Below are 283,027 nucleotides of genomic sequence, written 5' to 3' on the forward strand. Positions count from 1 at the left end.
TAGTCTTTAATTTGATCTTTCTAGCATGTACTAAAAGCAGTCACACCTTGATTACACTCGACTCTTCTGACACATTAATTCCAAAGGATTAGCTAACAAAGTTCATCAGCCTAACCTAAAAAAAGTGCTCTGTTTGCGCACACGTGTTTGTATACACTTGTGAATTAGGGGAGAGACCCATGGCTCATTCTTTTATGGCACTGTTTGATGTTGGGATGGCACACCTAATGTTATCTGCTTTTCAGTGGTCACTAATTTTTTTATTGTTTTAACGCAGCAATAGATTCTAGCCATACCCAGCTTCTTGGATAGTCAGTTTTTCAGTGTATCTTTTTGTTACTGTGATTGTCAGAGGGAAGACAGGCAGGAAGTTAGGGAAGTAGAGTAGCAAAGAGTGATCTACGAGTGCTGGGACACAGCCAAGCTTTAGATTAATACAATATGACCATCATTTCACCATCTTTTGATACAGTTGCATTTTTCTTAGCAATGGAGCAGAGCAGAGTAGCACAAACAAAGGCTTTAGGAAAAAAAGAGAGAATCTGGTGGAGGCTTTCTTCTGCATTACAACTCCGATATCTCAAGTCTTTCACAGCAGTTACAAATTAGCAATAAATAACCTCTGAGGAGGGAAGAATAGACAAGAGAGAAAGATTCATTTTTAATCACAATATGCGCAAAGTTAATGTAGAGAGAAGCACAGGGAAGCTGTCCAACGGCTGGAACTGCAAAGGCAGCAGCTCTTGCCTTAAAAGTAAAGGGCCAGAGAGAATGGTTGGTTACTCCAACAGCAGCTTTGATACTTAAGGCCTTATTCCATCGGTGATTTCTGTAAGTGCTTTTTTTACATCACGGGGGCATCACTTGAATGTAGCTAAACTTGTTTTCCAAAACCTTTGCAGAGAAGGGCAATCTCTCGCTATATTATGGGGGACTAGAACACTGAAGCGTGAAGTCAGTAAAAATTTGCCATTGGTTTTAATAGAAATAGGATTGTGCCCTTTTAATTTAAACTTCTTGTTTCAAGGCTGATTCTAATCTAAGTTACCACACCATACCTGAACTTCAACCAGTAAGGAAGAGAGATGAATCAGTCCTTCTGTCGTTTCATAGGTTTTCCAGTGCCATATCCTCTGATGGTACATCACGAAGGAAGATGGTCACTCGGTGCACAGCCAGCCTCCTGCTGCAGTCGCAGGGTGTTTCTTGCTGTGCGGTATGTGCAGCAGCATCCAAAGGTCTCTGAGCTGCAGGCCAGGTGACCAGAGAGAACAGAAAATGTGTTCCCTGCATGGGAAGTTATTCATTATTTAGAAGAAGGGAGCAGCTAGTTTAGAATTAGAGTCCTTGCCTCCCAGATAAAACTTCCTTCACTTCTCCCCAACAGACCTTTAATTCCTCTAGTTTTTTGAGTACTGATTTGCTGAGACTGGTCACATAGCTATACAGGGCACTTGTAGGGAAGGTGATTTGGAAGAGGTATTCTGTGAGAATAGTTTGATGAGAAGAGAGTTCCTTAAACCACCGTTGACCGTCCCAGGCTGTTCTCTTGGAAGCAGACCAAATGCCTGCATTAGGTAGGGATGTATGCAGTTTACAGCTCTGGTTTGTTGCTGATACTACCACGATCCTACTTTAAAGAACGAAAAAAGTCTGAGTTCCATCATGCTCCTTTTTCACTCCAATAAAATAGTGTAAAAGGCAGTGTTCTATATCAGTGGGATTAAAAAGGGTACAGCCCAACAGTTCCTGAGAAAGCATTTTTTGAGAGGCAAAGCCCTTTCCAGTGTCCTCCTTCCCGACCCTCCTCCCCTCAATACCCACCTGTGCCCTCCCTGCAGTTGCTCTTGCTGCTGGGCTGTCAAAATATCTCTCATAATGAAGCAGTCTGGCCTGAGGCTACTATTACCTCCAATACCGATCCCGCTGAGCATGACTCTGGCAGCATGGCTGGTTGTTCACGTGCAGTGAGCATAGAGCTGGGCTACACCTGGCAAGGAATAAAAGACAAAAAGCAGTGAATCCTGGCTTTTACACAGCCTTGATGTCCTCGCAGCCTGTGAAAGAGGCTGGGGAAGGCATGGATATGGTTGGTTCAGGGGGTGGTGGTGTGGCTGTTTGGTCTCCTTCTCTGTCTTTTGGTAGGGACAGAGTTGTTGCTTTCCATCACTGGTGCGATAATGTCAGGGTAATTCTGTGGAAAGACAGGGAAATGGGGAGAGGAGCTGTTAACTTGCAGTCATAAAAGGCTGAGCACCCCAACTTCTTTGGGGAAAACAACACGATTCAGTGGATACTACACCAATTGTTAAAAGACCTGTTTTATTATCTAAGCTTTTCTGGTGTACAGGACAGAACTTTGCTGGCATAGTTAGTTGGGGACTATGAGAAACTCATGCTATAGACCTGCTACAACCGGGCTGGTAAGGCCAGTGCTATAGATGCAGCTGTGCTGACAGAACATTGTATCTGTTCGTTTAATTCAGTTTAGGCACAATGGTGCCAGAGACGGCATGTATGGCATCTGTGCGGGAACCCTGCAAGCACAGAAGCTCTGGATTAGTTTGTGGACTGAGGCTGGTGATTTTACATGTATCTGGGCGTATCTCTTCTCCCAGCCTCAACCTGTCTTTCCTGTAAAGGGGCAGAGCCTGCATCTGCAATGAGTTTTTAAAACACTTAGCACAAAGGACCTTTGATCTCAGTTAGAAACTCAGAGGTTTACTGTCACACATGTAAATAACAAATTACATTTAGGAAGTTCCCCCACGTTTTATGGGTAGAATAATGGAGGCATATCCAGGATAAGTAATTTGTCCATGAAACTGGTGATAGAATAAGGAGGAAAATCCTTATCTCAACTTTCACACCTGTGCTTGAAGCACCATCGCTTCTTGTAAAATGCTTTACAGCACAGCTAGCTCTTTGCAATTGTTGACACATTTCACCTGAGCAAAATAAAAGATCCAGGTTTTGTTTCAATCCAGCATGACGTATTCCAGAGGTGGAGAACTAAATGTTGGAAAATGATCACTATTTACTATCTTTACTGTGGTAGTGCCTCTGTGAGCATTCTTGTTCTGGAATCTGCTTTCACTTTGCTAGGTGCCATGGAAATACACAACAAAAAGACATGGAGATTCGTGCCCCTGGACTTGAAAATGTGTTCCAGTTCCTCAGTGTGGAATTTGCAAAGCATACCTGGTTCTCTCTCTGACGACGTGTGCATGGATTTGCTTACATCTCTCTGATCTGCTCTCCAGTGGTGAATCTGTTTACACTAATCCTGAAAGCTCTACTGTTAAGAGACTGGAGCTGAACAACTTCAGACTCCTGCTGTCGAACTCGGACATCCAGACAGAGCTCTTGTTCTTTATTACAGTGGGGAGGGGTAGGAAGGACTTGTTAGTAACTCTTAGTGCTTGTAAGAGACTGATAGGATCGGCCTGTATCTGTGCCTCTTGAATCCCCCTAAACTTCACTGAGTTCTGCCACAACACTTTACGTTTGTGTGGGGAACCCTGCCTGGTCTGAGCCATGAACCTCACACCGAGCCACCATCGTGAGGCCTTACTCTTCCAGACCTCTGCACAGCTTGGCCAGTGCACCTATGTCATGACTGGCAGCAAGTGCCTGTTTTTTCCAGGAATGAAACACAGCCAAGTAGATGCTGCCCTTCTAGAATAAAGACTCCACATATTGACTTCACTTCTGACTAGGTCCAGATTTGAGCCCAGTTTCTTTAGAGGTAAAAAGCAATGGAGCTGACATGCAGTGGGAAAACCCCATGGCAAGTCACCTTTTCCTTTAAAATAAAAATTCTCTGGGTTAGGAAAGGTTTCATTACAGCTGTTTAATGGGGGCAGACTGGATGGTAATGCAAGGTGGTGGTAGGAGATTGGAGTGTGCATCCAAACCACAGAGGTGGGAGAGGTCTAGAGGGAAGTACCACAGAAGGGTTTGTTCCTGGAGGATGGAGGCCATTCTTGTTCTGCTCTCCTGTGACCCCTCCTGGAGGAAGCATGGAGACTTGTCTTTGGAGAAGGCTGGGGCCAAGCTCCTTCTACCCTTGGAGGTGAAGTCGCCATGAGGAATGGAGGTGGAAGAAGAATAGTAACCCTTATGGCTGTAAAAAAGAAAGAAAGCTTTGAGAAAAAATACCCACTCCCCTGTAAAAAGTGAAAAGAAATCAGTCCCATGAAGCCAAGTTACAAAGAAAACTGAGTGAAAGGAAGCCTGGAGTAGTTCTCGAGCCTTTGTAGAGAGCTCGGTGCAGTTCTAAGTATGCCAGGCATGAAGGTTTTCTGGGAGCGTAAGAGCGAGCAGTTCTCACTGTATGGCCTTCTCACCTGACTTCCATCCAGAATCCTCTTATACGCTTTCACAGAGAATGCCTGTGTCTCCCAGAGCCTCTTCCAAGCATTTTCCTTGGTTCATTAGGTGATAATAGAAAGTGATTTTTCCCCTGTCATCTTGAGCAATCAGAAGCATTAAGAATAAGAGCCTAAGCCTGAAAGCCTAAATGAGAGGGTTTGATGGGTATGTATATCTGCCTCCATTAGAGCAAGAAGCAAAGATGGCTCCCAGAGCTTGCATTTCTGGAGAATAAATAGGCAAGAAACAAGTATCATGGTCAAGTAGTGTCAAGAGAAAAATGAGGTTTGGGGCTTAGATTTCATTCCCAGATCTGCTGAACCCCAGAGAGGCAGTTTCTTCCGCCTTTACTGGTATGAAGCAACAGCTTGTCCCACAAGTGGTCCATTAGTGGACTTTTTGTAGAGAGAGGTACCTGTCAGCTGAGAGCTATGCGGGGCAGAACATTACACCTGTAGGATCTCAGGGAAATCACTTGGTGCACAGATATGAACTCATCACCTGGATTAGCCTGTGTTCACTCATAGTGGGATGGAGTAGCTGCGTAACCCCAGTGTGAGTACTGCGCTCATGTTCTCGATCGCAGCCTCGTTAGGCTTCAGTTTCTCCACCAGTAAAATGAAGCTAAAAGTTGCTTCCTCAAAAAGGAAGGTGGTGTTCTTTCTCCTTGTCTGGGAATGCTCTGAGATCATGAGAGATGGTGCTGAAGTGGTGGGGGATATTATTGCTCAGAAAATGCCCTGCTAACTCTGTCAGTGACAGATCCTCACAACAGCAAATCCATTCCTCACTGTCTGGAGGACAAGTTCAACTTGCCACTGCCTCCTCCTGTAAGAAAGCAAGTAATAAGAGACACACCTTGGGATAAAACTAAGAACTTTGTGTTGTTCTGAGAACTCTTAAGGCAGAACTTGTACAGAATTCTCACTGTTCTGCCACCTTGTAAGACTTGTAGGGCATATTTCTTCTACTGTGTTTAAGGGGGTCATTTATTTTTATTTCCCATCTAGGTAGGATTCTTCCTGCACAGTCCATCCTACTCAGCATCCAAAGGTAGGGAACTCCATCTTGTTGATGTGACAAATCTCTGTGACAACCATGCAACTTAATTTTGGGTCATGTTGTCCTCTCGGGGCAGTTTCACATGGACCTTGTGCCATGTCTGCCACAGCTCGTAATGGAAAACAAATTTATACCGTGTCTCCCAAGTCTCAAGCTGCCTGGGAGAAGCGAAGGCTCCAGCCTGCCTTCTCAAGGTATAGCTGTCCGCAGCAGGAGTCTGCCAAGGAGAGCGGAGGGCGGGTGTTCCTGCACCCAGGGCTCCCGAGGGACGTGCCACCCCCCCCCGGCAGGGTGCCGTCCCCCCCTCCCCGCCGCCGGAGCCGGGGGAGCCCCGGGCCGCCTCGCCGCGCTGGCGGCTCCCGGCGCTGGCCCCGCCGTCCGTCGCTCACCCCCTCGCCCCGCCGCCGCCGGCGCGGCGCTTTGCAAGCGCCTCTGCTGTTTAAATGGGCCAAGTTAGAGAAGCGGCGGCGGCGGCGGCGGAGGGAAATCTTGTTTGGTCAGAGTCTCTGAACTATACTGTGACTTGTGAGCCCAGATCAATATCTGTCTGTCCCGGCTGGGAGGGCAGCCCGGCCCAGTAGCCCAACATCGCCAGGCATTTAGGGTCTGGGGGCAGCGGCGCAGGGAGCGCATGCCGCGCCGTGGGGGATAGAAATGTCTATGTCTGTGTGTCTCTGTGCGTGTGTATATATATATACATAGATATATGTAATGTAATACCATGTTTTTTAAAATTTTGTGCAGGAGTGGAAATTAAATACCAACTCGCAGTGATCATAAAGCCTTCGGTGGGAGCGGGGCGAGTCTGCACTTTGCAGGTGAAGGTGGGCGGCCCCCGGGAAACTTCTCCGCCCGGGTGGCTGGAGCCCCGCGGGCAGAGCCGGGAGAGCCGCCGCCGGCACCGGCTCCGGCACCGGCGGGGGCTGCGTTCTCCCCGCGCCCGGCGGGCGCCGGCGGCGGAGGGGCGGGGAGAAGGGGATGGCGGAGCGGCGGCGGGGCGCAGCGTTTAATTTTAATTATTGCATATAAATAAATAAACCAGGTGTCAGTTTAAAGGAAGGAGGGGGGGAGAGGGTGAAAGGGGGCTGAGTGGGCGGCGGGGAACCCTCCAGCCTGGTGAGAAGGTGGGTCGATCTAGGGGAATCAATAAGCTTTTTTTTTTTTTTTTTTTAAAAAAAAAACCAAAATAATGTCTACGGCAGCAGAGACCTCTCCGAGATGTCAGGTATTAGTCCGGAGGGGCAGATCTGCGAGCCACACAACAGCTCCCGGGTCTACGGTACATTAGCCTCTCCGTGGGAGAGGGATCCCAGACAGCTCTGCTGGGGAGCCAGCCCAGGAGATTTGTTAGCGGGCTGCTCCGGGGGATACCAGCCACCTCCGGCACCCGAGCGCCAAAGGTGCTTGTGTTGCTGCTGCTGCTGCTGCTGGCGCATTTCATCCAAACTCCAGACAGAGCGGGGGCAAGTTGAACCGGAGACATTAGAGCCACTGTGCTTTGGAGAGACGAGGGCGCACGGGGAGCGCAGCAGCACCATGCCTGCTATCAAGAAGGAGCGACTTGACAGGGAAGAGATGGCCCTGGCAGCCTTTAACCAGCCCATGGAAACCTTACCTGACTATCTCGCCCCTCTGGCCGCCGCTGCCATTCCGGTGGTAACCCCGCACCCGCCGGCTTACGACCAGATCTTTGCCCACCGCGCGTACCTGGGCTTCCACGAGACCCACCACCCCCATCCCCCCCACCCCCACCACCCCCACCACCTCCCCGAGGACCTGATGCTGGAGAGGTTTTCCTCCATCCCGGATTTCCAGCCCTTCTTTGACAACGGAGAGCCTTGCATCGAGGTGGAGTGCGGGGAGAACAAGGCGCTGCTCTACATCAATAAGTTGTGCCAGGGGAGCAAAGGACCCTCCATCCGGTACCGGGGAGAGTGGCTCACCCCCAACGAGTTCCAGTTCGTCAGCGGCAGAGAGACGGCCAAGGACTGGAAGCGCAGCATCAGGCACAAAGGTAAAGGCGCTGCTCAGCGCTCGGCTTCTGCCGGGGTCCCCCCGCTGCTCTGCTCTTCCTCAGCATCCTCCCCCTCGCCCCCGTGCTTTGGGAGCGGGATCCCGGGGGGGGCTTAGCGCACGGGGACCTGAGCTGCTGTGGTCGTTCCCCCCCCCGCCCTCCCCCCCCGCGGACCCCCCCGGTTCCTCTCTACCGGATCCCCTCGGTACCGGGGCTCTCCGGAGCGCGGTGAAGTTTTTCGCAGCGATTTGGGAACAGTTGCTTTGGGGTGGTGGTTGGAGAAGGGGGGGGAGGGGAGGATGGATAGATGGGGGGGGGAGCGCTCCTCATTTTTTTTTTCTGGAGAGAAGTTTCATTTCGCGCGGGCAGAGGTTTGAACACCGGGCAAGTTGCGGGGTGCGGGGTTAGCGCCCCGCGGCTCTCCTCCGCGGGTGGGCGGCGGGCAGAGCGGCGGCGGCGGCGGCGGCGCCGCGGGGAGCGGGCGGTGAGGAGAGGCGGCGGCGGCGGCGGGCGGGGCGGCGGGGGGTGTTCCCCTGGCAGCGGGGTGGTGCGGGACCTCCGCGGCGCTGGCGGCTGCTGACGGGAGCCTGCCCTGCCTCCATCCCTCCCGCCCGCCCTCCCCTCCCGCCCGCCGCGCAGCCCCGGCCAGCGCCGCAGTCCCGGCAGCGGGGCGGGCGCGGCGGAGCTGCGGGTGCGGGCGGCAGGTGGAGAGCGGGGAGGCGGCGGGGGGGGACACACGGGACGAGGCGGGGGAGAGCCGGTGCGACACGTAATTAGCTGCGAGGTGGAGGTGTCAGCCCGGGGGTCTGAGGAGCTATTAGGAGGTGACTGCCACCTCGCCTTGTTTATTGATCGCCAGAGAAAAGGGGAATAACTTCGGGGGCTGCGCTAATTGCCATTACTCCACTCATCTCTTCTGTTTCTTTCATTACTGGGCTCCCGGCTGCCTTCGGGAAATCTCAGGAGGACTGAGGTGCAACAGACGGAGGAGTAGGGGGGAGGCGTCGAGTGGGGCTGCCCCGCTGGCATGGCCTCCCCCCCCCTCCTGCCCTCCCGCCCCCCCCTCCCCCCGCGGCGTGGGGCTGGCTGCGCGGGCGGCGTGGGCAGCGCGGAGCCCCGCGGGGGTGCGCGCAAGTTGCGCGGATTTGGCCGTCGCGCCGGGCGCGCCTCCTGCCTCGGCTCTCCGCAGGCTGCGGGAGCGTTGGTGCCAGGGTTAGGCGGGGGCTGCCGGGGGCTGCGCCGATGCCCCCTTCCACCCTTACCTGCAGGGGAGAAGGTGCGATGGAGGGGCAGGCGGGGGGGTGGGGGGTGCAGGCAGGCAGGCAGGCAAGGGGAGGGGTGTTCGTGGGGAAGGAGACGCGTGCTCTCCCCCCCACTCCCCCCTTCCCTAAATACTTTCCTTTTATAAAGGTGCTGATCCTTTTTCTTCTTCTTTTTCTTCTCCTCTGCATCCAGGGAAAAGTTTGAAGACTCTTATGTCCAAAGGAATCTTACAGGTACATCCTCCAATCTGTGATTGCCCTGGGTGTCGAATTTCGTCTCCAGTGGTAAGATTATTGTTAAACTATGTGCTTTAGTTAAGACATCTCCCTTCTCCTCCGCCTCCTTCCCTTAAAAAAAAATCCCTTTGCTTCTGTGATCATGAAACCGTGATCTCTGAGGGCTAGGAACTGTCAGTCACTGAGTCTTTGCCAGAGCACTGCTTGCACTGCGAGCGTACCTGCAGTCTAGTTGAAGGCTAGCAGAAGAGGAGTTTGCAAACAGAGCAGATGGGAAGAGCAGTGTTTGACCTAAAGGATGCAACACACCGTGTGATTGTATGGTTTGCAGGGGGAGCTGTCTATACCCAAAGGGCAAATCATTCAGCAGCCTCTTCCCTGTTCTCATCCCTTCATTTTTGTCTGTTGTGCAGAGATGTAAAATGCCTAAATAAAGCAAAAGGGAATTGTAATTGCACCCACGTGTTAGTCAGAGCAGCCACAGTTTACAAACCCGTTAGTGATTTTTTTAAGATAAGCTGAAGGAGGAACAAGCTCATCTTAAACTCTTAAAACTTCTACAACATTCTAGTGATAGATCACAGTTACTGCTTTTATAGATCTTTTCTTCCCAACTTTTGAGTTCTTTGTGTGCCTTTATTCTGAGACTTTCAAAATATCTGAATGACATTAACATGAAAAAGATGTTGATGCTATAAATAAAAAGCTACTGAACTCATAGTAGACTAAAGCATTAAAAACAGTTCATCGTGTGTAAAAATAACCATAAAATACAATGACATGTAAACGGGATGGCAAAGCTGTTGGTTTGTGGAACTAAAGCAGGTCTTGGTCTGAAGAAAAACACCATGACTTAAAACATTGTCAGTAGCACTGCAGAAACAGATGCAGCTGGAAATTTATGTACTTTTATCACTGGTATCAACCATTTATTGCTTCTTTGAGATCAAATGGACAATCTCTTTTCACATGGAGTAATATCTTTATGATTCTGCATGACTGACAGAATTGCAAATTTAAATTATTTCTGCATAGCATATATGTGCATGCGTGCTTATGGATACAAATATACACATTCACATGGGAAGGGGCTTAGAGCAATGATCAGCAGTTACATAAATTACTGTGAAGATACCATCTCTGATGCGAGTCTCTTGCGTCGGTTTTGTGTACCTGCAGTCCATGCCAATGCAGTAACTGCCCATCGAGCTTACGAGTACTAGTTACATTGCAGCAGTGCCATGGTATTTTAAACCAAGCAAACCAGATAGGCTGAAACCAGGCTTTTCCGACAGACTCATGTAGTTTCTCTGAGTTTATGGGGCAAAGCGTGACACGGAGTAATAAGCTTTCTCCAGTTTTGAGTTTTGCGTGTGCTTTAGTTACCATTGATGCGGATCATAGGCCAACAAGCAGTGATCTGCAGACCAAAGTGGTATGCCATGGATGCTCATCGTGTTGAGAAGCGTCTGGCCAGATGACACCGTCTGCTGGTCGCTTTCTGGGTACCAAGCTGTATTAGGCGGTAGCCAGAATGACACATTGCACTTTCCTAGCAACAATGCTTTTAATAGTTGCTCAGGGATGCCATGCATTTACAGATGGGAAGGCAGGTCTGCATGAAACAATTGTCTTTTAAAATAGAACTGAATTTGAGAAGTTCAGATAGAGGAAAAGAGAGGTTGGTATAGTTTTGGGAAAGGAGAAATAAATCCTTCCAGACTTGTCTCCTACTGCTTCCCCAGGTGTAAAGATTGGAGGGTTTTTTGATGTCAGAATTTGCACAGCAGGGACAAACCCTAGTGAGAGCTTTTAGCAGAACTCTGTTTCTTGGTGCTTACTGCATTTTGTGTTCTGTAATTAGAACGTATACCTGACCAAATGACAATTTCACATTTTGAACCTGAAGTCTTTTGGTAGTGCTGTGTCGTAGCTACATGCACTGCTCATTCAAAACAGTTACACAAGAAGGAGGATTAAAAATCGGGCACAGTTGATCTTTCCCCATTTAGTGATCACTGATTTAAGCACCACTGAAATCAAAGGGCTGTTTCTCCTCAAATGTAGGAATGCTTTATATTTCATAGTGTGGGTAAGCAGAGAGTTGCACTGCCTGTGTCCGTGTGCTGCTGTGTTATCTATCGCAAGGGGGTACGGAGACGGGGAGCTGATTCTGTCAGCAGCTCGTTCTACTGTTCCGAAATCAGTCCTTGGACACCAAAACTCAACCATTGCCTTCGAAACCGGGCAAGGCAGCTGCCTGTAGGCATCTGCATCCCCCACCTCACTGCGGGCGGACAGGGAACCCCTCGGAGCGCCCGGCCCAGCTCTTCCCTCGGGAAAGGTTCCATCCGATGTATCCAGCCCCGCCACCCTTGTGCAATCACATCGGTAACGTCAGGGCCTTTAATCAACAGCAGCGGTTCTTCTGAGGCCCGGTCTGGGTCTCTTTTGGGGCTGGGGAGAGGAGGGGTTGATCTGGAAAGGAAATTGCATCGTGCCACAGAGCTGAGCCTGTGCCTTACCCCCCCCCCCCCCCGTGCCTGACCCCCGCCTGGTCGGGCTCCCCGCAATAAAACCCAGCCCCGGCCCCCCTCGGCGAGCACCGGCACAGCCGGGCAGCCGTCCCCCGTTCCCCCCTCCCGCTCCCCTACCGGCCCGCCCGGGCTGGCGCCGCCCGCCCGCTCCCCCCCCGGCCGCGGTGCCGGCAGTGCCGGGGAACGCGGCGCCCGGCCCCCGCCGAGCCCCGGCTCCGCCGCCCCCCGCCGCCCCGTCGCAGCTCGTTTGCTGCAGCTGCAGACAGCGGCCGGCGCCGGGGCCAGCTCCGCCACCGACCGCCGGTTTCCTGCGAGGCGGAGGGGGAGCAGCCGCGGCGCGCCGGCCGCCCTGGCGCCTCCTCCCCCGGGCCGCGGCCGCGGCCGCCCCCGCGCCGGCATCCATCAATCAGCGGCGGGGCCGGCGGGGAGCCGCTGCCGGGCGGCGGAGCGGGGGGAAGGCAGGGGGGATGCAGGAGGGCCCCTCTGGGCCGCAGGGTCGCTCCGAGCTGGGGAGGGATGCGGGGAGGGCCTCCCTCGGGAACGGGGGAGGGCAGGAGGCCCCGGAGGGCATCCCCCTTGCCGCTTTTGGGGGCTGGGAGGGCAGAGTCGTCCTTCCCGGGCCGGGTGTGCGGCCAGCGTAGCGCAGGCTGCGGTGGGGAAGCGGTGCCTGCGCGGCGCGGTGCTCTCTGCTTTTCTCCCCAGCTCGGCAGGGATGGGGAGCGGGGCACGGCGTGCTCAGCCCACCCCGCGCCCTTCTGGAGAGTGACGGTGCCTCCGATTTTCCTGTCCCCTCTTCTTTGCGCCCTAGCCTTTGCAGCCGAGGTTTTTCAGATCTGGAGGGGAGAAATGGCACAGGTCTCGGTCCCTTCAGTTTTTTGGAGGCAGAGGATGCCAGGCGTGCACAAAGTGAGTTGTCAGATGGCAACAGGGGTCTTCCCCCATATTTGTACTTCTCAGTTCTGGCAGACACTGTTCATCTCCTTCGGCATCCTGGATGGATTCCAGTCTATTCTGGTGAAACCCACTCACTACAGGGTCCCTGTCAAACTTCGCCCTTTGCTCCAAATGCCACTCACAAATTCTCTCCGTCTCCACTTTGAAACCCACAGCCGGCGCTGATCTTGAAAGTGTGCACACTGGCAGTGGTCTCTCTAGCCAGAGGCAGGGGGAAACCTAACGGTCTGGAGAACAGCACTGAAATCCTTATTGCTAAAACAAAGTATCTTAGATTTGCGAAGTCCAGCATCGCATACCCAGTATGACAGAGGAGAAGCATTCCTTACGATCAACTTAGATTTTTTCCCTTATCAGACAGAGTGTGACCCTTACGGTGTTTTTCAAACTAGCCATGCTGCCTCTGAAAGTGGGTTAGGACTGGATGTTGCTGCTCCTCATCCTCTTTTCCCATCTTTTCTTGGACAGGGTGTCTGTTTGAAAGATAGCCCATGTTGGAATTTGAGGTTTGGGTCACAGGTAAAGGAAAGGCTATTGTGATACGGCTGTGTTCAAACAAAACAAAAAAGCACGGTAGAATTAATTTTTTTACTCCATCTCCTTCGTTGCATGTCAAGACACATGGTAATTCTGCACAACTTGGTCAATGATAATGGTGATTCATTTGCTTACTGAGGCTGTGTTTTGCTCTTGATTTGATTTATATGTGATTGTTTTTGTTTCTTTTTGCTTTTTGTTGTCATTGTATTTGTTGTTTTCTTTCGATGCCCCTGAGGTTAAGGCATTAGTCCAAGACTTTGTCAAGGATGGAAAAAGTAACTATCTGCTTACTTAAAGAACTGGATGCCAGTAATCAGCAAAATCCTTGTTATTTAGCCCAAAGGTTTCTGAGTATTCTCCTGTCTCCCATTTTCAGAGATGCAGGGGTGGAAGGCAGCTCTGCATCTCTCCCAAAGTGTGGCTTTGTGTGACTTGTGCTGTTGGGTTCTGGCTGCAGCTGCATTCGCTGCCCTTCCCCAGCGATGCCCTCCTGGCCACTGGGCTGCTCCGTAGCTTGCCTGGAAAACCAGGAGCAGAGCTGCACAGGGGGAAAGAAGGGAGATCCCTGGGCTGCTGAGTAGATCCCATGTTGTGGGATCCAAATTCAGAGGCTGGCCCAAAAAGGGGAGTCTCCTGCACTGGACATCGAGTCTTTCAAGACAACTTTCCTATGAGGAGAGGACTTTGCCTGCTGGAAAATTTAGTTGGCTGCCCGTAGAGGCAGGATTAAGTCTGAAATTTTACTTTTAACTGGGTAGATTAGATTTAGGTTCCTTTCTGAGATGCTATGGGCTTAAAGCTTGGAGCTGGAGAATCTTGGGGTTTATGTGAAGGGGACTGTTTTCATAACTTTGCCGTGGTGTCTCTGGGGGCTGCATTATGAATGTGGAAAAAGCCCCTCTGTAAAGCGGACTTATAAACCTTTTTATCCCCCCAAGGTCTTTGGCACAGTCTGTTGATTTTTATTTGTGGTTTCATGCTGATTCGGTTTGTTGCTTTTAATCCAGCACATTTTAGTTTAGGTTAGCATTTGTCGGACTTTTTTGAGTTATGGTTTTGTTTTGTTTTGTTTTGTTTTTAATGGACTTCACTCAGGTGACTTTTAGAGTGTGTGTGTTGCACTGCAGACTGGTGGGTTAAACTTGAATGCTTAACAGAAGTTTATTAAAAATCTGTCATACATCACCCTCACAGAGAAACTGAAGATAAGGTATATTGTGCTCTTAATTGGGGTGAGAGACTCACACATTCCATCCAGTACTGGGGAGAAGCACTGAGTTTGAGTCCACAGCCTCAGCTTGCACAGCTTTCTGATCCGAGGGCAGTGGGAACACGTGTGTCTGCTTCTTTCACAGAAGGGTCCCTAAAATCAACTGCTCTTGGGTCATACAGCACTTCGCAGGGGAAAACTGACAGCTTGAAATGGAAATAGGTGTGGGTACGAGAAGAGGCACTCCTGAATGTGTTCTGCATTGGAAGTTATTCCTGATGGTCTTTGAACTCAGCTCGTGAACAGGGCACACTGCAGTTGCCTGATGGTGTCCATTGTCAGAGACTTGGAAGATTTGGGTGTTGCAGCAATAAAATGACTAGTTATTATTTTACGCAGAGGCAGAACAAACCCAGATCAATGGCACTAAGAGTGCCAGCACAATACTGAAGGATTTAATTTTGTGGATTATTAAATACCCTCTGGAAAGGAAAATATTAATTGGCTTGCAGTCTTGTGAGTGAACAGCAGAGATTTATAAGCAGCTATGGCTTAGGAAAATAATTTTATCTTACAGTGGGTTTTAAGGAGTTCCAAGTGGGGGAGGTTTGCTATAGTGTAAAAGCTATAGTGAAGATTTCTACAGTTCCAGTGAGCAGTGATGAGAAACTGAATGCAAAAGGTCTTGCATGATGGAGGGACAGAGGAAGATGCAGCTGTGAGTTTGGTTTAATGTTTGTGAGGTGTATGTGAATAACAGACTGAGCTAACCTCCCCTGAAAGAGGGTGAAAGAATATTTACGCTGAGGTTGGCATGTATGAGTGATTTTCCTTGGAGCGAGCAAATTTCCTCCTGCTGGGATTCCATAAAGACTGCAGAGGGGCTTTCCTTGTCCCGCAGGCTTTCTCGTGGTGTTGCTTCCCTGGAAGAGCTAAGGCAGAGTGTCACTTCTGGCACTGTGGCTTTATGTTCTCTGATGGGCTCCGCTGTAGGCAGAGGCAGTTTCTGAGCCCTCAGCCCCTTCAGGAGCGGGTTTTACACGCTAAGTCAGCAGATGCAGGATGGGCTTTGCAGCGAGCACTGCTTGCCTGGTGAATTGTGCTGTACTCCATCAGATCTGGAAAATCCGCTGGTCTGAGGAAAAGAAAGTTAAGCATGGGAAGAAAGATAAATAAATATATAAAAGCAGGGAAAGCAACATCATCTTGTTAGCGGTGTGTCAAGGGCAGTGTAAAGGTGACATAGGATAAGTAATTTTGCTGTCAAAATTATTTAGAGATGTCATTAAACTGCTTAGGGCTGTCTCTGCTGCTTCAGGGCATGGACACCTGGTTTTAATTTGCGGTGGTCTATGTCCCAACTTGCTGGCCCTATTCAAAGGGATCAGTGCTAATTTGGAGCCTGGTGGCAAATGCCTTTAGTGAACACGGGATCTCAATGGCAGAGGTGACTAAAGGATCAGAATTAACTCCCTCATAAACTTTGTTCATTTTTCTTTTCCTAAGGTTTAAAACTATCAACTAGTTCAAGTTTGCAGAGATGATAAACTTTGCCGATTGCTTGTTCTGGTTCAGTTATGAGACAGGGAGGACAGAGCAGCAGTTTCCTATTGGCCCTAGACTTTGGAAAAGAGATCCTCTCTGGTTTTAATGAAGTAATGCTTGGTCAGAATTTTATGCTTGCAAAATCACTTGTTTTGTCTATAGTTTTTTCCTTTTTCTATCTTTGTTTGCTTTTGTTGTTTGTGTTTGTTTTTTTTCTTCTTCTTCTGCATTGTCTTATTCTGTTTCTCTTACGCGCAGTCTATTTCCTTTATCTGGAAAACAACTTGCTACACAGCAGATTCTTGTTTGGCATCTATGCCCTCTTCTGTCCCTTCTTCCTTCTCCATATTAAAATGCATCATCTTCACTTACTCAACAGCTGAAGAATTGCCATTCTCACCATTTCAGGGCTTTTTTTTCTGTTAGGAGACGCTCACCTTCCTCACTTCTGGTAGGTGTCAGTGAAAAACTCGTTATAGGGCTCTGTGTCACAAAGTTCTGTTTTCCAATTGAGGGCAATGAAAGACATCTCCTGAAGAGTTATTTGTTGCAGGAATCACGTGCAGTTTTGTAAATAAAGCTGAGAACATCATTAGCAGCTCTACTTTACTGTTATACTGCTCTTGTGTGAAGGTAAATCTTCTGTATGTACCACCTCCACTGTTGGAGCGATGTGTTTCCTTTCTTTTATTTTTGGCTCTGTTATTGTAACAAAACCAGTGAGAACAGAGAGGAAATTACACATTCCCCTGGGTTATAAATATAATTTGATGTGGGATTTTCTTGTAACATGTCTGAGGACGAGGAGGGATGGATGGAGGGAATTCCCAAGCATGGAAAGAAAGGTTCTTGCTCATTTATTTTACTTCTGGTCAATGTGGAAATTTTAGCTTTTACTGATTTCACTTATTTTGCACATGCAGCCAAAGCCACAGAATTTGGGAATACCATCAAGCCCAAATTTGCCCTGTTCTTTGATTACCTGTACGAAAATATTCCTGCACATCAAATCCCTCATTTTAAGATGTCGAGATAGCTTCAATCGGTGTGCAAAGTAGGTTTTTGTAATCTTTTACATCTTCAGCTAGAAAGAAACTTGCACCAGCATTCGCCAACGAGGCAGGTCAGCGGAGGCAGGCTCACCGTGGTGCAATGCCTACAGACGTCAGCGCGGGCTGTTGTCCCCATGGCTGCTCTACTCTGACGTTAGCCTTGGGGCTCCTGCAAACAGCCTTGCTTTTTTCAGCGGGTGCTAGCCAGAAGAAGGTGGTGTTCATCTGCACGTGTGTTGCTGCAGCAGCTTTTGCTAGGAGAGACTTCCCATGTATTGGGCTAAAGTTGCTGTGTTTACCAGCACACATCCAGCCCTTGGAAGGTGATGTAGGGGCAGTGCCATGGAGCAAGAGGCCTTGTGCCGCAGTGCACAGTTGGCTGTGAGCGAGTTCTGCGCTGATGCCCACTCATATAAAAAAAAATGGATTCTTGATGTGGCCTTTTGTTTTGTCACATTGTAAAATGAAAAAAAAAAAAAAGGCTTCATAGTAAGGTTTAATCAACATTTCCAACAGTTACAACATCTTCTGTCTTAAGATGTAAGATGATGGGCAGTACCCGTTATTTCTTGCATTGTGCCAATCAGTTAGGAAGGTAGAACTTTTTTGAATGGTTTCCGGAGAATTAAGGAGCAGGAAGGCTTGAGATCTTTTGGCGATGGAAGAGACACTCTGGTGGAAGAGACACTCTGCCTTCTGGTCTAGAAAATACATCTTCTAAAATATTTCTGATGATGACATGGCAGCAAAGTTGTGCGTTTGCTTGTAGTTGTTTCCCAGTTTAGTTCTGGGAGGTATGATTGTTTCAGATAATTTAAAAAGCAGCTTTGGGATTTTAAACAGTTTCAGCTAACTTGGGCCTCTTAATCACCACAGCTTCTTGGTATAAAACTTTTCTCTTTCTTTTGAAAGCCAGCAGACCACTTAACCAGACTAGTTCGCTGTCTATGAGTGTCTTACCCCTAGGAACTTGTATTTATCACCGAGTCTCTGGGGCCTTGCTAATTCAGAGTTGTGAGTAGATTCCACTCGAATGGTAGCTGCTGTTCTGCCTATCTCTACCCATCAAATTGCAAAAACTCCCTTGTAACCCCATCCTTTCTTTTTATCTGGAGATGAATGTGATAGGTGGTACTCGGCTCCGTCGAAGCTGCTTTTGCTGGGTTGCTACGGTAACTGGAGATAGCCCCTGAAGACAGGAAAGGGCAAGCATTCCTTTCTGCCACAGTCTGGAGCATCAGTGATTGAATGAGATTAGATAGAATTAGATAATCCTGAAATTCACAGTGATTTGACGCCAGACCTTTATTAAATAAGTAAAAGTACCAGCCCTTATAGTAAAAATGAATTCTTTTAGATCAATAACTTTTCCCACCGTTCATCACAGCTGTGATTCTTGAGATCTCTTTTTCTGTGACATGGGGTGAACCACACGAACACTTCTTCCTCCCCCCGAGGGGACTATGATATCAATTCCTCTTTTATTTCCCCCTTGTGATTCACCCACTTAACTGTAAAGTACACTTAGAAAGGAAGGCACTACAAGATTCTTCAGTGATGGTTCAATGAACTGGAGTTTACAAGAGTAGTGTTACTTAAAAATTGTACACCATTAGTCTTAAGTGTTACAGAGTTTTAGGGTCAGTTAAAAAAAAAAAAAAGAAAATAAGTTGTGTATTGTGAATGGCTGGGTAGTTTTTTGTTCCTCGGGTGTTCAGTGCCTAAAACTGTTGGGACCTCATCCATGCTGGCATGTTTCTGCATAGCTGCAGTAGAATTGATAACATCGTATTCTGATCTAAAGTAAACGTGGGTTAAAATGGGCATGGCAGTGTGAATGCAGGGTTGGACTTTGATCACAATCAGTCTAGATTTACATCAGTTTAACTCTGTTGACTTCTTTTTCATCTTTAGACTGGCATGGATTGCATCAAAATTTAGTGTGCATCAAAGGACATCTAGCAGAGCATGGAAAATTTGGTGTGTTCTGGCCCTCAAGCAGTTTTGTGTCTTATCAAGTTAAATTGGCTCTTTCAGAGCAGAGCGACGATTTATTTATTTTTTTGGTGGCGGTGCTGTCCTTGAGGTGCCGCTCCAAACACCACTGCTGAGGTTTTTGCAGGCATAGTGGACTTTCTAATTCTGAATAAAAATATAATACATTTGGTCTGTTTTTTTTTCTAAATTCCAAAATTAACAGTGTGATTCCTTAGAACATTTTTGGCTTGAAATTCATGAGTTGGTAATTCAGGGCTGGGAAGTCCATGGATCAGCACTTGTTTGCATCAGCAATGTGGATCTGGTTTTTTGAAGTCTCACTGTGATGGATTTCTCAGAAATAAGTTCAGCAGAAGTAATTCTATGAAGCCGGTAAGCATTTCTCTCTGCTGGTGTGTGCAGAGGGCAGAAATCATCCTTGCTTTGGGAGGATTTAGTTCTTCCATTGATGTCTCTGCTATTGTTTTTAAACCACTACATAGTCTAAAAAAAGTATGGTTAAAGGATATTTGAAATTATATGCTCTGTAAGTTACTGTGCTTTTCCCTTAGTGGTATGATGCTGAAAAAGTTCCCTCTTGAGAGTAATTTTGTTGTGGTGGGACTCCTAGTAATATCCTGGACTCCTTATCACACCAAGCTCTAGAAACAAGAGTGAAACATGCAGCAAAGTAAGAGAGAGGGAAGGACAGAGGAGTCTGAAAAACATTTTTGTGTGAGTACTGTATCTTAAGACCAAACTCTATCTTGTATCGTGTATAATTCCACCCTCGTTAACAGGGTAACAGGACACGTTGCCGGTAGAATATTTTTGCTTGGTACATAAGGATACACAGGCAGTCTGAATTCTCACCCGTGCCTTTATCCAGGATTCAAGTGCACTGAAAAGAGCAGCTGAGTGATGAAGGGTCAAATCCCCCTAGGAAGTGAAGGCAGGACTATTCCACAATACGGAAAAATCTAGGATTCAGATCTTTACCCCACAACAGAAACTAGACGATTCCAAGCTGTGATCGAGTTTCTCACCTGTCCTGCTGTTTGCTGGCTCTGTCTGCTTTGGGAAGCAAGGTCCCAAGTACACCTAGAGTGGGTAAAGCAGAGGAGCTGTTGCTGGAAAAGTAGGAAATACCGTGTGAAAGGAAGTGACCCAAATGTTCATGTTTGTTGCAGGTGACAGCTTCAACTGGGATAGTCATGCTCTGTTGCCTAGACATCTGCCCCACATGAACCCTCTCCAGCTTTGGGGGGATCCAAGATGTAAGCCAGGGAAGAGTCTGGCTTCGTAACTTTAGTAGCGGCGTAGTAAAGACCACACATGAGTTCAGTACATAATAAAGTCTAGGTATCAGTTGCTTCAGTGATTTCCCGTGTTTGGAGACCAGCCTCCACCTGGGGAGGTCTCTCGGCGCTGACAAGGAAAATCAATTGGAAACATACACAGCGCAGAATTCTTTGCGGTGAGGATTGCACTCCAGCTTCAAGTTGCTTGGATGTTTTAAATTGTACTCCGGAGAAGTTGCCCTTAATTTGTTGGAACTCTTTAATGTCATCTCAGTGCATGATTCTTTTTCTAAAGGTTTGTTCTCTGTCTGGATGGAGCTGGCTGATGCTGAAGAGCATAATGAACTTGGGTACTTGGGGCTCCTCTGTGGGTTGGCATTGGGGATCATATTAGATGGCTGCTAACCATGCACTTCCGTGGCAAAGCACTGGGCATTTGGAGAGAAAGCTTTTGCTTTGGCTGGTTGCTATTTATTACCACTGAATATACCACCCAATGTAACAGGCGTCAGATTTTGAGGTGTCAGTTGGCAGCAGTCCTGCTGCGTGTTCCTGTGGACAGAAACACATCTAAAGCCAAAACATAACTGTGCAAACTCAGTGTTTCATTATGAAAACCTGATTTGTAACTTCAGAATCAAAACCATAGCCTGCGCTTCAGGATAATCGTCCTGCATATTCTGGCTCTGTTCACTTGCGGCGTGGAGTAGTGGATGCTGTGGGCTGGCAGTCAGGTGTCTGGGCCTCTGCCCTTTTCCCTGCTGAGAGTAACCCGCATTGCTATCTCCAACCTGTTTTCAAGTGCAGTTTTTTTATTTGGGATGTTTAACTTGGCTGAGCCAGACAACATACTTTCTCCGGGCCCACGTGCATTTATTCTCTTTCACATCAGGGATCCGTGCAGCATTCGGTACGCCTGCATGGCCTTTGGAAACGTAGGCGCTGCCCTGTGCGTGATTCAGCTTCCCCATATGCAGGCTGCGGAGAGCACCTCTGCTATTGCATATGGAAATTGAAATATTTAGATTTATGGGTTAAAAGGGCAAGAGACCACTGTTAGCATCAAGGCTGAGTTCTTGCACTATAATAAGCAACGGGATTTCCCCAAACTAGTTCCTGTTTATGGCAGTTTGTCTTCGTACTTTTCTTTTTAAGGAAAGCGTCCAATCTTGATTAAATGTCCTGGTCCCGTCCTTCATTGATCTGAGTAAATTGTTTCAGTGGGTAACTACTCTCACTTTTTAGGAAACGATGATGATACTGCTAATTCGAATTTGTTTAGTGTCACATTTCTGCCAGTTGGTCTCCTTAGAGCTTTGTGTGTCACTCTTTGGAATTCCCGTATAGGAGCCATGGACCATCATCAAGAAACCTTTTAGCCTTCTCCTTAGTGAGTTAAATAGAGTGAGGTCCTTCAGTCTCACCACATAATGAGGCAATCCCAAATCCTTAATCATCTGCATGACTGTTCTGCAAAACCCCAACACTGTATATCAGCATCCATCTTGAACTGTGGGCACTGTATTCGAGTCATGTCAAGCATATGTATACGCACACACTATCATCTTCCTGCTCTGATTACTGCTCTGGCATTTATGTCCACGTTATCGATATGGATAGGGCATTGCCCATGATAAACCTCTTCATCTGATTCCCACCCTGACCCTTGCACCCTTTTTAGAGTCACTTTTTCCCGGGATAATATTCCCTGCTTTTAAAATGCCAACTTCACCCACTAGCCCACACCACCTTTGTCTGTGGCCCTGGGATTTTGTTGTTTGCCATTGACTCGCACGCTCTCTGTGTTAACCATCAGTGATGACTCTGTTTTCTTCCAGGACATTGATAAAAATATTAGGGAGAATTGATGACATGCTTACATTCTGAGATCTTTTAATCACGTTTTAATCCGTTTAATTTGTGCCATATTCTAGTTTCTCATTCAAAAAGTTGTGTGGTATAAAATCAAATATCTTGCAGAAATCTAAGCACATTACACTAGCACTAATTTATCAGCAAATAAGATATATTAGTTTAACTCTTTTCCATTAACAAGCTTTAATTTGCATAAATAATATCACCCTCCTTTAATTTATTATTACTTGTCCGGTTTCCTCTATTTTATTATTTCTCCTGGGAGTTATAAAATTACTTGGATTATCCTGCTTATGCTTTTTAAAATACAGGCACAGCGCTGTTTTCCCATGTACCTTGTCTTTCTGCATTGTTCTGAGGCTCATTAAAAAATCTGAGTAAAGTGTTTAAAGAACTTCTCTGGCTAACTATTCTGAAACTCTTTGAGAGCGAGTTATCTAAGTCTGCTGATTGAAAACTATATGACTTCAGAAGTTTCTGTTTGGAACCTCCTAATTCACTGCTGGAAGGAAAAGTATTTCATTTTCATACCATGTCAGAGCTGGCTTTTGCTCCCAGTGCAGAAACGAAGTATTTATCAAACATTCTTATTTTTTCGGCATTTCTGACAGTTCGACCATTCCCATCTAGTAATGGACTGAAACCATTATTACCTCCTGTCCTTAATAAGCCAGAGTTTACAAACCAGTTTGGAATTCTCCAATGAATGAAGGAATTATTAAAATTACATGTGGAATTATTTAAGATTAAGATCTTTATAATGAGCGGGGAAGGAGAGGTCTTCACCACTACAAAGGCCCTTTACCGCCCGTTATGCTGATGAAATGTCCAACTGTCCTAAAGTCTGTTACTCCTTAGTATCTGCTTTATGTCTCCAGTGGGACTCCTGCCTTTTTACCTCCTGGTGTTCAGTGTTGGTTTAATCGGAAACCCGGTGTGTGGATCAGCTGGTGGAGCATTAGGCCTCTGTGGAGAGGAAGATGCTTTCTCTTCATCTCCTCAGTGCGGTATACGCTGCGTGCCAGAGTGAGTGCTTACAGCTTGTGGGTTCAGGTAATAAATAGATGCGTTGGCTTCGAAAAAATGACCTCTGTGGCTTTCTCATGAAAGCCAATCCTTTTCCCCCCACCTAGATGCTATTCTGGCTTACGCTCCTTCTCTGGCTGCTTTTGTTTTCTCCGGATCTTTCACTCAAGTCTTCCTGTCTGGCCGCCAGATTACGAAGCATGGTGGTATTTGAATTATCTAAAGAAGTGATCGTGGTGCGTTCTGTCAAAGCTTGCAACTCCTTAAACAGTCACATCTACCTTCCTGCGATGTTTGCCTTAACTCATGCTGAAGAGATGTCAGTACAGGGTTATACATGCGAGAGAAGAGGCGGAGATGTGATACGTCTGGAACACTCAACTTCACTGCTTACTCGAGTAACCATTAGGAGATACTCTGTCGTCCGCCCCCCTCTTCCCAAGACTTGTGTTCATCTGTACAGAGAAACATCCCCAACATTGGCTTGCGCTAAGATGCTGTGCTGTTAGCCTTGCCTGGCGTGAAACATCTTGATATCCCGCGAGCTGTGAAGCTTGACATATGCTGAGGCAGTAACGGGAAGAGAATCTTTCCTCAAAGCTTCCCTAGAATGTTCTGACAGTATTTAATCTGTCGGGGTCTACTATGTCATTCAGACTGATCCCAGTAGGCCAATGGGTTAGAATCAATAATATCCTTGATCAGTAAATAATTCTACCTTGATCAGAGAATCCTGGTAATTAGAGCTGAAAAAGATGTGTGACATCACTCAGTTTGCTCCACACAGTACTCTGAGATGTGCTGGCATTTATGTGTGTGTTTCTTGGGGCTTTTTTGGCTGCTCTCGTAATCTAATGTTAGCTAGGCTGTGCTGTTGAAGGAGGGCTGCATTATTATTGCCAGAAAGTGACCAATATTAGGTGCTGCGTTATTTTCCCTTAATACGAAAACGCCCGTTTTAAAAATGGAAGAGATGAGGGAGAAGCGGGGCATGAGGAGGGGAAATGACCCCTTGTAATCATCCAGGAAGAGAGCTGGAAATGGGAGTTCAGCCCCTGTGTCGCAGTCCCTGAGGCTCCATTCCCTGTCAGTAGACGCCCTGTTTATCCTCAGACCTCTCTTGTGTCAAACCCCACCACTACCTCCTCTGCTCCCCTGATCAGAGGCGTTATTGCTGGGGAGCAGAAGGGGTGCTCAGTCTCCACGGCTCACTCAGTCTTTGCCTGTCAGCTAAGATTTGACCAAAAAGAGGGGCCCTGCTGTGACAGCACTTTGGTGGGATTTGCCAGTCCGGGCCAAAGGACCGACCCAAGAGATGAAGATCACCGCACCATAATGTACAGGCAACCAGACAACTCCTTGCTGGTCACCCTGACAGTGTCACCAGACTGGGTTTGGCTGTAGATACTGAGGTAGATGTAAGTGGCTTCGCCTTTTCTTCTTTCGCTGGTGCCCTCATCTCTCCTGGAGTTTGGAATTGGCATCATCGGAACAACTTGTTTATTCGGAATGAATAAGTGCAGAGCTCACCGGGAAGGAGAAGGCGGTGAAGGAAGATACTTTCTTTTCTATAGGTCTTTCACGGTAGTTGAGAGCATTTTTGTTCTGGGGCATAAATTCGAGCAGCTTAGGGCTGGCTGAAGGCTTAAATGGTTTATAAGTGAGGTGTGGGAAGGGGGCTGGGGTGTGCTGTGCTGGGGTGAAGGCTGCCCTGGAAGACTTCATCATCTCAACGTAAAGCACTCCTGTGCAGTGTGTTGCGTACCCGTCATGTCAGGTGTGCAGAGAAGGATCTGCAGATGTCGTATGCAGAAAGGCAGCAATAGTTGCTCATTACAGATCTTTGAAAATGAGGAAATAAAGCTAGCTTTTCAGTTTTTTGTGGCTGTCTGTGTGAACCCATCAAACATGAATATGGCTGCTTGCCTACAAACAGATTAGTTTTTTATTGCTTTTGCCACCTCTGTGGTACTGTAAGGCCCAGCTATGCTATATATAGCACAATAAATCTGGTTTATATCAATGTGAAATTTGATATATTTTATTAATATCACACTTACGATTTGAATATTTAAATATGCAGGGCACATACAAAACTGTTATTTAGCTTACGCTTATTTTATTTAATTATTTTAGATTTATAGAACACCTGTCATTGGCTCGTAAGTGCCATGCAATTAATTAAAAATACAGTCAGAAATTCAAAACTGCCTTTCTGGCCCATCTAGGTTATCCCTCTCTCTTGAACTCATCACTCCTGCCTTTTCCTAACAAGGTCTCTTCCAGCACCGTAAACCTGTTCAATCTAATTCCGGGATAAAACATGGGGAGGACAGGGGGCTGAGCCTTACGGCAATGTGCTTGCAGGTACATGAACTGCAAGTTCACGTTATAGGAGGAGAGCTTTGAGAATCCTTAACGTGGATCGCAGTCTTGCTGTCACGGGTGCTGTACAAACAGCATCATTGAATTACGCAGCCCCTCTCCTGGAGATTTTGCAGACCAGGTTTATGCCTAGACGGACAGGGGAGTGCAGCGCACACCATCAGAGGGAAGAGGTGCTCTGGGCAGCTTGTTCTCATTCTCAGCCATTTTTTTAGCACTGATTCTAGAGATTCCAGTAGGATTTGGTTTTACATGCTGACGTGGTTGCCAGGGCCGCAGGATTAGACCCTTCGTGGAGTACTGATTTGTGCGTCTCAAAAGTTGCTACTAAAAAAGTCATTGGTGGACTGAGGATGGAGCTGTGGCTGGTGAAACTCTTTGACTTAGCAGCGAGAGCGAAGGACCTCAGTTACATGGAGGAGGGGACCCAGTCCTGACTGGCTCTGTGACCTTGGGCAAACAAATGGCTTATCCACCCTGTGTGATAGTCATTGCAGATGGAAAATTGGGTGAGAAAAAAGCTTCAAGAGCTGAAACCATATGGTGCCCTCTAAGTGAAGCCTTCCTGAGTTAACAGAGCGCAGACAGTTGTGCCAAAGTGTGTCTGGGAAGTAGAAGGAGGGGAAAAAGTGAGGGGTCAGGCAGCCTCAGCAAAACATCTAGACCTGCAGAAAACGGGGTGGAGGTTCAGCAATTCACATGGCAGAGCCTTTGCTGGTAGGGTTCCCCTCTTTGTGAGCTGCTGTAGTGGCACTTACTACAGGGAGCCCTAAAGAGAGCTTTCCTTCTCCTTGCTGTGTGCTAAAAGCCATAAAGGGGAGGGTGTGGGAGTTAATGCTGCGTTAACTTCCACTGGGATACCCACAAGGTTTGGAAGGGAATGTGCATTGGTATGTGTCAGCTTTCCCCAGTTTCAGCCTTCCTTTCAGCAAAGAACTGTTAAGAAACAGTGTGAGGATCTGCTGGGGACTTTGAAGGCAGGGGTGGCTTGATGCAGAGTATTGGTTCTTCTGCCCGCTCTGCCCAGCCCGTCCTCCCTGCCCCCAGACCGTGGCTATCAGTAGAATTATAGAAACAACATTATATTGGTTATTGTTTATTGGCGTATCTGGCCCACATACCCCATAGGAATTTGCAGCCCTTTTCAAAGTTTTGCATATGCAAAAAGTCAAGTTCTTACAGGTGGAAGCCAAAAGGCACAGTGAGAGCATTTGCCCAACTTGGATGAAGCACTCTTGACCAAAGCAGCCTGAAATGTATTTGAGATCATTCTCTCTCCCTTGTTACCGCTGAATTATCTCTTAATGGGCTGCAGAGAGCTGCCGCCGCAGAGAGCAGTGTGAGCTCCCTTCCTGTTGACTAAAGGTCAAGTGTAGCCCTTTTCTGTTGTCTGAGGTGACATGGCTGTTCTGAGTAATTAGTTTAAAAAATACATATGTATCTCTTTGTGGTACCAGAAATGCTGACTAAAATCCAGCAGGAAATAACAAAGCAGTTGCAAAAGTGCATCAGAAGAAACTGTTTCACTGTCTGAAATACCCACTGTTGTGTTTGCAATAAAATGAGCAAGAAGGGAAAATGCCAGGGAAATATGAGGTTCAGAAGCTGCCAAATATTTTTACGAGTGTTGTCTTTATTTAAACAGCAGAGATGCTGGGGTCAGGTCCCTTTGTTTATTCTGTTTATACAGCACCTAGCACCACCCAGTTATGTTTGGGGTCTCCTGGCTGTTGTTGCAGCCAAAGAATACATAATAATGATGTAGACAGGAGTCTGTGCTGCAGCGGTGAAGATGATACCTCAGTGTGCGCTCTCTTTCTCTCTCTGTGTGTTGGTCACTACAGGGATAAGGATGATGTGTACCTGTGTAAAGGGGGCTGAAAAAAGCCCATGTCTGGCAAGACTGAAGAAAGACACCAGTAGATGAGCTAGTAGGCAAGAGAGGTGGGATACAGTTTATAGAAGACCAGGAGACATCTTCTGAAAACTGGTGAGGCATCTGAGTTTCAGCCAGAATTAGATGGAGAGCGTTCTGTGTTTGACTGGACAAGGTCAGCTGGAGATCAGCGAGAAGACACAGAGTTTAGTGCAGGTCCTGGAGAATCCAAACGTGTAACAAATGGGAGAGCTGTTTTCTACCTCCTTGGCCTGTTTCTCTGCCACCTGTAGACTCTTTTCCTTGCAAGGGGAAGGACAGCAGCCCACCGGACAGGACAGAGCAGTTAGCAAACTTTTTGGTCTTGTTGTGCTTTGCTTCCTTGTAAGAAGACAGCATATAACTTTAGTTTCAAGAAGAAGTAAACTGTGCTCCAACTGCAGATAGGCAGGTGAGGGAAGACTGGAATAAAAACTAGACGGTGGCTCTGAGGAGGAGAGCAGGTGAGAGCTCATGCCACATGCTTTAAAATGAATGTGCTTTAAAAAGCATATTCACTGCTCCTCTAGTTGTTCCAAGGTCAGAAAGGCAGCACAACACATCTGCCTGAAAATAAGGCGCTCTTGCGCGATATCCCTCCTCCAGGGGAGGTGGAGCTCTTCTAATCTCCTTCCCCTTATCCCTCTTCCAGCTGACCTCCCCGCTCAGTAAATAACATCTCAGGAGGCTGCAGGAGGCTGTGAACCATGAGTGGCCTCCCAAGGGGTCAGAATTTCTTCCCACCTAAATTCCACCTTTGCCGTCTTTGCTAAAGAATCCACAATTATTATTCATTTAACTTGCATTTTTAAATACTATTCCTTGCCTGTCTTTTACCCTCTCAATTTTAAATGTGATTTCAGAGGGGATTTTTCCAGAGTTCCAGCTGGCGTCCAGTGTCTAAACAAACTCAGGCCTCTGCCTGTCGGAGTGCCTGGTATTGCATTATTCTTACCTTTCTCTGTTTGGGAATGGCTCACCTGCCTGAGTACAGCGCAGAGGGAGAGTCAGCTGAGACTTTTGAAATGTCTGGAGGGATTTGTCCATCTGATCCCTATTTATTTCAATAGGGCATTTAGTTCTTGAGAGCTGTCTCTCAGACCTGATCTTGTGTCTCCAGAACCAATGGGTGTAAGATTTTGGCCCTGACTTGATTAAGTCTTATTTCGGCTGTTTCTCCATATAACTGTCAGAATTTGTGTTTGTTTTGGTTTTGTTTTGTTTTTGCCTGTGCAGAGACTACATTGTGGAGTTCAAGTGATGTTGTGCTGTACTTTGACATTTGTGTTCTGCTTTGCTTTTGAGCTGGAGCGAGGGAAATCCAGAGAAATAGTTTAAATCCATCTGAAAGAGGCCGCATTCCTGTCTTTACGTAGGGGCTTTTCCTGGCAAGACTGTTGCTGAGCTGCGTTTGCATTAAGGATCCCCGTACCAGTACGGTCCCAGCACAGTGGATAGACTGCAACTGGGCCCTGTTCTCTCCCCTTCACCTCTGTCCCCCTCGTTTCTCTCCCTTTCCTTGGGGAATGTTGCTGTTTGCTATCTTACTCTTCGCTGGCTGCTTGTAGCGGGGGGGGGGGGGGGGGGGTGGGTGGGGGGGGTGGGGGTGGTGGTGGCGGTTAGGAAAGGGTTGTGTGGAAATTCCTGCAATGAGCCCCAACCCTTCCACCCCCACAGACTACCCTGGGAGAGACCAGACGGGCAAGGTGACTCATCCAGCGCTGCCCGAATCCTGGGGCTGCTTGCGGGGAAATGAAAGGCCCCCGGGCAAGGCAGGCAGCTGGGGGGTGGCTGCCGCTTGTTTTGCTTCTCTTTTTACACAGCTGAAAGCACAGGGACCCGGTAGGGAGATAGTTTTCAGGTGGCTTTAGGAATTGGTGGGCGAGGGGCACTGAGGGGAAAGAGGAGGGGAGCGTGAATGAATGTTTGACGCATCTCTGCCTTAATTCTGTAAGTACAGCAGGGCCGGCTGATGTCAGGGTGCACTGTGTCGTGCCGTGCCGGGACATCTTCAGTACCGCTGCAGCTATCATATGGGGCTGGCAGGTAATGACATCCGAGGTCCCTGACCTCGCTGTGGCCTTCCTGCTCTGTTAAGGTGGTGAGAACACAGGAGCAGCCACGGAGGTACGTTGCACATCTGGAGGTTAGCCGCTGCCCCAGCTGTTGCTTAGCGTGCTCTTCTGAGCTCAGCTTCGGAGGGTCACTGTCACTGTCTATTGTATTGGTTTTCATCCTTTGGTCTGTTGAGCCTAGCTGGTGCGCCGACTCCAAGAGTCTCTGGGAAGTAATCGGGGAAAGCCAGCCTGTTATCAGGAAAGTTAAGTTCAGTCTGCAAGGGTCCAGTCCTTCACCGAAAATACTTAAGATTCGGGAAATTGGAAACAACTGAAAACCCATGGCTAAACTTTCCAGGTTTTTTGCATTACCTAAGCTCCTCTCTGAGGCAAGGTCCGCACAGGCAGAAGACCTGGAGCAAGATATGGTCTGTGTCTTTGCCTTGTTCTTCAGACTAGAATGGTATTGACCCTATCTGGCTCTGAAGGTGGTGATTATGGAAAGCAAAAGTCAGGTCTGCTTTCAGGATTTAAATGGCTCTAAACTTGGGTGGGGTTCAGACAGGGAGAAGAGGATCCCCTCATTGCTTACTGCCTCCCTGGGAGATGTGGAGAAGGTACTGGCTTTTAACTGCTCCCCCTGCCGTGCCTTCTGGACATACGGGAACACAGGTGCGCCTGTAGAAATGTGTGAAGACATGTGCGTGCTAATGGCACCTAAATATAGCAGCTGCTCCATGCTCCTGTTCACCTGTCAAATGACTACTCACTCTCCCAGGCTTTGTTAAACTGTAGATGTTACTCACCTCCGTGACTAATTCCCTATGGAAGGCCCTTAAAGAGGTTTAGAAAATAAGTCCTTTGTTGCTCTGAGGCACAGAACATTATGTCTTTTTTCTGAATTTGGCTAATGATAAGGAGAAACTCCTGTGGATAGACTTACCCTTGAACTGCAGACAGGGAGTCCTCAAGCAGGTTTTCCCCGTAGCAGCCTGGCGCCCTTGTGAGGAGGCGAACGCGCCATTTCTTGCAACACTTCTAAACCGTATCCCTGGGTGTCTGCAGGAAAGACCAAAGCTGTTAATTGGAACTGGTGGTTTCTACAGGAGCAAAATGCGATGGAAACATGCCTAGGGTGGGATTTCACTTTCACTTTCAGGGACTGCTCAAGCGCAGATGCTTGCCGGGTAAAACAGAGCTGCTTAACAGCGCACAAGAGGATCACGCGACTGCAGAGAAGTCTGTGTCTTCTTGGAACTGCAGGGGGGGAATTAGGATTGGCAGAGTGTAATTGGTAAAGCTTGTATTTGGCTGGGATTTTTATTTTAACAGGCCCAGAAAATCACCAAGTAAATAATAAGTTGGGACCTCAAATTTGCTCTCCGGCACCTCTGACGGCAAATTATACCCAAGTACATTTATTCAAGAAGGAAGAGTGCCACCTATTGAGTCACAAATTTCCCCTCCTTCAGAAGGCTGTGTATAGGGTATCCCATCCAGGTACTTTCCGAGCACAGCTCAGCATCATTCCCGTGATGGGAAGGAGCCACAGCCTGGGGTGGTGTACTCATGCAAGAGAAAGCAAAGGTGTATGCACTGAAAACTGTGTGGTTTTTATTTTAGATTTTTAACCATGTACTGTGTTTTAAAGCAGCAAATGTCAGCTGCAAAAGTTGCCATCAGCAAGCTTCCAAATACAGAGCCTTTGCTGGAGCAAATTCTTTGTTTAACAAACTGAAGGAAACCTACAAGATGTACAAATAGTTACCAGCAAATTATGTTAACGTGGCTTTATGTTTGTTAGACTGATGATTTGGTGGCTTTGGGTGAAACTACTAGACTTGCTTCAGAGTAAGTGTTGGATGCGTGAGCAGGTTTGTTTCTTCATGTGACTGTCTGAAGTGTCTGTCCATGGTTGAAGCGTCGCTGGAAGCCACGTAAGCCCATGCTGTCTCTGTCAGCAGCTTAGCGGCAGACTTCGTTTCACACCTCAGGAAAATGCTTAAATGCCTAAGAGGGGAGATACCAGTTTCCAGACAAAATGATGTTTCACCTTTAAAAGCATGCCCTCTCCCCGCATTTTGTTGCAATTAATTTTGGTTATGGTTTTTACTCCCATGAGAGATGACGTTTTTTTCACCTGCTCAGAAAATTCTTCCCTTTGGTATTTCTTTTTTTTTCCTTCTGGCTTCATGGTTTTTATTCCTTTGATGAATTATTTACCTCTCTTGGGTTGGTTTTTTTTTTATATTCTCTTTGTGTTTATCTTCAAAACATACAACTCCCAACATTCCTTTATAACATACAACCTCCAAACACTCCCTGCTTCCATTGAGTACTCATTTGAAAGCCACTATATTTGTTGATCATCTGTCTCCTGGAATTATATTTATATATACAGATGTATTGTATATCATGCAGTAACTTCTTGCGTTGCTCCTAATGTGCCGAGCCAACTGGTTGCATATTTCTGTGAGTAGTTTTGGTTTAGTACACACAGTCTAAGTGGAACCCTTGGTTCTAGGTGCTGCAAGGGCACGGTGAATGATGAGCACTACCCTCAGTGCTTGCAGAATGCATACATGAGGCAAGCTGGTAGATGGCGTAAGTTCAGGATAAAAATACAGACATAGTGTGTTACGCACGGTTCTTTACAGACTGCAAGCAGCAGTATCGGATCGTCCTTCAGTTACTCACAAGTAGATCTCAGGTAGGTTTCGTTTTCGGGGGTGCACTGGTTAACTGAGTGGTGGGAACAGCAGGTTTGGAGGTGGGACCATTTGTTCCAGCCTTGGATCGTATTGTGTGATGATGAGCAAGTTGTCCCACCATACTTTCCTTTGGTCTCGCTTGCCTAGAAGATGATATAGAAGTACTTCATAGCAAGAACTGCATGTCCCTTCTGCAAAAGCCGCAGGCCTCGAAGTGAAAGGCTATGGACTTGCAAAGTGCTGTTACTGATGTGCTGGAGTTGGACTTTAATGTTTGCGCATTGTGTCTGTTGAGGGAGAAGAATGGGTTTCACGTTGTGATTCCAGGGACGGCACCTTGTGAGGCTGATAATCGGTTCCTGTTGTGTTGCCTGCAGCAAGTCAGCTGTCTGACACCCCATTTTTTTATAAAGCACCAGAGCTAGGAAGTTCACTGCACTGCCTCTGGATTCAGTCCCCTCTCTGCTGGCACAGTTAATCAGCCCAGGTAATCTGGTTTCTGAGTAGGAGTGGGGTACGAGAGCAACTTGATCTTGTAGCACGGACTTCCCCATTCAGGTAGTCTTTCAGATGTGTTCTGGTGACTGCCATGTAGCAGTTACCGTGAAGCCCATAAAGGTGCACCACGGAGTGAAATATTTGCACACTGTACCAGTAGGTTGAGGGAGAGATGCATCTTTGCCCTGACTTGCTTATGTTAAGGACGAGTGTCATCCTCGGTCACGACATACCTCTTTCTGGTGCTCTCAGCTGTGCAGCATTTTGATGGACTGAGGACATGTCAGTCCTTAGCAGTGCTAAGAAGAAGGGAGGGATTCCCCTGAGTCAAGAAGCTGAGCAGGAATTTGGCTTGCTTTTAGACTCATGCCTGACACTCTCAGACTCTTTTTCCTTTCATTAATTCCACTCTGATCTGCAGCTGAGGAGCACGTATTAAAACTCTAAGGAGGCATGTCTAGTAGTTGTTCAAAATCAGTTAATTTTTTATTGGATTTGGAGTCAGACTTCATGGGCCAAACCCACCCCTAGAGGACTGGGGATGGGGAATTGCGGGCAGTCGGGACTTATTCTAGATAATTGACTTTCTCGTCTGTGTCCACCTTCATTCTCAGATTCACCTAAGAAACCTCCCTATCTTCGCTTCTCCGCAGTGCTAAGGCTCAGAGGCCTTTGTCCCCAGCAGCCTCAGCCATCGAGATGTATTAAATTAAACATACACACACATCGCAGCCCTGAGGCTGTTAACCCCCCGTGCACACAAATAATTCGTTGTGGTCTAAGTAGAATAACTTATGGTTGGACCCTGATCTAGTCCAATTCATTTCCACACCTGAGGGAGTGACCTTCAAAACTTGCTCGAGGCTCTGTCTCAAAAGTCGTTTTCTCATTAGTGGAAATGAAATGTATTGTGGAGCTCTCGCTCTGCCTCTGCGTCTCTGGGGAGGACAAGTGCAGAACAACACCTCTGCTCCCTGCTCGCGAATCACGCCAGGCCACCTCGCTCCCAGTTGGTTTTCTAGAAACCCGTCGTCCCTCACTCCTCCTCCCTCTCCCTCCACAATAACGTGATTAAGATTAAAGAAAGTCCTTGCAGCGTGTCCCCAAAGGTTGCAATGAGCCGGGGCTGCCATTTCTCATGCTTGGGGCTCCTGGGTGTGCACCTGCGGTGGCTCGCAGCCTCCTGCCACCCCGGGACGCTCTGCTCTGCCCTCGGTCCCCCTGATTTCTTCGTCTGCTTTGGCTTGCCCTTGTGGCTGGCTGGTCCCAGGACCGAATCTCTTTTAAAACAATACGGTTTATTCCCATAGTAAACGGATTGTAGCATTGCTTGGTCTGGTACCGTTGTTTACTTCCAGCTGTCATCTCTGTCTGTAGTACTATTAGAATATAAGGGGAAAAAAAACCCCAAACCCTCCTGTTGTGCTTCGAGTCCTTGCCATCCATCAACCAGGGGTCACAGTAACTGCAGATCATATGCTCGGGTCTCAAAAACTGCAGGAAATCAGTCTTTGTTACATGGAAAATAAAGCAGTCTATGGGGAAAATAACCATAAATGTTCATTATTTGTACAGGAAAATCAATTTGTAGGCCAATTGACCAAATAAAGTAATACAATTTGCTGGGAAATCCCCCAGGTGTGGCAGGCAAATCATGAAGTGGAAATGGAAGCAGCAGTTTTCATAGGTAGTCTGTGGTGGTTTGGGGGTGGGAGGGATGTGGGGAAGGCAAAGAAAGCTTCAGAAAATGAATAAGACTACAGAAAAGTGTACCTTTAGCTGTGCAGCCAGTTGCAGGAGAGGTACTAGAGAAAGGAGGAGAAGGGGAAATGGGCTGTTTCTTGTTTTTATATCGCAGAGGCTGGTGGAAAGAGGTAACAGTGCCACCATACAGTGTGTGATAGCAAGGAAGGAGCTCTTGATGGGGGTGACAAACTGAGAAGTGGAGCTCTGTGGTGTGGCTGGAAGCACGCGCGGGGTAGCAGTAGGAGCAGGGGAGTGACAGACACATACAGCCCTTCTCGGTTCTCCTTCATTTTGTCATCTACCCAGCAAATCTTGGGCAGGTAATTTCCATTGTGCAGGCTATGTGTGTGGAGTAAATCAGATAATCACCCCGGAGTGACTTTAAGGTGGTTCTGTGAGTCTCGTGCCAGTGGTAAATGCCATTTGCAGCCTTCGCGCAGCACTGATTGTTTGTGAACGATGACACCCAAGTGTCGGGATGGGTGCCTTGTGCCTGGACAGCTCTTTGTCACAGGTGCATGTTGACACCGGTCAAGTTAAAAAAGCTCAGGATGAATTTGTCGGTCAGTCCCTTCCAATCATCTGAACCAGTTTCTTTGTGCTTCCTTCAGCGGAGGCTGTGTGTCTGCGCACGTATGAAGGCAATGAGATGGGGAAGGAGAGAAGGGGACATCTTCAGCTGTTTTTTACTTGAAAGGATGCATTTCAGACTGTCGGACTAGAAGGCATTGCTAAGGTATTGTAGTCCCATTCCTGTGATAGTTGAAAAGGGTCCACAGAGCTGCTTTTCCCACTGGACGTGACTATATTGTCCCTTTGGCTTTGGAAGCACAACGCACCGCTCCTGGCTCTGCAGCGGCCTCTCTGTATGACTTAGTTCATCTGCTTGCATCCCTTCATCACACTTCGCACCACTCTGAAACAGACCTACTGCTCCTCACCGGACTCCCAGATGTGTTAAAAGCCTTTAAATAACAAAAGCCTATAAAACACGTTGTGCTTTCCAAATGAAAAGTGTTGCACAACAGCGGTATCCCTGCAGCAGATGACAGGCTTACTGGCTCAGATTTCACTCGCTTTTGGCTCTCTGTGGAAGGGACGGGGCTCCAGGGAGGCTATGGCTTCACTCTTGTGCATGCAGCAGGTGTCAGAGCTTTTGATGTGGAAAAAAGGGTCCTTTCAAAGCCTCGAGTGGCACTGCAGACTGCGCTCAGTTTAGACAAACTCTGCCAGTCGTGCCACATCTGTGAGCGAACTGCACCTTTCTCTGGTTTGTTTTGATATTGATAGTTTAAGAGTATGATGTGTGCGTAAACACCAGGTATTTTTTTTGCAAAAGTGGAAGCAATGCCTTAATTAATATTTGTAGTTTTGATGTTTGCTTTGGATTTTCAAAGTTTGCTTTGCTGTCGGGAGGGTTGAGTGGCTCTGAGGAAACTTTGTGGGCAGACCCGGCTGTTGCTCACTCGGAAGGTGGCAGCCCTCTCCTCGGATTTTTCTGATCTGCTCTTCAGTGCTGGGATCAGACTTGAAATGCGACAGTATGTGGATCTTTTTATATCTTTACCAGCCCGAATGATCTCTGTGAAGGCTGGAGCTCAAGGTTCTTGAAGAGGCACGTCTTCATCCAGGGCGCATGGTGCTGCGCTGCTGGGTGGTCCTGTCATGGAGGCAGATGTGGCTGACTTTTGGCACCAGCCTCCCTGGGGAATACTAGGATGTAATGCAAAGCTCTGGTTACTCTGTCTCCGCTGTGGGGAGCAGCTGCTGTTTCTCTGCTCTCGTCGGTTTGGTTGCTTCAGTTTTGAGGGAAACTGCTGGGAAATAAATTTTTTTTTCAAGCTGAGGAAAATCGCCCTCTGGTTAGTTTCCATCTTGTTCTGCCCACGAGAAGAGTGGTCCAGCTGTGGGGATGGACAGGAGACGTTTCTTGGGTCAGTGTAATGCCAGGGTGTTTGAGGTGGGTATGGCTGGGGTTAGGGACTGACAGTTTGCGACTTCAGGGCATCCACAGATGCCCTTAGGAGCTTACGTTTTCCAAGTCATCGGTGATCATGGGCACTTCAATATTTTGGAAGCCCAGCTTTTAGGATGGTGTTGGACCTGATTTTTCCAAAAGAACCAGCTGTAGCTCTCAATAACTACAGCAGCAGCAGCAAAATCTTCTTCTGTTTGGACAACTGAAGAAAAGGAGGAACGACTCTCAACAAATCCAGGTCTGTCTATCCCATTAAGTGATGATAGTAATTATTGATCTTTGTAAAACACACTGAACTGTTTAGATAAAGCCTGTTTTGGTTTCTCTTACAGCAACAACATGCATTTTGGGAGGAACTGTTTAACGTTTCTGTTTGATCCCTGTGAAAGTTGTTCTTTATGACAGTGAAGACTTATGAAAGAAAAAAAAAAGCTCAATGCAGAAGTTGAGGCAGAAATTGCACTCTACCCAATGGAAAGCTGCAGTGGCTGGTCCTCATTCTTGTAGGACTTGAACAAAGCCTGGGTCTGTCCCCTTTTGGCTGAGCAGGCTGTAAGCCACACTTGGAAATCTCAAGGATCTCAAAGAAATGCTTTAAGCGTGTGTCTCCGGAGCAGAATAAAAGTATAAAACTCGGTCAAATTCCTCTTGATGAAATATTTCAGCCTTGCTGGCAAAGGCTGTGTTCTCTTGGACCTGATGTAATGAAACTTTGGAGTGAAACATTAATACCTGGGGGAATGACGGACAGTTATTTTGTTCTCTGGTCTTTCTGTTACTCGAAAAGTACAGCGGTGATGTGCGTGAAAAGAAGGGAAAATGTCTGAAAGCATCCATGCCCTTTTGCTCCTTGTCTCTTCACCAGAGAGGAGGAGCAGGAAAGGAAAGAAAAAAGAGAAAAATAAGTACGTTTTGCTTTTATTTAGGAGATAGCATCAGTGTACCACATCCTCAACTGGTGCAAGTTGACTTTTACTCCGTTAATACTGACTTACATTGCCTGAGGACCTGGCTTCGCACCTCTGCTTCCTTCTTTGCAACCTCAGATTGAAATGGACAAAGTTATTTGATGTGGAACAGACATAGAAGACAAAGAGTATTCCACTTTTCAGCCTTCTTCCAAAGGGTTTTTGAAAACAAGTAACTCCAAAGGACTGATAGATTTTCTACCTTAGAGTTACCTCCCTTCAAAGGCTGAAAATTCCAGTTGGCTTTCCCAGAAAAGCATAGCTCTCACTCTATTAACAAATTATCCTTTAGGCTTTATAACTCACTCAAAGTTAATAAATGGGAAATGTTCCCTTCTGTTCACAGATCATGTTCATCTGTTTCTTTAGGGCTTCAGAAAATAATGTTGTTAATATTGATGGAAAGAGCTGCAGCTTCCCTTTTGTGTAACTTTCTTTTGGTTTAAAACATATATATTTTCTCCAGTTATAGTGGTACCTACAGCCCTGTTTCTATGCGCAGCCTCAGCCTCAACAAGCCCTTCTTTGCTCCAAAGAATTTACAATATGAGCAGTATAGAGGAACAGGTACTGGGGAGAGAAAGTGCTACTGATGGCTTTTTATAGCAGAGACTGAGCACAGTGGGGTCAAGTGAGTTGCCCGGGATCACCCAGGGAACTTGTGGTTAAGAGTAATTTTCTTCTTTGATAGACCTTTCTTCTCTCTTGTCTCTCAAAAGATAAAATACCCTAAAAATGGGCCTGGGCTGTCTGTACTGGAATTGATAGCTTCTGTATAAACTAGTTGATGACAACTCAGGACTGTTAATGAGGAATGGTCAAGTGTAGACCTAGGGAGCCTGCTGGGGCACAGGTATTCCCAGAATCTGTTGTCCCCCTGGCTACAGCTCTTAGAACTGTCTGGCTATGAGGCCTCCTCAGCTTGCCTCTAGTCATTGCTAGAACTTGTAAACCACTTCCATGAGCTCTGATGAAGAGCGCGACACAGTCCCTAAAACCTGGAAGAGTCTTCGTGGTCTGTACTGCCTTAATTTTTTTGCCTGACCATTGCTGTGTGTTCCGCCCCCTCTGTACTTTGGGCCATCCCTCCTTTGCTGGAACAACTTCTAGAGTAACGTGGGTGTCACTGGGAGGAGATGATAAATAATAAACCTGTTAGTGGTCAGGTTAAAGGGCTGGGCTGCGGCTGGCAGGGAGGCAGGAAAATAGCTGCAGCGGCAGGCTGCCGGCTGTTGTTTTATTCATTTGTTCATTACTGAACACTGGAGCAGGAGGTAAGATGAGAGGCTGGACAGCTTCTCCTGTCTGCGACCTCGCTTTTGACGGAGAAGCCGGTAAGCGCAGGGCAGGAGGGCTGCGCCCGTACCGGATTTGCTACCGAAACAGTCGGCCTGGTAGCACGTTGGCCTCGGACGCCTAATGAAGGCCCAGGGGAGAGTGGAGGATTATCTTGGAAGGCAACTGACCCTTGCTTAGGTGTTTACACTAATCACAGCCGAAGGTAAATGCAAACTCTGACAGTTATCCTACAGGGGGATGGGGGGTCCATTGCTGTGTAATTTCCCTAATTAAAGCCATTTGACCAGGTTTATTATTTGGAAAAGTAAAAGAAAAATATTCCAGGCTGTCAGAACCTCCTCCTTTCCTTTTCCCTATCTTTATTATCTATAAAAAGAGAGAGAAAATGCTGTCTGGACTTGAGGATTTCCTTCACATATGGAAAAGATTTAGCATTCTTCAGCTCCCAGCACTGGCAGCACACAAACCTCCCCTCTTACCTCCCCCCAGCGTTCCCTGTCTGTGTTTCCCAGATCTACGTATACAGAAAGAATGCATGTGCTGTTGCTTCTCCGGGGCTTTTTTTTATCCGATAGAAATAATTTTTGAGAGTTGAATCACAGGCACGTGAATCATCTTGCACACAGCTTTGATATTTTTATCAGTGTGCAAACTCTTTGTGCATTTGCATTTCTGTGCCTTTTTGCTGGTACTGATTTGGACGCTGAAGGAGCGGTGTCCGTAGGGACTGCACCTGCTCATCTTCTTGGGTCAATTCCCAATGGGATCAGATGTCCAGAGTGTGGCTGGCGGTTCGTGTGGACTGGCAAAAGCTTTGCTTTCATGTGCATTTTTTTTCCATGGAGCTTTTTGCCTTGCAGCTCTCAGAGCAGAGGCCTTTCCATTGCTGGGATCAATTAAATGCTCACCAGGGGCTCTCTCTGCGAGGAATCTTTCCTTTTTCTGGCTGACTTTGAATGTCACACCAGGGCGTTCAGCTGTTTTGACCTCGTTGCGGTAGCTCCCAGGGCAGGAAACCTTTCCTAACCCTCCCTTCCTGTCTCTCCCCCAAGTCCCATGCTCTCCGCCCGTCATTCCATCTGCACGCTCTCCCAGGGCTCTTACGCAACAGCTTGGATTTTGGTATTCTTGGCTGGGAGAACAGGGCTCCAGGGGAGAGCTATGAGGGGGTTGGATGGGTCGGGGGAGAAAGATTTTATTTTGTACCTCCACTGACCTTGCTTAGCCACACAGAGCGGAATTTCCCCTGCTCTCTGGAAGGGAAGAAAAATCACCACTGTTTTCTTTTCCATCTTTCTGATGGTCCGTTGCTTTCATGACAGAACGGTCAGGCTTCCAGGCTTCTCCTCTCAGGTAACCTACCACTCTTCCCAAGTTGTTGGGTTTGTTTACTTGTAGTTGCATCTCCGGACTTGGGTAATTGGTAACTTTAAATTGTGCGTTGGTACCCATCTGATTTTTCCTGGGGAAAGGAAATATGCCTGTGTGATTTTTAAAAACAAAGCAACCCCCCACCCAGGCAATACTTTGAGAGGCAATGAAAGCAATTAACGGTGTCAAAAGACCCTAGGAGGGTGAAGTGGTGAGTGACCGAGCGCTGGACTGAGGCAGGAACGGCTGGGGGGCAGCCGAACGTGTCTGGGGAGTAGGGAGTTATTGACTCAACTCCAGCTGTGCTTCGTTAGCTGGTATCATAACCCACAAAATTAATCTTTAACAATGAATAAAGGGAAGAGAGCCCTAATATGTGAGGCAGTTCTGCAGTGCCCTCAACACTCACCCTTATAAAAGCTTCGGAGAATTGCGGAAGTGTTTTACTTTATAGTTACAGTAATTAAAAGAGAGGATAAGTGATATTCTGTTCTCCACCCCCCACCCTCTGTCCAAGGGCGGGGGGAAATCCGTGTGTTACGAAAGGAAGGTGCAAGCTCTGGAGAGGTTTCCTCTGAGCTGAGTTAGTGTTTGTTCTGAAAACAAGTATCTTGGACCCCTCTCGGGCACCAAAGAGGTTGTTGGAGGGTGCGTTCAGGTTAGGGGAGAGCCCCTACCTGTGCAGGAGCTCTGCAGCAGCGTTTTGGCTGGCTGTATTTCACCCACAGACGGACGTGTTGAGAACAGGTCCTCAGTGGGGATCCTGCGTTCCCCCTGCTCTCAGGGGTATAATCCGTTCCTTGCAGCACCTTCTGTCTGCGCTCTCCCGGGCAGGAGCTGGCAGGCAGGCAGCCTGGCTTTGCTGGACTGAGCGTATAAATAAGACATATTTACCGCTACATATACTTCATCTTTTTGCTGGGGGTACTGCGCCTGTACTAACAGCTGTTGGCTCTGCAGCTATAGAAAACGCTCCTTCTGACCCATTGGCCAAAGCGGTCCTGCTAGTTTAAGCAAGCCAGCTGGCAAAGCACACCTTCCCCCTTTTCTTTATGTGTGTAAAAATGGAGTTATTTAACAGGAGGGAGCTGGAGTCCCAAGATGCTTGGCGCTCTGGCAGTAGGTGACTATCGATCGGGTTGTTTTCCCAAGCATCAGACATCCCAATGAATATCAACAAATTGGGAGGCAGTTTTCTTTTTAAAATATTCAAGCCTTCTTACGGGTTCATGGTTCAACATCAGCATCCCATTAACGCATGAGATCACTGTGCAATGACACTGTCACACAAATACAAGCTTTTTTAATGCGGGATTATGAGGCTTACATCAAATAGCTATAAATCCTAATGTACCTCCCCATATATAGCAGTGCCACTGCAATCTCTGGGTGTATTCTTGCACATAACCCCGCTCTGCTGAGTGCATACTTTACCGCCTGCCACTGCGTGCCAAGTGGTAGTTGATAGCCCTGAATCTAAGTAGCTGTAGGTATCTCAATATACTGCTCAGCTCCGTAGGTTCATTCCCATCCTGTAAGCTGCCTGTACAACTGGCGAAGGACTTCAGCAAAAGCCAGAGTCAGGAATGATTCCTTGGATGGAGTGCTGCTCACAAATGAGTGGTTTTTATTTGCAGCTTGGACCAGTGCCTTTCAAGTCAATGGAAAGACAATTGATTGTAGCAGGTTCTGGACCAGGCGTCTGGCTACCTTTGTGCTTAATTTAAAAGTAATGTGTATCTACTGGTGAACGCCTCTAAACAGATTAAGAAAGTGCAATTGATTCAAAACTGACTATAGATGAACATAAAAGGCAAAATTGATTGGCTCAGTCTATTTTAATTTTCTGAAAATGGAGAAATGTAATAAATAAAGAAATAAATAGAACGCACCAAACCTAATGGCAAAAATACAAAGTACACACAACTTTAAAAAAATGCATTGCTGGTGATGGGATGCAGCTCTATACAAGGGCGCTGGAACCACCGTCGCCCTGGTTCCAGTGTTGTCCCTGTCTGGCCCCGGGTCAGAACAAAAGTAGAACGGATCATCTGTGACCGGAGATTGCTGCAGATGCAGCTTCTCTGTGCCATTCGTGTTGGTTCATTTGTCTTTTAAGGGAAGAAGCTCTGTGTTCGGTGATACCTGAATAGGTACATATATACTTACTTGTATATTACATATGTAAGCATATATATGCGTGTGTTTATATATATGTGTATATATATGCAGCAGCTTCAGGTCTAAGGATGCAATTCACAGAAAGGCAAAGAATAAGCATTCTGAGGAGCAGGAGAAAGGGGGAACCTGTGTTCCTGGGCCGGTGGGCTGTTTCTCTAGGTTTAGTGCCTCCCTGTTTGCTGCACTCTCACTCTTGTTAGGGCTGATGAGTCCCTGGGCAGTCACTGAGACCCGGTAACTGCTCGAAGGTACCATAATGGCCATAAAATGATTTTTAGTGTCTGATCAGTGCTGTTCTCTTTAGCCTGTGAAGTCACAGAAGAGAGTGAATTGCAATTATTTTGAAGCAGAAATTTGCACACCGTCCCTCCCCTCTCCCTTTAATTGTTATGATAAATTGCAACTTCAGAAAAATATATAAAGCTTTGGCATGATAAAGCTCATGCTGATACCAAGTCCTAGCTTTTCAGCATGACAGAAATCTGGTGCAAATAGCACCCTCCTTGCTTTTCTTTTCATTCCCTTCACTTCTCCCTTTCTCTCCTTTTCCCCACTGTCCTTTGGACACGGTGCTGGTGGGAGTTACTAAGATGGCTTTAGGCAGCGGGTAAGCTCTGCGCGCGTTCTCTGTGTGCACTGGAGCAGGAAAGGGGCAGGGCTGGAAATGCACCTGGTACGCAAGAAGTACTTAAGGGTAGGAGAGCACAGTTTGTATTGCGTGATCCTCCAGGGAACAGTGAGAAACCTCTTTGCAAAGCGCCGTGTGAGAGGATCTCTGCTACTGCGTAGGGGAGCCCCGGGGCTGAGGGACAGCATTTGCTGTTCGTCGCATGGATGCAGTTGGCCCCGCGCACCATAGCAGTTCTCCTCCCCAGGTGGGTCTCTGAGAGTCCCCAGCAGTATTCACAGTAAGGGTCCTGTCCTGTGTCTGTGGCTGGGCGCTTGGACTCGCCACAGAGCCTGTTGCTGCTTGATCCAAGTTTTGTACTTGGGATACCGGGAGATATAGCAGCATTCACCTTGTTGCTGTCCAAGGGTGCGTTTTTCTTCTTCACATGTCTCTCAAGAAAAAAGTGCGTGTCTTTTTCCTTGTGTGCATGTGTTTTCCCATTCTTAAGCCAGTTTGGCCCACTGCTCTTCGCTCCCTCGGGTGTCTGCTGTTCACAGACAGCTGTGTTCTTGGCTTGGAAGTGCATCAGAGTGGGAAAGCTCGTGTGCCTCCTTGGGGTGATGCCTTCCAGATGGATTTAGCTAATTATCACAACGATTAGGGCTCCACTTAATGACCACAACTGGAATTTATTGACAGAGGTAAACAAGAAGTTTTTGGTTTGTATTTGTGGAAAGTTCCTAATTTGTTTAATAAAAAACCCATGCGCTCTTCTATCACTTAGTCTTGCTCCATTCCCCCCTGCAGAGCGCCTGACTGGCTCTCCCAGGACGTTTTCCTTTTGCCAGGTTTATTTGGAAAGTTGGAGTTGATGTTTCAGAGAAACTGTTGTTAGTCAAATGTTACTCTGCACTTACTCGACCAGTTTCGCACACCTTTCTTCCTTTTGTTTCAGTCCTTGCTAAAAACATACTTCTTTTCTGTGACCTGTCCTATTGCAGGAAGTATGCCTACGTACCTGTACAACGAATGGGCGTGAAACTGTGTGCTTCACTTCCCCTCGCTGTGCTTCCCTTCCCAGTTTCATGAATTTGTTTGCTAAAATTTTAAATTCTATGGGGGAAAGACATTACAGTCTCCCTGGGTTTCCAATGCACATCTTCCACTGTAAGTGCTTGTGTTATGGCTCTCTGTCTTGGTCAAGCACAGATCGAGATGAACACCCCAAGTGCTAGAAACATGTTCTATCGCAGTGAGAGCTAAATCATAGAATGGTTTAGGTTGGAAGGGACCTTGAAGATCATCTAGTCCACCCCCCTGCCCTGGGCAGGGACACCTCCCCCCAGCCCAGGTTGCTCCCAGCCCCGTCCAACCTGGCCTTGAGCACCTCCAGGGATGGGGCAGCCACAGCTTCTCTGGGCAGCACACTCTAGCTTAGGCTGCGCTAGGCTCGTATCTTCTTGTGGATCAGGCACAAAGGGTGCAGAGACAGAGTAATCTGTAATACATTCTCACTACTTGCAGAAGATAGGAGGTTGGGACCAGGGTCGTGTTGTGCTGGGTTCTGTACACAAATACACATGGAGTGAAAAAGCAGCTTTTGCCTCCTGGGAGTTTTCCTCCTGTTTATTTGTGTTTTGTCAGAAGTGAATTGTTGAGGGAGGTGCACTGCCAGGACCACCTAGGGAAAGTCTGCACAAGGCAAGACCTGCTAGATTCATCTGAACATGCAAATGAGCAGTGAAAAGTGGCCTCAGTAAGTCAAGTTGAAATTGATGTGGACTGTTCACTGGCGTGAGAGTGAAACCTGCTGCTGGCTGGCACAGGCAATTTTCCCTTTGCAGTCAAAAGTTCTGGATCATCTGGATCACGTCTTCCCTGGGCTACTGGCAAAGGTTTCATTTAACCTATTCTGCTATGTTAATGTGCCACATCTGGTAGGAAATAATCTGGAGAGAGAGATTGGTGTTAATTCTGCTGCCATCTTCCTTTCCTGTTGACATGGATGAGACACATGGAATGAAGAGGTGGGGAGGGGCAGGGAGTGCATGACTTGGATATTAGAGCCAAAAGAACTAGATAAAGATACTCCTCTACTGAAAAGTCTTTTGCAAAGTGAACATAGCCTTTGCCCACCCACACACCAGTCTGAAACCTGCCGTGACTAACAGCATTGCCTTTGCAGGGCAGCCGTTTGAGAGGAGCTGCTTGGTTCTGGGTTGCCTAACCAAATTCTTCTTCTCTTCTCTTTTCCTCCTGCCTTTTTCTGTTCCACCTAATTCCATCCTGTGCCAGAACCGGGGTCGCCTGGCAGAGAAGAGGACGATCCCCTTACCTCCAACCAGGATCCCGAAGAAAGAGCTGACCTCAATTTTCTCGCATAGTGACGACAGCGAAGAGAGTGATAAGAGCAATGGTCAACACCCTGAAGTAAAGCAGGAGGAGGATCTCCATATCAGTATCATGAAAAGAAGGTACTTTCCTGCCAGGGAGTGCTGCATTACAAAAGCAAAGACAGAGAAAACTGGGCAGCGGGTGACCAGCCTTTGTGGGCCAACACTGCCCAGGCTGCCCAATGGAGTCAACTCCAGGGCCTGAAATTAAAGTGCAAATGTCACATTATAGCTCAGAAAGGGTCATTGGGCCCTCTTGTCTACCTACTCGCTCCTGTTTGGGGCGAGTAGGGTTCTATGGGGCCCTGCAACACGGGCCTTGAGTTTGCACTGAAGACATCTGTATTTGCAGACTATAAATCGTGTTTCAGCCTCTGTCCAGCATTCGGTGTCTTTGTGCCTGTGAGGCCAATGAATTGCATGACCAAGAAGCCATCTGCAGGCCTTTCACATAGCTGTCTGAAAATACACAGAGGTGTATGGGTCCAAAGACCTGCCTTTTGCTTTTAATTGTCCCCAAATTCTGATGCAATGTAAACTGGATAATTTAATGTTGAGGAACAAAGTTTGGGAAGGAGGTAGCAGCCACGGGCGTTGTTAGATGTTCTTGATTACAAGTGTCAAAGGGCATAGCCGTGTCTCACTGATCCTGAGTGCCTCTGTAGTCTAAAAGTAGAAGTAATGGAGTTGCAGTAGGCAGAGAGTCACTCAGATACTGGGGCTTACCTCAGTATTTACATATTTTGATCGTGTCTTTCTCAGTACCTTATGCATACATCCTGGAATCATGCAGGGTTGAAGGAAGAGGAGAGGGGATTGCTTTGAGTTACATTCTGGTAACTGTCACCTGAGCTCCCATGTATGGTCTCAGTGCCCATAATATTCAGCTGCAAAATTTTGGGTTCTCTCATCCCTGTGAAAAAATATGATGTTTAGAAGACCTGTAACTACAGAAAAATAAATACCTAAAGGCACTGTGTCTCAACCTCCCATGCATATCATTGCAACTCATCTTGATTGTCATCTTCCTCTGATGCATAAAACCACTCAGATTCTAAGACAAGCCCTATAAAAACAGAGGAGTGGAAACTGAAGGCATGTAATTGCTTTTCTTATGTTTTATGTGTTTCTTGCTCCTGAGTAGATAAGCTATTTCCCCCCTTGCCTTCTAGCAGATGCTGGCACATTCAGCAGCTGAGAGCTAGAAAGTAGGGAGACAAAACAGTAACTGGCTCTTCTCATAAAACCCGCCTGTAATTAAAGTCTGGGTTTATCATTGCAGCTGTCCAACAGCCATGTTCAAGGGTTATCGCTTGGAAATGAAAAGGTGTTTGGGGAATGCACGTGCACTGTGCATGCGCGCAGGAGCCGCAGAGGAGAGGGAACCCTCCTAATCAGTTTTGGTAAAATGCCCTTCTTCTCCTGCCCTCTTTAATTATGCTTTTAATTCTGCAAAATTACAGTGCTAGATTGTCTCATTAGGAGGGAGAACAACATGATAACTATATAATTGATATGCTGGGCCCCCCAAATATAAAGTGCTCTTATCTTAAATCTTTAATTACTATAATTGCTTTGCCTTATTTATTAGGAAATGAAGAAAAAATACTTGATAGTTATTAGCCAGTGGTCCCCCAGCTTACCATTTCTGTGCTCTCCAGTACTTTTCAATCAGTTTGTCTGAAGGTCTCTTGTTTAAGCTTTGTCTCGATGCCTTAGAGGAGCGCATGATTCTTACCAGGTAGGCTGACTCTCATTGCTTTTGTACAGTTGTTCTCCTTTCCATTTTCTTGGGAGCTCTGAGACAGTGTGTAGGGAAAAAGCTGACATAACTGGGGCAAACGGGGGCCGGCAGCACTGTGACGAGTGCAGTAATATCAGAAAAAAAAGAGTATGTAATTCAGCGCTTGGTGCCCAGGCAGGGACCATCTACTGCTCAACTCCCATAGCATTTCCAGGCATTTTGTCCCCTGCAAATGCGTCCCCCAGCCCTCCTGTCCCAAAGAGGGGGAGGACTGGCCATTTTCCACCTGTGCAAGAGCAATGAATGGAAAGCGACCTGACCCTGCTCTTGCACAGCCCTGCCGGAGGGAGCAGGCTCTGGCTCTGTTCCCAGCGCCAGCAGCAGCCCAGGGACTGGGGTGGAAGGTGTGATGGGGCTGGCTCCAGAGACGGCAGCAGCATCATAAAGGCTAGACAGCTCGCAGACATGACAGCTGGGGCCCGGCAGAGACAGTGCCCCATCTGCTTTCTGTGTTTAATTCACCTGTTGTATCCTCCCCGACTGGTGATGGATTGGGCTGAGGTCTTATTGTCTCCCACTGAGAGGAAGAAATAGGTTAAACTGTGATAGCAGGAAAACAAGGTCAGGGCCTGAGCAAACCTGTGTTTTCTTCTTGTACCCCTGGATGGCCCTCGTGCACACCTGCATGGACGTAACCTTATAAACACTTGCATTATTGCTTTGAACATTGTTGCCTTTTCTTTTTTCCTCCTATTCCCAGTTTCCTTTATATTGACTGTTTCCTTCCATTGCTGGCACAAGAGAATGCTTATTGCTACTTTGAGGTCGGGGCATTGGTGAAGAAAAGACTCTAGAGCAGGAGTCGGAAGCTTAGTTTCTTGGCTAGTAGTCCCTCTCCCTAACCTTTGACAGCGATTTCCTCTGTAATCTTAGGCAATTGCCCACGGTGATGGCCTTCAGAGGAGGTACAAGGCAGAGAAAACCTGCCTCATGATGTTCTTGCAGTCCCACAAAGGAGCGGAGACCTGTAACTACCACTGAAGTTGGTGCATTCCAGTGTGTGCCAACTTATTTCACAACCAAGTCCTTGCAAAACTGTGTCACTTTGCTGTCTTGCACACCACTGGTAATTAAGGGAACCAAGCCTCACGCTGAAGTGAGCTTGGCTCATCTGCTTTGAAATCCAGGTGACCCAAGCTTAGAGGTGAATGTTTTCATCTTGTAGTGAGACCCCTTGAGTCCTCTTTAGCCTGCTTTGCAGGGTGTGCTAAGTAGTCTTTGTGTTGTGCCTCCTGTCTGGAAGACAGAGGGCTTAAAGTCTTGTCTCATGTAACCAGAGGCATCTGCTGAGCTTGATACCGTAGCTTGATACCCAGACTGTAAGCACTCAGCTCTGAAGATTATTGGGACAGCGCTGCACAGGAAAATCCTTTTTCTTTTGATCAGATTTTGGGTTCTTGAAAATCTTGCTCTTTTACATTACCTACGTGGAGCAGTTGCATTGCCTTAATTACTATGGTTTGGTTAAGTTGCGCTGACTCCTGGTGAGAAAGCTTGTCTGGCTATGAAAATAGTTTTTCCTATTTGGGGAAAAGAGTGAGATCAGTATAGGGCATTTCTATACCGATGCACGTATGTCACGTGTACAGTTATTTTAGTCATAATAATACCGGCATAGTTGAATTGGTGCAAGTACTACGTAGAGCGGACCAGTTAGAAACTTTGGCTTCATGAAGCCTTTTTCCTTTCTCACAGACTATTAACTGAGCTGCCTCTCCCCAGCAAGCTGAACTAAACGTTACGCCAGTCTGCTTTTTTGTTACCGCTCTCTGGTTTATCCTAGACACAAAATAAAGCAACGCAGGGGAAGTTTGAGGCTACAAATTCCATTGCTCTGCAATAGTTCAGGGAGCATTAACTTCCTTACGCTCATTGGGAGATTCCCAGCGACATTGAGAAACGCATTACCTCAGGAACAGCCTCTTGGCTTTTTCACACTGAGGTTCAAACAGCCTTTAAAGATCTCCATTATGTTGCCCCAGGAATCTCCAAACAGCGGGAAGCCCGTGTAGCCAGAGAGTAAGGTCCATCTTTAACAGCCAAGATCCTCACGTGCTGTTGGATTTAAGCCCCGCATTGTCTTGTGGGTGCGTGAATTGAATTTATATTTTGAAGACTGGCCTTTTTCATTAGTAGAGGAGGGGAAGGAAAGAGAAGAGGATAAATGGAATGATGGCATGAGAGATTTAATATGGTGGCTTAGGAACTGCTCGCGCACAGCTTTGTCTAAGTCCCAGCAAAATGTGATGGCGTGGTTAATAATAAGAGGCAGTGATACTTTAGCACCTGTTTAAAATGGAGAAAGTTTTTGACCTGACTTGTCTCTGAAGGAACCTCATGGGATATCAGTAAACACATACGCTGGACTGAGTAGTGGGCAGGATAGGAGCAACTGGACATGTATGGCGAAAATGCCTTTGAAATTCTTTTATTAAAAAAAGGGGTTTGAGAGCAAAAGTAGGAGCAGATTGTACAATGAGAGCATGCAACGGGCTGGGTTCCTCGCCACATTGCTCTGAAGCAAAATCCATTTTAAGGAGAGATAACAAAAGTTGTCCTGTAACAGGGTGTCTGTGCACTGAGAAACAGATTTCTGGAGGACCTCAAACTGCCCTTAAGTCCTTCCTCCTTTTTTTGTGTCACTCCCCCCCACACCCTCAAATCTTCTCTGGCTGTGTCCGCAGTATGCCCCCAGTGTCTGGCAGATGGCGTGGGACAAGTGTTATTTCAGACCAGAGGAGAGCATTTGAAACAAAGGTGTTTACTCAAGGAATGGCGGAACACTGTCTCCTTGCCCCCATTCACGCCTGAAGGTGGATGGAATCCAGACAGGGACAAGGGGCAAGCCGCTCTCCCCGTCCCCCAGCATCCCTCACCTCACAGACCAGTTTTACAGCGTCCTCCTCGCTCAGCGTCCATTTTCTAAAAGCGAAATTACTGACCTCCACTAAGCCTTAATGGCAAGGGCTGTCAGCCTTTCCGCTGCTCGCCTTTCTAAGTGGAAAGCTATTTCTTATATCCCATAAGGCTGCTGCTCTTTGACTCCCTAATTGATTGAAGATCAAACCCGAGAACCCCCCATTATATTTGTCGCATGCACCTGCTTGTAATTCAGAGCCACGAGGGCCCAGTGCCTTCTCAGCTGATGCGCAATGCACACAACACTGCCCGCCTTCCTCCTCTTGCTTGGCCTCTTCCCGAAATGCCCCTGAGCAATCCACCCTGGTGCTGCCCTGGGATGCCAGCTGTAGGACATGCCCGCTCCTGGTGGAGCTCGGTTTCGTGGCAGAATGTGCCACACAACACTGATTTTGACCTGCTGCCAAAGGCAGAGCCTGTCTGGGGTCTGGGCTGAGCTGGCACGGCTCCTCCAGGCTGCGTACAACTGACGAGAGACCAGACCCGTGACAGAGCAGGGCTGCGGGCTCCAGCCGTGCATCAGGCTCTTAGATTAGATTCGACGACCCTTCTTTTAATTGCCATGACTCAAGAAGGAGGGAGGGAGACAGGGCCCCTCTGGTGGCTGGAGACATATTTTGCTGCTTTCTGACACTTCTTTCGCAGCTTCCACTGGTTATTTCCTGTCAATCCCTTCTTACTTCCTCTGCAATCCTTTATTTGCTCTTTTCCTTTCTCTTTCCTCCCTCCTTCCCCTGTTTTCTGCCAACCGTGCACCACTTAATAACCGTCACCGTATTCAATAAATATATTAAAGGTCCCTGTGGGAAGCAAAGGCTGGACCTGGTTCGGAGTGCCAGGAAGCATGTCATTGACCTAATGAGGACATATATTTGAGGGGGGGAGAGAGAGAGAGAAAATGGCTACTTACTTCTCAGGGATGCTGCAGAATAAAATATAATAAACAGCGAGAAATGCCTTCTTGCCCAGGAAGGAGATCTGAGACCAGAAAGAAAGGTGAAGTGGGAGAATGAAAGCAAATGAAATCTTGACCCAGAAGCGCTCTCAGCTGCTCTCTGTATCTCCTCGTGCCTGACCCTTGCAACATCAATTCCATGGTGGAGAATAACCCAGATGCCCCAAGTCCAGGTCTCAGTCTTGCTGTAATCTTAAACCCATTCTTCCAGCCGTCATGTATGAGGTTTCCTGGAGGAGCCTACCCCGTTCATTGCCCGCACGAGCTTCTTAATGTCTGAAAATAGCGATGCATGGATATAGGGAGACTGGGAAGCTGAGGCAGTGACGTATGTGAAGCGTAGGGAGGAGAGAGGAGCTAGCTCTGGCCGTCCAACCAAGCAGCCTGCAAAATGGCACCCGTGAATACATCTTCCCAAGCTCCTTACCTGCAGCGTTGTGCTTTGCATTGCACAGGGCTCCCTGTGGGCCTGAGTGCTGCGTGGTTCCATGTGGGGTGGTGGTTCCTAGGGCCTGACCCAGGGCATGCCGAATTCCCACTGACCATGGTGGTGTTGGGCTGTGCCAGTTGAACTGAAGTCCTTAATTCACCCTTTCGTCAACACTGTCCCTTTGGTGCAGTCTTCTCAACCGGAGGATGTGGGGAAACCTTGTCAATAGTGTTCTCTTTTCTATGGCATTGCCCCTGCTAGAAAATTGCGAGGTACAGACAAGCTCTATCCAAAGGAAGTGGTGGTCTTATAATTAAATGGGAGTCGAATGGGACAGTTGTGGGTAAGAGATGAGGCTGTGATGGGTTCTCCTTCTGGCACTAATGACCTGTGCCTGTAGCTGGATACTGCCCAGTATTCCCCACGCTTACATGGCACGTATATTGGTTACTGCAGCACACACCTGGGGCAGCGGAGCGAGCCCACGGGAGCCACAGGAGGCAAACTGGCCCCAGCGCAGGAGCTCAGCTGCAGAATGAGGTTGTTACAGCCCCCGGAGTGACAAGACGTCAGGGGGATGCCTGGCTCACGCGGTTGGCTTCTTCCATGGTTGCCACTCCGGTGTTGGAAGCTTGCAGGGATCGCTAGGGTAAAAAAGGAATGACAGGGAAGGAAAAAAAAAAACCAACTTAAAATTTAAAAACTATCCCAGCTGCTCTCCATTATTTTGCCAGCTCTCTCACTTTCTTTTCTGGGCTGGATTCTCATTCCGGTACAGGCTCCCGAGATGCCTTGAATAGCCTCAGCCCTTCCTGTTAATATTTTTTTTTTTTTTTGTTCGCATACATATATAAGCAATTTCATTCTTTGCACAAATCAAACCCTGACATTCGCGCCCCTCCTTGCTGAGGTGCCTGTGCAGCGTTCGTTAATTCCCCCGGCTGCGTGCCCCCCAGGCTGCCCTCCCGCTCGCTCGCGGGGCTGTGCAGGGGACCTCTCTCTTTCGGTTGCTCTGGGGCCCATCTGGTCATTTTTGTGGAACAGTTTCTGACTGATCCCACCGTGTCTGAGACCTTGGGTGGGTGCGGAGGTGGGAGAGATGGTAGCACCTGTAGCACCTTTGCTTGCCTGGCTATGGTTTTTATTCCCCCCCCCCCCCCCCCCCCTTATCTGTTATTCATTTGTAAGGGACTGGCTCCTCCTCGCCACTCTTTATACAACCCAAGGAAGGGCTGATAGTTTGCAAATTATTAGTAATTTGATTTCAATTGGATGAATAACCCGTTATAGCAAGACGTACATTAGCCTCAGAAATCTAATTGGTGATAACGCCATAGAGATGTGGAATGAGTGCTTGGTTCTGCTCCCAATCCCTCTCCCCTCCCCCTCCCAAAAAAGATAATTAGGATTTAATTTCATTCTCACCTATTCATTTGTCTAAATATGGGTGTTTAATTATCCATCTCGGCAGATAGATGTCTCTGCCTCTATGTGGATCTGAGCTATTCCTTTGGTATGAGATTTTCCCTCCCCCCTACTTAGAACTCTCTGATGCAGTCGTCTTATACTTTGAAGTTCGGCTGTGCTAAGTCTCATTATGAGCCGTGCCTTTGCCTCCACTGAGGATCACTGCCTGCAGCCTGCCCGTGTCGGTGGCTGCAACAGACCGTGAGAAGTTACATTTTCTGGAAGGCGGAGATTTTAGCTTAGAGGCTGAACCCCAGGTGGAGCGCCGGGAGCCCCGGGTAGCTCCTGCTCTGACGGCAGTGCCCTTTGCTGCCTGCGCGGATCATTTCACCCTCCGGCCTTGTGCCCCCTTTGGCAGTGCCGTGGCTGGGAGGTAGCTGCCTACCTGCTTCCTTGGTGTTTGGGTGGGATGTGGACCTTCCCGTTAAGGTACAGGGTCTGAGTCCGAGGGCTGGAAGTGATGGCAGTTCCCAGTGCGGATGGGAGCTTTTGAACGAGGTGTGTTAGCTGTGCGGGTAAAACGAATGTTGCGCCGCTGCTTTGAGAGTCCAGTGTGAAGAACACATTTTACCTGCCAGGTAGGGTGTAACAGATGGATGTTTGCTCCAGATGGATGGATGTTTGCTCCATGTTGTGAGCTCCAGAGCTGAGCATCTGTGGAAATGAGAGCCACGTGGTTAGCTGAGTTTTAGGGTGCGACAGAATGGTCAGAGGTGCAGCAGAACGGGATGCTCTGTTGCTGTGCATCTTTGTGTGGCCCTACGGAGCACACGTGGGGGTGTAGTGGGTGCACATATGTGGTCCAAAGTGGACTATGGCCCACTGTTCCGGCTCTGAACGCTGCTTGGAGGAAACGCATGTTGCCCTCAGAGAGAGGCCCGTGGGGCAGGTTACCCTAACCACAGGTTTTCTGAATTGTACTTTTTTCATCAGGTGAGGGACCATGGAGTTTTAATCAGACAAACGTGGCATTAAATGTACATATAGCTCGAGGCCAAACCCTTTCAGTTTTTTTGAGGGCACTGAAGAATATTTTATGAACAGAGAAACAGGAGGAGCACAAGGCTCCTTTTCAGGCTTGCAGTTTGATTTCCAGCTGGTCCCACAGAGTTCATTGTTGTGCAGTGTTTGGAGTTCTCCCCGTTTCCACTGTGCAGCTGCCAGGATCTGATTTGCACGGTACAAGGTGCTGAGCTGGAATTAAACAGGGTTTATGAAGGTTTTGTGTATGTAGGAAATCTTGTATTCTAGGGAACGGTGCGAAATCAGGCTTACCACCCTCCACCAATTCCAGTCTCTTGTGAGCGGGCCAGACCCTTCTGGGCCTCTTAGGGCCATAAGGGCTTTGGCTGGTTTGAATTTGCTTTGAACTTTGGGTTCAGATCAGCTTACCTGGAAAGGCCAAATGTGTCCCAGAATTTGACCAAACTGGATTTCATGGAAAATTTACTCAGTGCCCCGGTTTGGCCTGTCCTTTGCAGAAAATTTTCAAATGTCTGATTTTTAACTTTGAAGAACTGTTACTGCTATAAGCTCAGTAGCTGCGAAGTACCTATTCCATTTCTATTTGCAAATAGAATGGTGGGAAGATGGAAAGTTAGGATAGGTTTTCAAACTGTTTCATGTGAGGAAGAAGAATAGTAAAAACTACGTACATGTGGAACTACTAAGTACAGTTCTGAGCATAGCTTTATTGGTGAAAGTTTAATATCTACTAAAATCTAACGATCCCCTAAAAGAACTACTTGCTCCTAAAAGAACTACTCAGAGACCAACCAGATTCCCTTTTCTGAGCCAGTCTTGCAGGAAGAGCATAATAGGTATGCTATCACATTAGTAAAACTTTCGGCATCATCGTGTCTTGGATGTGAAATGATTTCCGTGCTAAGAGTTGTTTTCAGTTGATTTCTGAATTAGGCTGAAGCAGGGGCCCCCATTCAGGAAAGCACTTAAACAGACACTCAAACCTGAGTTAAGTCCCATTGACTCCACTGGTCATGCTTAAGTGTTTTCTGGCCCGATTCAAAGCACATTCAGATGGGAAGAAAGGCTCTCTTTTACTTCAGCGGGTTTTAGGTCAGGCTTTTTCTGCAGTCAGATGGTCTTTAGCTACACGCTTGCTTTTCCTAGTTGAGGACAGAGACAGGAGTGCTATAGGGGTACACAAAATATGCAGAAGTGCCTTTGGCCCTGCTACTTGTAACATTCGCAGCCACTTCTGGTTAATGCTTTTGGGAACCTCTATCTGCAGGAGCTGATTTATACGCACAGCTAGGAACCAGCACGTTCGCTGGCAGACGCTGAGAGACGTGGGAGTGGGTTTGTGCAAGGATACGAGCTTGCTTGCCAGTTTGGTCTCAAATGGCTGGGGGTCTCATCAATCACGTTGACGTGGAGAAACAGTGGTGGTCACAGACCTCCTCTGGGTGGCGGGGGAGATCAGTGCTCCCTGATACCGAGTGGAGACACCAAACCACAGAAGGTCAAGCATCTGCCTTAGCCCTCTGGGCTGGTGTAGATGCTGTCTAGTAGCAAGGGGAAAGAAAACCCAACATCAAAAAACCAACCCCTTTGGCTGCTCTGTTTTAATTTAGGATATTGTTCGTCTAGAATCTGCTATTCCTGCTTGTCAGCAGGCAGAGTGACAGAATATGTGAAATTAATTTCCGAGGTGGGAAATTGCTAATAATTTATTTACAGCTGGGGCGGGTGCGGAGGAGGGAATACAGTACAGACATATTTGGGTTTTCTTCATAAAATGTCAATGCTTAGCTCTTTCTGCTTCCCCTGAACATGTCCTATCAGTTGAGACAACATCCTGCAGTCCCTATACCCGTTAGGGAGACTGCATGCAGCAAAGGGAGGTTCTCTCACGGCTGTAGAGCTCACCCGCAGGTGTCTCGTTTACAGCCCTCCGAGCCCAGCTGTGGGCACTCAGGATGACCATGTGTGTGCAGTGTGGCTCGTCACAGCACCCCACAGCTCCGAAGAAGGCAGTAGTTGTGGTTGAGAGCTAGGGAGAGCAAGTCTGAGAAGACCACGGGTGGGTTGTCGTGATGGAGCAGATGTTTTAATTGGTAAGAGATGCGGCGTTCAGCGTGTGCCATTGACTTCTCTGTTTGTTTGTTAACAGGATACACACCCACTGGGATTTAAACATCTCCTTCCGAGAGACCTCTTGCAGGTACCATTTTGGGGCACCCTCTTTGTATGGTAGGCTAAGAGTTTATGATCTGTTACTGGCATATAGATGCTGTTAGATGTAAAAGAACATTTCTAACTGTCAGTGCTGTGGGGGTTTTTTCTTCCTCCTTTGTTCCTTTTTCTCCCCTTTACCACCTCTCCTTTCTTTTGTTTTTATTTTGGGGCAATTTGTCTTTGGGGGGGGAACAGCCTCTTTTATGCTGGAAGAGAGAATTGATTAGACTTGTAAAGAAAGCCCATTATTGGTTTTGATACGTTTATGCTGGTCCCTTTTTGGAAGAAGGCAAAGTTGGGGTGGCCTAGATCTATTTCCTGACATGAGAGACGGGGGAGTCTGCATCTCATTTGCAACAGTGATTCTTTGCACAAAAGGCTCATAGAAAGCCAAACTGACTGATGCTGCTGAATTGCTCAGGAGTTGCGGTGTTTTGCTCAGCGAACTAAAAGCAGTGCTTCCTTAAGAGGTGCAAATTACAAATTACAAGAATCACTGGGTGACAGATGCTTTAGATATGATACTGCTGAGATGCCCTGGTCCTGCAAAAACTTATGCATGTAGGTGTCTGACTGCAGTGTTGAAGTATGAAGTATTGGAGCCAACAGGACTCTGCATTTTGTAATGTGAAGTATGAATGGGTTGAACTGCAGCTGCAAAAGTGCAGTGTGAGAGTATTTACAACTCATCTGAGGAAAAAGTTGACGTTCAAAAAACAACAAGTGTTTTACAAAGCATAAATAAAAGAAATTACATAGAAGTCTGAATTGTGAGAAGAGAAGGATTGCCAAAGTCTAATTTCCTGCAGTAACAGAAGGTGGAAATTTGTAAATTGGAGATACCCAGTCACAAACATGAATGTTCCTTTGTGAGCTCTGGGTCAGTTGATACCCTGGGCATAGTGCATTTTCTTTATGTGTTGCTAGTAGTCATAAACTTTCCTAATTCTTTAAAAATATAGCTGCAGAAATTTGCCTCTGTGCTAAAAAAGAAAGCCTGGAATTTTGAAATTTCTCTTTTGTACTCAGTTGCCACATGAGAGTGAAATGGCTGAGCCTGGCAGGTGCTGCTTGTTTTCTGAAACAAGATAAATTAGTCTGCGCACCTGTGAAACCTCTTGGAGAACACAGAAGAAAAGGCGGTAGATAGGGTACAGAGCAGTCCGGAATCTGGTTCTGTATGTGCTTCCTGTGTGGATACTGTAGAAATCAGGATCTGGTCCATTGGATCTGCTTGCAAATAGCGCTCTGCTAATAACTTTTTTGTTTTGATAAAAGTAGTTTCTGATACTTTGCCTAAACTTCCCGTTCTGTTAGAGATTTACAAACAATAGGAAAATATTACTACTACTACTTGTGGAGGTGCTCACTGCATGCTAGACGCTTCACAAACATTTAAGAAACGATTCATACTCTCTAGGAATCAGATGGTTTGGACAAGGGAGTACAAATAATTTCACCTGATGACTTTTGTGGCAGGACTTAATGTGTATAAGACATGTGTGCAGCAAATGTAGTGTTTACTCAAGAGAACGTTGTTTAAGAGCTTTGGAGAGACATACCTCTCAGTACTGCGGCTGATGTGGGCATTTCTCGGTTATATCTGCAAGCCTCGGAACGTTTTGCAAGTGCAAGCATCGGTTACAGGAGCAGAGAGGATTAGAAATTACTTCCATCTTCATCACATGCCCTTCAAACACAGTGCTAACAGGTTCTGTCTGCTCCCCCCAAAAAACTGTGGTACAAGAGTGAAAGTGGGCAGCAGAGAAGTGAAGGACAAATACTCTCTGTCATTGTAACCCATTCATACATACCTACTCGCTCCCTCCCCCAACCTGAGGACGATTTGGACTGTTCTGTTGGCAGCATTGGTGTGTGAAGGTCGTAGCCTAAACTGTGCACCCAGAGAGACAAGTCCATCTATATTTAGTTGAGTGCTGGAGTATGAATTAAGTCTTGGCATCCCCAGGAGGCTCAGTGGAGGCAGTGGGGAGTGAAGGGTGGGAATCATAGAATGGTTAGAGCTGGACGGGACCTTGAAAATCATCTAGTTCCCACTTTCCCCCAGCCCAGGTTGCTCCCAGCCTCGTCCAACCTGGCCTTGAACACCTCCAGGGATGGGGCAGCCACGGTGTCTCGGGGCAACCCACCCTCACAGGAAGGCATTTCTTCCTAATATCTAGTCTAAATCTCCCCTCTTCCAGTTTAAAGCCGTTACCCTGCGTCCTACCGCTAACGCTCCCTGGGTATCTGCATTGATTCATACCCCGTTAGGGAACGAGTGAGGGTAGAGAGGTATTCACTGGTGTCAGAGTAAGCATAGACTTTGGCCCTGAAGCATAAAATCGCATAATTCCTAAAATGTACAATGTTAAGAATACAGAACGCAGCCCTGATCAGTAAGCATCTGGAAGCCAGTCTAGGAGGCACATCTCACCCAGCACTCCTATAAAATCAGCAGAAGTTTTTTTTGCATGGCAGCCTTTAGAATAAAACCCCTGGTTTGGTGCTATAAGCTTTTGGGACTCTAAAATAGAAAAGAATGGATTCCTTCCAGGCAGATCCTTTTATGATAAATTTCAGCCTAGAGCAAAGTTTTACGGCTGAGTTATAAAATCCTAAAAGGCAGAGGTTTGTAATGGAAGTGCTGACACAAACCTTAATTAATAGCCATGTGAACAACGATTCTGCACAATGGCAACGAAGGGTGCAAACACCTTTGGAAATTAGAATCCCTATCTTAAAAAAATATTCTGAACTTGCAATGCAATTTCAGAGTGAAATAATGGTCTGATTTTTATGTCAACAATTACACTTCTTGGGCTTCCTCAGCTTAACTGTTTAGCTCTCTCCTGGCAGAAATATGGGTAGTTCCTCCTGGGAACAGAAGTTTTGCTTTTGCAGATTAAATGGTTAATCCAACTATGAAAAATTGTCCCCATCCAGCTAGTTCAGAAGAAAACAACGTGTTATGCTATGTAGCAAAGAAAGTAATTGGTGTGTTTATGTGTTGGTACAGAAAAAGCTTGTATTTAAGTGACCTAAATTGCCACACAGTTCTGTGAAACATCTGGCGTATCCAAAATACATCATAGGGTGGCAAAAGGGTTTAGCTGACCTTTATTCTCGGTGACCTGCATAATTCAGCACATGGGAGTTACCCGGGTGTACCCAAACCCATGCCAGGAAATCCTTACGATGCACCGTGCCTGCATCGATGCACGCAGTCACCATGCTGTGTTAAATCGAGCAGGTGTGAGCACTGCCATCTTAATTTGTCTGCCTCTTTGTCATAAGTTTGTCTTTGATCTTCCTTCCCAAGTTGTCAGAGGATAGCTGGGTTCCTTGGCTTTAGCCACCTCAGAATTGCTGTCTGCATTGCCTGGGATAAAAAGACATTTAATTGGGTACAAATCATTCTATATGCAAGGAACCGAAAGCTTGACATAGGGGAATCGTCCTGAAAGGGGAGATTAGGATCTCTCCTTGTCCTGCCAGGTGTTTTGCTCCTTCACCTTTTAAGCTTTGAAGTTAATACAGGTTTAAGTTTTTGTTTACAGCTAGGCTTCCTTTAAAATTGCCTTTTTAAGGTAGAATTCCCTTGTATGGACATACTGTTCTGGGAATAATTTGCTGAAATGTGTTAAAATTGTTAAATGATGCAATTCTCCTTTTATTTCAAGACAAACCTGTCAAATTTTGAAATAGTAAACTCAAGGCTAAAGCCTGGTTTCCACCACAAGATGCCTACTCTCTGCTCCCATTAATTTCGGCGTGAGTCACAGTTGCTCAGCACCACAGGCAGGATTACCTTTCTGAGGTTGAGGCACCTCATGAAAATAAATTGTGGAATAAAAAGGAGTTCCAGGAAGGAAAAGGATTTTCCTTCTATTTGTTGCCACTTGATATCTTGAGGGAACTGCAGGGAGGTGAGTGAGAAATAGATAAGAGGCCATGCGCGTTAATACCATGCAGTGATGCAGCTCAGGATGGAGTAAACATTTTGCCCACCTGAGAATTTCAAGACACTGTCAGTGCAATTAAACCACCCCTGTTTCCAAGGAAATCAAGAGTTGTTAGTGTTGCCCTTGTTAAAGATGGCCTGACTGGTAGGAAAGAAGATGGTAAGTAATTTGGTTAAAGGTGTGTAAAAAGACAGGGAGCACAGCAGAGAATCGAGCGAAGCGTCTTGACGTTCAGCCACGTGCTTTAGCTTTTGGCTGCATGGTAAGCAAACTCCGAAAGAATATCCAAGGCAGCATTTCTGTCTTCAAAGTCCTGTGCTGGTGCAGGCACAAGACAGTGACAAAGGAAAGAGGCAGGAGCGTGCGAGAGACTCTCTTCACTGCCACATGAACACAAAGCCACTCGAGGGGACGCTTACTGTGCCTGCCAGGGGATAATTTTATCCAGTACGTGCCACATGAAGGCTGCATGAGGAGATGGAAGGAAAACAAAGACATCATTTGCCCAGAGCAATTAAAATGCATTTAACAACCACAGTTTAAACAAAGATTACGGTGGTGTGTAACCAGCCTTTCTGGATGGGCACAAACCACGTTAGAATGTATTTTAGACAGACAGACAGACATTTGGCCAAGAGCCTGTGCATCCGTGTGCATGTGTGTGTTTAAATCTGCCTATAACACGCTTAGTGGGCCTTTTCACGTTGGTTTAACCCTAGCATAAACCTGTACTCAGCCAGAACTGAGTTTAAACAGCAGTGCTCACTGCAGTGTCACATGTACGTACTCGGTCTGTGTGGTACAGCTGCACACTTTTTAGAAAACTGTGTTTAAGGAGGAATGAAACAGGTTAGTCAAGAAGGAAGAGGACATTAAACAAATCAGGCCAAGTGGAAGAAGCAAATGAAAAATGCATGGGAAATGGGACGGGAGAAGAAAAGTAAAGGGAAAGTGACTGATTTAGCTCGTTCCTTTGGAAAATACCCAGGGAGAGAAAAAGAAAACAGGAGAGGAGGGTTGAAAAGTAGATGGTTCTGAACATGTCAAGGCTGGTCCTGACTCAGCAGAAAGTATTGCTGTGTGATGCAGGTAACGTTATCAGGTGCCAGAGCATCCTGCTGCTCTGCCCTTTAAGGATTGATATAGGATGGCTTCTGGGCTATGTATTTATTTATTTTTCCTAATAAGTTTTGCCTTTTAATCGAGGAGATTTGAAGTAGGTACTAAAAGGTCACAAGAAATTTTTAGCACCTGGAAGCTAGATGCGGCCCTTTTTCACCCTGCAGTCTTTAGCATCTGCTGCTCAAAAAAGCTGGTGTTTGTCAGATAAGCACCTTTAAGTTACAGCAGAAAAATCAGACAGTGGCAGAGGGACAAGAATGCCTTCAAATGGGGACCTGCCTTCACCCTTCCGTGTCAGTCACTGATTTCTGCCTCGACACTAGCGCGCGGCAGGGCTGGAGCAGCAGCCCCTATTGCAAAAGCTGATAATGAGCTGAACTAAACAGAGTGAATCAGATTTTGCCCATCTGATTTAAGTCAGGGCAGAGAAGACTGGTGAGATACCAACTGTATGTAGACCTGTGGACCATAACTTGTGATGACTTTCGAGGACAACTGAGAAGCTGAGTCTCGACTGTATGCTATAGAAAGCTTAAAAAGATCCCAGTGAAAGACTGCAGAATGTATTAACCATGACTTCTGAATTGGTATGGGGAGGACACTTACTTAACACGAGGCTGAATTTGTCCCTTTCAGTTTATTTCTGCAGTGGCTTTGGGATGTAGACTGCTTAAGGAAATGTTTTAATCCTCATCTTGGCGGAATATACAAAGAGCTCTCACCTTTGTAACTGTTAAAGCTGTGAACCAGGACGTGGTTCCTGAAGGCAAAGCTGATAAATAGGAGGAAGCTCTTGGCTACTGCCAGCGTTGTTGGCAGTCAAGGCATGGCTGTGTGGAGACAATATGCTGGAAGGAAAAGGCTTTCCAGATGGGTGAACTCGGTTTGTTCATCAAACAGTGACATACCTGTTTGATTTTAGACAATAGTTGCCCAACAAGTAAATGGATGTGTTCTTTTGTTTAACTAGAAGAAGAGAAGTAAAGTAAACCCCCACCAAATCCACATAGCTGATAGACATTAACGAGAACGTTCTGTGACAGAATGAAGAGTGTTGGGGAAGGTTCAGCCAAGGAGCTAAGCCTTCAGTTCTTTATAAAAAAATATAAGCAACCTTTGCTTTGCTTGTGTTTGATCACCCATAAAGCATCCATGTGAAGTTTGAAAGTGTAGATACTGAGATAAAATGGGAGGAGCTGCTACATATGCGCCTGAAGTTCCATCAGCTTCTTTTTGGGGACTTCAAATAGCAACAGGACAGACTTTTATTTCCTTTTATTTGTGGATCTAAACCACCCCAAAGACTGGTACTGGCAGGAAACAAAGTCATTCTTGACACCGTCTTGGTGGAAGGGACTGACGAAATTCAGTTCTAGAAGCTGCTTGTGTTCCTGGGCTGCACAGAGGCTGCTGACGGACACTCCCCAGGGCCCGTGGGAGCGGGCGAATTAGGTGGGGATTTTCAGGAGTCGTTTAGAGCAGAGTGACCTGAGTAGCTTTTGCTTCTGCCTTTCCTGTAGAGATAAGGTCAAACAAGGCCTTACCTATGGTGTGGTTTGTGCAGATTCTGGAATGACCATACTTGTAGGGAAGAATGGATGAACAGGGAGGAGAAAATTAGTACCTATTGGTTTCATCTGAAATAATTATTCCATCGTTATTTCATTAGCAGTACTTTTTGCTCTTATATTCATTCCCAGGAAGCTTCATTTGGCTGTAGGGGTGGGTTAGGGAAAGGGGACCATTTGTGTACTAGCAGAGATTCAGAGAAATGCTAAAGGTGACTAGGTAGCTGATGAACTAGTTTTAGCTTTCATTTTAAAGCTAGAAGAATACATTTATATTTTAAATAAGGTGGGTAAGAAAAGCTGTTAGATACCTACAAGGTCAGAGGGAATGTTTAATCAAGAGTAATGCTCCTCATATTTATCCCCAGTATGTTGTCATGTCTGTAGTGTATCTGTCACAGGAGGGGGGACCTCTTGTAGGGCAACTGAAAGGATTCTGGATAAACTGAGCGTGCGAAGGCATCTTAAGACCTCGGTATACTGTTGAGATATACGTAAGCTTGGTTGCAGCTTTTGGGGAGCATTCTTGATGTATTTCAGCTGCATCGAAAAGAGAATCATATCCTTCTGCTTTTAGATTGTATGTTGGATCAAAACTTCAAGTGCACGTTTCGGGGATAGGAGGTTTTCTGACCTCCCTCTTCACACCCTACTGTGAAATTGAAAGGATTCAAATACGTCTTGTCCTTAATACAGCGGATATGCGAGTGATTCCTGTAGATCATCAGTTTCCACTGTTCATTGTCTAAACTTATACCCTATCACCCATTTAAAATTGCTCATCTGAGTATTTTAATATTTCATCAGTTCAAAGCAGGCGGCTTAATGAATTGAGAAAATGAGGCGAATTTGGGATATTTAAAGAGACCTTATATCCATTAGGCACACCAGCTGCGTGTCAGCGACACGTTCTTTTTACTGGCTGAGCAAAACATTTCTATTCCTCTGTTACTGAGGAACACTGGAACGCAGCATCTAGGCAAGTCCAAAACTTCAGGGAACGCTCTACATGTCAGCAGGACGAGTCCCGTTGATTTTGGTGCAAATCGGGCGTGCCAAAAAACCTGTCAGGGGAAAAATCAGGACCTCCAGGCTGCCTGGTGCTGCAGGCAGAGGCATGGTTTGGCCCTTCCCTGCGCTTGCACGCGTGCAGCGGGAGCAGCTGCTTAGCGTAGAGGGGGAGGCTGCGTGTGACTTGGAGTCTGACCAGTAACAGAGTTTTCAGGAGTATTTTTTAAGGGACGAGCTTGGACATCCAACATGGGAGACCAGGGAAATCGGGGTAAGCAGGGATGATTAGGTTAGTGTTAATGACAAACTGTGGAACTGAAAGGAGGGTCTATAAAATCCACATGTGAACACACTAAGCCCCTCGGAAATGGTGGAAAGGAAACCGAAGAGATGCTGAAGTTGTAGGATGAGGGAGGGATCCAACGTGAGCTGCAGGAGTCCATGAAGCAGGGAGTGTTGGAGGTTGACTCACAAGGTGTGTGTAGCGAGGAGGCAGGGGAAGAGCAGAATGGAGACAGTTTTAGGTATTCATGAAATGCACTTGACTCACAATAAGGGGCTGCACAAATATGTGACACCGCACCCTCCACCTGCAGTTCTGCTTGCCATGGTTGCCCTCGTTATTCTTGTAGTGAAACTTTTTCTGTTAGTGGCCAAGGTGAGCTCTAGCCTGTGCTCGGGGACGGAAGCGGAGACCGATCGTAGGGGCTTGATGGATGTTCAGAGGAAAAATGTACAGACGCTTGTACTGGTTGTGGCAGACGAGCCGATGGAGACAGACCATTATGGAAAATCCTTCTGAACTCTGGTGAATTTGTGTTGGGTTGCTGCCTGATGAGCGTGTGCATAGAAGGTAGAAGTCAAAGATGTTTTCAAGGGACTAGTCATGTGTGTACTTGCATGCACATCTGCGCCAAGAAAAAATGGCAAGCAGGAGAAAAGAGTCCGTAACTAACCTTCAGGCTTCTTGCCAGCTTGGGGTACTGGGTTCCATGTCCCTACGAGAAGAAAATAGCACAAGACCTTCAGGCTTCCTGCCTCAGAGAGAGCCGGGGGCAGTAAGGCTGTCACAAAGAGCAGGAGACTGCTGTGAACAGCAGTGCAAGCATGATATGGGGATGGTGCTTCCCAGGAGCTGCACCTCGCCAGCGACGCTGGCACAATGCTTACACCATGCTTTTGTAAGCCCTCTACTTGCTACAAGTCTGGGGGAGGTGTCTCATCTGGAGGGCCGCTGTATCCTGCTGGTCATGGAGGAGTAAGTAAAGTAACTGACTGTGTTTAAGGTTTTCCCTACCTTGTTTAGATTTGGGCTGTCATTATTTCTAATGCTTTGTGCCCTTCTCCTTTTCTCAGAAGTCACCGTGCTCCTTCATCCTGCTACACAGTAAGCTTTTTGGCTTCAAGATTACAACTGTGGTGGAAATGGGGGATTCCAGATGCATTAGGCCTGTCTGATAGGTTTTCACACTCAGGAGCCCTATCTGCATTACTGCAGATGGGAGGAGAAATCTGAGGCTAAAATGTCTAGCATGGGCATCCCCCTTGCCGAATGCTTTTGTGGCACCTTAGCGGATGGGCATATGTCAAAACCGACTATCAGATAAGGTGCCAGTAATGATAGACTGGGTTTGCACTTCATTTCAGTGCTTTATCTCTTCCCCGTCTCCAGTCCAGCATCAATGTGGTGTAGTTCCGTCTTATTTTTATTTATGGGCTTGCAGAGAGCCGAATGATGAAGCGGGATTACAATAAAAACATCTCTAGACTTATTTCCACCTAATTTTGGAATTGCCAGCTCTACTGATCATTTTTATGAACTGCCATGAACATTAATGAAATTTCATGAGCATTTTGCTTGGGGCGGTGCAAAATGATCTTTTTTTTTCAAGATAACTCTGCAGGGACAATTAGGGCTGTATTGCCCACGGTTGGGGTTGGATTTTCAGGCCTCTCAGCTCCTTCTGGCTGGTAAAACTTGTTTATCCCTCCCTCTTTGCTCTTTTACGTTCCCTCACCTTTCCCTTTTCCCTTTTCCCTTTTCCCTTTTCCTTTTCCCTTTTCCCTTTTCCCTTTTCCCTTTTCCCTTTTCCCTTTTCCTTCCTTTTTCCCTTTTCCCTTTTCCCTTTTCCCTTTTCCTTTTCCCTTTCCCTTTTCCCTTTTTCCCTTTTCCCTTTTCCCTTTTTCCCTTTTCCCTTTTCCCTTTTCCCTTTTCCCTTTCCCTTTCCCTTTTCCCTTTTCCCTTTTCCCTTTTCCTTTTCCCTTTTTCCCTGTGTCTGATGGGTGACATCTCATCAGAAGGTGGAGATACGGAGAGGCAGAAGTGGGGTGCTGGTAAATTGTTGTCAAGGTCTATCAAGACTGATGTCTAAGAAGGACAGAGAGTGACTGAGAGGTTATTTTATCAATGATGAAGTTTTAAAAGGCAACCAAAAGACTGAGTGATAAAAACATCAGGGAATGGAGGCAGCTGCGCCCTGAGCTTTGCCTGCCGGAAATCCTACTTCTGTCTTCTGTCTAGAGCGCGGAATTCTCACGGGGCACAGCTTACCCCTCTGGCACTGGAGGTCGGTGGGACCCTTTCCGTTAGCTTCATCAGGCCCCAAGCTGGATTCCTGAATTAGGAGCCAGTTTGCGCTTGGTTCAGCGTGTAAAAGTGCTGGCTACACGTGTCAGTCGGCAGGTAGATGCTGGGTCTAGGATTTTGCAGCAGATAGAGAAGTTGAGATGAACTGGGGAAATAAGGAGAGGGAGCCAGAAGGCGCATCTCAAGGTAGCTTGCTCCCAGCACCTTGCCCCGTGGCAGGTCAGAGGGGCTGAGGCTGCCAGCTTATGCCAGAGAGGTCCTGGAGCAGGAGAAGCGGTCCGGGGAGAGGCACGGAGAGGGCTGGAGGAGGGAGGCAGCCCCTCTGCTCCTCAGAGCTGCACAAACGCATGCTCGCTTGCACCCAGCTTCTTTGCCTGGGGCTTATCTGCCTATCTCTGATGGAAAAGTGACACAGCCTGTCAGCCGGTCACGCTGCCTATTGTTTAACAGTGAAACAAACTCTGCTGCTCCCCCTTGCACCCCCCGGGCCATCCACTTCTTTAGTAGTCACCTGATCAGAGCCTTCAAATCCTTGACCCAAATCCTCCTGTGCCCAGCTTTAGGTCTTATCCTGCTCTGGCTGTTCTGTCCACCGTCGACCTGAGAGGAGAGGTATTGGCTGTGCGCTGTGCGATTAGGGAGATGTTGCTGGATGGTTTGAGCTGTGTGCAAGGTGATAAGCGGGAGCGAGGGAGGAGGGGGAAGAGCCCTTGATCGGTCTGAGCTGCCAGCTTTCCCTGATCCCCATCCCTTCTCCGTTTCTGCTGACTCAGTGACCCCAGTTTTACTGCCTGCGAGTGCCGGAGACGGTGACCTTGCCTGTCTGCTCAAGGACCTCCGGCACTCAAAGGCCGTGCCAGGCCAAAGCAAGAGATGCTGAGGAGAAAGTTATTTTGCAGAATTTCTTATCCCAAGATGACTCTCAGCTCTGCTGGACTGGAAGATGGTTAATCCTGCACTGATTTGGTGCTGCACGTGTGGCAGGGAGTCAGAGCGGTCATCCTGTGAAATGTGCTTTTTTTTCGCCTGGGCAGGAAGGTTTACGTACTAGTAAGGAAGAAGCTGAGAGAGGGTTCATCAGCTCTTGGGAATAAACAGATTATTTTACTCCCAGGGCACTCGATTCAGTGTGGTCGGGGTTCTGAGATGGGGGGGTGTCTCAATTTGCTTCCCGGTGGGCAGAGACACAGGTCACGCATTTTTTTTTTTCACTCTGAGCTGCCACTATTAACTGGGAGTACGATAGGGTGATTTTCTGACAGGTTCTGTGCAGGAGGTCAGACGAGGTAGATCTAACGGTCCCTTCTGGGGCTTAAAATCAATGGATCTGTGATTAAATGGCCCACAGAGGCTGGACATTGTAGGTTAAGGGAAAAGGAGTGATATTGGTGGCATTTCATGTGGGAGCCGCCGTCAGCTATTTCTCTTGCGGCGGCACAATGGCCACTGATCCCCAGGTCACGTCTGCCTTTGTGGGTCCTTTTAACAAACCCCAGATTTACCTGTGCATCGCAGGGAGACGGAAGGTGGATTTTTTTCAAAGGCTGGGCTGGAGTGCCTGTGTTTTCTTTGGAAAGGGGTTATTAGTTTTGTTTTGGGGTTAAAAAAACGCTAACTAAAAAAACAGGAGAGCCTTTGAGTGGTTGTTTTACACCCGTCCTGACACTACATAGTTGTGCTGTTACATAAGGTTGTTTCTCAGAGCTATAATGATGCAACAGTATTTATAGACCAATCTGGGTTTTCCTTTTAATGGCTTCCATAAAAAGCTCATTATTCCCTTCACACAGTCACTGACGGATTTACATGCTTGTCCTGTCCCTGGGCGTATGCTCCAGTTTGGGTAGCCCTGAGCGACACGCTCGCACTGTCTGCTCGTTGCTAAATGACTCTGACAACAGTCTGGCTCTGACACCGGTCTCATCCTTACACCAGAAACTTCTCTTTTGGGGAGACGGTGAGGAGAGGGGAGAGGAGGTCGACAGAGAAGAGAAAAATCGCTTGTGTTTCGGCAGGTTCTGGCAATATTGTCATCTCCTTGGAGCTGCAAACTCTCTGCCATTCCTGGCGTATCGAGCCGGCCGGGCAGGGGACCTGGCCTGGCTGGAACGGCGTGTTTGGCGTGTACAAGGGAGCGACTGCAGAGTAAACACAGTCTGTGAATCTGTTACCTGAGCCGGGGGTACCATTGAAATCTACTCTCGAACCGGACTTGCGTCCGGTCAGGCTGAGCATGGGGAAGAAAAAGAAACCCCGAGTGTGTTCCTCAGAGTGACGTGGGTGGTTTGTGCGGAGGACGCGTGGGCACTGCGCTGATCTGCGCTCTCCCTGCCTTAATCAACGTCCTCGCGTCTTTTCCCCTGCAAGCCCTGGCATTCCTCCTTTTGCATATTGGATTTTTTTTTCTTTATTGTAGGGAGGGGCAGAGGGTCGGGACAGTTTTATGGCAACTGTATTGATCAGTAAAATTTAATATAATCCCTGCACTTACTGTGTGATCGTTAAGGGGCTGGAGAGCCAGTGAAACATATTTAAAAAGAAGTATTTTTCAGTTTTATTCCCTCACATGCTACTTCTCTGAGTCTCTCTTCTCTTCCAAACCTGGCATCAATCTCCTACTTTGCATCCCTTCAAAGCCAGTCATACATTTTTGACTGGGTTGTCAGTTTGCCTTTGATTTGGTTAAGTATTAGGAAAAGACTTACCCAGTCTGCTCCGGTGCTAGATTCATTCGCCATTTCCTCAGCTAACTGTCTTGCCGTTTCTGGATCTATGCAATTTTGTGTCTACTGAGAATATCGCTCCTTCTTTTTTAGCTCAGATACACCTGGAACTCCCCTTGCTGAAGTACCAGGTTGCCTCTCGGTGCCCAGTGCCTCCCACTCACCCTGTGCCCCTGTGCATCCCCGTGTGGATGGAGAACAGCGGCACAAAGGGGATAGCTGACGTGCCAGCGAAGTCTGGGCAGGAAATTGGAGCAGAAAAATGACAGCTTGAGTTCCAAACTTGTGCTGAATATCCGAACCGCCAGAGCAGCCTTTTTTGGGCACTGCTGAGCGGTGCTGCACTGCAGGTGAAATACCTCCTCTGCCGAGTGACCTGCACTTTTTGTATGCCTGATATCAAGCACCGAAAGGTTACTGTGTGTGATCTTCCAGCTCGGAGCGTGGGCAGAGCAAACCCTGTCTGCCCGCAGGATGGACAGTCTCTAAGGGACACACAGGGCTCATTCTGGCTCAGCCTGTCGGGAGGACGGGGCACGGCGTTTGTGGTGAGGTTACTGTTACTATTGCCTCTTGATTTTGGAAGGGGCTGCAGCACGCAGGGAAGCAGCCATTATTGAAAATTATTTAAATTTTGACCAAATTGTCTCCTTCCCCTCTCCCTCCCCTCCCTCCTCTGCAATCGCTCTTTGCAGTCACTCCGAGCAGCGTGTTGCGAGAATCACCAGACCCTGCGGGCGCCTGGCTGCCTCTGCTAGATGCAGAGACTCTGACACTGATTTATATTTTGGTTAATTGTCTCCATCCATTAGTCTCCTCATCCGTCTCCTTGTTAAAGATGCAGTTGCTGCTAATGTCTGTAAATGAAACACATTTAAAAGGCATTGCTCCCAGTCTGAATCCGGCCTGGGTTAACGATCACTGGAAGCTGCCACCTCCTGAGGACCTCAAGGGTGGTATGTCTCCGCTCAGGTGCCCTACAGGCATTTGTCAGCACCTTGAGGGGCCAAGAGACCGAGGTGTCTGCCCCAATTGTCCAGTCCCCTGTGTAAGTCATTGGCGCTGAATGTCCCGGCAGGGCTGGCTCCAGAACCAGGCTGGGAACACGGCTGTCAGCAGATGTAAGGGACGAGTTTGCTGGGGCCACTTGAGACTGAGGAGAGGTGACTGGAATGAGGGTCCAAATGCTGGTCAGCATGGGGACCAGGGGACAAGACAGGACCAGAATGGGTCCTGGAGCAATAACCACTGGCTTCCCACACTGCCGGTCGGAGGCTTGTGGTGCAGATGTTGCTCAAAAAAAGACGATTGTTCCCAGAAGTCAGTCACGCAGGCTTGCTGCATGTCTGGTTGCCTGAAAGGACTTGCTCCTAATTCATTTATACGTCCCAAGGGACGGCCACACTTAGCAAATCTGACAGTTCAGTGGCAGTCCCTATCATAGACTTCTCCTTCCTTGAGCACAGGTTGTGGCTCATTCGCTAGACTACACGACGTTGCTCATGCAACGTGTGCCAGACGCGATAGTACTGCTGGTTTAGCTGTTGACCTGCAGGTGCTTCTCTGCAGACTCCACAGATGAGTCAATGGATTACTGTGGCACCTTGTCCCAAACAGACACCTTCTGTCTGGGTGACGTTTCTGCCGGTTGTTGATGTGGCTGTCTCTCCCCTTGAGTGCCGTTTCCCGTAGGCAGTGTGGCTATCAAATGACCACTGGTGGACCATTATACTGCCATTACAGAAAGTCTCATCAGAACAACCAGCTTTGGGGGAGACAGAGGACCAGTTAGTTCCATTAAACATAGACAGTGCAGCAATTGAAGCATTCGTAGAGAACATTAGCAATGTTTTTTTTCCTTCCAGTGGTAATTTTTGCAGCCGTTAGTTATTAGTACATCTCATTGCTGCTTTGCAGAACGGGCTCCGTATATCAGAGCATTGGGATGTGACAGTGAATTTTAGACTGTCAGCTCTGATCTGTATCTGAGCTGCACAGTCACCCATGTTGTCATGACTATACTCCCAGAGTCCTGCACCAGTATTCATTGGGTTTGGGTGTGAGGGTTTAGGATGAGGAAGACTTTTTTTGTTGTTTCCCAGACCTCACATGGAACCGGCAGCATCGTATCCCTCCTATGCTGTGCCCCCCTGCAGTTTCCTTTTGGTGCCAGTGTACAGCGTTTTCAGAAATACCCTCCCAGGTCAGGTGGCCATTTTGTTAGAGAGCAGCTTTCATTTCATACTACGTCCAGGCATTTGAACTTGGCACTTTAAAGCTTTGTGGTTGCTGCTTGCACCGTGCGTGGCCTGAGTTGTGGTGCACTGGTGAGCTGCCCAGTTGCCTGTGGCTTAGGCAAAACCCTTATCACAGCTTTCCTGCATTCCTGGGAAATGGATCTGTTGCTCCTGTGCCCTCTCTTCATTAGGATTTGAAAATTGCCCAAGCCATAATAATATCCAGCCGCTTCTCCGACTGTTGCTTTTGGCAGCGAGACAGAGCCTAGTGGCAGAATGGGAACGCTGTTGGATGGAAAGCAGCTTGCAAAAGCCTAGGATGATGTTCTCGGTGGGTAAACGGGCCAGGCAAAGGCAGGCTACATCTATGGCGTGTTTGGTGGGATGGTTACTTCTTTGATGCTACGTGGAGCGCAGTAATAAAGAAGCACTTACACATCACCACGGCCAGCTTTACTCCTTGTTAAAGTGTTCCTTCCGAGGCCAGGTTCATTACGAGGTCTGTGCCGCTCGCAGCAGTTCTCAAAGCTACAGAGCTGGCCTTGAGGGAAGTCTACAGGGCTTTTAGGAAGCTGCTACCTTTCCCTTATTTCTTAGTAGGAGGGACATCTTTGTGAGGATGGGATCTCTCACTCCTTTGTCAGCGGTCACCAAACACCTCTTTTGCCACACGAGATCCTCATCTTTTTTTAACGTTTTATTCCTCTACACAGCTGCTAAGTAGGATGTTACAAAAACAGGATGATGGATTCAAATAGAGAGTGAGCAACAACACATCGGCTGTAACTGAAAGGAACAACATGAGTTTATCTTTACTAGAGGCGTTTAGATTCACTGCTCAGATGGAGGACAGGGCAAACTTCAGCATTCTGGATTGACGTTAAGTGTATTGGATTTGAAGTTCAGGCTCAAAAATCTTGTAGTGCTGCAAGTTCTTCTGTAAAACTTTGCCCACCAAAATAGCAGAAATACCTGAAAAACATGTCTTGTGATCAGAGCTTCGATCATCCCGAGCCAGATATCAGAAGAAAGGTCTTAGGAGACTGCCTGTAACACTGGGTCACTTCCCAGTTTGAAAGCAAATCTGGATGTGGCCAACGAGCCACGTGCCCTCTGGAATCCCTGCCAGTAAGGACTCAGTTCTCTACTATTTTACTGCAGGAGCGAAACTTGCGGCTATGGATGGAAGTGCCCAGTCAGTCGTGCCTCAGAACATGTTCCCCTGCTGCTTGGAAACATACCTGTAGTACTGCGGGTCCCCAAACCATTAATTACCCAAACCCATGCAAACCGAATGTTGCCATGGCAACCTGCAGCCCTACAGAAGGCTATTTGTCTCCTCCTTGACCTTTCAGGAGATCTGTATCTTGCTCAAGCCCCCTTCTCTAATCCGGTTTTTAAAATATAATATTATGCTACTGGAAGGGATCAGACCTTTAATCTGATTGTGTGTGCATGTGTCAGTGCGTGTTTGGGGGGTGCCTGCATTAACAGGCACCCAGCAGCGGCTCAGAGACGAGACAAAGGAAAAGCAGAGTGTGCCTCTGCCCTGCTGGGGCTGCAGGTGAGCACCTGGGTGGAATTATTGGCTTCAGCACACAGAGGGGGGAATCCTCTACACGGGAAGGACCAGCCCTCTCCAATCCCCGTAATGCGGACTCCTTCCCACTGAGGTCATGCAAGAGTTGGGCTCTTGCTGATGAGGGCTTCAGAGGGGATGTTCTCGCCCCCGGTTCAGTTGCCCTCCCCGTGCGCCCAAGAAGGGACCGGTTGCATTAGTCACAGACCAAGCAGTCAAGTTTTAGGCATTACTACATGTATATCGATGTGCCCAAAGTCTGTGTTCCCCATCTCTACCTGATGTCCTGAGGTTATTCTTTTGCCTGTTGTATTCCCACCGAGGGAAGGATCTTTAATCCTGCATGGGCTCTGCCTGCCGGAGCCCTCAGCCCGTGAGTTTGTTGCCTCTTCTGTATGTGGCAGGATTACTGTGAGCGGGTTAGGTGGTGTGTAAACCCAGAGGAACAAATAGCCTTTTCCCCAAGAGACTTGCCGTCTTTTGAAAACACTGTCCTGTGTTGCGAGCGAGTTGCGCGCACCGAGAACGCCCCGTAAGCTGTGCTGAGGGAGAGGGTCTCGTTTCTGTGCTGTGCCGCTTGTTGAGGTTGCGCTTTGCACTGTGCGGCTCCGTGCACCGGGAGCCGGGCTCCCGGCCGTCCTGCCAGGCGGCTCGACCAGAGCGGGTTGGATTTTATCAGATAGCACTTCTCTGTGGAGAAAACATGGAAGGGTGTTTCTAGCGAGGGGGGGATTGGTCTATTCTCCCAAGTAACAGGCGATAGGACAAGAGGAAACGGCCTCAAGTTGCACCAGGGGAGGGTTAGATTGGATATTAGGAAAAATTTATTCACTGGAAGGGTTGTCAAGCACTGGAACAGGCTGCCCAGGGAGGTGGTTGAGTCACCATCCCTGGAGGTATTTAAAAGACGTGTAGACGTGGTGCTGAGGGACGTGGGTTAGCGGTAACTTGGCTGGGTTAGGTTAAGGGTTGGACTTGATCTTAAAGGTCTCTTCCAACCAAAATGATTCCATGATTCTAGGATTTTTATGGCAAGTGGACAGGCAGGGCTGAGGTGGATGTGACGAGGGCTGGTGTCAGGGATTGTGATTTGGCTGAGGTGTTCCCCTTGGGGCTGGGGGTAAAGGGCAGCGCCTGGGCAGGGCTGAGTTGTGAAGGAGTTTGGCCAGACTGGAGTTATAACTCATGTTTTGCAACTTTTGGTACGTGGACCAAGCAGGTCTCCCAACGCCTGTGGTGGTGCTGTGTCTTTCGCCCTCCTGCTGGGCCACCCAGCAGAGGACAAGGGGATTTCAGGGTCGGGAGGGCAGTCGCAGTGCTGCAGTCCAAGGCAGCGAGTGTGGAAAAGAAGGGTAATTTCTGAAAATTGCCGTTAGCTGGGCAGAGCCCTTCTTCTTGGCTAAAGCATCGAGTAACTGATGGAGTACCCGAAGAACTGAGACTCAAAAGTTAAACTTTCACTAGCGTTTGTAAAGGGCATTGGGATGAAAGCAGTTAGTTGGACTTTGCTCTGTGGAGGTTCAGGAGGGTCTCTCGTAAAACATTTGTTCACTACTATCTCATGCAGTCACGGCTGAGGTGGAGGTGGCAGAGTCGTCAGCTTGCAGAACCAGAGCTGGTGTTTCATCCTGTTGATCCAACACGGTGGTAGAAAGTCCTCTGTGGTCTAAGCAGAGCCTCACGCAAGTATGTCCCTTTATTAGAGAGCCCACACAATCGCTGGAGGCTGACTGCAGCCCCGTGGAACCATATTTGCTGGGGCCAGCTTGGCCTATAGTATTTATAAAATGCTTAAAGTCTTCACCTGCGCAGAAAGGTATCTCAGTTTTTGATAAGAAGCTCTGGTTACCATTCACTCTCTTTTCTCACACTAAGACTGAGCCCCAGCAGTGAGGTGCCTCCCATTGTGCCAGGCGTGGAACAAGCCCAGAACAAAAAGGCAGTCTCTGCTTCAAACCTCCTGTGCGCTAAGGCAAAAGGGACAACTCCTGGGGACAGTTTGATGTGTTAAAAGCCGTCTGAGCCTGCTTGCCTTATCTCCGGTCTTTCTTGCCTTTCCCCTCAATGTCACTTTGGTGTTTGGTTTGCCTTCTGCAAAGGTATTCCAGCAAAGTCATGTTTTCCTGGGATCCTGCCTAATTGCGTGGGTAGAGTGAGTTGAACTCAAAGCCCGTAGAGCGTACCTATCAGCGCTGCGGTACCTGCTCGTGTGTGGAGTTACGACTTGCCAACGCACCTTTGCATACCATGATGATTTTAATTTTAAGGCCGGGGAAAGTCTCCTAAAAATGTAAGATTGTTGGGGAAGAAAAATATAATTTCCGGTGCGGTAATGTTTCCTTCCACGTAGATCTCCTGGTTTTGGATCTAACGCAGTGTTCTGCACTCTGCGTTTGGGAGAATCGGGTCATGTTAAGGAGTTGCTGTGCTCTTTTCCAGAAAGAGAGGTAGTTGCTTTTTAGTGGTGGATAAGACAATTCCTTCTCGCAGCTCTCATAACGTGTTTACATATCAGAGGTGCTTTGGGCTCGATTGGGATGCAAGACACTCCGCAAACGCAAAGATGTAATTATCCCCTTTTTCTCTTCCTACTCCCTGCTTTTCTCCCTCTGCACTTCGGGCTCATCTCCTCCGCCCTTTCCTGAGCATTGTGCTGATGGCAGCGTTTATCTGCATTTGTCCTCTGTCCCTGACATCCAGTTATTGATTGGCATGATTAAAAAGAACTGATAATCACTTCACATTAATCCCATAAATGACTTAAGACACCAAAATATTTGCATAATGCATCTTAAAGGTGGCAGCTAAAAGAGGATAAGACCCAAAACTGCTTGGCACAGGAGAAATGGGCTTCCCACTCACCTGTGGGCTTGCTTAAGTAATTAGCCTTCTGCTTGCATAAGGAGGAATCTGAACTGGTTTAGCGGAGGAAGATGCAATGGGTGCTCAAAGGCTTTGGGATCCGCGCGTCCTATCTCATTGCTGAGACCGGGGGTGGGGGGAGCGCGCGGGGGGAGCAGCAGGGAACATGACAGCGGCTGCTGAAATGAGAGTCTGTTTTTGTCTGCTACATCTTGCGAAAATCTGGAGCCAGACGCCCGCTGAAAGTACCTCTGTCTAAAGACTTTCTGTCATAAACTTATCTGATTAGCAGAGAGCTAGACGACAGATTAGCCCCTGCTTCTGCACTAGGGACGGGCGCTCGGGAGCATTTGAGCAGATCCGCTCCTGTTGCCAGTGCCGATAGCCTGGAGGTGGGGGTGCAGCAGGTGGGGAGGAGGTGAGGGGGGGATAAGAAGGGGGATATTTAAAGGAAGATCATTGCTAGGTAATTCTGCAGATAATGCACCCTCCGTGTTGTCCTGCTGGTCCCAGGTGAGGACACTCTCCTCCGCACCAGTGAGTTGGTGGTCATGTGCTGTGTGTCACAGCAGCACAGAGTGGGTGCACTTGCCATGTGAGTAGAGGTTGGGAGGGAGCTGTGGATGTGGGAGGGAGGGCAGTATTTCTAATATGTATAATTTTTTCTAAGTGTCTCTGGTTCTTCTGGCTGTCATCCTCCATTTAGAAAGAGGAGAAGAAGAAAAATAGCCACGTTTAGCTTGGGGCAAGCACCTTGTGCTAGAAGGATGGGTGATTTAACATATACTGCAAACAAACAAAAGGGAGACATTCCAGCACTTCCATTTAGTATCATGTATACGTTTTAGCTTGTTCTTCCTCTTCAGTGTTTGTGTATCATTTATTCAGAAATATTTTGCAAGTGGATAGCGGTTTGCAAGCAAAAGCATTTGCCAGCTGAACTGCAGTATCTGCTACAGTGAATGTCTTTTTTGCCTTTGTGTTCTCCATCTCCATAGAAGGGGAAAAAAAAAAAAAAAAGAAAAAAGACTAAACTAGCCTACTTAGCAGCAATGTGATGCAAGGATAGCAGGCAAAATAATGCTGAACTGCTCTAATGCATTCTCTTGTCCCAGAAGGAAGAGAGCATTGTTTCAGAATCTGATAGAGTGAAGAGTTGAGAATTAGTTTTGTAAATAAATCTGTACCCTCAGCTCTGAGTAATGCTGATGTCCGGGTTCATGGTGAGTTTCTCTCTAAAAAGAAAAACTATTATTCAAGTCAATAAAGTAGTCTTATGTTCCAACAGTGATGGAATGGAAAAACTTTTTAAAGAATAGAAGGATGGCAACTGATAGAAAACTATCAGTTATTTCAGTTCAAGTTTCCTATTAATTCTGGAATAGATCTGCCAATTCCTACACTTTCAGTTTTTCCATCTGAGATGCAAGTTCTGGCCCACGCAAGTTATATCTGGCAAAACTGAAATCAGGAGCTCTGGCAGCAGCAGAGCCCTTTATGGGAAATGAGAGTGCTGTTTGGGAAGTGCTTTGCACTTAGTCTCCGATCCCCAAAACTAGAGGAGGTTACCTAGGAACCTGATGGGTAGGAGGGGGGAGAACCTTTCTTGAAATACAGCTATGTCAGGGGCAAACAAAAGAATCTTGCGTGCGCGCACACATACGCTCATACACACAAAAATCAATTATGTGGTGGCAAATAGGATTTCCTTAACTTGGTGCTTTTCTGCTCTGTTGCAGCCGTGATAACGACCTTTCCACTATCATCTCCAACCTGCATCAGAGCCGTCAGCTCGTTATGCCAGAGACCCAGAGCCGCTGTGAATTCAAGAGAAACAGCATCGACGTTGGCTTAGGAGCAGCAGGTAAGCAGCTGGAGCGGGTCCTGCTGGTTCGGGTTTGTTGACTTCCCTTCTCTCTTTTTCATTCCCTCATTTATTCATTTTTTCAGCAGCTGTTTTTTTTTTTTTCCGTGGCTGTTTGTGTTACACTTTGGAGTAAGCTATATGAAGGCTTTTAATATTCTGGCTGAAGATTAACATGGAAAGGATTTCATGGTGATGTTAAAGTCCTTTTGAGATCTCAGCCCTGTGTTATTCTCAAATCTAGTGGTCTGTGTTAAACTACTGGCAAAGGAGCTTGTGCCAGCAAAGAAGTGAAGTGTCCCCAGGGTTAGTGTCAAGTGAAGCAGAAAGGCCTTGCACAGAGCATGGTTTGATTTGTAATTTCATTAATCAGAGGTTCCCCGTGCTGTCTCTATGCCTGCCAACTCCTTTATGAGCCTGTTTGTTTGGTTTTGTAGTGCTACCTGGCTTTTTGGGGAAGTTCACCTGGTTTCAATTTACCGTGGTAGAACCAGAAATGCTCCTCTTGGCTCCTGCACTGTGCCTCTCCGGATGTCGGTAAGGGAGCTGTGGGCAAGGATGCGTCGGTGGTAGATACGCACCAGTCAACAAGTGAGGCACTGCTAAGAAACTAGAGATCTGCTTGTTTGCAGAATCTGCCATTTGCTTTTGGTTATAAATAGAAGTTGAGGAAAAACTGGGAGTGATGCTAGTTTTTATATTGAGTGATCCCTCTCTTTCCAAATCAGAACTGGATCTCTCTGTGTGTGTTAATGTGAGCCTTTCCTGAAAATCTGTGCGTTTGTGGTTTTGTTCATATTTTCTTGTAAGTCATTCTGTTGAGTGTGTAACTTAACCCTGGATCTGAAGGGAACACCACATCTTCTACACCTTGGGAATGCCTTTGGAGGATATTGAGTAACGTGGCAGGTACCCGGTTTGCCTTTTGCGGGAGGCTTGACCCCTTTCCAGAAAGGTTCCTCTTGCCTGCAGTGAAATTTGTACCGGTGTGACTACTTTTGCAGTAAAGCATTCGGTCCAATATATGTATTGTGCTGAACTGGGGGATTTGTCTGTAAAGCAGCCATGGGCAGCTCCCAGTCTTTGCTTTCACAGCTGAATCTCCATATTCTCTTCATTAACCAATCTCCACAGCCCCTTCCGCTACACAGCTCCGAGAGCCAAACCGGCCGGAAATACTCGTTTTTCTGTATGACCTTGCTTGAGTCTATATGTCTCAGTTGCCCCCGTATGTTAAAATGATTAATATTGTTTGCTTTACGGAGAAACTGCTGGGCTTGATCAGCGTTGCTGAAGTTCTTTGAGATTTGCATTCCAGAAATGCAACGGGTGCTTTTCATTCCCATCAGTGTTAAGCAGTAGAAAACATCAGATGTAGAAGTCCTCATTCTTATTTGTTAGAATTTATGTTTGAGGTTCTCTGGTTAGCTTCTTAACCATAAGAAACAGTAAGAAATGTAAACCACAGGCAGTGCGCACGGGTTGTAGCAGTAAGGACAGCAGTGCTGGGCTCTGACCTCAACTAAAAAGAAGAGGGCTCTTTCACACAAGAGGCCACCGAGCAAGTGACAGAGCTTTTCAGGACGTGATAGATTTTGGTGTGTCTAGCAAGAGTTGACCGGCAAAAGAGTAGATGAGGGGTATGGTGGGGAGATTAGGTGTCTAAAGGGAGAGGGAGCATCATGACATCTCCACAGGGACAGTTTAACTCTGATTTTTCCCCGCTGTCTGGAGCCGGCTCACTCTGCATACTTGTTTGATTAAGGGAAGACTCGTTTGCCAAAGTCTATGCGGAACCTGCCAGCTCTGACTTGAGAGCATGTGCTGAGCTGGTACCTATGTCACCACCTCCCGGACATGGAGGTCAAGGGAACAGAAGGAAAATGTGCTGGGATTTGTGGCTGATGCTGAGTATTGGGTTTATGTCTTGGTTCTGTTTGTTTTTACTGGCAGGTGTGGAAGGGGAGAATGGTATAACCAATTGCTATGTACATTTTAAGAGAGTTAGCATTGGGTTAGTCTAAAAGGCTGGCTGTTGTTGAAACCGCTTTGTCACAACAATAAGGGGAAAAAGAAGTGTGCCCCTAATTGTCTACTGTTTGCATTGTATGCCTTTGAGAACAATGCTGTGTATTTGGGTTATGAGAATCTCGCCCTCAAAAAGGCATTTGGAGATGGACAATGCTGAATAAATGATGTTAATGCCGGTATGTTTAAAAACTCCCGCATCTGTCGTGACTATAAGCTGCAGTGCTCTCAAAGTAAGTTGGAATCTGCTGCTACGTTTTCTGTCGCTGGTTTAGCATTTATGGTTTGAAGTTGGGCATACAGTCCCAGCCAGTAGTGTCTGAGCACTCTGGAGACTGCTCTGCAAGTTCTACGTGTGCAGGGTGAGGGGTGAGTGCATACTGCTAAAACAGGACTCGGAAGCGTATGTGGCTTCTTGGCTATGGCTGAGGCTAAACAGAGGATTGAGAACAGGGATAGCACGAATGGAAGAAATTTGCTTATTGCAGGGCCCGTGGGGCTGAGAATAGGGTTGAAGTTGGCAGGGTTGGTTGGTTTATGATTAATTCTGTGAGGGAGTTCCTTGAGTTGTAGTTAAACCAGGATTAGAGGCAGTGCTATGGTTTCAAACAGCATGGACTGGAAAATTAGAAGCATTACTGGATCCTTAATGGTCTTTGAAATGCAGAAAGGGGCTGAAACTAATGGTATATCGTTAGTTCTGGGGCTTTTATGAGTTCTGGGAGACAGATGAGACTGGAGTCAGGGTTCAGACTAGAGCTGGACTGGTGTTCGGGTCAAAAGGGGCTGAAGAGGCTGATGTGTTGCTGGAACATATAAGGCTTTTGGTTGGAAGACCAGCACTGATATTAATATCCTTGGAAGGCTTATGGATAATTTTTAAGTGAAAACAGGTCACTGTCAATGGTGATGGTTATATTTGGGAACAGAGAGACTGAAGAACTTAGTTTGGGACAGCAGAAGCTGAAAGACCCAGAAAATAACTGGGTCCTGAAAGACTTGGGTAGGGTTTGGCCCTGGCTAGAAAAGGATTCGATAACCCACCTTGGTGAGTATAATAACCGAGAGTGGTGGGTGCTAGCCCACCCAATGGAACAATAAACCTAGAGGAGGTGCAGTCATAGGGCTTGGGATAGCTGGGACGAAAGAAGTCACTGTATTTTGGACCTTGTGAGGCGCAAAGAGCTAGGAAGAGTCTGTAGTCATCAAAACCAAATGGCTATGCTATCTGTTGCCTTGCTGAGGTGTGATTAAGACCAGCGTAGTGATTGTGGCATGTTGGCAAGTTTAGCATCTGCAGAAATCTGGGCTAGCAAATCTGAGAGCTGCAGCGCTTTGAAAATACACTTATAAAAAGTGGAGAGACTGTTATTGCTAGTCTACAGCGATAAAGGGGAAAGGGAGGTAGTTGTGTTGCCAACAAATAAAGTTTCATCAGAAATGTTGGGCAAGATGCATAATGCCTTCCACCAGTTTTCGAGTACATTGTAGAGGTGCATGAGTCAACCAAGGCACACAAAGGCAAATTTGCCCAATATCATAAAGCAGATGAGGACAGAACAACAGAGCTCAGTTTGCTCTCTTACCCTCCCTAACTTCTTTGCCAGACCTGTATGTTGTTCCACTGTGACAACATGGAATAGATGTGGATTATAGCCTACTTCTAGAGATTCAGCGTATGAGAGATTTGGGGGTGGGTGGTGTTCTCCCCTGCTAGTGTGAGTACTGAAGCAAGACGCCTAGATAAGAATAGCTGACAGCGTAACTCATGCTTGAAGTATCCCCTGATACTGGACCTTTAAAGGAAATAAAGAATACCAACAGAAAAAAATCTACAAAAAAAAGCGCAAAAATCTGCTCCAGCCAGTGCTTCTCAGTCATCTGGAGACCCGGAACTGGCCGGGGTAACTGAGGCTTTTGCAGCGACAGCAGAAGTAGGTGGCCAAGAGGCGTGTACTGATAAAATCTAATTGCCCTATCGATTGGCTTCGGAGCCACCGTCAGCTGTGGTAATGATTGAGATATTCTTATGTGCTTGATGCACGTTAGCTGTATCTCACTGCTCTGGCCCACTGGGGACCTTAAGGTATTACAGAGATCTCTTAATCACGGAGCAAACTTGCGTCTGTTGGGCCAGCTCTGCGCGACAGATTTATTACAATTACCACTGATGCACTTGGATTTCCTTAGGTCCCAGGGGGTCCTGGGTTTTGGGAAGAGCTGCCCTGTTTGTAACTCTGAATTCTTAACTGGCCGAGAAAATCCATCTCACTGGTTTAGGATTTTATGCATCTGCACCCTCTCTTACTACTATTCCTTCCTTCTCACCTGGGTTGACTGTTGGCAGTGTCGTGCCCTCAGGCTTTCAAGAATAGTAAACTTTTGCTTTCTCCGCCTCTCTTTATGACTGGGAGCGGAGGTGCTTGTGCTTGAAAAACAGAGCGCGCTGGTTTCCCTGGTCCCTGGATAAATATCTGTTCACCAGGTAGTTGTGCAGATTTCAAGTGTGCAAGTGTTTGTTGTTTCCAACACAGACTGAAAGCCAGTAAATTCCTTGCAGAGGACCGGAGAATGTAGCGTAAAGGAAGGGCACTCACTTCTGCCAGCTCTGTTGCTCTTCACTGATGAAAATGATATCCGGCTCCTTTTTTGAAATGCGGTTATGTCTACACTGGGTTGATATCCAGCTTGTAGGTTTAATCTCTTCCTAGTTCTCTGGGCAGTGTTGGACCTTTTAAAATTTATTAATTAAAATTAATTAATTAAAATGTATTTAAACCTGGGGCTAGCTAATGCCGCTGCTGAGAGGTAAGGTTGGCTTCTGGGCAGAGAGATACTCCCTTTGCAGAGAGGAGATGTGAGCTGCTTCACCTAAGTGCCGGCAGTCTGCAGGACTGCAGTTGGGGGAACATATGTAGAGCCTACATGGAAAAATAGACTTTGGTGATGCCCAGAGCTCCCAGGCCGGTTTGTCGAGGAGGTGCGAATGGTCTCTCCTCTCTTGACCTGCGGACTTGATTTTCTGCTGCGTCCTTCCCTGCTGGTGGTGTTTTGCAGTGGAAAATGCTGGAGAATGCTTTCCTTGGCGCTAATTAAATTGCAGTCACGATGGAGATATAATACGCCAAATGGAGGAAGAAAGGAAAAGTACGTATAATGGGGTCTGTACTTCCTTAGGAACGTACAGCGGCAGCCTGCATTGGTGAGATTTAGTAAGAGGCTTAACAACATCTGCAAAGGTAGAGCAAGCGTGCTCAGCTGCCTCAGGGGGAGCGTGCATGTGGGAGGGGAGGGCAGGCGATGAGCCTAATGAGAATATAAAAGTTGTTTCCAAATGGATCAGATAAAGGCGAGGTAGCAGACAGGGTACAGCGCTGGCACTACAGAGGGGCTTACCTTGAGAGCGGATGATGGCACAAGGCGCTTTTAATCTTAATTGAGAGAGAGACACACACACACAAGGATGAGCAGAGCCAGGGCTGCTTGACAAAGGCACAGTAGCAAAGCTGACGGTTTGCACATCAAACACGGATTTAGAGTCCCTTTAAGCAGCTAGCGGTGTGTCTGTAAACAAGTCCAATCCCCTCTATCCAGTTTGGCTAATGCAGTCTGCCAGGGCATGCGTGGGGTGGGGGAGGACGGAGGAGGCCTTGCGGGGCTCCGCGGCTCATAGAGGAAGTACGACGCCTTCTCCCTTGTTTGCGTGTGTGCTTTGCACGCCACTTTAGGATTCAAAAAAAGCATTTTGCAACAGAGTCCTGGTCCCAAAGCCCTGAGTAATTTCTCTCCTGCAAAAATCCTGTTAATTTCTCCTCTTTCTCTCCTCAAATACCCTCTGTTCTGCAGCGCCAGATTTCATGACTTTCCAGTTGCAGTAGGACTATTTGCATGGATAGAAGTGGAGGGATCAGACTCGCTGATGCTAGAGGAAGGTGGGTAGATCTTCCCTCTCTTCCTTCTGCCCCTCGTGATTAGAGGGAGTTGGTTTGATGTCTGAATATTGTCTGAGAGAGGGCACTTAATGGAGATGTGGCAGAATATCAGGTCTCGCTCCAAACAGCAAGCAGTTTGCTATGGTTCTGCATATAATCTTTGGGACTGCACATGGATTAAAGACCCCTTCCCCAGTGGTTAGAGGCTTTGGCTGTGGTGTGGGAAGCAGCAGGCAGTCAGCTTCCCGACAGCGCAGAGCTCCCAGAGAGCTAGGGGTTGTTGGTCAATGTGATGGAGGGGACAAACCCTGAGAGCCTTGGCCCCAGAGCAATGGTATCCTCAGGGACAAGTGTAGTTGCATGTTAACCTGCAGTGATTCCTGTGGAAATCCCACATGATACGGAGAACATGACATCTGTGTCCCTTGACGAGTCCCACTTCAGAAGTCCTGCTCCACTGGAGACCTGGAAAGCACTGTTCATCTACAGGTCTCCAACATCCTGAAGGAGAGGTCTCTCTTTTCTCTCTGCAAGGTTATTTGTTCTTCTGTATTAACTCTCCTGTCTCATCTTTCTACTTGATGCTCTGATGACTAAGCAAGGGAGAAGGAGAAATTTCAGGAGCGAACTGTAAACAGATTCCCATTTAAAGCGGGTCTTGGAATTTTTATTGACAAGGCAGTGCTTGTAGCTCGCACGCACGGATCTGTAGCTGATCAAACTAGTTGTCTCGCTTTCTTTGGGCCTGTCCCTGAACTCTGTGTGCCTGTTGTGGAGGGCTTCCCGGTGACTTCATTTGGCTTTGTACTGACGCCCAGAGCTTTCATCTGCTAAGGAGGAGTTAATATTGGGGCTGAAAAAGAATTGGGATCAGGAATGTTACAGCTAATGGTTAGAGACAGAATCACGGTGAACGGCTGTTTCTGAGTGCGTGGTAATGAGCGAGGATGCAGACGTGTTTTCATTTAACAAACCCAAACAACAACAAAAAAACAGAAGCCTTTATTGAATTGCTGCCTTAAATTGAGCAGAAAATCAGCACCGTATGGGCATCTAGGAGTTGTAAGCCCAGCCACCTTTGTTTACATGTTTCACCATGAAGGACAGTTGCTCACCTAGGCAACATGAGGGTCTAGGCTCTGTCAATGCCGCTCGTCCTCTTGGCGTGGATCTGGAGGACTGTCCTTTCTTTGTGCTCTATTTAAGTTCCATTTTTATTTCTTCTGAAGCCTTGTGGGAGTGGGAGGTAACCAGCATCCTTTTGTAATACAAACAGTGGTCTCGGGAAGTGAAGGAAAGATGGGAAAGCCTGACACGGAAACGCTTCTTTTTGCTGTGCCCTGCAACTGCACTTGCAGCGTGGGTTAGTGCAGGGGATTTTGCTGGTGTGAGCGTTAAGGTTTTATTCTTGGCTTCGTCACTGCAGGAGGAGAAGGAGCCAAGGCAGTTTAGTGTCCTGTTCTTGGAGTTCAATAAACCTTGCTTTTGGCAGGGATTTGAAGCCTGCTCCTGGCAGGAGGGTTCTCGTAGGATGGCTCTGCAAACACCTCTGGGAAGGTCAGTGATGTGTTTCAAGGTGTATCTCCCTCACTCGTAGGAAGGGAGTGCCACAGCTGGACAGGGCTCAGCGTGGCAGCTAAAGCAGCTTGGCCTCCTCCGTGCCCGGTGTGAACAGGGCCGACTGGCCATAGTCAGGACGATGAGTCCATCGCTCTGCGGCAGTTGGATCGGCCACCAAACTCATGGCCAGTATGGCTTGCAGCTTTGAAACGGAAATAAACATCGACTCTTTCTTCCTTTCTTTGCAGCTCTAGGAAGAGCAACATTATCCTGCTTCCAAAAATAACCACTTCCCCGCCCCCTGCTTCCACCTCCTTTCCCAGGTGTCTTACAGGCAGCTAGTGAAGAGCTGAAAACAAGTCATTGGTGCGGTGACATCTCACTGATGTTATATATAGAAATCCAGTGCAGATTGTAATGTGGCACCTGACTTGTCCACTCCTGCTTGCTGCTGGTGGAAGCGCAGGGACAGGAGGCATTTGGGTGGCTCCTGACCCTGCCACAAGTCCAGATGATATTTCAGAGCCGGGGTTTTGACACCGTTCCTGCTTCAGTGCATGTGTGTATCTCTGCGTCATTGGGTTTGGATGCTGTGGACTTAGTCCTGCAAAGCCTACCCTTCTGCTCTTGCGGCTCGGTAGCTGTACGTCAGGAGAGCTCGCGTTGCGATAAGACACCCAGGTAGCAGGCACTGAGCTGCTGCTCTGCTCCATGTTTCTTTCAAGGAATCGTCAGGGCACTCCGTGTCACACGGCTTCGTGAGGACTCTGGTGGAAGTGAGGGAGAAGTCCTGCTGAAATAAAGGGGTGCAGGGCTGTACGTGTGGGAGAGATGTGTTGGAGGCGACACGTGAAAACGTTGACCCAGCTTTTTGGAATGATAGACTTGAGAGAAGTCCAGCAGGAGAACAGACCCGAGCACAATGAGCTCCGTGCATTTAGCGCCCCGGGGCAGCCAAACCTGCCAGGGTAGTGTGTGACCATGACTGCCTTTTCTTGATGCCCTGCCAGCTCAGTCCCTGCCTTACAGCACCGCTCCAACACGCACACCCTTTGGCAGCACTGGCCTGCCCTGGGCTGAGCTCGAGTAAATGGGAAAGAAGACGATAACCTTTACTGCAATTTGTGAAAGGTCATGTGGTGTTGTTTTGGTTTTGGTGCTTTTTTTTTTTTTCTCCTGCTGTCTCAGCATATACAGGTAAGCCCAGGTTTCCCCACAGGGGCAGAGTAAAGACCCTCAACTCCTTTCCCTCTGCTAAGCATGTCTGATGACGTTCCACGGTTATTAGCCTCTTCAGTGCAAATTAAGGATGCAAAATAAGGTGGGGATTCTCAAGGGTTAAGTTGCCTGTATATCACTGTGGGGAGAAGACTCACAAATTAAACTGGAATCTGTCCTAATGATGGCCTCTCCCCAGATACAAGCTTGTGGTTTCAGACCTGGCCAGGGGAGCCAGCAGTGCTGCAGGCTCTACGTCAGATGTGACCAGGCTTGGGAGGAGGTGCCTTAGGATGGAGGGCTGGGGGTTGGAAAGGTTTTAGTAATGGTTTGCTGTGAGCAAGAAGAGGGTCAACTGCCTATTTCATTAATTTTTCAGCTCTGCACCATTTTTTTTCCTCCCAATTCCTTTTCTTCTCCTTGCTCTTCTCATCTTTCCTGCTCTTTTCCCTCCTCCATGCATTTCTTTGGTTCTCAAACCCTTTTTTCCCCCCTTCCTTTTCCATCCTTAATCTCCATCTCACATATCCACCCTTCTTCCTTTCCATTTCTCTTCAGTTCCCTTGTCCTCCTCCCTGTTCTCCCTTCCCCACCCTCCCTCCATCTCCAAGCTCCTCGGGAAGAAGACAATTTGAAGGCTTTCCGCTCTGCTCTCAGCTGAGAGGCTCCTTCCCTCAAGCCAATCAATGGCAGCCTTTCAGCCCCTGTGGGGCTTGGCAAACATTAGATCAATAAGTTATTAGCACCATTCTGTCAGCTGTAATGTGGAGATTGATCGGGGCCGGGGCTCCTGCATGCTGCCTGGCACTTCCCCAGCCTGATAAAGATGACAGATTAAGGGAATAAGAAAAAGGAATTAAGGAGTCTGGCTGTCAAAGCTGTCACGGGCTGGAGGAGCGCTGTTTTTTTCAGGGGCTGAATGAGTGCAATCGGACATTTAAATGGTGCTAAGGGTACAGCACCACCAGCAGCTCTGTTGGAAATCACTATCTTCAGCATTCACTTTTCTAAAGAAGTGCTGGGAGGCTCGTCGAAAGAGCAGCCGGAGGAGGTGGAGTAGCTGTCCTGGGCGTTGGAGGGATTACCAGGTTGCTGGCCCAGACCACACGCAGAAGATTCAGCACCTGGGAGCCCAGAGGGAGACGCGAGTGCTGTCCCTGCCGCGTTGCCTTACCCTCCTTTTGGCACGGTTGGGTGTTGTGTGGTATTCCCTGGGACTGAGGGAGGGATCTCTGTCGGAGGAATGATGATGCCGGTTTTCCTGGCTTTTTGTCACAGATAAATTGAGGCCAAATGACCTTTGCACGAGAAGTTTGTGGCCCCTCAAGAACAACCTGATCCTTATAGGAGCTGCACTTAAGTCTTCTGGTTTAACAAGCTTCCCCCTTCTCCCGTCTTACGCACTAGAACATGCGCCTTTCTAGGCTAGAAGTGAGGCTCCTAAAGGCCTGGCCTTCCAGCCCTCCCTCCCAGCCTCATTCTTTAAATCTTTTCTGGAAGAGAGTGGAGATTCACAAGTTTGCAATTGCTAAAAAGCCTCTCTGCAGCACATAAAATTAATTCAGATCTCTCTCTTAAGTGCAGTATATCCTCTCCATGAGTGTTTTTCATACTATGAATATTTACCACCTTTCTATGGCTTGGTGCATGCTGTAACAAGGAATTTTGTAAGAATTTGGGAGACGAGGATATTGGTGCACCTTCTCTAATAAACAGCCTCATTACAGACAGACGGGAGGATGGCTCCAGCAGGACCTGCACCTCCCTCTGTTTCACTCCTTGGGAACTGAAATATTGGACAGTCCTTTTAGGAGCTTAGCTCCAGCTAGGCACATCGAGCGAGCGCGAGGGGGTGGGAAGTAGCAGGATGCTGTTTGCATGGTAGGAGGAAAGGCAGATGGCCAAGTGGTTAGAGCTGAGACAGGCGACAGGCTCCTTCTCAAGCCTGGGAAAGGATGGTTGATGTGTTATACATTGGGAATCCTTCAACTACTGTCTTGTTGCGTACTCCCACAGCTTTCCTGTGCGCTGCAGTTAACTCGCATTTAGGAAGGGGTTAGTGACACTCGGCCTACCTTTGGGGTGCTAATTTCTATGTAATGCATTGAGATCAGTGAGCGATGGTTCCTCACTTGCCTACTGGAGGTCTTCTCGGCTATTGAGAGGAGTGACTGTACAACCAGTCCACCAAAGTTCTCTCAAAGTGAGAGGAAAGAGAAGAACCTTTGATGACTCAATATTGCATCCTCCTTGCTTTGCAGTAAGAGACCATTAGTGTGTCCCATTCCTCCCTCCCCTTTGTTTCCTTTTTTCTTTCTGTTTCCAAGAGCTTCTTGTCACAGGGAACTTGAAGCGTGATGCTTAAGGAGCGTTTGCGGATACCTTGGTGAAGGCTAGGGACAGTCCTGAGCCAGGAGTGCTCAGCATGTTCTGCTGGTTGTACTATTGGTACTATTAAAACTGGTACAGCAGCTAGCGAAAGGATGCTTCCCGCCCTGGAGAGCTTGCAATCTAAATCTAAATGACAACCAACAAATAGATATAGATGTGGCAGCATAAAGGAACGACGAGATAACCCAGTGCAATAGCTGAGGTTTGAAGCCTGCTGCCTGCTGTGTCCCTAAAGCCATTAAGCTGCTGTGCTGGGAGGAGGATGCTACCTTTATTTTGCAGCTGTTTCGACATCCCTTTTGCGGAGATACAGTGGTATTTCCCCCTCCCTTGCTAGAACTAACCCTGCCCCATGAGCTGGCATGCGCTTGTATTGTTGTAGGATCCCAAGTCCAGAAGCCCACTGCTTCCCTTCCCCCAGCTTCCCTAATAATTTTTTTTCCATTCTCGTTGCCCTCAGTTAAATTATGGCCCGTTATTCCCATGACCTTGTGCTTCACTCTCCCTTTGTTCCATTGATTCCTGCTGGCAAGGGATGGGGCCGATGTGCAGCCAGATTCCACGCTGCTGCGCGCAGCCTACTGCGTGGCCCCTCGTCCGCCAGCCTTTGTTGGGAGCAGCTCTGGGCCTGCTGGGACTAGGCAAGCTGGTGTTGCTTCTTACAAAGGCACAAGCCCATCGCTGGGGAAGTAAGTCTCCGGGGTCCCTGCAAACCTGTCGCATTCAGCACAGGAACATGCTGGGCGGCGGGGCTGGAGCACCGGAGCTGTTTGAGCAGAGCAGCTCCTCTGGTGGCAGGCTGTGCGTGCCAAAGGAGAGGAGAGCTGAATAACCTGAGATGCTGCCAAGACATTTCAGACTGGTCAGTGGGAATTGTCATCTCCAGGGTTTAAGTTTGATGGGGGAGCTAAGAGCAAGGGAGGATGTCTTCCTCCTCTTAAAATAATGTGAAAGGAGGTGAAAAAAGGACTCTCTTCTCATTAGATGTTGGCTATCCGAGTCTGGGTGATTTCCCATGTAAGTTGGCTCAGTTCTCTGTTTACTCAGGACTTCTGGGTCCAAGAAGCTTTCAGAGCAAAACCCACGATATGGATAGGGAGCGTGAGATAGGTCTTGATCTCTTCCCGTTGTGTCTGTAGCATAACACAGTGCAGAAAAACTTGGTGCAGTTCCTTGGCTGTAATTGGGACTCGCTCTGTAGTCCACCCACTTAACAACGTTGGGAAGGCAAAAATTTTGTGACCACCTCATATTTATTCATTTCCCTTCTCCAGGTGAAACCATGGGCTCAGTTCTCACCCTGCCATTGATGCAGCGTGTGTCCTTGGTGCATCTTCTCTGCTGCAGGTTCCCTTGTAAAGAGTGGAGATAAGTCCCTCTCTCTTTGGAGAAACCTAGAGATAGGTTTTCTAATCTTCCCAGCTGACTTAGGCTCCCAAGTCCTCTCTTCAAAGCTGATAATGAGGCTTGGGATTCTTAGATGTGTTGGTGAACATGACTGTTAAGTCCCCCAGCTCTGCTGAGTGCTGGGAGGCTGAGGATTAGAGGCAGCGCAGGAGTACAAAGCGCTGTTACTTCCAGGTGACATTTCCACCCATGGCCTCTACTCAGTGTGTGTCTCGTCCAAAGAGGGCTGTGATTAGATAAAGCCCACGTTGCCCTGGCTTCTACGCAAACTCATTTTATGGTGTCATACCCACATCCTCTTTCTTTATGGTTGCAAAGCCATTGGGTGATGCTTCTGCATGGGGACAGAAGTGCTGTCCTCTTCCAGCTGACCTACTTTCCTGGGCTGTCTCTATTCATTCCCTGTGGAAGTGTAGCAGGTGAGTGCTGGAATTTCTCTTCCCATGAAAGAGGGGGAAAAAATCCACTTTGATTTCTAGATCTTGGGGGAAAATATTTGACTTTGTTTCCAAAAACCTCTCCGGATCACTTTCTGTCCTGCTTTGTCAGGCTAGCAGGAGCCTTGAATGTAATGCAGGACCTGGGGACCTGTACGGGTGACCTGCGGAGGGGGTGTGTGTGGTCGAGGCTGTGTTGCGTTGGGGGCAGTAAGTGATCAGTATGCTTCGGGCTTCCTCTAGCGCTCCTTCCTTGTATTATTGCCTGGCCTAGCTTCATAACGTTACAGTTCTACTGATAATGTCTTTCATTTTTCAGCTTTAATATTAAAAAACTGCCCTGATTTGGCTTCCTTTCAGCTGAAATGCTTTGTAGAAGGCAGGGAAAGGCAGGGATTTGGGGGAAGGGGGAATAAAAAGCCCCCCACGACTATCCCTCCCCATCCTCTGCCCTAAGGTGGAGTGTTGCCTTTTGCAGGTGCGTGGCCTGAGCCGACAGGTAACTTTTGGCGTTCTGGTCGATAAGTAGCAACGTACTCTAAATGCACAACCCGCCTCTGTGAGGGCGGTAAGACATCCAGAAGCTGCACTGCCAGCTCATTTGCAAAACACATTTGGTTTTGCTGCTGCTGCAAAGTCAGGGGGAGAGGGACTGTGGATGCTCCCGTCCCCATGCCTTCAACCACTGTCCTGGTTCTCTGTGTGTGAGTGCAAAGAAGGGTTGGATGAACGGCACGGGGACGTAAAGGGTTGAATTTAGAGTATAGGGTCCTGTAAAAGGGCACGTGTTTACCAGGGGTAAGTGGTATGCCAAAGCTGTGCAGATGGTTTAAGTTGTAGAGAGGGAAGGATTGATGCTGTAATACAAACACATTGCCATTTAGGTTGTACCCCAAAATCCGTGAGGCCGTTAGGTAACTAATGGAAACGTGACCTGCCTCTTCCCTGCTTTGCAGCTCAGAAAGCTGAGAGGTGGGGGGGGACTTGATATAACACTGGACTGGAATCCAAAAGATTAGTATTCAGTCTTGTGCTCTCCTACTGACTCAGTAAATTTGGGGCGGATTGTTAGATCTTTGTGCCTCCGTACTGGCTACTGATGAAAATTATTCCCTTTTCCTTGCTTACTCTGTTTTGTTGATTTAGTCCCCACACTTCTGGGGGTAGAGGCAGTCTTTGACACATCCCAGGACTTTGCCTTAAACAAAGGAGGGGGGGGGAAGTGGAAAACTTTCATTCTGTGATCTGACTGTGATTAAAACTGCTGGGGGGCAACCCAAATACAAACTCGGTGTGTGGGATTTGGTGCTTTGGTACAATGTGAACCTGAGATACTGGAAGGAAAATGCTGCAGATCATCCTAGAGATTAATACGCTCATGTGGGATCTCTCTGGAGGGCCGAGTTCAAATCTCAACTGAAGGATGTGGGATCTTTCCCGGTGGCACGGCAGCGATGGCGGCTGCCGGCTCACTTGCGTGTGCCAAGAAGTGGGTGTTTTGGGGGACCGGTGGGTCACGGTCTGATGGAGGTGGTGCCGCTTCAGGGTTACTGCACTATCTTGGTCTCCCCCTGCACAAGTGCAGCTGGTTGGGAGGGAGATGGGACTGCAACCTGTCCTGCTGACGTGTCTGGGCATAGCGGGGCATGGCGCTAGTCGGAGCCAACGTCTGCTGGCAGATGGGTGCCGGGGGTGGGAGTGGAATAGCAAGAGAGAAGGAGTGATGGGAGGGTAATGAGGTGCCTTGGCAGAGTTGTGAAATCAAAGAATCTTTACTGCTCATATTCTAACTGCTGTCACGCGTAGCTGGTGCTTCTGTCACCAGTTCTTCCATGGAATCTCTTCTGCCTGAAGTACATAAGAACAAACCCTGGTGGGTTTTGCTGCCTCCTGCCCTGGCTGGGAGGGGTGAGCGGAGCAACGGGACTTTGTTGTTTCAAAGCCACAAATCCCGGATGAGAACACTTCTGAGGAGGATATATGATCTTGGCCTCCGGCGCTGAGGGTTTGCAGCATCAGACTAACATTTCCAGGAAAATCAACATGAAGAATGAAGAGTTCCGTGGGGAGGGAGCTTGTGACTCTGTTTGTGCTGTGTGGCCAGGTACTTCCTAGCTTTGATGCTGGCTTGGCAAGCTGATACCGTCTGGGGCTTTGGAGAAGTTATTTGAAGGGTAAACTGAGGCAGGAGGATTGATAAAATTCGAACTGTACTGAAAGGCCGACTCAACACCTGCAAAGTGCTGAGAAACTAAAGCGCTGCCATTGGCTGACTCTGTCCTTTCCCATCTGCTTTCCGATTGCCACCGTTTTGTTGTATTTACTTTGCTTTTGGTTCGGGATGGCTGCAAGCCTCTGCGGCCGTCTGTGAGCGCCAGTCGTGTTAACAGGCTGGGTGACAGGGTCATGGCAAGATAAGATCGGAGGCAGCTTGCGCTCTTTAAAACCTTGAAATGCCACTTGTAACTTTGCGGAGTTCCAGAATTGCTCTCTGGATAGAGGCATTGCCTGGCAGGCTCTGCCCTCCGTAACTGTCTGCTCCCGGCACCGCTCAGCCTGTGGCAGCCACGGATCTGTGCTCTGCATCTTTTGATAAATGCGGTGCCAAGGCAGGAACCTGGGCTCGCTTAGCTGAATTCAAAGTAACGTGGAGCGATTCTGAGTATGAGGGACAGTTGCTTGGCTTAAAACGTCCCCTGGAACATAAATAATTTTGTTGTTCTTATAAATAGCACCAAGGGGGTTTGTAACCTTTCTTAACCAACACACTTGGGCAAATTGCAGAAGCTTTGCCTGCGCGTTGACTCACAGGCAGATGCAACGTATACTCGCTCGAATATGGTGCTTGTTTGCGAGATTATTTTTTTTTTATTATTTTAAGATGCTGCATCTTTAACAAGCCCTTGATAGATGAGAATTTGATGCTTGCAGTAACAAACAGTCTCTTCCTTCCTGCCCATATGCAACATCATGCTTTCAGTTTCCCCAGCATTATTATGGGAGGATATTGATTTTAAATCTGTTCGGGGATGCTGTAATTGTATATTAGATATTTTGTGTTGGTTTGTAGGGCTGCAGTAATGCAAAAGGCTTGAGTGTTTCCGTACAATCTAGAGGGGGAAGATTGCTAAGGACCTTGAGGTTTTGAAGGAGGAGGGGGGAGAGGGGGGGGAGAGAGATTGAGAGAGAGAGAGAGAGAGAGAGAGATTGAGAGAGAGAGAGAGAGAGATACTGTGGTAGGAAGATTCGGAGATCTGTTGTGCTTTTTTTTTTTTTGTGTTGTTTTTTTCCTCCCCTTTCTCTCCCCCAGTTGCTTTGCATCAGGGCATGAAAGGAGTGGAAACACCTGGGGGACAAAAGGCAACAGAACAAATGATGAAACTCAGTAAGGAAATCAACTGGATTCAGAATTTATAGCTTTAAAACGTTGCATTGATCAGTGTGTGAATAGTCATTATGTGCTTTTGGACTGCGTGATTAGGAAAGCAGATCAAGGCTCTCAAGATGATGATTTTTCTTACTTTCATTTTTTTTTCCTCTGCTTGTAATATATGTGCGTGTGTCTCTGTGTGTGTGAGAGAGAGAAGCAAAATACCAAAGTCTCCCTGGTTGCTTCTGCAAAGAGGAAAGTACAGCCTTATCTGATACTCAGGTTTCTCATCTCTCTTCTAGATGAAATTTTAGGCAAGAGAAGAGTATGTTCTCCCAACAGCAGCAGTGAGTGTCCTTTAGAAAGCAAGAAAGCCAGAAGTGAGTCCCCAAAGGGTAAGTGCCGCTTCTCCCTCCCCCATCCCCTTCCCCTTTCTTCTCCTTTCTTAAGAGTGGAACTTAATTGAAATTAAGGAGGGAGGGAAGGGAGGGTTGCAAGAGGCTGTGGTGTGGGAGCTGTAGGTATCCAGCACTGAGGGTGCATGCAGGAGGCTACCAGTGCACTGTGCTTTCTTTATCTCATCGGAGGGAAGCTTGCAGCGCGAGAAAGGGATTGCCGCTTAATTAGAATAATTGTTTTACGATTAAAAAAGCAAGCTGCAGCTTTTGAGTTGGGTTTTTGGGGTGTTTCTACTTTTCAGGCAGAATGTCTTGATTACATGTTTAATATTAAAGATACACACAGGCTTATCATGCTGGCATCTGTTCCTTTAAAGGGAAAAAAAGAAGCCTAGCAGGGAGAATGGGGCTGCCTAGTTCTTTCTTATGCATTTATGGCACTGTTCCTATAGAGATGAAATCTGCAGAAGGTTTCTCTTTTGGGGGATTTTTTTTTTTGTTTTTAATCTCCTGATTTGTCTTATGGTGCTTTCCTTTAAACATGATTTTTAAACTTTCTTTACAACTGGCAAAGTGGAGTGGGTAATGGAGCTTGCAGTTAATGAGTTTGTCTCCAGGATGTGTAAATGAGGTTTTGCAGGCCGTTCACTTAAAGGCTTTGTTGTTTAGTTCAAACTAATTAGCTGTCAGTAATACACATCTCGATCACTGTGCTTAACCTGCACTCTTTGGCTACTAAAAAAAAAATAAAATAAATAAAAGCAGACTACTGTCTGAAGGTAGATCCTGTTTCATGGGTTTGGAGCCCAGCAGCTGACACTCTTCAAGGTGTATATTCTCAATAACCAATCCAGGGAGTCTCAAAGGGGACTTTTTGCAGCAGTTTGTCCTGAAGCCTTCTTAAACTACATACCTTATATTACGCTATATAAAGATATATTGTAGGGACCTGTACTGCATCCTAATTTCACATGATGTTCCTGTATATTGTCTTTTCTTGACTCCTTGTCCCCAAATTATGATCTGAAAGGCAACATACTCTGAGAGGATGTTGAATGCTAGTTTCAATGTAATACTGCTAACACTACCTAAGAACATACTAAATCTTCTGTTTCGCGTAACCCTCTCCTGCCTGTTAACTCTTTAATACAAGTAAAAGCGCCTTAGCTTCTTACTGGGCTTTTCTGAAGGGTGTAAAGAGGAAACCTATATACTGCTACTCTTTACCTCTTTTCCTCGATTGTTTCGTCTGCCCTATTCCTGTTATCCCTGAAATGTTTCTAGTATATGTGCAGGTAAGTTCCAGCAGGATGCTTCTATAGATTCTGAAATGCATTTGCTATATAGGGGTGTGAGACTCCTGTAACACACTCAATACACCTGCTGTCATCTCGGCTGGTTCTGCCGAGTCTGTATCCGTTGTAATTCCAAGACAGTGCATGCTTAGGAACCGAATCCAGGTAACAGCAACCTATGTGGCCTGGCTGAGAATGGGCTAAACTTTAACCAACCCATCTGAAACCAAACTAGTGCATTTGGATTTGCCCTAATAAAGTGGCTGAACTTGCACAAATTGATGGTTTTGCCACAGGAGCAGCAGGGGCAAATGATCCCGTTCCATTTCTTTCCTCTGGCCTTCCCACCATTTTTCTTTATTTGAGTGGGGTGAGCGCAGCGTGAGGCAGAGAAGCGGCCCGTGGCTTTGCAGTGTGCACTTGGGATCGAAATCCTGCTCCTTAACTCTGAGTAACTCAGGGATTCCCCCAACTCATTACGAGAGGGGTTCCTAGGAAGCCCTGAATAAAGGCTTCATTTTCTACTCCCACTTTTTCCTCAGAAGGCCTTCCCTGCCCTTTAAAGGAGCATGAGACAGAATGGAAATTCTGAGTGGCGCCTTTTACTCATCTCCCACGTTACCTGTTTTTTATTATGGTAGGTCACTGGGGTGCCCCTGCTCTCTCCAACACTGCGGCAGGCATTTTAAGCCCAGGCTGTGCAGATGCTGGAACACCATGGGAACGGTGAGGGGCCGAAGAGGGGCAGAGACTTTGGTGCTTTTGGGGCCTTTCTCTGCCCACCGCTTGCAATGAGAAGAGGGTCAGAGGAGGGGCTACAGCCAGTGCTTCTGTGTCTGAAGCCCCAGAGAGAACACCTTGCAGCCGAGAACTCCCGGGAGACTTCCCGTCCTGCTGGCAGTCAGGCAGCGCTCCGGCGGCATGTGTACCGCGGAGGGCCGAGAGGGAAACCACCCCTTGTGTTCCCAGCTCTGTACTAAGGAGCTGGTTGGAAACAGAAGGATCTGCGTTATGTGACAAGCCATTTTCAAACAGGAGGGACCCTAGTGGCTAGTTACCTGGAATTTGGGAAGTACTGCTGTAGGGCAGTGCTGTGAAGTGTGAGATTGCGCTAGAGCCCCAGGCTTGGCCGGGACCCAGGTGCTGCGAGTGCAGTTTGTGATTTAGGAGTGGGAAGGGGAACGAGAACCACTGACTGGAGTTTTGTAGCCCATGCAGCCCCACGCTGTCCTCCGGTAGCAGCCAGGTCTGCAGCGTCTCCCTGGGATGCTCCCGTCCTTTTCCTCCATCCCGGTGGCGTGCCTGGTGTGGGTGCTGGTCCTCCGCCTTCTGTGGATGTGGATGGCTCAAGGTGGAGACTCTCCCCCTCTCCATGGCACGCTGGCCTTGGATGCAGCTCTTGCTCAGGGCACAGCTGCATTGTCTCCGAAACAGCCTTTTGAAGAGGAGAAGTGACCCCATGCCCACGGCGCATCTCGTGCTGCTGCGGCTGCGCCTGACAAGGCAAGGAGAACAGAGGCAGCCAAGTAAATCACTCCTTCTCTCTGACTGAGTGAAAAAACACCTGTAGGGCTGGAAACCCTTCCAGCGGGGAAGCAGTAACCTTCCCTTCCCCCCTCCCCAGTGCTCGCAGTGTGCGCACCAGAGATCAAAAGAGAGCCCTATCTCAGTGGAAACAGGGCCGCGCCAGCGCTGCTGTCAAACAGAGCAGAACGTTCTCGCGTCTAATATGGAAATGCGAGCATATCAGAGGCTCGGAGCGAGGGCTGCGCTGGCAGGTCACGGAGGAAGCTTTCTCCCCGGGAGACAATTCCCCAAGTAAAACCCTCACTCCTGCAGCAACAGCACGTCTGGAGATCTGCTTCTCCGATACCTTGAGACATGAAATAGAACTGAATGTTTGCAAAAAGAGAAAATCAGTAGCAGTGTTTTGGTTCCTGTTTGAACTGCTGAAAAATAAATCTGGTAGAAGCCTCATCAATTTGGGAAGATTTGAAACTAGGCTGGACTAAGTGCTGGAAAACACATGTAGGGAACAATATTGCACTCACCTCCTGGGGTGGGCTGATGACCTCATATGCTGCTCCTTCTGCCATTCTCTTTTCTTTGCTATTGTAGATCATTTAAAACAAAACAAAATCTTACTGCATCTTTGGTTAATGAAGCAGACCAGAACAGGAACTGGACTACAGCTGAGCAGTTCAGATCCAGCCTCTGTCAATTTGTTCCTCCTTTTTTTTGGGGGGAGATAACGAGGGGGGGTATCCATCTGTTGATTGGTTTGGCGGCTGTCCAGTTAGCCCAAATGGAGAAGCAGTGTTTGGCCCCATTCTTGCCAACAACTTCTCTGCCCCCCAAACCCATACTGCTGAACATGGTGGGAGTGGGCACGGGTCCTCTCTGCCCTGGCAAGTGACAGCTCAGGCAGCAAAGACCCTAACGCTACTATGACCTGGCTTTGAACCTGGGGTGAGATGCTTCAGCAGCAGGCTGCTCGAGCTTTTACTGGGGTTCAGTAAAGGGAGCCTTGGCCCGTCGTGGGTTTCTTGTAGCAAAGGAGAGGAGACGGACAGGCTGGGTGCTCCTTTGTCTGGGATCGCCTGGGAAGGACGAGCCTTACAAAAGCTTGGTAAAAAGCTGGTGCAGCAATGACACGTCCTTCAGGCTGAGCAGAAAACCCACATCCTCCCAGAGCCCGAATTCCCTGCGGCTGCTACCATCGGTTCCCCGCAGTGTTGGTAGTGGGTGGCAGAGGTGGGCTCCCCTCGGCTTGGGCAAACGGAGGCACGCTGGAGAGCGTGAAGGCCCAGCAGATGCCTCCTTTGGCTGCGCCTTCCTGGTGACCGTGCCAGAGTCCATTTCACACCTGGCGGCTGGAAGAGATTTGGCGAGATCAGTCTCCCGCATTACCCCCTGGTAATGACAAAAGCAGACAGCAAAGCTTCAGCAGAGCTGGAATTATCGCTGGCTGAGTCATGTGAAATCTTCCAAGTTTTAAGTGTGGAAATCCAGCCTTTCCCTGGACTCCTCCTTCCTCTTAGCCTCCCCTTGCCGCCCCCATTCTCCCCCCCTCCCCTCCTTGCACCTGAAATCTGCTCTGCGGCTGATCGGATAGAGTTTATGGTAATTAAGTGTTATTAAATCCCCTCCCCCCTCCCTTTTTTCTCTAATGACACAGCTGTGGGGAAAAAAAAGAATTGGTGTTTTTCTAAATCAGGTCTGTGGCATGCGGCTTTGCTCCTTAGACCTTCGGTTAAGAGCATCAGAAGGGAACTGAAACAGTTGGTGCACTTCTGCGTTCCTGGGGGAGGTGGGAAGAGAGCGGAGGAGGATGTGGGAATCTGCCCCATGGAGTGACCTGGCGGGAAGGGGATGTGGAAGGGAATTCTGTCCCCCGCCCTCCTGCTCCATCCACTGGGGAATTCTGTCCCCCACCCTCCTGTTCCTTCCACCGGTGTCTTGCAGGCTTGGGTACCGGTGGTGGGGAGCGGGAGGGAGCAGGCACGGCGTGGCTGGCTGCTTGCGCAACCTCCCTCTTCCAGGTCTGGTTTCTAAGCGTGATGCACACAGTTCAGGGTGGGGACCCAGCTCCTCGCTAGCCTGAAGCAGGCCGTGAACCTGTGATCTGCACAGGAAGCCTGTGGTCCCCGAGATGCAGATACATGTCACTGGGGTAGAGATCAGCGGTTGCAGATACAGCCGCAAATTGCTATGCTGATTGAGAATCCTTGCTGAGCTGGACGGCTGACCTGGGTTGGAGGGGACTGAAGTCATTTCCCTTTCGCAGAGGAAGAGTGCCTTGGGAGCCAGTGATGCAACCCTTTTTACTGAAACTTTGTGCAGCTCAGACTCTTTATTATTATTGTTGTTGTTGTTGTTGTTATTAGCAGCCCCTCCTATGTTTTGGGGAGGAGATGATTTCATTATGACACGTAAAGGTTGCATCCCCAAAATCTGAGCCCCTGTATGCTGGGCTGTGCAATGAGTTTGGTGGCAGACAGCACTTGCCACTAATGGCCTCTCGTCCTGGCCAAGGCAGCGGTGAACTGAGCCACTGTGGCAGGGCCACCTTTTACGGGCGCTCTGTCTCTTGGACTGTATTTGTTTGCCATAAGCTATCTTTTCTGATAGCTGGCTTAGGGGCCTTTCACTTGCCTGAGAGAGATCCACAGCTCTTTTCCCAGCAAGGTGGCCTGGATATTTGTCCCAGCGCTGATGCTGTGCCTGTGCTCAGAGCCACCACCTTGAATTTGGTCTGTCACGTCCCAGTCTAGCAGCAGAGTCACCTGCCATGAGGCCCGAGGGACTCCGTCTGCGAAATGCGGTGGATGAAGGAGCAGGAATCTGGGGCACACGGTAGGGTGGTCTTGTCATTCACCGAAGGCAGCGGTGGTCTTGTGACTGCAGAATGGGGGGAGCCCTTCAGCTCCCGCCCTCCCCTTCTGCCTGTTCAGATTGTTACTGGGAGTTCCTCTCCGAGTAATGAAAAGGTTTTGCCTGTGGGGAAGATCCAAGATAAAATGGTGTTAGAGCAGCCACCGCCAAGGAGGAGAACGGTAATTACTCTTGAGTTCTGCTTACAGTAAACACAAAGCCTCTGTGGTTTTATCTCCCTGATTGCTAGAGTGGGATCCCTACTGCCCAGGGAGCAGGCAGGGCCTTCCTCAGAGCACCTCCCTCCTGGGCGCCGCAGCCGTTCCGGGAAGATGGAGAGGTAGACATGGTGGGTGTCATTTTAATGGCCTCGGGGTGCTTAGCCGTATGTACAGATCTGAAACAACCTGCTTTTGTGACTTGCCTCCAAGAGCTGGGCAGGCGGACTGTCATCCTTGTCTATTGTGCGGTTGTCAGCATCACCTACACCAGTTGCTTGGACATCTCTCGCATCAGTGTGTCCTTGTGGGTGTTCAGAAGGTGAGGGAAGGAGCTGCGTGTCTGATTGGGTATTAGTTGAAAAAAAGAACTTATGTCCCCCAAGATGAAAGGGTGAGAACTCCATGAACTCTTTCATCCTGCCAGTCCTCTTGGGGTAGAGAGCTTGCTGGTAATTTTGTGTTACTAAAATGCAGGGCTCGTTGCTTTGGGAGGATTGGGGGAGGAAGCTGTTCATGAGTTTTTTGGGTGCTGTGGCAATTGAAGCTGTAGACTTTTCTGTATTTAAGTGTGCCCGTGTTTGGAGGTTTAGCAAGTTGTAGGGATGTCTTGACCGCGTATAATGGTCCATCTCACAGCACAAGGACAGCTCCATTTGGCAGCTCGGTACAGTGAGTTCAGTGGGTACGCTACAGGATTGTGGGAAATTGTGCCAATATCCCTCTATCCCCCCTTTCTCTTTCTTTTGCACTGTCCCTATACTTATGTGATTTTCCACTGTATTTCTCTCTGGAAAAAAGACCAAATCTTTCTACTCTTCAGAAAACTCCCACACGCCTCTGCTTGAGGACTCGGTGACTCAGATGACCCCAGAGGAGCACTATAGACGCATGATGTCAGCACTGAATGAACACGGCACGTTTGAAGAGCAGCAGCAACAACGTCTCTACCAGCTGGCCAACAGCATGGCCGTGCCCAGCCATGGAGGTACAGGCTCTTACGAACGGGAGGAGAAGGGGCTCGCTTTGCCGCTCGGTATAAGTCTTGTAAGATGTCCCTAACCCCTGGGTGCACGCGAGGGGGTTTTATGGACTGCAATGTTGCATGTTTATCAGGCAGTGAATACAGGTGGTGCTAAAGAGTATCCTGCAGACTGTTTCTCCCACCATCCCTGTGGGGGCTATGCATTTGTTCACTGGAACAGACGAGCTGCACCATCACTACTGTGTATTTTGTGGTGGTGGTGGTGGTGAGGGGGGCCCTTTTCCTCCTTTTGTTTCAAGAGGTTGTGTCGATCTGAATATTCAGAATCTGTGGTTTAAGTCTTATTTGGGGTCATAGTGTGGAGCGAGGGGAATGAGTGTTGGCATAATGCGGGGGGGAGTGAGGTGTCGGCAGTGCCAGATACTTCATCCATTTAGTGATGAGATCTGAAACAGCAAGATGATATTGCAGGATTTAGTTAAGCGTTGATGGTGCTCGGTTTAGAAAGTTTGTGCTATAGTTGCTACATACAGACATAGTGTAAATTGGTGTTAAAGACCTTTCACCTTAATGAGAATTAGATGTCTTATGATTTTATGGACAATTAAAATATGCAGATGAAGCTAAGTTGTAGTGAAGACAGCTTAGCAGGCAAATGCTGAGGTCCGTGGGACAGGTTTATCCATGGTATCATCTATTGAAAGCAATTATGTTTACATTACCAAGGATTGATCTGGTCCTTCATTAGCCGAAACCAGATCTGCTGTGGAAAAGTGAGGGAAAGGGTTGCTGAAAGGAAGAGAACTTCTTCCATACCCGGCGTATGCTGACATGGTGAGGGCTCCCTCAGAGCATTGCCATAAGGACCTTGTAGGTCGCAGCTTCCAGCACTAAGAAATTGTCTTCGGAACTTTCCAGGATGGTATGGTCCTCTGAGGTTGAGCTGGGCACTGGGGATCGCTGAGGGACCCCCCAGCCCTTCTTTAAGGCCTGTTAAGGTGCTGCAGATCGTGCCTCTGTACCTGCCTGTCTGCTGTTTCTAGGCTTTAGCAGCACAGGGGTACTTCTGCACTGATAGCGGTGTTGAAGGGAAGATGCTGCCATTCTGCTCTTCAGAAGAAGGCTGGCGCTTGTAGGAGGGGAAAACCCCAAACCTGGTCCTGAAGTGGCCTCCTCATTAACAGACACTGTTGTGCAATGCTGCTGCCTTGTCCTGGGGCTGGAGCGGTGTCCTGAGGGGATAAGGGTCCTGCAGTACGAGGCTCTAATGGGTCCTGCAGGAATTGCAGGATTGCTGGTGGGTTTTGCCTGGGTGGTGGAGAAAGCTGGCTAAATCCATCCGCCTCGGCTGCAGCATCCTGCGCTGTGCCTAAAGGGGGCACCAGGCAGTTACAGGTCCCACCCTGGGAACCGCTTGGCAGAGCGCAGGAGCCACAAGCACCCCTCCGCAGGCTGAAGGCTCCCCGGCCCGCAGGGACACTTCACCTTCCCTGGCGCTGGCTCTCGGCTCGGGCCAGAGTGAGGCCGTGCATTGTACCCGAGTCCTCTCATGCAGGAGCGAGGGAGGTAACTCGGCTGTCTGGATCAGGCAAAGGCAGGGAGATGGGAGAGGTGAGGCTGTTCTAGTCTTGGAAGCGGAGGGTTGAAGCGGCACTGAAAAGCAGTGCTGTGCAGGTGTCTGTAGCCCCGGTGCCGCTTCCTCCCGAAGGCGTACTGACACGTACCTGCCTGGGTGATCCAGGGAAGGAGCGCAAGCAATGTCGGTGAAGCATCCAGCGAGAGCTGGAGGAGAATCTCTGGTCTAAGAGTGTAAATCCCCAGGGCTCCTTGTTAGGTTAATGAAGAGGCTGTCTTCTTTTCCACTCTGTTTGATTTGATTGGCTTCTCTGGGGGCAAGAAGGCGATTCCTTCCGCTGTGGAGTAAGGATTTGCTTATCAGCAAAGGCATGACATAAACCTGTGCTGAGGCACACCGCAGTGAACATGGCACATGCTTCTGTGTGTGGTGTTCAGCTGTCCCAGACGTTTACAGCGATGCAGAGCTCCTGCAAGCATGGTACACAGGTCCGGGGCAGAGCCACGCACCATAGGGCTGGAGTTTGCACACATACGTGCAATGAACACGAGCACAGCGCACGAGAGGATGGTATGTAACGTGCATCACGCACCAAAGGGTAACACATGCAGACGTGCAAATGCTGAATATTCAACCATGACGTGCAGGTCTGTGTAGACCGTGTTGAATACAACAGAGCGTGTACTTGGCACAAAACGTGTTACGTGTGCTGGGATTGTAACAGACAGCCATGATAGACCACTTAACCTGGGCACCGGATGGCTGCCGGACGTGCGGAACATGTACATCCAGGCAGAGCGTGTGCTGCAGAGCAGCTGCTATCACCCCCTTCTCCCCCTATGTAGTGAGCAAAATAGCTCATTACACTAAAAGCCTGACGTATATTTTATGATTATGATTGAATTGTCTCATCAGTGTTTGTTAGGGGAGGGGTCACACTGAGGTTTTGGGGTGGGCAGGGGGAGAAAAGGAGTCTGCACAGACAGACTCTCTCGTGTAACATTGACAAGACAAAACTTCGTGTATTTTGGATTGTCTCCACACCACAGGGCTCTGGTTGGGCTATAAATTATTAGTGCCAGTACAAAGCGCAGTTTATCTGCGGGCTCACATGGAGGCACCAATAACATTAATAATTTAAAAAATGTTAATAATTTAGAAATCTTTTTTTTTTAATTGCTTTTCAACCCCCCCCTCCTCCGCCCCCATTCTCCCAGTGGCATTCATCCCACATTCTGAATTCAGTCTGTCTGCGTGCCTGGAACCTCCATCCGCCAGCGTCCCCCTGTCAATCAATCTGATTTCCCAACTGTCAGAGTGCAGGATTGTAAATAACAGATCCTCGGGGGGGGGGGGGCTGTGCAGGGGGGTTGGGGCACAGGGGAGGGAAGGAGGGAGAGAAAGAGGAGAGGAGAGGGTGTGTGTGCAGGGGGTTGTTGCGGTCATTCAGGATCAATGCGGCTTCTGGAATTGGCTGCACGCCAGACTTCTAAATTACAGGCGCTGTGGCAATAAGGAGTGACCTGGGTTTTTCAGATAATTAATTTATAAACATTGGAGGTGCATGGTCCCTGGCTCGGAGAATTCTCTAGGCTTTTTATGTGATCTGATGGGGTTTGTTGTTTCACTATTTCTTACATACTTTTGCAGTTCAAAATTGTACATCATTTTAATGTTTGTCCCCTCATTTGGGGGCGTGGGGATGGGGATTGTGTGTGCGTGAACGTGGCTAGAAATGTTCAGGTACCAACATCCTTCTCAGTGCCAGCAAAAATAGCAGCTGTGTAAGCGTTTGCACCCCAACTTGCAGTCCCACCATGGGGCTTCAGCCCTGACCATCACCAAAATATTTGATGAAGTGATGGGTAGAGCTCAAGCTGGGCTGGCCACATCTTGGGGCTACTAGGAGTATGGATGGCTGGGATTTCCAGAACCAAAGGCAAACAGTGTGGTGGTATGAAGGAAGGCAAGGAGATGGGAAGTGTATCGTTACCAGGGTCATGCAGCACTCTTTTATTAACCTGGCTTTATGAATCAGTTGTGGGGAGAGGACTAATATGCTGCTGGATGTGGAGTGCTTTGAAATCTCAATATGTGAGTTGATCCTGACCAGGGTGTGTTCATTAAGATAAATCTTCCTCTCCTCCTCTCCCCAGCTGTGTTTTGGTTTCCCTTTGCAGAGTGGTACACAGTGAGTGTATGAAGGAGGTTTCCTCTAAGTGCTCATCTGTGTGTCTGTGCTTCCTGTGTGTCATGTGAATGGCAGCGGAGGTTTTGTTGTGGGATAGAAGCAAGTTGTGGTGTATAGGGTGTTTGCAAACAGGTGCAGGAACTGAGGGATTCCTCATGCTTAACTGTGAGAGGGCAGCACTCTGGAAAAAGCCTCTATCAGTCCAACTGGTAGGAGTCTCCACGTCACTAGACCTTCTCATGGGTCTGTCCACCTGTGTTTTTGCCCGAGAAGGCACGTGCAATAGCAAGCCAGCTGTACTTGCATCCCCTGCTCTTCCTTGGAGTACGCTGTGATCCCCATTAACATGTGCTTGTGGTGTATCTGGCCATGCCTGCGTTGTCCATCACACGGCACTGGCCTGGGCAGCTTGTCTACAGTGACACCCACACGTGTGTAACCTGTCACTGGGCAGTCCGCCTGGGTAATGGGTAGAGGGTGCTGCAGTGGTACCATGGCAGTGCAGGTTTAACGAGGAGTGCATTTCTTTCTGACCTGCAGCCGAAGGTCTGATGAAAGTGTTGAGCCAAATGCTGCAAGGGGCCTCTTTCTGTACTCCATCCTCATCTGCTTTGTGGTCCAGCCCTTTACTTTCCTACAGCAGAGCTGCACCAGACAGGGACAGACCTGGGGGGGGGCAGCCATCGCCCTGTGCCCAGGTGGCTGGCTGGGGGGCTTCAGTGTGCTTAGGTTAGGAGAACAGCCCTTGGTGTGCAGGTAGCAGGGCTGGGTGTCCCCCGGCCAGGTGAGTGGGGGAAGGTGGGTGCCCCCGAGCCAAGAGGGTAGGGGCCACCCAGGGAAACAGCCCCCCAGCCCCTGCTTTGGCAGCAGCGGGAGATGCTGGGGCCGGGAAGGCTTCACAGCGGGAGATGCTGGGCCCTGGTGTTGGAGAAGGGATGGGGGGGGAATGCTGCCCCTCAGGGGTCCCGGGCGCAGGGCGCTGCCCGCCGGCGGCCCCCGGCACCGGGCCGGCTACCATCGGCCGTGCCCGGCGAGGGGCCTGCGGATCGCGGAGCCCTCCGTGCGCCCCGGCGGGAAGCCGCCGCTGGCTTCTCGGTAGCGGGTCGGATCAGCTCCGCTCCCCGCTGGGCACGGTGGGGCCGGGGCAGGTGCCGGCGCGGCTCCGCTCGGGGCAGGCGGGTGGCGCGCCCGGGGAAAGCCGCCCTCTCCTTTTTGTCTCCCCCCATCCATCCATCCATCCATCCATCCATCCTTCCTTCCTTCCTTCCTTCCTTCCCTCCCTCCCTCCTTCCCTCCCTCTTTCCCTCCCTCCCGCAAACAGGAAGGCAATTAAACAGCAATCCACCCCCTCCCGTAGTTGCACAATTTCCTCCGCTGCCAAACTCCCTCGGCGGCGGAGGCGGATCCCGCTAAGAGCCCGCTCCGCCGGGTGAGTTGCCCGGGGCAGCCCGGGGCAGCAGAGCCGCGGGGCCGGCCGCGCTCCCCGCCTCCCCGCCGCTTGACAGCCGACACCGGGGGCGGAGGGGGGGGGGCAAAGAGGCAGGCTGGCTGTCGCCCGAGGGGCTGCGGGGAGGGACGGGACGGGACGGCGGCAGCCCCGGCAGCAGCCCTGTCGCCCGCGGGGAGCCCGGAGCAGCCCCGGAGCAGCGCTGCCGCCCGGTGCGCGGCTGCAGGCGGGGGAGCCGGGGCAGCCCCCGCGGCGGGGAGGGGGGCGGTGGGAGCCTCCGTGGATCCCGGGGAGGAGGAGGGGGGGATGTGGGGAGGGGGGGGTGTCGGGGCCCGTGGCGGGCAGCAGCTCATCCCTTCTCTCTCCCCAGATCTCCTCCGGGCGCGGCAAGAGGTGGCGGCGGCGGCGGCGGCGCGCAACCCCGGCGCGATGGAAGCGCACATCCCCTCGGCCAGCAACTCTTCCAGCCAGCGGAGGAAGCAGGGCCTCCCCCAGCACAGGGACACCCACTTCCCCGAGAGGTACCGTGGCGGGGGGGGGAACACGGGACGGGACGGGACGGGGAAGGGCCGGCCGCCTCTCACTCACGCCCCCGGGCGGGGTTTGCCGCGGCATCGCACCGGGAGTGCGGGGCGGGGGGGCTCCGGGCAGCGGGAGGAGGAGGGGGTGATGCACGTCAGCCCTGTCGGACTGGTGTGCACCCTCAGGGCCGGTCTGGAAAGGCATGAGTGCCAGGAGAGCGCCCCTGGTGCGGGTAGTGGTGTCCGTGACGGGGGGGCAGGTTTGATTTGCCCTGTTAAAGTGCTAACCTCTCCCTTGGGCGTCACGAAGGTGCAAAAGCGCGGTTTTGCAGGCGTGCCTGCCGCACGCTGGGGTGTCTGCGCGCAAAGGGGGGTGGTTTGTGCTGGTGTACATAAGCATTCACGTCCAGGTTGGTGACTGGCTGGCGGGTGGGAATGATCCCAGTCCTGCCTTGGACCTCCAGAGCAGACGCTGGACTCTAACCTGTTCTTCAGCACAGAGCAAGTTAAGGTGTTTAAGTTTGCATTTTATAGCATCCCCAGATAATGAGAGAGAATGAATGCTCTAGGATGGAATAGAAAGAGAAGAAATTTTCTTTTTTGAGGAAGAAGGAGGTATGGCTTCCCTTTACCACTGATAGGAGTGCTGGAAAGCCAGTTCCCCCCTCCCCCCAAATTCTAGCTCATTTATCTTGCTCTGTGCCATAAGCCATTCCCTCTGCAATCAAGAACTTCAGAAGGAAATTAAATTAAGGCTGCATGCGTTTCTGACAAGGATAGCAGAGGCGGGAGAGGGCCTGGCAGCCACGGGGATGCAAAGGCTTTGGGTATCACCGGACAAGCCATGAAAGGCTCTAGTATCTCAACTTTTTTGGCTTTCATCTTGGGGTGGGGGCAGGCAGCAGGCTGCAATATTAGTTCTATAGCATGTGTATGTATGCATTGAGTTCAAAGTTATCCCCCCACATTTATAGCCTTGGAGATCCTGTCTGGTTTTCCTTCTTTCTCACCGATGGGTTTGCAATGTGTAGGGCCTGGGCAGAGCTGGTAAACCTTTCTCCTGCAGGGTGTACTTTGGCTAACCCACCAAATAAAATCCAACCCAGTCCATGTGGATTGTAGGCAGACCTGCGAGGAATGCAGAGATAGACGAGTTTGAGTGCAGCCAGTCATCGGGAAAAGTTCTTCAGCTATGTGTGGGCTGGAGAAGCGCCAGGCCAGCCGGAGGCCTCGCTGAAAAGGCATGTACGGAAGGGTGGAGGTTGCTTATGGGGAGGTGGTGCGCATAGGAGGGGCAAACTGAAAATGAATTAGATATGTATCAAATCCAGAGGTACTTGCCTCTGCCAGACAGGTGTTCTAGCTAATGGAGCTGGGCTGGACCAGGAAGTGTTAAATCATTTGGGAAGAGGGTGTTATCTAGCAGTTTAAACAGAGTACTGGAGTTAGGGCTGGTGTTCCTCCCCAGTTACGGGAGGGAGGGAGAAGTTACTCGCCAGCTTAGCGGACAGAGACTGAAGGCCAGGAGCTACGGTTAGAAAAGACCACTACTTTCCATCTTGATTCAGTTCCCCAAGTAGCCCTATGAATGGTTGTATTGGCATAAGTGAGAGGGAGATCCTGGCGAGGTGAGGGGGGAAAGGAACATAGCCTGCCTTTGACGTGGAGAGAAATATCTGTGGGACCATGGACTAAGTTTGCAGGAGTCACTGTTTCAGTTTCTCTTACTGCACGGTGACAGTGGTTCTCATTTTGAAAGCAGGTTGTACTCAATGTTTGGAAAGGACTTCAAGCACCTCACTTCAAAGAACAGTATAACGTGGCATCTTGCGTGGAGCAAGGATATTTGCACCCACTTGTAAAGGTCTAGTTGTTTGCCTATAAGCAAGACCAGCCTGTGGCTGTGTTTGATGGGAACGAAACAAAGAAACTCTTTTTCTCTGTGCTGTGTGGTCTGTAGTGTCATTTCTGCCCGAGAGTTTGCAGACTGAAGCAAGGCTCATAGCACGTTATCAGCCCCGGTTTTGTTTTCCCACACTGCTCCCGCCTCAGACCTGACCCGTACCTGCTTGAATGCCTGGGCAAGAGCGGTTCTCCAAGGAGCTTTGAGACAAACCATGTGGAACGTCACCATGGTGGGCCCGGCTGGGGCTGGGCATGTCCCGTGCTTCCCTCTAGCGCCATGCCAAGGCAAGGCAGACCAGACTGCCTATTTTTTCTGCAGCTATCTGCTCCCCCAAGGAGGGTGTGAGAAGGCCCTGTGTGGGCTGCCTCCTTGTCCAGGCTCTCCAGTGTGATAAACCCCAGGTGGCAGCGTTAGGAAGTCCTGCTGGGAAACGGGAAGCTACAGCTATGCCCCACAGTCATGACTTGGTAAGTCTGCTTGATGTTAGTTCACGTGATCGTTATTTCTCCCCAGAGGTCTGCAGCCACCCGAGTGTCACTAAGGGTCAGCATTTGTCACTGTATTCCCTCTCAGAAATGGCCTGGTTGGAACTGTCACGTGCAAACTGTTTCTTGCTGTTTTGCCCAACCACCACGGGTGTTTTTAGGTATGCCAGGAGGAGCCGTGGCCACGTATTGTGAAGCAGTAAAGCACTGTATGGGTTAATTTCTCCCTTCCGTTCTCCCTGTTGCTGTTAGCCTTGGGTTTTGTACTTGGCTGCCATGGTCTTTGTCAACAGGGTAAATCAAAGCAGCCTCTGTGCACCTTTATTATGAAGGTAAAGAAATTTTAAAAGGTTCAGGTAGGCACTGACAGAGGAGAAGGCGATGGAGGAAGCTGGCTCACGTACGTAGGCAAACTGTAGGTAGATTTACAGCATCTCCTTTCCCAGGAGCAGAAGTAATAACGCATGATGCAGGGGGATGTGAATTGTTTGGCATGGTGTTAAAATTCCATTTCGGCTTCCTTTCGGGAGATCTGTGGGGATCAGGTCAGCTCTCAAGTGCAGCAGCTTTGTGGGCAAGAATAATTAGCCGCTCCAGACGTCAGCCATTGTGTCTGGGAAAGCGAGGGGGGGAAAAACCCATACTGGTGATCCGGTTTTATTTATCAGGGCAGTGCTGCTATTTTTGCAAAGACAGGAATGTGGAGATCTTTGCCTGGTAGTGGGAACTATATATACAGTTTTCCAGTTTCCAGGTGTGAAGAGGGGGATGATGAGCCTGAGCTAGGGAACGCTTGGGAAGACAGGTATGTCCAGACATGTGTCATCCCCCCTTGCTGGTCAGAAACAGGCTGGTAGGTTTACTGACCCTAAGCACAAGGCAGGCGGGTGGGTACTGGCTCTGAAGGGGATGATATACGCATATGTGCACACACCCCACACCCCCCCCCCCCCCCGAATATGGATTTTCTTGGACCGAGGTTCCAAGGTCCTTTTAGCAGAGAGGTGGTCCCATCATCTCTTTGCTGCAGCTTCCTCAGCTATTGAAAAGGGTTAAGTAAAACTGGTATGTCTTGCCAAAAGTAGACTCAAGCTGCAGGCTTGAGAATCCGTTTGATTTCATGGTTTTGGTTTCCCAGATCCTTCTCTAGATTGATTCAGGCTTGGATTATAGCGTGTCAGGACCTGGCGGGTTGTTTGAAAAGATTATTGAGTTCAGTGTTATAAAAAGATTTGGAAGAGGAAAGGGTGTACAACTAAAAGGTGTCATTGTAACTACTCCAGCCTGGAGTACTTCCCATCTCCAAACTGCTGTGTCTCCTGCAAAGCCAGCAGGTGGCTGTGCCCTGCTGAGATGCAGAGCTGCTTGGATCCTACTCCTTGGATCCTGTCTCCAAAATTTGTTGGCAATGCACTTGGTTTTGCTGGGGTCGTTTAGCCTGGCATGTTCTTACCCGAGGTGCTCATCTCCTGGTACGTGCTGCAGAACTTGCTCCTTACTGTATTCCGGACTTTGAACTGAGCAGACCGCTTCTCACAGAGCAGGCTAGTGCGTGTGATGCCCAGGGAACGCTTGCCTTCACCCCGCTTTAGGGAAAAACTTTTACACCCTGCTGATGGCATTGCGCAGGTGCTCAGACTAGGCTGGATGAACTGCCTAACGGTGTGATCGGTGTGGTGGGCTTAATATGATGCATCAGTTTGGTGTTAGAGTTGCAGGAGCTTTTTCACATGCGTACAGTATATGGCATGGGGTCTGCGTGCGAGAACCTGCCCCTCTCGGAGGAGGGGGAGAAGGCAGATTATAGTCAGAGAAAAGGCAAGTGTTGAGGCAGATACTTTGGTAATAGCATTCAACTGTCTGGTACTGTCTATAAGAAGCATTAGGGACACAATTCATCTTCCAGGATCATAGACAATTATGGAGTGAAGGCAGGAGGAGTGCCAAGGAGCAAGAAATACTGCCTGCGTGAAATGCCATCAGCATCCTGATCTGCTGGGGTCCTGGGAAGCCGAGCCCTTTGGCTAGAGTGTTCTGGGAGCGGGAGCCGCAGTCTCAAAGATGCATGAGTTGCCCTTCCGTTGCAGAGAGCTGACAAACATTGTGCATCAGCCAGAGGCCTTTCTCTGTGCAAAGATGTGCCTGAAATACCCAGCAAGGATTTTTGGATTGGGTTCTTTCCATCTGCTGTTGCTACCGTTTTTTCTTTTACCACCTATTTCCTCCTCTCTGCATCGTGGAGGCTTTCCTTTTCACTCCTGGGCTCCTTGGGCACATTCTCCTGTCCTCTCTGGACACGTTCTCTCTCCTACTCTTATCTTCCCCAGCCTCGCATCCCACTCTCTGCTCTGAATGCTGTATCCCTTTCTCCAATTTTTTGCACTGGGAGGGTTCCTCACCAGATCCCATCTGGCTGAACATTACGCAGAGCAAAGGCCAAAGAGCTTGACCCAGTTTAACTAATTTGGTTTTAGCACCAGTTTGGATTTTGAGAGAGCGATTTCCCCTGGCAGCCATAAACCAGACCCTCTCTGTGTCCAGGCCTGGTTGCTGCCCTAGAAGGGCAGTGCCAGTATGTGCCTCCTTCTGCCTGGAAATCCCAAACACCATTTTTAGAAAGCCCTTTCATTTTATTTATTTTCCCTTCCTGGCACAGACAGTGTCTGCGGACGGCGAACCAGCAAGGAGCTGTGTGCTGCGTGCCTATTACCTCAGGTTTAAAGTGTCTCTTCCTATCAAATGCAAAGCAGAAGAAAGCAGAGCTTTCATGCATTCTTTTTTTTTTTCCTCTCTCCCATCCGTTCTAAATTTATTTCCATGCCTTGCCGGTTTCAATCTGCATTTCCTGACCCTCTCACATCTCCAGTCACAGCCTGTGCTCCGAGCCTTCCTTTTGAGCTTGGAGTGAGTCAGGGGGGAGCGCTGCTCTGGGCTTGGGAGGATATGATGGGGTTAAAGTGAAAGGCTTGGTTTTAACAGTATAATGTGTAACCCCATAATGACTTTAAATATTGATTATTTGAAGGCCATTAGTGCTTATTGTTAAAGAAAAGTCGATACTTTTTAAGCCTTGTGAACCATTTGTCTCCTGTTAAAGGACATATCAAATTTAGCAGCATGCAGTGCAAATCCCCTAATACCCTGCTCACAAGCCTCCAGCTGGCACGTTAGGGGGGGAAAAAAAAGGGGAGTGGGCGGAGGAATATGCAGTAACACAGAATTGCTCTCTGCAAGGTAAGGACAAGGCTTATCAGATGTAATTGCCAAGGGCTAAATTCACATTGTCAGAGTATGGGACTGTCATTCAGCCCTTGCTCCGAGAGGTGGAAGAAGAGGAGGAAGGAAATTAATGGGGGGTTGAAGGCTGATACGTACCTGCGAAAAGATGCAAGGGTTTGTGGTTTGGTGCACATCTGTCTAAAAGCACGGTAGCCTTTGTTAAGGTCTCTGGGGCTTTTTACTCTGGGGTTGCCAGTTCATTTCCAAGCTTGCTTGGAAGCAATTGGCGGTGTCTATCCCAGGCAGCCTGAGAGGGCTTCCCAGCTCTGCGCCAGGACGTGAACTGGTTGTACTCCCTCCCTCCTGTGCCAGGTGTCCATGCCAAGGACCAGGCAGATGGGCTGGAAGGGAGCAGTGGCAGGCTCCAACAGGTTCTGCGCCTGGACGGCCATGAGGCTGGGTTTGTGGGGCGGCAGAAGGCGTCTGTCCTTCGTGGTGGTGTGAAGGACCGCTCCTCATGCTCTGCAACATCAGCTGGGGAGTAGCAGTCTACCTGCAGGGAGGAGAGTCCCTTATCCCCTGAATATTTATAAGCCTACGTGCTTTCTTTTTAAGTTATCTACTGCTGGGGACTGATGCTGAGCGTTAGGGGGAGGGCAGGAGAGGTGCAATGACTCCTTCGCTTTGGCTTTACGCAGCCTCCCTTCTCTGACTTCAGGCCACAAACTCCAGGGGTGCCAGTCGCGGGAGCCTTGGCCGGTCCTGTTTATGCGGCTTCACCCAGCAGCTGTGCCTTACACACGTTTGGTGGAGAGCTCCAGTGTTGCCGAGAGAACAACTCTGGGGGTCTCTGTGTGGTCTGCTGTGTCAGGCAGACATGATGACAGCATGTGTAAATGTGTCTCCCTGAATTTTCTAAACCTTTGGGCTCATCCTCAGCATGTGTTTGTGTGTGTAACATAAGCAGCGACTGACCTCTCACATGCAAAGTCATTCCTGATGCATTTCTTACAGCCCCTTCCAAGCCACCGCGGGCTGCTGTGCTCGGCCGTGTGTGTGGCAGCATGATCAGGTCCCGCAGCAATTCCTTCATCCTGCCATCCCCCCTTCCCCAGCTCTTTCCCCCCTTCCCCTTCCCATCACTCCTTGGCCAGTCCAAAGGGTGAGCTGATCCCTGGCCCCAAAAGGCAGGGAAGCTGCACGGCTCTGATGAGAGGACGGAGGGAATGAACTTCAGGGTCTCAAGCAGATGTGAATTCCTTAGGGATCAAAGTTAGGCCCTGTAGTGCAACATGAAAGCATAAAAATAGCCTCTGATTAACATTGGGCTGCCACCTAAGGGAGAACCTTTTATTTTCCAGTGCCCAATTCCAATCCCCATCAAACAGTATGCTTCCTGGGCACAGATTGTCTTGTCTTGGCTAAAATCTAGAAGCTCTCTTTGTTTTTAGCATTTCCTTCTGAGCTCTCTGCGTGCAGCCTGCACCTGAGGCTTCTGTGTGTTATCTCCCGTACAGGATCCCCTTTTCTGCGTTTATAAAAGACAGGGAGGGCATGGCCGCTGCGTGCCTGGCCATGGAATGGTTAAAAGCGACTTGATTTCCTAAATTGCTTCTTATAAAACGAACAGCACGTCTGCCAGGCTCGTCTCCCCATGATTACAGCTAATTACGATCGAACGGACACCTCCTAGCCCCCGTCATGCCGCTTTAATTGTCCGTTATTCATCTGCAGGCTGTCCGGGGTGGCAAAGCACTTGGCAGCCCAGCGACCGAGGCCTCGGCTAATTGTGAGGCCTCGGGGATTAGGGCAGGTGATTACACACTTCATGGTGTAATTACATGAGCATCGCTTGGCTGCTGCCCCGGCTCTGAGCCGAAGGTCGCGCGCTGCGTTACCTGAGATTAATTGGAGCTGCCACTGAAGTGCGAGGTGCTGGCGGAGCGGTTATACGATTAGCATTAACATTTCAACAGCGACGGATCGATCTGTGGCTCTCCTCCAGACACAGCGAGCTGTGCAATTAGTTTAGAGGAGAGCTAGGGGAGGAAGGAGGAGGAAAGGAGAGACGGAGACAGCCAGGGGAAGGGGAGAAGGGGAGCAGAGACAGACGGGAAGGGGGGAGGCAGAGACAGGCAGATGGGCAAGGGGTAGGGAGAAGGAAGAATTTTGAAGGGGAATCTCATCCCCTTCTGTGCTGTGGATCAGCGCGTGGCAGTGTTTTGCAGTGGCTGTTGCATAGAATGAGGGTAAAACTACCCTGGGAAAAATCTAGGGAAAGGACAGGAATCCTTTCCTTGCCCACCTCATCCCCAAAGAGTCCTTGTCTGGCTTTTCGTGAGCCGTGGTGGTAATCCATCCCCAGCGGTGTGGGATGGGGGTGTGGATGTGGGATGGCTGGGGTTCTTACGTTATCCCGCACTCGCACGTTATCCCCCCACTGAAAGGGGGAGCACGGTTGTGCGTATGGTCTGTTCGTTGCAAAGTCACGTGCACCTTCTTGCTCCCTTTCTCTTGCCCTGCAGCCTCTCCTGAAGCAGATTTTATAGGGAGATACTGTAAAATGAAAATGAACGGCACAGCACTTGGCTTTGCCTTTAGATGCCCTGGTGAAGGTAATAATGTTGTAAGTGGCCATCAAAAGGAATTAAGAGACGTGTAGCCGGAAAGCAGAGATTTGCTTGCAGGCTCCCAGGGCGGATTTGACTAATGGAAGAGACCTTGGCTTTTACTCCATTCCTGCTTTTTTTTTTTTTCTTCCCATCCCCACCCCATCCACCCCCCCAAAGAAAGCGTGTGTTACCTGCCTTGCTTCCAGGCATTGTCCTCTTTCTCCACCCCTCAAACCTGCCTCTTCCAGCTTACTTGTCACCGTACGTCTGCTCTACCCATTCTGGCCAGCACTCCCCACACCTTCACCAGTCGAACTCCCTTCCACTGACCCTGTGGCACTTCCTGCTCATGTCCCTCTCCCCATCTCCCCTGTCTGTGTCTTTTCTCTGCCTCATTTACAGCTTTTCTCTCCACAATTAAAGATCACCTCTTGTCCCAGCTAGGATGATGATTTTTGCAAAGCATGCCAGTGATGCCCTCAGATCTTCCCAGACCCACTCTCCAGTTCCCAAACTATAGAATGCCTTTTCAGTTGTAAGGTAGTTGAAACAGAAACCCAAGCTTGCGAAGGGGGTAGCAGACGCAGCATCTTCAGCCTTGCCCTTGCTAGCCCTGGGCAGCCAACAACCCTTTGAACAGCCCAGCTGAAAGGCCACAGAAGCAAACATATCAAACTGGGAAGTATGTGGGACCTATGGAGTCCTGGCTGCTTTCTTCCCCTTCTGGTTTCGCTTCTTTTCTTTTTTCCTCTCCCTTTTAAAAGTTTTGTGTGTGGGTGAATCTTTCTGTCTCAGGACAGCCGCTGGTTATCTGCAGAGAGGATGTTCTTCCCGAGCCAGGGCCCTCTGGGTGCTGTGGATGGAGCCTCCGAGTTTTCAACATGAATTTATTTTCTGATTTCTGCAGGGAGATATCCCACCCGCCGCCTCTGCTTTCACCCCAGAATGCGCCCCATATTGCCCTGGGCCCCCACTTGAGACCTCCTTTCCTCGGGGTGCCTTCGGCTCTGTGCCAGACACCAGGTGAGTGCATGAGAAACGCTTGCGGTCAGCGGGAAGGTGCAGGCTGTGACAAACTGTCCTTTAGCCAAACAGCCCAGACACATTTTCTGTGTTTCCCTGTTGCTGTTGTGCTGACTTCACCCTTGTTTTGCAGTGATAGGAACAGGTCGCCTTGGCTGCTCTCTCTTTTAATCCCCACCAGCCTCCCTGGTCCCATGTTTCGGCAGCAGGCTGCACTGCCTTGGGAGTGAGGGAGTAGATGGGCTCTAGAACAGAAAGGCAGCTCTCCGTTGCCCTTTCCTGCTCGGTTAGCCCTCTGGGGAGCTGGCCCTGAGTGAACAAAGACTCAATGCTGAGATTAATAACCCCATATTATTGTTCTCCCTGTCCCCAGGATACGGGTTCCTGCAGCCGGCACAAGCAGAGATGTTTGCACGGCAGCAAGAGATGCTACGAAAGCAAAACCTGGCAAGGTAAAGAGTGCAGAGGGCTCACCTGCCCGCGCTGGGGTTGGGTTTTTCCTTCCCTTTCCTAATGGGGGGTGCTGTGTTGGATGAGCTGTGCACAGGCGACAGCGGTGTCCGGGTGAGACCAATTGAATCCATGTGTGGGTGTGGAGGTGACACCTTGATGCTGCAAGCTCTGGTTCAGCATGGCTGGGGGGGTAGCAAGTTATTCCCACCTCAACGTTCCCTCTCTGCCTCTCCCAATTTAGGTTGGAGATGTCGGCCGAGATCATCCGCCAGAAGGAGCTGGAGAATCTCCACAGGCAAAGGCTACTGGCTGGTGACCCGCTGAGCCTGCATCCCGGCTTGCCCCCAGACCACCCGGCCCTGCGCAACGTGCACGACATCCCCGAGGGCCACCCGCTGCGGGAGGAGCTCTCCCGGAGGAACGCCATGCTGGTGCTGCGGCACAACAACACTCCCCTGCTCTCCCTCAACCCCAGCGTCCCCAGCAGCGCCACGCCGCCCAAGGAGCAGCCCCGGCGGGGCAGTCGGAAATCGACACACCACCGCGCTGAGCCGCAGGGGCTGAGCGAGGCCAAGGAGCTGGCGGAGCCCCGGGTGCGGGACGGGGCGCCAGACTGTAACGATGAGGAGATGAAGGACTCTGAGAGCGACGCAGATGTGAGCGATGAGAAGCCGGAGAGCCTGAAGGCTGAGAGCAGCAGCTCGGCTGCTGAGCTTAAGGAGTGCAAAGAGACTGGGAAAGTCTGCGAAGGGGCCAAGGAGCTGGGTGAAGCGGCTGCTGGCCAAAACGCCCCCTGCAGCTCCTCGAGCGCCGAGTCCCCCAGCCATTTGCTTGGCCCAGGCATCAACAAAAACGAGGTGAAATATCTCCCGCCAGCCTCCATCCCGCCACCTCAGCCGCTGCCCTTTGGATTCCCTTACACGATGAGCCCGTACTTCCATGCAGGTGAGTGCGTGGGGGCCTGGCGCCGAGTTACCGGTTGGAGCAGCAACGTGTTCTGCAGAGTGCTAAAAGTGGGACTCTTCCCCTTCCCCCTCCTCTTCTGCAGTGTGGTTGTACTACTTTTTTTCTGTGCAGGGAACCAAGCACCTTCTTTTAATCAGTATAAAGGACTTCATTTGCAATGAAGCAAATCAAAGGTCATAAAGAGGGCCAGCAGGGACAGAGTGAGTCCCAAGCACGTGAGAAGGGAGATCGCAGTGTGATGGATCTTGCAATCGCTCGGGCCTTCATGTGTTTCAGGACAGACGGCAGTGAACTATAGGGGGCTTCAGGGAGAGGCAACAAAAATTATTAATGGGCTGCAAGGTGCTGGCCTACAAAGTGAAGGGCCAGAAGTGTTGTACCTGGAAGGGTGACCTGAAAGGCTGTAAGAGTGTTGGGCTGCGCTCATGGGGTTTCCAAGCAGTGGGGGTTGGAGGGGCCAGGTTGGAGAGAAACACCCAGATGCAGCAGGACAAAGGAGCAGGAGAGCTTCCCGGGGTGACCTGCCCTGCGTGGGCAGCGGCCGCGGGCTGGTGGCGAGGGGGAGGCCGTTCCGCAGGCAGAGGTGCAGATGGCGCTGGGGATGTGCGGGGCTGGGGGTGGCTGGCTGGGTCCCACGTGCTCGGTTCTCCCTCTGTGCGTTGCTGTGGTTCGAGAGGGAAAGGGAGGATTAAGGCTGCAGCATTTTCCTCCCTACTGAGTGTCGTATGTGGGACATTCCCTGGGTAGTGTGTGAGACAGCATCTTTGTGATGGGGTGCCAAAAGAGTTCCCTAGCAGTGACTTAGACACCGTGGCTGTCCCATGCCCTCGGGGGTGTCACTTACCACTGCTGTGCCCCTTTTCCGGGGCAGGGGTAGATGGGCTCTTTCCCCTGCCTGTGGTGTATTTCTCAGTCTGAGAGGCACTGGTAGGGCTGGACTGGTGCCTGTTGGATGGGACCGGCAGGCAGGGAATCGTTGCCAGCTCTCTGGTCCCCAGCGGTGCGGTTCCTTGGGCTACGGAGATGAGCAGCAGAGGCAGGCACAGCTGGAGCCAGGCGGGAACGGTGAGTACAGGTGGTGCAAACTGGGGTTTCACACCCTGATAGCTGGTCTGCCCAGGGGTCTCCTGGGGGCAGAGCAGGGTGGCAGCCCCGCTAGCCTAGCCGAGAGCCAAAATCTGCCTCAGCTAATTACTTGGCTGAGCAATTAGCAGGAGGTAGGACCTCCTGCCACATGGAGGAGGGAGGAAGGGGGGGCACGGCATGTGGGTCGCTGAGGCTGCCTGTTTTCTATGCAAAGAGCTGCCGCGGTTGTGAACGTGGCTGCCCATCGCTCATTAGAGCTGCCTCCCAACCAGGAAGGAGGAAGCGATTTTTCTATGACAGGCAGGTGGCCAACATGATAAATATTCCCGCTGCCTTGGGCTGCTGAGGCTTCCTCGCAGGAGCCTTTTTCTCCCGGCCATTAAAAAGGGAAACGCGCGGCTCTATGGTGCTCATCGCTTGTGTGAGGCTCTGCAGGGAGGCCTGGATTGTAGATGGGTTTCCTCCCTCCCCCAGCAATGCGCGAGTTACTGTAATAGGCCATTTATTATTATCACTTTGAATTTATATCACAGTCGTGTCTTGAGGCCTCGGCAAAGATCAGGGCTGTGTTTCACTGCCCGGTTTCCAGGCACTGCTGATTTGTGGAGCCTGTTCCAGAGCTGTAGGTCTTTTCCTGAGGGCTCTTTTGCTTTTGGCTAGCTTCACACGTTGTCGTGGCTGTTAATACTGCCTGTTTGCGGGACAGCAGCACTGAGTTTAGGCCCTGTTGTGCTGGGCACCGTACAACTCCATAGCAAAAGCTCTCACCTGAAACAGGCTTGGGAAGACAGGGCGTCTTGTTTGGTGCAGCACAGCGGGTCGATAGGAGAGCTGGGAGTTCAGCAGCCGAAATATTGAGGGCTATATTGATCCAAATGCTGCGGGGATCACGGGCTGTGCTGGGGTAACGTGCGTCAATGAAAAATGTGTTATTTTCCGCCCTTGGGGAACACGAACCACCTCAAGATAGACAGACAGAACTGCTCCCACCTCTCCCCCGCTGCCAGATAATTTCTTTTTTGCACAAGGACTGCTCTTCTGGCTGGGATGGTCAGGATGTTGTGCTGTACGCTGGAGGCTGGTATTATAAAGTAACCACCTAAACGAGGCAGGTAAAGTGGCAGGCCCAAAGGGAGAGCCAGAGGGAGGAGAGGAGGGAAGTGGCTGGCAGAAAATGACCACCGAGTTTCAGGCGGCTCCTCTGGTCTTCCAGCAAGGGGAGGCTCCAGCTTCGGAGGCAGAGAGCTGTTTTTTTTTGTCCCTACTGGGAAGAAGAATATCGATGAGGCAGCCAGAGCTGGGTCGATTCCCTGAGCTGCCTTCTGGGGATCTGGCGGCTGCTCGATGACCTCATCTCCTCAAGGTTTCAGCAGCCTTGCTCCCCTCCTCCAGCCCCGTCCTTTGGAAAAGGTGAAGGATGGAGTGTGCAGGAGGCTAAAATCCTTCTATCGATCTGTAGTCTGGAGAGCAATTAACGCAAGCCTTCCAGTGCCGCTGCGTGACCCGAGCCCTCTCCGGTGTGCAGGAAGGAGGGGGTGTCTGCACCGGGAGGAAGGGGAGAGGGGTTAGAGAGTGGTAGCAAAACTGATTAAACCCATAGAGGGGCTGACTTCCAAGTGGGTTTGCTTTGTGCGCTGGTCTCCCAGTTGGCACCTGAATTGGCTCCTGTGATGCCGGGAACAACACCTCGCGCATCTCCGTGCAGCAGGGACAGCCCCGTTGCAGCCCGGCCGCTGGATTTGCAGCAGAGGTTTCCCTCGCTGGGATGGCCAGAAGGGTTGCTCTCCCTGACCCGTTCAGCCTTTGGCTTCTCTGCTGAAGCAGCTGGATATCAGGAGGAGGGAGGAAGATTATAAATGGATTGCGGCATGGGTGGCGAGGGCTTTTACGTGGACACCTGTCTACACGACACTGGCCTGGGACGATGGATTCTTTTCAGTCCCTTCACGCTGGGCCCCATCTGGTGAAATGCTCTGTAATCCATTACCAGTCTCTCGGACCCTCATTTATCATAGAGCAAGACAGAGGAGGCCTGGCAGGGAATAGATGCTGCCCTTTATGCATCCTCGCAGTCCAGCAGGATCCGGTGACATGTCATTATTATAATAGAAGGTGCGTCCCTTCTAGCCACTTGGCACCTATTTGTTATCATTCTCCGAACTGCCAGAGCAGTGGTGAGTGGGTGCAGCCATGCGCAGAGATGGAGCAGACGGTGCGGTCTCTTCCCGAGGAGGGACAGGAGCCCTTCTGCTCCAGGCACCTTAAAATGAGAAAGGGCCGGTGGCTGGATGCAGTGTGCTGAGGGCTGGTCCTGTACTAGTTGCAAATGAGATACACACCGAGGCCAGAGAGCTACAGCTGCTGTGTCCTCCTGCAGAAGTCCTTCCTGAGGTCATTCCCGCATCTGCTGACTTCAGTCTGGTGACAGAGCTGAGGTGGGAACAAAAGGGCAGGGGGGACACCTGAACACCAGGCTCTACAGCCCCCACTTCAGGGGTGCTGAGTACACAGAATGGGGGACTAAGCCTTTGGAGCTACTAGGGCTGAGCTCTTCTGTGCTCACCATGAGATTTTGGGCTTTGCTGCAGGGACCAGGGGTGATTTGCCGCTAACTTCAGTGGAAGTAGGTTTCTACCCTCTAGCTTTTAAGTTCTGTGGCCCAGAACTTGCTAATAGGCCAGAACCCAAAGTATTGGTTCCCCCTTCCCCCTCCCAAGAATATTTCCACCAGTCAGTCCCTCTTTCCCTGGTATAAATGGGAAAGGAAAACAAACTCTCCGAGATAAATATTTTGGCCGTATTATATTTCTCTGTGTGTGGGTACATGGAAAATATTTCTTGTTCCCATACAGCGGGACTGCCTTGCCCTCCCTCTTGGACACAGCAGGCTTACTGTGTGTGCGTCTGTGCGTGTCTTGACCTCTCCCTTCCTTTCTTCTGGGGGCACGAAGAGACAAAGGAAAGAAAACCACAGAGGAGACAGGCTTCTGTAGGAGAAGCGGTTGCTAGCCCAGCTCAGCCGGCGATGTCAGTAACCCTGCAAATGATCTTGCGTTCAGTGCGATTGCAGCGCAGGAGAGGGACCGGAGGGAAGCCTTCCACCTCTCCCCTCATCCCTGCCAGCTGTGAGCGCAGCATCTGGGCAAAAATCTCTGCCCGCGCTGGTGGGGACCTGGCGAGGTGTGCGTGACTGGCGGGGACTCACCAGCCTCTCCGTGCCGGCTGAGGTTAAACGCTGAGGATGGGTCTGGCTGGCTGGTGACTGGAAGATTCATTCCCGAGCACTGGGATGCTGCAATTCAATCCTTGGCTGGCTTTTGGAATAAGGAAGTACCTAATTTTAAAGCAGTTGGCTGTTACAGTCAGATCCCCTCCGAGACGCTCGCTCTGGCTGCAGATGGAGGTGTCTCGCCCGAGCATTGACTGTGCCTGGAATAATTGAGTTCAATTTCACTTCCTCTATTTACCAAGCTGCAGCCGCTCTTCCAAAAAGGAGAAAGAGAATTACCCCCCACCCTGAGAAAGAAAACCCCTCCCCCGAAACAGAAAAAAAAAAAAAAAAAGGAAAAAAGCCCTCAGCCCATTTGAGTGTTTTGTGAATTTTAACGTAAGCAGCTGTGAGTTTGTCTCCTGGAAAATGGAATGCGATCGGAATGAGAATGAGGGCTCTTGTCCATCTGTCTGTCTGGGGGTGGCGAGGGGAAGGAAAGTTCTCGCTGGCCCTTTGGCAACGGCCTCTGCCTCCCCCTCCCGCGCCGACGGGCGACTAGCTCGCTGGAAAGCCGGTCATTTTCTCTGCAGCTGTTATCAGACACAAAAGTATTTGAAGCTTTTTCCAGCTGGAAGAAGAAGGGATGCGAAGAGAGCGAGGAGCTGCCTGGCCCCCAGCGGGGCACAGGGTGGCGAGGGTCTCCGTGCTGGGCATGTCACAGCCGGGCAGAGCTCTCCTGGGAGCAGCAAGCAGAGCAAGAGCCAGGCTGGGACTGCCAGAAGGAAAGACTGAGGTCTGCCAGAAGGTAGAGGCTATGGATGTGAAGGGGGTGTGAATCATAGAATGGTTTGGGTTGGAAGGGACCTTAGAGATCATCAAGTTCCAACCCCCCTGCCCTGGGCAGGGACACTTCCCACTAGACCAGGTGAAGGGTCTGGTTGTTGCCCACAGCGAGTGCCCTGAGGGCCCCGGGGCTGGTACGCAGCGCTGACAGGGCGGCCTGCAAAGACGTGCCTGAGCCCCCGAGGCACAGGGAGAGGGAGGGACAGCCTCATCCCTGCTCCGGAGGGACAGGTAGAGCTGGCAGAGGCAGCAGGACTTGGAGGGCTCCTGTTTCTCCCCACGGCTCCAGCGCTGGAGTTGGCACTCGGCTGTTTGCGCTGGCCCGTGTGTGTAAGGAGAGACGCGGCCGCTGCTGGGGGCGTTTGTGAGCAATGGCTGTCCCTCCCCAGTCGCTGCGTGGTCCCCGTCTCACTGCTGCGCTGGGAGATGCACGTCGGGTGCCCGGCAGGGTGTGGGCTGCAGACGGGCACCGCTGTCTCCTTCCCCGAGTGGTGGTGGAGCTGCAGGAACGGTGCGGAGGGTGAGGCTGGGAAGGGAAGTAGGAAGTTGGGAGCGGAAACGTAGCGGAAATGATTACATAGCGTCTGACTGCTGCTTGTGCAGACTGCTGTTGTTCTAAAAGCGTCTTATTGGCATGATAACTTCCTCTGTACATCCTGTGCTTTTCCTGTTGCTCTGGACGGTGCCGGTGGCTTTGCCAACTAGCCAGCGGAGACTCGGCGTGTGGCTTGGCTGTTTGCTCTTTCTGCGCCTCTTGCCTCTGACCTGGTGCGTTCCCGCAGGGAACCGGCCACTGCTCCTCCTCTGGGCTTATGCTCCCCACCACGATTGTGTTGCATCCCGCTTTACCTTGTCATTACTTGCAGAAGTGCTCTCCCGACCCGCTGTGGACGGGAGCGAAGGAGTCGCAGCAAAGGGTTACCTCCATGGTGCAGATCAAATGCCTCGGGGGAAAAACCTTAAGCCTACAGAACAGATAATTTTGTCATGACAGACCCTTGGGAGAAATATTTTTTCTGGTAATATGTTGCTTTGTGCCCTGAAGCATAACAGTTTATACCCCTCATAAAGGCTTTCTCTACCCACTGTAAACATCCCTAGAAATGTCCTTTTGATCTTGGTCTAAATGATATCATGCAGCAGTGAGTTCCACAGATTAATAATGCCTTTTTTTTTTTTTTTTGCCCCCTCCCCCCAAAGCGATGTTTTCTGGAGCCAGGCTTCTTCCTTACTTGTTTCTGCACTTTTCCTTTTACACACTACAGTAGATAGGAGTTACCTGGCTGGCGTCTCTCTCGCCATTTCTTATTCTCTGTGTCTCTCCTCCAGCTCCTCTCTCGGCTCCAGTCTGGTTTTCTCCCCGCGTGCACGTCCCGTGCTGTCAGGCACTGCCGACGCAGGGCGGCGGGGGGGGGCTCCCTCCCACCCTTTTGGAACCCATCACCTTCGTCTCTGCTGACAGGGCTGGGACCCGAACCGCTGTTGCGTTGCGGAGAATTGACATATCGGCTTGAACTGAGCTGTGATGTCTTCAGAGTGTCGCGGGGGCTGGCAGGGGTCATCCCGTCACCCGTCAGATGCTGGGCCAGGAGAGATGCCCGGCTCCTGCGGTGGAGTGGACGGCGGGCGGTGTATTCTGCTGTGTTGGGGCAGACCGATGCGATGGATATTTCAGGCTGGGGTGGATTGAAAATGAACACTTTGAAAAGAGCAAGACGTTCTCCGGTGATTCACGCTCCGGCAAGGCAGCGGGCCACCAGGGAGAGGTGCCGGGGCCTGTTATCATTCGGAGCACGTAGCCAGGAGAAGGGCTGGGGGAAAGAAACCCACAGGGCAGTCAGAGTTTTCCGCTTTGCGGTGCGTGTGGAGAAACACTCCTTCAGGGTTTTTTTTCTTTTCTCTCCCTTCCCCTCCCCCTCCCCCCGTTTCTTCCCCGCAGCTGAAGAACATTAAACACATGAAATGCATTAGCTTGGATTTTTTCCTTTCCCCTGCCCCCCTTTCTAAGCTGGGGACCTCCAGGAGGAAGAGGCCTATGAATTGACCCTGCCCAGTGCTTTAATTGACAGGTCATTAAAGATGAATGTGTGGCTAGAGAAAAATATTCAGATTGCAGGCTAGTTGTTGTCCGTGTGGGATTTTAATGATTTATGTTTCTTTCTCCTCCCCTCCCTCCTACCCCCCCCAACTCCAAACAATCCAGGCACCATGGGAGGTCTCTTTCTGGATGGCGAGGAAAGCCCTGCGCTGGAAGACATCAGCAAATGGACGGTGGAGGATGTATGCAGCTTTGTGTCCAACTTGTCTGGCTGCACCGAGTACACTCAGGTAAATCTCTTAACAGCCCCAAGAACATCACGGGAGGAACGTCCTCTCTCCCATCTGTGCCTATTTTACTTGCGCTGTCCCTCCTAGGAGAAGGTATAGCTCAGAGCCCTACAGGGCTTAAAGCTTTTCTTTTTTTTTTTTTTTTTCCTAGTGGATTGCTAAATAGCTACTTGCTGCCAGCTAACCCCCCGCCAGGTGTGATGGGCCTTGCACATGGATAGCGATGAGGAGTCCAGTGGGAGAGGATGGGAGTAGGGCCAAGGTTAGGAGAGAGCATCTGAGTTGTAGGGTTGATCATGGTTAGTGGCTCTTAGTGTCGTTTCTCTCTCGCTGCTTTTAGAAGCTGCCCTGTGCTCTATCGCAGAGCTCAACACTGCGGTGGCTTTGAGCAGAGCGGCTGTGCCGAGGGATGGGCTGTCAGGTAGTCCCTGGATGGGGGTGGGCAGCCCGCGGTACCACCCAGCCTGGCAGAAGGTGCTGTGTCCTCCTGCTGCACCCAGAGCACTGTGGGGCAGAGCGGGGCGGCGAGAAGTCAGAGTAGGCTCCACGCTTAGGCTGTGGAGTGATGGTGACTGGGATTTTTCAGCTCATTATAGCAGGGTTGAAACATCCATCAGTACTGGGGGCTTCGTAAAGCCTGCTCAGTGTGAGGTCGTGAGGTGCAATACAAAAAACAACCCTGTGTTTTTGGCTTCCGCATCTGCTAGAGTCCATTATAAATGCCCCATTGAGAAAACGCAGCAACTGCAAAGGCACAGATTCCTGAGCTGTCTGGGACCGCCTTGTAGAGAGGATACGGTGTGCTTAGCCGGGAGGGACTGAAAGTACCAGAGATAGAGAGGCAAAGGGCCAAAGTTCAGGACAATCCGGCCTTTCAGCAGAGAGACGTCCTAGGCTGAGAACAGGTCCCCGAAGGGAGGAAGGAGAGCAGGAGTTCAGCTTCCGCACATGCCGCTTCGAGAGAGGAGCTTCCCTGACTGACAGCTAAGGAGTGCAAAGCTGTGCTTTGACATCCAGGCCGGCTGAAATCTGAGTTCTAAAAATCTGCCTCCTCTTTGGCCCTTGCTGTCTCTCCCTGTTAGTTGCATTGGGCAAATGTCCTCTCCCAGAGCCTGTGCCCTCCCCCAGCTGCTCTGAGCAGGGTGAAGCTCAGCACCCACCCCTGCTTCTGCCGGGGCCGCCTGTTAGGCAGCAGGGGTTCGCTTTAGGAGACGCTGGTTTGGTAGTGTGCCGGGGGAAAGGTGGATGCTTTTGCATCCCTCCAGAGGGGACGGGGAAGCAGAAACCTGGAGTTGCCCCACGCTTCCCCCTTCTTGATGGGATAATGTGCTTTCAATCCAAAGCGTGTCCTTCCTTGCCCCTAACTGTGATGTTCGTCCCATCGGAACGTGCTTTGTTAAAACCACGTATAAAACCAGTGCTGCTATGGAGCAAACAGCTGCGCGTGCATGTATTTAGGAAGGTGAGTGCTTGTTAGGGAGATGGGGTACGTGTAACACTTCCCAAGAGGAATGACAGAGATTTGGGTTGTACTTGGGAGAGGATGAGGGTGACCGGGTGTGTGGAAGAGAGAAGGGGTCATTCTCTGATGATGGAGAGAGGGAAGGAAAGGACACTGGTGAAAAAAAGATGGTGGATGGACGGGTGTTTATGGGAGGGAGAAGCAGCAGGTCTGTGCGTGTAGAGGGGAGCCCAGGAGCTGGGTTTAGTGAGGATGAGGTGGTGGGCTCAGGAGCGTACATGTGCGGGCTGCAGTATGTGCTGAAGAGAGCTCAAGCAAAAGGCTCTAAACGCAAAATACACCGCTACTCGCATTCTGTGTTACCCCCCCACCCCAAACAGTGTGCTCTTGCATTGGTGGCGTTGCAGTGTGTCTGCATTCCTGCGTTGGGGAATGAAGATCAGAATTGGCTGAAAGCTTCTGAATGCGGCCAGTAGGAAATGTGCAGAAATCTTTAACGCAACCACCTTGCGGAAGGATCATCCATTTACACCTTCCGTGCCAGCTCCTGGTACACCGGTGGGGAAGAAATCAATAGCTCGCTGAGACAAAGGTTCAGCAATCTTCTCAGTGCATTGCAAACAAAATGTTTTACGATAATGGGAGCTGCTGTAAACAGCCTCCCGGCGTGGCCTTGCTATGTTGCGTTATGGGGGGGTGCGTGGCTTAAGGGATGATGCGTTTTTATGCACTATGGTTTCATGCCTAACAGGTTTTTTACTATGTGCAAATGCCAGTGTTCAGGGGTGACCCAGCTCCGTGGCTCTAAGCTGCAGAGCTGTCTGTGTTCTCGTCTCCAAAACCACAGCTGCCGGGGAGGTCTGGCACTGGTCTGCAGGCTTCTGCCAGGAAAACCCAGCGAGGGTTTGGTGGTACGCTGTGCATTTAGAAACATGTTTCAGACAAACAAGAAAACTTCAGCAAAAACAAAAGTTGCCGTGCCTGATCTCAGCCCTCGACAACATTCAGCTTTCTCCCTGCTGTGGATCAAGACCTGTGGGACACCCAAAGGAGATGCTTTTCTCAAGTTAAGGCGCTTTGTGGAGGGTTTATAGTGCTGAGCGAAGGGAGGCTTTTGGCTCCCAGCCACACTGCCTTCAGAGGAAGGAAAAGAAATCGGTATAGTAAGTTTTGCTAGGTCAAAGAGCAGAAACACACGCTGCAGTCATGAGCAGCTTTGCTGGTGGAGTCCAGCAATAAAACCCACTTGTAACAGCTCAGCCGCCGTGGCTCAAACGGCCACTGGCACTCTGCAAAGGGGTGGCTCAGGGCTGTGGTCTGCTGCTGAAAAAGAAGCCATTAAATAAATTGAACCCCCTTCCCTTGCCGCAGTGTTTGGTAGTAATAATGCTACGCATCAGCCACTGCGTGGAGAGACAGCGGGATCAGGCCCCACACACAGGTCGTTTGGGCGAGCTCCAGTATGAGCTGGGGTGTGAAAAATTGCTACGGAGTGGAGGTGTGGTTTCATTTAAAAACAAACAAACACACAAACAAACCAGGCATCTGACTGACATCTCCCAGAACCGAGGGGAACCTGCTGGCTAAATTACCGAATGATGGCAGTTTACTTTTGAAATATTGAGCTGGTGTGTCCAGAATAAACACCCCGGGGAGACTGGTGTAAGTATAGCCCTGCTCTGTATATGAAGAATGGAGCAATAAGACCACGTATCCAGACTTTAACCTTTATAACACGGTACAGGTTAGGTGGAAAACTCTTGCATGACCCTGTCATTTGAAATAGATGGAGGCAAAACAAAGTATCTTATTTCTGTCCTTAAGAATGTGTTAAAATGGTATTAGAATGTGTTCATATGAAACCGCCATTTTATAAAACTGTACTAGCCCTGCTGTCATTTCGGTGATTATACGTATGCACATCCCCAGGTTCTGCTTCGCTCAGCTGACGGGGAGAGGGGTTAGAAACTCGCTGGACTGTTAATGGAAACCGTCTGAGAGGCCAACGCGGGTGACTCAGTTGGATGGTGCCACGTTCAGCGGTACCGCTTGGCCACCTCAGTCAGTACAGCGGCACTGCGATATTTATTAGTCCGTGTTGCTAGAAGTGTTGGGGAAATAGAAAGGGCCGAGTGCTAAAACAGCCCAGTGAAGAGGGCTCATCCCCCCCGATCCCAGTAGGTGTTCTGGGTAGCGGGACTCACTGCTGGACTGTGTGCCGGACTGCGTTCTCCAGGCGGCCGGTGTGTTCTAGGGATGGCTGTAATATACAGCAGGCAAAGGAGGGAAAAAAGAAAAAAAAAAAAAGCTGCAAAACTGAGTGTTGCACACGAATCCCTCTAACCTGCAGAATGTGCTCCACAGATCTGTTTATGTATTTTGCCTGGAGACTGTTTTGGAAATTAGCAGCTTTGAGAAGGAAATGCATGACCAAGCGAGTTCCTCCTTTTCAATGGCATATGCCTCACTGAAGACTGCAAATACTTTTGAAGTCTACTGGGTCAACTTTTTCCCAATATCCACACGAGTGTGAGTGACCTAGGATTTGCCCAATTTTAGATTCTTATCTTTTCTCCTATGTCTTCTGCCCTTTTTGAAGTTGGGATAAGGCTCCTGGGCATGGCACTCTTCTTTCTCGAATCCGCTACCGTACGCTATCAGCTGGGCTTGCTCGTGATGTTGCAGTAGGTCAGCAGTCGTGGTCACTAAACCTGGGCATGTTCCCCAGAGAAAAAAACTTCATGGCCCATCCCAACGTAAAAAAAAAAAAAAAAGTAAAAAACCCCAACCCCGTATTGCTTTATCTAAACTGGCTCAACCAGCCCTAATTGACATTCCCGTGTATCTCCTTTTACGTGTTGGCTCCTAGCTGTGGACACAGGATTGTATATACCTCTCGTGTATTACTATGCGCCTACTTCATCACTGAGGCCCTTAGCGGCTGCCTTTTCTACGGCGCCCTTCTGTGCAGCAGCAAGACGAGCGCATCAGGTATGTCACTGGCATTTCTAAGCCTGGACCTGCGTTCTGGTTTCTTCCAGGTATTCCGAGAGCAGGCTATTGACGGTGAGACCCTGCCCCTCCTGACGGAAGAGCACTTACTGAACAATATGGGGCTGAAACTCGGACCTGCACTGAAGATAAGGTCACAGGTAGGAAAACTTCCTACGAGGCACACTTTAAAGTTGTCCCTTGCTGGAATACGGCTGTCAAGAGACATGGTTTATTCAATACAATTTATCAAGCGATAATTGTTTATTTATTTATTTGTAACTCTGGTTTTAAGAAAGCTTTATCTGTCTACCAAAATGTTCTATACCCTCATCTGGAGCCAGTCACACAACTCCTTCAGGAAGAAAACACGGCTGCTATTCAGTGCCCAGGGGCAGAAGCAAATAGTTCAGGCCAAGTGGTGGGAGGGAGTAACAGGGATGCAGTGCGAAACTCCTAAAAATTGCCCGGCTCCTGCTGTTCCCCCAAATACCGGCCAGGAAAGAAGAAAAGCCGTAAACAGGTGAGGTAAGGTAGAGATGTTTTCAGCACAGCTGAACCTGAAAGTAGTCATCCCAAAGTACCTGAAGAACTGGATAAAGTCATCTCAGGAACCAGTTGTCTCTTTCTGGACTGGATGTAAGTCCTTTTGCTGCTCATTTTCCTTGTAACGAGCTGGCTCCTGGCAGTCCTCCTTTTTAGCGAGGCTTGAAGCACAAATGCATTTAACACGTCTCAGCATCATCTGTTGATTACTTTCCCTCCCCAGTGAGTAATGGACCAGCTCCTTCCCTTCTCTGCTGTGCTAGTAACAGACTTCGGTAACGTTTTTCTCTCTTGCTAGTCATCGCTTACTGGTCTTGCTGATGTGCCCCCTCCTGCCCCGCACTGCGCATCCCCCCCTCGGTGCGTGCTGCTCACTTGTAGTTTGATACATCAGAAGTAGAAATCATATTTGCCTCTGTTGATTTAATCACGTTCCCTCTTTTAGGGGACAGTATTTCCTCCTCAGCAGACTAGTTTGCTGTGTGCCCTTACGGCAATGTTTCGTCTTCGAAAAATACCTTTTTCCCCCTCTATGACGTGGCTCCCAAGTCTCTCCCTGTAGCAGACTGCTGCTTTCCTAACGCTGCCTCGCCGCTCTCCTGCCTTCCCCAGCGGCGGCCGTGGGCACGGGGACTTCCATTTCCGTTGCCCCCATTCCCTTTGGTTGGACTCAAACCTAGAATATCTCCACCAGCTTCTTTTTTATCCATTTAATGGTCCGAAAATAGCTTCTGACACATGTCAGGAACAGGCTGTGCCTGTTCCCTCGGGGATTATGTCATGTGAACAGCTATGACAGTAACGTGCGTGTGCGCGTACGTGGGCTGCACAGATAGGCGCTGTTCTGGCATCGGTTCCCAAACCCACAAGCTATACGTTTGTTACATTATGTTAAAACAATAAGACCAACTTTACTACTTTCCCTACAGCCCTCACTGTTTATGAGGGGTCTAATAAAAAGGTTCTGTGGGCAATTGTTCCCTGTGGGTCAATTCGGTAGGAAATAAAACTCTTATGTTTCTTAAAAAACAGAGAACGCCAAATAGCCCACAGACATTCTTAGATCGGATTTGGTGAGGGGAATATGAGATATGGGCTGAAACTAGAAAAACCCTGCTTCGATTTAATCAATAGTGTTTAAAGGTCTATAATAAGGCACGGTTGGGGCGGGGGGAGTAAGTGGGGAGCAGAGTCCTGATGTTGCTAACTGAATAATGCCGCAGTTGTCTGGTTTGAGCACAAGCCTGTGTTTTTGTTTAAGCCTAAATGTGAAACAGCTGTGTAGGTGCTGGAAAGTTGTGGGGCCTTTGGCCCTTGCTGGGAGGCGAGAACTGCTTCAGGAGTTTTCTTCGGTGCTGCCGAAGAAGGGAGAGGCTGCAGGCTTACAGTTTCCTGTGCAGTTAACAGCAGCCACCCTGTACTCAGATTTTTTTTTTTTTTTTTTAACCCCCCTCACCCCCTCGCAAGAGCGATTTCTGCTCTTCAGAAGCGGACGGAGCCCCGACCTGCTGTAGGGTACCCTGCGCTGGGGGAGCAAAAGGAGAGGGGAAGTGTTCCAACAACCTGTCCATCCAGTGGCGCCTGTTACTGAAATAACAGACGTGGCAGGAGTCGGTCATTCTCTGACAGCAGCTACAGACAGGCGCGTTCCAAACGCCGCGCGCAGCAGAGACGGCCCAGGAACTGCTGCTTAGCACCACTGCGTCCCACTCACGAAGGGGATCTGGGGTCCGCGGCAGGGGAAGAGCACCATCCCCCCTGTCCACGCGGCCTTACCTGGCCAGGGAAGTAGGCTGCAAAGTTCCATAGTCCCCTGATGCGACAGTGAGATCTGATTATTTCAGATCAGAGGCTGGACTTGATTCAGCTTTGGGTTGCATGCATCCTTTCAGCCCACGCCTCAGCAAGGCCTTTAGTCTCCTTCTGGCCAAAGAACACAGATGGACCTAAAACACGGAAAAGGGTCTGCACTGCCAGTCCCAGCGCACCTTTAGCCTGACACGTGATGTAGGGTAGACCTTGCAGCTCCAGCTGTACTTTGGTGCCATGCACCAAAGTTCCCAGTATAGCCAAGGCAGCGAGGCAGGGAGCGCTACTGCGGGACAGAGTCCTTCAGAAAAAAGGAGAGAGGAGGAAACCCTCCCTGCTCTTCCACGGTAAGGCACCAAGGTGGGGTTTTTTTGGTGGATTGGGAATGGCAGCTCTTCATTCAAATGATGTAATAACACAGGTCTTCTATCTGCAGTTCACTTTGGAGCACAGAACTTGGGCTTGCTATGTGAAAACAGCTTCTGTGGGTTTCTGAAGACAGCTTGGGCACATTCGCATCCCTTTTTGCTTGCCTGCGTTGATTTCCTCTTGATTTTTTTTAACAGGTTGCCAAGAGAGTGGGCCGAGTTCTGTACATGGCAGGCTTCCCCATGGCTTTCCCCCTGCAACCTCCTGGTTTACGGCCACCAGAGCGGGACCTGCCCCCAGCTGATCTCCGGCCGTCCTCCACGGGCAGCGTGGCCTCCCCCTTCAGCAGCGGGCTGCCCTCCGCCAGCCGCGTCTCACCAAAGCAGGAAAACGGAAACCCCTCCATCATTGCTGGGATCAATGACACCACGAAACCTCCATCTTAACTGCAGGACAGCTCTTGACTGCTTCTGGAACTGGGGTTCAGTTGAACAAACTGAAGGTAACGCGTTTTGAGAGAGCAGGAGAGCCTCCCTCGGCAGTGTGAGACACAGGAGTGAGGAAGGGAGGTTTTTAATTTTTTTGGATGCATTTGCTTTTTGTTTTAAAAAAATCAACAACAAACCAACAACCACACACAGAAGTTTTAAAAACTGTAAAAAGGGAAGGAAAGAAAACTATCCAAAGACGTACTGAGACAACGCAAGTGAAGAGAAAGAAGATGATTCTGGAGGATGTCAGCAGCATCGCCATTCCCTTTCACACCCCTTCTCGCTCACCAGTCTGAGATGGAGTGCTGTGGACAGGGAACGAACGCTTTTCTTTGCCTTCAAAGAAACATGGCTTTCAGGAACTCCTGGGTGTGACTCCAAGCAGGGAAGGGGAAAGGGCATTGCTCCTCCCAATGGTACTCAGCACCCCTGAGCAAAAAACCCCATCAAAAATGAGACCAACCACCTTCCCGAATATCTCCTCCTCCCTGGAAACTGTACTCAGTTCCTCATTCAGGTGTCTATGCATCTCTAGCAACTTTTAAAACAATACCAAAGACAGACAAAAAGGAAAAAAAAAAAGGAAAAAAAAAATAATAAAGGCAAGTTCCGGTCCATGTTTACTTCAGTGTGGATGGTACGGCACAGGCGGCTGAGTGCTGTCCCACCGGCTGGGGGCTGCCCTCTTCCCTGGCGCGTCGTCCTTTTTGGCACACACAGAGAACGGACTCTGCCTGTGCTCCAGCCCTGCAGAGGTGTTTCGTTTTTTTATTAGCTGTTTTGTTTTAAAGAGAAGAAGAGAGTGTGTGCTTTGGTGGGACGAAGGGTCACAGGCCTCACTCCATTGTGGCCCCCTCCCTCCTTCACGTGTACAACAGACTCATTTATACATTTGGGGTGGGTTTTTTTTGTTCGTAGGGTTGTTTTTTTGTTCTTTTTAAAGCCTTGTTACAGAGGTGGATGTAGTTGCACATTCTGGCCTGCTGTGGACCATGAGACAGATACCTGTGCGTTCCCAGAGGAGGGGGAGGGATGCTGGGGGATTCAGGCTAAAAACAATGGGTAGAGGTTTTTACTACTGTGAATGAGACGGTAACGCCTGGGGGTGACCTCCTGTGACTTGTACAGTTGTGAACAACAATCACATGTGGTACTTTTCTCTCTCTCTCTCCCTCTCCCCCCCCCTTTTTTTTTTTGTTTAAACGTTGCACGTGCTACCGTTTTTCTTACAGAATAGCTTGGTGGTACATTAGCTTCTTTATATTGTAAAAGGAAAAAAAAAGTCATTATCCATCACATCACGATAAAAATACTTTCCAGCAATCAATTTAAATAAAAAAGAAAAACACTTAATTTACAAATGGTACCTAGCTTCCTGAGCTCCTTGCAAGCAGTTGCTTTACCCAGAAGTCTCCTTTCTTTCACTGTGCGTACACTTGCGCCGTATGCCGTACCGCTGGTGTCAGTAACTATCGCTGCATTGGAGCTGTGCTGCGTTTCTGGCCTAAACCCCACCCTGAGGGTTGGTTCACAGCTGCCAAAAGGCAGACAGCACCTTGCCAGTGAAGTTGGAGAAAGGAGAAAAAGGAACTCCTTTCTCTTTTGGAAGAAAAGGTAAGTTAAAGCTTTTTTTTTTTTTTTTTTTTTTTTTAATTAGGGCTTTACAGTTCTCATCTTTGCAGTCCCGGGCTCCCTTATGCAATTACCTGAAGACAAGAGGCTTCCCCAGCTGTAGGGAAGCTGTCTCGAGCACTCCCAAACCCCTAACGAAGCAGGAGGTGCTCTGCTCCCCTCAGAGTGGGCTATAAATGATAACAATAATTACAATAACGATGTTGTTAATAATAAAACCCAAATTACTAATTTCTGAGGTTATGTCCTCCTCCTTATGGTGAAGGGTGGCTGGGTGCATGTCTAGGAAGGGCAGGTCTAGTAATTACTCTAAGCACAGCTGAGAAAAAGAAACCCTCTCTGTATCCCTGTTCCTGCCACTAAGCTCCAAAAAGACGTAAGAAACCCTGAATGAAGCAAACACCCCACACCACTGTACTACAGCAGTAATTACCTGTGCGGTAAGGATGTCTGGAAGCAGGAAAGGAGCAGTCTTCCATGTAGGACAGGAAGAGCATCATTCCCTCTTTACATACGTACACTGAGTTGTTATCACTTACACACGTGGGTGAGAGGGAGGCCACTAGCCAGGCTACAGTACCTTTGGGTGTTTATCTGCAATAAGGACATGTTTCTGAGCTGTCATTGTTCTGACTCCATGAACATAGAACTCTTTTTAAAAAAAAAGGGGGAAAAAGATTGTTCTTTTAAGACATTTTTCAAAAAGGCATCTTGTCCTCTTGTGGTGTGCCGGCGTTAGGATGCCAGGAGAGGAACATGAAGGCAGAGATGACCACGTCTGTGCAGGTGGCTTCGCCACCCCTTGCACTGACAGACAGCTACTGACCTCGCTGAACGGTGGCAGAGAAGACTAAAGATCACATTTAGTCCTGGACCTCTATCTTCTGTTCCAAAAATCTGCATTCACAAATAATTCACAAAAAAATTCACAAACTCTTGACAGGCACAGTTAATTTTCAGGAGTGATTCTGTCTAAGAATACTTAACTTTTCCTACCTTGGTCAGCAAATACCCTCCATTTCCAGTTTATTTTCCAAAGAAATATGTTTCCTAGCTGCTGGTCCTGCAGACTAACAGTGGTCTCACCAAGATAAGCTGTTTATATTTTCCCAGGAGATCACAAGTTGCCCTTACCCACCTTGAGCTACACAATGTCCTCCCACAAGAGGACACATAATGAGCTGCATCTAGAAGCTGCCCAGGGGCTGCAGTGGTGGGCTCTGAGGTGTAATACAGAAAGGCCGGGAGCCCAAGACAGCCTACAATCATCACTACTGTTCCCAGGACTCGCAGAACTCAACGATGTTCACCACCAGCATCAGCAGCTACGACTGGCCCTGGAAAGAGGTGATTGTATGTCGCTGTGGATAACAATAGGTCTGGTACAGAGCTCGGGCTCATGCCTTGTTTTTGCTAAGGAAATGTATCCTGCGCAAATCCAACAGCAGCACAACATGAAAGTATGTTTCCTACGTTATTAGTTTTGCCTCTTCTTACTCCTTCCTGCCTGCACACCCTCCCCCCTCACCCCCAAAATATCCCAAGGCACACACTTACTTAAAAAATTAACTTCTTTAGCATACTTACAGCCAGTGCGATTGAACTGCTTCTGATGTTCCTGATAAAGGCTTCCATTCGCAGTGAAGATACAAAGCTGAACCACCCTATGCAATCCTTAACAACTTCTTGGCAAAGGGGAGGGGTTTGGTGAGGGCCCAGAGGAAAATATGGGGCCACACAGGTGGTTGGCTGAAAAAAGACAGTTGTACCCTTGGACAAAAGAACTGGTCGTTCCCCTTGGTCAGCTCACTTGGGCTCCAGCAGCAGCTGAAACAGAACCCTACGCTATTTAAAGCAGCAGATTTTAATGAGGGCTTTTTATTACCTATGCTGAGCAGTTTTACTGGCTTTGACATGGCCACAATTTTACTGTTACCAAAAACATAACCGGTAGAAAAAGCTTGAAAGTCCAAGTAGCGTCTCTGCTGTGTCACTGAGAAAGTCCTTGGTGGCACCTGGGGCTGGGCTCCCACCCTCCATCCTCCCCAGCTCTTACCACTTCTGCGAGAACCAGGTACAGGCGCGGAAGGCTGTGTGATCCAGTACACAGCGGCTCGGTAAGGGATAAGCTTGGAGGGGGTGATTGTGAGGGTGCTCAGTCGTCATCAGAGAAAGCCAAGTCCTCTACAATGTCCTCTTCCCCTTGGGCCAGCTGTTCGAGATCAGATCGTGACATCCCACGCGTGCAGCTCCTCTGCTTCTGTGACCCTTGGGAAATCCGAGCGGCTTCCTTGCCTTCCTCTGTGGGTGGAAAGAGCGAGAGGTGTAAATCCTGCTTTACTGGGAGTGAGAGTGAGGCAAGTCGAGGCAACTCATTGCTAATTAATCCCAGACACTCATTAATTTATTGGCGCCACTGCAGCTCCCAGATAGCGGTAGGAGAGCGCTGCGGGGTACTCAGTACAGCTCTGGCTCTGAAGTACCTGGGGCGATAGGAGAGGAGGCTAACACACACTTGTGCCTGAGGCAGAAACACAAATTAAGAACTCAGGGGGGCGCGAGGCAGGCGGCACCTCCAAACCAGGAGCCCTCACAGCTCAGGGCAGTGTTTCTCCCGGGAGATGGAGGCTGGGCACTAAGGGCTGACAGAAAGGAGCTGTCATAGGTAACTGCAAGACTCTCAAACGCAAAACTAGCCCCAAGCGCCCTCCTTCTGAAGTGGTATTTAATAGTGGGGTGCACACGTGAGAACTGGTTTCTAGGAGCTGTGCAGGACTGTACACGTCCTCACCCCCAGTGCCCTTCCCTCTCATTCCAGAAGCATGGCTTGAGCTTCCTACACCTCGCATCCAAAGGGGGCCCTGCAGACCGTCTTACTTAGGCTCTACCAGCAAAGCATCTGCTCAGCACCAATTCCCACCTCCGGCCTTATGCCCACAGCCGCAGCTGTGAGACATGGCTGCCTCTCCCTCTCCCGAGCACTCCCTGCATCAGCTGTCAGGCTCTGCCAGTTCAGCCCACTCACCAAAAAGGCCAAAAAGTCACCTCTGGCTGTCCAGATCGGGCGCTGGATGCTGACTACAGTTCTCATCTTTCAAAACCGCACTGGTGACACCAGAGCATCAGGACCACAGAAGTGCCTCTCCAGCGCACCGAGAGCGTGTGCCGAGTTCTCCCCTAAGGCTCTGGCCTGCTGGGGGGGGGGGGGGGGGGGGGGGGGGGGGGGGGGGGAGTGTCATGGACAGTAGCTCCTTGCTGTTCTATTGCCCAACCAGGCTGCGTGCATGTGTGTTTTGGTAAAAAGCACAACAGGAACACCCAGCCCACAGAGCTTAAGACTTGGGAGGGGTGGCTCTGCCTGTCTGCCCTGCCTGACGGATGTCTGGAAAAGTGCCACAGGCCAGGAGCACCTGGCCCTGAACGTCGCTGCTGCTACACCAGCGTATCCAGGCACTAAGAGACTCTGCTGGCTCCACGCCGTGCTCCTACAGCCCAAAGCGAAGGAAGCTGCCATTAGGGGTGATGGAAGGGAGGGGAGCAGGGTTCCTGCTCCCCCAGACACCAAGGAAGGGTGCTTTTCCTTCAGCTTGCCTGAGTACTCCTGTAGGCAGAGAGGGAAAACACTCCCTCTTTATCCTTTACAGCATTGTCAGAACATGCATCAAATACCCATCTATTCTCGGCGCCGAGGTTTGGGTGTGCGTGCCAAGCCACAGCCATCTGCCATGCTAAATCAGTCGGATTTTGCTCTCACTTGGAGTCTTTCCCCCTTCCTGCTCTCCCTGCTCCCCCAACTAGCAAAGAAAGCCTCCACACAGGAGCTTTTGTGGCTGTTCCCCACAACCGCACATCACACCCGGTGGCACGCTGAGGAGCAGAGCCTTGGCGCTCTAAATACAAAGGCCTAAGCAAGTGGCACACAAAAACCAGCAAAGGAACACCACAGCAGCCAGAGCCCCTGGCTGGCCCAGCTTCCGTCTGCGAAGTTCGCAGAGTGACTTGGCAGACACAGGCGAGACGGAGCCGAACGTGGTTAGCTGCGCTGCTGGGGTGCGGAGCAGGCTCTTTGGCCGGCTGCGGCTCTGGGCGAGGGACGGAAGGGGAAGAAACTCTCTCCTCAGCTGCGGCAAAGCCTGGCTTGGTGTCTAGCACAGCCCTGGTGACACGGCTGGTGGCTTCCTCGAGTAGCCATTTAGACCACTGTTCTGGCCTGCTAGGCGCATGCTGAACTGGTCACCTCTTGTGCTGACACCCACTGCTCTCACCGATTCCATCTCTGGGCAGCAGCTACTAACTGGCAGAAGTGACCAGGACCAAGCACAGAGCGAAGCCAGTAGTTGTAGCAGGGGCTGTACCCATACTGGCAAAATACTGGTGATTCAGTGCAGAAACCCTAGATGAGTGCGGGACTCGGACAAGATCTCCTACCAGTTCTATTCTGGGAAGAGCTCTTGAGAAGCAGCAACTAAAGGGTTACCCCTGTGCAGCACCCCACACCCCAGGCACTGCTCAGATGAAAAGCGAAGTGCACCCTCCACACCCCCATGCATGTGTAACCTGTGGAGAGCCTTGAAGCAAGGTTTCTGTACCCTGTTGCGGTGGGCTGCACTTCAAGAGTTTGTTTGAGCCTCTCTGCAGGAGGGCCCTGAAAAGAGATGAAAGGGACTGGTGGCTTGTTAGAGCAAGGCCTGCAAAGACCTTAACCCTTCACTCTCTTCGCAGGATAAACTCAGAACTGGCAGGTCTCCCTGTCCAGGGGGTGTGCGCGCGTGTGTGTAAAAGTCCCTCCTGACAGCCTGCAGCTCAGAACAGCAGCACAGCAAGAAAAGTGGAGACGGTTCCGTCGTAAGGGAGTGCCCAGAATGCAAAGGAGCCTCCAGGTACCAGTGCTGTCAGTAATTCCTTTCCCCTTTGCTCAACTGCACTACTTACCACCTGAATCACTGTCGTCTTCCAATTCTTCCTCGTCCTCCTCGATTTCATACTTTCCTTCTTCTTCATCATCATCCTCGCCGTACTCCTCGCTGCTTGCTTCTGAACTGTCGTCTGATGCCTGCTTGGCTTTGGCTTTACCTGCAAGTATTTTCACTATGTAAATGGAAACAGACAGCAGCGCACAAGCATACATGTGCAGGCAGCGTATGCAAAGGGCACAGTGCCGCCATCCCAACAGTCACCCTCAGGAGCACAGCTAATGCATCTTAAAGGGGCATCTTTCAGAGGCACCTGCTGGAGGCCAGGAAGGCCAAGACATGGAGTCAGAGAAACCACCTCAGAAGCCCATAAAAGGGTTTTACTGCTAAACCCCAGGATTTGCTGCTAGCTGGTATTTATAGAGCACCACTGGCACAGCGCCCAAGCATCTGTCATGAACCTGTCTGTCTGCCCTGCTCAGAGAGACATGAAAGCTAGGAGGCGAAGACAGACAGAAGAGTACCATGAGAAGAGATTGGCCTACTGAACAGACATGAGAAAGGAGAAGGAACAAGTCATGAAGCTGAGACCAGACGGGCTGGTTCCACTGAGAAATAGTGCCTGAGTACACCCACCTCCGCCCCTCCATGGTTATATGTAACTGAAAACAGGGGCAGACTCTGGTCCAGGGCATCCTTGTAAACCTCTCTTAGCTTTATTCCCTCTGTTAGGGACAAGAAAAAGGTCTAGGAACAGACACTGCTGCAAATTCCCTCTGGAGATGGCTAGCCAGGTCCGAGGGAGCCTCGGAGGAAGTATTAAGAGCCTCTAGGTGCTTGGCCTGCAGGAAAACCATCTGCCTCTGAGCCTCTGGAACCCGACTTCTTTTACCCAGGTTGAGTTCACCTCAGTGGAAGAGTGCTTCTCCCCTCTCTCCCTCCTCCGGCCAGTGTCAGTCACCGGGTATTGAAATGACAGAATACAAATTCTGTACAGAGGGAGCAGAAGAACCAGCTTCTTCTTGCCCCTTTCCAGCCACCACCCCTGAGCTAAGCCCAGCTCGGTGCTGCCGATTGCTTGCCCTCGCTTACGAAGTTGCTGAAGAAGCTATTTATTCACACTTCAGGCTCTCTGCGTGGAGACTGGCTGTACATCTTTCTCCCGTTGTGATTCTTGGGCTCCACCGTGGCGTCGATTTTTTGCCCCATGCTCCCTCCTCAGCAGCTGACCTATGTTACTCACTGAACTGGATACAGAGCCATTAATAAGCTGGCTGCCAGCGCTCCCAGCTCCCCGTCATCACCCTGCTCGCTCTGCTTTCACCCATCTGTCAGCTCTGCCAGCATGCAGCCTCTGTGCAATTGCCCCCCCGAGGGATCGGAAGCTACATCTCGTGGACGGAGCTCTCTCGGGCGCCCACAGCCATGCGGAGAGCACCCGCTCCACAGGAGATGGATTGCAGTGCTATTCACTGCACCACATCATATTGATGGGCACCTGAGCAGCTCAGGCAACCACCGAGAGGGGCACGCTCTCATCCATCAAGCAGCACTAGCAAAAGCACCGACAGATCCAGCTATCAGCTCACCTGAGAGTATGCAGAGAATCCAGCTGTGGGTAGGAACCGGGTATCGGGTCATTCCTACATGCTACGACACAGGCAGCAGGCCACTAAGAGGAATTTATTGAACTTCTCCAACCTCCTGCTCCCCTCCCCTAAGCTCAGCCCCTGCCTCCCCTTCCACCGATGTACACACATGGAGGTCCCAATACAGCCTTCAAGCAGAACTCAAGCTTCCATCTCCTGAGGCAGAAGTGTACCAGCAAAGACTCCAGAAGACAATGCTCAGGGTGCTCCGGTTAACCGGTGCTGCTCCCCTCTTCCTCCTCACTCTGCCTCTGGATCCTCAAGCTGACAGCCCACAGCAGGAATTTTGCCACTGAGAAGGGCCGTGATTATGCTGCTAGGAAATGAAAATGTCTGACCTCTCCTTCCACACCCCTGGCCCCCACCAGTCTGGCATTAAATTGATGTAATATGATTACGTGAGGGATAAATGAAGAAACCTGTTCAAGTTCATTAGAGGCACACCAACACCTAATGTGGACAGATCACTCATTACAGCCAGGCCCGGAGAGACGCTGCAGCCACGCTCCCTTCTCGCCTTTAATTGCCTCATGACGAGGCAGTCCAGCACCTCTTTCTAAGCCATTAATAATTTCCAGGAGCGGCCGCCTTTCCTCCCAGAGACGTGTCAGCTGGTAAATGAGAGGAATGCGTGAACCTCCCCACCCCCACCAGCGACACTCAGATTGATCAAATCCACCCTTCTTCCTCCCCATCTCCCAGCTCTTTCCTCCCTTGCCTGCTCGGGGGTTCCTGAAATGGCCAAACTTGTTTCTCTCCCCTCTTCAGATCTTGCAGAGACCGAAGCGAGGGAGTCTCTGCTCCCTGCCAAACGCTCTCTCCATTCCAGAGGGCATCTTGTCCTCGTGTGATGGAACTGTTTGCATTCACCACCTTTCCTGCCCCCTTGGGGAGCATGCCGGGGGTGAGCGATCCTGTTGAAATCATCAGGCAGCTTTCAGCTCCACCTGCAGAAGGCAAGAGTAGGGGAAATCTCCCCTCAGATCCACGAGATTAAAAAATGATTGCAAATTCATCACTTTCCTTCCTTTTCCTGTGCAGCCGTATCTGCTGCACGCATCAGTGCACAGCTTGCAATTTATTCCCTGGTGTGGCTGCACCGCAGCCAGGCGTAGACCCGAACAAAGCCACCAGAAATAAACGACCAAGAGGCAGCATCGCCTTGTCGGAAGGACCCCCGTGCTGGGACCCTGGGCGCGTGAACTCAAAGTCCTGTCTCAAACCCCACTCCAACTGTGTCGAGACATCTCTCCCTCTCCCGCCTCCATTATTACACCTGAATTTTTCATATTGACTGACCGAGCAGGAGGTACTCCTCCCCAGCACACCAGCCAGCAGCACCCCACCAAACTTCATCCTGGTTGAGGTCTCCCAGAGCAACACAAGATGCAACAACAGGGACCTAACCAGCACTCCCAGCCTCCAGGAGCCGATATGGATTTGTACTGATGAACTTACTGACCGAATTCCAAAGAACTGTCCACCACCCTCTCCGTTCTTTCAGGAGCCCCTAAAATAAACAGGAGTGCCAGAATTGACCGAGAAGGTGGCTCAAACCACAAAGAAACCCAATGAGACTTCAATAAACATGACACCAGACACAGAAACACTTGTTATCGCTAGGATTCAGAAGAGATTAATTCGTTCATTGCTGGATTCAGCGAGGCCTGAGAAGTGAGAAGGAGGATTCAGACGGGCAGGAGGCTTTTTCTCCCAGGGCCTTCTGCAAAGGCTGAACTCAGGGTTGGGACTCAGGAAAGAAGACTGGAGACCTGCAAAGCTTATGGAGCTGGGAAAAGGTTGCTGCGGTTAAAGAGAAATGGCTTATCATGGTTTTGGCTGCTGTGAGGCTCCTAGGCTAAGGTTAAGGTAAGGAAGGATAGGAGAGCTTAGCTACTGCTGGGTCCTGCAGGACCTGAGGGACCAGGAAGAAGGCCTGGGCCAAGGGGAGCAGATGGCCCACTATCGGCCTTTCATCTCTGGCCTAACACAAAACTGGGGTTGGGATTCAAGAAGAGAGGTCTAAGAGACAGGTTTATGCCTGGATCCTACAGGGTCCATTAAAGCAGGCTGATGGCTGTGGCTTGCACAAGAGGCTAATGTGCAGTAAGCTAAAAGAAAAAAAAATTGGTTTTTTTCAAACAATGTCTAAGTTAAAATTGTGGCATGTCTTGCTGTGTTACCAGAGGATGCTGTGGAAGCCACACTAACAATGAGGATCAGACGCAATCAGGGAACCAACACATTCATCAGCGGGTATTAAACAAAATGGTCTCTTTGCCATCCTCAGTTCAGAACATCTCTAAGCTGCGGACCGCCCTGTAACCTCCCCTGGCCTGAACATACTTTTTCCTCTTCCCTCTTACCTCAATGTACTGCAAGAGCACTGGAAGGGTTTAACTTGCACCTGCATCTTTGCGCACCTGCCTGTAACCTCTCTCCTCAACACGTGCAATTATAGCCCAGCCCTGGAGCTGAAGCATAGGAAGATTCAAGGTGGTAACACCAGCTGGAGCTGACTTTCACCCCTGAATCATTCCAAAGATACCTCCAGGAGCACCTGCCCTGCCAGAATCCACTACCACAACATAATGCCCAGAGGAATATACCCCATCTGAATCTGCTCCCCAACCCATGCTGCAGTTTCTCCTACTGTCTGGGAAACTCCAGGATGCTTCCTACTCAACTCCAGGGCAGTCCCCAGTGGCGCTCCTTCCCTGCTCGGGGGATGCTGTTCTGGGAGGATTCTGGAGGAGGTGGCTCTGCCGGATGCTGCCGCTGCTCCTGCTCCTCAGTGGGAAGAGAGCAGGGGTGGGTGGTTCCCATCTGGGAGCTGCAGAGATGGTGGCCAAGGGCTGGATGCAGCAAATCTCCTTTCTCTGCTACAGCACAGCTGAAAATGGTGGGGGTGGACAAGAGGGGGATGCTCAGACAGAAGTGAAGGTAATTCACAACTGCACCGGTGCTGCTGGAGGACAACAGGATCTGCACGTTACCCCCCTCCCATGTACAGTTTCCATCATCTACCCTTGGCTCCCCCTGGAATGAGTAATGTCAAACTGAGAATAGGGAGCTCCTCAACTCCCTCAGTTTGGAAAAAATGTGCTTGGGGTTGGAAAGACCTCTTCCGAAGCCTGCTCTGCCCTGAGAAATACGAAGGTCTTTGAGGTAGAAGTTAGTTAATTAGCAAGATGTTTTGGCTAGCAATGCTCAACCCAAGAACTCTAGTCACTCTCCAGGCCTAATCACTTCCAGAGAGATTAGAGACAGTGTAAACCAAAAATCAACATTTCACTGATACAGTACTTTTAATTTGATTTAAATCAAAAGAAAAGGTGAGGGAGGCTTTGAACAGCAGCTAAATAAAAGAAAACTGATAATTTCCTGGCTTTCAGCAGGCAATTTTCCACTCTTGTGAATTTGGTCTGGGACCTGACAACTACTCACTGGAAGAACGTCCTGTCAACAGAGGAAAGATTCTGCCAAGCCAAATGCTGTGATGAGTGAGAGACGGGAGCACTATGCCTCCCTACCCAACATCACACCAGAAAGCCACAATGATGCTGCACCAGCCGCAGATTCTGAAATCCAGACTTCTATGTAATAATTGTCAGGGGGAAGAGATTTTTCCAGACCAGGGCAAACCATCCTCACAGATTTAACCTGTGGGGTTGCCTAAGAGGGTGAGTTACAGCAACAGACCACCACAACTATCTAACTAGGACTTTTCTGGCAGAGAATTCCTTCCTTTGCAGAAGTCTCTCCTTCCCTTCCTGTTCTTTGCAGAGACCTACAAATGCCCAGGATTCTGGAATTGGCTCTTTCCAGTAAGAACTCTGAACAGAGTTTTGGGTGCCACTGCCAAGCCTTGCTAATGTGGAGAGCATGGACATCCCTGGGTATGGTTGATCTTTCCAGCACCTTTTCCCACATCAGCCTTGGCATTCCCAGACCATGCCCCCGCTTCCATTCCCAGAGCAGGGAGGGCATAGCCCACCAGCCCAATCCCCTTCTGCCCACATCTGAAAGTACTGTGGTGTCAGAAGGGCTGATCTGCTCTGATGAGCTTCCCAGATCATCACAACACATCAGTGTCACAGTTACTTTCATGGCACCAACCTGTTTTGGATCAGGTCTCTCACTTTTCAAGGAGGTCAACATCACTGGGCATTCTCAGCTATATTTATTGTTTTCCAGCTATATTTCTTGTTTTCTTCTCCCAGAAGGTCCCTCCAGGGCAGTCTTATCTTCCTGCCTAGATTTCTGCCATCAGCTGCTCAACGTGTCTCTCTTGGAAGTAGTTTGAGGCTGATTAAAGATGAACCAAAGTCCTTCCATTTGTCGCAGACTCTCCTTTTGCTTTATTTGAGGAGAGGAGATTGGTACGCCTTCAAACCTCACAGGTGAAGAAGCAAATACACAGGCCACAGCAGCTGCAGGGCCTCCCAAATTCCCTTGCATCTGGCCACCCTGTAGAACAATGGCCACAAAGACAGGGAACTGGAGCACTGGCTCCTCTGACTTCCATCTGCAGCCAGCCCTGACAGTTACTGAATGCTCAGCACGGCTGGGAACATCTCACACCCCACACAGAGTAAGAACAAGAGCTCATTGTATGCATCTCCCAAGACACAGGCGCTTTTCCCAGCCTCCCTGTTCCCTGTCCCTTTCCCACTGCGGAGTCACATCATTGCCTGGAGGGGACTTCACCCTATGCTACAGTGCAGACCCAGTGCTCCGCTGTCTCCACCCAGCCCCTCAGGATCCATGGTGGGGCTGAGCACAGTTGCTCCTTGAGATGGAAGCTGCCTTCAGGGCCTGTTCCCTCCCTCCACCCTGTGAAGAACAAAGGCTATAGAGGCAGCTGACCCAGGAATGCCGAAAGGCAAGACCCATTAGTGACACTGCAGTGCTGATGCATGGGCAATACCGCAGACTACAGCTGTGGGACTCATACAAACAGGGCAGGGAGAGCCCTTTGATATCATGTGGACCTTAGTCCTCATTTGCACTCTCTTCGCAATGTATGTCAGCCCCTTAAAGCTGCCAAAGAACCTCATGGGCAGATGTCACAAGCACATGCACAGACAGAGGGGGGTGAAAGCCATGCCTAACAGGTAGATGGCAAACCTTTATAGTCAGCAGATTTCTACAGTGAGCAGGCAAGCACCAGAAAGAAAGGTAGAAGCTGTGTACATTAGCTGCCCCACAGACAGCTGCCAGAGACCCTGGATTGTACCATCAGAAACTTTCATCACAGATGTGCCTCGTTAGGATCCCAGTGTACATCCAGAAGTCCATCAGTCCAACAAACCTCCCCAGAGTACATAAAGTCAGTTCCTGGGAGGCAGAGGAAGAGACCCTGGGTGTCCCCGGCTCCCAGCAACCTGCCTTCTGAACTGCAGCTATCACTGCCTTTTAAGAAGCCACTGGGATTATTCTAAGGCATTGACTCATGTAGCAGGCAGGACAGCCCCAGATCTCAAGGAAATACCTCAGCAAACCATTTTGATGTCACACTGGTCTCTCAATACTTTGGTGGGTCACGTGTTCACTTCTGCTCTCCTCCCAACCTTTGTCAGGTCACCTACAAAAATCCACTGACTTCAACCTCAAGCTATCAAACAAGAGTTTTCCAATCTTTTCTTCCGTCTGTGTCACAGATGCCTGTGAGGGAGACAATGCTCGTTGGTTCTGTGGTAAGTCTCAAGATTTATCCTCACGCCTTACAACGCGCACAACAAACTAGGACTTTATCTGTAGATTAAATCTCCAAACAAGAAAACTCTGTCTTCCTGCAAGTCGCCCTGCTATATGAATGACAATGCATTTAGAAAACCTGCGATATCCCAAACATTACACATTACAAAAAGAACATCTAAGGTTTTCCTCAAACTATGTGGTGAACATCTCGGGCAGGTTCCACAATTTACTGTGGCCCCCTCGTGGTCACAGCCAGAGAGTGACATCACTCCATTTTCTCTAGAGGTTCTAGACTTTCTTGGCTTGTTAAGAATACTTGCAACATCAATCACTATAAAATAAATAAATCAGAAGTACATGCAAATACAAGATAACCATTCTTCCATCAGAGATCCTTATTCTGGTAGCCAGCCCCACGACAGCTACTGTTTGCAACGATCTATACAGCAAAGACCCAGCACGCTGTCAGGTAGAGCAACATTCTTGCTCCTCTTTTTTAGGTGTGGAAACAAAACATGGATTTCTGCACCTCCACTCACAGTGCAAAAAGACAGCAAACACTTTTATGTTCTCCAACGTGAGACTTCAGCCCAGAACCTGCACAGGTTATAAGCACAAGACGGAGAACTCACTCTTTGGGAATTACAGTACAAACTGGGGCTGCTACACTGAAGCCTCTGGAAGCAGAGGTCTGCCTTCATCCCCTGGTTCTTGTGCTATCAGGTCAGAGTCTGTGACAAAACAAAGGTGCCGGGGGAGGAGAGAGTACGGGTTGTATACAGAAAAAGACTAATGCAGGACTAAGGCTTTAAAATGAGCTGGAGTGACAAAATAGGAGAGGGAGAGAAAGACAAAAGCCTCCCAACTACCTTCTACCTATCACATTAAAAGCCTCCAAAAGGCATCATCATCCTGTGCTCTCTTGCCCTAACAATATATCTTTTGAACCAAATGTGGCCAGCATGCATCCTCCTTGGGGCAGGGCCATATCGACCCACATCATACAGAATTCTGGGCAAGGAGAACGTATGCCCAGCCCCAGCCCCGTACCTTTTATAGGGAATCCAACATTCTCCTCATCAGAGTCACTGTCCAGGTCAAAGAGGTCCTTGAATTCCTTCTTATCTTCCTCCTTGTTTTCATTCTGCTTCTTACGCTTAATTTCTGGGAAGTTCAAGTCTTCAAGCTGGAAAAAACCAAAACCAACAGTAAGAACAACCTTAATTTGTACTTGTAAACATGAAATGCTGAGCTTTGGCATTGCCTGGTATGTGGAAGCCACACTGCTGAGAAAGGTTGGGGTTGCCAAGCAGGGGAGCAACAGGTAGATTCATGAGTTACATCTTTATCTACTACTTTTGCTAATGGGCTGTCTACTGCTGGTACTATTGCATGGATAAAACGCAAGACATCCACGACAAGCTGGCGGTCCTACATCTCTGGACTGAAAGCCACGCAGGCCCTGTGAGCTCGGGCAGCCAAGTACAATCAAGCCAGACTGTGCCAGTCATCTCTGATGTAGCAGTTTTCCACCAACACCAAAAGCTGTGACAGCTATAGCAAAGGCACTGTCTTTTCAGCTGCAGATTTCAGCACAGTTAAATGGCAAGGTGCTGAAGATGCTTAAGGTCTGTCTGCACCATGGCCTCCCCGGTTGCCAGCCCTTATGGAGATCAATGGGCCAAGAGCCTTGCTGCTGCAGACAGCCAATATCAATGCCATTAAGTACTTGCAATTGACACCACCTCACTGCTCTTTACACCTCTCCGGAGGGGGATTAGGGGGAGGATTTACTTGCAAGGGCTCAGGCCAGCAGGGCAAAGATAATCAGAATGCAAATTAAATCCCAAGTGCTCTCTGAACATCAGCTGCCCGCTGCCCGTGCCTGGCTGCACACCTCCTGGGAAGCACTCATGCATTAGCACACATTAGCTTGCTTGGAAACATTCGCCCTGCGAGTAATAACTCATTTGCTCTCTCCCACCCGTCAGACCACCCCTCAACACACTCCTCTCCGATCACATCCACTTCAACCCTCCCGTGAGCTTCCCCCAGCGGGAAGAGCAGCAAAGCACAGTCTATACAGAAAAGCAGCTCTCAGCAGAGAGAGAGAGAGAGAGAGAGAGAGAGAGAGAAAGAGTGAGAGAATGGGGATGGGGGGAGAGACAACGAGAGACACAGAGACGTGCATTTGCTCCTGCAGCCAGTTCCAGCAATTTCTCCCAGCCTGTTTCACGGTTATGGTCCCCAGCTGGGCAATATTGATTCTGGGAGCTGAGCGCTTACAAGCAATAACGTGATGCACCAGGATGGAAAGTCAGAAGCTGGCCAGAGAAGGGGAGAGGGGAGCAAATCACCAACCGCCATTTGTGGGGTCCTAATTTTAAATCATCTTCCCACGGGCTCTTTTCCACTATGAGATGCCTCGCCTTCCGCCGGCCCTGCAGAGACCTGCTGGGCTGTCTCTGTGCTGGGAAGACATGTGAAGAAAGCAGCACACGACTGGCTTTCCAAACAGCAGTTGTGGCATGCCAGAGAAGAGACTTGGGAAGCAAAATGCAGCAAGAGCAGCAATCCAGAGTCACTGCCCAACCGCTGCCCTCAGCTGACCTAACAACATACCGTAACCAGCCTCTTTCCTAGTGTGGTTATGCTCCCGCAAGCTCCATCGTGGGGCAGGGGAGCTGCCAGAGTGAAAATGTTTTCCTTAGCTCCTACCAGTTCCTGGTGGACAAGACAGGCTCCTGCTTCACTCCTCTCATCTGTTCTGGCATATAACTTTACAGAGGGTGGGAGGGCAGAGGGAGATGCTCCAGAAATACTGATTCAAGGAGAGGCTCCATAAATAAAACTCAAAGCAACAGCTATGCTTCTAACCCAGCATTAGGCTGTGATCACAGACACAGTCCCCGTATCTGATCCCTTTCAGTTTATACATTCCTTGCCTCTGCAAGAGCCTCAGCCAGGTCATGCTGCCATCATCCCAGCCTTGGGGAGAAGCATCAACCCTTCCTGCAGCTCAAGACCTGGACCACCATGTCCTCCCTCAGTCAAGGCCTCTCATGTCCCAGAGATGGTCACTCCAATAGGTAGTGTGGCATGTCACCAGTATGACATGCTGAGCTCACTCTGGCAGTCTCCCAGTCACAGGCAGCATCTTTGGGCCCTCTTCTGTGCCAAGGGCTACGCTACCTGCAGAGTCGCCACTATCACTCTTCAGCACCAGTTCAACAGGAGTCCAGCACTGCTTAACGTGGAAATAGTTGAGGTTCAAAGTGTCAGAAACAGAAGCAGAAAACCAGTTTTGATAAACAACTGCTGCATCAACTGCCCGAGACCCTGTTGGCTAGTCATGTTCTCCATGACCCTGGTCACTGTTACTGCTCGGCAGCAGTAAATGAAACGCAAAAATCATCCAAGATCACATTCTCCCTCGTCACGCATCCTGAGCATGGGCTGTTTCCACGGAACACATCACTTATTAGGTTTAAAGTGGAAATGGAGCTGTGTATGAGTGAAATGTCTCATGTACATGATGCGGAACAGTCTTCTCCAATTCTCCAAACTTCTCCAATTCAAGGAAGCAAAAGAGAGAGACTTATCTCAACATTGTGAAACATTTCTCCAGTATCCTGTGCAGGGCATGTGCAGCAGGGAGCAGAGGCTGTTAGTTGGGACTTGTTTGTATTTTCATACTGCCTAGGAAAAGTCCCCATTTCCACAGGCAGCCTACACTTTTGGGTGACATCAGTACTGGTTGAACTCAACCTGAGCATATTAAAAAGGACCTGGTGTTGAATCATGCTGATTTGTGTTACCTCCAACTTTCTGAGACTCCACAGGAGTACGTTCAAGATGGGCACCTCAAAATAAAAGGCACCAGAAAAGCCTACTAGGTGCGGAGTGATCACAAAGCAAAGGCATGAGACTTGCACTGAGCCACAGCTCACAGATACAGCCTGTGTTCATCACACAGTAGCAGTAATTAGGTAATTTGGGGGACAGTCTTTTAATCCCCAGCTAGAGGGTTACTATCTACTGAGTCTCACGAAGCCGATTAGTCTACATCCCATTAAAAACCATTGGGAAAAGCAAATGGAATGGGCAGACAGGGTCAGCGTTGTTATATAAGGCAAGCTGCAGCTCATACCAGCTGAGAGCCAGGCTGATTTTTTCTGTTATTATTTCTTCCCCCCAATGGCTGCTAATGGGACATGGATTTTCCCAGCCCTAATGGGCCTCATGGTGTTCACTCTCCTGCTGGGGCTTCACAATGCTGCATCATTAAGCTGGCAGTCCCCACCGAGAGAGACAACAGCCCCATTCACCAAGCAAAGATGTCAGGCAGCCACAGGCCTTTCGGAAAGCTAACTCCAAAGTCTGTCTCTCTCTGTGGGCTTATCTGTTCAGCCCACTTTCTCCAAGAGAAAACAAGTCCCTGTCACTGCCCTTCAGACTTCCCCTGGTTTCAGAAGTCACCCTCTTGAGCCTTACCACAGGAAAGCCATCCCCCTCAAGGGGAGCTCTGCACCCTAGCTGGTCCTCCCTCACCACCCCAAGGAGCTCCAGCTCTCCCCTCCCTTTAATATGAGACGGGGGGCTTGTCTCCACTGAGGGCTGATCTCTCCCCTTGGGATAGCTGCTTCAGCACCAGGAAAGTGTCAGCTCACACCAGCAGGGCCAGTTCTGGGCAAGATATTAGCCCCACTCACAGCCACAGCTTCTTGTCGTTTCTTCGCTCTCCTTCCCTAATTTCCTTTCTACAGAGGCCACATTCTCCTGCTGGGTTTGCACAGAAAAAAAGTGTGTTTTTCGTTCCCCCTGCATGGCTGCCCCAGGGAATTTCAGCCTCCTGCCCTTATCTCAGGTTGGTATACGATACTGAACACTTCTAGGATCTCCCAGGTCTTCTACCGTGCTCTGGGACTTGGCTCAGAGCCAATCATCCTCATGTCCCATTGATTATTTTAATTGTTCCCCACCATACACTGGAGACACCAATTATATCTATTTCCTGCTCCCTGGCCAAGAGCCTAGCTCAGCCACTTTCATTGCATTAGCATCGAGACAGCTTTCCTTCAGACTCCTAATGTAAGTAAGCTCCCACCCCCACCTTCTGCATCCTGCAGCACAGTGCCACGAGGACCGGCCAAGGAGCCTTCCCTTGGGCAGGAGATGTGGGAAATGGCAGTCTGAGCATTTCTGTCCACACAGCAAGTCCCACCTCACAACCAGCCATCCCCACGTGGGTGAAATGAGAAAATGTAAAACAGAACTCAACTCCGATATTCCCTTTGCTAAGAGAGGCATCTTCCCCTCCCTACTTTCTTGCAAAGTTAGGTTTTAGCATGGCAATCCAGTCACATTCTGCAGAGCTGGAAAAAGAGCTAAAGGCCTACGTGAGCTCAATCCACTCTGATTTACTATCAGGAAAGCAATGCAATTTGCAAGAAATGATGCAAACTGTCCAAAGCAATGTGAGAAGGCCCATGAACGTGGAGATGAATGCACAGAACAGGAACTGTGTGTACAGTCTAAACTTCAAAACTACATCACATGCTTGTTCCAAAAGTAACATCCACAATAAGGCTACTGCCCCAGCTGCTCAGACTCATCGGATCTGTTACCCGATCTACCCCTGCCAGTACACACAATTGCTCTATCACTACTGTCTTCAGCTTCCCAGTCCTGAATTACAAAGGCTGCTGCTGTACCAATGGGTCTTGAAGAGCGTAAGCCCAAACAGGGACAGAGGGAAATTTATCCTAGTGCTACTTCACCATACCTCACCTATCCTCTATTAACTTGGGCAAATGAACAGGCTCCAGGCAGGGGACACAGATGTTGCTCCTAGAGAACCCAGCAAGACAAGTCCGCAGGGAGCTGAAGACACCGGCTAGGCTGCCGTCCAGCCACTCTCATGCTCTTTCCAAGAATGCCCAGCCTACGCACTCACACAGCCCAAGCCAATTTCAGCTCACACCAGTGCAGCTGGTTGTGACCAGCCACCATCCTGCTGCCAGGACATGGCTCTCTTGTCTCCCCATAGCACAGATGACGTCCAATAAGTTAGGGATTTCATTCTTACTCTTTCTTTGCCGCTGATTTCCAGTTGTATCTCCTTCTCTCTGAGCTTCTTCCACTGAGTATAATACTTGGTCAGAGGTGTCCCCTCCTCTTTGACCTGCTTCTCCCATTGTTCCTGTGGAGAGAGGGGGTGCAAATTTAAAAAAGATTCTCAAAGCAGTTTTCCAATACAACTCTGGCAAATGCAGGGAGTCAAGAGCAGAGGTTAAGACCCTTTCCCAAGCCACCTTTTCCCAGCTTCTTGGTAGGAAACTGGCAACCATGACTAAGAATGCAAGCAGGACCAAGTGTGAATTCAGGCACAGTCATTTAAGCAACTACTGAGTTGTGACTGAAAACTCTCCTTTGGTAAAGCTATGCCTGAGCACTGCAAGGAAATCAAAGAAAGCCAAAAGATGAAATGGACAGGTTGGCCAATGCAACAGTTCACTTATGCAGTATCAAAGCACAGTATACCAATGGCACTGAAGGACAGCGTAAAGTCCTCAAAAAAGGAGCATCTATATGGTGGTGCCTAAGATGCTTTAGCTTATGGAAGATCACCAAATTTTCTCAGCATGGTGGCCTGAAATGTAGGTTCCCAGACTCCTATGTCTCCCTTCTAGAAGAGGCTTGATTCTCAGAATTGCTGAGAACTCACAATAGGCTCTCCTAAAATCAGCTCAATGCCTTCTGGGATCCACTATTACTATCTTGTAATTCACTTCTACTCTAGCTCTAGCAAGAAGACACTGACACAGAAGTCAACTCAGATGATGCAGCCTACTGTTAAGGAAAAAGAATTTACTTCAACTGAAACCTGAAGGTAGGAATCAAAGGGACAGATCAGAGGATAAATCAGGACAAATTTTGTCCCCTGCTCCTTCAATGGAGGCATCTGATCACCTGCTCAGTTCTTGCCTTTTAATTCAGAAAAAACCTCACACAAGCATTTACAGGACCTAAGTACCAAAGGTGTCTGATTGCCCGTTCCCTCTGTTCTACAGCCAAGCGTTTATTTTTGAAACAAACATTCCCCTGCAGGGTCTTGGACTCATCCCAACCTTGAGAGAGCAGAGCAAGAAGTGCCGAGCCCGTCCAAGAAGGGAAAATAAGGAGGTCCAAATATGGTAAATGGTGGGAAGCAAATTAAATGGTTAAAAATTCTTTTACGCTTCAATCACTTGGCATGTTAGTGCTGAAAGAAGGGTGGTGGTATGTCCTATTAAAATACATTCTTCTTAAACTGCCAACATCTCTTTAACTTAAAACCCACACAGAACTGTACCTGTTAAGTGGATTACCACAGTGGCCAAAGGCTTTGCATTACCCCACAGTAAAAAGTCAATCTAACGTAAGCAGAAAGACATGACACACAAGTAGGAATTGAAACAAGCAAAGGAGGAAGGGAATGAGCGACAACAAAGGTTAGCACAGATACACTCAAAGGTCAACACAGATCCAAAAAGAGTATCCTGAATCCAGGGCTAAGAACAAATCCAGGGCTCTGTATGGGCAGCTGTGGGTACACAATGCTCCTGTCTGGGGGTGGGAACAAAAGGTCAGACCATCTTCACAGCAGAAAACACAGCAACAGCTCAAATATCCTTCAGCACATCCCAAATCAACTGCTTCTGGGGAGCTGAGCCCCAAAACTAGGGAGTTATGGTGTGTTGGCTGCAGCCTGTGAGCCAAGGTGCAGGAAAAGAGCAGTGTATGAACAGGACAGAAAGAGCAGGTCTCTGCAATGGATAGCAGTGCAGAGCTCCCCGTTTACACAAATAAGCAAGTACTCAGTATACATATTGTGAAGTGAAATACATCAGTCTAGGCCAGCTCTTGATGGGGCCCAACACTGGGAGGGAAGTGGAGATGATCTGTGGTCTCTGCAGCTGGCACCAGGAGCTGAACTTTGCAATTAAATGGCGACCAGCTTGTGTCACCTGCACTCTAATGGCGCAGAATCTATTTATGCATCCTTCAACAGGCGCTATCAATACTGCATCAAGCCAAACAGGCCCTTTCTGGTAATCACGGGTCCCAGACTCACAACCCCCACGGGACTGTTTGTAACACGGCTCCAGGTCTGCACTGCTGGAGCCTGTGTCTGCTCTCCGGTCTCCTCCCCGGCAGGCTGCCCGAAAGCACAGCTGATGTACCGCCGACTCCAGCAGCACTCGCTAGCGGAGACGCCAGCCAGCAGACAGCACAGCTTTACTGTCGGTCTGACCCATCGCTATGGCAAGAGGAGTAATTCCCAAGGAGTACAAAGTCACCCCCATTTATAGATCAGGCTCGGATCAGGCTGCCAGCTGTAATCAGGCAATTTGTTGATGCTGCTTGGTATGGACAGCTTCTCAGAAAGACTCTTCTTACAGAGGGCAAAAATCTATTTGTTCTGTCTGACACAGCTCTTCTGGTTTTAAAGGGTGCTGGAACCCAGAGATAAAAAAGACCATTAAAACATTCCCATGTTTCTAGTCAGAACACCTCAACATGAATTTTGAGAGAGTGGCTGCCATCACACCCTCTTTAACCATTTGCAATTCTCCTTCTATTACTGCGTTTGCATCACTGTGCTGTGGGGCAACACCCAGCATGGATCAAGCGGGTGCTTTGTACCTGTACAAATGTAACATAGATCATCACTCATTCTCCAGAAAAAACTCCCATCCGAAACGTGAGATGAGGGTGAATGCAGAAGATCTGGAAATCCCATGGAAATGAGGCAATGCTTTCCATCAGCTCACTTCACGTTTCATTAAGCGTAACAGCCTGCTGGGCTGCACTGTTCTTAAACGAAGGTTCCCCAGCTCAGGGCAAAGGTCTGCCCAGGAGCCATGGAGCTGTAACGCACCCCAGCACACACTGCAGGTCCTGGGGCATTCTTGTCCTTCCCTGCCTCTTCCCATGCCAGTCCAGGGACCACACTAGTGCAGACAGACGTAAAATTGGAGCTGCTCATTATGCATCCGGATTCAACTTCAGCTGCGGGCTCCATTTTTTTGGCTCCCCTTGCATTGTACTCTCAAAAAAGCACTGACTCACAAATATTAACCTGCTTCTTAAAAAAAAAAAAAAAAAAAAAGAGTAAAGTTGTCAATCTTAAAACAATGTGGAAGAAGTCAGACCGAATGTATCTGGTACACCTATCCCTCCATATCACAGTTCCTGGGATGCAAGGAGGGATCTCTCCACAGTCCCTCCACATTAAGTTAAACATTGCACTACCATGCTCCCTCTGCAGCACTAAGTTCAATCCCCAGGTCGTTTCTTCTTTAAAACTATATAATACAGACTCTTAGACAAAATCCAGCTTTCTAAAGCACGCCCACTACTCAGGAGTGCAGATCCGATCACATTCACAACCTTTATTCCCCTCATTTAAACCTATTTCTCTGTAATTCCCCCCGTGAAAGCCGCATTTCAGCATGTTGCATGGAAGTATTAGCTCAGAATTCGGGCTCTGCTCCCTACAGCGGAGCAGGCACAAATGCATGGATGTGAATACCAGAGAGCATTTGCTTTCAATTGCTCTTGCTGGCAAGGGGCACACACAAATACCTCCCCCTCCCCTCACCCCCCTCCTTCTCTTCCCTTTTCTGGCAGCGTTTGCTGATGAGAAGTGCCAATGCCCCACATATCTTGGAGACAGCCTGGCAAACTCAACCCAGACTTCGAGGGACACTCCAAATTGTTCTGGGAAGCCCAGTTCTCTGTGGGAGCTTGGCCCTTCTTGGGAATCTACACCATCTGCTTGGAAAGGAGTAGGGGGGAAAACACAAGGCCACCTGGGCACAAAACCTGCCCTCTGGGGACAAAAGATAAGCCCCTAAGGCTCTTCCACCCCACACAGTATTGAGTGGGCTGTCTCCGCTGCCCCCAGGAGCACTGATATCCCATTAACCAAAGGAAGAGAAAGGTTCCCTTCTCCCATAGGACAACACAGAGTAAAAATACAAAACTGCACAGGCATCCTCCCTGAGCAGCACTTTACAGTGTTGCTCTACCCCCTTAAATGGCAGAACAGCTGCCTCCAAACTGGCTTGGCAAACTGGCGCCCACTTCCCTTAACCCACCTCCCTCACTGGAGGCAGGCTGCCTGTTGCTGTCCCTCCAGAGCCAACCCTGCCCGATTCACGCTACTCGGCCACCCAGATGTCCCCGGGAAAGCAGGTGCACCGATGTCAACTAGGAGACATACAGGCAGCAAGATGTTAAAATAAGCATTTAGCTCTTACACACAAGGGACTGCAGCCAGAGTTGCTGGGAAAAGCAGGCAGTGGCAGAGTTGTTGGAAACCCTGTTTTATTTAGCCAAAGACCTTCCCCAGCCCATCTGTTTCATGGAGAGCCCTAGAGGCTGAAGTCTCTACCTCTGCAGAGTGGGTGGGTGGTCACAGCATTGCCTGCAAAAAATACAGCACAAAACCCTAACCACTTCACTCCAGACGGGAAGCGTTAATTCCTTCAGCAAAACAGTCCAACTCAGAACAGCATTTACAGAACCAAAGGCTACTTAGTCACTTCAAACCCAGTTCCATCAACCCCTTAATCCCAGAATAGCACTGCTGTGTCCTGGCATTGATATGTCAGGATTTCAAAGGCTAATTTTCCTGCAGTCTCCACCCCTGAGTGTCTGAAGACAAATCAGTCTGCACTGCAACTTCTGCTCCATGCCCAGCTCCATGCCAACAGGTGGAGATTTCAGTGATGCAGAACTCCAGACTTCCCGATGATACCATGTGGCCGCAGAGACCACTCTGGCCCATCAATTACCTTGCAAACAGAAATATTTTCACCTCTCTCCTCCCAGGCGAGGAAGAGTGAGACCCACTACATCCTCTCACACAGAGATACATGCACACACACAGTTCACCTGCTATCAGGCTTGCAAAGGCTGCTGTGCTGGATAAAAAGCAAAGATAAAATGTCCAACCCAAAGGACACACAAACAAAGCATCATTAATAAGGCTTCCTTCCCTTTGGCTTCATTTACATAGGGCCTGGATTTCAAAGGATGGAGCAAAGCAAAAGAAAAAAAAGCTTCAAGCAAAGACACTGAAAGGAATGTCCTGAAAATATGCTACACGATCCCTAGGAGGACCTGTCTCAGAGCAGGCAGACTCCTGGAGCAAGGGAAACAAAGGAGAAGGGCAGCATCTCAGCCTGTTAGCCAGATGGCCAACGATTAGTTAACACATCTTCTAATATAGTGTCTTCTAGCTGTGCTACAGTTCATTTCCTAAGATAAGGGGGCGGTCTCCATCATCACCTTAGTCACTCCTCTTTCATCTCATCACTGAGGTAGAATCCTGATGTTTAACTCAACTGCTCCACAGGTGGTCTGAGCCACCCAGAGCCACCACAACTTTTCTAGGTGTTGATTGCGCTCAACGTCTTCTCAGCAGGCTGGATACTTAGGCTGCAGAGAGAAGAATATACCAGACTCTCTCTTGAGAAGCAACTGCAGTGGCCAGGGTGCCTGATCACTGTTCTTATGGCTCACAAATTTCCTGATTCTATAGCTGTCTCCACAAGGGCCCAGGAAAATGGGGAAAAGTTTGCCTCAGGATCCTGAACTGCTACATATCAGTCTGCTGATGCCTTGGTTCTACACTGCTGGAGACTGGTCTCTACAGACTAGGAGGAAACACCACACTCACAGAGGCGGCAGAATCCCCCCTATCACTTTAGGCACGAACTGGCACCTACGTAATCAGGAATGGTACGATGAAAACAAAGAAACTTCTCAGTAAAGGAGATGCCCCAGCAAAGCAAGGCGCTTCCGTGTGTGTATTATAAATAATAGAAGAGTCTAATTTATGGACTGTGTTTTCCATGAGGTTCTTTGGCTGCAGAGTCTTGCCAGCTATAGCATCAGAGCCCTGCCGAGTTCAGTTGTTTGTGAACATCTGACCCACCCCACACACTCCCGTTTCCATGATCTTGTCGTCCCTCCTCCCTCTGCCACCCGCTCAACCCCAGCAGCTGGAGTCTGACTGTCTTTCCAGGAAGCCCGAATCGAAGTAGCAGACTCACCACAGACTCCCTGCTGGCCACGCCAAAGGTAGCTTTCTGACGCCTGCTGGCGATGTAGGCAGAATTTTCCTGCAGTTTCTCCAGCAGCTGCCGCATAGGCTTGCAGTAGTTGGCAATCTTGCATTCCTTCAGGAAAGATTTTAGCTGGGAGGAGGAAAAGGAGAGGAAGAATGAAAGCAATGTAATAGTTTCCATAACGAGATCCCATCAGCAAAAACACATTTCCCACCCCCAGTGACAGACAGCATGGGGCATCTTTTCCCTTCAATTCATACCGTACTCCCATATTCAACCCTGTGGGTCCTGCCACCCTGGGCTGGGAGGATGCAAAGAGTTGCAGTGACAGGCCAGATGTTTGTACGCAATCCAGTGTAGGGACCTTGCTCAAAAACAGCTCTTTGCACCCTTTAGCACTACTTCTGTCTGAAAAAAAAAAAAAAAAGAAAGTATCAGGGGAGTTCAAGCAGCCAGCAGGAGAAAAGTCTATGCTCTCCAGAGTCTCAGCTCCCAGCTGCCATTGTAGTTACAACATCCCTGTCTCCTGCTCAGCCAAATAGTGAGAGGGACCGTGGACCAGATGCATGGAGACAAGGAATAACAGTGGATACCTGTGGATGCTAGATGGTCAAAAGCACAGGGAAGCCAGGATTGAAGGCCAAGAAGCCTTTCCCCAGAATGGGGAAAGGTGTCTGTGGGTTAAGACTGTAGAACACCAGTCGATATTGGAACAGGAATACCAAATACAAGAGGATGTGGATGAGACTGATGGCTGGGATTGAAGGCAGAGTTTGAGAAGAGACTTAAAATTGGGGCGCAAGTGTCTGTGGACTGGGAGTAAAGGTCTTTGGCATAACTTGGTGGGAAAACTTGGTGCTGCTAAGCAGCAGAGCTGTTGATGAGGACAGATGGCCATCTGCAGGGTCACATAGGGTGAAGTTTGCTAAATGTCTGACTGTACCAATCCAACTCCAACTGGCACCACTGACTTTTCACGGGTGCAAGCCCACACACCCACCACACAAAAATTTACAAAATAACCCTCTCTGTGGACAACTTGTGCCTAAATAATTCTTTTAGACCCAATGCCTTATGTGTAACCCTCAGGAAAAGAGCCAGTCTGCCAGGAAACCACAAACCGTACTGCTGCCTGAAAGGGCAAGGACCATCCTGCTCACAGAATCTGCTCCTGCCCTCTCTCTGTGCCCAAAACATACTTCACTACTCTCAGACAATGAGACTTCACTCCAAACAGAGTACAGTTTTGTGTTGTTTTCTTTTTTTATCTCAGTAGCCTCGTCCTCAAGCAAACCTCTTTTCTCCCCCCCAAAGATTTCCCCTCCCAATACAAACCACTCTCCAACACCACTGCACCATTCTGACACTTCCAAACTAAAAACTAAGGCAGCAGTGGATGCTCTTGATGACAGAGAGATGGGGGTGTCCAGATTGACTCATGGCTTGAATTCCAGCCTACTACACTGTCTGCTAACAGTTTTCACCAACCCCAAGACAAGCCCCTGGTGTGCTGTCCAAATTCAGCATGCCAAGCTCTTCACTAGAGCCATATATATATATACACACACAACACAGACACTTGATTTAGAGAAAGATCCAACAAGGCAAAAGAAAATGGTTAACCACAATTGAACCTTCATCCCAGCTGGGACCTGCAGATGCTATCATGATAGAGATAAAGGGTTTCTAGTCAGCAAATACAATGCTGCCTTCTCTACTTGCAGCTTCAAACATTCTGCTTCAGAAGGCAGAGCTGAGGGAAGGAGCAAGATGTCTCCCTCCTCTTAAGCCTACATGTTGGCTTGATCTTACATGCCAAGTGGGTAGGTATGAAATGTTAATAAAGAGGTGACAGTCACACCTAGCCCCTCTCTGTCAGGACACTGCTCTCCTGACAGGTATATTGCTGCAGGATCTGCTGTACGCTACACACATGGAGAACGTCCCCCATTACCTAGCAGCAAGGGCTTCGCTTGTCCCTTTATCCCCAGCACACGCTCACCTGCCATCATACAACCAACTCAGACAAACGGGAGTTAAAATGAGTCTTTCCTCCTTTCCACAAAGCAAACAGCCCATCAAACAAGTACAAAGGAACCATCAGCAAAACTATTCTTCTGCTGGCGAAGCCTGTCCTACCCTCACCCCCCCTTTCTAAAATATTTATTTTTTATAGGTGCTGCATATTTATCTCCACTGAGGGATGCATTTGTCATTCGATTTATCTCACTTGATCCCCCCAGCTGCAGCCCCAGATCCATTTCATCCGCTGCCACATACATTATCATTTTTCTTTCGTTGCAGAAGTGTCACCAGAAATCCTGCAAAATCTCATGCTCTATCTGTGCAGTTTGGTGTTGTGTGTTCGCTCTCACAGCCATATGCTTCATTTCTTCTCTCCCCCTCCTCCCTCCTACCCCTGCAATCCCTCACAGTCCCACCACTATCTGCCACAGATATTAACAAAACGTAATGAGATCTTGGTCCTGCATTAAAAGGCAGGGAACAACCAAGAAGGTAAAAGAAGATAGAGGGGAGAGGGAGAGAGAGAAAAAGGGACTCTGTGTATGCTTTTTTCCCACCGTGCCAAATACAACAACTGTATCTTTTCAGAATAAAACAATCAGAACATACACATGTATGTGAGTGTGCCTATATGTCATTAAGATCTCATGTCGGCTCCTAGCTAAGCAGCTCTGTGATTAGCGGGATTGATTCTGTCGAAACACCAATCTTAAACACCAATGGTTTATACCAGCAGAGACCACAGCAAAAACCCAACTCCTCTTACTGTAAATGACGCAGGGAACTATAAATGATCTGAAGTAGCTGGGTGTGCGTGTTCCAGAGAACCCAAACCAAGCCCAATCACCCACTCACAAAAAGCAGAGGGGACAGAGAGCAAGCAGCAGTAGGAGTGGCTGCTGGCAAGGCAAACCGGCACCTCCTGCCCTTCTGTCCAGCTATGTCATTCCTAGATCATGCCATCTCCTGCCTCCACCCAGCAGTACCTACCCCTTATCAACACCTGCCCCGTTTTTCCCTTTAACCTCCCACCTCTGCTCTGTAATGCCTGTCCGGGCTCCAGAGGAGGGAAGAGGCAGTCTCTTCCAAGCATCCAGACACACAGGCTCTGCACTCTGAGCTCCTTACCAGCCTGTGGAGGCAGCGACCGCCGTGGGGTCGTCCCAGCGGCTGGGCAGAACAGCAGCTTTTGAACTGTCTCCCGTTCCTACTGGCTCTCCTTTCCTTTGATCTGCCCGGGTGCTTCCTGCCTTCCAGGCAAGGAGGTTTTAAAGTTCAGTTTGAAGGCAGTTCAGCCCAGCTTCTCCCAAAGCCGCTGACCAGAAGACGAGGAATGCAACCCTCGCCAGCTGGAACACAGCCCCTACGACACGCCACTGAGAGAAGCGTGAGCTCATCGGGGAGGAAGAATCAGGACAGATGGATTTTTACAGTTAACTGGAACTGTTCCAGGAGAAAAGCCTCACCCCCCCGCCACGCTTTCCCGAAGACTCTGAGATTTTGGGAAGCTAACCTCAGCACCCCAGCCCAGCAGACGCCACGAGGCTGTGGTTAGTGGCAGCCAAACAGGAATCTGATAGCATTAATTCTCTGCAGAAATACAGGCTGGTCCCAGGGTGTGTTTGGAAGCCACAGGGCGCTTGGTGCCAGAGGGCCGTCAGCCGTTTTTCATTCCAGCTAGAACATCGGCTCCGACAGCTTCGATGCTCTCAACAGCTGCTGGCTGAGAGGAAAGGGCTTTGTTCGCTGCCGATAAGTGAGAAGCACGCAAAGCGAGAGCAAGCACAGGAGCTGTGCTCTCCTAGCACAGAGAGTGCCTGTCAGCTCGCATTAGCCAAAGCAGCCTACTGCCAGCTAGGCAATGGCCTGTGCCAGGCTGCAGGGACCCAGCCAAGAGCCATGCGCCTGACAGATGCCAGCCTATTACATACAGCAGAAACAAGGAGATTTGCCTCCCAAGCAGCCTGCGGGTCTCAACCGAGACATTGCTCCCACGTCAACCAGAGGCATCATAGCAACAAGGTATGCAGACACAGGGTCTCACGGCAGACACCAAAGCAAAGCAGAGGTTCACGTCCCCATGGAGGATACGCCAGAAGCCCTCTGCCAACTTCACGACATCTGCCGCTCATGAGTTAAAAATAGAGAGGATTGGGAGGAAGGGAAGGAACAAGTTCCAACACGTTTGCACTGAGCGATCTTACTGTGCAAAGCAGAGAGGTCACTGCTCATTCAAAACCAAAGCCACCCAGCTAGCAAGGTATTAGGGAAGGACTACGCACAGTACACCCAGATGCACAGCACTGTTGGGCAGTTTTATTGTGGACAATGAAGTATGTAAACACAAAGCGGCCAGGAAGAACACCCTGCACTGTGGAATGCCAGGGGAGAGACAAAATTGACTACCTTAGGAGGAGCGATGGAGACAGGAATTGTACTGTTTTGTATGGAGGGATTTGGGGAGAAAGTGCCCCAGTTGATGGAGACGCTATGAAAGGAGGGAAGATTGCCATCTTGTGGAGAGCACGTGAGGGAGGCCGTAAGGCAAGGAAAAGTACGGGCTCACAGAGCACAGGTACTGCTCTGAGACAATACAGCAATTCAGACAACCCTGAACTGCCAAGAACTCATCTGCATTCACTAGTCAAAATCACATCTCGACAGCCGTTATGCAGCCCTCTGTCCCACTTCGGCTCCCAAAAGAGTGGCTAACTCCACAACCACTTTCACCTACCTTCAGCCTCCTAATTAGATGCGATGCCTCTGTTCCTCCCCCAAAACGCAAAGAAAAACTATAATTAAGAAAAGGTAAATGGCTCTCTCCTCACACTGTGAGGACCATCTTCAGTTCACTGTTAGCTTAAACACAGCTGTGCACATTCATGGCATGACCGAGAAGCATCTTACACCTTACCTGAATGACAGTGGGGAGAACCAGCTCTGGGAATCCAATGCTGTAGGCTTGGCAATGGAGATACTCAAGCATCAGGTCATAGAGCTGTTCAATGAGTCCATCCTGGGTAGGGGAAGCAGAAATACAGATATCAGGTAGGAACTAAACCCTACAGCGCTCTGATTGGGAAATGAGTCTCCAGCCTTACAGAACAGGAACACAAAGCATACTGCTGGGGCAACTCTGTTGTTTACAGAAGCTGTGGCCACTGGGGTTCCACTTACTCGGAAGGCCTTCTCCTGCAGGTTGACATTGGAAAGCTTCAAGATCACTGCAAAGTTTATAGGCTTAGCACTCATCCGTCCTGGCTTCTTGTTGAAATCCACTTGTTGGAGAACCTACAACAGAAAAAAATGAGTGTAAAGATGATCACCACCACAAAACCAAACAGATACCAAATGACTCAACTAAGATCATGCAGTTAGTGACAGAGCGAAGACAATCCAGAAACCCTGATTCCCTGTTCTGATCGCTGTCCCACAGCTTTCTTAAATACCTTAGCAATGGACAGTTAGAGAGCAAACACCAACCACACTTGAAGCTTTTAGAGACCCAAGTGTGAAAAACACCTCATAAGTGTGACATAAAAGGAAACCAACACAAGCAACAGCACAAGAAACTAGAGGCTTGTTCTTCAGACCCATGCTTCTAATGGTCAGAAAGATCATACTGCAAAGCTTGAGGGTATTTTGGAGCTGTCCCTTAAGGTGAGAAGCTTTTCAACAGCAACACTAAATGTTGCTTACACCAAATCCATTACCCTTTTATTGTCACTGAAATAATAGTCCCATGAAGCAGAGAGACCAGTAAGTCCTTTTCACAGACACCCCTTGCCAGGCAAGGTTACTATTCTAACACAATTCCCGTTAGCATCCCTTATACCGATTATAACTGAACGGCCTTTGTCTAAGTACGTATTATTCTCCATGGACACATTTCATTTTATAGCAAGGGACATGGAGAAAAACTGTCCCCTTCCCAGAGTTTGAGAGGAGACCACGCACCCTGGCTCACCGAAACGATGAGCACACACGAGCTCTAGGGTACAGCTGGATGCCCAGTAGATGAGTATGTAACGTCAAATGGCAGCCCTACACCTTCCCTTTCGTGTTCTCCCAGAGCTTGTTTAATGATAATGGTTGGGGAGAGGAGTATTTCTGAAACAGTAGGTATGAAGCTTACATAGCAGAAAGAAGAAAACAGAACAGAAGCTTAAATACGTGCATGTGACTGTCTCTCCAGGGTGGCATCTCGAGTTTGATTTTAATTAAGAAAAAACATTATTGCCTTAAAACTCAACAAACTGTAATCAAGACCAAAAACTATGAAAGTCTTTTCCCCATTCCCTCCTTTTTGGAAGGAGTTACCCTTCCCCACTGAGCTGGGAAACGTGAATCAATGAGAATTTCCATTCTTCACTTCCCCAAAAGGCTACACGTGGCACAGAGGAAAGCTATCTTCAGGTGAAACCAGCCAGAGCCAGACTCTGCCTTGGTCCCTACTGCCCTGGGCGGATATCAGGCAAGAGGGCACACTATCCCAATAAGCCTATGCGTTGTGCTGCTCTGCCACCATGATGCAGGAAGGAGCAAAAGGTTTCTAAAACGAGCAGCAATACAAATATGGCCCTTTCCCAGCCTGGCAGAGGCTGACCTCGAGAGAAACGTGGTAAGAACTGCAAAACCCACTTGATCCGGGGCAGATTCCCAGAGACCCCCATTGGAATATAACAAGTGGCAATCAAGGGAGGTGATCTTGTTTTTAAAAAGAAATTAAAAAAAATCAGCCAACAATTGGTAATCATTTGCATATCTGATGACAACCATTGAGGGGGGCTGATGAGGAGAATTATCCTGCCCACCCATAGTTTTGAGCACCTCAAAAGCAGTCTACAGTTCCTCCCCCTGTCCCCAGTGCTTTTAAATCATGCTCCTGAGCAGGAAATAATTTCTAGTCCCTCTATGCAGCAGCAACACATTCATCATCAGACCCCAACCAGCCCCGCAACGTGGGGATGCAGCACACTGATTGCCAGAGGGTGAGGTGAGGAGGAAAGGGAGGGTGTTCAGGTCACATGGATGCCCCCAGGCCAGAAAAGCATGGAGACGACTATTGATTTTTTTACATTTTATTTGTCAATCCAGGTTATTTGGAAGGGAGGGACAAGCTTGGTGGCTTGTGAAAACAAAGAGCCCTAGCCTAGGGAATCGATGCTATAAACCTCGTTATGCACGGTTATTTCTTTGGCCAAAACAGTAGTATTGATCCCTGAGGTCAGACACATTAAAGCAAAAGGCGTCAGGCTCTGTGGGATCCTAACATGCCGCTAGGCAAGCGGAGAAATGCAACCAGAGGTTTTGAAACTCTTCCAGGAGGTGCTAGGGAGCTAGTCAGGATGTGTGGGAAAGGGGGAAAAAATGTGGTTCTCATCTCAAGACTGCACAGAATGGATCAGCTAGTGGCCAGACTAAAAGAGAGAATGACTGGTGTCTAGGAATTCTGTGGCACGGTGGAAAGGCGATAATGAAGGACTAGAGGGCCAGAAAATGTCAAAAGCCAACAATTTGGCTTAAGTGATAACCACTAGCAGACAGAAGAAAGGACAGGGCAACACAGGCAGGAAGGAGAAGGATTTTTGGCAATTTCAAGCTCACAGACGATTTCCACGTGGTCAGCCGGAAGAGTGCTCAGATATACAGTTTAGACTGCCAGAGCGCAAACCAGAGAACCAGCTCTGCACCCACAGCACTCCCACTGTACCGCCTTGTCTGCCCCCCATTTCTTTCTTTCAGGCTCTAGCAAAAACATCCCAGCATCTGCTTTGATCACCCCGAAGCTGCCCCAGGCCAGCTCACAGCAGGCATACAGGGCTTCGCTGGCCCTGCCCGCAGCTTTCCCTTGGGTCTGTCGCTCATCCTTCCACTTCACTGCCCAGAGAAGCTGTGGCTGCCCCATCCCTGGAGGTGTTCAAGGCCAGGTTGGATGGGGCTTTGAGCAACCTGGTCTAGTGGGTAGTGCCCCTGCCTATGGCTGGGGGTTTGAAACTGGATGATCTTCAAGGTCCCTTCCAACCCAAACCATTCTATGATTCACTGAGGAAAGGGCTGAGAGTGCCTAGTTAAGCCGCTTGCGGCAGAGTCTGATCGTTGCCAAGTTCAGACAAGCTGCCCAACATTCTGCAGAAACTGGACTGGAGCACTTGGACACAAAACAGTTAAGGAAGTCATCTAAGCAGGTCCAACTAGAACAGGTTGCTCAGGACCACGTCCAGTAAAATTTTCAGTATCTCCAAGGACAGACACTCCACTATTTATCTAGGCAACCTGTTCTAGCCTTATAATGTAAAATTGTTGGGGGTTTTGTGTTTGGTTGTTTTTGTTTTTTTTTTTGTTTGTTTGTTTGTTTTGGGTTTTTTTGTTTTTTTTTTGGTTTTTTTTTTTTTTGGTTGGATTTTTTTTTTTTAAATGCTTAATTAGGACCTCCTGTACTTAATTTTCTGTATATTGCCTCTCATCTTGTCACTAAACACCATTGAGAAAAATCTAGCTTCAGCCTCTTTATTCCTAGAATGGTTGAGGTTTCAAAAGAGCTCTGGAAGTCATCTTGTTCAACCTGCCCTGCTCAAGCAGGGCCACATAGAGCCAGCTGCTCAGGACCATATCCAGGTCACTTTTGAGTATCCCCAAGGATGGAGACTTCACAACCTTCCTGGGCAACCTGTGCCAGTACTCAGTGACCCTCACAGTGAGGAAAAAAAAAAAAAAAAAAAAAAAGTGTTTCCTGATGTTCAGGCAGATGTTTCAGCTTGTGCCCACTGCATCCTGTCCTGTCACTGGACACCACTTAAAAGAGCGTGGCTCTGCCTTCTACGCACTCTTTCACGTATTTTATACACACTGATAAGATCCTCCCTGAGTCTTCTCTTCTTGAGGCTTAACAGTCCCAGCTCTCGCAGCCTCTCCTCACATAACAGATGCTCCAATCCCTTCACCTCTGTGGCTCTTCACTAGACTACTCCAGTATGTCCACATCGCTCTCTTACCCCGGAGAGCCCTGAACTAGAGACAGCACTCCAGCTGTGGTCTCATTAACGCTCAGCAGAGGGGAAGGACCACAGACAAACTGCTGGCAACGCTCTGCCTAATGCAGCCCAGCATGCCCTTGGCTGCCTTCCTTACTGCAAGGGCACATCACTGGCTTTTGGTCAACTTCTTGTCCATGTCCTCTTCTGCAAAGCTGCTTTCCAGTCAGTCACCCCCAGGATCTTGTTATTATGGGGTTACTCTGCCCCAGGTGCAGGACATTGTATTTCTCTCTGTTGAGCTACATGAGGTTTCTGCCTGCCCGTTTCTCCAACCTGTCATGGTCCCTCTGAGTTGCAGGACATTATCTGGTGTATCAACAACTCCTCCCAAGTTCATACCATCAGCAAGCTTGCTGATGGTGCTATTCTGCCCCACCATTCAAACCATTAATGTATACGATAACCAGTATCAGCCCCAGTATTGGTCCCCAGGATACATCACTAGTGGCTAGCCTCTAGTTAGATTTCATGCCACTGATCACAGCGTGAGCCTGGAAGTTCAGCCAGCTGCCAATACACCTCACAGTCTGCTTATCTGTCTGCAATTCATCAGCTTGTCTGCAAGGAAGTTATGGGAGATGGTATCCAAAACCTTGATAAAGAGAAGATAAACAACATCCACTGCTCTCCTGTCTTTCACTGAGCCAGTCATCTCACTGTAGAAGTCTATTAGATTGGTCAGGCATGATTTCACTCAAACAACCACTGGTACCTGCAGGACGGTGATCCAGAATTTAAGAGCTACAATACAGCGGCTGAGGAAGGGGAATGAGGAAGATGAAAGATGCGTCTTCAGTTGGTGTAGTGGTTCAGCTTAGTCTGTCTAAATTTCCATTTTTTTTTCTCTCTGGGTAAAGGAGGCAGAGGCAATGTCTTGTAGAAAATTGATTTCAGATCTGTGCTTAAACGTATGACAACATCCAGCATTATCAATTCTCCAACTACAATCTTCACATCAGCTGATTTCCTCTGACACAATCTGCTGCCCACTCCCATGTACGCTGCCCTCCAAGCCCCTTGGGACTTCCTCCGAAGCAAGCTGCACATCCAAACCAAGACTCAAGCCATTTAAGCATCAAAGTGAAAAACTCGTGCCTTCCTAAGCATGTCAAGGTTAACCTCCTCTCCCATCCCTCCACAGGGGACACCAATTTTAAATTGGCATGTGAAGTCTACCGGTGGGGAGATTTCTACCTTGTTTATCCAAACCTGTCTTCCAGCTGATGAGCCACCAATTTTCCTGCTGCAGAAACTAGTGCCTGTCACACAATAATTGAAGTGATGATGAGGAAAAAGAGGGAAAAAAAAAAAAAAAAGCAGCCTGGGATCTCACAGGCCCTTCAAGGAGAGTAACAATACAACAATAAAAGCCTGCCTGCTTTACACTCTCTCCCAAGCCACCTCCCCCTACCCAAGACGGAATTTTGGCAAGCTGCTTCTTGTGCTCCATTCCTGGAAAGCAAAGTCAGAGGAGACAGCACTGGCTGCCCACGCTGGGGAGCATCAGCCCTTGTCAAGATGCATCAAGTAGCCAGCACTCATTTCTCTTGGCAGGGGCTCGGGGAATTCCTGTGCCTACAGGAACTGCACATTCGGTCCGCTGTCTCTTGAACACACAGAAGAAACAGGGCTGAGGCAAGAGGTAGCAAGGGTTAGGTTTCCTTGATGAAGGGGGGAGAAAACCATGCAAAGCCCTCTCCAAGAAGTGCACAAAACATTCGCAAACTCCACAGCTATTCTACTGCACTTGGATTCAGTTGCAACAGTGACAGAGTCATACCCCTCAAGTCTACTCCTGCTTAGTACCAACACGCTGATCAGATCCCTCAATCTCATGACAGTTTGGATAATGGGCTTAAAATGGGTTTTGTTTTATGACATGGTGCAGCATGGGACTAATGCCTATTGACTAAGTCACTGCTGAATTCGTCAGCTGGTAGAAACAGGCTCATAGTTAAAGCACTAGGCTGGGCATCAGAATGCAGATTCTCCTCCCAGCATCACCACGGCCACCTTGGGACTTTGGGCAGGTCACTTCTCTGTGTGCTAAAACTTCCTCGCACCTCATCTGCACAGCTGGAATACATCTCCTGCCTGAAGCCAGCTTGTGGAGACACACTAAGGGTTGTGTTCAGATACCTCTAACAGAGAGGAGGAGGGGGGAGTTGGGAAGAGATGGAAGTACCAAGGGAATAGCCCTGAATGCTCTTGGGAACTCCACAGACTGAGGGATCCCCTGCGGAAGATAGGCAGGAAGAAGGGAAAGAAAGGTTGACAACTGCAGGGAGATACAGGAGTTTAATATCATGCCGGTCACCTTAGGTTATAGAAGTTCAAGCAAAATAATTGTTAAAGTAATGTGAAAGAGTATGCAAGCAACACACATGCACACATTTACCCTGCCCCCATCTTTTCCTTGTTACCAACACCTGGACAAGCTAAGCTGAGTAGCGCCTCACAAACAAACACAGCAGGATCGGATGTGGTCGGGGACTTGTGGAAGCCAGGAGGAAGCTCAGCATGCAGTGTGGTAACGTCTGGCTGGGGCCCAACACAGATTACAGCCAAGGTGCTGGGGCCAGAATTGCAGAGGAGGGGAGTCTCCAAGGGGAAAAAGGCTTTATCTCTCAAAGCACTAAAAAGTACAAAGTGGAGAAACTATCCTCACCTCAAGCTCCACTACCCCAGAATGGAGATGCCTCTATCATCAAATCTGGTTGGCAGAATTTCAAATATGCATGAGCAAGAGGAAGGAAGCAGGCAAATGGCAAAGCCACACAGGCCAGGGAGCAGCACAGGAGGCGGGAGAGCAGGAGGAGATTTATAAACATCGCTGCCTTCCACAGGCTCAGAGGATGTGGTTTGCAAAGGACGTTTACAACACAAACCCACAAAAACCTTTGCTTCAACAGAACTTGATTAGGAATGAGCCCAGCTGACTCTGGTCATTTATTACAGAAGTCTGTCTCCCTCCTCCTCTTCAGTGTCCAGCTGACCTACTGAGGCTTCTGCATTCCTCACCCTGCCTTGCTCATGCTTCTTCAGTGAAATTTGGCTGCGCCACTTCTGTACTACCTTCTTACAGCAGCAAGGCTAGAGACCTACGTGGAGAGACGTCAGGCATCTGATAGGTGGGAAAGCTGGATGGTCTCAACACCAGTATTTCACCTAAACATACTGCATGGTTGTGTTCACCAAGATCTTTTCCTAAATAAGTTCTTAATTCTTAAAGGGCTTTTTCCCTTTGTCTACAGTTAGGAGAAACTCTTCCTTTTGCTCAGATATGAACACATCGGCAGGATCAAGCAACAACAGCTTGGGGAGTTACTGCAACCAGTTGAGCCTCCGAATCTCTTCTTTGGCAAACCCTTTGCTTACTCCAGCTGCATTAGTTAAACCACCTAGGAATGTAGTTTTGCACCCAGCTGATCTCAGATACTCTCCGCTCACAGGCCAATAAAAGTTTAATCCTATTTGCTAATCAAACAATACATTGTCTGATGCTGTTTGCAGGGGATTTTAGGAAGTAAGCAAACTGGGCAATCTTGGGAGCTGTTGGTAGGTAGAGTGAGGGTGCTTATTAGGTAGGAGGCCTCAGCCATTGCTAGGTCAGCAGGAACCAACTAACCTCCAGGATAAATGGCAACACTGGGATGAAGGTCCTGGTGTTCTCAGACAACAGTGTAAGCGCACGGATGCAGTGCATGCGCAGAGGGTAGAAACGAGCCGTTGGTACCAGCCTAGAGAAGAAAAAAGAAGAAAGGACGTTAGGCCAAGTTTATACAGGAACTGCACCTGCAGCCTTCAGTGACACTGGAGAGCCCTTCCTTCTCTACAAAAGAAGGACAGCTTTAGTATTGCTTAGAAAACTGTTTGAGCTGCTGAAGCTATCCCATAGTTGGAAATAAAATTCACGCACATTAAAGCTATAACACTAACACACAAACTCTTGCAACCAAAGCACTAGGTTTCCAGCTTCTACTGGGAGAAAGTGCTATAAGACAAGAGCTTTGCAGATTAAGTTTATCAGTGATGCTGTTTAGTCATGTTCAACACTTTCAGCTCTCATGCTCTCAGCACAGATAGATATGCAGGAAAAAGTACTCCTCTAAAGCAGCAAGTTTGACCAAGAGAAGGGCTTCCCCAGCATATCAAAGGGACTACAAGGAGGAAGATGTTTCCCATTTCGGGCTACGTACCCTCTGTGTACTCAAAGAGTTCATGCTCTCACCTGAAGAGCAATCCTTTTAGTGTGGAGTGTCCCTGAGGCAGAAGGAGCTGGACTAGCAGTGACCAGCATATCAGAAAGGACAGAGTGGGAATGAGAGCGACCTCTCTCAGGTATTAAGAAAGAAGTAGAGCCAGCTCCCTTTGTAAGGTTAGGACTGAGAAGGGTCAGCTCCCCCAGCACCATGTAAGCCAGCAGCAGAGGAGAGAATGCACTGTTATCCCTAAAAGACACCTGACCTCATTACTGTACCACTCTAGAAACCTCTCACTCTGAATGACCTGTACTTGAAAACATGGATGCCTCCAGCATTAACATGGATTTTTTTTTTTTTTTTTAAAAAACCTGCAGTTCCCACACAACAGGCTCAAGTTTGACAAATGAAGCCCTCCCCTCCCCAAAGAGCTTGCTGAGCAATCCAGAAGAGGAAAGAAAAAATGCTTGACCAGGCACCATAAATCACTTGCATCTCCCCCCCTCCAAATAGTGAAATAATTATCATTGGATCCATTATAGAAATAAATCTACTTTGCACCCCTGATCTGGCACCACTGGAGATGACGAAAGCCATTCTCAGGAATTAATTGATCGAGGAATAAACCTGTTAAGTGTATAGATTTACTGTAAACCAAGACCATTAATTTTAGAGTGCGTGGCGATGCAACAATCTGCTCAACTTCGCAATGGCTGGATGCACAGGGAATACAAAACACAGCTGTGTCCCAGCTCTGCTGAGGAAGGTCCAAGTGCATAATCACCCCAGGGCACAGCTGGGGGGGTTCAAACTGACTCACGTTTCATCTCAGCAGAGAGTGCTCTTTAATGTCTCACCATCACTATCTCTTGGAATGCCTGCTGTACTTCTCCCACACAGCCAGGGCACAGGCTGTGGTGTAGAGAACAGCCTAAAGGCTTCTCAAGGCTTATTTTTACTCACTACAGCTCCTTCTGTTAGGCTCCTGGGTGACCACAAACTTCCCCTGGCTAGAGAGGGCAGAGAAAGCTTCTTTCAACATCAGCCTCCACCCCACCAGGACGGGTCACCAAGGGAAGTTGGCTCAGGGACACCAAGGCTGTGCTCACTTCTCCGTGGAGGAGGCTGCACCTGCTTTCTCCCCTGTACATGCTGAGAGGCTGGAAACAAAAACTTAACAGGCACCAAAAATCCTCACTTAACTATAAGCCAGGGAGGAACTTCATTTTTATAGCTTAGACTGGGAGCAAGCTAGATATCCAAGCAGACAGGAAAAACACTTCATGGGATGTGGGGGAAAAAGGATAAAAGAACAGGAGCTTCTGCAACAACTCTGCTGCGAAAAAACCCAGCTCACGCAAATGCAAGCACACAGACCAAAAGGAGAAACGTACGGACTATGGAGACAGAGAGAAAACACAAAGCAGAGAACGGAAAGGGGAAATCTCCTCCTCCTCCTCCACATTCTATTTATCTCTGCAATACCTAAAACACTGCCCCATTGGTCAAACTAACTGCAATCTTTCACCTGTTTGTGAGAACAGCATCACTCATTATTACATGGCAGTTCCATGAGCAAACTCAGCAATGAGGCTCTTCCCGGCATCACAAAAGTAAAAACCCATCAATTCCACCATTTCTCCATTCAGTAGTCCACATTCCCTGGACCACATCTTGAGCACAGGTAACTTGCAGACACACATGGGGTCCCCTTCTGTAATATGTATTATTAAAAATAGTTTCAATACATTTTATATGCTGGAAAGCACGAAAAGGGAGCAAGGAAATGAGGGAGCTGATTTTGATTTTAGCAGGCAACCTGCTTCTGTTAGTTATCTTGTTTAATCACTTTTCAAATTCTGCCCTGGTCCCTCCCCAGAGCAAAAAGCCTGTGCTGGATGGTGGTTTTTCCCCATCCCCCTCAGGTAAGAGGCCAGGGTGGGATAAGGAGCTGACCGCATCCCACAGACAGACAGACACCCGCTCACTGCCCTCTCGCTGGAGCCAGGCGCCACCTCCCGGTACAAAAGGCACGGGGGAAGGAAGGGGGGGGGGGTCTCCTCCCAGCACTACCACCCTCCGCATGTGTCCCACAGCACACCAACATGTCAGCAGAAGTGCAAGAAGGTATTCCAGATGTTGCACAGCATCCTGCCCCACCACCTGCTCACACACACACACCTCTCAGCTTTGGCTGAGCAGCCCAGAGAAACGAAGAGAGGGGTCCAGCTCCTTCACACCATCTCCCTAAGAAAGTCTGCTGGCAGCAGGCAGATACTGAGCAGCCTCCAAGCAGATGCATACCCTCAAGCCTTCCAGAAATGCATAAAGTGGTACACGAAGCAAAAAAACCACTGACCTGCAGGCTAGATTATTTTATCCTCTCACCTCAAACAAAAACAACCCCAGTCTTTCAGTAACACTCAGTTGCTACAGATGTGTATCTACACCAGTGGATGTGGCACAGACACTGACTCTCGCTAGTCCCAGTTTGGATGGCGCAGCCACCAACACTGAGAAGAGGCTGCCTACACCCGGGATGGAGCCATAGGGATCCCGGGTACAGACTAAAGTCCATGGAGCCACATCATTCCCACATCTGCTAACCTACCCACTCCCTTTTTATATCCTGGACATTGCCTTGGCTCAGCAAGGAAGCCAGGGTGGGATCTAATTTTTTTTCCCCCCCATCTGTCGGGTTCCCAAATCTTCGAAGCCTTGTCAGACAGTAACTGTACTTCATGCCAAGCAACCCTGTCCATCACAGATGCTGACAAATTCTGTTTGCTGCTCTTGCCGAGACTTACCCGATTCACCTTTCCTTGGCCCCAGATAGCTGATTTATCTGCCCGGACAGGTAGAAAACCGCCTAGATAAGTCCACAGGACAACTAAAGCTCTACAACAGCAGTAGGAAGCAGCCTGTGCACATGGGGGATGGGAAGAGGGATGTATGCGTACTCTAACGATCGTTTAAATCTGCTTATCTTCATCACCACTTGGGAGTTTTTCAAGACCAGGCGGGTGGCATTTTAAAGCTGAGGATCTGGTTAACAGAGCTAACAGGATTTCAAAGATCATCAGAGATTCAGAAATTCCCTCAATGCTCATTATTAACAGCCATTTCAAAGCTCAAAAATTGTGTATATAAACATATAAACTGATGGGAAAAAGAAATTCTCCACAGAGACATACTAAAACCAATAAATATATCCTAGTTTTTCAAATTCTAACAAATATGCACCAAAAAAATGCATCTTCTAACTGCACCTACAGAGCTAGAGATGAGGACTTGATTCTGTACTGTGGCACTGTTAGGTCCTGAGGCAACTTGGTACATTTTTCCTTGCCACTTTGTACAATTGGGAGGATAATCTGTCCAGGCTATTCAGGTTGCAATTTCTGTGGAACAGAGAGCCATGGTCCACCCTGCACACTACCTCAAAACAGAGCCTTACTACTGCAGCACAACCGTACAAGACACAGTTACTGGCTGGCATTAAGAGTTCACCTCCCCTTGGTCTCTGATTGTACACACACACTAACACTGGGATTCCATAATAACCACTGGGAGAAATTCCACCGTGGTTCAACTCTGCTAATGGAACTAGTGGAGTTCAAGATTAAACACCTACCACTGTACCTGGCCAATGCTCTGGAAGTGCCCCAAAAACCCCCCCAAACTCTTAAAACAAACAAAATCCCCAACAACCCACAAATGAGAATAGCTTTCATACTGCCAAAAATACCTGAGCAGGTTTTCCTACTGGTGTGCATGTCTTAAAAAAAAAAATTAAAAGTATCTAAACACACAGATTCCAAAACCAAGTCCCCCATCTCCTCCCTCCTTTTTTTTTCCAAATAGCTCAACTCTGAGACAGTTGGAAACTGCTATATATGGCATGCTTGCACTTGGACAGTTCTCCTTGGAAATAACCAGACAGCTATAACCTCTTGGAAAGAACACTCAGCAACACAGAAATACTACCTAATGCTCTACACATGACAAAGCATTCTGATGGATGTTAAGAGGCTAAGCTTTCCCACTTGGGCTACTTCTTCATACAAATGCGTGGGGACTACTCAGTTATCATAAGCTTTCCTTAAAAAAAAAAAAGAAAAAAAAAAAAAAGAGGATGTTGTCTAGAATGTCTTCTTAGAGACACAGCTCTCCAGCAATAGAAGTAATCATGTGCTTTTTAGCACCAAAGTCAACTGCATTGCTTTGGGTCTCCCCAGCTCGCCACTAGATGATAGCAAAAAGTGTCAGCATTATTCAGGAGTATTGCCCCTGCGATATTTTGGAGCAAAATGGAAGAGGAATTCCACAGTATTTTCTGTTCTCACTGCTGGGCACCACTTAGTGACTTTTCAGAACAGGCCAGAAACAGCTGCAGTTTGACACTGGGTCACAGACTGACTGGTCCTCCTTCGACATGGGAGCTCACGGAAGGACTAGAACTGAGCACCAAATCCAGCTGAACTGGAATTCCTCATACAGAGGATTTAGTGGTGCTGTAGGTTATTCTTTCTTAGCCTTTCTCACCACCTAAACATACAGGTGTTCACAACACATCTTCAGCTCAAATATTTCAATCAAAAGCAGCTCTCAGACCGTTCCTTAAAATGCAAGGTTAAATCCAAATCTCATAACAGTAACACCTCCTTAGCAACTGCCACATCACGCAAGAGACAGTATAGCCAAAAGAAGAAAAAAAAAAAATCCTACTTACTTTATACAGCCAATGATGACCTGTGTCAAAGGATAGATCAATGGCTCCATGACCTCACTGGGATAGATTGTGCTGAGAACCCGACACCAGAAATACAGGCAGTGGATATACTGCCAGTTATAAACAGACTGGAAATTCTCCTGTAGAAAAGGGAAAAACACAGGCACAAACTTGAAAATGTGGCATTTGAGAGGAGTTTACTCTGGTTTCTCTACAGGACTTATTTTATCCATCATTCTCTTAGAGGACTTTGTGCACTGTCCAGAGAGGAATAACTAACATTCTAGCCGTCGCTTTGATGCTAGTGGCTGACCCACCATCCAGCGAGTTCAGATGCTAAATTGGCAACATTATGATTTGGTACTAGTTAGTGTCTTAAAGGAAACAATGAGCAACACAGACTGCTTTTCTTCACAAGTATGGTTCATTTGAGAAGGATGATTTAATGATCCAGCTCACAGCAGATGGTGGGATGGGGCCAAGTGTTAAAAAACCTTTAACTCTGCCACTTACCCACAGTCCCTAGTCTCCCATAGGTAGGACAGCTGGAAAGTAGTACCCCTCTCTGACACCCTTGTAAATTGCCTTCTGGCCTCTGCAGACCAGAACAGAGGGGAAAAGGGTGCATAAAGCTACACTACAGATTAAAACAATAAGAAATTAATCTGAATTCATCTGGATTTCCCCTTTCTGCATTCAAGCTCCTTTGGTTGTTATGTAGCAGCTTGTCCTTCCCACTAGAGGCTTCCCTTCCCTCAGCTGTACTAACCAAAACCCCCTAACCACCGACCCACTAACTCTGAAAGGTAGTATCAGTGCTCATTTTAAAGATATTCCACAGGTCAGCAGTGTGCCCAGGTGTGGGTCAGGTCTTGCACCAATCCAAAAGACATTATTTTCAAAAATGTTTGGGCGAGTGCCCTGCCATGTGCTTAAGCAGCCCACGGTGCCAGATTAAGTAAGAGCCCAGAAGAGCGCAGGAGTCCCTCAAGGACACCCTTTCCAAAAAGTTCTGCAGGCCCATGTATTCTCCGGAATTGCACCAAGAACTCAGGAGACTGCACTTAACAAGGGGCTTCAGCTCCAGCTTCTGTTTGTTTCAGACAGAGTTGCAAAGCCCAGGTCACCTCCTCTTTTGCACAGATGAAGCAAGATGCTTAAGTCTGAAACAAGGACAGAAGCCCTCAATTGCAGCCACTGGACCAAACCTTGCAGTAGGGACTTAAGTTGCAGCTGGAAGCAGTGGAGCTCTCCCAGATCTCACCAGGTCACTGAGATGTACCAACAGAGATGTACTCTGTTCTCATCTTCTCTTGCACAAATAAGCAATCTGCTCCTGTAATCTTCCACAACCACCCACTGCTCAATTTAAATTAATTGGCTTATTTGCTTGGATTTGTATATTTTGGTTGTGCTGTTGTCATTTAAAGTTCCTACAACCCTCCCCAGCTGCAAAATCAAGTGGATTTAGTTCTCGTCTGGGCCAGGACTGAGGGTGTAAGAAGCCAGTGAAATCCAATTAGGGCATATGCAGCCCAGACTTCATTTATCTCTGCTCATTTATCCCCATGTCTGAACAGCCAGGAGATTTAACTGGTCACCAATCCTGCAAGGTTTGGGAGCAGCTGAAAAATAATCTATAGGGGTGTGTTTTGCTAAACATCAATAAAGCCAGGATTAGCAATCTGACTCAGATTTCTGAGGTCAGACAGGAGGTGGTTGAAATCAGGGCGGCTCCAAAGAGGTCTGAGCTGCTTTTTTCAGTTAAGTCCTCTAAGTAGTATGGACTTCACTGGAAAGATGCACCCACCAGGGTGGTTCCTAATCGTCTTTACCTTGAGGTTTTGCAACAGAGGCTGGACACAGCAGCTTCACAGAGTGGTAAAAGAGTGCCCAAGGCAGAAGATGAAAAGTGCATCACAAAGTCTTGCAAGCTGGGGAGAGAAAAGTGACTCCAACCCTGCAGTTCCCTTTCCTCTCCTTCCTTGCTGAAATTCTAAACCAACACAGGCAGCTATGAGGTGATCTCTGAAGCTCCCAGACCCTGGCAAAAAATTCCTTGGCACACTATGAAATGGGTCAGACAAGTACTGACCCTTTAAAGACACTACCAAAAGCCTGAAGTAGCTACTGTAATTTTCCCCTCTCCACACATTCCCCATAGAAGGTACACTCCTTCCACACTGACAGATACCCACCTTCTTCTTTATCGTCATTGCACTGCGCAAGTGAATGGCAAGCTGACGGATATAGATGAAGGCATGCTGGTAAGAGGTGTGCGTGTCCAGGGCATACATCTCTGTCAACGTACGCTGCATGAAGTTGATCATAGGCAGGACATTGGGAGAGGTGAATCTGGAATTCTTCACAAATGCGATGTACATTTGCTGTGCAGGAAAAAGGACAAGATGCAACCCCATAAAACAGTACAAAACCATTCTTTCACTAACATTCTCCACCCGGGTATGTCCAAACCAGGGGTGAGGAGTTCCTTTTATAAGAAAAGTCACTTCAAAGGTATACGCAAAAATAATAATCTAGCCTGCTGCTTCTTCAGGGGAAATGGGAAAAGAGAATCTTTTTGCAACCTTACATTGTTTAGCACAGTGCTTGGAGATGCCCCTGCCACTGCTTCTCTGCGAGAAGAGAGGAACTCTGGGATGGTTTTGAGCCATAAATGCTTACGGTTGGTCACAGTTCTCTGAAAGAGTGGTACCTAAGCAAGCTACACTTGGGAACCTCAACTATTAGCTGAGATCAGAGCAGCTCAGTAGCACCGAGTAGCACATCAGCACTTGAGGAAAGCCCACAAGAATTTGGAAGATAAGTATTCATCCAGTAGACAGATTAGTACCAGAGACCCTCCCTGCTAAGACACTGTGTGCCCCCAGCAGGAAGGGCAGCAGTAGGAAGCAGAGTATCACTCTGACTTAACACAGAATTTCTTCCCTGTTTAATTTGCTGGAGGTAGCCAGCATCATCTCCAGCACCTGCCCCGACAAATAGGCTGCAGCTCATGCTCTAAGGTCTTCACAAGTAACATGAGAAAGAAAAACTGCAGAGTACAGCAAGCGCGAGCCTTACCTTGAGCAAGGGACTTAGGTACACCTCTTTCTTGTAGCGGCAGATCTTGTTCAGCACCAGGAAGGCCAGTACTCTCACTGTTTCCTCACCTGTGCTCCACAAATTAATTGCTTGCTGGAATGGAAAATAAAAAGATACACATAAGTGAAAGGACAAAGAGCCCATTCCTGGTTACAGACAGGTCTGAGCTTACGTCCTTCATACCAAAAATCCAAGTGAGGAGGAAGATGACTCAAAGATGGCTGGCTGTATTGTCACAGAGTCAGTCACAACAGCACTGGCAGCCATTCTGGTTTCAAGGTTGATGTTCCCATGATCAATAAAGGAAACTCTAAAACTAGCATCTCTGAAAAATAGGTGCACTTGAATGCAAGTGCCTAAATACACATTTAAGCTTTGAGCATAGGCACCAGCCTGTGCACGCGACTCAAATCTCCTAGGCTTTGCAAAGCTTCCTCACCATACCCTAGGCAGCAACAGCAAAAAAAAGTCAATTTTTATGTGTTCTGCAGAATTCAGTGTAGGACAACTACACTGCAGTTACACTCCTGTTCTCACCACAAACACCAAATTCTAGTTTCTCAAAGAATGCTATTAAAGATACACTTGTCTTTGGAGAGATCACACCAGGGTTTGATTTCAGAATTTAGCACTTTCTTTTCCTCCGGGCAAATAGGTTGCAATTCCTGAGATACATCTCCTGGTGGTAGTTCTGACTTAATTCCAGTTCCCTGGACATTCACTGTATTAATTCAAAGGACAGAGCAGCAGCAGGGTTTGGAGCCAGAGACAGGACCTGCATAAGGCAGCACTTCTGCTGAGACATATCCTTAGTCACTCTGGTACAGACATGATGACGAACATCCAGTCAGTCCATCATAAAAGTTCCCACAGCAGCTGGAGAGGGGTAGGCTAGACTGTGCAGAGGTCTGTGCCAACAGACAGCCCACTGCTGACATGTAAACTCATTAATCCAAGTTCTACCCATCTCCACACTGCATAAAGCAATTGTATATTGGTCTCTTCCCTCAAGTTCTTGAGAGACAATTGAATAGATTTTGTTCTTCCCAGGCTTGCCTGCATTCACCTGTTCAGAGCATAGATTCACTTGGACATGGCTGGCCCTGTCAGAAAGCATCTGGTACAACAGGACCTCAATAACAGCTGATGCCTCCAAAAACTAGTTACCCGATATCCACTAATGAACTCCAGAGGAAATCAGAAAGATTCTAGCTGCAGGGCTGAAAAAGCCTACTCAAAAATCCCTACTCTAGCAGTGAGCAGACTGCTACACCCTCAGACACAAGGTGTAACAGCCTCTCGTCACTGTATACCAGTCATCAAAGGGTTCCCAGGCTTATTTAAATGTGTTGCAGCTTTTCATTTAAATGTCACCCTGTTGCCCTCTTCTGCTCTTCCACGCCTCCTTTGTTGTTCTTAAGTGCTCAGCAGTTGTGACTAAGTTTCTGCAAAAATATTCCACCCCCAGTTCTTACCAGTGAAACACTATCACAGACATACACACAGACTCAGCACACAGGCAGCAATTACTCCATCTGCGATGAGGAAGCAGACAGCTTCCCAGAACACCTCCGTGTCACTTTACATGGGGATTAGCAGTAGCTACACACAGAGCCACATGCCCACTCACCTCAGCATGACAGCTCTTCACAGCACCTAAAGGGCCTGTGAGAAGCAGGAGTCCTTTCCAGGACCAAAAGAAAAGCAAGGGAAAAGGAATACAAGAGACAACGGTCATGGGATCCAGCCCAAATACCATGAGAGGCTTATTTAAAGGGGTAAAGAATCATAGAATGGTTTAGGTTGGAAAGGACCTTGAAGATCATCGAGTTCCAACCCCCCTGCCATAGGCAGGGACACCTCCCACTAGACCAGGTTGCCCAAGGACACGTCCAGCCTGACCTTGAACACCTCCAGGGATGGGACCTCAACAACCTCTCTGGGCAACCTGTTCCAGTGCCTCACCACCCTCACAGTGAAAAACTTCTTCCTAATGTTTAATCTAAACCTGCCCTCTTCCAGTTTAAAGCCATTCCCCCTTGTTCTATCACTATATTAAAAGAAAGTACTAGTTTAAAGAAGGACCTTAGATCTTAATGACATATCATAGCACATCACCTTACCTTGAGAAGTGCACGGCATTGCTTTGGAAAGGACAAATAATAAGGCACTATGGAACTGACGTGTTGAAGGACTGCTATACCGACTGAGGCTTCTGTTAAACAAGACATGAGCTATGAAGAGAAAACAAAACACAATCCCATTTAGTGTGTAGTCCTCATCACCTCTTCCTTTACCATTAAGCATCAGTATTTTGCTGTTTCCAAGTATTTCCGTGTTACCAAAGGATTAGAAGAGCAGCCTTCCTTAGGCAGAAGCTCAAACAAACCCCCAAAAGCTGTGTCAAAAAAGGAGGAGACACATGGCAGGTTAAATAACTTCCCTGAAAGTACATCCTCCTGACAAATGTGAGCTCAGGCTACTGGACTTGGACGGCTAATGGCACCTGAGCTCATCATATAAAACCCCATTTGTGTATACTGCAAAAGCTAAGTCTATATACAGTTTAAGACATCTTACAGATGGCATGACACCAGCATCATCTCACTACAAATGGTCAAAGTGCAACGAAGACACCTTCAGTCTACACAAGGCTTGGAAACAGACTATCTGAGCTACCTGATGACTTACTGGATTTCACTAGGATTTCTTTAATGGGAAACTGGAATACTATTGGCTATCAAGAGGCTAACTTCAGCTCGGGGAAAAGGTTAGACAAACTATTTAAGAAACAACATTTTGGTATTTCCAGGTTGTTCAGCTCAGTTCACCTGGAGGCAAACCCAGAGACGTTAGCAGTTTCTAATTTGAAGACAACAGTAAGCTGAAAAGCACTTTAATTAGAGAGGTTCTGCCTGATGCAGTGCCCCCTCTTGCCTACAATCCCAGTTGCTGGAAGCACAGGCATTTTTTCTACTTTTAACTTTCCTCCTTGCACTGCAAAGATTCTGGACTGAGTGTGTCTCCTTTGCAAAGTCCCTCACACACCAAAAGTAATGTAGAAGATATTGTTCAGAGTCTGCTGTGCCAGAAAAACTGCAGCCTGGGACTGAGGGCACTCAGAAGTAAGCACCGGACCAGGAATTACTTCAATGGGACTGCATTGCCAGCTTTTCTTTTTCTACTGCAATCTTTACTTCTGCTGCTGGCAAGAGGCACCAAGACTTGAGGAAAACAGCTCTACTGATGAAAATGCTCTTTCTGCTAAGTCATTCTGCCGGCTTACAGCTAAGAGACATCAGCACTTTCTTTTTCTTTCCTTACATCCCCTTCCCTCAGCTTCTGAAGAACGAGCATTTCAATTTTGTTTTGGTTTTGATACTCCAAATTTGGGGATGTATGATGAAGCAATCTCAAAAAAAATAAACTTCAGAAATAATCCATGAATTGTCTCTGAAACACCAGACATCAGCAACATTGGATGGATACGATATCCTAGCGGGATGGAGCATAATCACACTTCTCATATGTGAGGAGCAGGGTTGTCAACATAACATCTTAGTATTTACTACAATAAGCAAGTTCATAGTGCCAAAAATAAAGATGCACAATGCAGAAGCACAACGTTGCAAACTACTTTAAAGCCCATTAAATATTGATTTGTCAGTCAAATTAAGACAGAAAGAACAGCCAGAATGTTAACCCAGTGCTTCCTTACAGGTTACACACACAAATCTGATGCCCAAGGCTTTGAGACTCAGCAAGATTGCTTCTGCTCACTGCTGTCTCCACCCATAAGTCTTATTTATTCTCCACTACAGAAGGCATAGAAACCAATACCCAAGGTTCCCAGTATTGTGATGACCAGAAAGTCACCCTCAAACTGGAGTAATTGCCTTTTCAAAAGGAAAAGCACCTGAGGCTACACTATTACCTGCTTTGTTAATTATCTTCTTGTTTGTTTAGCTCTGCTTTTAGCAGTGGTGTTTACAGATGCAAAAACCTTATCTGCCTTGTTCCAAAATACCCCATACAAAAGCCCAGAAACGCACAGACTGACCCCAGTAACACAAGCGTGCTGAAATTTCTTACTTGTATTGTACAGCTGAGGTACACTTTTATGTCCAGTCGCAGCTTGCTCCAAAGTGGACTGGTAGAAGGGAGGACCATTCTGGAAATGAGCAAGAGTTGGGTTTAGCTTTAAGAAAAAAACCAAACACCACAAATAAATAAGATTTCAGCAATACAAAGAATAATCTGTTCACTTCCTGGTTATTGTCAGCGAGTAAAGACAACTGCTAGCAAAGCAAGGAAAAAAAAGAAGTAACAATTTTGTCATGGGTGAAAAGTACTTCTACTCTGTAAAGCCTGCCTGAAGAACAGTATTAGAAAATTCAGTTTAAAGAGCTTCCCAGCAGAGCACCCAGATTTCAGGAAGTGTGATACAGGGAGCTGCAACAGCCAAGATGCATGGTGGAGACCCAAATCCCTCATACTGAGGTTACCGTCTAGGGAGGCATTCTGCAGCCACTGCCTGAGAACAGAGCGAGCTGGCTTGTAGCAAGGAAGTCTATTTTGGGGATCAAACAAGTGGTGAGACATTTGCTCAGTCTCTTCTAAACTTTTTCACACTGCACTTGAAGTAGTGCCCCCAGACCACCCCAAAATTCAGACATGGCCTGTACAAGTCAGAGGGGAGGAAAGAGGCTGGTATTTACACAAAGAACTGGAATCTACTTCTCAGACTAGGCACCGCTGTCAACAAGGAACCTAGAGTTCTGCTCACCTCTCCCTTCACCTGTGACAGGGAAATTAAAAGTAACTGCCACAAAATCTACCCTGTAACTGAAAGCACTTCTGAAAGGCATTAAATTCTCACTCTACCCAACAATGGGAAAAACAGAAGAGCTCAGACTATGAAGCAAGTAATAAAACTGTGTCCAGCTGAAACTCCAGAGGACTGAGATAAAAAGCTTCTGTAAATGTCTAGTAAGAAACAGACACAGGGGCTAAATAAGTCTGCTTCAGCTTGCAAAACATACTGGGAACTTTACAGCTTGTTTTATGAAACTGGGCTCACAGCCCCCAACTATGGTCCTGGTTCATTCAGCAAGAGTTCAGACTAGTACTTACTGAGTTTCCAGCACCTTTTTGAGTTGCTCCTGAGTAAGCCATGCTGATACCTATTCAATTATGGGCCTGAGCTGACTGTAAAACTCTTTGAGCACCAACCCACACAGTAGCCAGAGAATTCCTGGCTTCCAGGCAGCAGCTGAGATTTCAAAATTGCCATTCCTCCTCTCTAGTCAAATCAAATTGCATCAGCAAATGCAATACAGAGGTATTGAACCAATGCTGCCATTCTAGAAGAAAAAAAAAATCATACCATTCTTTGCCCAGTTGCATGCTTGTTTCCATTCCATCTACGCTCTAACAGTGAACAACTCAAACTCAGATGATCCAGACCTCAGACCACCAAACTCTAGGGCACAATACAGCTGCTAAAGCCCTGGATTAACTAAAGTCACATACTTGCAATACTCTGCTTGCATACAGGCAGAAGGCTTGGTCCCTTTCTCTGCAAACCAACTCACAACACCTTAACAGTGCTACTGAGCACAAGCATATGCAATTTCAGATCTCTTTCTGTTGGAAGTCATGTGTCCTCTGCTGGAGGACGCATTTCTGGGGAAGAAAGGAAGAGCCTGCCTAAGACAACTGAATATAATCAGGCAAATTTGCTAGTGTTTGGGAAGAGCTGTCTTCTTCTAGCTTCACAGCCAGTTTGCAGTTCTGAAAGACCCCAACCAGCTTTCTCCCACCTGCAGTTCTCAAATCTTCTCAGACTTACTTTTGTTTTTTCTTTGGTGGTTTCAGAAGAAGCAGCTTCTGCAGGCAGTGGAAGAGGTCCCGGACACAGAAGGACACAAGGGCATTGAACACTGGTTAAAAAAAGTCAGTAAAACATTTGTAAATAGTATTCCATATATTCCTGTTTCTCAGATAATCTGAAAAGAGCTCCCCAAGGAACTGAAGACAGTAATTCCTACAGCAGAACTACTGAGTCTCCACAAGATTCCAGAAAACATCAGTTTGTCTTACCTTATAATTTTTTATCCAAACAGCAAAATTGCAACTGACAGCTTTCTGGCACAGGGGCCATTTCTTTGCTCTCTGAGTAAACAGCATCAAGCACAAAAGCAGCCTGACTCATGACTAGGAGTCTATACTACCATCAGTCTCCCCCAAACCATAATGAGAATTAAAGGCACTTTTTAATTAAGAAAAAAAAAATAAATCACAGAAGTGGATGTGTGAATTCTATGTAATGTCTTACATTAAAGAATGAGATTTTACAAAAAGCTATGAAAGAGATAAAAAAGCCCTATGCCAGGCAAGAAAGGATTAAGGAGAACATGTGGGTTTAAGCAGTCCCACCCCATGGTGCCAGTTCCAGATGGCACACAATAACAAGCTGACAAAACACAGTGAGAAAGGACCTGCTAATTTAGCAGTAAAAGCAGGCAGGCTTTGTGTCACATCCTCTGAGACACCAACAAAGATGTTCCCCGCTCAGGCATGCTGTTGCAGTTCTGAAACAGGACTGTCTGCAAAGTCTGGAGCTTATGCAAAAGGGGGCTAGGCTGGAGACAGAGGTTGCATCTCATCCGTTCTACAGGCATGATAATCCTGTAGAAAAGGAGATCTAGACATGCAGTATTTTGAAAGGTCCTTGCTAGGTGAATGTGAACTGGATAGTGCAACTGAACTCTGAACTGTTGTGAGGCTGTAGAACACTATTTGGTAAGAAGAGTTAAAACAGTCTTGTAGGATTAGTTCTAAGAGGGATCAGCAAGAAGCCACAAAGTTGTTGAAAGAAACATGCACTACAAGCATATAAACAGTACCTAGCTTCAACTTGACTCTAAGTAGTCTGGTGAATGAAGTGTGGTACTTTCCTCAGCAGTCTGCAAGCACAGCTGCTCCAGGCAAGCCCACCAAGAGATGCACTTACACACTGGGACCCCAGAAGAGATACCACTGCACAGACTCACCACCAGGAAGAAGATAAGCTACTTAAGTGAAATGAAACCTATGAAAGGGTAAGTCAACTCCTGCCAGTACTTATCCCCACTCTCTTCCAAAAGCTAAACCTTCCATACCAAGTGACTTCCCTTCTCTCACAAAAGTAGTACAGTGACCAACTCACCTGCAGCATCAGTGACTTGAAACTTGCTGGGATCAGCCCCACCATTATCTCCTTTGGTGGTTGCTACAGATGCTTTAAAGGCTTGAGTGATTTCATGGAAAAGTTTTGGTGTTAGCCTTGTCTGGGGAAAGAACAAAAAGGATTGCTGAAGAGAAAAAGCAAGAAATATTCTGAACTCTGAAACACTTTACTGAGACAGGAGTACTGGAATTCATTGTAAGTTTGATTGCAAAAATAGCTCCATCCTCTAAGACAAAAGAAAAGTGTCAAGACAGTGGTAACAAATGTTAGTGCCCTTCACTTGCTCTAAAATGGCCTTCTAAGGCTTTTAATTGGTTGGGGGTTGAGAAGCAATGAGTCAGCTGCAAGCAATTACCCAATTTGACCTTTCCCTCTCCCCCTCTTAGTAAGAAACAGCAAGCCCTTTCATCACTACTCAAGATGTGACTAAAAAAGTTCTTGGAGCTGCCAAAGGCACAATGCTTAGCAAGAGGATGAAAAAATCAGAAGTTAACCATTCTGACCCCTTCTGAGCCACATGAGTTTCTCTAGCTTCTCCCTCAGATGGAGTGCAAGTACTCTAATCTTGCAGCCCAAGCAAAAATTGCAAAGACAAGTCACACAGAAGTAACAAGAGCTCTAGGAGTACGACCTTGCATGCAAGACATAAATCTTCTCTGTAGGTTTTTGTGAAAGATGAACAAATTGAAAATTGGTCTTTTAGAGGCAGTGACACATGCAGAAGAATGTTTAAAGGAGAATGCTTAAGTGTCTTGTATTCTAATTCCCTGCTCACCTCTGCAGCTTTTTTCCATTCTTCAACCATTTTCAAGCTCACAGGGATGAAACAAACTCTCTTCCGTTTGACTGTTTCATGTTCTTCCTCCTCATCTTCATCACTTGCTTCCTAGAAGAGTACCAAGACTGAGACAAGGCTTATAGACTTCTTTTCTGGCCCCTCCTCTTTTGCTGAGTAGCTACTGAAGAGGAAAGGCAAGCAGGCAGCAGTGAATTAATGCTGTTATCAGCACTTTTCATAAAGCAGTAACAAAATTATGGGTATTACAAATTCAAAAAAAGCTATTTAAGCCGTGCAGCTTTGCTACATAAATACAGTGTGCAATAACATAAAAAAAATCAAGGAGAAAGCATATCACCTGAGGCAAAACAGACTCTCATTGGGAAAGGAAAAACACAAAACCAAAGCCACAGAGAAAACACGCTCCAAGGCTTGTTTTCATAATCTTTAACAAGCTCCTCATGCTCAGTCCAAATCCACAGCTGACTGTGATTACAAGCCTGTGCACCTGCATATGATCTTTGGGGAAGCTCCTCCCCAGCTATCGTTACCACTATAAGCCCAAGTATACTTAGGCCTTGCACTGAAACTCAAATACTTAACAAGTAACTGAAATAACGGATTTCAGCACTCCAAAATAGGGCCTAGTACCTCCAATGTATCAGGTGGTATGTGCAACCCCTCCTCCTCGTCAGAACTGTCTGAAGCATCAAAATCCAGCAATGTGCGATCGTTTTCCTCCAAAAACTTATAAAATTCAGGATCTTTGTCCTTCAGCCGGGAGAGCTGATCTTTATGTTCAGATGCCTTTCCCTTCTTCCTGGTAGGTAAGAATTAACATGCATTTATTCATCACTCAAGCTTCTGCTGATGCTGTAAGAAAAGCAAGCAACTTCTGGGCACTAAAACACACCTGAGTCTGATTTAAATAGCAATGGATTTATCAGTGCTGTTGCCATAGTTCTCTATCCCATTTAACACCTTAGAGACTTACGAAAGGTTATTTTCATTCAGTACTAAGAAAACTTGATAGTAAGCTACCAGGTTCTATTGCTATATTATTGACCAGACATCATTAAAACATCTCTCAAGCCCCAAAAAATTTGTTTGTCAGAATTAGTCTCACAATCTTTTTATAAAGAACGCTAAAAGCAACACTGCCAGAGAGGTGTGACAATAAAAACTTGGTAAAATCATATCTGGGACTAAAGAATTGTTTTGGCTTCTAATAGTGATTAGCAGCATCTAAGAACTACTTCATCATTTTCTATCTGCAAGTACTCCAACGTCTTTCAGTAAGAACAAATACACACAAACTGAAGAAAAACAAAATAAGCTTTGCCTGACTCCAATATACCCTGTAAAAGATTACAAGCACACATAAGCTTTTCCCCACTGTAGCTCTTGAACTGACATAGGTATGACAGAAAACCTGACTGTCCTGTACCCCATAACCACACCACGGTCTCAAACGCGGCCCTTTTAGGCACCTCTGACCCCGCTCGTCCCCACTCTATGACCAGCGGCCCGCCCTTACCTCCCAACCGGTCGGGCCTGCAGCGGCTGCTTCGCCTTCCCATCCTGCGCCTTCCCGCTCGACCGCCGCTGCGCTGAGCCCTTGGCGGGCCTGGCGGCCGCCTCCTCCTCCCAACCGCCGTCAGCCTCCGACTCGGACCCGGCGGCGAGAAACTCGTCCAGGCTCAGCTCCGCCAGGCTCCTGGGGGCGGTGAGGAGAGAAGAGGTGGGGGGGAAGCTCAGCGTGGAGATGGGCCGGCAGCACCGGGCCTGCCCGCTCACGGCGGCCTTCGGGGCGACAGCGCCGCGCTGAGGAGCCGCACCCGGGCTGTCGGCACCCCGCGAGCCTCCCCAGCGATACCCCAGCCCAGCGGTAATCCCACCCGCAACCAGCCCGCTCCCGCTCACCCCTCCACCACCGCTCACCTCTTGCCGGCGGCCGCCATGCTGCCCTCCTCTCTTCAACGCGGCCGCCACTTCCGCTCCCGGCGTGCACCGCGGCTCCGCGGGGCGGGGCGACACCGCCCATGCCCCGCCCCCGCCCGGCCCGGCCCGGCCACCACCCCCCCCCCCCCCCGCTACCGGCGGCCGGGCCGCGGGTGCCGGTGCCAGGCGTGTCCCCGCCCCCCCCAACCCCCCCGTACTCCCCCGCAGGACCGGCGCCCGCGCCCGGTAAGGGCGGAGCGAGCTCCCCTTCCCCCGCAGCCCGGTGACACGTGCGCGGCGGGATTTAACTGCGGGGGGGGGGGACACGGACGGAGGGGGACTGCAGCGCCGTGCCGTGCCGTGCCGTGCCGTGCCGTGCCGTGCCGTGCCGGTGGGCAGCTCCCGCACGGCTCCGCCACGGGGTTATTCCGGGTGAGGGAGGGAAGGAAGGAGGGAGGAAGCCGCAGCCCCGTCCCGCCGCGGCCCCGAGGAGGAGCTCCGCACCCGCCCGCCCCCGGTCCGCCCCGTCTCCCCGTCGCGGGACCGGCGGTAGCGGTGCGGGTTTAGCGGCGACCCGCAGCATCCCGCCGGCCGGGCTCGGCCAGGCCGGGCCGTCGCTGCACCGGAGCCGTGAGTACCGCCGGGGCACGGCCCTACCGCCGCCCGTTCTCCGGGCCCGGCGGCGGGAGGCGGGGAGGGGGGGGGGGGAACCGGAGGGGCTACCGGCGGAGGGGAGGGGGGCCGGCGGCGGGAGGACCCCCCCGATGAGCTCTCCATCACTCCCCGGCGCTGCCGGTGGTGTGTCCCTCCTCGGAGAGCAAGTTTGCCGGTCGGGGTACAAGGCAGCACGTCTGGGGGAAGAACCGGTGCTGTGTCTGAACGGGCGCCGCTCGCTCTCCGTACCTCGGCGTCTCTCCGGAGCTGAGGCCGGCAGCCGTTTCTGCGCTCAGCCTGATCTCCTTCCCCGTCCTCTGCCAAATCGTGGAGCCATCCCTTCGGCAAAGCGAAAAGCTGCAGCTTTAGGTAGAGCCCTGCGAGATGCTGGGGCTGCAGAGAGGTTCTGACGGTTGCGGTTTCGCTCGCCCTCGCTGGAAGCGCGCGGGCGATTTGGGATCCTTGTTCCGGGGGGGAGCTGAAGGGCACAGGGAGAAACGTTGCCTCAGGTTTTCTGGTAACTTTGCGGGGGAAGCGGGAGGCAGCTTTTTTTCCGGCCTCTGCAGTGAGCGTTAGGGCAGAGGGCTCTCCTCCAGCCACAGCAGCTCTGTTGGCGGAGGTGGCCCCGGGGAGCAGCAGGCCAGGGCTGTTTGGGCTCTGCTGGCTGGGCAAACACCTCCCTCGCCCAGCAGTGCCCTGGCACCTCGGCTTCACCCCAGCGAGGAAGAAATGCAGCGGTCGGGTGGCTGCCCCTGCTCTCTGCGCGTCACTATGCGGCCACCGACTGACCAGGCTTTTGTGCCAAGCTAGAAAACTGCAGAAACGGTGGCCTTGCTTGTACGGGGTCTCTTTGTAAAGCAAACCTGCTTTCCTTTGACTTCAGTGGCCGCCGTCTGATGAGCGCTATTTTGGGGTGCTCTCTGTTGCTGGAGACCACAAGGAGGGTTAGTTCTGGAGTGATTCAGCAACACGTGGATATTCGGGTGCTTTTCATCCTGACAGTCTCCAGGTGCGCCAGGCTGATGCAGGGAGTCTGTTGCCCCTAGGACAGGGCACTGCTGAAATGACCCTCGGAGACCTACTGCCCCTTTTCAGTACGGACAGTCCCAAGGCACGAGCTGAATTTAAGGATGGGAGGAGGGATGGGGCTTCCGCAAGAGATTTGGGATGTCTGTGTGCTAGCTTTTCATACCAGGAGGTGCTGGTTTGTTACAAATTCACTGTTATGTCGCTCACTAACACTTCAATGTACAATAGCCTTTTGGTTGTGAACACTGCAGCCAAGCAATCACCTCCATGGAATCTCTCCCCTCTGCATCCCAAGTTTCTCTCCTAACCCATGAGCATCTGCTGGAAATACTTCATTCAGCTTGGCAGTGAGTAAGACTCTTAGAGATCTTGGGTGTAAAGATCTGAGTTTCCTTCCTGAGAACCGACTGATTCATGAATCCCAACAAATAGCATCTAATTTGGAGCGGACCGGGAGCTGGTAGGTGTAGTAGTCACCTGCTGTGTTGGCTTGACAGTCTAGGATCCAAATAGAGTTGCTCCGTAGTATCTTGGGTAGCTAGGATGGTCCCTTCTGCTTTCTGTCAGCTAAGGTCAGCTTGGTGAGGGTGGCGATGCAACCTCTGCTCTGCCAGCCCATCTGGTGGCCATGCGCCCTGGCTCTCATCAGCATCAGTCTGGGTCTCTGTAGATAGAGTGGCAGGTGGAAATCAAGACTGGCGTGCTCTGAAGACTGGAGACCTGCTGGGGAGACTATTCTGGGTTCTGGTCTTGCTTTGCTGCATTTCAGGCTCAAAAATCAAATAGCCGTGCTGAAATCTCAGTGCTGGCTTCTATATTTTCTCAGGTGCCGCAGCCTTGCCCCCAAACCCTGAAGCAAGCTGGCCCCGGGGGCAAGAGGCGCTTCACCTATTCTACCTCCTGGCCTGCTCGAACTGGCTGCGAACCGCGCTGCCTCCTCTAAAGGATGTGACTCTTCGGGGACAGGAATTTGAGCTGAAATTCCCAAGGTCTGGGACCCGCTGGCCTTGGCAGGCCCCCAGTGTACCAGCAAACTCAAGGCCATTATGTCACACGCTGCTCCTAGCTCAGTTCCCACGTACGTGGCTCGTGCCGCAGCCCACAAGAAGATGTGAGGGAATTCTCTTAATTGTTTTCTGGCTTGAAAACAGGCTCCCACTGCTCTGCAGTGTGAAGCACCGAGCTTGTTCAGAAGAGGAAATGCTTACGTGGTCCGGTATGTCTACGTTGCCAACCCACGCTACGACTGAGGCTGGTAGGAGGCTTTGTTAGCTGTCCCTAAACGTGGCGTGGGCCATGCGGTCTCTGTGAAAGCCAGGGTGCAGCTGGTGACCTCCTGGTTTGGAGAGTCGCTCATGAGCCGTGCTTTACCGGGCACTGGCCGCAGCATTGTTCCCTGGCTTATCTGTCTGGAAAAGATCCACGCGCCCGTTTGCAGCCAGCAGACCTGAGTGCATTGTCCTTCTTTCCTAGTCCACTGCCGGAGCCCCTCGGCCACGCTGCCTCATGTCACGGAGTCAACTTTCCCTCTAGAAGCCAAGCGGTAGCTTGTGCTGAGTCTCTCCAGGTTCATCGCTCTCGTCTGACGTCAGGGCATTGCTGAGCGGTAGCGACCCGTTCTGAACTGGCCCACTGCCACCTAGTTGAGACACCATCACCTTGCCCAGCGGACAGGTAAAAGGCACAATCCCTCTTCAAATAGCTGCTGGCTAAGGATGTTGCAGAGAGGGAGCTCCTGGGCAAGTCTCGGATCCTCTGCCTCCAATGACCTGAGTGCTCTTGTCTTGTCTGTTTACCTGTCTGAAAAATGAGTTGGGGACGGAGGTGTCTGTCACAGGGGAGGGCAAGAGGGAGATCAGGAATACCACAGTGATGGATAGCACAGCTGAAGCTGTTAACTGTCCCTCTGCTGCCTGGAGAGGAGACCTGCTTTGTGCCTATGTGTAGAGGTTTGGCACTGCCTGTGCTGTAAGATAGCACTGGATGCGACAGTAGCTCTTCTCCTGTGTCTGCTGGGGGACACTGGGAAGGGGGAATTAGGACATGACCCACATTTCCAGCAGAGGCAAAGGGCTCCTTTCGCTTAGATTTTGATGTGCTTTGTGCTGGACTGTAGGAACTTCTTTCTAATCCCAGTGCAGCTGGAGACCTGCGCATTTTGCTGAGCATCTCAAGGCATGAATTAGTTTCCATTTCTGGTTTCTTCCTAACCTGGGTATTCAGCAGTTCCAAACCTATTCAGGTCCTGAACCTTACAACCAACTACTTAAAGTGACCCAAATGTTAGCACGGGTGCCTCTAAATCCCTCCAGTCCTGCTTGGAGCTGCTGCAATCTCCTGTGTGCAAAAATACTGAAGGCAAAAGCTGGATTTGAAGATGTCTGCAGGAAGAGCTGCTGCCTGTGCGAAGTGTGCATGAGAGAGGGAGAAGACCGTGTTCCCAGATAGGCACTAAGCAGGCTGGATACCCTTTATCTCTTTCAGGGGTGGGAATGTCCCAGTGCAGGCATTGAGGCTCTGCCTTGCGCTCCCTCCTCTCTCACCTAAAGCACTTCGGAACATGAGGTTGGGTGACCGAGAGCAACTCTGAGCTGAGTTTCCAAACAAAACTCCCCAGGAGTAATGGGGAGAGAGGCTTTAATTAGAAAAGACCTCCAGCCTTCTGTGTGCACCAGAGCCGATTGATTACAGCCCACTGAGTTGCTGAAAGACACTGACTAGGTCAATGTGCTGAATGCCCTTCTTGCCTGAAGCCAGCGCTGTCTCTGTGCTGTAGAGCTGGCAACTGCGTGCAGTTTTTCCCCCGTCCTCCCCACCCCCTTGCCGAGGCTCCACATCCTCTCTGGCAGCTTGTCACTTCTCTGCAGATGTCTAGACAGGAGGATTCAGTGCGTGTCAGTTATGCCTAATTCATTAAAAAAAAACAACAACAACAAAAAAAAAAAAACCAACCCAAAAAAAACCCCAAACCCTACCGAGAGCTGGGGATTCTCAGTCCTGCAGACTCAGCGCTGTCTGCGGTGCCCTGTGCTGCCTTGAGGCGAGCTCTGAGCAGATTAATTCCGCCGATCGGCAGCAGCAGCGTGCTCCTCGCCCTCCCAGCCGTAGCGGGGGGGGGCTTGGGGAATGGAAGGTAGACATGTGGCAGCGGGAGCAGGAGGGAGAGGAGGTGGAGAGAAGTGTGTGGCTGAGGTGTGCGCTCCTAACGCCTCCTTGCAGCTCAGCTGTGTGTTCTCGGCGTGCTCATGCCCTCCGCTGTGTCCGTCGGGAGCAGAGGGGTACAAGGTGTCCGAGTCCTCGGTCCGGCTGTCTGAAACTGCCGGTTTCCTAATTCTGCTGTCCCTCCTGCCACCTCTGAAGGCAGAGTCGGTGCCAGGAATGACAGCTCCCCTTGCCACGATAAGTCACATTTCCATCAACGTTTGCAGTCCTGACCTCTGTAAATCAGCCGTCCCAGTAGCGATGTCCGGACCTGTGGTTCAGAGCAGGTAGTTCACTTGCTGGGCCTGAAATATGAGGTCCCTCCGCTTCCTCGCAATTGCTGCCTCTTCTAGGCTGAACACCCGAGTAACCTTATATTAAAAAGACTAAATTTGAGCTGCTGCATGCTGTCGGTGTCTGAATTCCCTGGATGCAGGCAAAGTGTTACAGGGGCTGAGAAGGGACTGAACCCCAAAGTGTTGTATTGAGGGGGATAGAGTTTTCTGTCTGTATCAGTGACGCTAATGGGACAGGTCCTGGTGGGGACAATTGCCTAGATTTAGCGCCTGCTTTGCATCTGAGTCCTGGGCATGTACAGCTGGATGATTTCCAGCCTCCTTTGGTTGTGTTTGTTGTAGGGAAGGGAGCAGGAAAGCAATATATTTTGTAACGGGCAGTGCCAGGCCCTCTGAAAGAAGGAAGAATTTGGGATATCCAAGTTTGAGGTGTAAGGGCAGGTAGTGTGTATCTGCTGTAGCTTGTGAAAACAGCCCTGGTGTCTTAGACATGCCTACCGCAAGAGGATTACCGATGCAAAAATACTGCTAGTCGTCCGGTAGTTTAAAGCTTCTCTTTGGACCTGGGCTTCAGAGCCGCGGACAGGGGTCAACAAAAGGGATAGCTCAGCCAAATTAACGGGGCTTCCCCAAGGCATTAAGGAAGGTGAAAATTTGCAGGCCTGCAGCATGCTGAGCTGCATCTCTGGATGCTGGTACAGGCTGTATTAGTGGTCCTACAGCTGCTATTGTTACTGCCGGCTCAGCCGTTTGTGTCCCTTGAAGGGAAGGAAGAGTCTGCAGGAACACAGGAGCACATCTTCTTCCCAGCCCTGCTTCCAGGAGGAAAGAAGCTACTTGTGCTCGTGTGGACACCCCCAGAGCGGGGCAGGGGCTTGCCTGTGCCCCCTTGGGCAGCCCGGTCTAGTCCTGCCCTGAGTTTTAATGTGTATTGCGCGTTTCAGTTCTTTGGGGAACGCTGAATTGCAGGAGGCCGCTTGCTGGCAAATGGCCTGTGACTCCTCTCGGAGGGGTTAAAAATAAGAATTCTGATTTCTGGTGTAGGGGAGATGGAGATGCACTTGGAAGCAGTGATTCCTGCCTGTGACTTCACTGTCAAGCTCCTTCTTCTCCAGGGGTGCATGCTGTTGCTCTGCCCCAGGGTGAGTTTTGCTGGGCTGTTGTGGAGGGCGCTGCTTTGGCTCCATCGCTCGGAACGGAGATCTGAAGCTGCTGGGCACACCGGAGCAGCGTTGCCAGCAGCCCCTTCCTGCCTGGGGACAGCGCCAGAGGAGGTCTGTGGACAAAAAAAAGGACTCTGTGGCTGGGAGATGGACCCCCAATACCAAGGAAGGGGGGAAACCACTGTCCTGAAAAGGAAATTGGCAACGTGGTGCCATCTTATTGACGTAGCTTGTCCTCTGCTCTCTTAGTGTGGTGACACGCTGGGGTAGAGGTGAGTGCCAGCGAGGACTTAGTGTCTTATCCTCTAGGACTAATGGCAGCACTTCCGTGGGAGATGCAGTTCTGTGCACAAAACAGGGCTTCGTAGCTGATTTACCAGGAAAGAGGTGCTGGGATATCAACGTAGGGATAGGGCACACGTGGAAGTGGTGGATTTCAGCACGATCGTATGTCTGGCCTTAGGGCATGTCATGCCTTAGAGTAGGGGATGTCCCCAACATCTGACCAGCTGCACAGGATGTGTCGTTGCGGTCTCCTAGCTAGCCTGGCGGACACAAAATCTCCATCCAGGCTGTCAACAAAAAGCCATTCTCCAGGGCCTTCCTGGGGAAAGGGCAGGCTCTGAACTTTTCCCTGGAGGATACTCTGTTCCCTGTTTATTGCTCAGCGCGCTTCTTTTCACTCTTGGCAAAATATGTTTTTTTGTGCAAAGAGAACAGACCTCCCTTTGGGCAGGGATCATTTGCATTAATTAACAGAGCTGTTATGCATGGCCACGCTCTGTCGCATAGGAGCCAAACAAACGCCTTCTTTTTTTTTTGTCATAACCTAAGAGTTATTACAAGTCAGCCACCGCATCCATTATAGCTGATGCGTAACACGTGCATTCATGCTGCTGCATGCTCCACAAAAGTGGGCTTGTATTTACTTCCCCCAGTTGGAGCTCTGGACACTGCTTTACTGTCTCTTGTGGTCCAGGCACTGTTCCCCATTAATTATATCTTAGCAGTGCTCATAGACCTTCATTTCCTGGGAATGAAGTTTTACAAGGAAATAAGGCATATTTAAGCAGCAGTGGGGTGTCCTTTCCCTTTTTCCCCCCACTCATTAAACTCTGATCCGCTAAAGTAAGGGAGCTCTGATGGGAACAAGTTATTCCAGAGTGGAGGGGACACTGGGAAGTAGGACTGAAGGGGTTGTGCCCACTGCAAGCCTTTGGCCAGACCCGTGCCAGCGCTCCCTGCGCTGCAGGATGGTGACCTTTTCCCAAGGTGGGTGGGTGAGCTGCTCTTCAGGGGAGCGATTGCTGAGGCTGTAGTGTGGCTGTAGCGAAAAACCATCAGGCAGAGTTGGTTCAGGCTGCCTGTGGGTCAGGTCAGCTGTGGGCTGTCCCCTGGGGATGCTCTTGGGTGCCTGGTGGCTGGGATGGCGTCTCCCTCTGGCCCTGCTCGGTCACGTCAGAGACGGAGTGACACAGCGGTGGTGTAGCTCAGGGTGCTGCACAGCGCTGTGGGCAAAGGAGGCACTGGTGGTGTTCCAGTAGAGCTCTTTAGAGCTCTGTGGTGACATGGCAGCCCTCGCTGGTGACAGCAGGCGGGTGTGGGTGGAGAGGGGAGTGAGCAATAGCTGGTCTCTACCTCTTGGCCATGGGAATTGTCGCAAGGAAAGATAATGTCACCCTTGTCACTCTGTGCGTTTGTACTTGCCCGGAGTTGTGCAATGACTCAGTGGCGGGGCTGGGAAGAGAGCCCAGTGCTTCTGACCCTCTTTGGAAATGCGTTTGATTACTGTGATGCCAATGCATCGTCTCCAGCAACCTTCAGTCGGTTGTGCCCTCTGTGTCTCTCCCCTGACCGCTGGAGCAGAGTTGTGTGCTACCCCCTGCCCGGCTGGGGCGGCAAACCCCCCCTTCCCAGTCTCCGAGAGCACAAGGAGGAGCAGTCCCATCTTCTCCCCGCTCCCCTGTCCTGTCCTGCGTTGTCCCCCCTGGGTCCCCCCGCTGCTGCAGAGCCGGGAGCTCCCGTCCCTTGCTACCAGCGCCCAGGAAGGGAGAGGCGAGTGCTCTCAATTAGAGCTGGGGCATGACTTACACACTGATGGGGAGCAGTATGCTCAGCAGTGTACTGAAAAGATAAACCGGCTCGAGCAGATCAGGAAGACCCTTGGGTTTGCAACGAGGGAGGGGAATAAAGGAGAGAAAGCACCATCTGCTCTCTGCCACTAAACCGGGTCTGGGAAAGGAGCTCTTGAGCCCAGGTAGAGATGCTAATAACTATAAACAGCCTTTGTGTGGGCACCTCTCGTCCAACAGTGTCCCGAGGGTGTCCGAGGGATGTTGCAGCTTTCTGAAAAGCTCAGCTGAGGGGTGTGGGAGGAAAAGGCCAGTTAATTCATGGGCTCTTCTTCCCTGTCGAGGGCACAACGGCATCCTACTCTCATTGCTGGAAAGCATCAACAGGCATTGCCTTTGTTGTGTGCCTGTGAGTCTTCCCCGCTGACAGATGAGGAATCTCATACCACGCAGGATGATGCAGATAGAAGAGGGCATTGCAGGCTTCTCTCCTGCTCGGGAAAGATGTTTATTCATCTTTTTTCCTCCCCCAGACTCTAGTACATAATACAATTGCTATTTAAAAACGAATAGATGGCTGCATTTGTGGCTGAGCAGGCACAGCATGGTGGGTTTCTATTTTTAGGCTCGGCACGGCTGGCGACGTGTAGGTGTCGTGAGGAGCACAGAGGCTGAGGGGATTCTCTCGCCGCAGGGATGCGGGGGCAGGCGCACGAGTGCAGCACACGGGCTTTTTCTCTTCAGGCTGCCTTTTTCTCCTCCTCCCTCCCCCTTCCTCCTCCTCCTGCTGCTCAGTCATTCTCTCTTCACTCCCCCACCTTTCCTTCGGGTGCTGCTGGCAGGGAGACAGTCAAACGCCTTTCAAAACAGCGTGAGCAGCCGAGATGCAGAAAGCACGTAAAGAGAAAACATCTTTGCACAAATAAATGTGCTTTCTCCTTGATTAGGCATTTTTTTTGTTGTCTACAAGCTGATCAAGTTTATACTCCTGCTCCCTGCCTGGGCTGTCCCAGGCTGTGTGGTGTGTATGTGCAGAGTTCTCCATCGCATCCCAGCTGCCTGATCAGCATCTCTGTTTTTTTTCTGCTCTCTGTCCCTCCTGTCAGCTTTGTCAAACCAAAACTACATGAAGATCGAAGTTACCTCTTGGAAGGACAGCCCAGGTCTCAGCTGGAGCTGCTTCCAGGGAGATCTAGGAGCTCTGCTTTGCCCAAACCCCCCGCTACACTAGCGCAGAGCAGGAGTCTGCGGCGCTGGGCAGTTTGGTGCAGCCTTGGGGCTGTGGGGAGGTTGGACGTGCCTGGGGAGAGGATGCTGGATGGAGGGGGAGATCAGGATGTTAAAGTGCGTGTTTCCTCTTCCCTGACTGACCACCTGGGAATCTCTCCGAAATGAGGCCTGAAATATAAAATGGCAGGAAGAGTGGAACCCCTGGTCTGCAGGATTCTGTACTGGGGCTGTAGAGCTCTGTGCTGCCATTGCCTTTGCCCTGTGCCTCATCCTCCCGGATTGTGTGGACATGGGAAAGACAGCAGCTCTCTGTGTTTAGCTTTTGAAGGCAGGTACGTGCATTGCAAATCTCCCAGCATCTTCTGGAAGCTGGAAGGGAACAGCCACCACTTGAAGAGCTTTGGCCCATAACGTCACTCTTGCCTTTCACAATATGGGACTCCCTGGTTATTTTTTGTTTAGGCTAATCAGGGTCGTCGTGTTCCCTGTCTCTAGTGGTCTCTTTAAGCTGTGTTTGATCGATGCAGGACTGGCATGCCCTGGTGAGACTTCTAAGATCAATGCTTCTGCTTTTATTACGTGGAAATACACCTTGTTAGGCTGATTTGGAGATGGTGCGACTTCAAGGAAAACCAGTGTGAGCGCGTATGTTGTAAAGCAGTACCCTTCTGAAGGCAGGTGAGGAGGATATCGATCCAAAGGTGAACACAGCTGGGAAGCAGTGAGTGTCACAGAACAGAGAGGAGTCTTAGCATCGATTTAGATGACTTGTGTTGTTTCAGGGACTGTCTCCTGGCCAGTGTTGGTTTAGGAGCAGGATGGTGTTTCCCTGGCAGGGGCTGGTTAGACAGGAGCTGTTCTTGCGTGGGGTCTTTGAGCAGTGGCAGGCATACCTGGGGACCATGGGAATTGTCTGGGACTAGAGCTATTTCTGCCTGAGTAATGCTTTGGTTTTCCCCCATGCCAGTGCTGGTGAGAAGGGAAAGCCCACCATCTACCACCTGCAGCCATGGAAGGAGGCGTGCAGCTCCTCAACCGCGATGGCCACAGCATCTCCCACAACTCCAAGCGGCACTATCACGACGCCTTCGTGTGCATGAACCGCATGCGACAGCGCGGGCTGCTCTGCGACATTGTCCTCCATGTGGGCACCAAGGAGATCAAGGCCCACAAGGTGGTGCTGGCGTCCTGCAGCCCGTACTTCCACGCCATGTTCACAAGCAAGTAGCGTCCTCTCTTCCCCATGGCCAGGGTCTCCCTGCTCTTCAAACCCTCTCCTCCCTGCCAACCCCTTCCCTTTCTGTCCTACTCCCTCTTCTCACTGTCCTCTGCTATGGAAATGTGATGCCTGTATATCATCTCTGTAAGTGCATCTCTGTGAGTTCCTCATTCGGCTCCCTGCCATGAAGCCCTGTGCCCGTAACACCCCGCACAGGTATCTTGATGCCCCTCCTGCAGACTTGGACCCCATTCCCTAGAGTATACTGCTCCTTCTCCTTGCTAAGAGGTGGGTAGGAGACCTTCCTGGGCTGTGATGCTGGGCTGTGGAGGTGGACGTGGCTTGTTCCATGCGTGGTCAAGTCTTCCTGCAGGGAAACAATCCTTCTGTGGGACTTTATTCATGTCTAGTATCTGTGTTGCCCCAGATGAGATGAGCGAGAGCCGCCAGACCCATGTGACGCTGCACGACATTGACCCGCAGGCCCTGGAGCAGCTGGTGCAATACGCTTACACGGCTGAGATTGTGGTGGGCGAGGGGAATGTGCAGGTAGGAGCTTTCCCCCCCAAATCTCTCTTCTCCACAAAGCCATTCTGTATGAGACTTGCCTCCTGGGGGCTCTTCTCTCCTGCTCAAGGCTTTCAGCTGTTGTTCTGTGATGGCACCTGCATCTGGTGGTGGTCAGGGAGTTCATCTGCTCCCCTGTGCCCAGAAGTGTGGTTCCTGCAGCTGCTGTGGCTGGGAACGGCTCCTCAAGGCACTGTGCAATGGCCAGGTCTAGTCATGGGCATCTGCCATTCTCCTGCCATTTCCTGGCCCTGTGGGGAGTTACGGGTGTCCTCTTTAGCTCTTCTTTAGCTTAGTCCTGTTGGAAACAAAGAATGCTTTGTCCTCTATGCACCTGTGTGCCTGAAGGTGCTCAGTAAGCCTGTTCTGTTATTGACTTGCAGTGAGACAAGGGTGAAAATGGTTTCCTTGCCCTGGAAACTCTCTTTTCCCCCATTCTTTTCCACTGCCAGACACTTCTTCCTGCTGCCAGTCTGCTTCAGCTCAATGGTGTGCGGGATGCTTGCTGCAAGTTCCTCCTCAGCCAGCTCGACCCATCCAACTGCCTGGGGATCCGGGGTTTTGCTGACACGCACTCCTGCAGCGACCTCCTTAAGTCTGCGCACAAGTATGTCCTCCAACACTTCGTGGAGGTGTCCAAGACAGAGGAGTTCATGTTGCTGCCTCTTAAACAGGTGAGGATGGGACTGTGAAGGTCTGGGTGTGACAAGGCTTTTCGTTCTCTGTCCTGGAAGGCACAGCGTGCACGTGAAGAGCCCAAGGAACCTTCACTGAGAGGGAACAGGGTTTGGCAGGGGAACGGACCCAGATTCTGTGCTTTGGTCCTCTCTGCTCAATGGAGAGACAATGCATGGGAAAAGTGCTGTCAGAGAGCGAGCTTAATCCCATGTGAAATAGGGATGGGAGGGTAGCACGGAGGATGATTGCTGTCGCTGGTGCTTGCCACGTGAGCTCTGAGCGTACTGCCCTCTCCCTGGGGGCACAGGCCAAGGAGTAAGTCCTGGCTGCCCTGGTCGCATAGCTGTGATGTTTAATTCAGAGCTCAGCTAATGTTTCCTGCGGCTCTTAGTGTGGTGCCAGGATGGCCCCTAGCTCATCGCTGCCTGCAGGGTGCTGTGCCCTGGCCAGCAGGCGTTCCCAGTCCTTGCTCTGCATCCCCCAACCCTGTATGGTCCCTCACTGGGATACAGACACCCCCTTCACCCATTCTCAGGGCAGTGGGGTGCGTGGCAGCAAGGGGAGGGTACGTATCTCCACTTGCTCCAGCTCCACAGTCCTTGGCAAGTGAAGGGAGCGTGCTGGGAACAGCACTTGGCTCTATCCCATGAAATATTGAAGGGACGCGTGCAAGCAGAGTCATCTGCCTGATCTCACTGATGTTGATTGGAAGTGTCAGGCATTGCAGCAGCTTCAGACACAGAAGGGGGGGAAGGAGCCAAGGAGGATGATGGAGGGCAGAGCTGTCTCCACACCAGTGCTGCAAGGAGAGGAGAGGCACAGCAGCACCTGCCTGGTTTGGGGGACCCGGTTGCCCTTTGGATTTTTCTGCGTCCAGTGAGAGTAGCTCTACACCCCTCAACCGCCAGCAGGAGGCGGGGGCTCTACCTCTGCCAGTGCTGTTCTGCTGGGCCGGTTATGTCGGGGTGTGAATGTGTCCTTTCCTCCCAAACCATACCAACCGACACTTGCCCTTTCCGCCCCGTTCTGCAGGTGCTGGACCTCATTTCTAGTGACAGCCTCAACGTGCCATCAGAGGAGGAGGTGTACCGTGCTGTGCTCAGTTGGGTCAAACACGATGTGGACAGCAGAAGACAGCATGTCCCCAGGGTGAGTCTGCTGGGGAAGGTGGCCTGGTTCTACCCACCAGCTCTGAGTGCCTGGGCTGGGTGGAGACACAGCTGAAGGAAGCTGCAGGTGGGCCAGAGAGCAGGGACAGCAGGTCCCTGCCATACTACTTCTAGTCCAGGTATAGATGAGGGTGTTGCTGAGGGAGTTCAGCCTCCCAGAGTGAAGTCCAAACGACTGACAGATCTGGAGGCGATGCCCTCTCAGACCCCTGGCAGCTTGGGCACGCCGAGCTCTGGGGAGGTTGTGGGCTGCAGGAGAGGTCAGCCCTGCCTGCAGACTTCCAGAGCTTTCACCTGCATCCTCAAACAAAAAGCTCCTGCAAATTTGAGCAGGGACTTCTCTTAACTCATGCTTTTGTCTCTCTGCATCTGCACCTTGGAGCATGGATCTGCAAGCCTCCTGCCTGCCAAAGGTGCAACTGGAGGAGACATGGTTAAGCCCTTTCCTGCGGGGCTGCTAGTGCTCAGCACAGCGTGGGCACCCTCTCATGGGTGCAGCTTCACACTGCAGTAGAGGCTGTAGGTGTCTCCAGCAGCCCTGGCTGCCTGTCATCTCCCTGCTCTCACGCTTCCAGGCAGGTGGGAAGAAGCATCCCTAGGTGTTCCCGGAGGAGGCGTCCCCAGGTGTCCTCCTGAAGGCTGGGGCAGGATGAGGAAGACTCTGTCTGAGGGTTTCCCCTGGATTTCCACCTACCCCAGGGCTTGACCCTGCAGAAGTTCTGTCTCCACCTTTCCAGTTGTTTGCAGACATCCCTCCTGCGGGCAGTGCAGGCAACACAGGGTGTGTGGGGCAGAGAGTGGTGGTCTCTGGGCTCTGCAGCCGTGCAGCAAGGACTGTTACTTGTAGCATGAGCGCTGGAAGAGAATGTGGTAGGGGCAGAGGGCAAGGCGGGGACCTGGGATGGCTGTGGGACATGTCATGGCCAGGCTGAGGGCTCCTTGCTCTGTAGAGACACAGAATCATAGAATGGTTTAGGTTGGAAAGGATCTTGAAGATCATCGAGTTCCAACCCCCCTGCCATAGGCAGGGACACCTCTCACTAGACCAGGTTGCCCAAGGCCACATCCAGCCTGGCCTTGAACACCTGAAGGCTGAATTGCTGCACGTGCTTTGGTGCCCGTTGTCACTGGGTGCCTGTCCCGCCAAGTGAGCGGGATGCCATCTCCAGGTGGAGTCAGCCTTGCCGGGGTCCCTGGGGTTTGTAGGGGAGATGTGGGGGACAGCACTGGGGCGAACCCTTCCCACCCTGCCGATGGGATGCAGCTCCTCTCCCCCTCAGCTTATGAAGTGCGTGCGGCTGCCCCTGCTGAGCCGGGACTTCCTCATGAGCAACGTGGACACAGAGCTGCTGGTGCGGCATCACTCGGAGTGCAAGGACCTGCTGATCGAAGCCCTCAAGTACCACCTCATGCCGGAGCAGAGAGGGGTCCTTAGCAACAGCAGGACGAGGCCGCGGCGCTGCGAGGGGGCCAGCACTGTCCTCTTCGCTGTGGGTAAGGCCCTGCCGCGCGCTCACGTACACGTAGACCCCTTCCCGGGGCCTTTGGGCTGTTGTTTGCTCTGTTTGCCATCCCGTGCGCAGGTGGGGGGAGCCTGTTCGCCATCCACGGGGACTGCGAGGCCTACGACACCCGGACGGACCGGTGGCACATGGTGGCCTCCATGTCGACGCGCAGGGCCAGAGTGGGCGTTGCTGCCATTGGGAACAAGCTGTACGCCGTGGGCGGGTAAGGAGGGCAGGGAGCTGGCAGGGATGCCATTGGCGCCTTCGGCACAGCGCCGGCGGCAAGGGCGGCGCACAGCAGAGGTGGCCCAGCAGAGCCTCCCAGGGCCAACCTCCGGGTGAAGCAATCCCGCATCTCTGGGTTACCGACTGCAGGAGTAACAACTGAAAACTATTTTCCCTGCCCTTGCAGGTCGGAGCAGTGAATTTGTAGCTCTCAGCCTGGTGGTGGCTACATCCCGGACTTGCGCTGTTTCCCCCCATGTCCCTTAGCGCTGTGCTACGGGCTCTTAGGAGACTGCTGACTCCCCAGGCCGCCTCTGCCCCGGTGCGCGGGGCCCTCTGAGGCCCGCTTTCTTTCCAGACCCCCAGAAGGGCTCCGCTAAGGGCTCTGCGCTTTCAGCAAGTGCTTTTGGTGCACTCCGCTTTGTGGAAGATGGGCAGGAGGGAGAAGGGAGGGGCGGTGACGGGGACCCAAGGCTCTTGATCAGCTCCAGAGCTGTAGGACCAACCCGCAGCCTCGCCTGCAATGAGCCTCACCTGCGACGCCAGGCTTCCCAGCTCTCACATGTTGTCCCTTTTTCTCCCTACAGCTACGATGGGACCTCTGATTTGGCCACAGTGGAGTCCTACGATCCTGTCACCAATTCCTGGCAACCTGAGGTGTCCATGGGCACCAGGAGGAGCTGCCTGGGTGTAGCAGCGCTTCACGGGCTTCTCTATGCCGCTGGGGGGTACGATGGGGCCTCGTGCCTGAACAGGTAGGGGATTGCCTTGCTACAGGCTCCTCCGCTGCTCCTGCATGCACTGTCCGTGGCGCTGGGTACCTGGGGAGCCCACAAAGCCAACTCCTGACTGATGGACTGGCCCCAGAATAGCTGTCTTGCAATCCAGCTCTGTCTTCCAGTGTCTTTGGCCTGTTTGGCAATGTTTCTTCAGGGGAAAAAACATTTTGTAGCCCTCTGCCACAAGAGAACACAGCCTTTGTTAGTTCTTCCCTCCATTTTCCTTGTCTATTCCCAAGCTTCCTTGGGACCTGCCCCTGAGGGTCTGTGGCAAAGAGCTTTGACCTGGGCTTTGCCAGTGTCACACCTTATGTTCCTGTGTCCCTGCCTGCTGCAGCGCAGAGCGGTACGACCCTCTGACAGGCACCTGGACATCCATCGCTGCCATGAGCACCAGGAGACGCTACGTCCGGGTGGCAACGCTAGGTGGGTGATGGCATGAGGACCTGACTGACTTCTGTGCAGACTGTCTCTTGCATTTCTGGTGGTTCCTTTTGATGTTCTTCCGTTCTAGATCCTGCCCCTTCTTCCTAAATTCCCTAGCTGTGAGTCCGGGTAGCCCAGCCATTTCTCTGCCATGTTCTGACATGTTCCTTTCCTCTACCCTCTTCCTTGGTCTCCTAGTAATTGGGTTTCATCACATTGTGGAGGCAACTCCTGAAGGGATCCACAGCCCTTTCCTCAGCTCCTTTGTGGTCCTTCTACTTTGGAGCAAGAGGGTGGCTTTGGACAATCACCTGTCCCTAGAAGGGAAGAGACAACCTTATTACTCCTTCATTGCAAAAGCAGGACGGTCCTTTTACTGATGATCCAAGCAGTAGTGCGGGGTTAAAACTGTCTCTACCAGGGGTGTCACAATATTAGGTGCAGTGCTGTGATGTCTCCTGACTCCACTGAATGAGTTCTGTCCTTAAGGAGGATGCAGTGTGAGAATTCGCCTCTTCATGGTTTAGTGCAGCTGCGCGGTTAATGCAAGTACCTCTCTCCACCCTGGCAGGCGCTGGACCTCCCTGGGGATGCCAGGGTAGCACCCACCATCCCAGGAACTGCTGTGCAGTGTCCCCGTGGTGCCTCTCCCCTACCCCGTTCTCTGGTTTCAGCCCTCAGTGCTGACTCAGAGGTTCCCTCCCCTCCATCACCAGCTCATACTCTCTGCCTGCCACAGCCTTTATTGGCGTTCCCCTGCTCCAGCCTCCGCTGCTAAAAATAACCCATTGCTCTGGTGGGGAGCACTTGCAGCTGCCATAATGAGGAGGTCAAGAAGCGAAGGAGCTCTTTGGGAAGCTTGCAGCGTGGCAGAGAAATTGCCTGATGAATATTTCACAATGCTCCGTGCTGCCAGGGGAGGGGGGAGCTGGCTGAGAGGAGCTTGGCTGCCTGGGGAGCCGGGGGCACCGCGGCTCATACCGGTACGGGCACCCTGTGCAAGAGCTGTGGGAGGCTGTGCTGGGACTGGGGGCACGCTCTTTAGCTAACTCCTGTGCGTGTGTGTGTGACTGTCTTTGCAGAAGGCAACCTCTATGCCGTTGGGGGATATGACAGCTCATCCCACTTAGCCACAGTAGAAAAGTATGAGCCCCAGGTAAATACAAGAGAGAGCATGCCTGGTAACCCTGTTTTCCTTCTCCCCTCCGTATGGGTGCCTGCAAGGACCCTGCAGAAAGCCGAGGGCCACACAGGTCGCTAGAGAACTTAGCAGACAGTGAGAGGTCAGCCATGCGTGGTCTCTTGCAAACCGCTGCCATAGGTTAAGATGCGGCTGCTCCCTAGCGAAGTACTGCAGCAGCGGTGGGGCAGGAGGTGTGCCACGCGAGCCTGTGCAGCACGGACCTGCCGTCCTCCTTGGAGAATTAAGCCACCATGTGTGACTATGAGATGGAGTGGGTGTCAGCCCTCTCCCCAGCTCTTCTGCAGGGGCAGAGCATCTGGGCTGCAATCCAGAGCAAAAGGAGCCAAAGCTCATCCGTACAGGCTCCAAGATATCTCTTTTGAGATTTTTTTCAACCACCAGAACATTCTCTATCCCCATTGCCTGTAGGCCAGCTTAAGTTCTCAAGGAAGAACAGTTCTTGTTCATGCCCTGAGCTGTTTCCAGCTTCCAGCTGAGGTCCTTGCTCCATGCACATCCAGAGCAGTTAGCGGGGATTGTGGCAGGCTGGGGACATGCGCTGGGCCTGGGGTTTCACAGCTCTGTTGGAGCAGACTAGGTCACTGCAAAAAAGATCAAAGAGAAGATCCTGGAGGTTTTTCATGAGCTGTAAAGCCACCGTCATGACTTGTACAGATTTGAAATAGATACAGCTCAACCCCCATGACTGGGCTGGGACTCAGCTGTGATGTGACTGGTGGCCTGGCACAGAGATCTCTCGGCTCAGGCCCCTGGGATGGCAGGACTCCTGCTGGCTGCGGCTGTGCTTTCCTCAGCCAGTCGGCAGAGGTCTCTTCTGGGGCTTGCAAGCTCTTCCTGCGGGCGAGTTGAAGGGAACGAACTGGGGTCCCCCCCAAAAGTCTTTTTTGGGGAGGACCATTGTGTCGTCAGGTGCGTCGTTAGTGCAGGATGAGTATCGCAGGGCTGGGTTGGCGGGAGCACGTGGAAAATCACTTGTACATCTGTCTCATGAACAAACATTGCCTCTTCCCAGATCAACACCTGGACGCCCATCGCCAATATGCTCAGCCGCCGGAGCAGCGCAGGAGTGGCCGTGCTGGAGGGGATGCTCTATGTGGCTGGCGGCAACGATGGGACCAGCTGCCTTAACTCTGTTGAGCGCTACAACCCCAAAACCAACACATGGGAGAGCGTGGCGCCCATGAACATCCGTAGGTAAGGAGCTCTGCCCCTGCCACGCTCCCGAGCTGCGAGGGGAGCCTCAGCTGCTGCAGTGAGTAACGGGGATCCCATCTCACAGAGAGCCTTGCCTTGCTTGGCACTGCAAAGCGCACAACGCAGACCATGCCCCAGGGCCTGGCTAACGCCGCGGTTGGCGCGCTCTGTGCTGCCTGCACAAAGGCAGCCCGCGCTCCCCGCTGCGCTGCGAGGGACTGGTGCCTGCGTGCCAGGAGGGCAGAGCGGGGACGTTCTGCAGCAGGCGTTTTCTGCAGAGGGATTTGTTCTCGGCAGTCCGCGTGGCCGTAAAGAACCGGGTGGTATAGCGGGCTGAGGCCACACAGACGTTGCTGAGCTGCGGGAGGATTTAAGGCATGGAATTCCAAGGATTTTAGGCTCCTAGGGCCTGTTTCTTAGAGGTGGCACTTCTCCAGTGGGAGGAAGGTATCAGGGTGAAGGGGAAGATCTGAGGCTCTATACTGCACTCTGCCATTGGCTGTTGGAGCCCCAGTAGTTCGTTTTCACTGGGCACTTGTGAGGCCGAGCACTCCCTTTTGTGGGGTGGCAGAGCTCTGGCCAGTTCATCTGAGGTGCCGAGCTGCCCTACATCCCACGTATGCCGTGCTTGAGCCTCACGCTCCTCTGGTCTTTGCCTGGTCATTGCAGGAGCACCCATGACCTGGTGGCCATGGATGGGTGGCTGTACGCAGTGGGTGGCAACGATGGGAGCTCCAGCCTGAACTCCATCGAGAAGTACAACCCCCGTACCAACAAGTGGGTTGCAGCCTCGTGCATGTTCACACGCCGGAGCAGCGTGGGGGTGGCTGTGCTGGAACTCCTCAACTTCCCACCCCCCTCCTCGCCCACCCTGTCGGTGTCTTCGACGAGCCTTTGACAAAGAATCAGGACCTACCTTACCTCAAGGGGAGAGGGGCGCCTGGCGAAGTGCTAGGCCAGCGTGGCCGGCCCCGCGGGGCAGCCGGTCGCTGTAGGAGGAGAGCGAAGGTACCGGCTGCTGCCTCCAGCCCCAGCACTCCTGTGAAGCCCCGGAGCCATCCCCACTCTTGGTGCACACATCGGATCAGCACGACCACAGCAGTTAGAAATGTGCTTCCTGGACGAGCACCCACCTTCTAGAGGGCGAGGAGAGGGGTTGCTCTCTGCTCCGTTCAGACCCATCTCACCGCTCACCCAAAGGGCATATATCTTCTTTGGGGAAGGGAAACTTTAAACCATTGCTGCTTCTTGGATTCACGTGATCCAGCCGGTGCCACACATACGAGCACAGCCAGCCTTGGAGGCTTCCAGGAGTCCTGTGGGATGGCGGAGGTGGACAGCACTCCTCCCAAGGACACGGCTGAATGTGCAACCGCTCCTCTGAATGTCACTGTAGCCAAACTCTTTACCAAGCCTATTGTGCACTGTTAAAGACTCTGAGGCCGCTGTATGGTTCTCAATGGTGTCTAATTGATGCCTTAAAACACACAAACAAAGAAGCCCAGCCAAGGGACAGGGCCTGGAGGAGGTGAGGTTTGGAGACAAAACTGGATGCAGCATCCTGAACCCTCCAGTGTTTCCCTACTCAGCCGGCCCCACCTCGTTCACTAAGATCCCAGCCGGCCATTGCTCTGGGGAGTCCCCAGCCAGGCAGATGGGTTGAATGACCTTGTTTGCATCCACGCCATCGCTGTCCCAGGTTCAAGCGACTGTGCGGCTGCCTGCTCTCTGCACGTGCTCCTGGTTCACAGTTTGGCTGGGAACGCATCGGCCTGTTTGCTGTTCCCCTCTCTGCAAAGCAGATTCTGGGTTTATGGAAAGGTATCGGTTCTTAAACAAGAACAGTCCAGCCTTCCAAATGAGGAGGATTGCCTGGCATTACTTTTTTGGGTGTTATTTTTTTTTGCCTTTTTTTATTTCGATGCTAATATTTTATTTTTTAATGACTTCATATCCCTTTATTTTTTACACTATCCTCGTATTCCCCTTCCCATCTGCTTTTAAGGCAACAGAAGGGATGCAATTACTTTTCTTATTTGTTGATGAGATAATGACTGTGTCCTGGAAGACGTTCTCTATAGACGTGTGGGTGTGTGTGCATGTGTGAGATACTGTATGTACAGTGAAAACAGCATGGAAGGGACCATTTGCAATTAGGGACTCCCTGGCAATTAAGCAACCACTTTAATTAACTAAAGGTTGAATAAATACTATAAGTACTATAAGTCACAGGCCTGTCCTATACCCACCTGTGCCATGGAACCTCTTGGGTGGTGTTTTCAATGGGTATGCTGTAGGGTGTGTGTATGAGCCATGAACTGAGACATATTATCAGGTGTTCTCCACATTATAGAGGAATGACTCAACCACTGGTACCTCAATAGTGTTCAAATGTAGCATTGGAGTATGGTCTAACTGTTTGTTTTGAACGAATTCCTTTATCCTTTTTTTCCCTGCTCCTTTTCATTTCTCATTTACAGAGTTCAGATTTCACTTGGTGGTGGTATTTGTTGGCCTGAATTTTCAAGTGGCTCGAGATTTCTTCTTTTCTGTTTTCTTTGGGGTGAAAGGAGGGTTTGAGATGGGATAGGGACTCCCCAGCTCAAGACAATTTTTACGGCGATCTGATTTCTCCTGGACAGGTGCCTGCATGTTTTACAAGCCCACTTACAGTGCCTAACGTTGGACACCTGAAATTACCAGCAGCTTCTGGAAATCTGGGCTGCTTCTCCCCCCAGCCTCTTCCCGAGGACAGTCTGGGCTTCTCAGGCTGAGGAGGCCTTTTTGGCTTTTAGAACAGACTCTAAATCTGCTTTTCCTTCCCCTCTCACTTGCCAAGCTTGTCACAGCTTGGCGGCTCTCCCATTCCTCTGTATTGCAGAGGACCCTGCAAATGTCCAGGCTCTGCTCGCGCGGGTTGCCTCTTGGTTGACGCGGCAGTAGGGCTGCCCGAAATAGGTCACATCAATCTGCTTAGTTTGAAGTGACGATGAAATCGGTGAGGTCTGCTCTGTTGGGTGCCTGTGCCTACGCGTGAACGAGGTCTCAATCCTTTTTTTCCCATTCCATAAGCAACATCAGGATTTTAGTCTTCTGCTGGACTCGTATCGACCAGCGCGGTCAAGGTGCCGCTGGCTCTGGGGTCCTTTTGAAAGGAGGACCAGCCCAAAAGCCCCACGGCCGTGTCAGAAGTGAAAGGTGCTGGTGCTGAGGGAGAAACGGGGCTGGTTTCAAACAAGGAATGAGTTGTTATAGCAGTGGCTCAGCATCTGGTCCAGCTGTGGCTGCTGTAGCGTGAAGGGGGGCTGCTGCCTTAGGTGGGGGGCGGCAGGCAGGCAAAACCAGGGGGGAAGCGAGCAGTGTAGCAGGCTGAGGAGGTTTTTTGTGCTCTGTGCCCTTGGCCCCAGTTGTAATCTCGAGCAATTTACACTACAAATGGGGTGCAATGCTGTCCTGCCTCTTGAGGATCAGGGAAACAGGCAGTGTGACTCCCATCACCCACCGGTTGGGTCCTGAGCAATATCACCACTGAGCCTGTTCTGCAGAAACCTGGGGAGGAAGGAGCCTTTTGTGTCTCTGATGTACTAACTATGCAGGTGCTCACTGCTTTTCTGTAAAAGAGAAAGAAGGAAGGAAAGGGCGAAATAGTTCCCCAGCAGCTTGCGGGGGTCCGGAGCACCCCGACCCACACTGTGTGGACACGAGGTGTCAGCATCTGCCCCGGGAGATCCTGGGGTGGATTTGCTTCTGGTGCTGCACATCCCTTGCTGAGCAGGAGGCCTTGGAGGGGATGTGCGTCTGTGTCTGTCTGTCTGTGCGTAGTACCCTATCTGAGGGGAGGAGAACCGTCAACTGTGTGTGGCTTCTCTGCCAGTTTTAGTTAGTGGTGTCTCACCCAAAATGTTATCTGTGCGATTTCCCATGTGAGCTTTTCCCAGCGGAGGAGCATCCCGGAGCGGGTGGCTCCAGGCTGTGTGTGTTGTTGTGTTTCGCCCAGGGACCCCGGTGTCAGTCTGCAGTGGGACGGCAAGGCTGGGCAGGAGCCCTTGCCCCGACGGGGGGGAAGAGTTCGCTTAGCCTTCCTCGCAGGCAGACCCGGTCTACTCCATGTCAAACCGTTGTCACTTTGATTTCTCTGTAAGTTATATCTGACTTATTTATGTGGAACTCCGTTTCTCTGAATTTTTTGCACTACATGGGACTGGGGAGGGGATACAAGCAATAGAAGCCAACATGTACAATAAAGACGTTTTCTTGAATACCGGATCCCGCCTCTTAGATCCTTCCTTTGCGCTTCTCTGGCCCCGCTCCCGTGGAGGCAGGGAGCTGCTCTCTGTATTGCCCTGTGCGGAGGAGGGGAGGGCGCCCCAGGCAGAGGGTGCTGCCCCGGCCGCTGCGCGTCTGTGCCTGAGCTGCCACCGCTGAGATCTCCTCTGCCTGGGTGCAGCCGCTCCAGGCTTCCAGGCGTCTGCACAGAGCAGGGACAGGCACCCGTCTGGAGGCCACTTCGGACTGGCCCTGCCGCTGTGGACATCAGCAGAGGAGCCAAAGCCAGCTTTGAAGGAACGGCAGGACCACAGGTGAGCTAAAAGGAGCAGCTCTCGGCACAGGTCCTGGCTCCGTGCCCGGCTGGGTGCCTGGCCGGGGACGTTGCTGTCCTGCGGACAAGGTGCTTTCTGTTCCCGGAGAGGGTGCTGGGCTGGGGCTGTCCACGGCTCTATGTGCCGTCACCCTACCCCAGAGAAAGAGCAGGGTGAAGATGCTGATGGTGTTGGTGATGCTGGGAAAAGCCCAGCGCATGGCACAGGGGCTTTAGAGGCAGACTGATTTACACCTCTCCCGCTGTTAAATTCCTAGGTCGGTGTCCCTAGGATGCCCCATCTCCAGTGCTGTTGACAGCTTTCTCCTGCAGTGGAAATGAAAACCAGACGAGAAACATCCTCCTCTACCTCCAGCTGCCACGTGCGTCTTGCCTGGGGACAGGAGTTGCCTGGGGCCAGGCGTAGCTGGTTTTGGCCCCATTGAGCAGCGGGGAAGTTCTGCACCACATCAGATCCACCTTCGGTCGCCGCTGCCAGTCGCTGCTGCCTGGGGAAAGGGGAGAGGGGGGGGGAACATTAAACCCATTTCACGGTGGTGGGAGTGCAGGGGGTGAAAAGAGCAATGAGAAGCTGCATGGCGACATCCCATGGGGCCCGAAAGGGAACTTTCCCATGCGTGCGTACTGCAAGCCCTGCAGTTGAGCCGCAGAGCTGTACAGGAGGCACGCCAGACTTGGCCGTAGCCCCGCCGTGTCCTCTTTCTTGCTGCTCTCTAGGCTCTTGCTTCTGTTTCGGGCTTCTATAAATAACTAGCGGGCTGTAAAAGTCTTTCCAAAGCCTGGAGCCTAACTGTTTCCCTACCCAGTTCAGGCCCTCCTGGAAGCAGAGCAATGGGGATCGGGAGAGCATCTTGCCTGGCAAATCCGTGTGCCCCACACCAGAGAGGGAACCATCCTCAGCCGCCCCTCACACCCGGCCCTGCCAGCCGCGGTGGTGTCCCTGGTGTCCCAGTGAGCAAGACGATGGATATTTGCAGGACCTGCAATAAGAGCAGGAAAGAGGCAGTTCTATCACTCTCCCGAGCCGTGAGGTTTTATTTAGAACAAACATGATGGAGGAACGGCGCATTTCTGGTCACAGTGCTGACCGTGTTAGCCATGGATCTTAAGAGGAATCATACTTCTCCTGAATAAAACCCAGTTGTTGCCGTTCGCTGTGATTTTTGGCCTCTGCCAGGAGGTGCCGGGACGTGGCTTTGCTGTTGGGAAGTTGTTTCACAGCTGTGCAGAGAGAACAGAGCTTGCAGAAGCACCCTGCCATAAAAATTAGGGAGTTTCTGACAGGGCCCCTCGGGAGGGGTGTCCTGTTGCTTTGCTTGGCCGTGAAGGGTTAATGGATTATACGCCAGGAAGGGGAGGGGGCTAAAGAGGCTGTTTTTAAAGGTCAAAGATGTGGAGGCCTTTGAGAAATTTTGTGGCACGTCCGTTATCAGCAACCCTCTCTGGGCAAGTGTCGCCCGACTGTACAGTTACTGCTTTTGGGGGTGTGTTGATTTTGTTACTGCAGGGTGGCTTCAGTTCCGAAACAAGGCAGATGCAAACAGAGAGAGTCTAACGCATCCGGTATGTCCATAAGACCTCACATAGCAAATCCCAGTTTGATTCAAACAGATTTTCTAGGAAACCCATCCTCCCCCGGTTTTAAAAATCCTGTGTTGAAGGAGCCGTCACGGTCCTCTGGGAGTTGTTCCGGTAAGAAATAACCTTTCCTGTTAAAAATGCATGTCTTCTCCCCAGGTTTGACCTCACTTTCTCCCCGTCTCTTCTCGTTACCTCTTTGCCAGCTGGCTGCCGCGGGTGCGTTCCCCATGCGGGCGCTTCCAGCCTCTGCGTCCCTGTAGCCTCGCGGCTACCGAAGCAAGATGGAGCTGCCGGACTGTCACTGGAAACAGGCTGGAGACAGGACCTGCTCCCCGGAGCAGCCGGCAGAAACGCTCTTCCCAGCGAACAGTCAGTCCCAGTTGACAGTTGCTGTCGCCTCTCCCCGGTCTGTAACAGATCAGTGGATCCTACAGTCTCTGGAGTGTTTTGGAGTTGTACTAGAAAATTGTCACATCACACGCTTGATTGATACTAATTTCTTAGAACAGCACTATTATTTATATTAACAAAATCTGGGTGGTTTTTTTTTTTTTTTTTTTTCAAATGAGGTAGGGATTAAATTACTTTGACAAGATCTAATTTCCATACCCCGAGTTGATTTGTATTAATTATATTCTCCTCCTTTAATTCTTAAAGTTACACAAACTCCCTAACAGCTGTTACATCATTTTCCTAGGAATCGGTGTCAATTGACAAACCCGCAATTACCAGGATGGTCTTCTTTACCCACTGAAATATTGGTATCCCCATTAATTTATGTAATTTCTTTGCAAATTCCACATTCCTGCAAGACTTACTGCAAATGAACAGCAGCGATCCAAGACCTTTGTTGTTCAGGTGTTGTAAAACTCTTGAATATGAATTCTCTGGACCTTTCGATCCCAAACATCAGTTTTGTGTTTGCTTTTTAACAGCCACCTGCAGTACCATGGAATGAAAAGGGCTTTGTCATTTCCTATGGCTGTACTGCCTGTTTTCTTCAATCCACAGAACAGAAATATTTAATCTGCATCTGCCTTTTGTATTATCATTAACTACTCACTATTATTATTTCTATTTCCACACAGTAAGGGACTCACACCATCGGGAATCTCTGGTTTGCCTCCTTTTGAGGCATTTCTTCTATAAATATCCCTTTAGTTTTGCTGGTCATACACATTTCCTTTTAGGCTTTGCTTCCTTTATAATTTTTCCATAATTCCTAGATTTTGGTATATACTAGCTTTCCCCTGTTTACTTGTTACATTTTCATACTGTTTTGCTTCACCTCTAATCCAGGCTGGTTCTTTTTAATTAACGCAACTGGTCTGAGCGCAGCCTTTTGAACACCTGGGAGAACGCTTACACAAGAATCACCAATATTATTTTTCTGCGTCCTTTTTTCTTCTGGCTGAACTGAACAGCAATCAATTTCCTTTTGGAAAAAAAAACACCCAAATAAACAAAACAAAACAAAACCAACAACAACAACAACCAAACAAAAAAAAAAAAACACAAAAAAAAACCCCAAAACCAAACCAAACTCTCCAAAGGGCTCCAGCTGCATTTATTAGGGGCTCCAGCTCCGTCCTGTTTGTGGCTAAAAAACAGTGCGTCGCGGCCGCCCGCTGCACCTAAGCACCGCTGGGTTGTTAATTCCGGGTTGTTAATTACAAGGAAAATGAGGTCTAAGACCGGATTTGCCCAACTTGAGGGCACCGCTTTGTTAAGCGAGAATTTCCCCAAGCTTTTAATTTATTTTTTTTTATTTTGTAATTTTTAAGGCTTTTAATAAGAAGATCGGGCAAAGAGAGAGGCTTTGGGGGAAGGGGGGGGGGGGGGGGGCAGCCGGGACCCCGCAATCGGGGTCCCCGGGGAGCCCTCCCGCCTGCCCGGGGGATGCCACCGCGGGCAGAGGCTGCTGCCCTGCCTGCCCTGCCTGCCCTGCCTGCCCTGCCTGCACTGCGGGACCGCTCACCTGGCTCGCCCCTCCCAGCGCCGGCGCTGCCAGCCCCGACGGGGCGGGGGGAGAGGGGCAGAAGCAGGGGAAGGAGAAGGGGCAGGAGGAGGAGAAGGGAACCTCGACCGAAAGCCCTCGCACAGCCCACACCCACCCGAGTCACGGCGAGCGGAAGGGGAGCGTCTGCGTGACACACACATACACACACACACACACACACAAACCTCCCCGCTCCTCCTGGGCGCTTCCAGTCGCTGCCGGCATGGGGAACATAACTTGTGTTCCTCAGGCACCTGGGAGGCTCAGGGGCTCTTTCAGAAGGAAGCCTTCGCTGAAGAAAGAGTAAGTATGATCGCTTTTACTTCGGACTTGCTTTTCAAGCGGGGCTGGCTTCCCTCCTGACTCCCCCCCGTGCGATGCACCACGCAGAGCTGGGCTGGCAGCCGAGCCCCGCTCGGGAAACCCGGGAGTTATTGACGTGCTCAGCGGAATTGGGTTTTCACATGGTTTTGCGGGGTGCCCGGGCAGCGCCAAACGCGATCAGCTCCCCACGAGTGCCGGGGAAGGGATCCCAGGGCTCTGCCGGCGGAGTATCCCAGCGACGCTGCCCCCGGGAGGAACGCGATTTATTTCATTTCACTTTGAAAATTAAAACTCCCCTCTATGGGACAGGCAGGGCAAGGTGCAGAACGCCTGACACTCCATGTTTTCACCTGCAGCTTTTTTTTTTTGTTGTTTTTTTTTTTTTTTTAATTTGCGGCGCCCAGAGTTGCGGTGCTGTGTTGTGAAAAAACAACATTCACACTCCTCTCGCTTTAGAGAGGAAGCCCCAAATCCCAACATTCTTACCCATACGATTTGACCTGTATTTGTAACCCTGAAGGAAGACACAACAGAAAATGTCTTCGGTGCCCGGCTGGCCAGGGCAGCGTTCAGGTACCCCAGCGATGGACGGCTGTCCCAAAATAGAGCAGAGCAAGCTTCGCTGCGCCCTGCCTTTCCCGCTGCCCGTGCTCCCATCAGCGCACTCACAGCGCTGCCGGTACCTGAGCACCCGCGAAGCGGAGCCCTCCCCATCCTGAGCGCTCTGAGCTGGAAAGGAGCTCTGTCGGGAACCGGGGTGATTCCTCACCAACCCCATTTACGCTGGATTCAGCATATGTGTTGAGTTTTGAGACAAACCCCATAAAACTCTCCTAGGCTGAGGGGTCTCTAATCCAGCGGAGACGCTTGAAACTGTCCCCTCGGTCTCTTGTGCTGCCATAAATTGAGAGCAAACCTGTAGGAGCCTGTGGAGCTGCTGTGGGGTAAAAGAGAGGGGACCAGGCGGGGAATTTGGACCCTGGAGGGCTGACATCAGGTAGCTGCAGGGGAGCAGCCAAACCCCAGAACACCTCCTCTCCCCGCTGGCTCCCGGCTTCCCACGCTCGTGGCTCTCCGCAGAGATAAGCCTGGTTTCTGCTGAACTGAACGCTGCAATCTGGTTGAAAGAGAGAGCCACTGCTGGGAAATCCCGACAAAGCAGTCCCAGTGCTTCTTAAACGGCGTCGGGAACTGCTCGTTAGTGGCGTGCGTGCAAGGAGAAGCTGGGGGCCTTGCTGGGAGTGGAGGGAAAGAGAGAGGAAAACCACAAAGATAGAAATAAAACCTGTTTGTGAGTATATGGTGGTGTATGCGTACATACGCATCGCCACGCCAGGGGCTTTGGAATAGTTGTCAGGACTGGATTTGGTCTTTGTATTTTGCAATGGAACATCTGGTCCCTCTTCTGATTTGGAGACACAGATGAGCCTAGCTGATCGTTTGGTTATGCAAAGGCATGTAAAAAAGCAAAAAACCACCACCAAGTGCAGCACAAACCCCATTACAATTCTCCCGGGCTGTTTATCAGCCCTTTGCTGGGCTGGGATGATTAGAAAGCCCGTGACAAATTGCTTACTTAGCTTTCTGGCTTCCTTATTTCTGGGCAGAATTCACTATGCATCAGCCTAGGTCTGTGTTTGCATGTGTGTTTTGTTGTTTTGGTTTTTTTTTCCTCCCCTCTGTAGACAAAATGGCAAGAAAAAACTGCCCAGCTTTTTTGGTATAGAAGGAGGGCGGGAGAGAGAGACGACCACAGACAAAATCCTGCAGTATATTCCAGGAAAGGCAAGTACAAACACATCCAACCCCCCTCCCCACAGCTCCCAGAGATTATTCCCACCCACCCCAAGGGCAGCGCTGTGCGTAAGAGGGACGATGGGTCTGGGGGTAGCAGCAGGTCTGTCTCAAGGGGATGGAGGTCACATCTGCAGCCCAGGAAGGGACGAGCCCTGCGCCCTTCCCTGTGCTCCAGGGTCCCCATGCGGGTGTTGAGGGCACCTGCCATCAGCCAAAACGCGTGACGGGGTGGGAGGGTTGTGCAGAGAGCGAAGCCGGCAGCACGGTGGGAATATCTCACGCACCCCTTTCGCTCTTGGTTCTTTTGTTTCTGGGTAGCCTGTGAAGGAAGGGAAAATCCGAGCGAGCATTCAAAGGTAGGATGATTCATTCCCACGCTGGAATGAGACGCAGCAAGGCAGCGTGTTAGCAGTAAGCCTTGGGAAGGTAATCAGGAAGGGCAGGTCTGTCCCAGGCACGTACCAGCCTTGTGGCCATATGGCCCGTTTCCCAGAACTACTCAGGGAAAGCAGAGGTGAAACGATGAGCCCCAGTACGTTTGTTCGGTCCCTTTGGGCGGGCCGGGGATGTGCGTGCATCTCCCCCACTGCGTGGCAAATAGGGTACGTGGATATGGGGGAAGGGGAAACTGAGGCAGAGGCTCAGAGGTAGTTTCAGAGGTGGTCAGCAGCAGGACGTTGTCTCTTGGGTTTCAAGCTGCTGGCGAGGTGCATTTCCCTGGTGATGAGGTGCTTGCCAAGGGCTCGGTGTGTTGCAGGACCCAGTTCTGAGCAGCCCTGGGTTACTTTGGGTTGCTGCAGAGATTCAAACGTCTGCTCACCACAAACGGGGACCCAGCTGCTCCTAGGTTGGCCTTTTCCATCCCAACGGACCTTTGCTTTTCCTCATGTGAGCCTAAGAAGGGAGCAGGACTGGGATCCTGCTCCTGGCTTGTGAGGTGGCTGCGGGTGAGTGCCGTCCTCTCTCTTGGGGGACATGTCCTGAGCTGTCGGGTGGGAAGCACAGCAGAACTGGGACTGTTTCACGGTCCTGCCCGTTATTTGTGAATGAGAGTAACGGGCGTGTGGCACACGCATGGTTCCCTGCGGGATTCATCCAGGAGGGTTGGGCAGCGCTTGACGGGACCAGGTCCCAGATGGATCCTGGATGCTTCCCCCGGGGAAGCAGGGAGAGCTGTCATGTTAGCGGATCCTGGAAGATGAATCCTGCAAGCTGACAGAACAAAGGTCACGGAGAGATTATTCGTTCGGGAGCACAAGAGAGTGTGGGATCTCTTTGGGGAAGGCAGGAGGGTGGAGCAGTTGTTTAGATGTTACCCTCGCCTGGGGCAGATGGGATTCAAACTCCCTGCTCAGCCACAAGCTTCATGTGTGGCCTGGAGAAAGCCTTGGCTTGGTCCCTTTCCCACTCCCGTCTTTTCAGGAGAAACACCTCCGAGAGCAGGAGGTGATCAGCTGCTGCGGGGCCAGGTTAGAGAGGAGCCGTCAGCACGGGACTCTTCCAATGCAATCTCAGAGGAGATGGGGTCGCCAAACCTCTAGCCGTGGCAGATGGTTTGGGACCGGGGCAAGCGACATCCCTGAAAACCGGGCCCCCTCTGGACCCTGCCACGGGCAGCTGGCGCACAAAACCAGCGCCTTCTGCCCCATTTCCCACACTTGCCAGTTGCGGCTTCTGCGAAGCCTTAGCAGAAGTGAGGGCGGGGGTGGGGGGGGGGGGGGGGGGATGTGGCAGAAGAGGAGTGCTTCTCATTTGCTTCTTTTATCATTAAACAGCAGCTTTCGGAGCCTCAGGGCACCAGCCTGAGCTCTTCCTGCTGCCAGGGCTAGTGATTCAGCTGGGAGTCACTGGGGTCTGCAGGGGCTGAGGCGGGTTAATTATTAACTTGCTCTACCTGTAGGATGAGGCATCCGAGACAGAGGGAGAGAGCGAGAGAACATGTCAGGGCACTTGCGCTGCCGGAGACCCACCGCTTCGCCAAACCCTGAGAGAAAGCGTGTTTCCGATGGTCTGCGCTGCCTCAAACCCAGCGGGGTGGCTGAGCTAACGGAAACGTGGCTCCTCAGGATGGGGCTGGGGGAGGAGGAGAGCGCTTGCCACCAGCACAACCCAGCCAAGGGGAGCAAACAGCGGGCTGGGGAGGACTTCAGAGGAACGATAAATGCTGGTTGCCTTTCATTTTGGCTGCCCGCTGGAGGCATCCCCATGGTTTCGGGGGGTGCACGGGCCAGGGAGATAAGTGATGCTCACGGAGGAGGCTGTGACAGCTCTGGTCCCCAACCCGTATGGGACATCATGGAGTTCCCAGTGCTGCTTTTTGGGGGATGGCCAGACACAGCCCATGGTGGTGGCTATAAACCTGTCTCAGGGAGGGCAGGGATGCGGTTGTGGGTCTGAGCCCAGAGACATCTGAGATTCAGCAGGAGCAGGGATTGTGGTTGTGACCGTCTTGGCCAGTGTTAGGACGCAAAGCCGCAGGTAGGAGGTGGGTGTCAGCACGAACAGGCTGTGCTTGCTGGTACCGGGGACTTGTGCTGCCTGTGGGATTTGATGATGTCCAGCTCCCTCCTGCTGCTCTCCTAAGATGTGGGCAGGAACCTCTGCAAAGCTTTGAGGGCATTTCTCCTTGCCCATGTGCAAACGTTGCATTCATTTGGGGTTTTAACAGTGGCACCCCCGTGAAGGACATAAAATCGCTAGGAAAAGACAGGAGAAACCTGCCTGATACAAAAAAAAAAAACCCACCCAAACAAACAACAAACCAACCCGAAGAGCTCCACTTCTTCCTGGGAAACCACAATACCTGATCCTGAGTGCTAAGAAAGACTGCTGGGGCTTGAGAGACTGGTGTGGCGCGGGCAGAGGGGACCCGCGGCGCAGGAGACCGCAGCCGAAAGGGCGGTTGGAGATTTCAGTGCTGTGATCCCCTTTTGTCCACGGTCTTGGAGATGCCCCCGTGCTTAGCCACTAAATCCAGCTGTCTTCTCAGTCTTGCTGCAAACCCTTGCAAGCCAGGGTTCCTAGATGCTTGTTTGGGAGAGGGAGGTGTTCTATTTAATTTGGGTTTTTTTGCCACTAAAACAGTGGTGGTGGAAGCTCTCCCTTTCCCTCCCGTCCCCAGGAGGATCCCTGTGGACGCTGGCAGGTCGGCTGAGCTCTTTACCAAAAGTACTGCTGGATTCCCACCTCCCAGGTTGCTATTGCTTCTCGGGGCCTTATTTATTACTGGGGAATTTGGCTGCCACGTTCCAGGCAGCAGCATCGCCCAGGCAGCTGGTAGCCGGCATTGCTGCTTATAGCTGCGTCCGTAATTTCATTACTTTATCCTCTCCCCGCTCCCTTATCCGAGCAGCGTTTTGTTATTGCTGCCACGGCTGTCAGGTGATCAGTTGCTCTTTGTTCTAACAGCGGCTTGTAGCACAAATGTAATCTTTTCCTATGCTTAATTGCCTCTCAGTGAGACCATTAATTGGCAGCCAGCAGGTTCCCACCTCCAGGGGAGGACCCGGGTACGTGTTCGTGGCAGCTGGAAAAGCTGGAGGGAGATTTTGAGCAGAGACAGGAGTAACTTGTGTCCTAAAAAGAGTCGCCTAAATTCAGTGAAGCCCTGGAAGGAGCCCCAAGCTTTGCAGGTAAAAGGGTCCCACCAGCATTAGGCTCCTGTTATGGGTTCACAGAATCACAGACTGGTCGGGACTGGGAGGGACCTCCGGAGATCATCCAGTCCAACCCCCACCAGAGCGGGGTCGCCCAGAGCAGGTTGCACAGGAACACATCCAGGCGGGTTTGGAATCTCTCCAGAGAAGGAGACCCCACAGCCTCTCTGGGCAGCCTGTGCCAGGGCTCTGCCACCCCCAAGGGAAAGAAGTTTTTCCCCATAATCAGGCGTAATTCCCCATGTCCCAGTTTGTGCCCGTTGCCCCTTGTCCTGTCGCTGGGCACCACTGGGAAGAGTCTGGCCCCATCCCCTGGACACCCACACCCGCCCTGCAGATACTGATCAGCGTTGATGAGATCCCCTCTCAGCCCTCTCTTCCCCAGCCTGGGCAGCCCCAGGGCTCTCAGCCCTTCCTCACCGGAGACACGCTCCGGTCCCCTGAGCATCTTCATCATCCCCCGCTGGATTCTCTCCAGCAGTTCCCTGTCTTTCTTGACCTGGTTCACCAGCTCCCCTCTGGCCTGAGCGCTGTATTTGTCCCCGGCATGGTTAGGAGAGGGGTTAACCTCATGCCGGAGGGGTGAGTCACGGAGGCCCCAGCAAGACAGATCTGGTTAGCTCTGCTGGCTCTTCATTTATCATGGGGCTCACGCAGCTGTCTCCTTGGCACGGCGCACGGGGAGCGGGCACACGGGGGCCAGACAGGTTGGGCGGCTGGGAAACGCTGCCAGCTCCATCCCTGCTGAGCCCCGGCAGCCCTCTCCCTGCTCATTCCTGGAAATGCTGTTTGGACAGAAGCGTACGAGCCCTGTGGAGCCGCCACGACACCCTGCCTCCCAGCGCCAGCACGGCCATGCCCTCGCGGGAAACGCAGCCACCAGTGCTCGGAGTGGGGTCCCACCAAGGTGGCCTCACGGCAAACCATGCGTCTCCCGCCTACCTTTCCTCTTCTGCTTGGGAATGAATGGCCCAGAGTCTGTGACGTGTCTAACAAAGCTGATATTTAAGACTCAGATATGCAAGTGGGGTGTAGACCTGGGGGGGCTCAGTGGTGTGCGTGGCCTCGCGGGGATACAGCCCTTCCCTTCTCCCCAAGGAGATCAACCAAACCCCAGAAATAAGTGTGGGTTGTTTTTTTTTTTTTTTTTCCCCCCGAGAAACTGCAGGGAGAGCTTTTCACCCCTGGGATTTATGCAGTATCCAGAGAGGGCAACATCAGCCCCGGGCTGTGAGCAGCGGAGTGCTGTAGGGGTGTGGGTTTGTGCCATGGCACAGAAAGAAGAATTTCCATAGAACCAGAACGCAGGAAAAAAAGGGAAGTCCCCAGCCCTGGGTGCGATCTCCCGCTCACGTCAGCCCGTGCTCTCCCGCAGTGTTGCTGGCTTCCCTTAGCTTTTTGCCCGGACCACGAGCAGCTTCACAACTCAGTGCCTTGCAGCTGCTTTCGTGGCTGTGGGACTCTGCCTCAAAAGTGTCCGGGAGCTCGAAACACCAGACTGCACCTAGAGAAACCGAGGGATCCGAGCAGATGGGAGAGCTGAGGAATCCAGGTGGAACTAGAGCAAAGAAAACCTTTCCACTAACCCCAGTGGAAGGCAAGCTGTGTTTGCTGAGCCTTGATCTGTCCTCGCTCCAGTGAATTTGATTAGGATGGCAGGAGGTCTTCTGTGGAGTTGGGAGACCCTAAATGTAGGATGTGCTTCTGCAACCCCTCTTCCCCAAGCCAGAAAACCTCCCTTTAGGTCAGTACCTCCCCCTGCCCAGGGAGGACAGCCTCCCAGCAGTAACCGGACCCCAGGTCCACGCTGGCATGGAGACCCAACAACAAACACCCTGGCCGGGGCGCCTGCCCGGGGTCCCTTTCCGAGGAAGCCCTTCTGGAAAGGTGTTCTGGGAACATCTCTTTCAGACATCAGGCCCCCACCTCCCACTGGCTCTGATTTGTTTTTCCTGAATCCTCGGTACAGAACATTCAAAACCAGGAAAACCAGAAAGAAAACTTGGACCAGAGGTTCCCCAGCCTGTTCAAGAAGGGACGAAGGAAAACGGTTGTCAGGAATCTGGGCAAAATGATCTATTACTCCAAGGTCAAGTTTAAGTTCCAGCACTGCCAGGTAAGCTGCGGTGCCTGTTTGTGGGCGTTTCTCTTCCCAGGCACGGAGTCACCCTGCAGGACTGGGAAGAAGTGTGTGATGCTGGGAAATGTGACTCATGGAGACATCCTCGGGCTACTGCACGGCCCAGGGACTTCTGCTGCCCTGTGGTGCGTGGGTACCGGCTGGCGCCCACCAGCTCCCATCCCAGTGGGGATCTGGGCCACGCTTCCATGCTCAGCTGCCACACTGGCAGCAGATCCACCAGCAGAGATGCAGTGGTGGCCTTTGGATAAACGACTGCTGGCTTTTCTGTGCACAGATCGGTCTGAGATGCAGAGGGAAGCTGGGAGGAGGAACGTGTCCTCGGATAAACCCCAAAACATGTCTTTTTTGCAGGAGGTGAATGACTGCTTTTTGGAGCTGTTCCAGTCCTACCTGTACTTCCAGTCTATGGGCTCCAACGGACTCACCTACCAGGTAGGGCATCTCCCGGCCACTCCGGGGCAAGCACTGGGGAGTCGGGCAGTATGGCCAAGCTGGGGGCACTGGGCAGATGGGACAGGACAGGCCAAGGGGCTCTGCTCCTGGGGCTGCCACTGGCCCCCTTTAGGTGATCTCAGCAAGTCCTTTCCTGTGGACACCGAGCTCCTGGGGAAAGAGAAAATGTCTTCCTACAGACCGTACCCAGAGAGCCTCAGTGCCACCTGGGTCCTTGGCCTTGTCCGTGGGCAGAGATAAAGGCCCCCATAGAGGTGAGGTGGGGGCTTGCGCAGGGCTGGCAGGCAGGAGCAGCGATGGGAGGCGTTTAGGCTACTTGGGCTTACCTTTGTGCGGAGCACCAAGCGCGGAGAGTTGTGCCTTGGCAAGGGTCAGGGCTCCTGGTGCTTCAAATCCCGCTGGCCTCGGTGGACTTGGCCCCGGCTTCCGAACCGAGGCGGGGGTTCTTCATCTGCAGGGCAGAGAAAGCGGCGTGTGGGAGAGGGTGGAAAGAAAAAACCTGAGGGCAGCCTTGGGGAGGTACCCTGGCAAACTGCTCATCAGTCTTTTAACCTGATGACGCTGGTGAATTACAAACAATAGGCTGTTTTGCACACGCGGCCAAAAAATCACAGCCGAACAAACAGGAGGCCCTGAGCGTGCTCTCCCGCCACGTGAGTGAGTAACTCAAACTGAGCATGGCTGTTCTGTAGATGTTCGTAAAATTTGTTCCTTTTAGAAAGGATTTATTTTCTTCTAGGTGAGTTGAGGTTAATGCAGTATGCCAATACAATCCGGAGTCATCCAGCAAGCCCGCCTTCAGCTGGAAAGACACATGTCGGAATACAAACGATATTACAAAATCTCCCATCTACTTTATAAACAGTTACTTAGGTTATTAATTCTAGAGGAATTAAAAAGGAATCAATGTGCCAGTACTGCCCCCTAGACATTCCAGCAATTAGCATCCTTTACGGTCCTTGTTTAGAGAGCCCAAGACGGGGAGCACAAACTCCTCATCTGTTCCTGTGCTTTGTTATAGTGGGGCTCTGGTGAACTGGAGCGTAGAAACCACACAGCTCAGTTTTGCTTTATGGTCATTTCCATCTTCTGACTTTCTTGTGTTAAACCAGAGGTGTGGGGTTTTTTTTGAGGTTTCTCTTAAAACTGAAAGACTTGGAATATAAAGAAGGTGTTCTTGCCGCCATGGCCGCTGATTCCTGCGGTACCGGCCCCGCGGAGCCCAGGCAGCTGCTGAACCTGCTGCTTCTGGGCAGTGCGCTGGGTCGAAATCCCAAACGTTTCCCATCAGGGCAACGTTTTGCAGTCTAACGCCACGAGCCCCAGCAACCTGCTGGTGCCCAGTCTGGACTTCCAGTCTCCTATGGCGAAGGGGCATTAATTGCAGAGCCTGCCTGTGGGCGGCCCCCTGAAATAACGGCGTGTTCTTCTTACACAGGAACTGCTGCCTTTGAAAGAGCTGAACGTGTGTGAAATTGAGAATGGGAAGAGCACCGGGCAGGAGGATCACGCTTTCCGCATCACAGGTTGGTGCCTCTTTGTTTGCTTTGAACAGAGAGCAATCACCGCTCTTTGTCCCGCGCTGACCTTGTCCGGAGAAGAACCACATTGTGGAAAGAGGTTGCAGAGAGCTGAAGCTTTTCCTCCCGGCATTTACATCTTTCCCTCCAAGGCTTCCCCGCTCCTAAACACTCCGGCAGCGATGCCCGGGGCTGCAGGCAGGGAAGGGGCTGGATAGGGAGCAGGGAGGAAGGACGGTCCTGTGCTCCGGCGGGTTCGCGCTCAGGACACGCAGTGACACTTCCCACCTCTGCCCAGTCACTCGCTCTTTGTGTACCGCATTTGAATGAAGGAATGGAATAAAACTCCTTCTCCCACCTCTCCCCCGAGGCCGGGGAGCGACTCCGAGCAGGCACGCGTCCAGCGCTGTGTGTGCTGAGGGATGGCACTGCACAAGCACACAGGATGGGCAACAGCGCCGAGAGGCGAGTTGCCGCTACCAGTAATGCCAGGCCGGTGCCATCAGGACCCGGTGCCGCTTCGCCGGCTCTTCCCTCGCCAGCACTCCTGCCTCCACAAGTTGTTTTTAACTTTCCTCTGAGTGATCTTGCTTTAGAAAAGTTTTCCTGGGATAACAGCCTGTCTGCAGCTTGGCTGGAGGGATTTTTGGGCTTAGTCATTGCTGGATTACAGCGGTCGCAGTCCCCCAAGAGTAGCAGTTAAAGCATGAAGTGCACAGAAGTAAGTAAACAACCCGGTAATGATACAGAGCCGAGAAAGCTCGTTTGGGTCCTAGGCCCACTGTCTGTGTACTCTGGTGTCTTCTGTCGGAGGGAAAGTTATACTGTTAAAGTATATATAAAGTATATAACTGAAAGTTATATTTCACTGAAAGGGTTATTAAACATTGGAATAAGCTGCCCAGAGAGGTGGTGGATTCACCATCCCTGGAGGTGTTTAAGAAAAGGGTAGATGAGGTGCTTAGGGACATGGTTTAGGAGTGGTGGTGTTTTTATCAGGGTAGGTTAACGGTTGGACTTGGTGATCTTAAAGGTCCCTTCCAACCTCACTAATTCTATGATTCTATACAATGGCCATTCAAACAAAAAAATTACATAAATTGTAAAAAGGAGCCGGTTACAAACAACCCGTTAATTTTAAGGACTGCCGAGTTGTGGTCTTGTTGCAGTGTGCCCGGCAGGGCTCTCCAGCCCTCTCTGGGAGTCTGTAAAATGAAGGAAAAGTTCTCCCAGGCGTAACCTGTCAGGGGCGTCTGCACTGGGGTGGGTGGACTTGTTCTGCCTGTATTAAAACATGCAGGAGTGTGGCTGGGTGGAAAATCGCCTCAGGCTTTGTTGGGGTCACGTCCCGCTTAGGGAAAGAGTAAACCGAAGCCTTTCTGACAGAGAGTGCTGTGTGTATCAGGGAGCAGTGACACGACGGAACCAGGGAGGTAGTGATGTGTAGGATTGCCGGGAGGTCAGTGGAGCAGTTTTATTTTTCTGCTAGAGGGGGAGAAATCGAGGGACGGAGGGGATAAGAGCCTCATCCGTGGCCCCTCACAGGGTCAGGGTAGAAGTCTTTTGCCTCATGACTCTGAGACACAAAAGACACGCATCCATTCTCTTGAGAAATCCCATGGCATCAGCAGTTCCCCGTGAACTGCGCTTTGCAGGGTAGTTCAGGACATCAGAAGACGCCGACACGATCATCGGGAGCGTGGAGGTGGAGCGCGAGAGCGAAGCCCGTCGGCGCGCGGTGCCGTCCCTTGGTGCCATGGCACGGAGAAGGGGACAGCGGCTGGCCGTCACCTTGGCTTTGCGGTCCATCTCTTGCACAACCTCAGATGCTGATGAAGTTGTTGAGCACCTTGAGTTACCTCTGCCTCCTCGCCTGCAAATTTTGCAGCTTTTTAGTGTGTCTGGACAGAGAGATTTGGGGGGGGGGAATAAACTGCTGCTGCTCTGGGAAGGCGCTTTCTTGCTTCCAGTGTTCTTCTGGAGGCGCTCACAAGGAAAGAGGAAGGACGGGGCAGAAGAAAAGAGCACGAGGGCCGGCACAGGTTGCTCAGCGTGGCTGTGTCATGGCCCTGCCGCGAACGTGCCCTTGGGGCTGCGGGAAATGGCAGCGACCGAATTAACAGCAGCCTTTCGGGCTCTGCGTCACGGCCTCCCCAGCAGCTCCTTCCAGGAGCTCCTTCCAGGAGCTGCAGGCACGGCTCAGGCTTCAGGCTTAGGCAGGAGAGTTTCTTTTCTCGTTTTCTCTTCCTCTGGGGCCCGGTTTAGATGTGGCAACACCAGCAGCCCTCGGGGTACGTCTGAAAGGCTGCCCTTGGAGGAGGTGGCAGAGCAAGCTGTGCCATGTGAAGGGTCATGCCCTGCCAGCAAACCTCCTGCTGTTTGTATAAGGGCCTGGATGCCCGGAGAAGTATTCGGAGCTGCCAGAATATCTAGATAATCCCAGCACCTTTCTACCCTCCTAGGATCTCCATGAAGTGGGGAATCACTTAATCTCCATTGCAAAGACAGGGGAACCAAGGCAGGAGGAGGCAAGAGAGCTCCGGAGCCACGGTGGCACATAGACGCTTGGATGCGCAGTAATGCTTAACACCTAATTATTGTAATGGATCTGAACGGAGTGACTTTGGAAAGTCATTCAGGGAGTCCCTGCCTCAGTTTCTCCACCTCTGCTTGGCCTGTATTAGGGCATTTCCTGACAGACAGAGATGTTTCAAAGTCTTAACTGCCTGTTGTTCATAAATCATGCGGGCATTACGGCATGAAAGACTCCACAGAAGGGCAAAGTATCATGCTTATCCAATGCACTTGCTTATCTGAGTACTTCCAAGTCCCGCCAAGCCAGATCTTACTGAGCGTGCACCAAATATGGTTTAATATGAGATCACTGGTAAATTATTAACCATAACATACATTTTGCACCCTGCAGAAATTATCATTAACATCACTAGGTTATGTCTGTGGTGAGTAGCAGAGGGTGTGTGAGACTTTTGTGCTCACGCTACTAAGCAAATGATTGCTGGAAACATTAAAATCAATAAGATATAGGGCTGTTCCTCCCTTCAAGAGTACGTCTGAGAGCAGCTTCAGCTTGTCTGGCACAGATCATATTTGGCGAACCAATAAATAAACAGTGTCAGAAAGTTACCGATGTTCTACCGAGTGCCAAAGTGAAACTAAGAAATACCGTGAAAGTTTTGCATCGGGTTAGGCTGTCTGCGGCAGCGCGTTGTGGTGGTCTCTGCCCGCAGAGATGCTGCTCACAACCTGTTGGGGACTTTTAAAGCTGAAACCTGTCCGTTGATTTCCAGCTTGATTTTCATACTGTCTTTAACTTTTGTTCTTGGCCTGGCTTTGGGCTGAAAAGTGACTGGTGGTCAGAGCTAGACGTGGCTGCGTGGGCAGGCGGTGAGGAGGTGCTGGAGCAGCCCATGCCGGGGAGGTCCCCGGCAGCATGATGCGAGGACACGTGCTGAGGGTAGTGGCAGGAGGGACTGGAGCACGATGTCAACAGAGCAATGCACTCAAAGGCAACCCACGGTGTGACGTGCCGGGCATAACCGCTCTGGCCAGCTGATTGATGCTGCAACTGGTGCCCTTATCTGCTCAGCTCATCTTGTATCTCGCATACCTAGGTCCTCTGCTGAATCCCCTTATCGTGTTCTGCCCTACTGAGTCAGAGCTGAAGCAGTGGCTTTATCACCTGGAGAAACAGATCCAGCTAAACGGAGGAAGCCTTGGCTTGCCCTTCCTCTCTCAGGTTGGTGTCTCGGGACGGTGAGGTGCGCAGCCGTTTCCCACGCTGTGGGCTCAGAGCTGAACGACCGGGACCAGCCGGGGGGATGCTGCGCTGCTCCTGCTGCCTTCCGTGGGAGGGATAATCTCTGCAGCCAGCCTCTCTCAGCCATTTTCCCCACGCTTCTAGGCCCTCATCTAACACCTTCCTCTTCCAGAATCCTGAATGCTCCATGGGTGCCTCCTCCGGGCCGGAGAGCTTGAGCAGAGAGCTGGGGATGGAAAGGGAGAGGGGCTCTGGGGCCACTTCCAAACGTTCCTTGCTGCGCTTGCTGCTCTTCCAGACTGTTGGAAGGAGGTGTGGGGTTAACTCCTGGACTAATCCGCCTTTTTCCAGGCCAGATGCTTGCGTGCTTTGCTATAGCAGTCAGGGAGCTGCCCCTCCGGCGTGGTGCACGGGGGTTTTGGTGCCACTCGTACCACTTCCAGCAGCTGCCGGGGCTGTGCACGGTCTGTAATTCAGCCCTTTCCACCCACGGCCGTTGACCCCTCTCTGGCAGCAGCACGTACCAGCCGTGTCGGAGCACGGCTCGGGGCAGCGGCGTGGTGAGGGCCCCTGTGTGGCCCCGGTTGCTTGTTGCCCGAAGCACCTACCTGTTTGCCAGTGCCTGGAGCTGGCCCTGGGCAACACACCTCACAGCTCTCGCTTCCTTTAGTTATTCCACCATCCCTAAAATAACCATGAGTAGACATTTACTAATTACCCACACCTGACAGACACGTTCTTGCTTGGGAGTTCCTCTGCCCGTGGAGGAACCGTGTTATTTGTGTTCAGATTTCTTTAGAGCGCCGGAGTGAATGTGGGATTTCGGTCCGAATGGCAACCCCCAAAGGTGCTCCGTACTGCTGGGACCTGAGAGCAGCTTGCTGCGTTCCTGCTGCGTGTTGCGTGCGCGCACAGCTTGGCTTTTGTGCGGTCTCCTGCCAGGGAAGGGTGCGAAGAGAAAGAAGGGTGCACTTTGCAAGAGTGCCTGGCAGGGGGTGTGTGCTGGAAGGGAGACCTGCCACCCAGAGGTGCCACCACCACAGCCTCTGGAGGGTCAGAGGTTTGGGTCTGCTTCAGAGAAATTCTCGCACAGTTGTCTGTTTGTGCAATCGTTCAGAGTTTACAAAACGTTTGAAGGGGGAGATTGGGACCGGGACCGAGAAAACAGGACCAGATTCAAGAGACCTGTCTTCTCTCCCAGTCGCTGGGGGGTGTTTTGCTTCCCTCCCCGTCTCCATCTCCCCACCTGTAAAACAGAGGTATTCCCCTTTGAAAGGCAGTGTACAGCTGATGCTAGGTACCAACTACGATTATTCGGTCCCAGCTGGAAAAATGGCTCCTCCACAGATTTATTTATTCTTTCCGGCTTCTGCCGCACTTGAAAAGTGTCCTGAGATGGGCCATGCGGTGGCCGAGCTCTTAGGGGAGGACATGTCTGCCCAGCTTCTCAGTTCTGCTCCTGTCCCTAGAACGACTGGAAGCAGAGCTCCATGGGGAAGGAGGAGCTGCGGTGGTCCGTGCAGAACATGCCTGTCCAGGAGTGGAGAGGGACCCAGCGGGAATCCCTCGGCGACGTCCTCTGCGTTTCCAAAGTGAAGCTTCAGCATCTGCCTTTCCAGGTAGGACACATCTCTGGGGAGCAACCTCCTGGCAGCACGGAAGGGAAAAGGTGATGGATGGAGAGAGGAGCGCAGACTCCTGCCGACCTGCTGCCGCTAATCCAACGGGGCCCTGAAGGGTCGTTTTACCCACATCCCAGTAAACGGAGAAAGGTTTGTGACAGCTCCCGGGGCCCAGCAGTGGTGCTCGGGGACAGCACGTGCGTAAGCGTTCGCAGGACAGGGCTGGCAGCAGCTGGAGCTGGCAGGAATCTCCCGTGGAGCCTTTTGCCGAGACGCAGCTCGGCTGCTTCCAGAGCCTTTGCCTCAGGCTGCTGTCAGAGAGACAAAGTAAAGGGCTCTCCGGATGGGAGCCCTGTCTGGCTGTTCACGGAGAACCCTCTTCCTCTTTACCTCCCAAGGAGCAGCACGACCGGCTGTTGGTGCTTTACCCGTCCACGCTGGTGATAGTATCTGAAGAGCGCAACGGCCTCTGTTTTAAGGTAAGTTCATTTTGGAGCACCTTCCTGCTCGCTCTCTCTTACCCACCCACAGCGGCGAATTCGGCGCTTCTTTGGCTTGTTGCTCCCCTCCACCTGCGTTCCCCGGTGCTCCTCGTGTTGGCAAAGGGTTTCCCTCCCCGCTGCTCCCTTGCCAGCTGGCAGGTGAGCAGGCGGAGGGATGTTGCAAGCTATCTTCCCATGAGAAACACCTTGCCCTCCTACCGAAGCCCGGCGGGGGAAAGCAGCTGGCTGCCAAGGAATCCGAGTCTCGGGGAGGAGGGAGGCTGGCGTGTTCCTGTGCGGCGGTGCTGGCAGCGAGCCCGGCTCGCGGGCTTGAGACGGGAGCTGGAACAGCCCCGGCAAAGTGCTCCCCCCACCCCGTGGGGGCTTTGCTTCCCCGGCCCCGCTCTGCGGGACCACTCGGGGGCAGGTAGCATCCAGGCAGCACCTCTGATGCTCGTGGGGAAGGGCAGAGGCAGTTATTTGGCTGGCAAGGCGGAGGGGAGATGCCGCTGCCGGTGCACCGCGTTTGCTGCGCTATCCCTCGGCGGGACAAGGGCCCTGAGCAATGCCAGCGGAAGGGCCAACGAGGACGTGGAGGTCTGAGTGCCCGGGGGGATGGGAGACGAGCTTCTCAGTCCACCGGTGTGTCTTTGCTTGTAGGAGCAATGCCGGGAGCCTCAGCGTTCGCATTGCTTGCAGTCTGAACGGCCCTTAAACTTGATTGCCAACGTCCGTCTTAGACATCCTTGCCATGGCTATTATACAGCCCTGCGCTTTCTGGCCCCTTTTCTCCCGTGCCAGAACAAAAGTGCCAAAAATGAGCGCTGAACTGTCTGTGAACCCGCACGTGCAGCACCGCTGCTCCTCCATAGTCACTGAGAGGGTTATTTCAGTGCAAAATTTGTTCACTGAAAGGGTTATCAAACCCTGGAAGAGGCTGCCCAGAGAGGGGGTGGATTCGCCGTCCCTGGAGGTGTTTAAAGAAAGGGTGGATGTGGTACCTGGGGACACGGTTTAGAAGTGGCTTTGTCAGGGTGGGTTAGTGGTTGGACTTGATGATCTTAAAGGTCCCTTCCAACCTCAGCGATCCTATGATTCTAGGAGAGAGGAGCCGGTGACAAGGAAATCCCGCAGAGACTGAGGGCATGTGAAATTCACTGTGAACTCACTGGGGTCCTTCTTCACATGATTTCACCGTGTCCCCATCGGACCCCGGGCCGTGCAGGCTGCTTTTAATTCAAGGGCTGCCCCCTGGGAAGACCTGCATCGAGCATCTCCCTGGCCAGAGGAGACGGCTGCAACGGGCGGGGGGGTGTGAGGCGGGAGATGTGCCAGTGAGAGCTCTCCTCCATCCCCAGTGCAACAGCGGAGGGTGTTTTCCAGCAGCTGGTGGCTTGTGTGACACACCTCAGACAGAGCTCGTTTTCGGGAACGTGTTGTTTGCAGCTCCTGGGAATGGGGCACCGCGTAAGGGGGCCTTGGGTTGGGCTCTCAAGATTAACTCATCTCTTTTGAAACCTTAAACCAGATTTGTCTGCCCTGTCCGCGCAATGTTCCCTTCCCACGGTGCCTGAGCGTTGGTCCCCGGGCGTCTCGCTCGCCGGGGCGATGGCGGGGCGCTGCGCAGCCGAGCGCAGGCAGAGGAGGTGACTCACCAGCCTGTGACACCGCAGTGGGAACCTGATTTTCCACAGGCATGTCCGGGCACAGGAGCCTTCTCCCAGGGCTTCTGCAAATTAACTTCCCTTCCCCGCGAGCAGACGCTGAGCCCTACAATTTGTGTGTGAAGGAATAGCCCGGCCCTTTTGTTCTTGGGTTTCATACAAACCGCAGGAGCCGCCGCTGCCAAGTTTGTGTGTGGGACGGGGATGGGGAAGGCAGGGGCTGAGCCTGCCGGGACGGGGCACCGCTGGTGGGAAAAGGCCCCGGGGGAGGCGTAAATCAGCAAGGGGGGAACTGCTGGAGGGGGGGGACAGGTTCATGCCGTGCCCGGGGAAGGCTGGAGGGGCTCTCCGCAGCCGACGTGTTATCTGTGGGATGCTGCTGCGCTTCCCTGGGTGGGACTGCAGCCCCGGGGTGTTTCAGCAGACACGGGGCTGTTGCGGTAGGGAGGACGGAGCACCGGGCGCCTCGGGGAAGCCCTCCGCTGCCCTCCTCATCCTCGGTGGCAGGAGGTCTTGCTCAAATGTGCCGGAGAGGTGAGGAGCAGCAGGAGCAGGCGGCACCGGCCCCTTCCACACGCAGCCCTGCGGCACCTGCGCCGGCTGAAGCGTCAAAGTCCATCTCTTAACAGCGCGAGCACTGCACGAGCTTTCCCTCCCGAGGTCAGCCTTCCCGTGCCGCTCAGCCCATAAATCACTTTGGGTGCAGCAGAAATCCCGCCGAAGCCTGCGTGTGCCCACGGGCTGCTGCGGAGAGGCGGCCGGCCAGCGCAAACCACCGGCACCCGGCTGAGCTCCGCGTTTGCCTCGTGGCACAGCCCTCACGTCGGGCACGTTCCCCAGAGCCTGTGCAGCTGCGACAGCTTTGCAGCGAGCCCGTGATGAGGGGTTTCTGCGAGACGCCTTGTTTTGCAGCCTGGGAACTTTAAGGCAAATGAATCCTGACCGGTTGTACCGTGGGTTGAGTGACAGGGCTTCGCTCCCGCGTTCTGTGCTTCCGCTGCCGCCCGGCACGGGGGAGAGAGGCACGAGGTGGGAACTTCGTTTCCTGAGCTCTCTGCAGACCCTGTGTTTGCCAACCGGGCTAGGAGCTGCTCCCAGGGCCATTGCCACCAGCTGCCCCTGCCCAGGGCTCCGTGCCCACACACAGGGTTAGAGTGACATCCAGGTGAGGTGAAGAGGGGCTTAAGGAACAAAGAAACTATGTGCCACTCGGTTTCCCCCCGCTCAGAGAGAGAGAGAGGTGAGAAGTAATGCAATGAGCTCATCTGTGAGATGGTTCCAGTGCAAAATCTGCTTCAGCTGCTCTCCCAGGACTGTTCTTGTTTGCTTTCTGTAAGGAAAATTCAGCCCCAAAGAAAGAGGAGACCTAGATCCTAATTCCGTGTTGACAAACCCTTGGCCCTTCTGTCAGGGTGCCCGTCACAGAGAATTAAACGGTTAGCGATGACACTTGAAGGACACCTGGCAGCAGAGCAGGGCTGTGATGCTGTGCTGAGGATGGGGCGCAGCTGCAGGAGCAGGAGAGGTCTGGGTACCGCCCGTGGATGTGCACGCAAAGGCGCTACTGCATTTAGGGGTGATAGCACATAGTATCTTCTAACTCCATTTTTTTCCCCAGGGACGGGCTGCTTTAGCTCCCCGCTGGTAGGAACATCCACGCAGTGCCTGCCTGCAGCAAACCCCCCTCCCATCCCTGGAGTGGCGTTCGCAACTGTGCGGTATAGCACAAGCGCTCACGTTTCACCAGCTGGCATTTGCAGGGCTCAGCCCTGCCTTTGTAAGACTTTGGTATGGATTGTGGGGATTCCTGTTTGCAGGGCTGGAAGTCCCAATCCAGCAACTAAAACCTTGTTGCGGACCACGTTTGCTTTTTTTTTTTTTTTTTTTTTTCTGGAGAAGGCAGGCGTTAAACTACGGGAAACCGTTGAAAACAGACTTAGAAGGGAAAGGGTGTTTTTCTGAGCTCAGGTGTCAGGAGGGTCTTTGTAAGAACGAAGTTTACAGAAAAGGCTCGTGCAGTCCCGCTGGCTTCAGAGGCTTCGTTCCTGCGGTAGGGCTGGCGGTGGGAGAGCGAGCTGTGAGCGGGGAGGGGGAGTTTGCTGGGCCAAGGCTGGGTCGATCTGCTGGAGACAGGGTTCTCCAACACGCCTGTGACGGTATAGAGGTACCCAAGTCCTCGCCCAGATTAGCACCAACTTGGGTGCCTCTTGTCTCCTGCAGACCTAGCCTAGGGGATTTAGGCACCGAGCCTCCCCTTCCTCCTCTCCCCTTCCCCGTAGAAGGGATCGCCAGCGGGGCCGAGCTGCCCCTTCTCCCCACGCCGCATGAAGAACAGCCAGCCTTGCCCTGTCCTGCACGGCGGACCCCCTCCTCGTGCTCCCGCCTAAGCTGGCAAAACTTTGCAGTCGGTTCCTAAAGCCTCTTGGCTTTCCTCATGGGAAAGCCCCTGTGGCAGCGGAGTTTTGCCGGCCACAAGCTCCATCCTTCAAGCGGGCAAGGGGCAGCCAGGTTGTCCCCCCCGCTCCGCCTGTCTGCCGTACGGCCCGGGCTGGGAGCTGCGCTCAGCCGTGCGGTCCTAAGCCTGCTTCTCTCTCGACAGGGCGAGCTGCCGCTCAACGCCATCCAGGTGCTTTTTGAAGAGAACGAGAAAACCTCCTTTTTAATAGAAGGTGCGTGTCTGGCATGCCGAGGGGTGTGCTGGCAGCAGCCACGGAGGTCTCTGGGTTTCGCTAAGCCGCTGTGGCCATCTTCCTGGCTGTGCTCGCTCACGTCGCCAGCGAAACTCTCCGAACTGAACTGCTTGGAAGTTTCGGGCCGTCTGTGCCCTGGCTGCCCGGCAGAGCCCGGCTTTGCTGGCGGGGAGAGGCTGTGAGCCAGCAGCAGCGCTTGCACCCCGAGCTGTGCTTGTTTCCCCCTCATTTAGACGTGGGCTGTGTTTGTCCCTGTCCTACATTTCGGCCAGGTGCCAATGGGCAGCACCGAAGGCACGGCGTTCCCGTTGTCCCTGCAGCGGTGTCGGGGTCTCCGCATCCCGGGAGAACGCGGGGAGGGATGGAGCAAAGGGTTTCTGCAGGAAGGGACGCGGACTGTGGATCAAAGCCGGTAACAGCAGCGAGTGATGTTTTTCCAGGTCGCCTAATCAATTCGATCCGGGTGATCTGCCGCAGCTACGATGATTACCAGGAGTGGCTCTACTGTCTCAAAACAGCCCAGTTTCGAAACGCCGACTCCTCCCTCTCCGGATCAGAGAGTTTCTCGGGATCAAAGCTGCCACACCCTGGCCAGGTAACAGACGATGTGGGTTTGCATGGTCATCAATAAGGTGTCTCCCAGGACTGCCGTCTGTCCTATCTCTGGCCACATGTGAGTACTCTCGTGACGCAACAGACTTTGCTTCAGGTCCCCTGCTCAAAGGCTATCATGAAGTTGCCGATCCCTGCAAATGACTTTGAAGCCCAGTATTACTTCATATAGGATGGATTATATCTAATTCCTTCAAAAGCAGCCCCCGGGCCGCAGGCTGTGACAGCGTTGTGCAGTGAGGCATTGGCAGAAAAAGGACATTAAGAGGGTCCTGCAAGGAAAGGCAGACCCACCCTGCCAGCACTGCAGCCGGGATGGGGTCGGGGTGCCTGAGCACCCTTCACCCCGCTGCGAGCCTTCGCCATTCGCCCCTGTCACCCCTGCCAGCCGGCCTCGGCCACCCACTCAGCCCTAGAGGGCAGCACACCCCGCCGCACCGGGCACGGCTGCCATGCGGGCACAGCCCAGACCAGTACGGAGGGCTGGGCTGGACCGGTGATGCTCGGGCGGGAGATGGGGCTGGGGAGGGACGTGCCTGCGGCCACGCATGGGGCTGTTCCTACGTGCTGGTCTTCTCCCCCATCCAGTTTGCCGGCAGCGGGAGAGGGTCGCTCACTTCTGATGGCCGTACAAACTCCTGGGCGTCGGGAGGGAGAGTGGCCACCTTAACACACCTCTCCCAGAACAGCGGCTCTCTCCCCGATGGACAGTCCTTCGTGCTGATGCCCGAGAGCAGGGTGCTCGAAGACCCCCTCTCCTCTGGTTATTCCCAGCCTCTCCGTGTAAGTGAACCCCCCCAAAAGCCTGGGACGTGTCTGGGGACAGACACTGCCTTTGAGCAGAGCGGTTTATCCGGGTGCCCGGATGGGCTGAGCTGCGGTGGTCAGTTTGTATGCGGCAAAGCAAATCCATGCCTGGAAGCCTGTATTTGTCCTGGCTCAGCTTTGTCGTTGCCGATAAAGGATAATTCTGCGGAAGGGTCCCATCCCCATCCTCCACACTGCATAAGGATTGTTGGTACAGATTGCAAAAGGACTAAGGGGACTGTTCAAAGGTCAGGAAATCCCAAAGTAGGTGGGATTGGGAGGTGATGGGCTGGGCAGGGCTTTGCTCTGACCCCGTGCAGCACATCCAGGGGGGTGGGGGTGTGTGTGTGTGCATGGGGAGGAGCGTGTGGGGCACGGCCGCGGCCGCAGGACCGCACCGACGCACGAGCGCCGCGCGATGCCCGCAGCAGCATCCCTATAGCAGGGGACGTCTGCGTACCTGGGGCTGGCCCGAGGAGAGCCAGCACCGGGGGTCTGTCTTCTCGTTTCAGTGCCCGCCACATGCCAACTGGCCAAGCACGGGGCTGCCTGCACAGGACCTGCGGAGGGGGGGCAGCACCAGAAAGTCCAAGGGCAAATGTGGCCAGCAGCTGCCCAGCCAGGACACGGAGAGGACCATCTGCAGCCTCATTCCTGAAAACCCCAACGGCGAGTTCCTGTTCTCGGTGTACAACGAGCCGTACGCCCCACACAGCTCTCAGCATCACCCGGCGGCTCCCCCGCCACACCTGGACCTGAGCAGTGTAAGGGGACTGGGACGCGGTGGGGCTGCCCTCCTGCCCGGGAAGGGTCGACCAGCAGAGGAACTGGTGCAGGGTTCGCGTTTTCCTTATCCCCGCTCGCAGGGATAGCTGTCCTGGCTGGTGCTCTAGGGCAGGTGTGAAACCCGTTTCCGTTTGAAAATGGCCCATGGGGGGTGAGGTTAAACGGAGCAACAGCTCTTGGAGCCCTGAGATGTTGGGCACTCATTCCTGAGGCAACACGAGCTCCACAGAGTGGGAGTGTTATTACTTCATAGGACACAGCCTCTCCTTCTGAGGGCTTTCCAGCATGTGTCCATCACTGGTTTAGTGCGTGATGCCACGTTGCCCTCCCCTCAATGAGTGTGCATCTGCCTTACGCCCAGGGAAGTCCCCTTGTTAGCACAGCCGGGGGTCAGCGCCGCCATCCCTCACGGCTGAGCGGCTTTTGGGACCTGAATTGCAGGGAGATTCCCAGCTCCGATGAACTGCAAGTAGGGAACACAGAATCACACAGAATCACACCATGGTCAGGGGGTTGGAAGGGACCTCCGGAGATCATCCAGTCCAACCCCCACCAGAGCAGGGTCGCCCAGAGCGGGTTGCACAGGACCGCATCCAGGCGGGTTTGGAATCTCTCCGGAGAAGGAGACCCCACAGCCTCTCTGGGCAGCCTGTGCCAGGGCTCTGCCACCCTCAAGGGAAAGAAGTTTTTCCCCGTGTTCAGACGGAATTCCCCGTGTCCCAGTTTGTGCCCGTTGCCCCTTGTCCTGTCGCTGGGCACCACTGGGAAGAGTCTGGCCCCATCCCCTGGACACCCACACCCGCCCTGCAGATACTGATCAGCGTTGATGAGATCCCCTCTCAGCCCTTTCTTCCCCAGCCTGGGCAGCCCCAGGGCTCTCAGCCCTTCCTCACCGGAGACACGCTCCGGTCCCCTGAGCATCTTCATCATCCTCCGCTGGACTCTCTCCAGCAGTTCCCTGTGTGTCTTGAACTGGGGAGTCCGCCGTGTCAATGTTCCTGTTTCAATTCTGCCTTTTAGCTGAATGGATGGAGCTTGGTGGGAAGTCAGCCCTCGACAGCTTCCAGCTCCCTGGAGAAGCCGGCCATGCCCCGCTCCCCCTTGTACGCTGACCCCTATACGCCCAGCTCCCCCAGCGCTCGCAGCGCGGCAGGCTCCGGCTTCATGGAAGAGGTACTCCGGTTGCGTTTGCTGCTGGTTACGGCCCTGACTCAGCACACAGGCTTTTGGCTCCCGAAATCAGGCCTGGGGCCATTTCTTTTCCTGCTGTCTGCCTGAGCCTGAGCGGGATGTGGAAACGCATTTCGGGGTGGGGTAGGGCACAGCATAGTTCTCTGGTTTTTTCAAGCCAGGACAGAGTCAGAGGGGAACAGGTTTCCCCTGTCTTATCACTGGATGCCGGTGTCACAACAGTCCCGGGAAGAGCCAGAAACCACAAAACTGAGACCGAGATGCGATCCAGTCTGCAGAAACTAGAGATGAGTCAGGCCCAGAGACCACTTTATCCACCCCCAAAAATTCCGGCTGTGATAACTGAGTGCCTGTTAAAGGCTACGTTTCTAGTTTTGCGCATCTCTCGGGAAAAGTCTATTTCTGAGTTTGAGGCTGACATCCCCCATACTGCCAAAGTCCTCCCTTCCCTCGGAGGGTTCTTCCTGACTGCTCTCTGTCCATCCTCACCCCCTGAGCTGCCGGTAGGTTTCATCCTACTGCTCTCACATCTGCCCAACTTCCACTACCTCGGTGGGTCATTGCGAGGGACCCGCAGCCATTCTTCCTTTCCCATCTAAGACCTTTGGGATTGGAATACGGTAGAATTTGCGAGGCAGGCAGAAAAATCTGGGTTTGCCTACGCCTGTTCACAGCAGGGCTGGCTGACGGGTGGGAAGCAGCAGGTCAGTGTTCCCCGACTCTCCATAGCAGATATCAAAGCTGGAGGGTTTTTTGGTTAAGTTCCTGCAGTGTCACGGCCAGACGGGTTCAGCGCAGGCGGACGGATGCCCAGCTCTCCCGGTACTCCAGCATCTCTCTCTGCAGAAGAGGAACTGCCAGCGCCTGCCCAGCAGTCACTGCAGAGAGGTGCCTGCGCCTCCCAGTTACAGCCCGGCCGGCACAGCATGCCGTCTCCAGCTGCGGCCTCCTGCCGATACCTCTTATCTCGAAGAGGTGAGTCTGCAAATGCAGTCCTGGTGCCCCACGCTGTGCAGGCTGCGGGGGAATACACGGGGGTCCCAGCTTGCCTTTCTCCAGGCTGGAAGAGCGGTTGGTCACAGCAGGGCTCTGAGCCCTTTGCTCTGTGACGGGGCACATCTTGGGGAGCAGGGACGGGGGGACCAACAGAATTGCAGAATTCCTAGAACTGGAAAAGAACTCCTAGACTGGAAAAGACCTGTAAGATCATCCAGTCCAATCGTTAACCCAACACTGACCAACCCACCACTAAACCATGTCCCTGAGCGCTATATCTACACGACCCTTAAACCCCTCCAGGGATGGGGACTCCACCACCACCCTGGGTAACGCGTTCCAGTGCCTGATGACCCTTTCGGTAAAGAATTTCTTCCGAATATCCAATCTAAACTTCCCCTGGGATAACGTGAAGCCATTTCCTCGTGTTCTATCACTGTAACTTGACAGAACGGGTCGGGTCCCACCTCTCTGCAACCTCCTTTCAGGGAGCTGTAGAGAGCGAGGTCTCCCCTCAGCCTCCTCTTCTCCAGGCTGAACACCCCCAGGGCCCTCAGCCGCTCCGCATCAGACATGTGCTCCAGACCCCTCACCAGTTTTCGTTGCCCTTTTCTGGACACGCTCCAGTGCCTCAATGTCCTTCTTGTGGTGAGGGACCCAAAACCGAACACAGCACTCGAGGTGGGGTCTCACCAGTGCTGAGTACAGGAGTAAAATCACCTCCCTGGTCCTACTGGCTGCACTAGTCCTGATACAGACCAGGATGCCTTCTTGGCCACCTGGGCACACTGCTGGCTCATGTTCAGCCGGCTGTCAGTCAACACCGAGGGCTGATTCCTGGTGTGTGGTATCTCAGGACTGCAGCGCTAAGTCCTCCTCATCAGCACATCTCTTTCTTTTCAGGTCTCTTCTCTGCAAGAGGAACATCTGGGCCCTCCATTGCATCCACCAGGTGAGTCTTGGGTGGTGGTTGGGTGCTGCAGCCCACCCTGTCTTGCTGGTGTCTGTCTCCATCAGCATCGTTCAAAGCAGGGCTGAGAGGGAGCGTGGGGACTCATGCGTGCCCTGCCTTCCTCCTGCTTCCCTGTGGTGGGACCGAAGCTGTCACCCTGCCCCTTGCCTGCAGCTGGCTGGTGGACACCATTGCCTTGGGTTCCACTTGGGTTCCCCTTCCATTGCCCGCCGGCTCTGGCCACCCGTCACGCGTCGGGGCTTGTGGTTTGGTCTATGGCACGCTTGCAGCTTTCACCGCTTCGCCCAGCTCCAGTTGCTCCTGGGCTGCGATTTTGCTGACAAAATCTCTCTGCTGGCAGAGGGGACTGCAGCCGCTGGGGTTGCTCATCAGCTCTCTGAGCGCTTCGGTCTGGTTTTCTGCAGATGGGAATTTTGGCACTTACGACCTGCCAGAGGCCAGCTGCCCGCACCCCGACTACCATGACTACGCCGAGCTCCAGAGCTTCCAGAGCGACTTCAGCTACGACAACCTGTGGGAAGCCGAGGGCAAGGAGCCGGGCACCCCCCGCGCCTCCCCGGCTCCCGGCCAGCAGTTTTACCAGGCCTGAGGGAACCCCTCCACAGCCAGGCACGGAAAAGCCCCCGGGCTCTTTTCTGGGGCGTATAAAGCAAAAGGCTCTGCGAAAGGCTGGTTCCCACGTCCTGGCAGGTCCGGAGTTCAAAATTCTCCCTTAAATCTGAGGATGGGGGTAAAGCACAAAAGCGACAGCCTCTGGGGACCCGGAGGAGCAGCGTGTGTGCCGCGCTAAGGAGCGCGCCCGGCGGCTGCTCCGGCTCCGGGAGCCCTGGCTAGGGAACAGCATTGCCCCCCTGGAAATAAAAGGAAGAACAAAAAGCTGGTCAGGCTCCCTCAGATAAAAGGGACTGGGTGTTCAGACAGAGCGGACACTCAAAGGCCAAAGAAAAGGGTTGGGTTGGTTCGGTTATTTTCATTTGTCCCAGAGCCCGGTCACTTTGAGGATCCGCTGATCCCTGAGAATAGCTGTTAAGCCAAACCTTACCCCGTTGGGCTCTGAAGTCTGCAAAGACGCACGAGACATGCCCCATCGTGGTGTATATAAGGTCGGTAGCAACAGCTGTGCTCGTAGGATTGTCTTCCTGCAAGATCAGACTTATCTGCCAGAGATGGGGAAAAAAAAAAATAATAATCCAGGTCTGGGCAGAATGGGATGTTCTTTCCACTTTATGCAAAAAAAAAAAGATTTTTCTGCCCGTGCTGGCTGCAAACCGTGGTGGTGACCTGCAATATTACGAGCCTGCCACCTTGGCAGATGGAAGCAAGAAATGCGCTGCCAGCAAATACACCAAGGTGCTTGTGTTTACCGAGGTCTTCCCTGGAAAGGACGGCCTGGAGTCCTCTTACGGGACCGTGTCCTTCCCTCCCATCCCTCTGCACGGTACCGGACTCGCGCTAAATGCTGCCCGTGAGTATCTAGGCAGGGAGGGAAGGGAGAAAATTCACTACAAGCCAAATTCACTACAGCCAGAACGCTCCAGTGATCAGAGCAATGCCAGTGTGGGCTGCGACCTCCCTCTTCCCCCCTCCCGAGCAGCAGCAAGACCAGGACACAAACAAGAGGGGACAGAGTCTCAGTGCTGTTGTTTTCCAGCCTCTTAGGCCAGATCCTTTAGCACATATAAGGTCAGCAGCAGATACAAATATTTTTACCTGAGGCTCTAAATTCTTAACCTTTGTTCCCCAAAGAGGCTGCAAACCAAACATATTTAGCAAAATCTCTATTTTCATTCTTTCACTGGTGCAAACAAAACAATCCAGGAGCTCTTTGTACTTGAATATCTACGTATTACATCGTACTTACATGTATTTTTTTTTTTTTTTCCGGAAGGTATCCAACAAAGTTTACATGCAAGGTTTGAGTGGATTATATGTATTTAACGTGTAAATGTGGCTGAGTTGAAGATCTATTTAATTTTCTAGCTGTGGATGACGTTCAGTACTGTAGAATGGGCAGCTGTCTGCACATTCATGTGTGTGTGGGTTTGGGTCTTCTTGCCGTTATTGTTTTGTTTCAGGTTTACTCTCATTTTGGGAAGATTTGTACCTAATAACTTAACCCCCAAAGGATCTATTTATTCAGAACAAAATTCCACTAGGGAACATCAGAAGCACGTAGTACGCTGGGCGGCAGCCGTGCTCATGGGCTCCTATGAACACGTTGACTTTGGAGCTGGTCACCTTGATGGTCTTAATTGGGTCTCAGCAGTGATATGTGCAATGTATCAAAAGGGAAATGCCCCTCCCCATTGCTGTAAAAGTTCCCTGGTGGATTTCTGTAAGACTGGACAATTGCAATACACGTTCTTCTGGAATACTTTTCTCCTCTCTCTTTCTTTGCCATCATCTGGTTTAATGGAGGCGAATTTTTGTCCGTCGCTGCTGTCCTTTCCAAAGCCCTTCCTCCCATGAGGACTTTGGGGCTCTGGGGCCAGGAGGATTTCCAGAGCGCTGGCGGTCCCTAGGTCAGGTCGGGCACTGGTAAACACCTAATCCTAGAGCAAAGTCTCCCCTGCCTTTGTCAGGCAACGGGGCCTGTTTTTAATGCCAAACCGCATCGGACATTGCTTCATCCCTGTGTCCTGGGGGTCTCGGAAAGGTGCTCCGTAAAAATCAGTGGGTGACTCCCAATGGCTCCGTGCCCTCGCGCCGCTGGGTATATCCGTGCCATGCTGTCCCTCGGGATGCTCTGTGCTGTCTGCTCTCCAGCCTGGGGGAAAACTGGGTGAACTGGGGTGGGATGCGCTGGCCGGCCCCAGCGCTGGGGTCGGGTACGGAGCTGAGCCCTCCCCGGCTGCAGCCTGGGGCAGGGTTGGGCTCTGCCTTTCCCCTTTTGCCGGTCTGACCTCGCTCCGTGGCAGCCGCTTTCTAACAAAGCCAGTTGGGAAGAGGAGCTGGCCGCGGCAGGGACTTGCTTGGCGAGGAAATATCGCCGTGAGGACTGCATCCAGATGCCCATAGGCCACTTTCTGTCCCTGCATCTGCTCTGGGCAGAAAACCGGGTGTCCTGGCTGCCTCTGCAGAGAGTAATCTCTGCAGTTCAGTGATGTCTTAGGGCTGGGAGCAGCAGGGCGGGCAGAGGGTTTGTCCTCCCAGGGACAACCACCCTGGCGGCTGCTGGAAGGCAACCACACTTGGGAAGACGGCAAGCGTTCGTGCTGCAGCCGGAGGTGCTCAAGGAACAGAATAACATCTCTCCCAAGCTGTGACGTGTTGGGTGGTGGCAGTGACACACGCGTGCACAGGGCCACCAGTCGCAAGGTGCAAGACCCTGGTTTCGAAACGCTGCAGTGACAACGACACAGCTTCTAAAGCAATTTTAAGCCCTGCTCCCAGAGTGGCAACTTCCCTCCCCGGCTCCATCTGGGCTAAATTTGTCACTCTTTCAAATGCTGCCCTTTCAGCGCGCAGGCTGCTCATTTCTCACGCTTCCAGCACGCCTTTGTGCGCAGCTGCCGTCGTCTGTTCGGCTCTTATTTCAGGTCCTGAACTCCCCATCTCTGTGTTCGTGCGTCTGTCCCCTGAGTTATTGCCTTGTTCCTGCAGTACTTCTGGGGCAGAGCGTAGCTACTTCCAGCTGCTGCCCGGTGCAGAACATAGCGTTTCGGGATGAAATGTGAGCGTGCCCTTAGCGAGTGGGCACCATCGGGGGCTTGCAGCGACGGAGAGAGGGGCTGTAGGTGTAAACAGGACGCAAGTGTCTCATCCCTGAATGCTGACGGCCAGTTGGCCGCTACGACCCTGCTGTTTCTTCACTGCTACCCTGTAGGAATTAAGGATTGTGATAACAAACTGCCACTGAGATGGTTACACAGCCCCGGCCGTACAAGCAGCTAAAGGAGTTTTACTCGCACCCTTTCCCAGCTGGGTTTACCTCCTCGAGAAGAAGCAGTTCTTCCCGCTCTCCCTTTATCTGTCCCTACTTTAGAAGGTTGTACAGCTTTTCTTGGCTGGTATAATTAATGCAGAGCAATTTATGTGTGTGTACAAGCCCTAAAAGGTTTCCAAACCAGCCCTCATAAGCATCAGCTCGGTTGGGACGTACATCCAAGCTCCTCAGCGCAGCCCGGTTTCCCTGGTGAGCCGTCGGCTTTGCTGGCCGATGGTTTTCCCCTGATGGTTTCCTATCCAGATGCTGACCCGGGCAGCTCCGTTACAGGTGGGAACAGGGCCGTGTTTGTTCACAGACACCTGCCTTGTGACCATGAAAACCCCCACTCTCTTGCTTTTGCTCTAACATATTTCTTAGCAGATTCAGGATTTAAAAACGGAGGGTTTACTTAAAGAGGCACTAGATGCCTCAGTGCAGGTTGCATTAAATTGGAAACTGTAGTACCTGTAAACCCACAAAATACCTCTCGTTTCCTGAAAAAAAAAAAGCATACTCATCCTTCACAGCCTGGCTGCAGCAGAAATATAGTCTGAACTGGGTCACCCGCAAACTGCAGTGCCGGCGCTCGGGAGCTGCCAGCAAGCCTGGACGCATCCCGCTGCCCGGCGCGGTCACAGCGTAGCCGCATCTTTATTCACAGAGGCAGATGAAAGGCATGAGATGACACTGGCTGCCAACAATTCACTCTCTGACAAATGATCTCGCCACCCCCTCCACTCCCTCCAAGTGCTAAAAGTCCTGAATCTGGTCGTGTCCATCCCGCCCCCCCCCCTCCTTCTGAAAATATGGCTGGAAAACCAGAGCAGTTATCGAAACACCGTGGGCTGCGGTATTTCTCTCTGATTTCCAAGCCACACGTTCAAACTTCTTTTTCCCAAAGAATAAACAGCAGGGAGGTGTTTTTAAAAATGTCTATTTTTAAGTAGAAACAGTGGAGCCTGTGCCCTGCGTATTTGGCTTCAGGAGTTTGGGGAAGAAGCCCCGTCACTGAAGGGGGCCAGGTCCCGCTCCTTCGCTGTGCGGGGACTTGGCGATCTTTTTATTGTATTTGCAAAGACACTTGAGGTTTGGGAATTCCTCGGGGAGCGTTTTGCAGGAACGTGTCTCTTCCTGTCGGCGGCTGCCTGAAACCGCGGCTGAGGTCAGGGAAGAACCTGCTGGGCGAACCCGCTGCCTGCTCCTGCTCGGAAAACCCAGCGCCAGCCTTGCAGAGCCCCGAGGAGCTGAAGATGGGCAGGATTTGCTCTGGTTCTGTGATGAGCAACTCCCTCACTGCCCTGTGGGTGGGGGAATCCACCAAAATATGTCACGCTCTCACATGGCGTACGAAAGCCGGATGAAATAGGGAAGGCAATTCTTGAAGGCGCACCTGCCTGACTTTTTCATCCGCTTGGCAAGACAAGGGGTCAGATGTGGGAGCTACGTGCAAGGCGAGGAAGTGGGGTTGGGATGGCACGGCTCCCGCCTCCGGCACTGACGCTCTCTTCGGTGAAGGGAAAACGGTCTCCCGGCAGCGAGGATGCACTGCAAAGGTCGTTTCTATTGTGGTGGCTGCTGCTATTGCAAAAGATGGTGAGTTCCTGGCTCCCCCCTCCGGGGTGAGATACAGGCAAGATGACCTCGCCATGGAGGGAGAGAGCTTAAAAGGTCGGAGAATAAACCAAGCATTAAAATTGCAGGCAAGTCCAGGCTGGTTTCCTTGAAGGACACGAGAGACGCTGCTGCTTGACTGAGCACAGTAGGCGCTCCCAGAGCTGATCTCTTGATACCAACAGGATCTTTCAATATTTCTTTTCGCTTCTGCAGTGGGCTGAAGCCATCTATCTTCTGAAATATTTATCTCATCCGCTTCTTCCAGTAGGGAACAAAAGGAGTGTGAAACGCACCTATAACCTGAGGGATCATCCGGCACCTTCGGTAACTTTTAGCAATGGAGGTGCCAAAACACATTTACGTCGCCAAGCCCAAGTTCTGAAGGGTCAGACACCAGTTATCACAGACGGGCAAAGGGCACTCGCTGGTAGAGGCGACGGGCACCTCGTGTTACCTACAGCATAACTGGACTCCCCTGGGAAGAAACTTAGCACAAGTTTTTGAGCACGAGGATAGAGGCATTGAGAGAGTGAGATATACCCTGCATCCCTCGGAGTGGGAAAACAGGCGCTCGGTGCCACCGTGCTTTTCCCAGCTCCAGCGGGTCGAGGAGGCTGCTTTTCCCACCCCAAGTGCCGTGTTTTGGCTGCGCGTGGCTCACCTATGGATCGGGGCACCAGGAGCGCAGAGGATTACCTACCGTTCTTGCAACATCTAGGTCTGATTCCTTTCTGGATTGTATCTGATATTACTACTTGCACCCAAAACAGCTTTCCTGCAGCCTGCTCTGTGCAGTTCAGGAAAACTGACGGTAGTCTCCAACTGTAGCCTGACTGTCCGCGAGCAGCTGAACGAGTTGACTTCCTGCAAGAAACCACGCACAGAGCCTTCAAGCAAGGGTGGCAGGACAGGACACACAAGTCTCTTCCCAGCAGTGATTTAGCAGCTAGACATTCACTGTGAAGTTCTCCAGCCCAGCCTCAACGGACTGATTCTATGATTCTATGATTCCTCACAAGGCGCCCAAGCAGTGAGTTGAACTGGCAGCACCCCCATCGCAGCAAACGTCTGCAGCTTTGGCTTGTGGGGAGCGGCTGAGAACAAAACCACTTCCCCAGGGAAGAGGAGGTCCCCAAAACAAAGGCATTGATTAGATCGGGCTGACATGGGTACACACAGACTCCCCACAGCCCAGCACAGAGCCCTGCCCCATCCAAACCTCCCCGGAGGGGCAAATGTCATCAAAAGCGTCTTCAACATTATGGTTTCTGGCCAGAAACCCTTCCAGTTCCAGTGAGATCTTCAGGCCAACTTTGTAGTCCCTGAGACACTGAGACAAACCAGAACAGCTCTCCCAACCACTTTACCCAGAATTAAATTCAGTGACAATCATTTATTAACTGCCAGCACTGCACCTGGGAGCACTGCACTGGGCTGGGAGGGAAACTCACTGTTCCTGCACCTGCAAAGTGAAGGGAAAACATTATTTCCTCCAGATTTGTGTGGCAAGGCTAGAAAACACAAACTCTGAAAAATTCAAACCAAGCAAGAAGTCAGCAGTGACCGTTCAGGATTTAGCCACGTCCTTTACCCTGGGGACTTCACTCTGCATGAAAAACTAGGCAGGAAGAGCCAGAGCCCCCTGAGACAGGAGCTGGCAGTCCCGGAGCCCCCTTTCCTTTCAGCAAACCTGTCTGCTGCCCTCCTCTGACCTTTTTCTGCTTTGCTCGGCCCCCTGTGACAGTCTCCCAGGAAAGCCCCGCATAATGAAATTGCCCGATTCCTCCAGCTGTTCCCCCATTACCCACCCGCCATGCCAAGGCTGCTGTGTTTCCACCTGCCGCTGAGAACACGGAGAGCGCTTAATGGATTATGGCTGGATAAACAGTAAAACTGAACATATGTGCACACTTCAGCCTCCCCCGTGCCTGCCGCGCTCCTGCTCAGCGGAGGGAGCGAGGTCTGCCGGGTGCATCTTTCGGGGCCCGAGGCTGCGGTGCAAGGCGTTCCTGCGTGTAGCTCAGACCGGAGAGCCTGGCTGCAATCGAGGGGTGCTGGGAAGCGATGAGGATCGATGGACCGAACCCGGGAGCCGCTGCTGTGCATTGACTCGTGCTCACTGATCTGTTCAAGGGGGCCCCAGCTGGCTGGAGGGCTGGTTAAGAGCAGGACTCCGTTCGAGTCCTGAGTGCTTCTGAGACAGGAGAGAGGACAGGGCTCTCTGGATCAGGCTGTTAGCGACATGCGACAGCCAGGATGTGTCTCGGAGGGGTAGGCATGGGGACTGAGCCAAGGAAGAGGAGAAGCAGCCCATCTCCCTGCGTACTCTGTCCTCCGGGGCTCCTCAGCCAGCACATCAACTCCTATATTTTTGTATCTATAGACACATAATGGATTGATTTCTCATTCTTTAAAACTCAGTGCTCATTCAACGGTTTCACACACAACCAATGTAGACACAGGAATGTACACAAACGTATTAAATGAAATAGACCTTTATTAGAAGCTTCCAGCATATTTTATCTGTTCTCCTCCTCCTCAAAACTCCTCTTACTGGATATACAGCTACTATAGTCCATATAGAGCCTGTACATCTCTCTCTCACTATTTACTGCTACGTATATCTCACTGTATAGTTGTACAGTGTGCTCTCTTATCAGCAATAATACATGGTCTTCAGTACAACCTTACACACATTAAAATTGCATGGCACTCTGCATTACAAGGAAAGAACTAAATCTCTTCTCTCTCTTTTCTTAAGACAAACATTGCCACAGACTGTTCCTGTAAAGCTCATAGGCAGATCCGCACAGGTATTCCGGGCAGATTTCCCCCAGTGCCTTTGTGGATCTGGTCCCTGAGTGCTTAACAACTCTCACATTCATGCTGTTATCAGACTTGGGAGTGAAGAAAAACCCTCATGAATAATGCCCCTGAGTGATCAGGAAGGCACTAGGGATGGAGAAGAACCTGAACCACTTCGTTTTCATTTTTCCCCCCACCTTCCATTGCAGGTCCCCTCTGGCCCCACAAGGTTACACCCGCAGCCACCGCACCTCCTCACCCGACATCTCCTCCCAGCCAACTTTACGTCCCTAGGATGGGAGGCAGCGGAGGGACCAAGTGATATATCTAGACCTTTCCTCCGGTGATTGTCAGAACCAAACAAGTACACATGCCTTTTCCTCCTCTCCAACATGCTCCTGTCCTCGTCAGGGCTCTTTCCTGAGGCCCCCCTGAGCTCAGCCCCTTTGCCCGCTGCCCCTGCAGCCCCTGTCCATCCTGCACAGCCTCCTGCAGGGCCCTTCCCAGCCGCCCCTTCCCTGGCTCTGCCTGCCTGACACCTGCCCATCCTCTGCCTACAGGAGTGAGACGTGTCCTTGCAGTGGGTGCTCCTCACCCGCAGGGACAGACGCCACATCCGCAGCTCTGGCTCAGCAGGGCCGAGGCGGCCACATGCAACAGAAACCCTATCTCTGCCTCCTGAACTGTTAGACCGAGCCATGACTTCTTGGAGTGAAATCCAAGAGGATGAGTCCTCCAGCCGTGAGCCAAACTGGTCATGGGAGACCTGGGCCTTGCCAAGCCAGCGGCCCCTCCATCACCCTTTAGCCCAGCGAGCCGTACGCAGCCAGCACACGCTTAGCAAAGCACCATGTTTGGACAGAGACAGCTCTTCCCCAAAGCTCTCTCCTCTCTTCCTTCCCAGATACTCCAGCCCTTTCATAGGAACGAAGCGCCTTCCTGATTTCTTTTGCTCTCTCCTCCCTCCACCACCTCAGTGCTGTCCTTTGCCACCAGGTGACTTCAGCAGGGAGGACGGACAAGCAGCGCCCTGGAACAGACACTGTGACTACTCCTAGGAGATAGCACAAGGATGCTAGAAGTGTGCAAAGAAAGAATAGAGCCAGCCCACGCCGGGCTCCTCTTCTGTCCAGTAGAGGTACAAACTGCCTACCGTATTGTAAATGACTGTCACCAGAAGGATCCTGCTTCCTGTGACATCCTGTATCCTTGAGGGATGGGTCCAGAGAAGTCTTGGTGCTGGGATCCAGGCTTCTCACACTGCCCAAGAACAAAGTCCCCAGTCTCTGCCTCCACTGTCCTCGCCTGTCCTCGGGAAGCACCTGTGGTGTGCGCTGAGCCTAGGTCCGGGGGTGTCCTTCTCTGACCTGCCTTCGGAAGTAGCGGATGGCAGAAAGCGTGCCAAAACTTGCCAGGAACACTGGAAAAGAGCCCAACACATTGCCAGGGTGAGTCTGGGTGCTTCTTCCAAACCTGAAGATCGTTTTCCAAACTTGAAGATCACAAGCTACTTGGCTCACTCTGGTCCATGGGTCCCAGGGGGGAGTCGCTCCCCTCCCTTTCTCAGACCCCTCCTGCCTTTGCTCTTCATCCCCACCACACTGTGCCTGTTCCCAGTGCGTTCAGTCCTGAGCTGGCCACAGCCTGGCCAACCACAGCTAGTCCTATAGTTTGGACACACGCATCACACCACCATTTGACAAGAAATAGCTGTTTTTAAGGGAAAGGCAACATAGACTTCACGCATGTGGTAGAGACAGCTGGTGGTTAGATATACAGGTTCCCGTGGAGAGCGAGTGGGTCTATACTTGGATGAGAAGGCCACAGTAGGAAATCTCACCAGGGCTTCAGAAGAGTCCCTTCATTTTCTACTTCTGTTTGGACCAAGATGCCAAGAAAAATACCATTTTGTGGGTTATCTTTGAATATTCTAATCCCAGCCAAAAGCAGAAACTACCCCAAACTCAGAATCAGAAAATGTAGAGATACAAAAAATAACTAATGGAGATTATACACAGAATCAAGCTCTTCTCTGTACTTTCGGCTAATGTTTTTAGCTTTGCTCATAAGAAAGGTCAAATTCCCCTGATCTGTGCCCAAACAAAACTGGGAACCCAAGCCACGCCTTTGGACTTCCCAGTTTAAATTCAGACTTGATTTTGATTTATGTCTTAGAGCCTGGGACGTAGACAGGGCAATTCACCTTGTTAGAACCTAAAATGCCAAAAGAGAATTGCTAGTCCAGGATGTCAAACTGCCTCTCGCCCCCCCTCCTCGCTGGGTGCTTACGGCACACTGGGTTATGCGATCCTGAGGGCACGAGGCCCATATCTCGCTTTTCGCACCCTCTCTGAGGCCACGTCTACCATCTCGTACTAAGAAGGCAAGGAGGAGCAGGCCAAAAGCTCCTTGTGATGATTGCACTGAGCAACTTTAGCTAATGAGCTATTCTCAGCCCTGGGGTGTCAGCTTCCTGCGTGACCTTAGTGGGGAACATTCCTCCCCCGGACAAGCAGCAGGAAGACCTGGCCCCCGGCGTCTTGCCCCATGGCGGGGGCTCTCTGGTGCCCATGGACTGGACCCCACAGGAGGGACTGATGCACTCAGTGTCCCGTGTCCTGCTCATCCAGCGACCCGCACCCCTTGAGTCACGGCTCAGCTCGTTCGTGCTGCCCGAGCTTCCTCTCTCCCCACCAGTTTATTCAATTGCTGCGGTTGGAGAGGAGAGGAACTGACAGAGCTCCGTTTGCTTGCAGGAGTCGGTCCACCACGATAATACTTCAGCTAAGCTGTGTTTAGAAAAAAAGATTATACCTTTACAGCACGTTAGAAAAATGTGTGCATTTGTTCCAGCTGAAATGAAAGAGTATAAACCTGCATACTGGAGGTCCCGATTCAGCTCCTTGCCAGCAGGGATCCTAAAGAAGCCTCTTTTCCCCTGACATACGGGTACTGGTCCCTGTCACAGCGGGGCCAAAACTAGGAATACAGACTTCTCTTACGGCTTGGTTTGAGTCAGCAGTCACTTTGTGTGGGGAAAGGACAACGTAAGTGAGTAGGAAGCAAGTCTGCCATTTCTATAGCAGAGAGAAGGTATTAGAAAGTCATGTGACACTTTGGAAAAGCAGGAAAATGACTGCATTTTCCCACAGGCACCATTAGGTGTGTTAGCATCCTCGCATTCCTCCCCACCACGTCTTCCACGAGGTCTTTCCCACCCCTCTCCCGCCAGGCTGGGCACCATACATACTGGTCTTCCAGGCATCTGGAGCCTGCAGGTCGGAGGTCTTCACTGCCCAGGATGCAAAGGCACAGAAGACGAGGCACATGTCTTTGTGGGTCAGCGCCAGCGGAGCCTCGGGCCCCCCTGCGAGAAGAAGAACATGAGGCTTGGGGTTTTACGATGACTCCTCTGCCACAGATGGCTCCAGTCCCTCTGGGGCAGAGAGTCCCTTGCACTCCCAGAGAAATACATTTGTCACACATTTTCCCTCCCAGAAGACCTTTTTTCACTGTTGGTCAAGTCAAACATGTCTATTTAGGTCTCAGGTACATTTCCTAAGGAGAGGGGCACATTTTTCACCCCTCACAGTTTTACACTTTATTAAGAACCTGAGGCAAATCTTTGTCGATGCCACCCATGGGCCTGGGAGGCTCAGCCAGCGGACACACCACCTGCAGGACCTCTGGCTGCCTCACCACCTCCCTGCGTATCTTCCCAGCGCATCCCTCGGTGGTGGCTGGAAGCGGGTCTGGGGAGTAGATTTAGGAGAGAGCAATTCCTGGGCTGGCTGCTGATGCGCTGGGGCTGCAGGCAGGTCCCTCTGGGCAAGGTCCCCTTCCTGCAAGACAATGCCCCGAGATGCACGTAGGTCTAGGACAACACATATGTCCCTGAGGAGCATCAGCATTCAGCATCTCTCCATGGATCCCACCTCAATCCCACCACCTTCTACGTCCAGGGAGGGAGACAGCCCGGAGTGCTCTGCATTTCCTTCTCTGCTGGAGTTCGAGTCTGGCATAACTTGAAGACGTGTTGCAAGAGTAGGTTATTTTTGCTCCTATGTTTATTTGATCAGGCTTTTAATTAAAGCTGGCTTATTAATTAGCTACGACCATGGCAAACAGACTGGAAGCTCTATTTTGAGGTACCCTTTGGGATGACTCATTCATTGTTTGGTTTTATTATTAACTGTGAGGCACTGTGGCTGTAAGCATCATATACGCTTTAAGATAAATATGCTGGCTGTCCTAGTGGGTCGGACTTGCTCTCCCTTTATTCCTGTTTGTCTTGCCTGCCTCTGTAACAGTCAATATTCAGGTAACCTCTGAGGTCTCTGGAGGGTGTTTTTCAAATTAATGTGTGTTTTACAGTCCCTCTCACCTCTTTCAGCTGGAAGCCTTGGACGTGTTCCACTCTGTGCACACCTTTTCCCCCACCAATATTAGATCGATCAGCAGCCCAACCTCAACAGGGCAGGAGCTCAGCAGCCATTGCCTCATCTCAGGGGTGCGAGTTCTTTGGTACAGAAGGATTTTGCTGCTCTGCCTCCCATTCCCTCATCAGAAATACAGGTATGTGGTTCTGCGGGCAGTTGGGTGGCACTGGGGTGGGGGATCCCTATCTCTACCAGACCTTGCAGTAACACCAGCCATGTTTAATTCAGCTATCCGCTTCAGTAAGTTTTTCTTGGCCAGAGTGCAAAAGAATAGATTAGATCTACAGTGAGTTATAACCATTCAGGGCGACAACTCAAAGAGCTGGGACAGGGTCTTCAGGCCAGACTGGGTTTCAGCCTCTTGCACGCATGCTGCCGTGACCACCTCTGCCCCAGGACCGGAGTTTGTGGGGAGCAAAGCAAGTTATACACGGAATATACCCGGATTCCCTGTCCATGCATCCCGCAGCACTGGGAGCCAGCCCGCGGGGCCTGGCCAGCGGCTCTCGCTTGGCATAGGTACAGCGTGAGCATCGCACGAGAGAGCCAATGCGACACTGCACATCACGGCCGTGGCTTTAGCCACGCTTCCCCTGCTAAAGCCCAGGGCTGCTCTGCAGCAAGGTTCACGTGCCAGGAGCGTGATTTCAGACCAGCTACACCTGGCGGAGCCCACCAAAATGCCACCCATCTGTACGGTGGCACTAATGCCGCCACGGCTGGAGCGGAGATGGCTGCAGCAGGGCCAGAGCTGGCTGCCAGCCTTCCCGAGGGGCGGTGGGAGCAGGGGAGACCACGCAAGGCAGAGGCACATCTCTACATGCAGCGGCGAGCCGGGGCGGCCGGGCAGCGGGCAGGGGGTAACAGTGCTTTACCTGTCAGTGCAAGGGCCATGTCCAAACTTTCTGGCCGCGCCTGGCCTCTTGCCAGCGGGACGAGGGAAAGCTTCTCTCCCGATCCTCTCCGCAGGAGATCCTGGGGTGCTGGGGCTTGGCCTCTGACGAGATGCATTGGCCTTCGCAGGAGGGACTTCAAAGCCCCCACAGCTTTCTTCACCTCAGAGGCTGGAGCGATTGAGAAAATCCCTCTCCAGCCCGCCCTGTTCCCAGGCCCATCTGGAAAGAAGTGTTCGTACACCTCCGGGACCGAGATAACCAGGGAGTCTTTGACTGGAGACGAGTCAGGATCCTCATTTTGCAGCTGAGCGTGGTCCAAGCTGCTGAATTTCTTTCGCTTCCTGTCTTTACCCTTGACTTTTTTCCTGTTTCCTTCTGGTTCATTGAAAAAATAATCATACAGTTCAGGCAAGGATATTTCCCTTTCCAAGGGTGTTTTCTCCCCCTCCACTGAGTTCCCCATTCCTTCTTCTTCCCCTTGGGAGTCACAGAACAAATATTCGTACATCTCAGGCCAAGTCACGTCCAGGGTGTTTGCTCTTGAAGAGGTCCCGGCTGCAAAGCAAGGGGGACCCAGCTCTGCGGGGGTCTCAGCTGCGGGCTCCCCATGGGCTCCCTCAGCAGCATCTCCTCCAAAAGCCGCCACGCTCTTGGGATGGAGAGGTTTCTCTGGCACCTCCTGGCATGCCTCTCCCAGAGGAGCCGCAGCTCCGCTGGCAGAGATCACCGGCACATTGTCACGTACGCCTAAGCCACCGGCCTGCCCTGGCTTTGAATGTTTGGTGGCTTTCACCTTCCCCAGGGACTGTGCCCCCGGCTCCTTCACCTTCTGCTTGGGGGTAGTGCTCACGGCTGGATCGCCCTCCTCCGTGCTAGGGCTGGGCACCGGCCGCTTGCTCTCCCCTGCCTCCTCGCTCCCCAGCTTCACAAGAGCTGGCTTGGCTGCCTTCTCCTTCCCTTTGCTCTTTCGTGAGGACAGTGGTGAGCTCAAAGGTGCCTTTGCGGGTACACCAGTCCCCTGTGCTGCAGCGCCCACAGGCTCCCTGTCCCCCTGGGCAGCCTCGACGGCGCTGGCTCCGCGTTGCTTGCGGCTCTTTCTCGGCTGTCCCGGCACCTTGGGCCTCACAACGTCCGGGGAGCCGGCTGGAGAGCTGGGCTCAGCACTCACTCTCTCCCCACTCGCCTCCTCCCGCGCCGGGGAAACGGGTGTTTTGGGCGCAGGTTCCAGGGCTGGGCTCGGGGGGTGGTCACGCGGGGGTCCCCGTAACCCGGGCTCCGAGCGGGAAGCGCTGCTAGGGCTTTTCCTCGCCGAACCCTCTGGGGAGGTAGCCAGCGCCGTTGAGCTGCCCTGCACCGGAGACCCTGGCTGTGCTGCTCTTGGGCTGCCCTGGGGTTCTCCCACTCCTGCGTCCCCTCCTTGCTCAGGGGCACTTGTTCCAGCTGGGTGGCCCAGAGACTCCATGGCCCGATTGCCGCTGGCTGCTCCTTTCTCCAATGCCGGTGCCGTCTGCGGTGCTGCCGCTTCGCATGCTGTGTCCTGCCCTGGGCTGCTCTCGGCTGTGCCACCAGTGGGGCCGGCAAGGGTGGCTGCGGGGGGACAGGCGGGCTGCCTCCCCTGCACGCTGGGCATTGGAGCGAATGAAGGGCAGCCGGGCTTGTCGCTCTCGCACAGAAACCTGCCGACCGAGCCCAGGTCCGCTTCGTCCTCGCTGCCCGAGAGAAGCTCCGGCAGGGCGAGATGCCCGCCGGCGGGCCAGCGCAAGGAGGCGTCTCCGGGCACCCCACGTGGGGCAGAGCTTCCCGTGCCAGGCCCTGGCCTGCCGCCCACCTTCGCTGCGATCTGCCCGTTTGTGCTGGCGCGGCAGTCCCTCCCCGGCACGCCGTCCCCTTGTTCAATGTCACTGAGACACTGCTCCTCGGCTGTGGCCAGGGCGGCCGGCGCTAGATTGCATTCCTCCGACGCCAAGAAGAACTCAGCCCAGTCCCTGTCGTTCAGCTGGATGCTGTACTCGAAGTTATCCATGCCTGCAGCAGCAAAGCAAGAGGGGGGGACCGGAGAGATCAGGGCATGAGAAGGAGGTACCAGCATCAGCAGACATAGAATCCCCCTACCCCTTTCCCCCCAGGTTCCTGCCCTGCATCCCTGACACCCGCATTCACTCATCCTCGCTCGTTTCCAGCTGAAACCAGTGGGAGGCAAGGGCAGCTCCTGGCAGGCTCAGCAGGACAGGTATGGCTGTGCTGGACCATAACGCAGGCAGCAGTGAGAGAGACTACTACTACCCCCCTCAGGTCCCTTCTGCCTCTGCTCCCCGAGCACAGCACCACCAGCGGGTTTGGGATTCTCTCCACAGCAGCACAGCAGCATCGCACCTCACATACCCCTTTCCTACTCCCTTTGCCTACAGCCCATTTAAAAAAAGTGGTGGATTTACACTCTCGAGCTGCTGCCACTGCCACGCATGAAGCACAGTCCAAACAAGGACATTTCAGCAAGCCACGGCAGCCCCTTCCATACCCGTGGCTCTGGGGAGGGAGATGCGACAGAGCCCAAAACCAGCAGGGGGGATCCAGAGGTAGGAGAAGAAGCAGAGAGATCACAAAGCTGCATCCTACCTGTACCACAATCTAAGCCGGTGATGGAGCCATTCAAAGAGCCACGCAGGAAAATCCTCCCAGCACAACATGATGCTGTACCCTTGACGGGGGCAGAGAGCTGGGCTCCAGCACAGATCCATTCAAGGGCTAAAAATAGACACCACCCCCCCTCTGTCCCCAGTGTGTCACTTGAGATCCGAGTGTGATGGGTTCAGAGAGGGCAGGCCCATATATAGAAGCTGGTTGGGAAGATGCGAGGGTGCCAGCCAATGCATTTCTGTCCCACAGGCTCTAGGGTCTCTGGGACCACTCCTGATGCCCACTGCTCGCTTCTGCCCTCTGCCTGGGGCCGCTCTGTGGGACAGCCAGCAGAGAAGGGGCCCAGGCCACAGAGTTCCCAGCCTTTAGCACAAGCCCAAGCGTGACATCTGGATGGCAATGACTGCTCTTTTTTCAACACACCCACCTCTTTGCCTCAGTCTGGAGGTTACCCATTTCTAGGGTAATAAAAACATGCCCCAGGGGCGTCGTTCTCCTGTTGATAGCACTCCTAGAGTGCTTATGGGCCAGCCTGCTGCAGATTTACATCAAAAGATCACAGCCAGCATCACAGTCTTGTGACAAACTTGTGCATGGTGCCTGGCAGCCATCCCATGCCGCCCAGGAACGTCTGGTGCAGGTGGCAGAGGGAGCCTTGGGTTGGAGATTCTGGGTGAGCCTGGCACAAGGGAATTACAGGGGAAGCGACTGGCCAAGGTTGGCCTGGCGGGTCAGCAACCAGAGCCAGAAATAGCCCTCAGCTCCTGCGAGTCCCGGAGCCTGCCTCCCACTGCATGTCCCAGGGGCCAGAAATAGATGCCCTGAAGTAGCTGCCCGTGACCGTGAGCCCGAGGCCCTGCTGCCCCGAGGGAATCCAGTCCTGCCCCAAGGCTCTGGCCAACCCTTGGGTCACCACGCTGCTGTAGAACCCAAACTGGAGATGGCCAGCTGTGTAGATGCTGCGGGAGCCAAGAGGCACCCCAGTCCCGCCGAGGACCCCCGAGATGGATGCAGAGCACGCACGGTGTGTGCTCTGCATCCATCTCGGGGGTCCTCGGTGGGACTGGGGTGCCCACCATGCCACACTGCGTGCTCCAGCGAGCCAGGCACTAGCACCCAGCTCCTGCCCCACAGGTTGGAGGCCACCCAGGCCCCCTGCCCTGCCCTGCCAGCACCCGCCATCCTGCGGGAAGGAAGCTCCCCGTCGTGGCTGCCTTCACGCACTGCACTGCCAGGGAGCGAGCCAGAAGCGTGCAGCCCACCGGCAGCTGGAGCTGAAGCGCACAGCTCCACGCTGCTGGGGTAAATATTGACCAGGACACGCTTCCTTTCTCCATGCTCTGGGCTGACGCATGCAGGGAGCTTGTCGAGCTGAGAAAATATGGAAGGAAAGAGGTCTGCTGTCTTCCCGTCCTATCTTGTTTCTGATCTGGCTACACCCTTCTCCCTCTCCCCCTCACACGCGCTCACAGACGCAGAAGGGAAACCAACTGGCTTCCTTTTCTTGGCTGCAGTTGACTTCCTTCCCTTTGAGTCCAGCAGCCGGGGTTAGTCAGAGAAACCTTTAAACTCTGCCTCGCAAACCGCAGCAGAGCACATAAAAGAGACAGAGGCAGCGAGACGGAACTGGAAGCCAGCAGCGGGCTGGCGGCCCGCGTTATCAGTGTCACATTTAAAACCAACGCTGGAGCAGCCACACACCAAACCCAACAGGAACTGCACACACCCCACCACGCGTCCCACCCTGGCCTCAGAGAAACAAACAAGTCTCGGCGCAGGAGACATCCAAGTATTTATTTAGCTGTCCAGGGTAAAGCCCACACACCATCCTTGGGGAAATTACGCATCTGCTAGCACTTCCCTGCCTTCCTCTGGGGGGACCATAAAAACACAGCGTGGACTACAAGGGCAAGGCACGCCGCCCCGAGCCACGCAGGCTGCCGGAGGGGCATTATACCGTCTGCGAAGGACATCCAGCGGTTGCCGCCTGGACAGACCATCTCCGGTTACCTTCTGGCACGTGGTGCGTGACCCTGAGCTTCTCTGGGATACCTGGCTCCAGCTCTCCAGAGCTGTCTCCAGAGGAGCTGCTGCCAGATGCTGGGATGCTGCAGGGCTGCTCCGGCACCTCCGGACCGACGTGACTGGCGGATGCAACCTGCCGAGCCGTGGGCATGCGGGCACAGGCCTCCCCACCACCTCCCAGCACCTCCAGTATCGACGCTTTGGTATTAAGGACATTATATAAATAACTAATGTCAACGTGTAATTAGAGAAGGGCCTGAAATAAAGCAGCAGATGAGGCCCCTCTCCGCCTGACGACATAGGACACAGTGTGGGAGAAAGAGCCAGAATCAAGGGCATAAAAGAGGGAGCTAGGCAAGAAAACCCGGAGTGCCATGGAGGGGCACCTCCTTTGGCATAAAGACCCCTCCTGTGGTTTCAGGCTCCACATTCATTACTCTCAGTGTAAAGGGACTTCGACCGGCAGGGGGGGAAATGACCTATCAGAGCTATATAGAATAATACTCTAAGATAAGCAATTTCCTATCCAGGAAAATTCTACCTTCACAGAGCTTCTAAAATCAGCACTAAAACATCACAAGTATGGGGGTTTTGGCTGAATTCACTGCGGAGACAACACAGACAATGCAGAGAAATGTGAGTCTGATTACAAACACATCCTCCCTGCCCTCATCTAGACCCATCACATGCTGTGTGTTAGAGGAGGAAGAGTGTGATGAGTTTGCAGGAAAAGCAATGGAAAAAAACCCAAACAAACATAATGGGAAGAGAAATATGTCCACAGCTTCAGGAGCAAGACTACATTGGCCCTTGCTGCTTCCCACCGCCTGGGACAGCCAGCTTTATTTGTGCCCATTTTCTGATGCTTTCTTCTGCTTTGGCTTGATCATCATCCTTCAACCTCGGTCACTGATACAGCGTGGCCTTGTCTGCCCATCTCTGGCTGATCCCTGGACTCTGGTCTTCTGCCCTCACAGCACCAGCCTTTCTATCTTGTGATTTTCCTCCGTTCTGATTAATTTCTCTCCCTGCCATATAGATAGCTCAGTCCTTCGTGTCCAGGAGCAGGGAATGCTGAGCTGATCGGATAGAGCTTTGACCTTGCACCTCTAACAGCTATGAGACCTCCCTCATGATGGGGAGAGAGCAAAAAGGGAATTTAGATCTATCCCAGAGAAATCTTGGAAGTAACAGTTACTCCGTGCTGAGGAAGGGGTTAAGTCTGCATTGGAACTCAGAGTGCAACGAAGCTGTAACCACCAGTCTGGTTTTGCTGGTTTGGGGGCAGGTGAGTGGCTAGGAATTATCACCCCCCAAACCATAAGAGGTCTGCATTGTTTTTGCCTAAACCCTTTAACCATTTGGGTTGGGTTTTTTTGTTGTTTTTTTTTTTTTTTTTTTTCCCCTGAAACTCACTCCCCAGGCTCTCTTAAAATTCAGGCCCATGCTTCCCGAGCAGCCAGCAGCAGGCTCACTCAAAGGTCAGCCCGAGCTGACTTGAAACTCAGCCCGCACTTGCCTGAACCTCTGCCAAGCTCTTCCAAAAGGCTTGTATCCTGGCCTGAGTTTCGGGTTGCTAATCCAAGTCTCGCTGGGTTTCAGGTTTCCCTGCAAGCTTTGGCTTTGCTCTACACAAGAATAGCCTCAGGCCACATCTACTCTGCTGGCTGGGACCCTTCCTGCCCGGGCAAGGGTGGCAGCAGGCGGCCACCTCCAATGCCAAGAAAGAGGAGGCAGGGCAAACAGGGCACGCAGCTGCCTCAGAGGCACAGGACACAGATGGGCCCAATATCCATGACCTCGGACTCATCATCCCTGAGGGACAGGTTCTGCAACTCCCCAGCGTCGCCTCTCTCCGGGTGCTGCCAGCCAGACCAGTCAAAGGGCTGTGGGGCCACCATCCCCTGCCCCGGCACTGGGCAGAGAAGCCGGCAGGACGAGCTACAGCCATACCAGCCACAGGAGCAGTTGCTAGCTGTAGGAGGACAGGCAAGACCTAAATTGCCATGAAGCTCAGCAGTTCCAAATTAGCCCACCGCATTGTTTTAATCTGCAGTACAACACAGTAATACCAGACCAGTGCATGGGTCTGTTGTGGCTGTGGTGTTTCTGGCTCGGGACCAGCAGCCGTAAGGCCAGGTGACTGCTGTCATGTCACAGCTATCTTGCTTTTCACGTTGCTCGCTGATGTGAGACAAACCAAGCATGCCAAGCTCTCTGCAAGTCATACCCAGACAGAGCGAGCTATTCTATTTCTTTCAGAAGTCCTGAAAAGAGGCTGCTGGGCTAAATTTCCAGCTCGTAGGAATCAGAGTTTCACCACTGTATCCCACAGGATCAGTATTTCACCTGCGGAACTAATTTTTCCTGCCATTTCCACTAGATGTCACTTACAGCCAGAAAGTTAACAGTTTCCTTAGATTTTTAGCCTCCTTCTGACACACAGGTCTATGCTAATCCTAAAAAGGGGGCTTAGATGTCCGAGACATTATTAGGACTGTGATGGTATTAGAGCAGTCAGGATCACAGGCTGTAAGGGAGGGCTGTAGGGGAAGCTAACATCTCCTGAGCATCCCGTCCAGCTGGTGTGGTGCCTCTAGGGGAAAGGGAAAAAAGCCGCGTTCCGTAAGGCTGGAAGAGCAGGGTCTTTGCTAACGCTGACTTGTGCGTGTTGGGAGTCTCTCCAGCAAGCCTGTCCTGCTTTGTGCTGCAACCTTAGACGTTCAGTGATCCACGCAGGTAGGTCACCAGCTGCCACGTGCGGGTGTCCAAATCTCCAAGCCAGCAGGCAGCTCTATCTCCGCAGTCACCAACCCGTCCTAAGCTCTTTGGGGTTCTGCCTTTGCACATGGTCACACAAATGAGGAGCTTGGCCCTGCGCGGGGGCTCAGAGGGGCTGCTGCAATGCCAGGCTGCAATACCAGTAGTCTCCTGACCCTGGGGTCACACCAAGCCCTTGGGACAGCAACAAAAAAACCCTGTTGGCATCTCCATCCTAGTGCCAAAGCAGCTGCCTCCCTCACCCCACAAGGCTGGCCCCACACCCCAGTGCTGGCTGAAAACTTTCCTTCAGGGGTCTCCTTCATACGCAAAACAGAGGGGTGCAGGCAGCCCAGGGCATCGCTGAGCCACCCCTTACACCTACCCCACCTCCAGGAGGACCTGCCTCCGCTCCCCACAGTCTCACCAGCAGGCAGAGCTGGGGGGCAGCTCCTCTCCTGGGCATCCCGGGAGGCTGCCGAGGGCTCAAGGGCACGACTAAAGGACCCTCTGTGTGTGCTTCCCCCCTGCTGCCCTGCCCTACGCTCCACCTCTGCTCCCTCCGACGCTGGGGAGGTAGAACTGAAAGGAGTGAGTGTCTGCAAGACAGAGGCCATTATATCAGCTAATCAGCTCGCCCCTAAATGCTTAGGCAGCTATTTCACCTGTGCTCAACCAAAACAATGGTATTTTGGGCAATCCCAGCTGGGGATGAGGAGCTCCTCAGACCCATGTGGTAAAGGCATAAAGGAAAACTCACAGGAGCATGAGCTGGTGTCTTGGGCCACCTCTTCGGTGTTCTTTTTCTCCTGCACCCAACATCGTGACGTGAGGGAGAGAGGCTGCTTTGGGCTGGAAGAGGCGGGGGGAAGGCAGTGCCGGTCAGCGTGCTGACCCTGGCCCTCAGGAGTGAGGGCGAGCTCCGGGATGAGACGCAGAAAGAAAGAAGGACCTGAGACTTTCTCATAGAGTGTCAACTTGGCGAAGCTCTCCCCTCCCCTTTCTGGCTGCAGGCCTGGAAAGGGCAACGGTAGCTGGACCTGCAGCCACAGCTCCGTTTTCTGTCCAAGTCGCTGATTAATTATGTTTTGGGTTGAAAGGGCCTCCTCTCCCACCCCAGCCCCAAATGCAAGCTGTTCCACATCTGCAGGACTCTGTCAGTCCTCAAGGTCCCGAGTTCTTCACCCCCTGCGCTGCCCACCCCCTTCCAAACAGATCCTATTCCCAGCTGAACAGGGCACGGCGGCTGTGTTATTCTAACTCCCAGCAGATCGGCCACTCCACTGATCTCAGCCCACCCACTGTCAGCAGCTTCAAAGAGCAAAGGAGAGGTCAGGTTGCAAGCACAACAGGCACCGGTAGCTCCTTGCCCACGGCTGCTCTGCTCACCCTCTCCCGAGGGCTGGAGAGTCCCGGAGCAAAGGCTCCAGCTCCAGGGGAGGCTGCCTTGGGCAGCACTCCAGTCTGGCTTGAATTAAATCAGCCTTAGCGAGCCGATGACATTAACCCTCTGAAGGCTGGGGCTTGTGAAACGGGGATCTGAAAATACTTGTTTCTTATGGAGAGCTGCACATCCCTCTGCCTGCGGGAAAGTGCTTTCAAAGCACCCACGGACATGCCGGCACTGCGTAGCGCAGCAAGGGAGAGTGGAACTCGTGCCAGCTGTTGGGGAGCGAGCTGTGCCAACAAGCAGCACTGCAGAGCATTGCACCGTGCAGACGGATCCCCAAAGCCCGAGGAGTCCAAATGCCACTGTCAAAAAAGCTAAAGCTCTCTGCAAGTTGACGGCTCCCGAGGACCTGACTACATCGTTCACCTGCTTTTGAAATATGCTGCCTTCGGTCACCTGTGAATTAAAAGCTCCAATTCTCTGAATAGCTCTTTCCAGGGAGTTAATTTGTTTCCACCTTTTGAATACAAAAGCCCCACAGAGAATCAAGGCCAGAAGAACAACAACCAGTGGTCCTTATCTCCTCAGGTTGAAGATTATTACAGAGGTTTCTGAGACAAAATTAGGATTAGAGCTGGGCCGGTACCACAACAACAATTCTGGTTTATCCATTCGAGTGCCTAAGGCAGCGTGTGTGCTTGGAGGCCTCCCAGCATCCGGGGTAGAGCAGCAAGTGTAAAGCCTGAGTCGGGACAAAGGAAAGAGCTTTATTTACATCCCAGTAACACCTAAAGCTCCTGTCTGCCTGCAAGGAGGGGGAGATTCTGCTGGGGGAGCCCAGCACAAGGGAGAAAAGCTCCCACGGGACATGGAGAGAACAGTCAAACATGAGGTGACAGGAGATGCAGAAGCACAGGGCTGGGACACGATGTTCCAGCCATCACTGATGTCCCAGTTTCAGGGTCAAAATCAGAAATCAGAGCCTGGCTGGCTCCAGGACCCCACATGCTGCTCTTGTCCACTAGACTGCAACAGCTCAACTGGCCTTCACAAGTCCTGATCTTAGCTGCAGGATGCCTGCAGTCCTGTGGTCAGGGAACAGAGACATAGAATCACAGAATCATAGAACGGTTTGGGTTGGAAGGGACCTTAAAGATCATCTAGTTCCACCACCACCACCCCCCCCCGCCGTGGGCAGGGACACCTTCCTCTAAACCAGGTTACTCAAAGCCCCGTCCAACCTGGCCTTGAATACTACAGGGCATGATTCCTCTGCCCTATCTGCAAAGCATAAACAGTGAACAGGGACAGAGAGTTGTTTGGGACCATTTAACTGTGCTGTGCACATGCCAGCGAGCATATCCAAACAAGGTACCCTCTTACAGAGAGGACAGGTCTTCCCGCAGCTCTCACCTTCGCTTGCTCCCTGCTTATGACTGTTTAAACGCAAGTCAGGTCAGCGCTGGCCACCCTAATGTGTTCTTACTCCCCTTAACTGGGTCTGGGAGCTCACGCACACACGTGCAGCTTGAGCTGGGCGAGTGTGCTGCCTTCAGGACCGCAGAGCAGTTTCCTTACAGCAGGCTTCTCTGCCTGTGCTCCTGCGCCCATCTCCAGTTGCATCACTCCACCTTCAGAGCTCCCAATTTTCCAGCACAAAGACCACCACCCCTAGGCAAAGGCATACTGTACGCAGTTTGCTGGCTGTGGATCAATCTGCCTCCGAGCAGAACTAAACAAACCCACCTCCCTCTATCAGGCTATTGTCTTCTGAGGAAATGTTATTGTTCCAGTCTTTGAAATAATGCTTTGCTAAAACCCTTTCACAGCAGTGATTTCGTCCCATCTTCCTGTCTCCCCATGCCACATCTGGGAATCCTGTTTTAAGCGCACATTTTTGCCTCCCCTTCTTACTGAAAGTGAGATATTTCTTCCCCCTATTCCTTGTGAGTGGGGTGGATGCGTAGCTTGCATTTGTATTTGCATACCAGTTATTTGGGTTCTGACGGGGACTGGGTGTTTCTGAGATACTGAGTTCCTTTGCATGCTGCAAAAATTCTTGTGCATCTTTGAAAAGAACTTAAGGTAGCAAATCCTGGCCTGGGGTGATAAGGAAGAGTATGTTTTCAGCTCCAGACAGGCTTTTTACTGCCAAGGGCACAGAGAAGGCAGTTCCAGGACCCATGCACTGGAAAGTAGATGAGGAGGTCTGGGGTGTATTTTAGGTCACCCCCGCTTTTTTGCGTGACCTTGCTTGGGACTCACTCTCTCTACTTCTGTTTCAGTGCCCTGGCTGTAAAGCAGGGATGCAATAGCTCCTTTGCCTGTTCAGCACATCAGCACTGACACCCTTTCCCCTTCTGCGCCGTGCCAAGCACAACAAAGTGCCACTCTGGACCAGAGCCTCCAGACGCTGCTGTAATAACAGTGCTAATAATAATGACAGCCCAGATGCACAGCACTAATGGAAATCTCTGTGCTACCTGGGGCTGCCAATGACTAATCTCTGGCCGTTGATTTAGCAGCTGAGACCAAGCTGAAGAGACAATAACAACTGCAAAGACAGGAGCAGGCACCAGAATTACAGCTGGAGTGAGATGAAAGGCTTGGGAGGAGCACGGTCTATGCCTTCTCTCTGGCTGCAGCGCGCAGGACTCCTCTTTGCTTTGATAGCCAAGACGATCGTAGAAATCTGGCATTTCTACTTTGCATGTACCCCATCTGAAGCTACTCCTGTCTGCCTCTGTGACCATTACCTGACCTGAAAGCAGCACCCCCCCACTGTGTGTGGCTCTGGGACCTCTGGGGACCTGGAGCCTCCTCCAAGGCCTTTCCCCAGGGATATGCAAAGAGCTTTGCTCGTTCTCCTTCCCTTGCCACACAGCCCCGTCTCCCCCATCCCATGGGGGGGCCATGGGCACCATGGGGGTACGGGCCAGGCAGGGACCCTCAACCGAGCTAATCAGCTCTGTGCGGGGATGCCGGAGGTAATTGCCCAGGCAGCAGCCTGGAGTCGGGGGCGGGCAAGGGGCTGGTGAAAACAGAGGCTGAAACAAGTCAGGCAGCAGCTGACTGTTCATGCACCTTTTTATTTCTCCCCTGGGGGATAGAGGCTTAGAAAATCCCGGCATGGGACCAGGGCTCCCCTGTTCTGGCATCTTAACAAGAAGCAGCTGCTTGAGGCAGAGTGAGGAATCGCACAAGGAAAAGGCCCCATTGCATTAATTAAAGGTCACGGGGCCATTCCAGAGGCTTCCCAATTACCTCTGGAAGAGTGTCGCTAATGTGAGATAATGATGTCATACAGCCACTAATGAGGCAGGTTATCCAAACCCCAGGCCCCCCATGGCCCCCCTCCCCGAGAGGATGTGCTATCACCAGCAGACGAGCCAGAGGGAAAATGGCCACTCTTCCCCCTTCTCGCTCCCCTCCACCTCTTCCTTAACGACGTGCCTCACGGCCGCCCTGCCAGATAATGGAGCCGGGGGAGGCAGGAGGAGAGGCCAAAGCCCTCTTTGAGGTTTTTGTGCTGAGGAGCGTCTCAGCAAGGCCCCTTCTCCTCTTGCGCGCTGAATTGCTCCTCAGAAGAGATGTCAACAGGATATTGTTCGGCACTGACCTCGCTCCCTTATTGCTCAGGCCAAATCCAGCCCCATTAGCGCTCCTTAATTGAACGTAATTTGGAGCTGAAAATCTGCCTCGCGGTATGGAGGGCTCCAGCCCCTTGGCTCCTCATGTCCCTGAGCATGGGGGATCTCCAGCAAGCAGGGTGGGTCGGCCCTGGCTGGGGAGAATGGCTACGGGCCATCACCTTGCATGGACCCGCTCAGCACCAACTGGGTGACACTGGTTCCTTCATGCCAGGAGGCAAAGCACCCCTCGGTCTCTGCCCAGGCAGGGGACACAGCATCCTGGTGGGACAGTCCCCTCTGGGGAGCAGCCATGTCCTCACCTCCCCTCAGACCTGAGCTCCGGGGGGAGGCTGAGCTCCCAAGAGCTGCTTTGTCTGGTAAAACTTTGACTAAAGCAGCCACACAGGGGTCTTGGGTCAATATTGGTTTTGGGGACAGATGGAAAAAAATGTTGAAATGTTCAATTCTATCCGGCCTCTGCTGTGCTGCTTGTCTCCGGCCTCAATGCCTGGGCAGTCTTGGAGTGTAAACACCTCTTTGTCTTACGGCTCAGGCACCAGGCAGGAGGTGAGGAGACAAAACGCTGTAACAGAGATTAAAGTAAGCCCACAAATGAAAAAAAAAAAAAAAAAAAAAAGCCAGAAGGCCCCAAGTTCTTTGAAGGGGAAGAGGGAAGGGGACAGAGAGCAAAAAGGAGGCCTTCCCCCCGGGCCTTGGCGCAGGGCTGCCGGGCCAGGGGTGCTTGCCTTGCGGCTGCGTGGATCAAGCCTTGAGGGCCAGGAGGTTTCAAAACCAAAGGGGGGATCTTCCCCACCCTGCAGGAGCACCAGAGGCTCCTTTTCTATCCGTGCAATGCCCACCTTAAGAACCTCAAACCGCCGCACTGCAGCCAAACTGATCTGGCTGTGCGAGAGGGAATCATGGAGGAGAAGCTGCCTGGTTGCACGGAGGCCGTGGCCTCAGCCTCCGTCGCAGAAGGCAATGGCACCCGCACCGTGGAGGAACACTGAGCCCATCCCTGAGCATATCCTCCAGGGTTCTGCAAATCAGGCAATGTTTCTGGTGACCAGGCTTCTGCAAAATTGGTGCTTAGGAGAAATCGTGCTTCAGGGAGCGAGAGGGAGGGAGAGCGAGCGATTCAGCACCCTCCTGGCTGCTCCCTCCAAAACACAAACGGATCCATCACTGAATTTACCACGCAGCTCTTGGGAGGTGATTAGAGGTTATCAGCAGCTTCTCCTTGGCCTCTCTCCCTGTTGTTCCCTGCTGTTTGCTCAAGTAGTTTCTGCAGCAGCGCCGATTTGCTCCCCCTGTGAGGCACTGTCCCAAGCCGCCTCTTTCTTCAGGTCCTGCCTTTTGCCTTTCCAGATAATCTCTCTTTCAATGCAAAGTATTTATTTCCAACCGACTCAACAGTAGGAAAGCACAGGAGGAATTAAGAAGGAAAGAACAGGAGCTAGGAAATAAGGAGAGCTGTTGTCCTTGCCCGAAGCCTGAATGACCTGCAGAGCTGCTGGAAACCAGCTGGAAGGGGCAGAAGAGGAGAGAGCAAGGTGGGAGAAGGAGAAGCAATTCCTGCCAACTTTGGGAGATGGGATGTCTCCGCTACCTCAACATGGCTTAACCCAAGATCTTGCCAAAGGCCTCACAGACTCACATCAAGAAGCTGCTTCTGAAAATGGCACACATAAAATAAGTGAAGTCTTTTGGAGCAAGAGCTGCCAGCTGCAATTTTTCAGGCACTGGGAAGAGACAGCCCATGACTGGAAGGGAGAGAGCGTTTGCAGGGGGAGGGAGAGGTGGAGGGAACAGGAATCTCCGAGTTCTCCCAGGAAGACAGAGCTGAGAAGTGCCGGGGTTATTAATTATCTGCAGCTTTCATCCCTCCCACATTCTGCAAGGAAAAAAAAAAAAGTTGTCAGGGCAAAATGAAAATGGGCGGGAGAGAGAAAAGAGATGAAAAGACTAAAGGCAGAAAAAGGAGGAGCGGAGGGTATGCTGGGATCAAGCTTTGCTAGGAGAGGGTGCCAGGACCATGAGAACACAGCGTTTGCTGATAAGGAGCTTTCTTGCCCATAGGGATCCTGTTAATTCCCCTAACACGCTGCAGCGGCCAAGGGGTGGGGTATTTTCCGTTTGCCAGCATGATTACATCTGCTCTAGGAATTCTGGTCCCATGGCTCCCCCAGACTGGGTGGGATTTTTCCATGCACTTACAGATCAGGCTAAATCAACAAAATTCTCAAGTGTAGCCCTAACCTGCAGTAAAGGAAGAGACTGGGAAGGGCTGGAGCACTAAACCCTGACCTTTGCTAATCCACAGGCAATAACTCCAGGCGAGAAGTATGCTGCAGGCAATGTCAGACTTTGCTCTCCCTATGGGCAACATTTTTAACCTTAATAGCAGACGAGCTTTCCTGTCAACTTGTAGGCAGCAGCTGTGGGTCAGGGAGTTACTGCGGAGCTGTGAAGCTGTCAGCTGCCCTGTGAGTGATGGGTTGCTCACAGGACAATTCCAGCAGTGTCTGGTGGGAAGGCCACAGGGCTGGGACCTTCAGGAAAGCTGTGATGTGCTGCTGGTCTCTCAGGAGACCTTATTCAAAACAGCACCTCCCTTTGCTTACTTCTTCATTTCTAAAATGGGGATAATGAGGCTGAGACCTTGGAGATGTTACTATAAAAAACAACCACTGTGTAGCAACTGAAGTTGTTACAGCAGATGGGGAAGATGCTCTTGGTTCCAACCAAAATATGGATGTTCTGAGCAAATGCTGTTAATCATCAGTTAGCGTCGGGACCCTTACTAGTGAGCCAGACCCCCGGTTTTGGTTCAAGTTTTCTGGCTCCCAGTGTCCCTCCTCACTCATAATGCAAATATAAGCTGTCACCGAGCACCAGTTTTATGCAAAAACACGCCTGTCGCAGCATACAAAATATCTTCTAGCTAAAAAAATTAAATAGCTGCAAAGAGGGGTTAACACCTGCATGCAAATCCATCCTCAGCCCTCCCTCCTCCTCTCTGGCCCAGTCCCCACCAAGGGGTAGCCACCGGCCCATGGCAGAGGCAGTAGCAGAGCTTTCTGCTTTCCGTTGGGAACATTGCTGTCCAGATATGTGTTGATCTGTCTGCGTTGGCACACTCTCTTGCGGCAGGGAAGGGGTGCAGAGACGTTTACATTATAAACAAGAGGCAGATGGAGCGATCTGATGGTGTCCTAGGGCTGACTCCAGCAGGACACACGCAGCTCCCGGCTCTGTGCTGCCTAATGACAAAATCAAAGGCGTTCTCCCAGCTGGGAGCATGGATGCAGGATTCCCACTGGACACATTGCAAGTTGTGGTCCCTGCCCCCAAATACTTAAAAAGGTAAGAAGACAATCTGTGACAGATGAGCAGATGTGCCGTGCTCATGGGGCTCCAGGACACAGCAAGACATAACCTGGTTTTATCCATGCCCTGCCACGTTATAATTGGCACCGCTGCCCTTTACATGCAGTTCCCGCTCCATCCAGGCAGGGACAAAGATGGTGACTCGAGAAAGAAAATGACTCATACAAGGCCTGGACCAAATCTATGCTGATAGAATTGCTTCCCCTGATGCCAGATTCTGCAGACAAGGACTTGGCCTTCAGCTTTGAAAACTGACTGGCTCCTTTGTCCTACTATCTGCCTTGAAGCCTGGCTATAAATCTGGGGAACGGTTGTTTTCCTTTGGAACCTGCAACTGACTTCTCTTTAAGCAGAAAATAAACAACTAAGTCTGTCGCCTCTGAGTTATGGGGGGAGTTTAGAGGCTGCAAGTGTGAAAAAGTTAATTGCCTAACACTCCAGTTAATCACTCAGGCTACGGTGGCAAACTGCTTTGGTTCTTTTGGAGGGCTCAGAGCACCGCTGTCAGCTGTGCCAGGGCCACCCCCTGAGCGGTGGCCTGTGTTAGACCCGGCACGGTCACCCCATCGAGGGCTCAGTGCTGGCGGCAGTGAGCCACTGAAGGATGCTAACATGTGCCTCATCGTGGCACGTGCTAGCCGGACTGTGCAACCATCCAGATTTTGCAATCCCACCCCTGGCAGCTCTCAGCCTCAGACACAGAAGCCTGGAGGCTTTTGTACCCATGTGGATTTGCACGAATGGGGGTGTGGCGAGGGAGAAAAAACACTTGGTGGCTTTCTTTCAACTCCCTGGGATATTAGCAAAGCCATCAGAGAGCGCTGCCTGCCAGGGACCCCAGGGGCTAGCGTGGTGCCGGCCATCGCGATGTATGGAGCGCAGGTAGTTCCCATCCATAAAGTAAAAAGCAAGTAATTGGCGGCAGCGTGTTGCCCCAGGTGGATTCTCCCCCTTTCCCAAGCAACATTTTTCATGTGGCCCCTGCGTGCCCTCCTTGCGCGCAGGGCTCTGGAGACAGGCACGGCAGCGCTTTGGCCTGATTTCATAAGGAGATTTTTGCCGTGCAGCGTCTCTGACAGAGGTTGGGGGTGGCGCTGGTGGTTGTTTCTGGTTCTGGTTGATGTTAAGCAAAGGGCTAATGGGATCCATGTGACTCCGCTATTTCTCTGGAGGAAGAGCTCCTCTGCCGATAGCAGCACAACTGTCAGGGAGCCTGCCTGCAGTTTGTAACTCCCGGGGAGGCCGCGGCTGCGAGTGCCAGACACGCAGAGCCAGCGGTAATGCCTCCGGAGGCAGGCAGCTCATTAACGTCCCTCTGCGCGGCTCCCCCGGAGAAGGTGCGTCAGCGGGAGCTGTCGCGCTCTCGGCTTGCCCTGGGTGGGATTAGCGGCTCCCCGAGGAGCTGCTGCGGTTCAGAGCCAGGAACGCATCCTTCTCTTGAAGCTTCCCTTCGCGGCGCGCCTGTGCGCGCGTACGCACGCGTGTGTGCACACGTGAGGAGGAGAGAGCACGCATTGCAGCTCTCCTAATCACGGAGGCTGGCGGCACGGATGGGGAGCCGGGGGAGGAGGGCGCCCGGAGGAGGGCAGGCAGGACTCGCTGCTGCCAGGCTCCAGAAAGGGAACGTCTGCCTTTTAATCATGTCGACAAAGCGCCTTTGTGCAATGCTGCGCGGAGCCAGGCGCTGCCCCGTGCAGCTCAAGGCTGGAGGAAAGGAGGGGCAGTTCTTCCACCAGCTTCAGGAGCTTCAACAGGGGTGATTTTCAGGAGAGACATTTACCAGAGCTGTTGTTGGCACAGCACAGCCCGACCCCAGCAGCTACAATGCCCACAGCCTCTCTCCAGACACCACTGAGATCTTTTGCTCTCCTGAGAGAGACAGCTTAGTCCAGGAGCAGGAGATCAGCTGCTCTTGCAGACGGGGCCAGTCAACCTCTGCCCCTCACTGAGAAAGAAGACAGTCTGGTTCAGTCTCCCCCAGTGACTCCGGCAGTCACCTAGGCTGGAGGAGGGGATGGAATCAGTCAGACCCTCCTCTCCTGTGAGATCTGGCCACTTGGCCACTGAAACTCATAATTTCAGCTTCAGTTTCCGTGGGTCTCCGCTCCTCAGTGCTGAAACAAGAATAAATAAATACTAATTTTGTTGCCCAGTTTGTCCGATCGAATGGCAGGGGCTGGCCCCTGTAGCAGTGCTCGGGCAGCGTCTGGCACAGCAGGGCTTTTATGCATCAGTGCCAGGAGGAAATGTGAGCGATACCCCAGCAGCAGTGGCAGTGGGGAGGCTGGAAGGAAGAGATACTTATTTCCAGACCTGGTATGGTGGCAGGTCCCTCGTGCTGGAGAGCCGCCTTCTAAACCCACCACGCAGGCCTGCGTTGCTCCACATGTGGTCCATAGGGCTTCGCATTTCCAGAGCCCCCACTCGCAGGCATCCTACTGCAGTCAGTAGGGCTGCGAGAGAGCCTGCCAGCTGGTGTGGTGGGGAACTGGACCTCAGTCCTGTCAGTTCCTGATCAGAAGGTTGGCCGTCATAGTAGCAGAATCCCAGTTCCACGGGAGCTTAACATCCCACCTCCCTATATGCTAGGCACCCCTTCTTCTTTTCATCACACGAATGCCAAGCAGGAGCAAGTCAGCCGCAGTCCATGGAAGCAACAGGAGAACTTTGAAAGCAAAATTTGCATCGGTTCAACCGCAAGGAGCAAATTGGCTTACTGACAGTGTGCGTTTGCCCTTGCACATACACCTCCTCTCCTGCTGGTTTAGTTGTACCTGCTCCACGCTCCCAGGACAGAAAAGTGAAGCTGTTTTTTGTATGCCATGCAAGGCACCGTTCAAGATGGACTCATCTCAGTTCTGCCTTACGTGATTCCTGCTCGGCGGCAGCCTGGTTAGTTTGGCTGTAAAAGCACTCCCACAGCCTTTTTGCACTGGTTTAGCTAAGCTCGCTCTACATCGGCTTCCCTCTGAAGTGACGCAGCTTTGCACGGAGCTAAGCACTACTGCCTGGGGCCTCCCCAATCAATAACTGCAAAGCAACAAGGGGGAGACAAGAAAATGTGTGGGATGGAGCATCTTTCCCACCAAACTGCAAACTTCTCTTGACAAAGCAATGGCATTAGAAGGCATTGTTCTGCTTCTTCCCCTCCTCCCTGTCTGGCACTCTTTCCCAGGCGGCCCAGCACCGCTTGCTTACTTGTGAATGTTTATCCCCCTCTCAGGCCGAGTGTGAAACACTAATTGCTGTTGACACTTGCCAGGCTGGGATATTTATGTCCCCCCCCACCCCAACACGCACAAGTTGGGTGCTGAAAACTCCCCTGGAAGTGGCAATACTGAGTGCAAGGTCTGACCCTGCCCTCACGCACACACACCTCTTGGGCAAGAGTCGGACCTTGTCTCCTCTGTCCCTCTGCAAAGCACGTGGCAGCTGTGGCTGGGCTTTCCCCACCTACGCATCTTCTGGGCTGAGCTTTCCCTGGAGAGCAGCACTGTGCTCCCTGCCACGTCCTTCGGGCAGAGATGTCCAGCAGCACCAGGGGCTGGTTGCTGCGCCCGGAGGTGCAGCCTGGTGTTTGACCTGTGGAGGTGCCCACGCTTCTCCTTGGCTCCTATTCAGCGTATAGCAGAACTTTCTGGCACATGCAGAACCTCTGCTTGTGCTTCCCCAAGACTGACCGCACCTTAGGTCACACAGGAGGAGACGCAGCTTTTCCCCTATCCTGCGTACACCCAGGCACGACATTCTGCTTTGGATAGGAGAGAGTTTTCAAACATCTCCACCCCTGCACCCGCAGGGCTCCCTGTGTTTGGGGTTTGCATGCACAGGTCAGCCCTGGTTTGGACCGAGTGTTTCTCCTACAGCCAGAAATGTCATCTGGGGATGAGATATCGTGATGGAAGGGACCGTGGTGACAGAGCGGATGGGGGAGCGCTGCAGTGGGACTGGGATGCAATGGGTGCCAGAGGAAAGAAACAGGCACAGCTGAGGCAAAGGGGTGGAAGAGTTAAGCCCCCTCTCAAAGCATCGAGCGTGGCAGGCTCCATCGCTTCACAGCCCTGCACTCAATCCATGAACAAAAAGTCTTTCAGAGCCCTTTAAAGAGGAGCCAAGGGCAGCAGTTGGTGTCTGGAGGCAACACCCACAGCACGAGGGTGGCCAAGCTGCCGCTTGGGCTGGACTCATTGTCTCCTTCAGAGACATTGTCCCCCCGCTGATGGAGAGGGCAGTCCCGGGAGGGGACACGAGGCCTCCAGAGCAGGCCCCGAGGGATGTGCTTCACTGGGAAAGGTCTGTTTCTCAGCCACACGTCTGCGTGACTGGCAGTCCTGTCGGACACAGGAGATGCACTTGAAGCCACGCCAGCTGCCCTCCAGCCCAGCTCTCTGGGGGCCAGCCAAGTGCAAGGAGCCTGATCCTGCAGCCGCAAGGAGAAGGGCAGCAGGGCCGGGGCAGCGGGGTGACCTCTGGGACCAGCCACGCTGCCCAGGTCCATCCTGTCCATCCCTTTGGTGACGGCTCTGCCCTGCCTCCCTGAGCTGCTGCCCTCCCTCCTGTCACCGAAACGGTTAAGTGCTTGCAGATGAAAGGCATCCTGGGGATAGGCGAAGTGTTATAAACAAATAAATAAAATCTCTGTGTGCGAGAGAGAAAGGGGAGGGGAAGGGGGCTCCCGGGGAACGATGCAGCCTCATAAAATGATGACGCATGCACTGAGAGCGGTGGAAGGATGCCAGGGGATCTGGAAAACAGGTTCTCGGGAAATACACCCTCTTGCCGATTCCTTCTGACGTAGGCAGGAGCAGGAGGTGGAGGGGCCCTGGCTGATGGGCTCCCCGCCCTTTCGGCAACCCCCATCAGTGGTGGGGAGCCTCCCCAGCAAGTCTCAGCCTTTCTTTGCTGCCCAGAGCCTGAAGTTGCCCGGATGCCTTCTGCCGCAGGACCCAACGAGCCTGGTTGCAGGAGAGCGCAAAACACTTCAAACAGCAGCTCAGCAGTGAGCGAAATGGCCTTTCTCTGCTGCGGTGGACAAAGCCAAGCCCTTTCCCACCCAGCTGTGCCCTCAGTGCTGAGGTGCTAATCCCCAAGTGCCTGATTAAACCTTGAAACAATGACGATAATGACTCCGACTTCCTTCCCACCATTGTCTCCCTGCTCAGGGATGGGGAAATCTTCACTGAAATGCCTCTATAGGAGGTTTTTCTTTATGAGGCTGCTGCTTTGTTTTTTAGGAGGATCTCCCAGGCCATTGAACATCCCCAAGTCTGGGAGGGGGCAAGAACCAGAGCAGGGAGGACGTCAGGCCGTGGGCCCAGCGTCGCTGATCCTGGCTGGGACACAGCTGCCTATCTCAGCGATATAAAGTTGATCTGGATGCGGCACGCACGTGCAAGAACTCCGTGTGTAGACGAGCCTGGTGTGTCCATCTCTTCTACTCCAAAATTAACAGAGAAAATGTCTAGTAGCTAGAAGTTGTTGCCATCGGGGTGGAAGGGAGAAGGAGAGAGGTCAGGGAATTGTCATGGCATGTTCTAAACTTTGTCTTGTCAGTTTTGGTGTGGCTGTATTTTCCTTAGGTAGGTTGGACCTGTGGTTCCGCTGGTGCAGGATCCAGCAACCAAAGAATGCGCTGGATAAGGCTGAAAAAAAAAAACCCAAAAAAGTCACATGTAAACTGCTGCCAGCAGGTACCTGGGAGGAGAGGTTTCTTCCTGAGCCTTGTGAATCACCTCTTGTCTGTTCATCTGGAAAGGCCGCATACGGGGAATCACTCTGAAGGGCTGAAAGACAGGAGCAAGACCTGAAGCTTTCTGTGTTACCATGCGCCAGCTGAGCCTTGGCAACTGGCTGCCCGGCAGCTCTGCCCCTGCGGCAAACGCTGTGTAACACAACCCAGCTTAGGCTGCTGGCGCTGCCAGCTAAGCTAAACTGAATTAACCTGCATTTGCTGCTGAATAAGAGCACGCACCCGTCAGTTACCTCGGCTCAGCCGAGCGGGGGATTTATCTCACGGTGGTAATTTGAGCGTGGATCTGAGCCCTCTCCTGTCTACGTGAGACGTTAAGCAGCGGAAAAGCAGAATTAAGATGCTGACAGCACGCGTGCGGCTTTCCTCTTCCAGGATCCCAAAGTGCCCAGAGAATTGCCGTACACACAGGGTAAGCACACGGGCACCGCGCCAGCCCCTGCAGAAACGCAGGCGGCGCCGGGGCTGAAATGCACCGGTTACATCACGGAGGCAGAGAAGGAACTGGCTCGCTGGAGACGGAGCTGCTCCGAGTCTCACAAGTGCCTGCAGTGGCCTCACTGGTGCAAATTCCACCGGAGGGCCGGCAGAGCTGGGCTTTGCATCTTGGATGGGAGAACTGGTTTTGCAGTTTAGTCCCTGGAGATGTGAGTTTAATCCCTAGCTCTGATGCTGACTCACTGCATGCCCCCGGGCAAGTCCCTAAGCACCTCACATGTCAGTAAAATGAGAAGAACCATCATTTATATGTCTGCATTGTCCAAGCTCTTTGGGCCAGGGACTTTTCCTTCTTCTGTATGTGCAGTGCCAGGCACGACGGGGGCCTGGATTTGGACGGGCGTCTGTAATCCAAATAAATGCTGGAACGAGCTCCCAGTGCTCTGCCCATGTGGCCCTGAGATTCCGAGCCCAAGAGGCTGCATACTCTGAAACCAGAATGACATTGATGGGGGGTGGGGTGGTTATTCATCGTTATTTAATGAGGACATTAAGCTGTAGTGTTCAGCCGTGGCCTGTGCATTCGATGAGTCTTTAGGGAGTAATTGTGCTGAGAAATGCTTGCTCCTAGGGACGGACATTTGATGTATTAACTTTGGCAATACTTGCAAACCGTGTCATGCCAATAAGGCTATTGAGATTGAAAAAGAGCTGAACTGGAAAGGTGGGCGAGAGCGGAAAGTCCTGGAGACAATTGACAGAGACAGGGCAGGGGGAAGGTACCGGTGATTCCTCACTCCATCCAGATGACATCGCTTTAGGACTTAAGGAAAACTGACAGCCAAAAAAAAAAGTCTTCCTTGTCTTCCAGCACCGGTGCCCTAAGAAGTCCTCAACAGAACCACAACTGAGCTGTAAAAGGCCTTTGTGTTAGAAGGGGTGGGATCAGCATCTCTGAGCTCTGCCTCACTGCCCTGCACCGTGATGCAAAGCCGAGCGGCTCAAGGGCTGGGACCCGCCTGTGGAGAGCACCCCATGGCACTCCTGCCTGGGGGCCAGGGGTCTGGACAGGGCTGGAGGACAGCCCCACCATGGGAATGATCCCATTTTCCAAAGGCTTTTATCTGCTCGAACTGGGGGAACAGAAACCAGTTGCTATTTAACCCCTTCAGAAGCACCACCAATGTTTCTGAAGTAGCCCGGTTCGCTGCAAGGAGTCCAGCTGCTCGATACCCTCCCTTCTCCCGGCACCCGAGTGAGCCGCTCTGATGGGCAGGCGCCGATCTGCCATCCTTCTGTGATTATTTTCGTCACAAATTAGGAGTGGGTTAGCAAAACCCATCCGTATCCCCCTCAGAGAGTAGTAGCCTGTCCTTGCTGTTGATCTTGGCTGCCGTGGGAGGTTGCAGTATTTTTTCAGCTGCAGAGTTTGGGGTTTGCTCTTTCTGTCTTTCTTCCCTCTTTATTTTTTTTTTCAAGCCAGATTCATATCAAGTTGTGTTATTCTGTATGCAAAGTGTAAACATCATTCTGGGTGCCAAAGGCAACACCACACACACGCGCACACACACACACACACACACACACACACACAGGGAAATAAGGCAGAGGCAGCGTGTGGCAGGGCAGGCGGCATGAGACAAGCGCTGGAATGTGCAGGCACCCTGGCTTCCCTCTTCTCCGGACATGAACTCCCTGACACGGAAACTGCCGCCGCTGCGCCAGGACACGGCCACCGAGGCTGTCTCCTGCGTCTTCTCTTCTTCCTCTGCCCACTTCCCCATCCCCTGCAGATCACGGTGGGGGAGGGAGGAGGGCATCTGGTCAGGAGCTCAGAGGAGTGCACTGGGGTTGTTGACTGAAGCACAAGGAGGAACAACGCAGGGCACTTGTGATTAACCATTGCATTCCCGGATTTTTTTTCTGAGACATCAGCCTGCGTGATCGCGGTGGCAATCTCGGCTTCAGCAAGAAACAGTCCATGGGCCTGGCTCCATCCTGACCTCTCTACAATTGCTCTATGTTTATGTTTCCTTTTATAAAAAAATGCAGAAAGGACAATGATACTTCACCTTCCCTCTTGTACGCTGGCCTAGCTGAGTCCTCCACGCTCGCTAGCAGGAGGTCAGACAGAGCCCTGGCCACCATAGCAGCAAAGCAAAGTGGATCTTTATGCCCACGGAGAACAGGGTCTGTGCAGAGCACACTCTCAGCACGGGTGCAACTGCCTGGCCCAAAGCCCCTCCGTGAATGCCCAGGGAGCCAGCAGGCTGGCGGAGGTCAGCTGGGCGACCTGGGGGCCGTGGAGAGCATGAGGCAGCCCGGAAAGCTGTGGCAACCTGCCCCGTGGCTGCTGACACGGCTCTGGACCCCACGCCACAGCTGCCTCTGTTTGCCTTCCCCCAACCAACCCTTTGAGGACCTGTCTCGTGGCACGCCATTACAATAAATTAGCAACACCCAGTGCATGCTCAGGGTGGAGCGCCCAGCCCTTGGGTGGATATCTTAAAGACAAGCTCACCTCTATTACTCCATCCTCCCAGTCTTGCCTCGGGACTCGGGGGCAAGCCCTGATGAGCCACACGCATTTTCAAGCAGTGTCCTCAGTCAGCTGGAGATGTCCGGGGCCTGAACTTCAGCCAGAGTGGGGTCTCGCCACTGTCACCAGCAGCCCTTGATGGGGCACAAGGCAAAAACCTCAGGCCCTCCACCAGCTCGGTGCTGGCTCGTACCGTGGAAGAGGGTGCGGGTCTGCAGGTAGGGCGATCCTGTCCTTTTATGGCTGACTTCGGACTGGGGCCACAAGTGAGGCTGAATGGAAAAGCTGCACCTAGGCAACTCAAAGCACAAGGAAAATTCAGAGATAGAGATCCCTGTTGCACCTCCGGGATGTCTCTGCAGCCAAACGTTCCTCATTTTGGTTTGCGAGGACATCCAAGGAGGAGTGCCGGAGGGGAAAAGAAAGGTGATGGGAGAAGTGTGGCTGCACGATGTGATCTGACTCTGGGCTCTCTGTGGGCCATTTATGGCTTCAGGTAGAACTGTGTGTGTTCTGCAGCATTTTGAAGGCTGAACCTTGGAGAAATGAGAGGTTTCAGCTGAGTTTGTTTCAAGTGGATTTATGTAGTTGTCAGAGGATTTTAAAACCTTATGGTCACAACCAAAACACTCCTGTTGATAACTCACAGCTCTGGTTACAATTTCTCTGTTGCTCTTTGAGATCGCAGAGTGCTCAGCCTGGGACAGACAGTTCCCATTAGCATCTTCTGCTCTGGCCCGGGCAGCACAAGGGCATCTTTGTCATGAGAAAAATCCACTGCCACCCTCCCACCTCTCCTCAGCTGGGACAGTTTTCCTCTCCCGTGCACGGCTGCCACTTGTCCCTTCTCTCATCCTTCCCATGCCCCTGCCATCCTCCGGACCCCCAGTGGCTGAAACCACCCCGCAGCAGGCGGATGTCACAGAATCACAGAATGGTCAGGGTTGGAACGGACCTCTGGAGATCATCTGGTCCAACCCCCTTGCCAGAGCAGGGTCACCATCAAACTTTTTTCTCCCTTTTCACAGGGTTTGGCAACTTCTGGGCTGCTGATAAGAGACAGGGCATAAAATGTGTTTAAGGGCTTCGCATACTCGACTCCCCGCAGCAGTCCTGTTCTTCTTCCCCCCCCGCCCTGGCTGCCGGGTACGATTCATTAACCTGAGCGTCCGGGCCCAGCCCCAGGTCCGACGGGCGATCTGGCAGCGAGCGAGGCGAGGGGTGGAGAGTTCCCACGCCTCCCGGCAGGTGAGGACCGGGGATGGCCGGCATGGCGGGGCCGGAGGCCGCGGACACAGGTGCAGCCCAGCGAGGAACCCGGCTATTTCCGCCCTCGGCGGTGGCGGCACCCGCCCCCGTCCTTTGTGCCGGGGAGGACAATTCCCCTTGTGTTAGGTCAGCCAGTCTGCTGGGAAGAAAGGCGCTTTGTTCAATAGATACTTGCAAAAAAAAAAAAAAAAAAAAAGAAAAAGAAAAAAAAAAAAAAAAGAAAAGAGAAAGCCCAGCACCGCGTTTCCTCTCTGAAGCGGCACGACCAGGGTGCTCCATGAGCCGGTTAAAGCAGATTAGCCATGGTGCCAGACCCCTGCCCGGCAGCCGGGTTGCAGAGGAAGGCTCGCCTCGAACGGGAGCAGCCGCGGCGGCAGTCTCAGCTCTTCGCTGTGGTTAAGGAGCGGATGCAGCGTAGCATCTAGGGCGCTTCTCATGGAATCATGGAATTTTCAGAGTTGGAAGGAACCTCTAGAGATCATCTGGTCCCACTCCCCTGCTAAAGCAGGATTGCCCAGAGCACATTACTCAGGACTGCATCCAGGCGGGTCTTGAAAATCTCCGGAGAAGGGGACTCCACCACCTTCCTGGCTCTCCGGTCGTAACCCTGCCGGCTGAGGGAGCCGCAGGTCCGGTCACAGACCGACAACTGGCAGCAGGTCCTAGCCTAGGGCCACGGTTCCACCAGGACTGGACGTCACCAGCTGCTTCAGGTTTCCTACCCATTAGTAATATCGCTAATTACTCAGTGCCCGCTCCCGAGAGCTGTAGGCTGCTGCAGCAGCCAGACTGCCGATACCTGGAATATCAACAGCCTTTGCGGTTTTGGCAGACCGGGGAGACTTCGAGGAGATAGCAGCACATGGGCAACCAGGCCCTGTCACCTAACATCAAACAAGCAGCGCCTTCCAGCACCTGGGGTGTTTACAGTAATTATCAGCTTTATTCGGAAAGAGGGCACTTACAGCAAGATGCCTTTTATTTGTTGTGATAGCCAGATAAGCATCTCCATACGAAACGCATGCAAACACGCGGGCAGATACACACACACACTATACAGAGATTTCATATGGTCTCCTAGTGAGACGCGCTCTATTGATGTTCACGCAAGCAGACGTGTTGTATGTTATGCAAATTCTTATCGGAGAGGCAGGAATGTAAGAAGGCCCCAGTTCAAGAAAGCACTTAAACAGGCGCTTAACTTAAAACATGGTCTTCAGTGCTTTGTTGAATCTAAAAGCACTTAAGAAAATACTTATATGCCGTCTTAAAGAAGGCTGCTTTCCAGAACTGCAGACAAATGGCGGCAGAGCGAGCCGAGAGGAAACTGTTGTGTTAATGTAGAAACTGAATTATTTATTTTGTCTGACTTCAAATGCTTTCCTCTCCTCTACCATCTGAGATACCGAGAGCAAAGATACCCTGACTTCCTGAGGATGCCAAACCCCTTACTATTTCTATTTGAAAAATCGAAGCTCCCATCCTCGCCCCAGTGAGGGTGCCTCTCACTGGAAATAGCGTTTATAGAAAGATTCGTTGTTTTGGTGCTGAATCAGAATAACAGGGGGAAATGAAGACTTCAGCAGCTTCTGTTCATTTCAGAGCCCTCTGTGAGGTCCCGGGAAGGTTCTTGCACAGCTGGTT

The 283,027-nt window shown here is 50.8% G+C and overlaps 5 protein-coding genes across 7 annotated transcripts; 3 read left to right on the forward strand and 2 right to left on the reverse strand.

The window, feature by feature from the left end:
• Positions 1–6,654: 6,654 nt before the first annotated feature.
• SAMD11 (sterile alpha motif domain containing 11) lies at positions 6,655–134,161 on the forward strand (the record flags this gene model as incomplete). 2 transcript variants are annotated; one of them, XM_082493664.1, is made up of 14 exons in its annotated part: positions 6,655–7,450; positions 8,906–8,997; positions 44,981–45,159; positions 55,787–55,837; positions 77,245–77,369; positions 94,015–94,107; positions 100,821–100,985; positions 106,567–106,717; positions 115,847–115,962; positions 116,336–116,414; positions 116,657–117,360; positions 124,725–124,849; positions 129,353–129,463; positions 132,224–134,161. In XM_082493664.1, 14 exons carry the CDS (start codon positions 6,655–6,657, stop codon positions 132,470–132,472), a joined length of 3,036 nt encoding a protein of 1,011 aa, XP_082349790.1. In that variant the 3' UTR covers positions 132,473–134,161. The 2 variants fall into 2 exon arrangements, with proteins under 2 accessions (XP_082349790.1, XP_082349791.1); XM_082493665.1 differs by lacking the exon at positions 55,787–55,837 and having other exon boundaries at positions 6,973–7,450.
• Positions 134,162–136,017: 1,856 nt separating this feature from the next.
• On the reverse strand, positions 136,018–189,699 carry NOC2L (NOC2 like nucleolar associated transcriptional repressor). Its single transcript, XM_082493478.1, has 19 exons — positions 189,588–189,699; positions 189,184–189,363; positions 188,298–188,466; positions 187,644–187,754; positions 186,848–186,968; positions 185,489–185,579; positions 183,730–183,808; positions 181,761–181,871; positions 179,617–179,730; positions 178,731–178,919; positions 176,533–176,672; positions 171,227–171,338; positions 163,739–163,852; positions 163,476–163,577; positions 158,522–158,665; positions 152,503–152,616; positions 147,465–147,600; positions 139,082–139,222; positions 136,018–136,450 (listed from the first exon to the last, which is right to left on the reverse strand). Exons 1-19 carry the CDS (start codon positions 189,605–189,607, stop codon positions 136,305–136,307), a joined length of 2,334 nt encoding a protein of 777 aa, XP_082349604.1. The 5' UTR covers positions 189,608–189,699; the 3' UTR covers positions 136,018–136,304.
• A 10,536-nt stretch (positions 189,700–200,235) lies between these two features.
• Positions 200,236–209,096, forward strand: KLHL17 (kelch like family member 17; the record flags this gene model as incomplete). The annotated part of the gene is made up of 11 exons (XM_082493620.1): positions 200,236–200,456; positions 200,862–201,000; positions 201,471–201,692; positions 202,729–202,845; positions 204,146–204,359; positions 204,449–204,593; positions 205,183–205,350; positions 205,712–205,800; positions 206,883–206,956; positions 208,017–208,198; positions 208,868–209,096. Exons 1-11 carry the CDS (start codon positions 200,242–200,244, stop codon positions 209,094–209,096), a joined length of 1,794 nt encoding a protein of 597 aa, XP_082349746.1. The 5' UTR covers positions 200,236–200,241.
• Positions 209,097–216,601: 7,505 nt separating this feature from the next.
• Positions 216,602–242,461, forward strand: PLEKHN1 (pleckstrin homology domain containing N1; the record flags this gene model as incomplete). Its single annotated transcript, XM_082493479.1, has 16 exons — positions 216,602–216,681; positions 218,388–218,487; positions 224,125–224,271; positions 224,650–224,730; positions 226,190–226,277; positions 229,904–230,028; positions 231,519–231,668; positions 232,070–232,150; positions 236,417–236,486; positions 236,948–237,102; positions 237,708–237,902; positions 238,439–238,690; positions 239,733–239,885; positions 240,666–240,878; positions 241,803–241,851; positions 242,277–242,461. 16 exons carry the CDS (start codon positions 216,602–216,604, stop codon positions 242,459–242,461), a joined length of 2,124 nt encoding a protein of 707 aa, XP_082349605.1.
• A 7,432-nt stretch (positions 242,462–249,893) lies between these two features.
• Positions 249,894–258,239, reverse strand: PERM1 (PPARGC1 and ESRR induced regulator, muscle 1). 2 transcript variants are annotated; one of them, XM_082493429.1, is made up of 4 exons: positions 258,171–258,239; positions 255,534–257,579; positions 253,470–253,586; positions 249,894–251,639 (listed from the first exon to the last, which is right to left on the reverse strand). In XM_082493429.1, the coding sequence occupies exons 2-4, from the start codon at positions 257,575–257,577 to the stop codon at positions 251,560–251,562; spliced, it is 2,241 nt and encodes a 746-aa protein (XP_082349555.1). In that variant the 5' UTR covers positions 257,578–257,579; positions 258,171–258,239; the 3' UTR covers positions 249,894–251,559. The 2 variants fall into 2 exon arrangements, with proteins under 2 accessions (XP_082349555.1, XP_082349554.1); XM_082493428.1 differs by lacking the exon at positions 258,171–258,239 and having other exon boundaries at positions 255,534–257,657.
• Between the last annotated feature and the right edge of the window lie 24,788 nt (positions 258,240–283,027).

Source organism: Vanellus vanellus, assembly GCF_965231255.1.
Source record: "Vanellus vanellus genome assembly, chromosome: 20".
Lineage (NCBI taxonomy): Eukaryota > Metazoa > Chordata > Aves > Charadriiformes > Charadriidae > Vanellus > Vanellus vanellus.

Bases quoted from the DNA above. Each gene is read 5' to 3' on its own strand.
- PERM1 (XM_082493428.1), bottom strand. From the start codon at position 257,643: ATGCTGGTACCTCCTTCTCATGCCCTGATCTCTCCGGTCCCCCCCTCT. The intron at 253,587-255,533 runs GTAAAGCACTGT...TTCTTCTCGCAG, and splicing joins CATGGCCCTTGCACTGACAG to GGGGGCCCGAGGCTCCGCTG. The intron at 251,640-253,469 runs GTATGTATGGTG...GCTCTTTTCCAG, and splicing joins TCCAGATGCCTGGAAGACCA to TGTTCCTGGCAAGTTTTGGC.
- NOC2L (XM_082493478.1), bottom strand. From the start codon at position 189,607: ATGGCGGCCGCCGGCAAGAG. The intron at 189,364-189,587 runs GTGAGCGGTGGT...CACCGCCCCCAG, and splicing joins ATGGCGGCCGCCGGCAAGAG to GAGCCTGGCGGAGCTGAGCC. The intron at 179,731-181,760 runs GTAAGGTGATGT...TTTCCATTCCAG, and splicing joins AATGCCGTGCACTTCTCAAG to CAAGCAATTAATTTGTGGAG.